Source organism: Vipera ursinii, assembly GCF_947247035.1.
Source record: "Vipera ursinii genome assembly, chromosome: 14".
In the NCBI taxonomy this organism is placed as follows: domain Eukaryota; kingdom Metazoa; phylum Chordata; class Lepidosauria; order Squamata; family Viperidae; genus Vipera; species Vipera ursinii.
Window position 1 is genome coordinate 4,342,088 of NC_139527.1, and position 288,358 is coordinate 4,630,445.

The following is a 288,358-nucleotide window of genomic DNA, read 5'->3' on the forward strand; positions in this document are numbered from 1 at the left end:
TGTATCGGTACTTTTTGGCACTCTTCTGGGTGGGATGAGAAACACACACACACACACACACACACACACACACACAAACACAAAGACGTTCAGGCATTAGGTTGTGTGTTGCCAGGCTAGTATTCAGCACGTCTGCTGTCCAAAGCATTAGATGCGCTGGATCAGTGTTAAGTGAGTGCTGCGATTCTTCCACATGACTGAAACCGCCACACACACACACACACACACTTTTTTTAAATGTTGTTTTATAGCCCATCAAGTAATTTTCATTTGGCTAATTTACCCAACTGGACCATCTCCATTTTGCTCCAAATGCAACTGCCCCTTTCTGCAAGAGCAATACGTTTTGATTTTGAGAAACTCTCAAAGCTAGCTATTTCATTTAAAAGAATTGTTTTTAATCTTTGGCTCCCGATTACGTTCTCGCCCTACTGTCCAAGCGGGTTCAAAATAATCACACACACAGACACAGACATACAAATGCACCTTTAAATGTTCAGCCCTACCTAAAAATGATGTGGAATTGCATCCCCCAATTCGTCCACAAAAGAGTTTTGACAGCCTTTTCCTAAGCCCATTGGTAACGCCGGGAATCGTATTCATTTCCTTTCCGAAAGAAAACGCAAAATGTGCAGGCTGTGATTCCTAAAGTCCTTTTTGCACTGACGTCCAGACTCCAGGTTGACCCTGTTCCTTAAAAACCAGAATCTCCACCTGGCCGCTGAATACCCTCCTTAATTCAAGACGCACAATCAGGGCCTCACACCTCATCCACCCATCATCTCCCACGTCCAGCGTCAGACCTCCTGCCCCAAACTGATCCCTTAGGGAAGACATGATGGTAGCACTCTTCCAACATCTCAGGGGCTGCCCCAAAGAAGAGGGAGTCAAGATATTCTCCAAAGCCCCTGAAGGCAGGACAAGAAGCAACGGATGGAAACTCATCAAGGAGAGAAGCAACCTGGAACTAAGGAGAAACTTCCTGACTGTCAGAACCACTAACCAGTGGAACAGCTTGCTTTCCAGAAGTTCTGGGTGCTTCATCATTGGAAGTTTTTAAGAAGAGACTGGACAGCCATTTGTCTGAAAGGGTACACGGCTTCCTGCCTGAGCAGGGGGTTGGACTAGAAGACCTCCAATGTCCCTTCCGGCTATCCTATCCACCCGCTCTATCAAGGTGGTTCCAAAATTCCCAAATAAATAAGGCGTCCCACCCTCATCCATCCTCTTCCTGCTCTTTTTCATCTGGAGCAAAAAAATAAATAAATGAATTTGGCTACCTCTGTTTCGCATCCAATAGACGTTTGCCTCTTCCCCCACCTCCTCTGGCTTGGCTGGGTTCCCCGCTTGGCAGGACAGACCCTCCGAGGATCCCGGGCACAAACATCAGAGACTGCAGGTGCTCTGGCACCGCTCTGCACCCCTGGCCTGGCCCTGCTTGGCAAAAACACCTCTTGAGTCGATGGCTTTGACTCTCTTCTAGCCCCATCCTAAAAGCCTCAGCACAAAGCTAGGTACGAGGGGGAAGAGTTGGGGAGCATGGGTTTTGGGATGGGGTTGGGTGTCCCGAGGCAGCCTGTTGACTCCAAAGACGTCCCGCAAGATCTCCTGAGTGCGTCTTTTTGATTGAACCCCTTTTGTGTGTAGCGTCACGTAGAAGTAACCCACTCCTTGAGGGCAAGGCCGTGTGTGTGTGTGCGTGTGTGTGTGTGTATCCACACCTGCCAGTGGGAAAAATCACCTTTCGAAGAGCATAAAATGCAGTTTTCTTCCCAGGCTAGGTTTTGTGGGTTTTTTTCGTGGCAGGGAGTTGCAAGACAGACTGGCTGGCTGGTTGTCAAAAAATTACATCATATGGGAGTAAATTGCTTTTAAATCAAGCATCCATTATTCATGCATATTAACTGTTTTCTTCTCTTTCCCTCCCAAGTTTTTTTTAAATCCACACTTTTTTTCTCTCTCTCTCTCTCGTTCCTCATTTTTCACCTAATCGTGTTTTTTTTATCTTTTATTCTCTCCTCTACTTGTCTCTTTCTTCCTCTAGTCGGTTTTTCCAAATTTTAGCTCATCTGTAGATCTATGATCAAACGGGATTGCTTTGCTAGAGAGAGTCCTTGACTTATAATCATTCGTCTGGAGACAGTTCGAAATTACACCGGCACTTTAAAAAAGTGACTTTCAGTCACTCCTCTGACTTAACAACCAGTGGTGGGATTCAAATAGGTCAGGGGTGTCAAACTCAATTTCATTGAGGGCCACATCAGCATTGTGGTTGCCCTTGGGGGGCCAGGTCGGTATGGCCAGGGTGGGTGTGGCCTACTAGTTGGGCGTGGCTAGAGTGCATATGGCCTACTGGGTGGGCGTGGCCAGCTCTACATCGTTGGCATCAAGGGTGCCTAGGGGGGCCTGGGCAGGAGTGGGACAGATCTGGGGGTCTCTGGCAGAAGAAAGGTCTCTGGGCCAGGGACAAGGCAGTGGGAGCCGTTCCCTCACTGTTTCCAGGATGGCTTCGTGGGCCACATGAAACTACTTCACGGGCCGGATCTGGCCCCCGGGCCTTGTGTTTGACATGTCTGAAATAGGTGAACAACCGGTTCTCTGTGTGAATGCCACTTCTGGAAGTCCATTCTGGGCCTGGGCAACAAAAAAGTAGCTACCGGTTCTGCCGAAGTGGTGCAAACTGGCTGAATCCCACATTTTATTCTATTCCTATTCTATTCCTATTCAATTCTATTCTTCATCCTTATTCTATTCTATTCTACTCTATTCTTCATCCTTATTCTATTCTATTATTCTATTCTATTCTTATTCTATTCTACATCCTTATTCTATTCTACTCTATTCTTCATCCTTATTCTATTCTATTCTATTCTATTTTATTCTTCGTTTCTCTTCTCTTCCCTTCCCTTCCCTTCATTCTTCTCTTCTCTTCTCTTCTCTTCTCTTCTCTTCTCTTCCCTTCCCTTCCATTCCGTGGTGGGATTCAAATATCTGAACAGCCGTTTTCAAATCTTTGTGTCGGAAGTGGTGTGGCTGCAAGAAAAACTTCATTTGCAGAGTAATAACCCAGCTCTTTATTCTTGTGCCCATTTTGTCTGTCCTATCCTGCCTTTCTGCCCAAGGCTAAAAGTTCCCAGTGACCAACTTTTATCCTGGCGAAGAGGTGGCATTAGGCTAATGCATCGCCTGAATGCTAGAGAAAGCCAAGCCATGAATAATTGATCCTACTCTCCTGTCTCCCGATGAAGTCCCATTTGCCTCGGCCTTATTAAAAGAGCGATCGAGGGGGTGAGACGGTAAAGGTCGTTAAGGGATTTCTAACATGGGAAGAATCGCCCACGAAATGGATGCTGTTGTGTTGTGTGTGCGTGTGTGTGTGTTTTCCCCCCTCATCTCCGAGGTCTTTAACTCAACCTCATGGTGAAGGCCGACTTAAGGCGTTCGGGGATATGTTGAATTACACAGTGTAAAACAGAATGGGAGTCAACTAGAGTCTGGAAATTTTTGATTTTGAGTGTTTGGAAGTTGTTGAGCTTAGGAAGGTGGGCATATCTGTTGGACAGAGATGGTCCTTGGCGAAAGGGCGTAGTCTAGACCAGAGGTCCCCAACCCCCGGTCTGTCAACTGGTTACCGTCAGAGCATCTGAAGAAGTTTTCCAACTCATAATATGACTTCACCCAAGCCCAGCCAATGTCATCAGAGAACAGGGATGATGATGATGGTAGCTTAACTCGGGCGACATTAGAACAGTATTTCTCAACCTTCAGACCTGTGGACTTCCAACTCCCAGAATTGCTCAGCCTCAGCTCGCTGAGGAATTCTGGGAGTTGAAGTCCAGGGTTCTTAAAAGATGCCAGAGTTGAGAAACATGGCATTAGTAAAGCCAAGGCTTTTATCAACATACCACTGTATACATATACTGTTCCCAGAGTTTTTAACTAACCTGGCCTGTGTTCCATCAGGCATCAACCCAGCTGGAGATGACCATCTTAACCAAATAATAATAATAATAATATAGTTCCAGATGGACACCCCTCAAAACAGCCAAGCTGTGTTGTCTAGGATTAAAGCCAAGTTTTGACCACCATTGTTCCTTCCTTCTTCTATCCTTCTCATTCTCTGCTGTCTCTTTTCACAATTCGCCCGGGCGTTTCATTTCCTAATCAAATAAATGCGCTGCCCAGTTCCAGCTCACATGGACAAAAAGATAAATTTGCAGAAACCAAAGGCTGAGCCAAAGAAGTGATGTATGAAATTCAAGCTGCAGACTATCGCAGGTCCATCAGCCCCTGATATCTTTTCTGGGCTCGTTTCTTTCAGATCCTGCTCTACAACCTGGAAACGCGGCAGTGTGTAACGCAACTTGGCGGTCCTTTGGGTGACTTCACGTGCCTCAACCTTCAGGAAAGTCCCCCCCACATGTTGGTAGCTGGAAATAAAGCCAGGAGGTAAATTTAAGATGGGGCGGGTTGCCTTGGGCGGGATGACATTTTTTTAAAATTTCGGTGCCCAAAAGCAAGATGATGACACGGGAGGCAGTCAATCCAAGCATTTGCTTCCTGGTTTAGAAGTTGCACCTCCGTTTCCGAGTGTTTTCCATCTCCAAATGGTCGGAAATCACTCTTAATTTAGAGTGGTTGGAATTGGGAATGTCTAGTTTAATGAGGAGAAGAAGGAGGGGGGACATGATAGCAGTCTTCCAGTATCTCAGGGGCTGCCCCAAGGAAGAGGAAGTCAAGCTATTCTCCGAAGCACCTGAAGGCAGGACAAGAAGCAACGGATGGAAACTAATCAAGGAGAGAAGCAACCTAGAACTAAGGAGAAACTTCCTGACAGTTAGAACAATTAACCAGTGGAACAACCTGCCTCCAGAAGCTTTGAATGTTCCAACACTGGAAGTTTTTAAGAAGAGACTGGACAGCCGTTTGTCTGAAATGGTATAGGGTTTCCTGCCTGAGCAAAGGGTTGGACTAGATGACCTCCAAGGTCCCCTCCAACTCTCTTAGTCTGTTCTATTCTTAATTTGTTTAAGTGACCATTCCAACTTACAATGGCCCTGAAAAAGAGTGATTTACAGCCAACGGTTGCACTTAGCGGCCGTTGCAGCATCCCCATAGTCAAAATTCAGGCATTCGGCAACCAGAATGTATTTACGACAGTTGCCAGCTCCCGAGGTCATGCAATGACCATTTGTGATCTTCCGACAAGCAAAGTCAATGGGCAGACTGGATTCACTTAATGACACACACAAACACACACACCGATTCACTTAACGGCAGTGCTTAACAGCTGTGGCGGGAAAAAAATATTTTATTTATTTTTATTTTTATTCCATTTATATCCCGCTCTTCTCCGAAGACTCAGGGCGGCTTACAAGCTTAGCATTGACTTTGGAATCAATGCTTGATTTAGAATAGAATGGAGCCGGAAGGGACCATGGAGGTCTTCTAGTCCAGCCCCCTGCTCAAGCAGGAGAACCTAGACCATCTCAGACAGGTGACTGTCTAGTCTCTTCTTAAAAACCTGCTGTGATGGAGCGCCCACCCTTTCTGGAGGCAAGTTGTTCCACTGGTTGATTGTCCTCGCTGTCGGGAAGTTTCTCCTTAATTCCAAGTTGCTTCTCTCCTTGATCAGTTTCCAACCATTGTTTCTCATCTGTCCCTCTGGTGCTTTGGTGAACAACTTTGTGGCAGCCCCTCAGATACTGGAATAACTGCTATCCTGTCTCCCCAATTTCTTCTTTTCTTTAGACTGGCCAAACCCAAGTCCCGCAGCCCTCCTTCGTATGTTTTAGCCTCCAGGCCTTTGATCGTCTTAGTTGCTCTTCTCTGAATTTTTTTTTCCAAACTCTCAACATCTTTTTTGCGGATACGGTGACCAAAATTGGCTGCAGCAATCCAGGTGCGGTCTTACTAGGGCTTTATAAAACGGTAAGATTACTTCGCGTGACCTTGACTCTACGCCTCTTGTTTTATACAGCCCAGGATCGCATTAGCTCTTTTGGTTGCTGCCGCACACGGCTGGCTCGCAAGTCAAGCGATCGTCCACGAGGACTCCAAGGTCCCTCTCACAGTTAACTCTTTTTGCGCCATGTCTCGCCCAGTCTGTCTGTGTGCCTTTGGCTTTTCCTGCCTAAGCTGGATGAAGTAGTGCTACCTTTGCCTCTGATGAGGAGAGAAGAGTCCCGGCGTTTGCTTTGCAGCAGAACGGGGGGATTGGGACCCTCACCCTTCTTATTCCCAGCCATCGAAATAAACTTCCTCCCAGAACTCCACGCAGGAATCTGGACGTTGGTGCAAAGCAGGGCCTCCCCTGCCCGGCCAGCCAGTCGTGGAGGCCTGGGAGACAAGACAGGCTGGGAAGACTTTGGAAAACAACTCGGCAGCGTCTTTGTTTTCCCTGGGCATCAGTGCCTGGAAGCTCGCTCCTTGCTAATGAAGCCACAAAGCCTCAGCCAGGGCTCGGGAAATCTGAAGGCAGGCTTATTAGCATACGCGGCGCCAGCGGGCAGGGAGCCAGGCCCGGCGCAGGCTGTCAGGAACGGGGCTGGAAGCCGCCTGCCGGTGCCCAGGACCAAGTTTTGCAGCGCTTTCTCCTCCCTCGGAGTCGGAGGAAGAGGGAGGCGAGCTTTTTGTCGACTCCATCTGTGGATGTTCTGACAAGCGGTGCACGGCGGAGGTGTCAGGAGAGCCCCATCCCGTCCCTTCTTCCTCTTTCCAACCTGTCAGATGGTTCCCGCACGGCTGGAGACCCTGTCGTCTTTTTTGCTCTAATTGTCTGAATAGAGTTGTTCGCAGGCGCCTGCCGAGTGGCTTCGTTTAAAGGAGGCTAAAGGGAGGGCTGATTTTCTGGATCAGAGCAGGAATGCGGAACAATAGAAGCTCTGGCACCGCACCTGCTCTCCTTGGTGGGCTCCAGTACACAAGTTCTCTTCCTCCTCCTCCTCCTCCTCCTCCCAGACAAAACTGGGTTATGGCTTAAGCCTTAACGCATTGCTTAAACCAAGATACAGATAAGCAAGCTGATGTATTTCAGGTGTTATGGATTGAAATTTCCACCATTCCTTGTCGTTGGCCCTCCTGTCTGAAACTGGTGGATGTTGAAGACCAAAACATCTGCAACACAACAGGTTGCCTGTTTGTTGGGCAGTTTGTTTGGTGAAAGTTTAGAAACCACATGTTCAGTGTCTCCTTCCTTCCTTCCTTCCTTCCTTCCTTCCTTCCTTCCTTCCTTCCTTCCTCCCTCCCTCCCTTCCTGCAAACCCCACTCCCTTCTAGCACTGATGATGTTACCTAGTTGGGTCCTGAAACGTCTGCGAGAAAACAAGCAAGCTCAGAGAACACCAAGGACCCCACAGTCGTCTTCCTTCCTTCCTTCCTTCCTCCCTCCCTCCCTTCCTTCCTTCCTTCCTTCCTTCCTTCCTTCCTTCCTTCCTTCCTTCCTTCCTTCCTTCCTTTCCCTCCCTCCATCCCTCCCTGTATCTGTAGTGGCAGTCCTTCTTCCTGACCTCTACCCCCAGGCTAGAGAAGGTTGACCTCCAACGTGCCTCTGGAGCGTAATTTACAAAGACGCTTCCCATTAATCCTCCCGCCCAGGGTTCTGCTCCCGATGGATTGCATGAAATCATACATTGATTTCTCATTTTGATAAAGCCCGAGACGATGATCCCAGCAGACGCCGTTGATTGGCTCTTCATAAGCCCCAGGATCCTCGGTTGGCAAGCCCAAGAGATTCAACCGTCGTGTCAGATTGGGTTAGCTTCTAGATCATTTGGTTTTCCCGTTTTAATGTAGGCAGTTAAGAGGCGGTGACGGCTGCTGGCTTTAGAAGAGAATTAAGACATATTCCCAGATGGATGTGGACCGTTGCCGATTCCTCCTTGCAGGTGCTAAGTGGAACTGCCATATTCAGATCTAGTTTACCTTGATTGCTGTGGAATGACTCCAAGGGAGGATCAATCGCCAGAAACCTCGTGCTGGCTCGGAAGGAGGAGAATACTAGTTCACACAAAGCTTTTCTTTGAGCAGGGCGTCTTGATTTAACCCTGCAGTCTTTCCGCTTGATTTGGCCTCTCTTTTCAAGCCAACATTCCTTGCCCCAAAGATTCAAAAACTCTTCAGTGGTTCACAGGGCGGAAAGAATAAAGTACAGGTAAGTCCCCGACTTAACGGCCACAATCGGGAGCAGAAGGTCCGTTGATAAGCAAGGCGGTTCTTAAGTGAGTTGAGCCCGATTTTATGAGCTTTCCCGCCTGGGTTGTTAAGCCAGTCGCTGCACTCGTTAAGGGAATCAGGCAGTCGTTCAGCAGGGCAAGAAGCAACGGATGGAAACTCATCAAGGAGAGAAGCAAGCTAGGACTAAGGAGTAACTCCTCACCGTGAGAACAATTAACCAGTGGAACAGCTTGCCTCCAGAAGTTGTGGGCGCTCCATCCCTGGAGGCTTTGAAGAAACCGGACAGCCATTTGTCTGGAAGGGTAGAGGGTCTCCCGCTTGAGCAGGGGGTTCGGCTAGATGACCTCCAAGGTCCCTCCCAACTCTGCTGTTCTGAGCTCTATTCTGAATCTGACTTTCCTCCTTGACTCTGCTTGTCAGAAGCCCGTGGGAAGGTCCACGTGTGATCTTTCCCTTAACTGTTTTACAACTCCCGGGTTTTGCTTTGCAGGGTGATGGTGTACGACCGCCGCAGAAGCGACCCCGTCTCCTCGCTTTACGGACACCAATTGGGGGTCTCGGCGGTGCAGATGGACGACTGGAAGGTGGTCAGCGGGGGAGAGGAAGGGCTGGTCTGCGTGTGGGACCAGCGGATGGGCACCAAGCTCTGGGAAGTGCACGCCCGGTGAGACACACACACACACACACACACACACACACCCCACTTCCTGGTTTCCAGTTTCTTGAACTTTTAACCCTCTGTGCATCGAATACTTATTGCAGGCGAAGTCAGGAGGAGATAGGTTATACTACAGGTGGTCCTCAATTTACGACAATCTCTGTCACTAAGTGAGACGTTTATTGAGTTTTGCCCCATTTTACAGCCTGCCTTGCCACCATCGCTAGGGGAATCACTGCAGCTGATAAGTCACTAACCCGGTTAAGCGAACCCGGCTTCCCCCGTCGACTTTGCTCGTCAGAAGGTCGCAAGCGGTCACACGACCCTGGGACACTGCAGCCGTCATAAACACGAGTCAGTGGTGTCAAGCGGCCGAATTTTGATCCCGAGACCCTGGGGAGGAGGCTGCAGCCGTCCCAAAGGTTGAAAGGCTGTCTTAAATCACGTTTTTCCAGTGCCGTTGTAACTCCAAACGGTCGCTAAAGGAACTGCCGTAAGTTGAGGACCACTTGGATAGAGAGAAAGGGAAAACCGAATCGCTTCAATCGATCCTAGGGTTGACGGCTGCCCAGGCGACAGTCTGGGATCGCAGCTGCCCTGTTTGCTGTACAGATGATCCTCCACTTACGACGTTCGTTTAGCCACCTGTGACTTACGGCCAGCAGCATCCCCATGTCCACATGATGGCAACCCCTGGCAACTTACCACGGTCGTAGCATCCCGGAGTCACCTGGCCGCCCATCCCTGACCTACCCAGAGAGCTTCCGGCATGGAGGAAGCTGGATTGGCTGATCCACCGTGGCAAAAAGTCATGACAATTGGGTGTGACTCAGTGGACGGCCACATCCCTTAGTGACGAAAGCGCCATTCCCAACTGTGGCCGTACGTCGAGGACTTACCTGCATATTTGTAAGGTCCTTGAGTTACAGCCAACTGTTTTTCTGCCCTTATTCCATTTCCTGCTCCTCCAGCTGCATGTCAGAAAAGCTCCACTAGAGGGCGCCCAACACTCTTTTTTCTGCTTTTAGGTGCTGTCCTCTCTCTCTCTTTCTCTCTCTTACTCCACTTCTAAAAGCAGAAAAATATCTTTTCCTATGACTGGCACTCAAGTCTGGTGTTCCCTTCGAGATGCGGTGATTGGCATCACGAGGCAGGCAGCCTTGTGTTCACCGCGAGACGCGTTATCCGCAAACTCGTATTTTCCCACAGCTCAGCCTTCCAGAGTAGTCATGTAATTAATGCATAAGGACCAATGGAATGAGTCCTCCAGTGCAGTGGTCTTCAACCTTGGCCCTTTGATGACTGGTAGACTTCAACTCCCAGAATTCCTCAGCCAGCCTGCCGGGCTGAGGAATTCTGGGAGTTGAAGTCCGCAAGTCACCAAAGGGCCAAGGTTGAAGACCCCTGGCTTAAGCGTCTCCAGCCAGGCATGCTGAGGGAGATGGGGGTAGAGTTTAACAGACCTGTCGGCTTGCAGCAGTAACTTGAGACGGAAGGGACCTTGAGGTCATCTAGTCTAACCCACTACTCTCACAAGAGAGTACAGTAGTGTCCTTGTATTTCTGATAAATGCCTATCCAGTTTCTTCTTAAAAGCCTCCAGGGAGGGAACACCCACAACTTCTGGAAGCAATTTAAGTTTAAAACCTTTAAAAAAAAAAACCACTTCCCCTGATCAGCACAAGCCTCTCCAGGCAAAATTCAAAATGGTGTGTGTGTGTGTGGGGGGGGGGGGGATTTCCTTCCAGTAAGGCAGGGCTCTTGCAACTTGGCCCTTTTATGACTTGTGGATTTCAACTCCCAGAATTCCTCAGCCAGGCACTTCAACTCCCAGAATTCCTCAGCCAGGCACGCTGGCTGAGGCATTCTGGGAGTTGAAGTCCACAGTCCACATACAAGGGCCAGGCTGGAAGACCCCTGCAAAGGGGTCAGCAGAACCTGGGCTGGGTCTGGGCCAGGGAGAGGAGGAGGAGGAGGAGGAGGAGGAGGAGGCAGCAGCAGGAACAGGCTATCAATGTCAGGCAAAGGCAAACAAACCATCTTGCAAAGTGCTGCACTTACCACCACAAGCAGAAGCAGAGCAGTTCCCAAAAGGGATTACAAGCGGCAGAAGTAGAGTTCCACAGAGTAAGGAAAAAGAATATTTCAAAGTACCCACAGAAGAAATTCCAACTCTCTAGTCCTCAAGCCCAGCAAGCAGCAGGTCTCCCACGCAGCTCCAGCAAAGCAAAAGCAAAAGCAAAAGAGATCTTGCAAAAATCAGCCAATCTGCTTCGGTCATGTGACCAGGCACCAAAAAAAAAGTGACCCACTTCCGGTTTCTCCTCTCCAAGCCACGTGGCTGCAAAGGCCTGTTTTTGCTCGCGATTTTGCATGTCTAACTGTAAGTATCCTTTCTGAATTAATTCTTCTTTGTGAACACTCGCTAAATAAACGTTCAGACCTGGGGGAATTACCTGTATATAGCCATTTTTGTTAAAATTAAGAATAGGTCCCTTTCATTTTGGAAATGGGGAGTGGAAAGGGTTATTTTTAAAATAAAATAAATTCCTTGGGGTTTTTTTTGCATTTGTTCCAATTTACTGTGCATTTGAATAACTGCCCCTTGGTTTTAATTAAACAGCCAGTTGCATGTCCGCTGCATTTAAACATGGAGACGTTGTGGAAGAGCCACTGATAGTAGACTCTGTGGCTCCCTTTTTTCCCCAGGCACCCAGTGGAAAGGTTTTTTTTAAAAAAATAAAATAAACTCCTGGGGTTTTATTTTGCATTTGTTCCTATTTACCATACACTTGAATAACTGCCCCCTGCTTTTAATTAAACAGCCAGTTGCATTTAAACATGGAGGCCTTGTGGAAGAGCCATTGATAGACTCTGTGGCTCCCTTTTTTCCCAGGCACCCAGTGGAAAGGGTTTTTTAAAAAATAAAATAAAATAAAATAAACTCCTAGGCTTTTCTTTGCATTTGTTCCAATTTACTGTGCATTTGAATAACTTCCCCCTGCTTTTAATTAAACAGCCAGTTGCTTGTCCGCTGCATTAAAATATGGAGGCCTTGTTGAAGAGCCACTGATGGACTCTGTGGCTCCCTTTTTTTCCAGGCACCCAGTGGAAAGTTTTTTTTAAAAAAAAATAAAATTAAAAAATAAACTCCTAAGGTTGTCTTTGCATTTGTTCCAAATTACTGTGCACCCTGCTTTTAATTAAACAGCCAGTCACTTGTCCGCTGCATTTAAACATGGAGACCTTGTTGAAGAGCCACTGATGGATTCTGAGGCTCCCTTTTTTTCCAGGCACCCAGTTCGCCACCTCCGCTTCAGCTCCCACAGCCTCATCACGGCCAACATCCCCAATGAAAAGACTCCCCGAGGGGCCAGCATCACGGACGACGACTTGACCGCTCACCGAAGGTGAGAGCTGATCCTCATGGTCGTAGTTTTTATCTCAACCAGCAGGAGGCGCCCAGTGACACCAATCTCAGGGTTGCTAGACTACAATTCCCAGCAGGCTTAGCTAGACAATATTGCGGGACGCTGGGAGGCATTCCCCCAAATTGGCATTCCTCAGTTTAAAACAAGGGTCTTCAAACTTGGCCCTTTTATGACTTGTGGACTTCAACTCCCAGAATTCCTCAGCCAGGTATGCTGACTGAGGAATTTTGGGAGTTGAAGTCCACAAGTCATAAAAGGGCCAAGTTTGAAGACCCCTGGCCTGCAGCAACGTCCTCCCATCTGGGCAACTTTAAGACGTGTGGACCAATTCCCAGAATTCCCCAGCCAGCTTGAATTTGAAGTGCAGACATCTTAACGTTGCCAAAGTTGGAAAGCTGCTCCAGAGGGTTTTGAACTGCTGGGAACCAGGCTGGTTGAAAAGCACCCTGCTTATTTTCTTTTCCCTTTTCTCCCCTTGCTTCTCTCTGAACAGGCACAGAGGCATTATCTACGCCTACGAATTCTCCACAGACAGGCTGGTGGCAGAGAGCGTCCTTCCTATCTGCCGCTCCTCTTACAACGACGTGGCCGGCTACAGCTACAACATTGGCCTTGTGGTCCCCTATGACAACATCTAGGCAGGGTGGGAAGAAGGGAAGTCCAGCTGAGCTGGACCCTGGAGAAGGAGAACCCCGAGGATGGCGTTCCTGCAGACCTCTTTGGAGGGCTCGGAAGCCATAGGTTGGCCAAGCAGGTAGCAGCAGGGGGTGGGCACATGGGGGTCTCCCCAAAGCCTGATTCTTGCCATGATAGATAGGCAAGAATCAGGAGATGATAATAAAGGCTTTAGCCCAAGAATCAGGAGGTCGTAAGACAGGTTGTAGCCCACATGTGCAGAGACCATCCTAGTGGAAGGGAGGGCTTCCATTCCTTGCACCTAGCTGAAATAGTTCAGTGCTGCCTTTCTGGAACAGGCGCCGATGCTACCTGCAACATCTGGAGATCTTAAGAAGAAAATGAGACTTTGGAAGCTTTTTTTCTTGTAAATAAAATATCTTTATTAAGTGTTGGTCTCGGGATGAGGGGGTTGGTGTGCTTGAAAATGGCTGTTTTATTGTCAGGGGTGCTTACATTAGGAGAAATCCCACATTAGGAGAAAATCCTGCCACAGGTAAGTCAAACACGTGTGTGTAAGTATCCTTTCTTCTCCAGCTCCGCTGGCACTTTGCCTGATCACACCAGGACTGCCAAACCAGCACCCATCCTTAACTCTGCTGCCTGGGGCTGCTAGGAGTTGTAGTACATCTGTAACTTGGTGCAGCATGGGGATCTTTGCCTGATCCATTCTCTAGACCAGTTTTTGCTGGCCTGGTCACAAGTCATCTTGTGGGGCCTCCCTGCTGGGTGGGCTAGGGCAGCTGCCAAACCACCAGGGAGAGCGCCATAGGTATTCCTCTCCTCAGCCATTGCAACATGGGCCGAGGATGATGGGACTTGGTGGCCAGAGAGAACTCGGACGGGCAAGGCCTCAGCACCTGAGATTTTGCAGTCCTTGTGCAATCAGGAGAAAAGTGACTGGTATATATGGGCAAAAGGGTCTTTTCTGGGCAACTTTAAATGTCCTTGTTTTCCTCACACCAATTGGGCTAATCCAGCAGTTTCCCCAAAGGAATCTTTCCAGAACAGGAAGATGGTTTTGGTATTTTGGAGGTATCCTGATGCCCCCCATCAAGACACTTCCTTTTCTAGGAACTTTCCTCTTGAAAACTTGCCATAGAGGAAAATTGTGACATGCTGGGGGTCCCTGCATTGCCTATATATATAGAGGCTATAAATAAAGGCAATATATATCTCAGTGGAGCTGCAGAAGAAAGATGCACACATACAGGTGGATGTATATTGTGCATAGAGCCAAGGCAGTGTTTTGCAAACTTGTCAGATGTGGGGGACTTCAACTCCCAAGTAATTCTGGGAGTTGAAAGCCATCCACCTTAAAGTGGCTAAGTTTGAAAAAGACTGCTCTAAGGTTACCCCATCTGGGCTGCAAAAACATGCTAGGCCACTAGAGGGTGCCAAATGCAGTTTGCTGCCCTCTAGTGGCTTTTTCTTCTTTTGCAGCCCAGAGCTGGTAACCTTAGTATGGTATACACCCTAATATATGGTAATATGTAGATATATAAACATATACCATATATTAGGGAATATGCCTATTACTGTATGTGGCTGTGTACATTAACACAGTTGCTTACAGTCATCTAGGCTAAGATCTATTGGGGCTTTCCTAATAGATCTTAGCCTATATTGCTCTTATGTGTCTGTGTATCTTAACACAGAGCAATATAGGCTAAGATCTATTAGGAAAAAAGGTCCCAATAGACCTTAGCCTAGATGACTGTGTGCAACTCTGTTAATGTACACAGCCACATACAATAATAGGGGTATGTCCCAATAAGTAGGAATGAACCGGACACTCTGTGACTTAACTATTTACATGGACCTGTGTGTAGGGGGAGGTGCTTATGTTTTGTGGGTTGTTTTTTTTTGCCACCTCGCTTCTCATCCAAGAAGCTTCTTCAGTTCTGGCTGATTGGTGAGGAATGGAAGGATTTATATTCTTTGCAGTCATCTGGTCCTTAGTACTCCAAAGGTCAGTCGCTAGCTCTCCAAGCCGTTGAAGCCACCTAGGGGTTTACCTGTACCCTCGGAGTCACCTGGACCAGTGTGGAGATGGGAGTGGGACCTTCTTGGGACTGCTGAAAGGACCGTGTTGGAGATGGGAGAAAGGTGGTGTCATATCCCTCCCCCTCTGTCGAGAGAGACCTCTGGTTTTAACACAGATGACCTCTTTGGCCCCTCTTTCAAGCCAGGGGTCCTCTCCATCCAGAACGAGGACTTTGCTGCCTTTGTCTCTCAAATGCAGATGGACCACTGTTCCAAATGTGCTTTTCCAAGAGGCAATTGGACTTCCTTTGTTTTTCCTTGAAGTCTTGCTTCTCATCCAAGAAGCTTCTTGGATGAGAAGTGAAAGTCTTCAAGAAAAAAACTAAGTCTAGTTGCCTCTTGGAAAAGGACCTTTGGAGCAAACTGTGACCTGGCTAAGAGTCCACAGACAGATGAACTGCTGAATTTTGTCCTGATGGGTTTATTCTCCTATGTTGTGCCATGCATTTGTGAACAAAACAACCACTTCACAAGCACATGGCTCAACAGGAGAACAAACCCGTTAGGACAAGATTCATACTTCCAACATTGAAGTATACAGAAAACGCACACAGTGTTTACATTCACTGGAGCAAAGACACAGAAGTCATCAGAATCCTAAACCACTGGACTGAAGGTTTACCTACCTGCAAAGAGGGACAAGAAGGACTAAAACATATCGAAGAAGCCCTCAGAACATGTGGCTATCCCAATTGAGCCTTCATCAAATCCAGATAAAGATCCAGTAGGATCCTTTGTCCCCCCCCCGGCCCCCAATAAGGACAAAAGAACAAATGAAGCAACATCAATCCATAAAGTGCAGGAATATCTGAATAACTCGGGAGGATTTCCAACTAATTCAACGTACATACACACTTCCAACCCAAAAATACACTAAGGCAGTGTGTGTGGACTCCAGGTCCCAGAATTCCTCAGCCACCATGCTCACTCAGGAATTCTGGGAGCTAAAGTTCACATATCTTTAAAAAAGTTGCCAAGATTGAGAAACTGCACTAAGGCAGAAGCTTGTCCACCCCAAGGATAAAATGCCTACATACAAATTGAGCAATGCAATATGTGCAGTAGAATGGAGTAAGACATTTACAGGTCTGTACGTTGGAGAAACAAAACAAGCCACAAGTGCATGGCACAACCTAGGAGAACAAGCCCACTAGGACGAGATTTAGCGGTCCGTCTGCATTTGAAAGACGAAGGCCACTCTTTCGAAGACAGCAAAGTCCACGTTCTGGATAGAGAGGACTGCTGGCTTGAAAGAGGGGTCAGAGGGGCCATCTGTGTTAAAACCCAACAGGCCTCTCTTGACAGAGGGGGAGGGATACGACACCACTTACCTCCTGTCTCCATCACGGTCCTTTCAGCAGTCCCAAGGAGGTCCCACGCCCATCGCCACACTGGTCCAGGTGACCCCGAGGATACAGATAAACCCCCAAGTGGCCTCAACGACTCTTGAGAGCTAACGACTTACCTTTGGAGTACTAAGGACCAGATGACTGCAAAGAATATAAATCGTTCCATTCCCCACCAGTCAGTCAGAACTGAAGAAGCTTCTTGGATGAGAAGCGAAACGTTGGGGCATGTCTATATAAATATATACACATGCAGAGACTTGTTGGCATAATTAGTTTATTCCAGGAATAGACAAATTATGTCTCTCTGTGTGCATATATATACATACACATATATGTGCATATTAGCATATTTTAGTAAATAGAACTATCTGTACGAAATGCTAACATGTACATAGAGGAATGCCTATATATATTACTCCATAAAAGCTGGTATAGGTAGCCCTTGAGTTAAAACAGTTCATTTATTGACTATTTGAAGATATAACAGCACTGAAGGAAGTAGCTTACAACATCCTTGTGGCATGTGATTAAAGTTCAGAAGCTTGATAACTGACATATTTATGACGGTTGCAGTGTCCTGGGGTCAGGAGATCGCATTTTGTGACCTGACAAGCAAAGTCAATGGGGAAGCGAGATTCGCTTAAGAACCGTATTACTAACTCAACAGCTGCAACGATTCACTTAACAAATGTAGCAAGGAAAATCATTAAATTGGGCAAAACCCACTTAAAAAATGCCTCACTTAGCAACAGAAGCTCTGGACTCAAATGTGGCCATTAAGTCAAGGACTACCTGTAATATATATAGCCATTTGCCCCGAAAGCTAGCTTACCATGGGCACCCCCTTATAATGGCACCCCTGCTCATGACGTGGAGCGAGGGGGTCCTTTTGGTGTTTGGGGCTTTGTAACAGCCCAGAAAGCTAGAAGTAAAACACGTAACAACTGCACAAATATATTAAAACACCACAACGTTGCATCAAAGCAGAGGTCCTTTTACTGGAGGCTGGAAGGTTGGTCTTCAACTCAAGATGGGAATCCATGTGGCTGGTCCAGATGAGTCTGAACTTTGTGGATCCGTGGCAGTTGCTTCAAGAGACGTGTGGCCCTCCCATTCACCCAAACAAGCTCACAGCCATCTCTAAAGCCTCCCACCACCCGGTTGCAGCTACTCTGCTGCCGTCAGTAGCAGAGCGCCATGGGTTCCAGCGTCAGGAAGCGGACGTGCATCTTGGTCTCTATGTCGATTCCTTCCCATATCTGGCGTCGGAAGGAAAGAAAAAAAACAAGGGTTAGAGGAGAAGACAATTTCTGATCCTGCAAATCTTCAATAGTACTTCAGAAAGGAGCAAATGTTACACTTCAGAATGACTCACAGTTGACTTGGCCTTAGATTTTTCCCCAAAAATAGCTGCTGGGAGAGAGATTCATTCCAAAGGGGATGCATGGACTTCCCTACCTTTGCTTGGTCCTGCCTGAGGTGGCTTCCTCTTGTGAACCTTTTGCCCACCTCCCTTAAGGACGACTCTTTTCTGCTTTCCTCTGGCCAGTCAACCTAGCCCTACCACCCTCGTAAAGTTCATAACACCTTTCTCCAATTTCAGGTTGAGTTGAAATAGTCCATTAAGCATACAGGCACCAGGGTTGTCTACCCCTACAGAGATGAAGATAGTTGGGATTCCCATCTTCCGTTCTGGCTCCTATGCTTGAGAAGCCACAAGGCCATGGGGCACGGGTGAGAGGCCTGGAGGGCTGAGATTAGGGAAGGCAAGATCTGAAACTCACTAAGCTTGGTTGTTACGGGAGGTCCCTTTTCAATCCCTAAATTAAGCATAATCATCCATTATCCTGCTTCGATGTTTGCTCAACCAGGAAGCTCCATGGATATGCTTGGGACCAATCATTATTTAGCTCCAATTATTTTCCTCGGAGTCAAACTTCATAAGTTTGACCTTTTCCCTAGAACTGACACAAGAGTAGGCCAAGTCCACTAGCATCTTCCACCCATCTTCAAGTTACCATGGTTGAGAAGCACTGTTCTAGCCTAAGACTACAAGTAGATCTCAACCTACGATCGCAAGCGACCCCAAAATTTCCGTGGCTAAGCGAGTTTTGCCCCATTTTAAGACCATTCTTGCCACAGTTGTTAAGGGAAACACTTTAGATGTTAAGTTAGTAATACATTGTTACGTGAATCTGGCTTCCCCATCGACTTTTGCTAGTCAGAAGGTCTTAAAAGGGGATGCCTTGACCTCAGGACACTGCAACCATCATAAAGAGATGCCAGTTGCCAAGTGCCCAAATTTTGATCATGTGATCACTGGGATGCTTGCAAGGGTGGTGTGAAAAATGGTCAGCTTCTTCAGTGCCATTCTGACTTAATCAAAGGACTATCTGTACGCTACGCATATAGCAGTTTTTGCAAGATAGCAAAAGAAAGGATTGAGTGATGTCCAGTGAATTGGGTCCAGATTATCTAAGGGAACACCTGCTGCCGGCATCAACTTCCCATCGTCCTGTGCGCTCCCACAGGGAGGGCCTTCTTAGGGTACCGCCGGTCAAGGAATGCTGGCAGGTTATCCCCAGGGGAAGGGCGTTCTCTGTGGGCGTGCCGGCCCTTTGGAACCATCTTCCCACAGAGCTTAGGACTGCCCCCGACCTTCGCTCATTTTGCAGGGATTGGAAAACTTGGCTTTTTGAGCTGTCTGGCCCAGACTGAGGGGTTTTAATTATTTATTAATGGGGTTTTAGTCTAAATTCAGGGACTTAATTTAATTTTAGTTTTAATCGATTTTAACTTTGTATGTATGTATTTTTAATTTTTCCCTGTAAACCACCCTGAGTCCTACGGGAATAGGGCGGTATACAAGTTTAAATAATAAATAAATAAATAAATAAATTTCCAGCCCTAATCCACCATCTCTCCCCTACGCTGATTATTTGGGAGACTTGACTGGAGATTATTTCTGTGAATTTGGAAATGAACATTAAAAAAAAACAAAACTGCAGGGGGTTTGTTTGGCAGAACTGAGTAGAGATACGGGCAGGACGCCAGCTTCGTCTTTCTAAGCCAATAAAAATGCAAAAAGCTTAACTCACCTTCAGGAAATCATCAAATGTGATCCCTTCGTAGACTTGATCCGGCTCCTAAGATTAGGAAGGAAAAGAGATTCATTTCAGGAAGGGAAAATAAAAAGGAAATAATCAGAAAAAGTAGAAAAGGAAATACGCCCTAACGTGCAGGAAATTCTGACAATGAAATCTGAATTAAAACCAGGGATATCTTTATTAGGTCTGATCCCAGGGGATACAAATGAAAAGCATGGTAATTTATTAAGGTGTTAGCTGACAGTGGCAAGAATCACAGTGGCACAACATTGGGGAAGCAAAACTGTCCCGTCCGTATAGGATTTAAAGGTTAAAATGAAAGAATATAGAGCAATGGAAAAACTGACTGAATATATTCGCAGCAGAAGTCTAACCAAATTCACGCAGGGGTGGTTTCCTTACACCAGAGGTAGGCAACCTTGGCTCTTTTATGACTCGTGGACTTCAACTCCCAGAATTCCTCAGCCAGCATGGAAACCTCTCTTTCCCCTCAGCATGGCTGGCTCAGGAATTCTGGGAAGGGTTCACTTTAGCCACATCTGTCTGGGTCCATTGTATAAATGTATAAGGCAGAGGTAGGCAACCTTGGCTCTTTTATGACTCGTGGACTTCAACTCCCAGAATTCCTGAGCCAGCATGGCTCAGCTTGGAAACCTCTCTTTCTCCTCAGCATGGCTGGCTCAGGAATTCTGGGAGTTGAAGTCCACGAGTCATAAAAGAGCCCAGGTTGTGCCTACCTCTGCCTTACACGAAACACATCAAGCTAAAACACCTAGAATGTGGTTTTTGGTGAAAAAGAAACTGTATAATAATAAAAAATGATGCAGACAGAAATGTTCAAAGTATAAAACTATTTATCTAACAATCAGTTGAATGGATAGAGGAAAAAGGGAGGGGTATAGAAAGAGAAGAAGCTACCAGACTGCCCGTCTTATAATAGTTTTAAATTCTTTTTTTTTCTTTTGAATCTAAAACCTTTAAACATGTGTACTGTAGGTATCTTTTTCTTTGCTTACCTTTTTATTGATTATGTATTAATTCAAATTCTATGGCTCCCGTCTCAAGAAGTGATTGTGTGAACAAAATTAAACATTGCAACAATTACGTTTGCGTGTTTTACTTAACTAATAAAACGTATTGTTTTAAAAAAGCCAAAAATCCAATAGTTGTTTTTTTTAAGGTTACATCTATTTCAGCCAGGAATAATTATTTCAGAAATGTTGTTGAGGTCTTTGTGCTGTTAGAACGGCAGCGAAAATAATGCTTTATTGAAACATATTCTTCTATTTGAGGCAGAAGGAATCAACGTGCATTAACTCGACTTTAAGATTTAATATTTTCAGATGTTTCGATTATTTTGAGATTTATCTCTCGCATGTGGGAGTTGAGATCTGCAGAATGGAAAAGCATTTATAGCCAAGAGACTTACTGTATTGTTCAGTCCTGGAAAGACAAACATATGGCTGCAACTATTCTGTGGTTTGCACAATTGATGAATATAGATTAGCTATGAATGTCTGTAATGAATCATCACTTCACTTCCGTTTATGGATATAGACGTTCTGTAAATATATATCCTGCATGTTTTCATTTCTTTTTTTAGCTTGTCCCTTTAGAATTTGGTGCTTTCTTTTTTTGTGTTTATTTAATTAGAAAAAGGGATAAAAGAGGCTGTATTTTTTTTTCTCTTTACACAAGCCTCCAGGGGTCACTTGGAAGGGGGGGGGGAAAGTCACAAGGGCAGTTATTATTATTATTATTATTATTATTATTATTATTATTATTATTATTATTATTATTGGATTTATATACCGCCCCTCTCCGAAGGGACTCGGGGCGGTGTACAGGGAAATTAAAACACTATAAACAACACATAATGTATAAAAATTAAAATGAAATTAAATCAAAAAGCCCTAAACAATAAGTGATCATCCTATCAAAGCCTGCCTGTTTTTTACATGCGTTGCATGAAGGATTGTGCTGTTAACTTTTATTAATAAAGTTGCTAATATTTCTTGAAAAGTCTTTTTTATACCATTTGGCCTGTACATTTATAGTCAGGATGGCACGACATAAGGAAAAAGAGGCAAAGAAGAAGAAGGAAAACTTAACACACTGGATAACTACTACGTCTCTTAAATTATTCAACCAGTGAGATATCACACAACGGGTATTTTTACTGGAGTTGGTATATGATGGCTCTACTGCATTCATTTCACTATTAGCAGCAGCTATGTTACAAAAAGTGTTTTTTTCTATTTATGATACGTATTAATACCCCCACCTTTCTCCATGGATTACAAGCAAAAAAAGATATTGCAGGGAGGGAAAGAGGGAGGGAGAGATGAAGTAGAGAAGAGATATAGAGAGATGGACAAATGGATAAGCAGATGAAATATAGATGAGATAGAGATATAAAATGTATAAAATGTAGACAAGAGATACACAGATGAAAGAGAGAAAACGTGGATAAAGAAAAGATATAGATGAAATGAGAGATGGATGGATGGATAGATGAGATAGACAGATGATAGACAGATAGATAATGAATACAAAGAACAAAATAGTAACAAAGGCAGAAAACCTGTCCAGATGTTGCTAAACTACAACTCCCAGCAGCCTCAGGCCATAGTAAGGGATGCTGGGGGCTGTGGTCCAACAGCATCTGGAAATCTATGTTCGGCACCATCACTAATTTTCTTGTATCATCCTCTTGATAAAAGATTAGTGAACTGAAGAAGTTGACATGAGGATCAAGATGAATCCCCCTTGAAGGCACCAAAGACCTTAGCCAAGCTCTTCATCGTTGCTCATCCTCCGGTTTTCCAATATCACTTGGGGGAATCTCCATCTTCTGAAATGCTGTGCGTAGTTGCTTCTAAAGTTGGCCTGTGTTGTGTCAGAACCGGGCACAGCTACCCAACCTTTATGATTGTGGCACTGAAAGCCAGACTGGAAAGACACACATTTGAGAAAGTTCTCAGTGCATCCTCAAAGCCAACCCAAGGACCCGGGTGATGGTCCTACGAGCAAGGAATTCACGGCTTCCAAACAGCATCCTTTGCGTAGCCGTGCAAGCCTGCTGTGTGAAGGTGTGGTATCTTAGAACACCTACATCCCCCATGGAGGACAACCCAATCAACTATACAATCCCAGCCATTTGAAGGAGAAATGGCAATAAACCAACATAAAATTGACTTTGGAGAAGATAGAGATTGTTAGCAAAATGGGAGGTCAGCTCAAGAAACAAGACCACACGAGAATGAAATTTAACCTTGGCGAAGATCAGAGATTGTTGTTGATCTCTCAGGAGTCATTAACAATTCTAATTTTCCCCAAGGCATTTGGGAAGGAGAGACAGATATTCCTATCTCAGGTGACATATCTAGGATTTAAGGGCCCTGAACTTCTGTTCTGCTTTACCTTGGCTATTATTTTAATTCTGTGTTGGCTGCCCAGGGTCAATTTGGCAAGTTGGATAAATAAATGGGAGAAATAAATCAATGGATGGATGGATGGATAGATGGATGGATGGACGGACGGATGAACAAACTAAAGGTGGAGCATCTGTTTGGGCAGGGCTCTTCCAACTTGGCACTTTTATGACTTGTGGACTTCAACTCCCAGAATTCCTCAGCCAGCGTGCCTGGCTGAGGAATTCTGGGAGTTGAAGTCCACAAGTCATAAAAGGGCCAGGTTGGAAGACCCCTGTGTTTGGGGAAAGAACTCTCCCATGCTCGGATGGCCAAGCTGCAGCCCCTTTTCCTCCTCTTGAGGACCAACCTCCACGTACCATCTGTCCCACACAGATGCTAGCCGCCTCCATCATGGCTCCATCTGCTATGGATCTCACGGATTCCTTATCCAGGTGTGGGTTTCCTGAGAGCATCTGTTGGACCACCTGGCCAGGAGAAGCAAGTAAAACCGGTTGGAGGAGAAGCAGCAGCAGCAGCAGCAGATCACCGAAAGAGCAACAGGTTGAGTGGAAGGCCAAAGTGATACTTTACATTCCTGTATTCCTGCAAGGTGATCTTCCCATCACTGTCTCCATCGTACATGTGGAAGAGGACTGGAAGACACAAGAGGAAAGAGGAAAAAATACGTCTGAAAACCAAATGCAAGATAAACATCCATCCTAACTGCTCAGTCCATCCTGGATTGATACCCATAAGGCACGTTTTAGTACATCTTGGTAGAATGTTATCATCCCCAAGGTTACGGCCAGGGTCCCTAGTATTGTCTGGGACGCTACACATCCTCTTCATGACCTGTTTTCTTTGTTACCTTCTGGGAGGGGGAGGGGCTTTGTGGTATCCGAAGCAGAACATCTAGATTCTGTAATAGTACCATGTAGTCCCAATCTTCTAAACCCTCAAGACACTTTTCCCCCCAATATGTATTCAAAATATACTGTGATTAATATGTGTGTGTGTGTGTGTGTGTGTCTGTCTGTCTGTCTGTCTGTCTGTCTGTCTGTCTGTGTGTTGTGTGTTGTGTGTGCATGGAAGAGGCCATCATCCTGATGGATGGATGGATGGAGAGAACGAGAGGCAGGCAGACAGAAAGATAGAGAGGCAGGCAGGCAGGCAGGCAGACAGACAGACAGACATAATAAATAGATAGATGATAGATGATAATCATAGATGATAGATGATAATGATAGATAGATAAGTAGAGAGAGAGAGAGAGAGAGAGAAAGAGAGAGAGAGAGAGGCAGGTAGGCAGGCAGACAAGAGTTTTACACTATGAGGTTTAGGGTGTCTCAATCTTGGCCACTTTAAGATGGGTGGACTTCAACTCCCAGAATTCCCCAGCCAGCATGGGGAAATCATCCACCATCTTGCTTTGCAGCAAAAATCCTGGCCCCAGTTGTGGTTGTAAGCCAAGAACTAAACGTAAAAGCACTTTACTAGGACAAGATTTATGAAAACCAATCTGCAGCCTCTACAACTCTGAAGTGGGGTGTGTGTGTGTGAGGTGACGGAGTGCAAGACTTTAGGCGGAAATATTCATGATCAGCTGCCGTTGGGCACCACTGAATTTCCAGATTCAGTAGCAAACATCTGTTAGCGCCTTTTCAGATTAACACGTTTTACGAAAAAGGTGTCTTTCAATCCGCAGCTCACAAAAGCTCATGCTTTTGAATTAAAAAAAAAAATCTGTTAGTCTGCTAATTAACCCCTCCAGACTTTTTGCATACCACGGACTAAGGCAGCTTTCCCGGGATCACGTGATCGCCATTTCTGACTTCCCCACCTGGCTTCCAGCAAGCAAAGTCAAATGGAGGCAGCCGGATCCGCTTAACGGCTGCATGATTCACTTAAGAACCGTGGCCAAAAAACAGCGTTGTAAAATCAGAAGCGAATAACCAGCGGAAATTCTGGTCCCAGATTAACACCCTTTCTGCCTTAAATGCAATGAAACATGGCCCAAATAAGCCCTCTTTCACACACATACTCACACACGCACAAACCCACACACGGGTTAGGTTACAAAAAAAAGAGGATTCACACACACACACACACACACACACACACACACACACCATTTACATTTCAACTTCTGCTTCCTGGAACGGTCCAGCTCCTCCTCGTCCATACTCAACTCGATGGGGCGGAAATTGGACATGACGGTCAGAAAGTCTTCGAAGTTGATTTCGTCCACAAAACCCTCGGAGGATCCTCGCAAGTTCCTGGGATCAAAGGAGGAGTCAGTGTCCAGTTTGCTGACCACGTACCCCCCCAACGCCGAGTGAGCTTGTAAAAAAATCTTACGCTTAGCTAAAGGTCTACGGAGAGTCTCGGCTCACAGTTATCCCAAACGTGCTTTTTTTTTTAAAGGAAGAGGCAACTGGACTTCATTTTTACTTTACTTTACTTTTACTTTTATTAAATTTGTATACCGCCCTTCTCCCGAAGGACTCAGGGCGGTGAACAGGGCACGTATAAATAGAGAATACAAAAATTAAAAGGAATTAAATAATCGCCCAGATAAAAACAATAATAGTATAAAAAACCCCATTAAAAACCCTAACATCCCCCATCAGGCCAGGCCAGCTTGTTCAAATAAATGGGTCTTCAGACCGCGTCGGAAGGAGCGAAGGTCCGGTGCCGTCCGGAGCTCGACCGTCAGCTGGTTCCATAAAGCCGGAGCGCCCACAGAGAAGGCCCTGGAGACGTTTCGCTTCCCATCCTAGAAGCTTCCTCAGCTCTGACTGGATGGCGCTGAGGAAGCTTCTTGGAGGAGAAGCGAAACGCCTTCAAAGAAAAACACGGAAGTCCAGTTGCCTCTTTTAAAAAAAGCACCTTTGGGGTAACTTAGACTTAGCCGCAGAAAGCAGAGAGATGACTGGCTTATTCCAAGCACATCATGCGATGCCTACTTTTGATTAACAATAGTCACAGTCTGGCCCTTGGAAAAACAACTTCTGGGCAGTTGGTAATGCAAGTCAGTCCTTGACTTACAACACTTTGTTTGCTGACCGTGCGAAGTTACGAAGAAGGGACTTCTGACCGGTTTTCACACTTATGACCGTTCCAGCATCCCCGTGGTCATGTGATCAAAATTCAGAGGCTTGGCAACTGACTCGGATTTCTGACGGTTGGAATGTGCCGGGGGGGGGAGTTGTGTGATTTCCCCTTTTGTGACCTTCTGACCAGCAGTGGGGAAGCTGGATCCACTTAACCGCCGTGTTACGAACTCAATTGACTGCACCGATGCAAACGACGACGGTGGCAGGAAAGGTTATCAAATGAGGCAAGATTGACTTAACAAAATGTCTCGTTTAGCCACAGAAATTTGGGGGGGGGGTGTCAATTGTGGTTGTAAGTCAAGGACTAGCTGTAGAGGTATGTGCCACTGGCTTTACACCTCACACTTTATTACGTGTATTCTGTTTTTCTGTTTGGTGGGTTCTTGTCTGGTATCTTTCCAGCCCCTTTGGGGAATAAAACCAATTAAAGAACAAGTGATTTCTTCAGATCATATGTTCAGCTCAGCTAGGGTTGCTTTTTTCTTTCTTTCTTTCGCACATCAGGCAAGAGACACAAACACACGCCCTTTGCCTAGTTTATGACTCACTCCCGTTGCTCAAATGCGGGCATTGGATTAAGTCAGTAATCAGATTAAAGGTGCCACAGATTAAAGGTCAATCACAGGATGGCTTGGAAATGTGAACGCAATGGGGGCGGGGAGGAGAATAACACTTGAGAAATGCCACAGGGGGTTAAGGTGGTCCTCGTTTAGTGGCTGCCTCATTTGGCGACTGTTTGCAGTGACGGTCATGATACATAACTTTGAGGTCAGTCCTCGCATTGACGACTTGTGCAGGTCAGCAAAGCAAAGGAGATTCAGAACTAGGATCATAAACACAGTCTGGCTTAATGCTCCAGTTGCTGGTCACTAATCCACTTGAACTGGGTGTGGGTGCTCCATCACTGGAGGCTTTTAAGAAGAGACTGGACAGCCATTTGACTGGGAGGGTATGAGGATCCCTCTCCTTGAGCAGGGGGCTGGACTAGAAGACCTCTAGGGTCCCTTCCAGCTCTGTGATTCTTTGGTTCTCGAAACTCACCCTGCCGATGTTTAGAGGCCCATTTTTCTGATTTGTAAAAATCCCTATCAATGGATGAAGAGGAAGTTTTCCCCCCCCCACCCGCCGCCCCTCTTACCTCTTGTCAAAAAAGGCTTGAACAATTTTCAACCGAATTGGGTTGAATTCCAAGTCAGGGACACGATCAAAGTTCTCCTTGCTGTAAAACAGAGAGAGAGAGAGAGAGAGAGAGAGAGAGAGAAAAGCTAAGAAGGCAAAAGGAAGATTCTAGCTTCCTCCCAATTAATGCCTCGAATCACCGGACGGGAGGCACGTAAATTTAATAACTTTAAAAAAAAAATAATAAAAAAAAGCTGCCTGCTTTTAAGTCTCCCGGGATTCAGCGCTTAAAATATCTGTCCTGGTTCCGACAGATGAAACTTTTCCAAAGAACTTCGAGGCATTGTTCGCCTTAAGGGATCTTTTTTCTTCGAGTAGCAGAATATCGGCACTTACATAATTGAAGCCAAAAACTGAATTCCCCTCTCCTGGGCACCTAGAATCAAAGCACAATTCCCTCCTCCAGTTGACAGTCATAAATCACATTCCCCCAATTAGCTTGAAGTGTGCGGGCTTCCTCTCCAGCTCTCTAGCCTGCCAATTCTTTATCAGCTCTGGGCTCAGTAACCTTGATTCTCACGCTAAGTTTAGTGTTGTTATGTCTAGCTGGACTCTCATTCACACACCTCCACCCTCCCAGCATCATCTAACTCTAAAAGCGAAAGGGAAAAGGCGAAAGGGCTACATTTCCATCTGTTCTCAATGCAAAAACATCTGATGTTAGCAGCGTTCACACACACACACACACACACACACACACACACACATATATATATATAGAGAGAGAGACTAGCTTATTGATGGCTGAGGTAGTTTGAAGACAGGCGAACTTGAACTCCCAGAATTCCCTTAGCCAGCCATGAATTCTGGGAGTTGAAGTCCCTACAACTTAAACTGGCTGAAATTGAGAAATGCAGCTAGTCCTCAACTTACGGTCACAACTTAGCCCCACATTTCTGTCGTTAAGTGAGATGTTTGTTAAGTGAGTTTTGCCCCATTTTACGACTTTTCTGGCCACAGTTGCTAAGCGAGTCACCGCGGTTGTTAAGCTAGTAACAAGGTTGTTAAGTGAAATCTGGCTTCCCACATTGACTTTGCTTGTCAGGTGGTCGCAAAAGGGGATCACGTGACCCCGGGACACTGCGATCGTCATAAACACGAGTCAGTTGCCAAGCACCCTGAATTTTGATCATGTGACCACAGGGAGGGATGCTGCAATGGTCGTAAAGGTGAAAAACGGTCGTAAGTCGCTTTTTTCAATGCTGTCATAGCTTTGGTCACTACCTGTACTGTGTTAAACTGGGATCAAACCAGGTTAGGTATTTTACAACAGGCTAGTAAACCCACCCATCATTCCGGCGGCTTCCGCTTCTAGCCCACTTGAAGTTTCCCGAGCAAGTGTGTCTTTTAATCTGGATTTAGAATTAAGTGTGTTGGCTCAACCAGCCACGACATTCTAATTCTAGGCAACATTTTTTTTTTGTAATTTTGTGGTGGAGATTGATTTCCCCTGAGGGCAATTTATCCTCAGCCCCACCTTACTATAAATTGTTGGAGGGGGAAGGGAAGGTGAATTTTATACCTTGCCGCAAATTCTTTCTGATTTGTTTTGACATCCGAGGGACAAAGTGGCAGATGATTGGGTGTGCGTTTGTGTGTTTGTGTTGCCGGGTGGCGGTTGAAATCTTATGCTCAGCTTCGCTGCTAACAGAGCACCTTGCCAATATCTACAGAGTGAGATTCTTTTTTTGGCTGAAAACTCCGGAGAAATGAAATTTGGGCATCTCTAACTCCCCTCCCATCCCGGCCAATTCCATCTGCAGCTATTTCCCTGCCTGAAGCTCCCCCCCCCCCAGTGAGTGTGGTGGGAACCTGCACGTCGCACGTCCTGTGCAAAGGTCAACCCTGGGGTTTCGCACAGCGGAGGCTGCCCTAATGAAGCCGGGCGGAGGAGGGAGGGAAGGAAGGAAGACCAGGAAAGATCAGGGAGAAATGGCCAAGTTGGGAGGGGGCCGACTCTTCCCGAGGGCTGCTGTGTTTTTTGGAAGCCGACTGCAAAAGTGAATGTTGGCAAGACATGGCTGCGCACTTTAAACTTATTATGCATGCCCGCACGCATATACACACACACACAGAGTGTGCGTGCATGCATAACAAGTTTAAAATGTGCAGCTATGTCTTCCAGGAGAAAGAGAGAGAGAGATGAATGACACAGGAGAGAGAAAAAAAAAAGAGAGAGAGAGAGCTGAATGACACAGGAGAGAGAAAAAGAGAGGGAGAGAGAGAGAGAGAGAGAGAGAGAGAGAGAGAAAGAGAGATGAATGACACAGGAGAGAGAGAGAGAGCTGAATGACACAGGAGAGAGAAAAAAAAGAGAGAGAGATGAATGACACAGCAGAGAGAGAGAAAGAGATGAATGACACAGGAGAGAGAAAGAGAGATAAATGACACAGGAGAGAGAGAGAGAGAGAGAGATGAATGACACAGGAGAGAGAGAGAAAGAGAGATGATTGACACAGGAGAGAGAGAGAGAAAGAGATGAATGACACAGGAGAGAGAGAAAGAGGGATGATTGACACAGGAGAGAGAGAGAGACTCTCTTGTGTCATCTCTCTCTCTCTCTCTCTCTCTCTCTCTCTCTCTCTCTCTCTCTCCCTTCTTGCCCCTGTGAATCTTCTCTCTCTCTCTCCTCTTTCTACTACGTAAATGGAGCTGAAACTCTGTATATATTGGTATTGGGTGAAAGACGCTTCTCTGACATTTTGTAACCTACTCTTCTTCTCTCTTCAGCCCATCACACACGGCATCCTTCTCCGGGGTGGGGGGGGCAAAGCCCTTTTTCTAACATCACTGCTGTCTTTCTCCCAGGGCAAAGAAGGTGGATGTTCTTGGTGGGGTCTGAGAGACGTCAAGTGACAAGAGATGAGAGAAAGAGACGCCCAGCAGCTCAGTTCACAATCCGAACCAGCGGAACCTTCAGGCGCTTCTTAATTCAATATTCTGCCCGTTTCATTAAATGCTGTAACTGATTAGATGATGCCCTGACCATTTCTCTTAACGGTTATCTCACCCCTGGATTTTTCAAAGCTCAGTTGCCGTGAAATATGACGTTTTTCTGCATCTGCGGCTCATACCGAATTCTTCAGAATAACTCCCTGGAACATAGAACGTGGAAGGGACCTTGGAGGTCTTCTAGTCCAACCCCCTGCTCAAGTGGGAGACCCTGCACCATTCCAGACAAGTGACTATCCACTCTCTTCTTTAAAAGCCTCCAGTGTTGGAGCACCCACAACTTCTGGAGGCAAGCCGTTCCTCTGATTAATTGTTCTCACTGCTAGGAAATTTCTCTGTGGCTCTAGGGTCCCTTCTCTCTTCCACCCATCTAGAACCAACACTCTTCCTTAGGGATTATTTGGCCTGCACAAAAGGCCCAGGGTATCTTCCCCCCCCTTTCTGAGAAGGGTGGACTCTACAACCGGGGTCAGGATGAAGGGCAAACTCTGAGGGCCCTTTCCAAAGCTTCTCGCCCATTTTGGCACCGCTGGAGATCCGTTTCCTGAGTAGGACCTGAGTAGGTTATGTTAGAGCCACTTTCCTGCAAAGAACAGGCTGCCAGTGAGAGCCAAATCTCATTAGACAGAAAACAGGGGCCGGAGATGCCTGTTTATTATCGAGCCATTATCGGGCCTGACAAGCAGCTGCTAGAAACAGAGAAACTTGTGTCTTGATCATGATCAATCCCGAGGTGTCTCTGTTCAGAGGGGGGTTTAAAGGCTGTTTGGAATAGTGCAACAGGCTGTCTCTGGATGCCAGGGCTAAACAGCATTTATATGTATATATATATATTGGTTTGGCTTTAGAGACTGACTAATTTCCAGATGATTCTGGATGGCTCACATCTCAAAAGAAAGACATAATAAAAATGAGGGGTGGGGGGAACCCAAAATATGTACATCTGGCAGGGGGGGGAAAGAGAGGCAATCCAACATACCAGAAATAAATGCACAGATTGAGGCTTGGCAATCTTTGCCGACATCAAACAGGGCTACCAAAATAGTTAAGAGCTAGTTAGCGACAGAAGACAATCTTGGAAATGTGGGGTCCTTGGTGTTTGCCCTCTGAACTGGCTTGTTTTCTTGCAGACCTTTCATTACCTGACTAGGAGTAAACAGAGGAAGGCAATGGGGCACCTCAGAAGGAGGCAGAGAGAAGCCACGCCCTGAACTGTATAAAAGGGGAATGCGTGGGAGGGCTGGTTTGCTGAAGGCAACCGTTTGAATAGCTCCTGTTTCATGGTTCGTGTCTTGTTCTGTTTGCTTTTGTGTCCATAAATTTGGCAGGCTTAGTTCCAGCCTCTTGCCTTCTTGTAAAAGGGGTTGTCCCTGCCTTTTCTGCAGGGCCAGTAGCAGGCTGGTACAGAACAAGCTTGGTGGTTTTCTTGCAGACGTTTCATGACCCAACTAGGTAACATTATCAGTGCTAGAAGGGAGTGGTGGGAGGATTGTGGGATCCTTGGTGTTCTCTGAGTTTATCTTCTTGCAGGCATTTTATCACCAAACAAGGTAACATCATCAGTGTTGATGATAGTCAAACATCTGCAAAAAAACCCCACAAAAACCCACCAAACTCAGAGAGCACCAAGGACCCCGAAGTTTAACCCAGAGCTACAAATACACCCTTCTTTCCAGTCCATAAGGAATCAGAGCCAAAGCAGACCTCGGGAATTTCGTCAGACGGGAGTGGGGTTTGCTGTCTGTTTATATAAAAGTGGATTTTTCCGACAGGGTTGGTGTGAATGTTCTAGGTCAGACATGTCAAACACAAGGCCCGGGGGCCGGATCCGGCCCGCAAAGTGGTTTCATGCAGTCCGCGAAGCCATCCTGGAAACAGTGAGGGAACGGCCCCCACTGCCTTGGCCCTGGCCCAGAGACCCTCCTTCTGCCAGAGACCCTCAGATCTGTCCCACTCCTGCCCAGGCCCCCAGAGACACCCTTGATGCGAATGACGTAGAGCTGGCCACGCCCACCCAGATGACCATATGCACTCTAGCCACGCCCACCCGGTAGGCCACGCCCACCCGGCCCCCTGAGGGCAACCACAATGCTGATGCGGCCCTCAATGAAATTGAGTTTGACACCCCTGTTCTAGGTGCTTCCTTGTTTACTGTGTGATTGTTGGTCTGGCACTAACCCTGGTGTCAATCTCTGCTTCTGTGGGTGTTGATTGCTGGCGAGACGGCGTTTTAGTCTTTTAGTTTCCTTTCTAGTTTGCAGACCTCGTTACAAGTCACCCGTTTCCTAGAAATTAAACGAGCACGGTGGCTCAGGCTTCCAGAATGTTCTCTACTGCAACCTCCGCTTTTCGTTTTCTTTTAATCTAGGGAGGGAGTTCATCTTTCCAAAACCAAACGGCCGTATGTATTCATCCTTTTTTAAAATAAATAAATAAATAAATAAAAATTCAGGAACAACAGAGTCTAACTGCGGTCCAGATGGGCCCTTTGCAACAAATGAGGACCCAGATTGTTGGGGGCAATTAAGCTGACTTTGTAATAATGCCACTTGGGGGGTGTATGAAAGCCCTAATAAACAGGCATATACATAGAATGAAGGCTACTGCTCAGCTTGTAAGCCGCCCTGAGTCTTCGGAGAAGGGCAGGATATAAATGGAATTAAAATAAAATAAAATAAAATAAAATAAAATAAAATAAAATAAAATAATAAAATAAAATAAAATAAAATAAAATAAAATAAAATAAAATAAAATAAAATAAAATAATAAAATAAAATAAAATAAAATAAAATAAAATAAAATAAAATAAAATAAAATAAAATAATAAAATAAAATAAAATAAAATAAAATAAAAGCTATATTTGAAGCTGGTGCTTCGCTTTGCAAAAATATCGGAGGCGCGTCTGAGTGTGTTTGTGTGCCTAGGCCCACACACCGACAGGCCGGGTGCCTAGCAATCATTAAGAAAGATACCTCTGCGTCTTTCAAACGGCATCACACCCACGCACCCCCAAGGCTGGTCTGTATGGACCTAACAGGAAGCTCTTTTAAGAGAGTCTTCACAAGTTGGGTCGCCTCACAGGACCCACACAAGGTCCCACAAGGTGCGAATGTATTGTTGGAGGCTCCAATAATTGTTTTAGCCTGTCTCTCCTCCCCCATCAAAAGAGTCTCAGCGTGATTCTTCGGGACTCACGGTTTGTACTGTGCTGTTATTAATTTTTTAGAATCCTTTGGAACTTGCCCAGAACTGTTGGCAAGCAGGCTGCCTTAGATGTCGAAATGATAAATTAGACAGAAATAATACAGGTAGTCCGTGGCTTACAACTGCAAGCTACCCTAAAAGTTCTGTTGCTAAGCAAGACAATCGGGAAATGAGTTTTGCCCCACTTTGTGACTTTTTGCTTGTCAGAAGGTCGCAAAAGGGGGTCACGAGACGGCCACCGTCACAAATATGAACCAGTTGCCAAGCATCCGAATTGTGATCACATGACCATGGGGATGTGGCAACGGTCCTAAGTGTGAAAAACGGTCAGAAGTGTGAAAAAGGATCATCGGTCACTTCTTTTTTTCCAGTGTGACCGTAACTTCGAAGAGTCACTAAGTGAACAATTGTAAGTAGGGACTACTTCTATTCACAAGAACTGAAACTCTCTTATGGAAGTAATAATAATGATAAAGTTGAAAGGGACCTTGGAGGTCATCTAGTCTATGGAGATTCTCCATCATCCAAATCCTGGTTGTCCCACAGGTGCTTCCCCCCCCCAAGAGGCAACTGGACTTCCTTTGTTTTTATTTATTTTATTTTATTTTCTTTGAAGACGTTTCGCTTCTCATCCAAGAAGCTTCTTCGGATGCTCCACCCAAATTAGAATTACACCAGTTCCAAACCGGAATGCCACAGTTTAAATCCGACATTGGTTTAAGCCAGTTTGTTGCATCGGACAACAACTGTTCTTGGACAAAATGTGGAGTCTGAAAAGGGTTATTAGGCTTCTCCTGATTTTGCCCAAGCTTGTCTGAGGGGGCTAAGGACCCAAATTTGGGACATTTAAATGTTTTAGCCCCCAAGTTGCAGCCCGAGATATTTGAAGACAACCAGAAATTGGGAGCCCGCTGTGTGTGACAGCAGAAAAAGAGAAACCCCTAACACAATCCTGGGTTGTATAAACAGAGGCACAGAATGAAAATCACATGAAGTATTAGTACCGTTTGCTAAAGCCTTAGTGACGCCACACCTGGAATACTGCATCCAGTTTTGGTCCCCACATTGCAAAACAGATGTTGAGTCTTTGGAAAAAGTGCAGAGAAGAGCAACTAAGATGATTAAAAGGGCTGGAGACAAAAACATACGAAGGACAGTTGCAGGAACTGGGTATGGCCAGTCTAGAGAAAAGAAGGACTGGGGGGGACATGACAGCAGTATTCAAGTATCTGAGGGGCTGCCCCAAAGAAGAGGGAGTCAAGCTATTCTCCAAAGCGCCTGAAGGCAGGACAAGGAGCAACGGATGGAAACTAATCCAGGAGAGAAGCAACCTAGAACTAAGGAGAAATTTCCTGACAGTGAGAACAATTTTTTTTATTATTTTTTTATTTTAATCCCATTTATATCCCGCCCTTCTCCGAAGACTCAGGGCGGCTTACAAGCTTAGCGGTAGCCTTCATTCCATGTATATGCCTGCTTATTAGGGCTTTCACACACCCCCAAGCGGCCTTATTACAAAGTCAGCTTATTGCCCCCAACAATCTGGGTCCTCATTTTACCTACCTCGGAAGGATGGAAGGCTGAGTCAACCTTGAGCCTGGTGGGACTTGAACCTGCACTCATTGCAGGCAGCTGGTGTTACTTAAGGAGGCATTAGCCCACTGCTCCACCAAGGCTCTTATTAATTAACCAGCGGAACTGCTTGCCACCAGAAATCGTGGGCGCTCCATCACTGGAGGCTTTCAAGAAGAGACCAAACAGCCAGAATACTATAGCGTCTCCTGCTTGAGCAAAAGGGTTCGGCTAGAAGACCGCTGAGGTCCCTTCCGACTCTGTTATTCTGCACGCTGCATAGGATTAGAGAAGGCTGATGCTAACCACTCTTTAAAAGAAGGCAGAGCACTTACCGGATAGTTGGTTGGTCTCCGCTCAGCTGCTTAAATCGCCGATGCAGGTTCTCAATTTGATCCATTGTGACTACCGGGGAAAAAGACAAAGAAGCCTTTGGTTGGGGATTTTAGAAGCAGTTCTGGGAAAAACGCATCAGGAACTTTTTAAAATTTCCACTCAACAAACTGCAGCTGAAGGGAGAACGTCCAGCCAGTGAAATGTGTTTGTTAATACTTAGCCATGTTCTTGGATTTCTTTAAGGTGAGGTCTGTAATTCTGGCCTTTCCAAGAATTTGCTTTTATAAATACTGGCCTTTTAAATGTTCTTGGCCCCTTCCAAAGTAGGCAGAGAGTTCCACCATCCTTTCAGAAGAGTCTTATTTATGGATAAAACTTTTATGCCTTTGATGCAAAATTGGTCTTTCCAAGGTGCGATAAATGAACAGCTCTTGCAGCTTCTTGCTTTCTGCCTTTTTTCTTCTTCAACTGTTACATCGGTTCGACAAATCATCCTCCAGAGAACTTCCTCCACCTCCCCGTCCTCTTAATCGAATAGAAAGGCTGGATGGCACAGCCTCCAAACTCTGAAAGCCTATAAAGTCCGGTTCCAGCCAAAAAGGCACTTTATTAACTCCCCAAATGCAAATATTTGTGTTTGTAAATGCAGCAGGGGAGATCTTGTCTCTTTGGGAAGACAGAGAATTGGAAAAGGGAGGGACCTGGAGCAGTTGGAGAAGTTTGATTGTTCAGCCCCCATCCATCCCAGAAGGGCATCTATAAAGCTAACAGCCTGGAGCACTTAACGCTTCTGATGGGTCACCAGAAGGCAAAATTCCTCTCCTTGCAAAACTAAGTCTTCTGTTGCCGACAGAAGGGAATTGTTTGTAGCTCAGGATAGAAATGAGGGATCCTTGGTGCTCTCTGAGTTGGTTTCCTTGCAGACGTTTCATTAACCAACTAGGTAACATCATCAGTGCTAGGAAGGAGTGGGGTTTGCAGAGAGGAGGAGGAGGACGACGACTGTGGGGTCCTTGGTGTTCTCTGAGCTTGTTGTTTTCTTGCAGACATTTCAGGACCCAACTAGGTAACATCATCAGTGCTAGAAGGGAGTGGGGTTTGCGGAAGGAAGGAAGGAAGGAAGGAAGGAAGGAAGGAAGGAAGGAAGGAAGGAAGGAAGGAAGATGACTGTGTGGTCTTTGGTGTTCTCTGATCTTGTTTTCTCACAGACGTTTCAGGACCCAACTAGGTAACATCATGAGTGCTAGAAGAGAATGGGGTTTGCAGGAAGGGAGGGAGGGAGGGAGGGAGGGAGGGAGGAAGGAAGGAAGGAAGGAAGGAAGCAAGGAAGGAAGGAAGGAAGGAAGACGACTATGGGGTCCTTGGTGCTCTCTGAGCTTGCTTGTTTTCTCGCAGACGTTTCAGGACCCAACTAGGCAACATCATCAGTGCTAGAAGGGAGTGGGGTTTGTTCTCTTGTTTCTATACCAGAGGCAAAAAGTGCTCCATCACTGGAGGCTTTTAAGAAGAAACTGGACAATCATTTGTCCAGAATGTTGTAGGTTCTCCTGCTTGAGCAGGGGGACTGGACTAGTAGACCTCTGAGGTCCCTTACAATCCTATTATCCTACATTCTATAAGTGGCTTTGGCTAATGAAGGATATACTTTGCTATCATTGTCCCTAGCAAATCCCTTTCCTCCAACTGAATGGAAACAAAAATTGCAGGGGGGAAAAATTAAGATTTTTTTTTAAAAAATCAGAGCGCTGAAGATTCTTCCTGCAATCAGGAAGTGAGGATGGTGGAGGGGTGGGGGAGAGGTTGCAATTAGGATACAGGGAGCCCCACCTTTCAAAGAAAATTCTTCCATTAGCAGCCAACGTGGAATTTGAGAATAACCCGCTGGCCTCAATTAGAAATGGGGCACCTTTTCCCACAAAATAGGATAGTTCATTTATAAAAGAAGATTTTTCTATCCAAAGCCGTAGAACAGGAAGTCTAAGCCACAAAAATAATCATTTGTGAATCTTTCACTTTAGTCTGCTGAGTTACCATCTGTACTATTAATAGGCGAATATTCGCTCTGATGATTCTTTTTCAACCTTTCACTGTAACTTGTCCTATTAAAAGTTTTTTTTTCTTTAAGAAAAAAAAATCATCCCATATTCTATCGCTACCTTGTGAAGATGGGTCATGCTCTAGAGGACAGTTAGTACAAAGTAAACTCTAAAAGTTTAGCAGGGAACTTTAAATCTGAATATTTAGTAGAATGTTGAGCCACTACATCAAATGTCTTCTGCCTTTTGTGGTTTTGGGGTTAGGTTTTATTTTTTATTTGCAACGATGGCATCGATTTATAATCAGCTTCTGTGAAAAGGGTCAAGTTTCAAACGATATTTTAAAAATAACGCGTGGCTTTCACTCTGTCTTATCCAGGCTGTTTGTAAAATAAATAGCATAAATAGACAGGTGTCAAGAGAAAAGGCAGATTTATAAATAAGCAGCAAATTATTAGTAACATGCATTAACAATACTTACGCTTAGGAAATGCAAAGAACATTGGACTACATTTGTTACTGGCTGATAACTTTTTGGAAATACAAATTATCTAAAGCCCCAGACTTTTGACTGACGCCTCTTAAACATAAATATTGATATAGTGTCTATTTCACTTACACAAAACCGCCAAGAACCTTTATGAAGTTCCTGTTATTCATCAAATAACAGTTCAGCTCTAGTGTAATTGCAGACTAAGTTATCTGCAGAAACCTGCCTGAACATCCAGTTTGTTTATTGTAGAAGTGAGAGAGGGACCTTAAACATTTCCTCTTTCGACATGTATGAAAGGCCTTTATTCATTGAAGTCCAATTTTAATCCAAGCAGCTTTTATTTATATTTGCACTGGGGACTTATCTGCTCTTCAATTTTAACTGCAGATACTAGAGGTAGCTGTAAAAAAAGTGGTTTTGTCGAGTTAAAAAAAAAGCCTTGGTTTTATGGTTATTCACATCCTTTTGTATTGCTCAGGGGTATCTGTAAGATATGCTCAAGAACAGTCAAGTCAAGTAATGTTTAATTTGATTATTCTAGAGCATATTGTGCAGACATCCCTAAACAAAATAAAAGCACGTGAATAACCATAAAACTAAGCCCACTTTTCATGTTTGGTGTTATGTTTAATTCAGAGTAAGACATTATCTGGGTTAAGTGTATCTATTTGTACTTGGGGAAGTCTGAAGTCTTTATTTTTTTATTATTATTATTTCTATTTTTCATTCCCCCCTACTTTTAAATTTTCTGGTTTTTTTTAATTTCCTAATTTTTGTATTTGCATTTTTATTTGGAAACTTAATAAAGTGTTTTTCCAGACAAACAAAAACCCCTAAAGATAGCAGCACACACATTATCCATAAAAGCAAATGGAACTTTAATGCCACCGCTTTTTTAACAGTATGATATGAAATTTTGCTGATTTCTCTGCTTTATTCTTTTTTTTTGTGGACAGTATTTTTGGGCATAGGAGATTGCTTTATTATTTTACGATATATGTTCTCTCTCACACACACATATACACACACACACACATAACATATATATTATATATATATATATATATATATATATATATATATATATATATATATATATATATATATATATATATATATATATATATATATATATATATGTGCTGATTTGGAACCTGCTTTTTGGGATGTTTGCAAAACACCAAAGAAAAGATGTTTATTTTTGCAGAGTTGTCTTTCTACTAACGGTTCTTTTTTACTGTTGGCTTTCAAAACACACACAAACACACACACACAGACAGAGGGAGGGAACAAAAGGGGGAGATGCATAATAATTCTAGATGGTGTAAACATATTGCAAACCTCTTTGAGTACAGCAATCAGAAAGTGCTCCATAAACACAACATGTTTTTTAAAAGTTATTACTAGATTTATATCCTGTCTTTCTCTACCCGCTGGTTAAAAGTTAGACAAATTGGATCAAAACGACCTGCCTCATTTCCCCACTTCTCATTTCATAATGGAATTTTGTTCAGTTTCCTCTCGCCAATTCCACTTTATTCCATCTTTTAATTAGCCCCCGTTTCAACAATGCAATCTTAGAAGCCATGCCCAATTGCAGGCAATAAAAGTTTTTGGCTGCTCTTAGATGACAAACAGTTTTGTAATGGGGAGCATAAATTATTCCATGCTTATACCTCTCCTCTTCCAATTTAGGGGAGGCCGTGACTCTCCAGCTCCTGTCGGACTCCAGTGCCCATCAGCCTCTTGTGAGCCAAAGGGCAGAGTCCGCTTGGAAAAAGAGGGAAGATTGAGCATTTGGACTGAAGAGGTTATGGCAGGCCGGAGTGTTGCGCGGAATTGCTTTATGCCCAGGAACTAACCTTTATGTTGTTGTTGTTGTTGTTGTTTTAATCTAATCCAAAATCCCATCTCTGCCCAGAAAAACAGAAGCAGGAAGAGAGTTTGGAGAACAGTGAGCATCTTTAGAAGATAGCTTTGTCTCGCTAGAGTTGCGATGTGGGGTGAGCGGCTTTGTCTGTCTGCTGGAACATCTGAATTTCATCTCATCAGCCGTGTTCGGTTTCTCTATTTGGGCATAAAGCGGCTAAAGCACCTGGCTAAAAAGTGGGAGATCATGAGTTCAAGTCCTGCCGCAGCCATGAAAGCCAGCTGGGTGACTTTGGCCCAATCACCAGGAGACGGCGAGTTCTAGTCCGGCCTTAGTTATGAAAGCCAGCTGGGTGACTTTGGGTCCAATCACCAGGAGATGGTGAATTCTAGTTCCACCTTAGGCATGAAAGCCAGCTGGGTGACTATGGGCCAATTATGCCTCCCGGCATAAATAAACCTGCTTCAAAATGTTCCCAAAAGAAACCCAGAAGCATTTCAAAAGTGCCTCGAGACTAAGAGAAACTAAATCACTCTCTTCTTAGTTTTGTTCTGGACGGGGCAAAGTCACTTTGATCGGGAAAGGAGAGGCTACATAAATCTGACAAGTAAAAATAACGTCCGGAAACTAAGGCATTCCACTTGGCAGTTTCGTCTAGGGGCACGGCCACTGCTATTTCATTAAGATATCAGCCACCACGGGTGGAAAATGCACTAGGAACGCGAGCTGCCTTTTCAAAAAAAAGCATCCGAGCCATTAGAATGGACACCCATCCTTCCTTCTAGCCAGTCTGTCTGCGAGAGGACGCTGAACCAATTTTTCTGACGAAGGAGGCAGCCAATTAAATATATTCCTGACCCTCTTCATTCAAAACCTCGGCTGTCAAGAATCTAGGGGGTCTCTTACAACACAGCTGCTCCCTTTTCAGCTTCTTATTTCTTAAATCCAGGACTGCAGGACAGACCTCATTTCCCAGGCTCGCTTCCATGCTGGAAATCATTTGAGTGCCGCTGCAAAATGGGGCAAGGTAGACTATTCCTGCACGCGGTGCCAGCCAGCCAGCCACCCCTGTTGCACCCTTCTCCCTAAGGTTTTCCGTTCTCTCCTCTCCCACTCCACGAGTTTATGGGATGGCCGCTGCCCTGTTTTAAACATTTCCCTGCCTTCTTAACTTGCCCTCTCCTCTTTTTTTTTTTCCCCCCTAAGGACTTTGATTTTCATTCTGGCTGAAGGTCCTTCTGCAAGCTCTTGGGTATCCCACCAGGCTCAAGGTTGACTCAGCCTTCCATCCTTCCGAGGTAGGTAAAATGAGGACCCAGATTGTTGGGGGCAATTAAGCTGACTTTGTAATAATGCTGCTTGGGGTGTGTGTGTGTGTGAAAGCCCTAATAAGCAGGCATATACATAGAATGAAGGCTACTGCTAAGCTTGTAAGCCGCCCTGAGTCTTCGGAGAAGGGCGGGATATAAATGGGATTAAAATAAATAAAATAAAATAAAATATTTCCTGCAAAACCTTCCCCACACCTCTCTTTTTGCCCGGGGTGTGCTTCTCGCAGGCTCCTGGGGATGCACCCCCCCCTTCACCATCCCCAGCTGAGTTTTTTGCCCCCTCCCCAAGTGCAAAGCCCCCATCCCCTGGGAAAACAGCAGCCTGGAAAAGGCCGCAACTGGAGGGGTTTGTGGACAGGAAGAGCTGCCCTGCGCGAAGGGAAGCAAACTTCCCCAAATTGGCAGCGCGAAATGCTTGCCAAAGCCGTCTCGGTTGCGAGACCAAGAGGGCGCAAAGTTGCCGGGACCCCCAACCCCCAGCCCCACCCCGGCTGCTCTTGGAGATGCTGCCGGAGCCCAGCCAAGGTGGTGGTGGTGGTGGTGGGGCAGAGGATGAGAGAGGCACACCCCCCCCCGCCCCGTGGACGTGGAAAAGTCGAACCCACGAAAGGGAAAACTCGGGGTGGGTGGAGTGGAAATCCCTCCTGTACTCACAGCCGGTCTTGTGGGCCAGTTGGCGGGTCTCCTCGGACATCGAGTGGGAAGACCCCATGGCTCGGCTAGGGGTGGGGTGGCGGCTTGGGGGTCCCGGCTGGGTTAGGGCAGGGCAGGAGAGGGCGTCAGGACGAGCGAGGGAGATGGGGAAGGGGCGCATGGACCCCGGAGCGCTGGAGCGGAGCGCCCACCCGGCTGCAGCGGCGGAGTTGGAAGTCTGGAGGGAGAAGCATGAAGGCGAGGGAGTAGATCCAGAAAGAGGAGGAGGAGGAGGAGGAGGAGGAGGAGGAAGGAAGGAGAGAAGAAAGCTCCCCCAGGGTCTCAACGCCTGCCACAGCGCAGGAGCCGGGCCGATTGTCTAAACAGCCTTGCTCTCCGTTGGGAATAATTTTTTTTCCCACCCCACTGGGGGAAGAGGCAGCGTAGCAACCAAAAAAACACACACAACCCGTTTGCATTCTTGCAAATTTGATAAGAGGAACTAGCAGATGCATTTATTTTATTTTGTGTATGTGTGTGTGTGTGTGTGTGTGGGTGGGTGTGTCTTAAGCCCCCTCCAGAAGGGGAAACTCGGATCCATTAGCTCACCAAGGACGGGATGTTCTTCTCCAACATATTGCTGCTAACAAATCATGATTAACTCATAATGGGGGTTGGAGGCGGCCCAGGGTTGGCCCAGCCCCCCCACCCCACCCCAACCAGGAAAAGAAATGCCTTCTGTTGCCATTGCAAGCATGGAAAGGAGAAGATTGATGCTACCTCTGGATGCGATAAGGCAGGGGTCTTCAAACTTGGCCCTTTTATGACTTGTGGACTTCAACTCCCAGAATTCCTCAGCCAGCCAAGCTGGCTGAGGAATTCTGGGAGTTGAAGTCCACAAGTCATAAAAGGGCCAAGTTTGAAGACCCCTGCGATAAGGGTTGGGCCTATTGGTCCTGGAGGAATGGAGATGTGTGACCCGAGTGTGAGATGGACAAATCAAACAAGCTTGGGACTTGCTTTGATGCCCTCTAAGACAGGGCTCTCCAAAGTTGGCCACTTTTAAGACTTGTGGACTTCGACTCCCAGAATTCCCCAGCCAGCACATCATGCTGGGAGTTGGAAGTCCACAAGCGGTGCTGGCTGAGGAATTCTGGGAGTTGAAGTCCACAGGTCTTGAAAGTGGTCAAGTTCGAAGACCCCCTGCCGTGCTGTGCCCTGGAGTTGGAGAATTAAGACCCAGCCAACAATACGGAGGCTTTATAGACAAAGGGATAGGCAGTTGTGGCCAAGGAAAAAAGCTGGAAAACCTCTTCCATTTCTTACTTGCAGAGAGAAGCAGTTCTGTGGACCAGGCGTGCTGCTTTTTGATTCAATTTTGTAAATTACTTTGCCCACAGGGGGCCATTAGAGAAAGAGACGAACGTTTGGAGAAAGGGCATTTGTTTGGTAGAAGGTGAAGCCAATTGGTGCGAGGAAGCTCATCCCAGGACTTAAATGTGTTCTTCAAAAAAGAAAGGAAGACGGGAGGGGGGGAAGGGAAAGGATTTGGTTGAAGAAAACCATGGGGTGGCTCCAGTTTCTTCAAGGATGGATGGAGCCTGAGGAACAGAGGCCTAGGTTTCACGCTCTGTCAATCGTTAGGAAACAAATGTCAACAACAAAAGAGGTTTGACGGTGTGTAGCCAATGCCCCAACTGGGACTTTTCAGAAGTCTTGGAGAGCCCCAAAGAGAGGAAACGGGCTCCTTGATTCAAATGCTTCTATCCACTGGGCGGGGGGGGGGGAAATTCAATAAAGAAAGTGTCAGAAGTCGGTGGGCACTAACCTCTCCATTTGTGGTCCAAAAGCCCTCCTCAATCGCTGCTCCTGCAAAAACACCTCAAGGCAGGACAAGAAGTAACAGGTTGAAGATCATTAAAGAGATATTTTTCTGACTGTGAGAACAAATAATGGAATGGCTTGCCTCCCAGATGTTGTGAGTGCTCCATCATTGGAGGCTTTTAAGAAGATCCTGGGCAGCTGTTTGTCTGGGTCTCCTAATTGAGCAGGGGTTTGGACTAGATGGGGGGGTAGGCAACCTTGGCTCTTTTATGACTGGTGGACTTCAACTCCCAGAATTCCTGAGCCAGCTGTGCTGGCTCAGGAATTCTGAGAGTTGAAGTCCACCAGTCATAAAGGAGCCAAGGTTGCCTAACCCTGGACTAGAAGACCTCCAAGGTCCCTGAGAGTTTTTAATTGGGGGTTTTATATTTTTCAGGGATCAAATTGAATTATTTTTAATTGTTTTTAACTTTTGTATTGTACTGACGTTTTTAAATACCTTGTAAACCGCCCTGAGTCCTACGGGAAAAGGGCGGTATATAAATTCAATAAACTTAAACTTTCAACTCTGTTACTCTTTTATTCTATTAGGGAGAAAATCCAGAGTAATTTTTTCCTCCTTCTCTTTCGTCTTTTCCTCTCTTTTTTTTTGGAGTGGGGAAACAAAATCCTCTTATTGAGATATGTGGGCAGCTTACCCTAGCCAACATTTAAACATCTCCCGGAGAGACAAAAATCAAGGACGTGGGTGATTTATTTAGACTAATCCCTTGACCTCCGATAGACAAAACAATTCTCCTTCTGCGAAGGAGGAAAACGAAAGAGGAGAAGTTTAAAGTGAAGTGGGTGATTGATTGTTTGGGGAGACCAAGAGGTTGATTTTTTGGGGGGGGGCAGGTCTTCCCTGCAACTGATGTTTCTTAGAAAGAACACACACCATTTGAGGATAAACCCAAGAAGGGGAGCAGAAGATCCAGAACAGTTCCCTGAGTCATCCTTTGGCTTGGCACCTGGTGTCTGGTGGGAAGACTGGTACATACTGTAAGTGGTGCAAATTACACAAACGCAGCTTGGCAGAAGAGAAGGGAGAACGGCATCCCTTTTTTCATGAGAAAACAACAAACTCTTTAAGAAGGCCACCAGAGGACAGTCCTCAGTTACAACATCCACCTCTCTGGAGCCACCAGGAGTCCAAACTCAACTCAAAAGAAGACAGAGAGCCCTAGCAATTGAGGAGCGTGGAAAGCTTGGACGTTAGAACATAAAACATAGAATAAGACCTTGGAGGTCTTCTACTCCAGCCCCCTCCTCAAGCAGGAGACCCTTACAGAATTACAGAAGACTTGGAAGGGACCTTGGAGGTCTTCTAGTCCAACCCCCTGCTCCAACAGGAGATTCTATACCATTCCAGACAAATGGCTGTCCAGTCTCTTCTTGAAAACCTCCAGTGATGAAGCACCCACAACCTCTGGATTCTTCTCACTGATAGGACATTTCTCCTTAATTGTAGGTTGATTCTCTCTTTGATAAGTTTCCATCCATTACTTCTTATCTTGCCCTCAGATGTTTGAAGAATAGTTCAAACTCCTCTGTGACAGCCTCTCAAGTACCCAAAAGACAGCTATCATGTCACCCCTAATCCTCCTCTTTGTTAGACATGTCCAATTCCTGCAAACATTCTTCGTATATTTTAGCCTCCAGCTCCCTCATCATCTTTGTGGCTCTTCTCTGCACTCTTTCTAGAGTCTCAATCACGGACTTCTTCGCAGCCTTCCTAAACTGTGGTGAGATGGCACTATGTTGTCGCGTTTGATCTGGATTATACCAGTTCTTTTAAACTTTCGATTAAAGCTGGCAATGAACGACAGAGGCCAAATGCGAAGGATCCAAGCTACATCTCCAGGTAAGGCTGGAAAAATTCTTTCAATAAAGAGATATACGTAGTTGGTGTGTGGTAGAGGGAGAATTGTTGCACAAGGGCTGTGCATGAATATGAGTCAGGGAAAGTTTGCGCTTCACCTTTTCTCTTATTTGACTCGTATCTAATCTACAGCCTTTTCCTACAGAGGTACAACATTAAAGCGGTATATCTGGAACTGGAAAAGCTGGACTAAGCAGCCCCAGTAAAGGTAAAGGTTCCCCTGCACATGCGTGCTAGTCGTTTCCGACTCTAGGGGCCGGTGCTCATCTCCGTTTCAAAGCCGAAGAGCCAGCGCTTGTCCGAGGACGTCTCTGTGGTCATGTGGCTGGCATGACTAGACGCCAAAGGCGCACGGAACGCTGTTACCTTCCCACTGGAGTGGTCCCTATTTTTCTACTTGCATTTTTACGTGCTTTCGAACTGCTAGGTTGGCAGAAGCTGGGACGAGTAACAGGCGCTCACTCTTGTTACACGGCACTCGGGATTCGACCCGCCAAACTGCCGACCTTCTGATCGACAAGCTCAGCGTCCTAACCCACTGAGCCACCGCAGCCCCAATATTTTCTCCAATTACCCGTTTAACAAAATTGAACCTGCTGATGGCTTCAACTCCTCCTCCCACTTCTCTGCTAATTATGTTACCTAAATTTGCAAGGTTAAACCATCGCAAAAGAGCGACTCAGGGCCACGCAGAAGATCAAAAGGAACAACCACCCCACCCGGAATAGAATACATTAAATAAAAGATCCCCAGTGCAGGCACTCAACTTACAGCTGTTCATTTGAGTGATTATTTGAAGTTACAGCAGCGCTTAAAAAAAAGTGACTTTTGACCGTTTTTCAACACTTGCAACTGCGGCAGCATCTCCGGGGTCATGTGATCCAACATTCGCCCGCTTGGCAACTGGCTTCAAATTTTATGACGGCTGCAGTGTCCCGGGATCGCGTGATCCCCTTTGGCGACTTTCTGACAAGCAAAGTCAATGGGGCAAGCCTGATTCACTCAACGGCCGTGTGACTAATTTAACCAACGCAGCGATCCGCTTAACATCGCTGGCAAGGAAGATCATGAAATGGGGCAAAATTCACTTAACAAGCGTCTCGCTTAGCGAGAGAAATGTGGGGCTCCGCCGTGGCTGCACCCCGAGGACAGCAACCTGTAAGGATCCAAAATAATGCAACATACCCACCCCCAAGGTTTAAAATAATACATCCATAAACAAGGTGGGTTTATAACCTCCTCGCCCAGGTCTTCGATGCCTTACGAAAGCGGTTGATCCGCCTGGATCTTTGGGGTGGGGGAGGGCTATTCCATAGAGTGCAAGAGAAGCAAGACGGTCACCTTCCTGAGACGATCCTAGACTGCCCAGCTGCTCCCCATCCTGAATTCCTGAGCCCTTCGCTGCCATTGGCCTGCAGCAGGCAAAATCTTTGCTCCATATTCTCTGTGATAAAATCCTTGCTGATGCAAGTCTGCAGGAGAACGCTTGAAAGGGAGATCTCGTTCCAGAGCACGCTGCCAGCAGGCTTAATGCGCTGCTGGGATGTGGCCGGAGAAGGTGCCAAGCGACTAGACCGCAGCAGTAATGCAGCAACTGCACGCCGAGGACTGCAAGATGCCAAGGATCCCGCAGCAAAAAAGAAAGGAAATGGTTTCCAGTTTTGAGAGCTTCTCCACCAAGGAGGTGCAGATGAGAACAGAGAATGCCAGTGGAATAGGAAAGACTCCAAACGGACTAGAAACTTGACAAGAGCCCTCTTTGAGCAGGGGAGGAATCAGGAAGAACCTGTCGCATCTTTTCCAACGCATTTTGTGAATGAGCACAGACGGATTCGTGAGCTGCAGCTTGGTTCATCCGATGTTTTAAAATTTCTTAGCTGGGAAAAGATGCTACCAGATTCCTCCCGATGTTCGGCTGCAGTGGATTAACCGGGCTCTCCTCCTCCGATTTTTAACAGAAGAGAAACAACCCCCCCCAAAAAAAAAGTAGTTCTCAATTTACGACCGCAATTGAGCTAAACCAGACAGTTGCTAAGGGAGTTTGCGCCATTTTACGACTTCTCTTGCCGCAATTGGCAAGAACTTAAGTTACTAATTTAACTGCGGAGGTTGTTAAGTGGATCCGGCTTCCCCATTGACTTTGCTAGTCAGAAGGTCGCAAAAGGGGATCACGTCACACACACACACACACACACACACACACAGGGCTGCTGCCACCATCATAAGTACGAGTCCGTTGCCAAGCGTCCGAATTTTGATCACCTGACCACGGGGGAATGCCGCAACAGTTGTGAGTGTGCAAAACGGTCAATGCTGTTTCAACTCTGAGCGGTCACTAAATAAATTGTTGTAAGTCAAGGACTATCTGTACTTGGAACCTGGTTGTTTCTAGCTGCATTCCCTTTGCAGAGACACCATCCTGTTCTGCTTCTCTTTATCGGGCGCCGGCTTGCATAATGCACGCTTCCTCCAATGCTCCCTTATCAGTAAACGCTCTCCAAACACCAGGAGAAAATTCTGCACGTAGGAGAAAAAAAAAATTCCCCACGGCCTCCTTTTGCAAGTCTATTCATGGTAACGGTGAGTGCAAAGCCTCAAGCAACCCTTGCAAGGGAAAAAAAACAAAACCACAAGGCTTCCGGGAATAAAGTTTAAAATCAACCTAAAAATATATATCGCAGCCACGGCAGAGAGATAGCGCCGTGCTTGGGATGTTAAGATAAAGAGCGGGAACGTGCTAGCTGGTGGCAAATTTACTATGCCCCTGAACGCCTCAGGTGACCCTTGGGACCGACTGCCAAAGCAACCTAGCAGGATTGTTGTAAGGAAGCATTACGATGCTTCGTTTGGTCTAGTGGGGAAGGCACCAGGCTAGAAAACCAGGAGACGGTGAGTTCTAGTTCCGGCTTAGGCATGAAAGCCAGTTGGGTGACTTTGAGCCAATCACCAGGAGACGGTGAGTTCTAGTTCCGGCTTAGGCAAGAAAGCCAGTTGGGTGACTTTGAGCCAATCACCAGGAGACAGTGAGTTCTAGTTCCGGCTTAGGCATGAAAGCCAGTTGGGTGACTTTGAGCCAATCACCAGGAGACGGTGAGTTCTAGTTCTGCCTTAGAGCCGTCTGGGTGACTTTGGGTCAATCCAAGAGACTGGGAATTCGAGTCCTACCTTCAACGTGAAAAACTGGCTGGGCAACTTTGGGCCAGTCCCTCTCTTGGGAAAATAGGAGGAGGAAGGCACATTAGCTATGTTTGCTACCTAGAGTTAGTTATAAGTTAATTACAAAAATAAGATAAAATAAAATGAAATAAAAAAGAAAAGAAAAGAAAAAATTATAAAAGAAAAATAAAAGAAAATAAATAAAAGAAAATAATAAAAGAAAAGAAAAATAAAATTAAATAATAAAATAAAATAAAAAATAAATAAAAGAAAATAATAAAACAAATAAAAGAATAAAAGAAAATAAAAAATAAGAATAAAATAAAAATAAAAGAAAAGAAAAATAAAATAAAAATAAAATAAATACAATAAATACAATAGAAATTAAAATAAAATAAAATAAAAATAAAATAAAATAAAAATAAAATAAATACAATAAATACAATAGAAATTAAAATAAAATAAAAATAAAATAAATACAATACAATAAAATAGGTAAAATAAAAGAATAATAAAATAAATAATAAATAAAATAAAATAATAAATAAAAGCGGGATATAAATAAAGACTGGCAGAGGCAGTTTGGCATAACAGAGCAGGCTAAAAACTAGGCAGCTGTGAATTCTAGAGCCGCCTTTGTCCTGGGCGTGAAGGGAGGTGACTTTGGGCCTATCGCTCTCTCTCAGCCCAGCCCGCCTCAAAGGGTTGTTGTGGTGAGGAAAACAGGAAAAGGGAGGACTGTTGCGTACGTTTGCCACCTTGAGCTACTCAGAAAGTAACAAAGGAGGCAGGATAAATAATCTAGAACAAAGGAACCAGAATCGGGCGGCCGTTTTGAGTTTCTTGGCTGAGATGAAATCAATTGTTTCAGAAGGGAAAATAAACAAACAAACACCCAGGCTCACATTCCTCTGTCTAACACAGCGTTTCCCAACCTTAGGAACTTGAAGATGCGTGGACTTCAACTCCCAGAATTCCCCAGCCAGCTATGCTGGCTGGGGAATTCTGGGAGTTGAAGTCCACGCATCTTCAAGTTCCTAAGGTTGGGAAACGCTGGTCTAACAGCACCAAAGGACACACAACCCAGGCACCAAACACTCTTTTTCCACCTGGCTGACCTGGACTGACAGGCATTTAAATTATATTTACAATTTTTAATTTATTTTTAATTTTTAATAATTTATTGCACAGATGATTTTAATTTTATTTTTATCTTAATTTCTGTACTTATTATGTTTTGTTGTTAGCCGCCCTGAGTCCTTCGGGAGATAGGGCGGGATATAAATCCCATCAATAAATAAATAATAAAGACTTGCACACACACTGCCCCTCATGCAGCCACCTCACACTGCGATTTTTCCCCCCCCAAGCCAGCCATTAACCTTGAACTTGCTCCCAATAATGCCCCCAAAATGCTGCTTATTCTGTCCCAACCAGCTTCCCTAAAAGACCACTAAGAAATAGTCACACACACACACAAAAAAGAAGTAAAATTGAGAGAACTTACCTCCAAATGTCCTCCAAGCCTGCACAGTAAGGCCCAAGCACACATTTGCTATTACAAAAATAAAATAAAATGGCTGCAAGAAAGACCTCCAAACTCACAGGTGTTCCTGGACCAGACTGGCAATTAACCCCTTAAGCTGCTGAAGCTAAAAATTCCACTTTTTTAAAGGAACGGAGAGGTTTTCCTGTCCTGGTTTTACATGTCTTTTTCTGAAACTCTCTTTTTTTTAAAATCTGTGTTGTTCAGTCTGAGTAAGCTAAATAAACAGCAACTGTTGTTGTTGTTGTTGTTGTTGTTATCCTTTTCCAAATGCTCCTGTTTTATTTGGCTGCTGGAGCAAAGCTTCAACCGGGACTAGTGGGCAAGTAGGCCGGAATAGTAACTCCAAAGTAGCTACTCGATAAAAGAAAGGATAGGCAGTTTGGCCTAGTGATTAAGGCACCAGACTAGAAACCGGGAGACGGTGAGTTCTAGTCCCGCCTGAGGCATTTTTCAGTCTTACGACCATTGCGACATCCTCACGGTCCCGTGACCAAATTTCAGCCGCTGGGCAACTGACTCACATTAATGTCAGTCGCAGTCTCGTGTGTGTGTGTGTGTGTGTGTGTGTGTGTGTGTGTGTGTGAGAGAGAGAGAGAGAGAGAGAGAGAGAGATGCGAATTCCCCTTTTGCCACCTTCTGACAAGCCAAGTCAATGCGAGAAGCCGGATCCACTTAGCGGCCGGGTTCTCACTTAACGACTGCAGCGATTCACTGAACATCTGTGGCAAGGAAGGTAGCAAAACGGGGCAAAACTCAACGCCCGCCTCGCTTAGTAACAGAAATTTTAGGCCCGATGGTGGTCCTACGTTGCCCCCCCCCACACGCCTTTAATTTGGAGCAGACCCAGGATTAACAGAACGAGACAGGGCTGATCTGAAAAGCAGCTTTGAAAGAGATTTATCCATTTATTTGTTGGAACCGAGGCAGGCCTAGCGCGTCCTTGGTCCTTTCCTGGCGTGAGTGCGCCCTGGCCTTTATCAGCTGGCGCTCCGCTCTAATTCAATCAAAAGAAGCTACTTTTCCCGATGTCCCTGCAAGCCGCTCGCTGCCTTTGGCTCGGATTCATGGTCTCCTTAAAAGCCTCTGGAAGATCTGCCCAAACTATCCTGATCGAGATGGTAACCATTAGACCGAACTATTTGCTTTCTGAGGAGACAAGGCGAGCCAGGCAGACGAGCGTTGTTTTGCGTGCAGGAGACAGCCTGGCTCGCCCATCGCTCAGCGCCTGGTGGACAGCAAGGACCTGGTCATGAATGCACGTCGGCCCAATCCTTAAGGGTCAGGTTACGCACTTCACAGGGAAAGACGGAAGAACTGGAGGGGGCTGGTGGTGGAGTAGAAGCTCTTTCCCACAGCCTGTTGCTTAGGGCAAGAGTTCGGATGAAAAGAGTTCCTACGGATGGCTGTCCAACCTCGGCTTGACCCAATCCCGCTAGGTTCTAGAATAGAATTAAGATGGAAGGGACCTTGGAGGTCTTCTAGTCCAGCCCTCTGCTGAAGCAGGAGGACCCGTACCGTCTCAGACAGGTGATTGTCCAGTCTCTTTTAAAAAACGTCCATCGGTGGACAAATTGTTGGGGGCAATAAGCTGTCTTTGTAATAATGCCGCTTGTGGGTGGGCGAAAGCCCTAATAAGCAGGCATACACATAGAATGAAGGCTATTGCTAAGCACATTGATTTGTGCTTTAAATTGTAAGCCGCCCTGAGTCTTCGGAGAAGGGCGGGATATAAATGGGATTAAAAAAAAAATTCCCATTTGTCTCTCCTACAATCCTGGACAATAGAAGACAAAAAAACAACCCCCCCCCAAACAGGTCTTGACTTCCTTCAGATAGCTGAAAAGTGCTAAAATATCTCCCACGCTTCGTTCTGTTCTTCTCATAGAGAAGACACATCCAACTCCTTCAATCAATCAACATTTAACATTTATTATATTTGTATACCGCCCTTCTCCCGAAGGACTCAGGGCGGTGAACAGGGCACATATAAATAGAGAATACAAAAATTAAAAAGAATTAAATAATAGCCCAGTTAAAAACAATAACAATATAAAAAACCCCATTAAAACCCTAACATCCCCCATCAGGCCAGGCCAGCTTGTTCAAATAAATGGGTCTTCAGACCGCGTCGGAAGGAGCGAAGGTCCGGTGCCGTCCGGAGCTCGACCGGCAGCTGGTTCCATAAAGCCGGAGCGCCCACAGAGAAGGCCCTCCCCCTGGGGGCCACCAGCCGACATTCTCTGACTGGAGGCAATCAATCAATCAATCAATTGGAATAGACTGATTTAAGGGACCTTGGAGGTCTTCAAGCAGGAGACCCTCTACCATTTCAGACAATTGGCCGTCCAATCTTTTCTTAAAAGCCTTAAAAGTGTGATGGAGCACCCACAACTTCTGGAGGCAAGTTGTTCCACTGATTAATTGTTCTCACTGTCAGGAAGTTTCTCCTTAGTTCTAGGTTGCTTCTCTCCTTGACTGGTTTTCATCCGTTGCTTCTTGTCTTGCCTTCGGGCGCTTTGGAAAATAATTTCACCCCCCTCCTCTTTGTGGCAGCCCCTCAAATACTGGGATGCTGCTATCATGTCCACCTTGGTCCTTCTTTTCTCTAGACACGTTTTTCTGCATTTATTTATTTAGTGGCTGGCATTTCTTCAACCTTTCTGCATTTCCGATGACTTTCTGAGCACACTTTCCACTTGTTCCCGAGGTTTCTGAAAAAGCTGTGCTCAGAAATTGGTCATCGCACGTGAACCGGGTCTGTTCAATGGGGAACGCACAGGAACGGTTACTACTTCCCATGGTTTGGAAACTTAAGTTGTGGGACAATATTGGAAGAAGGATAGTTTGCCTACTATAGAAGAATGGGTGCTTAAAGTTTCGAATCTTGCAGAAATGTCTAAGATTTCTGCTTACTTGAAAGATCATTCACAGGAAAGATATATTTCAGTTTGGAGGAGATGGATAGATTATATTCAGAACAAATATGGGACTAAAAAGTTCCATTTAGCTTATGAGTAGATTTTAGTGGGATATTGTTATTGGTACTTTGTATGTAGTTATGTTAAAGGGGAGTTAAAGCACATTATGAATTTGATTAATTGTATATTATGCATACTTTTTATTTAGAATATGATTATTATAACTATAATCCTGTATTTGGCTCTGGGAAGTGGGGGGGAAGTGGGCGGGTTTGGGGTGGGGGGATTTGGGGATATATTGTAAAATTTTGTTTTTGTAAAACTCTTTTAATAAAAAAAAAGGAAACTTAAGTTGCTTCCTTTTTTTGGCAGCCGCATTCGGCTGCTGACTCACGTTCAGCTTGTCATCAACCAGAACTTGAAGCTACGGCTGTTGACGGCTCAAGTCGAGGGTGTCAAGGAAATGTCAGAGTTAATTTCCAAGCAATTTTAATGACATTGAAATGAGCCGCTTTGATCCACGGCTCGGCTTGGGAGAAAAAAAAAAGCAACCTGCGATGGTAATTTCCAAAGCTGGTTATGAATTTCCACCACCCACCCACCCCACAAAACCCTCCCCTTTTTCCTAATTGCCTCCCCTTCTGCAGCGCAGGCTCTAATGATGATTTGAACATCTAGGAACAGCTGGGGTGCAAGAGGAAAATGAATATATACGCCAAACATACATATTCCTTGGTTTGCAAACTTTGCCCTACAGTTTCAGTTGAGATCAGGGCATGTTCACCTGCAACTATCTGCTCTGATGGCTAAATACCATTACAAGCTATTTGGAAAGTAAATGGTTAGCTGGGTGCCAGGCCCTTATTTTGTGGTTCCCAGAAGCATCTGACGGGGGACTAGTCAGAAACTGAGATGGAGGAATGAATAAATCCAGCAGCTTGATTTAATCCTGAGATTTTTTTTATATTTTTTATTTTAATTCCATTTATATCCCGCCCTTCTCCGAAGACTCAGGGCGGCTTACAAGCTTAGATGAACCCAGCATGCAAAGTTAAGACACTGTATGTTTGCAGTGGATGGATCGTCGCGATTATAATCCCAAAGGTGCTGAAATCGGAACCGAAGAAGCTTCTTGGATGAGAAGCAAAATGTTTTCAAGGGGGAAAAAGCAAGAAAAGTTCAGTTGCCTTTTTTTTTTTTTTTGAAAAAGCACCTTTGGGACAACCGTGACCTGGATGATTGAGAATCTCCACAGGCATCACGATGGTAAGATGATGTCATTTCAACAGCTAGTTTATCTGAGGAAGACCAAGAGGGAAAATAAGAGAGGCCTTTCCTACCTGAAGCGTGAACATTGAGGCACTAGGCTGGTCGCTGCTGAAAAAGGGAGTCATTCCTACAGCTGGCCACCCGTCTCTTTCTGCGTTCTTCTTGGTAAAGCACCTGCTCATATGCTTGGGAGCAAGTTCCCCTAAACCAAGGGGTCTTCAAACCTGGCCCTTTGATGACTTGTGGACTTCAACTCCCAGAATTCCTCAGCCAAGCACGCTGGCTGAGGAATTCTGGGAGCTGAAGTCCACACCTCTTAAACTGGCCGTGGTTGAGAAACACCAGTTTAAGCTCTTTTTGAGTGAGCATTATTTCGCCCTCACATTATGTCAGGGGTCTTCAAACTTGGCCCTTTGATGACTTGTGGACTTCAACTCCCAGAATTCCTCAGCCAGGCCCGCTGGCTCAGGAATTCTGAAGTCCGCAAATCATCAAAAGGCCAAGTTTGAAGACCCCCTTGCCCTAAACTCAATGCAATTCACTTCCAAAGGTATGGGTCTCTTGCCGGTCACATCCACCCAACCCACTAGAGCAGAGGCAAGGAATTTTGTGGGTCCCGTCCCCTAAGGAGATACATCTGGCAGGACCCACAAGGACCTTCTCCGTGGTGGCTCCCTCCCTCTGGAACATCATCCTTCTGGAAATTAGACCGGCCCCCACTCCTGACACTCTTCCAGGAGTGGTTTTCTGCTAGCAGGCCTGTGGAATGCACAGGGATGGAGCCCATTAAATGGCTGGCATGAGTGCCAGGGTGGGGGGTTATTTTTTTTTATAAAATAAATATTTTTATTTTCTTTTATATTGTGTTTTTATTTCCTGTAAGCCGCCTTGAGTCGCCATCAGCAAGTAGGCGGCCATATAAATTTTCCCAATGAATAAATATAAGCCTTAAAGATCAGGTAACAGTCTTACTTTTAATTCTTTTATTTCTCCCCCACCTTGAATGTGTAATGATTTTATGGATAAAGAAGATTTAGCTACTATGATGGAATCCAGGGGTCGACTCTTTTGAGACTTAAGTCGTTTACTATCAGGAGCAGAGTGCAAATTGGGCATATGAAGTGATCAAGAAAAAAAAAACACCTCTTAAGAATGTGCAAAATGTTTTGTCTTTTTAAGAGAAAAGCTGAGAGCTTTTCCAGAACAGTTGGGATTTGGTTGAAGGCGGGCAGAAAGGAAATTAATTCCAAGCTGGCTTGAAGCCCAAACCCCTTTTTCCTACCCTTTAGAAAAATATCATTATAATATCCTTTCAAAAAAATACTTGAGCCAGCGAGTCAGCTCAAATGTTAACCTAACAATTATCGCGGGTTCAAATTTCGTAAATTGGTAATCCCAGTTATCAAGCGTTTTTAGGAGTTAGGACTTCCCACTGACTTCTGCCTAACTCAAGATACAGAAAACGCCCCAAGAAAAGAAACGGCTTTACATGAGAAAGAATATTGCACTGTTACAAGCTTAAAAGGGCGTCATTTTATTCCAGAAATACCACGGAGTACTGGGAGGGAAACACATCCCTACATTTGTAACTCTCCTAAAAAATAAATAGCGCCTTTTACGTTCAAAACTGCAGATGGTATTGATGGGCTGTACAAATTCTGTTGTTTTTTTTTCCTTTCCCCCCAGTAACTTCAAAATCCTTGAAGGTAAATAGATGGGTGGATAAGAGAGGAACGGGTGGATTCATATAGCACCTTTCAGATGAAGAAGTTGCAAGCGCTTGAGGGGGGGGCAATAGAAGTTCAGGAGAAAAAAAAGAGAAAAGAGTATGGCATGCATGCATCAGACCCCCAACAATCCAGAGAGGGGAAAATGCAAAAAACTCTCGATTATCTGACCCAGGGTAACAGGGACCCACAGCCAGCTGCGGGCTCAAGGTTGCAGTTGGAGGCAGCTTCATCGTTCATTTCTGAATTGCAGCATCTCCCTGCCAACGAGAGAGACCGTGTATTGCTAAAATTTGGACTCTGTATTGCTAAGAAACACCACCCCCCAAAAAAATCAACCAGAGGGTGGTCCTGCGGGAACTGCCTAGGTCAGTTCCTCCAATTTGGCTTCTGCAATTCCCTTTAAAGTAGGTTTTTTTTTTCCTCACCCCATCAGACTTCTCTGCATAGGCGGTTGTCATCTTCGCTGGATCTCCCAGGACCATTCGGACGTCGTGCAGCGTCTGGGCGTCGGCGCGGGCTCCGGTCTCAAGGGAGCTAATCGCTCTTGGCAGCTGCTGTTGCGAGGGATAAATATTTCAGTCTGATGTAACCCCCACCCCCCCCACCCCAGGGATTCAGCTCCACAGCCAGCAGGTAGTCCTCGACTTACAACGGTCGCCTAGCGACTGTTCCAAAATTACGCCGGGCCTCCCAAAAGCTGTTTTACGTCCTGGTTCCGAAGTTCCAACCGAGAGTCCCTCGCCTGCGTCTGCATTTCGGGGTGCTCAGCAATCAGGTACAGGGTCCTGGGGTGGGGGTGTCACACGGCTGCAACGGGACGTTTGCTGAAAACCAAGCATTTACTTCAGTTTTTCATCACAAATGCCCCAGCGTGAACAATGGGCTTGTTTTAACTACCATGATTGGATTCTTGAGCAGAGCGCACAAGAGGCCGTAAAATTGGGTTGGTTGTGTGATGACCCGCTTTATGACCGACGACGGCTTATTGCGGGATCCAATCCGAGTCGGTCACCAGGACCGAAACTTTATTCTTCCAAGCTTTTAGGCTTGTGCTGGCGCAAACCCTCAAGAGAACTTCTCTCTCTCTCTCCGGAACGTGTCTTATCATGGCTTATGACTATAAGGGGCAGCCTCCATTAAGCCGAGGACTAGCCGCATGCCTGTCAGGGGGGCGCAGAGGTGTTCCCAGAGCGACAATCTTCACTCGAACCCCTCTGAGCTGTTTGAAGACGTTTCCTGTAGGCTAAAACCCTAAATTTCACGGGCAAATGCGCTTGCCAAAGAGAATACGAAAACACAGCATGCAAACGAAGGGCGATCCTGAAAATAACAATTTCACTGCGACAAAACAGCAATCTTCAGGACTAAGATCGTCGGAGCCTATCATTTTATCCTTTACAACGAGAGGATTAAAAGCTTGCCTTCTCTGGCCCCAGGCACGCACTCCAAAGAGTGTCAAAACTGCAACTCTGCAGCTCAAGAGGCGCCAATTTAGAAATTACATATCCCGCGGCCTTGCGACGTATTATTTTACGACGCCTGACTGAAAGCCTGATCCGTCTTTTCGGCCGGGCGGCTTGCAAATCAACCGGCTCTTGATCTTTTCCCTGAGAAAAGGGAACTCTTAGACAATAATGCTACGTCCTTTTTTTTTTTTTTTCCTCCCAGCGTTACGTTTGAGAAATACTGCTGCTTATGTTGTTTATCCTTTTTTTGATGGAGTGAACAACAAGCAAACGAGCAGAACAAAAGGAAGAGATCATTCATCTCTAGCATCATCACCAAGGTGGCACTCTGTGTGTGTGTGTGTGTGTGTGTGTGTGTGTGTATGTGTGTGTGTGCTGGAATGTGAGTTCAAGAAACTTGCAGGGGGGATAAACAACCCAGTGCAATTGTTTTTTTTAAAAAAATAAAAATAAAAATGAGTTGCTGTTCTGAAGCAGCGGAGAGAAATCCTGACAGCGTTTCTACGAGCTCTTTGAGTTAAGGGTGCATCAATGTCATTCCTCAGGGTTTGGCACTTCATTGCTGGCCAAAGTTGAACCCAGACAGATGTTGTGTTAGCTCTAGAAAGTCCCAACTAGAAACCATCCACAGCTTCCATCTGGCAGGTCCGCTCAGAATTTCCAGAGTAAGAACTTTTTAAGTCTCAGAGGTTCTTCGCTGGGTCTCTGAACTTTGCATGAGTCACAGGGTTTTTACAAACCCCGACACAACGCAATCGAGGGGTTGCATAACACAACGTCCTGCTGCTAGCTAGCGAAATGCAGTTGCCCTAGGACCAGCAGCTTTCTCGTGATGAAATTCTCACCACAAAGTTTTTTTTCCCCCCCCCTGTCCTTGCAAAGAGGAAGTGGATAAGGAAAAACCCAAAGATCTCATTCTTGGCTCTCTTCAGTTTTCTGGCCAGCTAAACGGGTGAGCGCCATATCCTCGGGGTACCGAATCTCCAACTCTGGGTTGGCCACGTAGTAGGTGTCAGCAAACTCCTCGAAGTAGCGGCCGATGTCCGGGTGAGGGATCTCGTGAGGGTCTGGGTTGAGTTCCAGATTCTCTGCAGAGGGAAGGGTAAGGGAGAGACCGCGTGAAGGGTGGAACCGCCAAGGAGAGAAGCGCAAGAGAGAAGCAACCAAGAGAGAGGAGAGAGGAGAGGAATCTTTTGGCAGCTTAACTCAGTGGGGTTAATAAGCCAGATTCACTTAACAATTGTGGCCAGGAAGGTCATAAAGCTGCATTGGCTTCCGGTTGCCCTCCGGGTGAGATTCAAGGTGCTGGTGATGACCTATAAAGCCCTAAATGGCATGGGTCCGGATTACTTACAGGAGCACCTGCTGCCGGCGTCATCTTCCCTTCGTCCTGTGCGCTCCCACAGAGAGGACCTCCTCAGGGTGCCGTCGGTCAGAGAATGTCGGCTTGCGGCCCCCAGGGGGAGAGCATTCTCTGTGGACGTGCCAGACCTTTGGAATCAATTCCCGGTTGAGCTACAGATGGCTCCCGACCTTTGCTCTTTCCGCCGGGATCTGAAAACCTATTTATTTGAACAGGCCGGCCTGGTTTAACGGTTTGGGGTATTTTTAATTATTTATTGTTAGGGCTTCATTAATTTAATTTACTTTTAATTTTGTAACTTTTGTAGTGCTTTTATTGCCCTGAGTCCTTCGGGAGAAGGGCGGTATAGAAATTCAATTATAAAGTAAATAAATAAATAAAGCGGAGCAGAACTCACTTAACAACTGTCTCACTTAGCGACAGAAATCTGGGGCTCAACTGTGGTTGCAAGTGGGAGGACTACCTGTACACCTTCCTGAAATCTATGCAATTCCTCCTTTTTTTGACCTTGCCCAGATGGGTGGGATTTGACACCCATGTTTCTGCTTGTCGTTATCTGTCAACTTCAGCTGTTATTTGAAATGAAGAGGCTGAACAAAAAGCAAAGCTGTTGAGATCTCCTTTTTCTTGAAAAGCTACTCTCTCTCTCTCTTTCTCTCTTTTTTTGCATTTGCTGTGCCCATCTTACAGAAAAGTTGCTGTTTCTTTTTCCCTAAGAAAGAGCAATTTTAGGACTAGGACAATTCTCAGTGGAGGAGAAAGAATATGGCCGTGTGCGGTGTCCTTAAAGACTGCGTATATGTTTCACGTTCCTTCTCTCTGTTTCTATGGCGTGGCTGTCCTATTTTAATTTTGATTACGAGGTCTTTAAAGCTCTTCTGTGTTTTGGTCAGATTCCTGGATGTAATTTCCCTGGAGACGGAATTTTTTTTTATATCCCTATAACCCAAGCTGAGTTGTAGACCAAGTTTAAAGTATTGGGGCAAGAGGAGGGCGAAGGGAAGCAAGGCAGACGTGAGAAAAACTATTCTTAATCGCAAGCTGCAATTGTACAGAGTGCCCTCTGCTGGGAAAACCATTTATTCTAAGCCTAAAATGGCTAAATAGCTATAAAGATCAACCTGGCTGAAAATAACAGGAAATTTGCAGATTGGTTTTCCTTCCGTCTTATTGTGGAAGACGCAATGGCTATTGTGAGTCCCACCTAGGTGAAAACCCACATAACCACTACTAAAATTTGTCCTTCGGGAAGCTGTCCTATCCTGAATTTCCATTTAGACCAGCACTGTGGAGACCAGTTGACTGGGAGTTAGTGGGAGTTTCCCCGGCACTATCAAGAAACAGCAGAGCCCTAACCCTTTCAAACTTGAGCACAAATAGATTTTAGATTGAGATTTATTTGATTTTTATACCGCCCTTCTCCCGAAGGACTCAGGGCGGTGTACGGGGCAATAAATATCAAAAATACAAGATACGAAAGTTAAAAAAAACATTAAATAATTGTGCCCGATGCAGTACATTAGTTAAAATCAATGTTAAAACTCCAAACCCATCAGACCAGGCCGGCTTGTTCAAATAGCCTCCTTTGTTGAAATCGTATGAACCCGGAGATACCGAGAATGGTCTTTGATGTTGGAATGACAGTGAATCTTGTTCACTTCTGGGTCTGAGGTCAATTCTTGAGATTACACGTCTTAAAAATTAAAAAGTCTGCATGATGTATGATTGGAATTACAGCCTTGAAGCCTCAAGTTTTCCAGCCTGATTTGCTGAGCAGGCAAATGTGGCAACTGCCACGGTCTTGTATCTCACTCTGCAAGGAAGTCACCTCTTCAGCAAAATCTTCCCAGCTCTACCCTATTAATTTTGACCATAGCTTACTGAAAGGGAATCTTTATATTAATTAACTACCCTGCACTGGTCTACGTTTTATTTCAATATTCAATAATCATTTTCTTTCTTCTTTCTTTCTTTCTTTTTCTTTCTCTCTTTCTTTCTCTTTCTTTCCTCCCTCTCTTCATTTTTTTTCTTTCAAGATCCACTTTCTTTCAAATAGTGGATAAGCAACCACGCATAAGCTTGTTGGAAATACTGCCTGCCTACCTTGGGCAGCGTATCGGCACGAGCCATCTTCCACTAAAACATTGTAGAAAGGCTGCTGAGGACCATGGGGCAGGCTGTGGACATTCATGTTTCGGATCCATTCATGTCCCATCATGCATGCTGGGTCCCAACCATAGATGACACAGTTGTAGCCATATCTAAATTGAAGCAGAAAGAAGAACCGCCAGGCCATCAGTGCTTGAGGAAGGCAGGCTGAGAGGTTCTGTATGGAGAACAAGGATGGACACTGCAAAATAGCATTGTAAGCCGTGTCTGCTTGGGTGAAAACTCTTTGGCAATGTAGATGTATAAGGGGTCCTTGGTGCTCGCTGAGCGTGGTTGATTTCTCGCAGACGTTTCATGAGCCAAGTAGGTAACATCATCAGTGCTAGAAGGGAGTGGGGTTTGAGGAGGAGGAGGAGGAGGAGGAGGAGGAGGAGGAGGAGGAAGATTATGGGGTCCTTGGTGCTCTCTGAGCTTGGTTGTTTTCTTGCAGACGTTTCATTACCCAAACTGGGTAACATCATCAGTGCTAGTAAGGAATGGGGCTTGCTGTCAATTTATATTCTAGTGGCATGCCCTGTCAGTGTTGATGCAAGCCAACAGTGAACAGCCCAACCAAAGAATATCTTAGACAACTCCCACTGACACTGTCAGGGCAAACCACTAGAATATAAACTATCAACTCTCTTCTAGCATTGATGATGTTACCTAGTTGGGTCATGAAACGTCTGCAAAAAAAAAAAACAAAAAAAAAACAAAACAACCAAGCTCAGAGAGCAGCAAGGACCCCTCATTTCAATCCCAAGCTACAAATATTCTCCTTTATTCTAGACATATAAACCCACAATCTCATTCATGACTTATGGGGAGACTCACCCATATGCTGCAACTTAGAACAACTTATGTTCTCCTTCTTGTGGCTAGCGGTGAAAAACACCTCACCTAGAACCACATTTATTACATGTTTCTTTACTGAACGTGAACAGAATTTCTCAAGTCATCCAGCTCATAGTGATCCCAAGGATGCTTTTTCACGAGGAAACTGGACTTTCTTGTTTTTCTTTGAAGATATCTGCCTCGTGAAAAAGCATCTTTGGGATATTTCTTTACTGAGTATGTCCTTTCCGGAATTGTTACTTGTCAGCAGCTTCATCTAGAAGTCAAGAGTTTCCCCCCCTTCCCCAGAAATATTCTAAGCAGAGATGGAAAAGGCTGCATGTTGGGAGACTTATGGAAGCCTGCCCGGTTGCTGGGGGTGGGGAGAAGGATAAAAATAAACTGGGGTGGCGGAGGAGGTCCTGGGAGATTAAGGAACAGTGACGAGCAGCTATCTTAAAAGTTGGCCTTCCAAGAAATGTGGGGTGGAAGTCAGGATTGGGCTGCCTTCGTGGCTGCCAAAAAGGCCAGCCTCGGAAATATGCCCCCACACTGCCTACCCACTGTGTATGAATAAAATACGCATACGTAGAAATTTGATAAGACAGATAGGAAGACAGATGATAGATCGGTAATAGACAGATGATTGGTCAAACTAGATGACAGATATGTATGTATGAGAGAGGGAGGGAGGGAGGGACAGAGAGAGGAAGAGAAAGAAAGAGAAACAGAGAGATGAGAGAGAGTCACACAGACGGGGAGAGAGAGAGAGAGAAACAGATGAGAGACACACATGGGCAGAGAAAGAGAAAGAAAGAGAGATAGAGAGAGACATGGGGAGAGAAAGAGAGGAAGAGAAAGAAAGAGAAAAACAGATGACACAGACACACACGGGGAGAGAGAGAGAAACAGAGAGATGAGAGATGGGGAGAGAAAGAGAAAGAGAAACGGAGAGAGATGAGAGAGACACACACATGGGAAGAGAGAGAGAGAGAGAGAGAGAAAGAGATGAGAGACACACATGCGGAGAGAAAGAGAGAGAGAGAGAGAGAGAGAGAGAGAGAGAGAGAGAGAGAGAGAGAGAGAGACGGGGAGAGAAAGAAAGATGAGATGAGATGAGATGAGATAATCCATTTGGGAAGTCATTGAGTCCCACTTGGTCATGTGGTTTCCTGAACTGGTCCACCTTAGAAAGCTGACGAAACACGCCCATCTTGTACCATACTTTGGTTCTACAAGTGTCGATTCCTACTTTTGCAGCCACAGAACCCCGTTGGGAAAGTGTGGGCAGGCGGGGCGGCCTCACCTTTTGTGTTTCATAACCAAGCCAACGGAAAAGAGGATCTCTTTGTGTTTCTCGTCGGAATGAAGCTTCACGTCGGGACCGGCCTCTTCTTTCCGACGCTCGATGTGCTCCAGGGTGTGCTGAACTAAATACCCCACGGCTCCTTGCTGGGAGGGGTCCAAGGCCTGAATGTGCTGCAAGATGTCCAGAACCTTTAACAGAGGGGGACAGCTGCCAATCAACCACCCTGCAACTCGACATTTAGTAAATATCCAATCGAGGATGTTCATTTTACCCTCTCAGAACTTCGCAAAGGGCAACCTAGTCCTCGACTTACGACTTAGGTAGCTGAGCCCACAATTACAACGGTAAGCCACGCCGGTAGTTACAACGGGTGACCGTGCGACTGATTCAATTTTTATAATTCTTTTTGGTGGTGGTCATTAAGCAAATCACCATGGTCATTAAGCAAAGCCGCGCTCAGTAAGCAAGCACGCTGTCCACAAACGGGTGGGGTTTGTTTGCCATAAACCAGACGTAAATGCTGATTTGCAGGGGGAAAAAACCCACCGTAAGTTGCAGTCACACGACCACAGAACACTGCAAACAGCTAGAAATTTGTAAGTACCTTTTTTTTGGGGGGGGGGGGAATCCATTGTAACTTTGAACAATCAACTAAGCAATCAGTTGCAAGTCAAGGACCACCAGTAGTTGTGGGACAATTAAGCGCACTGCTTTTTCACACTCTTTTTGTAAGTTAATCAACAAATATATTAATCATAACAGAATGCACTGAAGCTTAAACAAACATTCCAGGATTTCCCCTCCCTCTTTTTTCATTCCATTTGGTATAATTAGAGGGGGAGAGAGAAATTCTATTTTCTGATTTCAGAGACAGGTCTTGAAAACGATTTTAGTCCAAAGATTACAAAAGCGAGCTAGCTTTCTCTGAATTTATGTAGTTGTGCGTGTGTTTTTTTAAACTGCCTTTCAGGATACACTGTCCTCTGAAGATGGTTTAAAAGACAAAAACACACAAAATACTGTTATTGCACAGCTCCAAAAGATAAGTTAAATAAGCAAGAACTGAAATATCGGGGTTTTTTTTTTTTTTTTGCTTTTTCAGGAAACCTAGACACAATCCAGCAACTTTTAATTTAAAAAAAAAAAATCCTCACCCTGCAAGAATAACAAAGTTGATTTATACAGAAAAGGCAACAGGTTAAAAAAAAAGTTACAGAAAAACAAGTGGCTAAAATAACAGCAGTAAATCAATCAAACAACCAGCGATACAGAGACTAATATCCAGATGGTGACACAACTCATTCAAAAACTGAACAGGATTTTTTTAAAAAAGTCCTTTGGAGCCACAAAGGACTGTAAGATAGAGGGGGGGGGGGGGAAAGATATGTGAGAATTCTATCAGACAGTGCTTGCCAACAATGATTTTAAGGCAGGGGTCTTCAAACATGGCCCTTTTATGACCTGTGGACTTCAACTCCCAGAATTCCTCAGCCAGGCACGCTTGGCTGAGGAATTCTGGGAACTGGAGTCCACAAGTCATCAAAGGGCCAAGTTTGAAGACCCCCTGTTTTAAGGCTTGTAGGAGTTTGGCCAATTAAGAGAAGCAAGTACTGGGGGTCATAACGGGGCTATCCAAAAATGCAAAGTGGTTGAGTTCAACATCCACCAATTGTTCAAAAGAGAAGAGAAAGCAGAAGGAGAGACGACCATGCTCTTTAGGAGAGGCAACATCCATTCCATCCCTTTGCTTACTTCACGTATCGGATACCTCACCTACGTAACACGAATCCAAAGTACCTTCTCTGGCCAGATCCCAAGGTGGAAATAGAGTCTCGCTTGGAGCATTAGATGCTGGACGTTGTCCGGATACATGGCCAAATACAAGTCCAAAGAGTCCCTCAGGAGCTGGTAGGACTGGTCAGTGCTTTCCCTAGCAAACAGGGGCCAACACGTTCAGTGTCATGTTTTCATAGATACATTTTCCCTCACCTAGCTACGATGTCCCACTGCCAGTTAACTACACAGTTAGCGGACCTGTCCTTCACCACAGAAGTCACCAACCCCAGATCTTGCCTCAAATGCATAATTAATGTTGCTTATACACTGCTGCTGGTCAAGAGCTACGATACAACTGTTCCCTTTTCTTTCACTGTCAAACAACTGCTGCTGTTTCGAAGCTTCTTTCAAGGGTTAGCTGAAATCTTGCTGCCTTTTCTCGTCACCCTTCCATGTTCCAGAATGATAATGGAATAATGGAGCTGGAAGGGACCTCTGAGGTCTTCTGATCCAACCCCCTGCTCATTGGAGGCTTTCAAGAAGAGACTGGACAGCTGATTGTCCGGAACAGTATAGGGCCTCCACTCTATACTGTTCCAGACAAATGGCTATCCAGTCTCTTCTTGAAAGCCTCCAGTACTGGAGCACTCACAACTTCTGGAGGCAAGTCCTTCCACTGGATAATTGTTCTCAGTCAGGATATATGGACCTGGACCTCCAAGATCAATGTGGACCTGGACCTCCATGATCAATGAGAACTTGCACCTCCATGGTCAATGGGGACTTGGACCTCCATGGTCAATGGGGACTTGGACCTCCATGATCAATGAGAACCTGGACCTCTATGGTAAAGTGAGGACCTGGACCTTCATGATCAATGTGGACCATGGATCTCCATGGTCAATGGAGACTTGGACCTCCATGGTCAATGGGGACTTGGACCTCCATGATCAGTGGGGACCTGGACTTCCATGGTCAATGGGGACTTGGACCTTCATGATCAATGGGGACCTGGAACTCCATGGTCAATGAGAACTTGGACCTCCATGGTAAAGTGAGGACCTGGACCTTCATGATCAATGTGGACCATGGATCTCCATGGTCAATGGAGACCTGGACCTCCATGGTCAATGGAGACCTGGACCTCCATGATCAGTGGGCACCTGGACTTCCATGGTCAATGGAGACTTGGAACTCCATGGTCAATGGGGACTTGGACCTTCATGATCAATGGGGACCTGGACCTCCATGGTCAATGAGAACTTGGACCTCCATGGTCAATGGAGACTTGGAACTCCATGGTCAATGGGACCTTCATGATCAATGGGGACCTGGACCTCCATGGTAAAGTGAGGACCTGGACCTTCATGTTCAATGTGGACCATGGATCTCCATGGTCAATGAGGACTTGGACCTCCTCTAACGCAACGGAAACACTAATGCAATCTTGGCTGATTCTTACCGCTTTCCAATATTTAGCAAGTTGCCCACCATACGCTGCAGAACCTCTTTGGCTGTTGCCACACCGTAAAATTCCTCCGTCACGTGGTGCCCAATCAAGTATTCACATTCTTTGACCGTCAGCTGCCGCCCCTTCCCAAAAGCATCAATGTATGTGTAGTCAAATATATTTGTGCTCCTGACAAAAGAAAACCAAAACCAAGGGGGAATTTGTTTCTCATCGTGCTTCTGCTCACCTTTGGCGCTGGACAGGACCCTCCCTAGTTTTCTAGAAAGTGGAAGCAAAGGAGGGGAGAAACACAGCTAGTCCTCAACATACAACAGTTCATTTAGTGACGGTTCGAAGTTACACCGGCTCTGGAAAAAGCGACGTACGACTGTTTTTCACACTTATGACCGTCGCAGCATCCCCACGGTCATGTGATCAAAATTCGGAACGCTTGGTAACTGCCATATATTTATGACAGTTGCGGAGGTGTGTGTGACGGTGACCTGGGGGGGTCACGTGAACCCTCTTTTTGGGACCTTCTGACAAGCAAAATCAATGGGGGAATCCAGATTCACTTAACAACGGTGTGGCTGACTTAACAACTGTGGCAAGAAAGGCCGTAAAATGAGGCAAACATACACTTAACAACCGTCTCATTTCGCCCCAGAAATTGGGGACTCGGTTGTGGTCGCTGAGTTCTGGTAACGTAGCCTTACAACAGGCGTCTTCAAACTTGGCAACTTTTTAAGACTTGCGGACTTCAGCTCCCAGAATTCCTCCGCCAGCCTTGCCTTGCTTACGACAAGAGCTAGTACCTCCCAGACTAACTTGCAGGGCTGACGCAAAGCCCATCTCTTCTTTGAGCCCTCCAGGAGCCTGAACCCGGAGCCCCGTTTTGAAGCTTAAATGGAGCTTTTGCAAAACGCCAGAGGGGGGAAGACGAGGCTCCGTCTCCGGCCAAGAGCTGGATGGTGGGAAAGAGGCGCCACCGAAACGTCGAGGAGAATCAATAGGATTCTGAAAGCATCACGGGCGGCCGGCGAGTGAAAAAGCTGCTTCATCGGCGGGGAAAATCTGCTTCTTTTCCTTCCAGACAGCTGCGCCCTCATCAGCCTGTAACATCGAGAGCGCCCTGGCAGGGTGGATCGATCGCTTTCTGTTCCCACGCCAGCCTCTTCTGCCGGAGCTAATGAGACTGTGGGACGATGCTCGTGATGACGGATTTCTCTATTACTAAGTAACAGGGCCTTCGAAATGAGCACCGCCATTTTTCTTTCATGGAAGAAAACACAATATAACCCCTCCTTTTTAAAAAAAACAAACAAAAAACTATGACTTCACTGTCTGGCACGGTTTAACTAGAGAATGAGGACCCAGATTGTTGGGGGCAATTAAGCTGACTTTGTAATAATGCCGCTTGGGGTGTGTGTGTGAAAGCCCTAACAAGCAGGCATATACATAGAATGAAGGCTACTGCTCAGCTTGTAAGCCGCCCTGAGTCTTCGGAGAAGGGCGGGATATAAATGGGATTAAAATAAAATAAAATAAATAAAAGAGCCTCAGTGGAGCAGTGGGCTGATGCCTCCTTAAGTAACACCAGCTGCCTGCAATTAGTGCAGGTTCGCGTCCCACCAGGCTCAAGGTTGACTCAGCCTTCCATCCTTCCGAGGTAGGTAAAATGAGGACCCAGATTGTTGGGGGCAATTAAGCTGACTTTGTAATAATGCCGCTTGGGGTGTGTGGGAAAGCCCTAATAAGCAGGCATATACATAGAATGAAGGCTACTGCTAAGCTTGTAAGCCGCCCTGAGTCTTCGGAGAAGGGCGGGATATAAATGGAATAAAAAAAAAATAATTGCAACCTGGGACGTTTAAAGGTAGCGTTGACGGAGATAAGTCTTGCTAGCTCAGGGAGGCACAGAAGGGGGGAAAAATAAAAATAAAATAAAATCGAAGCTTACCCTTCTTTTCCCTGGCACCATCTGAGCAGAAAGTGACTGGGGAAATTGACCGCCTCAAGCTGGACGCCCAACTGCTTGGCAATTGTCAAATACAGCACCGACAAGCTGATGGGGATTCCGGTCCTGCTAATCAAAACCTGAAGGACAGTGAGAAGGATGAGAAGGCTTGGCTGCTCCTTGGAACTAGATTTAAAAAAAAACAATGCTAAAAACAGGGGGAAGATAAGAGAGTCCCCGGAATTAGTACGCTTGGGGAAGCTGAACTGCATCAATGTTGTGCCGAGACGTTTGAGGATATTATAGTCAGCGAGTTACGGCCGTTAACGTAAATGAAACCTGGTTGCTGAGCACTCACAAACCTGGCCATCTGACCACAGAAGACAGTAGGTGACCTTGAGAACTCTGAACACGGGTTGCGAGGACCCCAGGTAGGTACCGTTGCTACTTGGAACAAAGGTTAAGTGACCGGTTATAAGTCAAGGACTACGTGCCCACCCAGCTGAACGACAGGGCCTTGTCCGGTGAAAGAAAACGCCGTACCTGATGGATGTATGAATTCTGACAGTTGTAATAATCCAGCTCGTTTCCTTGGTATTTCAGCTGCTCATAGAGGACGCAGTTCATGGCATCGAGGACCTGCCCCTGAAGCTCCAGCTGAGGGACTACCAAGACCTCTTCTTCTTCAAAAAGAAGGCAGGCCATGGAAAAAAAAAGAGAAAGGCACATTCTTATTTATTTGTACCTCATCTTTCTTCCGTTAGAACTATCATCCCCCCTCCCCCCAAGTTTTGTCAGCAAGGCTGGTCAGGCTGATAAAGAGAACGATGGGTCCCCACAGGTACCTTTTGGCAGCATGAAAATGTAATAAAAGAAATAAAACAAAGGTATAGGGTTTCCACATCGCCTCGTTTGGTTTATTTGTTTAAACTAACAAATGCAAATACTTTACATCTCCCTTTGGAGTATGTAACCTTCCCTCTTCCTATTTTTCCACCCAACTAGCAAAAGCTAGACATTAGGGCAGGGGTCTTCAAACTTGGCCCTTTGATGACTGGTGGACTTCAGTGGCTGAGGAATTCTGGGAGTTGAAGTCCACCGGTTATCAAAGGGCCAAGTTTGAAGACCCTTGCATTAGAGACTAAAGCAGAGGTGTGCAACCTATGTTCTTCAGGTGTGGCTGAATGACAACTCCCAACGTGCTCTACTGCTGGAAGCTGCAGTGCGGTCACAACTGTATTATTCCAACTTCAGATCTGTGGACTTCAAATCTTGGAATGCTCAGCAACGACCACACTGGTTGGGGAACTGCGGGAGTTAACTATCCAGCCAAGGCAAATTGATCACTAGAGCCCCAGTTACCCATGGATGGGTTAAATTGATTGATGAGCCAAGTCCAAAATTTGTTGCAATAGAGCGCCCGCCCCAGTTGGATGGGTTTCCACAGGTCTACCACAGCAAAACGTTGACCCAAGAGAACTGCATGCCGTACCTGCTTTTCGGTCCACGGTGGGATGTCTGGGGTTTTTGGATTTGAGATATTTACAAACTTTAGCAGCAATGTCGTCAATCTGAGCCTGGATACTCTTGAATGTGATGTCCGACAAAGGGTTACAGTACTGGTCAATCAGCACAGCCCCTGGATAAAGACAGGAGAGATCCAGGACGTGGGTTTGGGAGGGCAGACTACAATCTTGAGTAGAAACATCATTTTCACACAGAATGAAGAGAATCATAGAGTAGACATTTAGGTGAAGGCCCCACTAACTTAGGTGCATGAAATCAAACTAGAGCAGTGTTCTTCGACCTCAACCAGTTCATGACGTGTAGACTTCAACTCCCAGAATTCTCCAGCCAGCAGCCCAATATCTTAAACTGGTTGTGTTTGAGAAACACTGAATCACGAGTCGGCTGCCCAACCTCAGTGGGAAAATTGAGTTCAAATTTATTTATTTATTTATTTTATTAAACTTATATACCACCCTTCTCCTGTAGGACTCAGGGCGGTTTTTTAAAACAATGCAACAAGTTACAAAAATTAAAAACAATTAAAATAATTACAACTAACCTTGAAATATAACCCAATTACAATTAAAAATACAATTAAAACCCCAGTTAATACTCTCAGTCTAGGCCAGAAAGCTCGAAGAGCCAGGTCTTCAGGTCCCGGTGGATGGATATATTTTAACATTTAAAATTTTTAACTTTTAACAGGGTCATTTTTTTTTATTGACGGCAGACTGGGTGGGACTAAAAAGTTCAATCAATCAATTCCAACTTTGCGAGATTTTTTTCCCCAAGAAGTTAAAATTGATTGATTGATTGAACCTCTTTTTTTTGCACAAGGCGGCGGATTCCTAAAGCGAAAAGGGTTTTCTAAAACCCAGCTGGGACTGGGGTGACGGCGCGTGTGCCCACAGAAGGTTCTGCGTGCCACCTGTGGCACGCATGCCATAGGTTCACCACCACGGATCTATGCTAATCTCCCATTCCTTTAAACAACTCTCCTGTCTTATTTTGTTGTGTCTTACTTTGTTACAATTCTTTAAATATTAGGTTGTTTCCTACAAATGTGTCTTATAGTCTCTCAAATACTACACTGTGTCCGTGTCAAACTTTCTGGGACATTACTAACCTTCTAAAAAGGATTGCTGATCTGCTGAATACTCAAGGTAAGTCTTCAGTTTCTTTAAAATGTTCTGTTGCCGCAGGAAGTAAAGAATTTTCTTTGCATAGTACTTCCAGGTCAGCCCTTTCCTGCAGAGTAAAGGAAACCACTGTGGTTAGTCACCTTAGCAAGACGGGCAGCATGGAGATTTGATAATAAAAAATATATATCTAAAACACCCAGAAGAGTTGAAAACAGACTAGGATTGTAAAGCGGAATCCTTAAAAGCGATTTTAGCCATAAAACAAGAAAGACAATCAAGAGCCTAGAGGGAAAAAAACAGGTTATTAAAATACTAGCATTTATTTGTTGTTGTTTATAAAGATAAATTCATCCATGGATCTTGATATCATCTTATGATAGGAAACTTACAGAAACTAGCAACAGCATTTAAGACTTGTATATCGCTTCACACTGCTTTACAGCCCTGTCTAAGTGGTTTACAAAGTCAACATCTTGCCCCAGCAATCTGGGTCGTTTTACCGACCTCGGAAGGATGGAAGGCGGAGTCAACCTTGAGCCGGACAGAATCGATCTGTTGGCAGTCGGCAGAATTAGCCTGCAATACCACCTTCTAACCACTGCATTACCACAGAATTTCAGTTCTGTTTAAAGACGATCCCTTGCTGCAGATTTGGGAGCTATAGATCTGAAATATTTTCACAAATACACGTGAAAAGTTTCACAAATACATGTTAAGATATTTTGTTAGCTCCAACCCAACTCCTCACTCTTTGAGTCTTCCTTTCAGAGATATATTCTTACCAGATTCTCAACACCTTCAACAACGGCAGAGCTTCTAATTCTTAACAATTCTTAACAATTCAAGGAGACATTCAGAGATGTATGTGCCTTGAAAGTAGCCCCCGTTGAACTGGACAGCCCGATCAAAGGGAAATCTTTTATAACGCTCTGGATGGTGTCATAAAATGTTTTATGATGGTGTGTATGCCATAAAATCTTTTACAAAATTTGCCCAATTAGAGTCACGGGTCCTGGATTTTGGAGGCATTCTGTATGTCAACTCATATGAGGTAGCTTGGGTCCAAAATTGTTGCCCTGTGATGCATCATTTCACGCAGTTCAAGGTGACTAGTACGAGAGCTTTTAGTGATATATAGATCATGGGTCTTCAAAAATGGCCCTTTGATGACCTGTGGACTTCAACTCCCAGAATTCCTCAGCCAGGCATGCCTGGCTGAGGAATTCTGGGAGCTGAAGTCCACAAGTCATCAAAGGGCCAAGTTTGAAGACCCCTGATGTAGCTGAATTCTTAATGCTTGTAAGGTGATTTTTTCAGCTGAATCTCCCTCAAAGGTTTGTTAGCGAGATAGGTGGGCTGGTCTCGAGCTCCTTGGGAAAGAGGCAGGAGACCAGTGTAATTTAAAAGTGAAACATAACAAGTTGACGTCTATGCTACGCACCCTGAGGAAACAGCCAAACAGTTCTTTCCTAGGGTTGAAGAGTCAGCCTCACCTGCCTGCTGTATTAAGAATGGACATCAGCTCATCCTCAAAGAAATGGCTGGGGCAATCCAGAGTCTCAATATCAGTGAAGCCATCACAGGGCACCTAAATGGAAAAACAGGGCAATGATCTCACTGCTCAAGAAGCTTTCTGCAACAACCTCAAGAATAATCAGACACCATTTCATCTCTAGCTGTTAGACTGGCTCATTGTTTTGAGAAGAAAAAGGACCACTTGTTGAACGAGATGAAACCGCTATAGCAGATTTGACTTCTCCAAGGCCCAATGAAGCCTGTTGAGAGTTTGAAGCAAAGCTGTTTAAATTAGTGTGTGTGTGGGGGGGGGGGGCAGAGTTTCCATGTTGGGGGCAAACTGAGAAAGAAAACACCTTTACTTTGATTCATGGGGTGTATGCCTCTAAAATAAAAAAAAACAGGTGGTCCTTGACTTACAAACCACAGTTGAACCCAGAATTATGGTCGTAAGTTGTTGTGGTCATTAAGGTGACCACACAGTCCTGCATCTCCCATTGCGGTCATTATGTGGAGCCAGGGATTCCTCGGGGTGGGGTGGGGGAGGCCCTTGGTTGTTGAACAAATGGTCATACGTTGAGGACAACCTGCATTCTCGGCATGTGATTATTCTTAGATTTGATACCCAGGAGCTCCAGGTAACAACCTCCATTTTATCTCCAGATCTGTGGGAACAGCCTTGGAAAGACAGGAGGAAGAACCACTGCTTAGACCAGGTTCCCCCCCCCCCCCATCTTGGCAACTTTAAGATGGGTGGACTCAAGTCCCAGAATTCCCCAGCCAGCCTGATTTAAGATGGGCAGACGTCAAGTCCCAGAATTGCCCAGCCAGCAAATAACAAAGAACAACAACACATTTGACTTTTATTTGCAAGATCAACCAGAAAAATCTTACGTGCTCTGAAAAGAACCTTTTGGAAAACGAGGCGACGATCGTTTGGGCTTTCAATCCCGCTCTGTGCCGTTCTTTGTATTCCTCCAGCCAATTCACACTGTCTGCCTGATTATAGTATTTGATTAAAGAAGGCCACCTGCGTCAGAGGAAGACAAACCGTATGGAAATTCATCGTCAGTCGCCACACGGGAGTTAAAAATCCAAACCAAATGCTAACATTTGGGCAGACCAAACCAAGGCTGTGCTTTGTTAGCAGATTAAGGGGGGGGGGGAAATGTCTTTTACCCATTTATTTTAGATTTGCTGTAGAGACATTTTAAAAAAAAATTAAACAAGTTTAGGTAATTGCCTGTCTACCAAAAGAAATGTAATAGAGCGGCGTTTCTCAACCATGGCAGCTTTAAGACGTGTGGATTTCAACTCCCAGAATTCCCCAGCCAGAATTCTGGGAGTTTGAAGTCCACATATCTTAAAAGTCGCCGAGACTGAGAAACACTGCAGCAGACTGTCCACTGAATTTGGGTGAGCAGGAAAGGGGGGGGGGGGAAGATGGGGAATTTTTCAAACTTGGCTGCTGATCCTGAACAAATGGCTTAGTATGGAAACAATCGTCTTCCACTCAGCTCTGCAGAGCTGTTATTTTTGGGAATCCCAGTCCACAACAGACCCACCATATCCTCTTCGATGACAGAATCTTCTAATTACATAAAAACAAACAGCTTAATGACATCATTCTGGTGCGGCCACCGATGGCTTCTTCCTTTTCCTTCAGCTAGGGAGGCTGTTCCTTCAAAAGTGGACTGGTGCCTAAAAACCACTATAATGGCTAAGTCAAAGGGGAAGAAGGGTCGTAATGCAGATGTGACTGAACAAATAGTATCAAATTTATTTGCCATACTATGTGAATGTTCCAAGAGAAATCATTGAAGTAATCTAATGCAGCAAATTCCGCTTAACTTATCTGTGACTCAGATCCATGATGCACGATTCAATTGGGATGGCCACACAGGCGTTTTTCATAAATAAAAGGAGGCATCTCAAATAAACCAGGTCAGAACTGAAGAAGCTTCTTGGATGAGAAGCGAAATGACTTCCAAGGAAAAAACAAAGGAAGTCCAGTTGCCTCTGGAAAAGCACCTTTGGAACAACCACGGCCTGGAGCATCTCCACAGAGAACTCTAAATAAACCACATCACCGTATCTGGTTTGCAATGATGCCCCGCAACATATAATTTTTTGCTCAGGATTTTTTTTACTGATAATCTCTCTTCCTTTCCCAGCTAGAGAGCGAAGTACAACTTGCAAGCATTTCCATTAACACTTGCAGAGTCAATAATGAGGAGAGAGCTGGAAAGAGATAGATGTGAATTTTCTCTTCCAGGGAGAAGGCGAAGTTTGCCTGGCTCTGTGCATGTCTTGGCAAGGGAAGACAAGCTTTTTTTTTCCTTTCCTTTTTCCCTTTTTCCAACTGCCAGTTGGCTTGTAAAACTCCGACTGAACAGTTCAAAGGAAGCAGATATTCCGTCTGCACCTGCAGAAGAGGCGGAACCAATCCGCAAGCTAAAACTCTGAGTTTGCTTCCAACCTGTGGTCCGCGATTCAGGGATCGGCGTCAGCGTGCCAGCAGCCCAAATTGGACCAAAGATTCAGATCCAACCATGTGGGCTGGCGATAATAGAGGCCTGCCTTCCCAAAGCAGCCATTTCTTTGAACGTGAGACTTTCTGGCAAGCGAAGAGTTATTGACCCTGTTCCTTTGGCCCAGGCTCCATTTTAAGTAATTAACCATCCGAGGGCTTTAAATCCTCTCCCGCAAATTCAGTTGTAGGAATTATTCCCTAGCTGCTGGCCTAAAATAAACAGTTGCAATAATAATGTAGCCGGACCATATTCCAGGCAAAGAGTCATTTGGCACTCGCTGGCCTTCATGCTACTAAATTCATCTATCGCTGAAAAGGAACTGCATAAGGCATAGATGAAAGCAAGCAGATACAACAACAACAACAAAACAATAGAAGCTTTGGGAATGGCAAGGTCAGTTATTGGAAGCATTCCTCACAAACGCTGCCTTTTGTTAACTCCAGATAGTAATATAATAACAATAAAAAAAGTTTTAACGTAAGCGAGGACAACCAGATGCCTATAAAAGCATTCTACATTTTTAACTAGGGGTTTTTTTGAAGTCACAGCTAGGATGATAGCATGTATGATTCATTCATCCAATTTCTATAGCCGCCCAACTCAACAAGTGACTCTGGGCGGTTTACAATTCTAAAATTATAAAACAATTTTAAAAAGACATTAAAACAGTAAAAACATCCACAAACAGCAGCCATGATGATTAATCAACTAACAGTCAAGCCAAATAACACATTGTTAGCTCCAGGCGTGAATCCATAGCCAAGTTTTTAAAGCCTTGAAAAAGGCCAACAGGATTGAGCCATTCTAATCTCTGAATAACTACAAAATGAAGCATGCAAAAGATTTTTTAAACGTGGCTGGGGGCAGGTGGGGGGGGGCATCTATACTGGGGAGGGGTTTTTTTTTCCAAAGTCCAAATGTCCCTACTGAATGCAGCCCGGGATTGTACAATCACAGCCACAGCAGGTAAGAGTGAGGGGAAGGCCATGCCTGACACGTCCTTTTGTTTAGGAACAGAATTTTGATTTGTCCGGACAGGTCCTCAAGTTATGACTATTCGTTCAGATCCCTCTTCCTTGCTCCAGGCTCTTTGCACATGCCCAAAAGCATCCCTTCACACAACCTGACATCCAAATGCATGCAAGTTTGTGCTGCAAACCCAGAAGCTCTTCCTAGCTGGAATTCCATCCCTCCTCCTGGGCCCCAGCCATCTGCCCATGCTCAGAAGCCTCGTTGTTCCTGGCTATGCCCAGAAACCCAGAAGTTCCTCCTGTTTCAAAGTAAGCCCGTCCTCTACCCCCTACGCTCTGCACATTCCCAGACACCCTGGTCGGTGCAAAACCCGGAAGTTCCTCCAGGTTGGGAGTAACCCCTCCTCTTCCCCTGTGCTCTGCACATGCCCAGACACCCTGGCCAGTGCAAAACCCGGAAGTTCCTCCTGGTTGGGAGTAACCCCGTCTTCTACCCCTGCGCTCTGCACATGCCCAGACACCCTGGTGCACAAGTGGTGCAAAACCCGGAAGTTCCTCCTGGTTGGGAGTATCCCCTCCTCTCCCCCTGCGCTCTGCACATGCCCAGACACCCTGGTGCACAAGTGGTGCAAAACCCGGAAGTTCCTCCTGGTTGGGAATAACCTCTCCTCTCCCCATGCGCTCTGCACATGCTCAGACACCCTGGTGCACAAGTGGTGCAAAACCCGGAAGTTCCTCCAGGTTGGGAATAACCCCTCCTCTCCCCCTGCGCTTTGCACATGCCCAGACACCCTGGTGCACAAGTGGTGCAAAACCCGGAAGTTCCTCCAGGTTGGGAATAACCCCTCCTCTTCCCCTGCGCTCTGCACATGCCCAGACACCCTGGTCGGTGCAAAACCCGGAAGTTCCTCCAGGTTGGGAGTAACCCCTCCTCTTCCCCTGTGCTCTGCACATGCCCAGACACCCTGGCCAGTGCAAAACCCGGAAGTTCCTCCTGGTTGGGAGTAACCCCGTCTTCTACCCCTGCGCTCTGCACATGCCCAGACACCCTGGTGCACAAGTGGTGCAAAACCCGGAAGTTCCTCCTGGTTGGGAGTATCCCCTCCTCTCCCCCTGCGCTCTGCACATGCCCAGACACCCTGGTGCACAAGTGGTGCAAAACCCGGAAGTTCCTCCTGGTTGGGAATAACCTCTCCTCTCCCCATGCGCTCTGCACATGCTCAGACACCCTGGTGCACAAGTGGTGCAAAACCCGGAAGTTCCTCCAGGTTGGGAATAACCCCTCCTCTCCCCCTGCGCTTTGCACATGCCCAGACACCCTGGTGCACAAGTGGTGCAAAACCCGGAAGTTCCTCCAGGTTGGGAATAACCCCTCCTCTTCCCCTGCGCTCTGCACATGCCCAGACACCCTGGCCAGTGCAAAACCCGGAAGTTCCTCCTGGTTGGGAGTAACCCCGTCTTCTACCCCTGCGCTCTGCACATGCCCAGACACCCTGGTGCACAAGTGGTGCAAAACCCGGAAGTTCCTCCTGGTTGGGAGTATCCCCTCCTCTCCCCCTGCGCTCTGCACATGCCCAGACACCCTGGTCGGTGCAAAACCCGGAAATTCCTCCTGGTTGGGAGTAACCCCGTCTTCTCCCCCTGCGCTCTGCACATGCCCAGACACCCTGCAGCGAAACCCGGCAGCAGCTCCCCCCCACCCACCCCGCCGGCCCGCTCTTCCCCCGCGCTCTCCCCCCGCCCACCTGCGCCGCAGCTGCTCCCGCCAGACCTTCCCGCGGGGCTGGCAGGCCTCCCTCAGGTGGCGGCAGGTGCAGGCCAGGCGGGCCAGGTCGGCGGCGCCCAGCGAGCCGCAGCACAAGATGAGCTCCAGCAGCTCGCCGGGCAGCTCCGTCAAGCCGAGCGGGGCCGGGGCCAGGCCGGGGCCCTCGCGCTGCTCCTCGGCCTCTTTGGCCGCCGCCGCCTCGCTGGCCTCCCGCTCGGCCGCCGCCATCTTGCGTCTCTCGAGAGGCTGGCGCGGCGCATGCGCAGCGGGAGGGAGGGGGAACAAAATCCCCGGGGGACGACCGCAAGGCGCCTGCGCGGCGGGAGAGGCGCACGTGGCTTTCCTCCGCCGCCGCCGGGTGGTCTGGCTCCTGCTCGACGGGACGGAGCCGAGGATGGATTGTTGTTGTTGTTTTTAATCGATTCGTTCGGTTTGATTGGTTCTTATTCGATTTGCACCGGCGTTTCTCAAGCTCGGATCCCTTTCAGAAGGGTGGACTCCAACTCCCAGAATGCCCCGCGCGTTCTGGCAGTTGAAGCCCCACCCCCCCTGGTGCAGAGAAGAGCCGCCAAGACGATCAGGGGGACTATTGGAGGCTAAAGCAGGGGTCTTCAAACTTGGCCCTTTTATGACTTGTGGACTTCAACTCCCAGAATTCCTCAGCCAGGCACGCTGGCTGAGGAATTCTGGGAGTTGAAGTCCACAAGTCATAAAAAGGGCCAAGTTTGAAGACTCCTGGGCTAAAGCATAGAAAGAAGGAAGGGTGGCTGGGATTGGGAATGCCTAGGCTAGTCTTAACGAAAAAAAAAGGACTAGGATAGCAGTCTTCCAATATTTGAAGGGCTGCCCCGAAGAAGAGGGGGTCAATCTGTTCTCCAAAGCACCTGAAGGCAGGACAAGGAACAATCTTAACTCGGGAGGTCTTCAAACTTGGCCCTTTTTATGACTTCTGGACTTCAACTCCCAGAATTCCTCAGCCAGGCGTGTCAACTTCAACTCCCAGAATTCCTCAGCCAGGCGTGTCAACTTCAACTCCCAGAATTCCTCAGCCAGGCGTGTCAACTTCAACTCCCAGAATTCCTCAGCCAGGCGTGTCTGACTGAGGAATTCTGGGAGTTGGAAGTCCACAAGTCAAAATGGCCAAGTTTGAAGAGCCCTGATCTAACTCTTTGCTGACTGTACTGCTCAAATATATCCAAATGTAGGCAGGACAAGAAGCAACAGATGGAAACTAATCAAGGAGAGAAGCAACCTGGAACTAAGGAGAAATTTCCTAACAGTAAGGACAATTTACCAGTGGAACAACCTGCCTCCAGAAGCTGTGGGTGCTCCATCCCTGGAAGTTTTTAAGAAGAAAGTGGACGGGTTGGACTAGAAGATCTCCAAGTTCCCTTCCCGTCTAGTCTAGTCTATTCTTTCCTATTCCTATTCATCTTAAATGCACTGAGTGTCAGGTGCAAGAAGTCAGGAGCCAGGATAGAGTTCAAAAGTATTGTAACTTTATTTCATACTATCTATAGGCAAGAATCTGAACTACTAACGGTCCAGGAGAATTGGCACCAGATAAGAGTCTATAGACTCTCAAGTGGGGCTGGATTTAGCCCTTTTAGAAGGGGGCAGATAGAGATTCCAAAAATGATGATGCATTTGACCCCCACCCTTGGGTTCAACCCACTCATCTCCTACACTGAGATTGAGAACCATTGATTTATACTGATAATTTATATGTTGCCCAATTCTCAGTGATGACCTATCAGTTTGCACTAATTCCAAAGAGGGTTGACATCTTTGTAGTTAGATGTTTGCTGGGCATGATGGAATCCTGGTTGATTCATGCTTAAGTAAGCCCTGGTGCGTTGGTCTTGGCATGGACATAAGCCATAAGCCTGGCTGGGGAGATCTGGGAGTCGAAGTCCAGCCCTCTTGAAACGGTCAAGTTTGAGAAATGCTAGCTTAGAACGTAAACGTGAAGTAAGGTTTTTCAACGGCCCCTCGGGATTTCCTGCAATATAACGTGGGAAAGTTTTCTTCGCATTTGCGGGGACGTCTCTTGACCCACTGGTTTTCTGGCCAAAACAACAGGGCCAAGGCTCAATTATTATTATTATTTTTGCCATTCCATCTGCATACCTTGGAGCTTCTTGTTAAAATAAATAAACAAACAATGGGGGAAAGAGTTGTGTTTGCAGTTATTTGGGCCGGGTGGGTGGGTGGGTGGGTAGGAGGGATGTTAATGGTGGGAAGAATGTGGGGGTCCAGCATTTGCTTGTGATTCAGCCGCCAACAATTAGTGTGACACTGCTGCTTTTCATAATATAATGATGAGAAGCTGTCCTTAAAACTCCTTAAAAACGACTCCTAGAAATAACTTGCAAGTCTCTTGAACAGAGTTTTAACAATCTGCAGGCAACCAGAATAGGATTTTACTCCTGTACTCTTGGTGCTCTCTCGGCTGTGTTCTTGGCAGATGTTTAATTACCCAACTAGGTAACATCATCAGTGCTAGTGAGTGTGGGGTTTGCTGATAGATAACTAATGAAGTTAGCTAGTGGTTAATGAAACGTCGGCAAGAAATGAACAAAGCTCAGAGCATCAAGAACGCCAGAGTCCTCCTCCCTCCTTCTCCCCCATCTCCTCTGCCAGAAAACCACCACGTTCAGACAGTATCAAGGACCCCGCAGTCTTCTTCTTCCTCCTCCAATCCCAATCCTTTCCAGCACCGATGATGCTAGCTAGTTGGGTAATGAGACTTCTGCAAGAAAACAGCCAAGCTCAGAGAGCACCGAGGATCCCACAGAACTCCTCCTCCTCCTCCTCCTCCTCCTCCTCCTCCTCTTCCTGCTCCTCCTCCTCCTCCTCCTCCCTGCAAACCTCATTCTCTTCTAGCACTGATGATGTTACCTAGTTTGGGTAATGAAATGTCTGCAAGAAAGCCACCAACTTCAGAGAGCACCAAGGATCCCACAGGACTCCTCCTCCTCCTCCTCCTCCTCCTCCTCCTCCTCCTCCTCCTCCTCCTCCTCCTCCTCCCTGCAAACCCCATTCTCTTCTAGCACTGATGATGTTACCTAGTTGGTTCATGAAACGTCTGCAAGGAAACCACCAAGCTCAGAGAGCACCAAGGACCCCACATTTCAACCCTGAGCTATACGCATTGGTACACCTGTACTTGTAAACTCTCCATTTTGGGATACCCCCTAACAGAAGGTGTTCCTACACTACCATGTACACTAAGCCATCGTAGGTTTAAACCATAGTTTTGTTAGCTGTCCCACCATTGGCAGTGTCTATATAGGATGCTAAGTCCTGATCAGGGTGCACAAACCACAGGGGCTAGATTCCCCGCCCTCCCCTCTTCCGGGTGAAGCCCAATGCATGCCAACCACATGAAGGGGACCTGTAGACCTATGGAGGGAGGGGGGCGGGGCGGGTTGCCCTCCAAGCCCCAGCAGTGCTAAAACACCATTCCAACAAATGAATTCTAAAGCAGTTTCAAAAGACAAGGCCGGACAAGCACAAGGCATGGAATTTATTATTATTATTATTATTATTTTAATTGATTGCAATGCGAACAGGCATAAGTAATTTTTTTCCTTCTTTTTGTTTTAGTTCCATAAAATCAGATCGAAACTATACATAAAGGTGCATGCTTGTAGAACAGTGTGGATATCTTGCAAACATGAGCAGGAAAGTCAGTCCGTGAGAGAGGTGCTGAGCACGTTATACAAATGAGAGATTTTGCAGCATCCAGAGCTCGGCGGTCGAGGAAGGAAAAAAAAATGGGGGGGGGGGCGGCCGCTTGAAGCATTGTTATGATCGAACACAGCTCCTTCCTTCCCGAGAAAAGGGATTCCTGGTGCAGGGGTGGGCTGGGCTGGGATGCTTGTTTCCCCAGAGGCTATGAAATCATGCAAGGTCTCCTGCTGCAGCAGGGGGTTGGACTAGAAGACCTCCAAGGTCCCTTCCAACTCTCTGATCAATTGCTCTGCCCACCTGCGTTGGGAAATGCAACCGGGATTTGATCATCAATGGGGGGGAGGGGGCAGCCACCAATAAAGTGAAGGCACAGGGGGAGACAAGGTAAAAGAGGACAGGAGAGAGGCGGGGGGGGGGATATGAATTTGCCGGGAAAACATTTCAGCACGGCCTGTGTTATAAAGCCGCCGTTTCCAGCCCAAACCGAGGTCTTCCTTCAGCCCGCAACACCCCACCCCCCCTCATGGCACTCTAACCTGTTGCAACTAACAGGGCAGAATCCAGTTTGCCCAGTCCACGCAGCCGTTTTGCATTGGATAAAACCTGGATTAGACTGCTTGTTTCTCCTCCGTTGGGCACCACCTGCGCAAACTGAGAATCCTGCCCTTGCGTCGGAACGGACACGCTGTTTTGCTCCATGGAGGTAGTAGACACGGCCCTCCACAGTGCCAAAATGAAGCACGGTTGTTCACGACACAGTGGGGCTTTAACATGCTGGAACAGGAAGGCGGTGTGTGTGTGGGGGGAGAGAGTGAAAATCTCTGCTGTGAAATGGTTCTTCGCTTTTGTCCATCGTCGTGGTGGCAGTACACGAGGAGTGGGGGGAAAAAACAATAATCAGAGCCGCACGAGGAAGATTAAAAAGACTGTAAACATCGTTTGGTTCCTTAATTTCAGGGAGGAGAAAAAGGACGCAACAGGCGAAATGGACGAGGTCCCTTACGTAGCCTTTTTCCAACTTTTTGATCCTCTCTTTTCAGGAGCATTCAAGGAACATAAGATTTGTACAACGGACTAAGCGGAGTCCAGCCAGAGCCATGGATAAAATATATACGTAGATGATACAGCAAGCCGAGGCCAGCTCCGTTTCCTCTTAGCAGCAAAGAGCAGCCAGCAGCTTAGTCACTTTTTCAGGACAATTCACCTCGGCCAGCTCGTCACAGGAGAACTTGCCACAGGACAATTCAATGCTGCATCAATTCATCATTTCATTCAGTTACTTTTATTACTGGTCACCCTGTTTTCGTCAAAACTATTGCAACTCTGCTTATTTCTGGATTGACTTGACTTTATTGTTATTGTCGGCCACGGTCCCATCCAAATGAATTTAACTTTTTATATTTGCTGAACTGTCCTGCAAGAGGTCCCACAAAAAGCCCCAGGTCTTTTTGGCTGTGATTCTAGAAAATTTTACTTGGTGAGTTGGCCATAGCGATTTGGCCACGGTGAGGTGTCCCGTTCCATTTTCAACAGCTGTCCTTTTGTTTTGTTTTGTTTTTTTAAAAGATCTAACTGCAAAACTAAAACTAAACACAACGGTGGCCCAGCTCGGATCAGAACCACCAATAGATGGGATAGGAGAAGCTACTTCCCTCCCCACTCTCCTCGGATATAGGGGAAGGGGGGCAAAATAGAAATAAGAGAACAAGAGTTGCAGCTGGAATGGATCCATTTTTTTAGCCACTCTAGCCTTCCAACTGCTTTGTTGGAAGGCTAGAAGGGATCCATAACTTCAAAGGACTCTTTCTATCCAGGTCCAAATGATTCAGGGAACCACGTTTAAAATCAGTGAACTATGACTGACCTTGGTTAGAAACATAGCTTAACATTTCAGGCTTGGCAAGTTGTCGGCTTAGTGAGTTGTGCAAATGCTAAATTCCTTGGCGGATTAGCTGATGCTCATCGATGGTCTTAGCAATCTTCTTTTCTTCTCAGGCGCTTCCCTCATTTGATTTCTGCTCAATTTTTTTTTATTTTATTTTTTTCAACCACAGAACAGACTGATAATTCATAGAGGAATACAAGTAAGGTAAACATACATACAGGAACAGCTTTATGTAAACTCACAATTAACCGGCTTGCGGTCCAGACATCCAGTGATGTGGCTGCTTTAAAAGGCAACATCTATGCAGTTGAGTGTCTATCTGGGGAAACGCTGACATGCTAACACAGTGCAAGACAAGATATGATCCTATCACAGTGTGGTGGTTTGAATTTTTTCTCTTCTTTTTCACTTTCTTTTTTCTTTTTTAAATATATATATTTTGAAGGCAACAAGCTATATTTCTTCTTTGATCACAAAGGCATGGTACAATCAAGAGTTTAGGAAGGCATAAATGAGGACTGAACTAGAATGGCAATGTACTAGGGATTAAAATGCCTTCTTAAAATGTAGATGACAGTGCAGAGAAATTTAAAAAAAAAAAGGTCTTAAGTTCACAGAGGCAAAAGTGGCCAGGTCATTTTCCAAACAAACCATGGTCTCAGAATGTAGCGCCATCTATCAGGATGTGCAAATTTAACAAATGGCTGACTAGGATGTGTTTTAAAGCCCGCATCCAAAGTGGCCAGTTAATTTCCCAACCCAACTACCTACAAGTTCAATGTCGGTTCAAATACTGGATTACTCCAAGTATTAGTTTCTCCTCCATCTCCAACATCCACCCCGTTTAGTAGTTTCTCCCCAATGAGAGTTACAATTGCTGTAAACTGCTATGGAAAAATAATGCACCAAAAACGTGATGGGCTTTGCCATGAGCCCTTTCGCATATCCTAGCCCTCCCCCTTCCCCATCTCTACCACCTCCCTGAATGCTAACTGCCAAATATGCACAAATTGTTTTGGATATTTGACAAATCCGAAAGTTAGAGGGAGGGGGAGGGGAAATAAGGGGAGGGAACCATCCACAAGGATGAAAGCATCCTCAATTATCTTCCCCATTTCCAACCTCCCTGGAACTGATTAATCCAGCCATCGATTTAGGGGTCATTTGGCAAAGAGGCTGAAAAGGACCCCCTACACACATACACACACACACGCACACACACACACACTTTGAAGCTTTTTGCAAAGATTGTGGGAGCCTCTCTCTCTGGCTTGTATCTATGGTTCCACAGAGTTGGTCTTTGGGCAGCGTCCTTGTTCTCTCTGCTTCTCTAGCCCAGGGGGCTCCGGTTTTGTCTATCCAGCATGAAGGCAAAACAATTTCAGAGTCATTGGGAGGATTTGCTGTCCATTCCTCATTTCGGGCGTCTTTCCACCCCTCGTTAAATCCCAAGAAGGCAGAGCTGGGGTACCATTGCTTCTCGGCCAAATCCTTTCCGGCTTGGTGGCCCCTGGGTTTTGTAAACTTGCAAGGGATGGGAGAGAAGGAGGAGAGCCCTATAGAACACAGCTACATTAAGACAGTTCGAAGGGAACGCAGCATGCTCAGAAGGGGGACTGGGTGGCTGCCTTCACAGGGGGGAGGAACCCCGTGTGAAACAGCAGCCGGAGAGGCTGCACACGAGCAGAGATACAGAAAAAGCAGGCGTCGGCCCTTTCTCCCTTTCTCTCTCCCCCCCGTCACCCCATTTGCAAAAGACAACGGAACAAAAAAAGAAAGCGAGCAAATGATTTTTGAAGCAACTCGTGCTGAGTGGACGGGCAGAGATTTGGGCAGAGCCCCAACCTTCTACATCGGGCACGCCGCCACCGCCAGCCGGAGAAAAACCTGGTCCTCCAACCCCGAAGCCCCAAACTTGCAGAGAATGGATCGCTAAAGGAGGGGGGGGGTTCATGCAGCCCTCGGAAACGGCCTTGCCCGCAGCAAGAGGGAGGATGAAAGAGTGTGGCTGTGCTTTTTGTTTGTTTGTTTGTTTTGGCGGGAAAAAAGCCACGGCAAGGTTGTTAAAAGCCATCGACGCTTCAGCAGGGTTGCTCCAGAGAGGAGGCCACAGGGCGAGAAAAGAAAACGACCACAGGATGGGATGGGGGAGGGGAAGGTGTGTGTGGAGGAGAAAGAGAAAGAACTCCATCGTCCATTCCTTTATCACCCATCAGTGCATCAGTAGCAACGCTTCCTTCAGGACACAATGACCGGACGAGACACAGAAGAGCAAAGGTCGTGGACGGTCGAATCCCTGGAGGAAAGGAGTGGATGCCCAGCGGTCAGTTACAGGGTCCAGCCCCCCTCAGCCTGGAACCGTCCAGCAGGAGCTGCTGTGACCGGCCTGGCCTGGCATCCCACCTCAGGCCCACTGTCCAGATTAGGAACCAAACACCCTGCAAGAAAGCTGGCAGTTAGGACTGGCGCAAGAGTTCCTCTTAGCATTGGCTGGTCTCCAAATGCTGAGTGGGGGGTTGGGGGGTGTCAGGCTTGTTTAACACTTGGAAATCCCAGAGCTGTCAGTTAGTTAGAGGAGCCCCCCCTGCAAAAAAAACCCCCAACCAATAGGATTCTTCCTTTTTAACTCCCACTTCAGTGAGGAGCTACGTTTACTGCTCAAAGCTTACCCTTTGCACCGAGAGCTTGCAACGTGGAGCTGCTTCTTAATCGTTCATTTGGACAAACTGCATATAAAGAGGATCTAAATCCGGCCAGATTTTTTTGGTTGCTTTGTTTCTTGTTTTTTTTTTTACAAATAACTCAAAATAGCGAACAGATCCGACACACAATGTTATCCCCACAACAACCCTGTGAGGCTAGTTGGGCTGAGAAGGGTGGACTGGCTCAAAGTCACCCAGCTGGGTTTCATGCCTAAGGTGGGACTACAACTCCCAGCTGCCTGGTGATTAGTCCAAAGTTACTCAGCTGGGTTTCATGCCTAACGTGGAACTGGAACTCACCGTCTTCTGGTGATCGCTCCAAGGTCATCAGCTGACTTTGGTACCTAAGCTGGAACTAGAACTCACTGTCTCCTGGTCATGGCCCAAGGTCACCCAGCTGGATTTCATGGCTATGGCGGGACTAGAACTCACCAGCTCCAGCTTTCTAGCCTGGTGCCTTACCGGCTCGATCAAATTGGCCCATATATTCTGCCGTGCTAGGAATGTTCAAAATACAGGTGGGACCCAAGTGAATTTCTCCACCAAATCTGTGGGCAGAAGGCTCCTCAACCAGAAGGACTCTGGGAGAAAGAGAATTCTCCAGGTGTTTTAGCTCCTTCCCCAAGGACGTAATTCCTTCCAGATTTCATCCCTTGAGATGCAAAGGAGTGTGGGAAGGCTGGGAGAAGATCGGGCAATGTAAAAACAGGACATTCACATGCGTTCGTGGGTCATCTCCTCACAAAGTAAGCGCAAGAAGGCCACACTCAAGAGAATGTCTGCAACCTTCTCTTCTGCTCTGGAATAATTTCTAAAGCAAAACTCTTGTTTGTCAAAGTATGTGAGATCTGGTAGAAGAAACACAGAACATTTTCCAAGCCATCTGCCCACCTACACTGGCTATGAAAGTTGAGCAGGGTGCCACTTCACCACTCAGCCCTCTAAACTATTAAAAGTGTCTATTTTTTTTTCTTCACCTCACATTTTGAGAACCCAGAAGCCCAGGTTCTTAGAAGGAACATTTCACAAAAGCTGAAAAAGGCACTCACTCGTCTGTGTCTTTTTTGCTTTCCTCGATGTGCGCAATGGACTCAGACCGGAGGCGGTTGGTCACTTCGTATGTGCGCAGAGTGACTCCAAAGATATCTTCGTGGTATCGGTTGTCGTCCTGCAAAATGATGTGTTTGTGGGGTCGAGAGAAAGAGAATCAGAAAAGAGAGAGAGAGAGAGAGAGAGAACAGAAAGAGAGACAGAGACAGAGAAAGAGAGAGAGAAAAAGAAAGAAAGAAAGAAAGAAAGAAAGAAAGAAAGAAAGAAAAAGAAAGAAAGAAAGAAAGAAAGAAAGAAAGAAAGAAAGAAAGAAGAAAGAAAGAAAGAAATGGAGGGAGGGGAGAGAAAGAGAGAGAGAAAGAGAGAGGGAGAGGGAAAGAGAGAGAGAAGAGAAACAGAGAGAAAGAGAGAAGGAAAGAGAAAGAAAAAGAGAGAGAGGAGAGAGAAAGAAAAAGAAAGAGAGAGAAAAGAGAAATGAGAGAGAGAGAAAGAGATAGAAGGAAAGAGAGAAAAAGAGAAGAGAAACAGGAGAGAGAAAGAAAAAGAAAGAGAAATAAAAAGAAAAAGAAGGAGAGAAACAGAGGAGAGAGAGAGAGAGAGAGAGAGAGAGAGAGAGAGAGAAAGAAAAAGAAAGAGAAATAAAAAGAAAAAGAAGGAGAGAAACAGAGGAGAGAGAGAGAGAGAGAGAGAGAGAGAGAGAGAGAGAGAGAGAGAGAGAGAGAGAGAGAAGGAACACAGAAATCAGGATCAAACTCCAGTTGTGGGCAGAGTTTGCTTGGAATACTGTTTTTTAACCACTCTGCCACCATGGCTCTATATAGGAAAAGTTGAAACACATCATGGGAATGTTGGCTTACCCTCAGCTTGCTAATGAATGCAACGCCCTCCTCGGCTGACAGCTTCCCCTGCTCCCGAACAATACTTTGGATGGTCTTCAGCACATCTCCAGCCATGGTGACATCACCGCACACGTAGACATGACCACCCTTCTCCTTCAGGGCTTTGTAGACTGAACTCGCCAATTGCTCCTGGAGGATGTCCTGCACGTATTTCTATAAAATGGAAAAAGACGAAGAGCTTTGTAGCACATCGGCAGAGAGTCCTTGACCGATGACCACAATGGGGGCCAGAATTCCCATTGCTAAGCAGGGCAGTTGTTAAATGAATCACACCAGATTTGACAACCTTTTGTCCTTAAGCGAATCGTGCAGTCATTCAGCAAATCCAGCTTCTCCTGTTGACTCTGCTTTTTGACGGTCTCTATGGAATGGGGTGTAGACGTTGTTCATCTCGGTGTGCTTGTTGATGGCCAACTTGTCTTAGCGACAGACGTTTAGGCAATGATCAGGGGAACCTGCTCAGGGTGGGCTGTGGATAAGGTGAGGTGACTTACCTTTGGTTTATCTGGTTCACGAGAATAGGCTGTGAACAGCTCTTTGAAGACCCCACTGCTCTTGGCCAGCAAAGTCTCTTCTTTGTAAATGTGATCAATCTTGGATTGTCGGCAACCGAAGACTAGTGTCATGGGGCATGGTTTCAGCCCTAGTGAGAAGATTGGGAGAAGAAAAAGGGTGTTTTTCCCCCTTACCAGCCATCCTAGTAGCATACATAAGACCTGTGTTCATATTTAGAAGACAGAACATTGAACAATAGGGTTGGAAGGGACCTAGTCCACCCCCCACACACACACACACTTGAGCAGGAGACCCTATACACCATTCTGGACAAATGGCTGTCCAGTCTCTTCTTAAAAACCTTCAGTGTTGGAGGACCCACAACTTCTGGAGGCAAGCTGTTTCACTGATTAATTGTTCTCACTATTTCGAAGGTAACAAAGTCCACATTTTGGACAGAGAGGACCACTGGTTGGAAAGAGGGGTCAAAGAGGCCATCTAGGTCAAAACTGGACAGCGCTCTCTCAACAAAGAGGGAGGGATGTGACCTCATCTATCTCCAGTCTACCACACGGTCTTTTCAGCAGTGCCAAGAAGGCTCCACACCCATCTGCACTACTCAAGTGACCCTGAGGACACAGATAAACCTCCAGGTGGCCTCAATGACTCACTAAAAGGATGCAAATGACCAGCTGTCTGCAAGGAGTATAAATCCTTCCACTCCCCACCATCCAGTCAGAGCTGAAGAAGCTTCTTGGATGAGAAGCGAAACGTCTTCAAAGATAAAACAAGAAAGTCCAGTTGCTCTTGTGAAAAAGCATCTTTGGGACATCTTTTAGCCCATTACCCATGTGTGCCAAAAGATATCCTCTTCCTAAAATCAGCTCGTTTGCTACTATTGCATGCCTATCCATCCACTTTCCCCAAATTAACCAACCTTTATGTTTGAGATCAAAGAGCCGCTGTTGCCAGAAGCTCCGAAAAGGTGCAATCCCAGTCCCGGGGCCAACCAGAATGCAGGGAATCTGGGGATCTTGTGGCATGTGAAATCCAGGTGCTCTGGAGAAACAAAACGGGAGTTTCGCTGTCATCACACAAGTTGGCTTCCATCTTCTTGTATCATAAAATCATGAAAAGTAGACTAGTAGAATGCTTCTACTAGCCACTGCTGAGAAGGTCAGAGGAAGACCATATTCCACTCTGTGGGATCTTTTTATACTTTTGGTGCCTTCAAGTCAGGGTTGACTTGTAGCAAGTCCCTGAAGCTTTCTTGGCAAGGTTTTTGGAAGTGGCTTGCCATTGCCTCCTTCCTAGGGCTGAGAGAGAGGGACTGGCCCAAGGTCACCCAACTGGCTTCTAAGGAGTAGAATTCTTGACCTCTTGGTCTACACCAAACTGGCTCTCTTGCGGAATCTAGTTGCAAAAAAGAAAATCACAAAATCATGATCCACAGAGTGACTGAAAGTCTAGGCCAGGGGTGCCTGTGGGCCGGACACGTCACGACGAAACCGCGCCCACCCCATTGCCGGCAATGGGGAAAAAGCTCGGATATGTCACGCAACGTCACATGACGTCATGAGTTTGACATGCCTGGTCTAGGCGTTGCCTTATCAGTGTGCAGTTGAATTTCACGTACCTCAATGCATAAGATCGCAACCTTAAATCAATTAAGCCTTACAGGCTTTAGAGCAGGGCTCTTCAAACTTGGCCCTTTTATGACTTGTGGACTTCAACTCCCAGAATTCCTCAGCCAGGCACGCGTGCCTGGCTGAGGAATTCTGGGAGTTGAAGTCCACAAGTCACAAAAGGGCCAAGTTTGAAGAGCCCTGCTTTAGAGCAATGCTTCTCAACCTTGGACACTTTAAGATGCAACTTCAGCTCCCAGAATTCCCAGAATTCTTAGGCTTAGAGAGCTCTGAAGGTGAAAGAGGCTATTCTATTTTAATCTGAAGTAAAAGACCTAATAGCCATACGACTATTGCATGAATATACCCAGAGAGAGAACGCTTCCAGTATCCCTAGGGAATTGATTCTACTGTTGAAGTTTTTGAACAACCAGAATCTCCCGTTATAACTTAAGAACATAAAGTCACTTTTTCTGAGGCTGTTGTAACTTTGAAGCATCATTAGCTGAACCGTTTAAGTCAAGGACCATCTGTAATGCAGTTTCTGCTTTGAGCAAGGCACATTTGGGAGCCTTCGGCCAAAGTTAAATCATGGGCAAATTGACTCCCAACATTGAGATCAACGTAGAGTAGAACCTGGAACTTGTGCCTGGAAACTTCAACAAGATTAACAACAGTTTGGCACCCAAATGCTCTAGTTTCATTTTCAAATCTTCACTTTAATCCCTTCTTACCCTCTAACGAAGCATGGCACCACCTCATCCTCCTGTATCTGGTTGAACCAGGAAGAACATACTCCGTGGTGTATTGGACCTTCCCCATCTAGGAAAAGACGCAGAAGGTGTTGGATAATATTTAGTGAGATTCCAATGCATATACAGTAATATATATTTAAAAAGAAAGTACTTGTCCACGTCCAACTTTCTAATGTTCAAAGTGGCCATAGGGAAGTAATCTACAAATACTCTAGAGCAGGGGTAGGCAACCTCGGCTCTTTTATGACTCATGGACTTCAACTCCCAGAATTCCTGAGTCAGCTATGCTGGCTCAGGAATTCTGGGAGTTGAAGTCCACAAGTCATAGAAGAGCCAAGGTTGCCTACCCCTGCTCTAGACAATGATACAATGGGCATCTCAAACAGGCTTGTGAAGTGTATAGATACTACATTTATAGTATTTTTTATGAATACAATATTTATGGTATCTACCTCACCCTTTTGGACTCTAATATGAAGCAATGCACAACCCAAATACACTGAAACAAACCATCTTCATCGTAACGGCAGTACGAGTTATTTGGACCTGAAAAGTAGATCTGTCTGGACCACGCGTCTTCCTTTGTCTCCTGGTTGATGTTCACCACAGGCTTCAAAACCAGCACCTTCGCCAAAGCAGGCCACCACATATGGCCCAGATGTAGCACATTTGTCCAAAATGGTATAGGGTTTCCTGCCTGAGCAGGGGGTTGGACTAGATGACCTCCAAGGTCCCTTCCAACTTTATTATTATTATTATTATTACATTCTGTAGTCCATCAAATGTGGGACTAGAGATGGCTCTCCTCAGGACTTTGCTTGTAATATGCTTTTATCTTTACACTTGGAACGAAAGACTAATCTCCACGGAGGACATTGTGCTTGGCAAAATTATGCCATTATCCTGGACTACAGTGGTGGCTTTGGGCTTGGAGACAAAGGCTAAGGAACAAAGAGCATTGATGAGAAAAACACCAAGGCTGGGTGAACATCAGAGATCTTTTCCCCAAAGGTCTCTCATCAGAGCAACAGAACCTCCTAGTGATCAGGAGAAACTCATCTGTCCAAGTGGAGCTCTCCATGGTGCTGATTTGTTTGAATTGACAGCTCTATTTGTGGGAGTGGTGCGAGTGTGCCCTCCCCTCGTACAAATGGAGCTTCGTGTGTGAGCGGAGGGTGCTTGCACTTGCGCACGAAGCTCCGCTTGTGTGAGCGGCAAACATTTATGCTCGCACGCAAAGCTCCCCTCGTGCGAGCAGAGGACGCTTGCCCTGGTCTGCGAAGCTCCGTTCATGCAAGTGGAGTTTCACGTGTGAGTGCAAGCACCCTCCACTCACACAGGTTGAGCTTCATGTGTGTGCGCTTGCCCATTTCTCCCGTGGCCGAGTTACGAACAGGCCGCAGCCCAGGGGTTGGAGACACGTGTCTTAGTTTCTTTACCATATGTTTCTGAACAGACATAACCAGCTGTTTTGCAAATCAGTCCAGCTTAGTGCATGGCTAAATCCAGCTCTCCCAAGTAGCCTTATAATATTAGGCCGAGACAGTTTTGTTCATTTGGGACTTGGCCTGCTTTGTGTGGGTTTGATTCTGCTTTCCAGGCCACAGGGAGTGTGGTTTACCTCTGGTGCGATAGGACACCACAGCCACTGTGAGGTGCACTTCGTCCGGATACATGTCTGGGGAGGAACTAATGGAATAGTAACGAGGTTGAAGCAGAGGGAGCTGGGTTAGGAGGAGGGTGGAAGGCATCTGCACGGATGGGAATTCTTGCAGCACTTCTACCATGGTGGGGTTTTTTGACCACTTCCATTCCTCATAATCCTGAAGACCCTTGTGTGGAAAAAGAAGGCAGGGAGTTAGCTCTAGGCAAAAACTGGAAATTGACATGCTGAGTAGAATCATTGCAGCCAAGCAGACTGACAGATGATCTAGTAGTCCAACAAGGCCTTCCCGAAGGGATCAGCAAGAGACACATTCGGACGGAGAAAATATGCAAGTGCAGCTCCAGTGTGCTACATCTGAAAGAAGAACGTGGTCTGCAATATCCAGCTTTATCCTCCAAGAATCTGTCTAATCCTCTTTTGAAGCCACCCATCCTGGCTCCATTCCCACAGACATGGACTGGCATTCAAGACTGGAAATGGGAGCTTCAAAAGAAACAGTGACCACCAAACATTTCGGCACTGAAATGTCAAAATGATGAAAGAATAATTCTGTTGGCTGATGCCTTCATCTGGGGAGGTGGCTTTGCATAATTACAAAAATCAGCAACTCAACTTGGGCAGGTCCACCAGGAATATTATGCGTGTCCCACACACTTGGGGCAGTGAGAAAAAGATCTTGCAGGTCTGTCCTCCACCCACCCACCCCCGAACATGTATCAGTTTGAACCACATTCTAAACACTTTCCAGCAGCCCTGTACAATATATAATCTGGTTCTGAGTTTGCACAAAATGCTTAATGACAAAGTAAATGCACTGGGTGTTTGTTTAGTTTTGAGTTTGATGGAAGTGAAACCACAATTTGTAGTACTTGAATACAATAAAACATTTTATTGGACATTTATCTGGACTAAGAACTCCAAGGCCCCTTCTAGCTTCTATTCTATTCTATTCTATTCTATTCTATTCTATTCTATTCTGTTCTGTTCTGTTCTGTTCTGTTCTGTTCTGTTCTGTTCTGTTCTGTTCTGTTCTGTTCTGTTCTATTCTATTCTATTCTATTCTATTCTATTCTATTCTATTCTATTCCATTCCATTCCATATTTTCTATTCTATTCTATTCTATTCTATTCTATTCTATTCTATTCTATTCTATTCTATTCTATTCTATTCTATTCTATTCTATTCTATTCTATTCTATTCTATTCTATTCCATTCCATTCCATTCCATATTTTCTATTCTTCTATTCTATTCTATTCTATTCTATTCTATTCTATTCTATTCTATTCTATTCTACTCTACTCTACTCTACTCTACTCTACTCTACTCTACTCTACTCTACTCTACTCTACTCTATTCTATTCTATTCTATTCTATTCTATTCTATTCTATTCTATTCTATTCCTGCTGAGATTTGCAGAATCGTTTTGATGCAAAGGACGCAGATTACACAATTGTGTCAAAATGCATGTCACTCACGTCAATGGAACTATTTACAGTAATCCATCCATGTGCATAATGGTTCCGGTTTGTAGTTTTATGGGAAAACAAAATTTGCAACCGTACAATCATATTACCATTAAAAAGAAATCTAAGATGTTACGTAGACTATAAGTGATCAGAAAGAACTATTCCCATGCAAAATTATTTATAACAAAATAAACCCAAAGGATCTCCCCCAGTGAACAAGGCAAACCAATAAAACAAAGAAAGACCAAACAAAATTAAGAAAAAAAACCACACACAAGAAGACACCTACATTATACCTTAAAAGAAAATGATCTCATTTAATGAAAGAAGCAACCCGCCCAGGCCATTAAATTTATATAACTTTCTTCAACGTCATCCTCGCAGTTTCGGCTTTTAAACAATGTATTAAATCTAGAACAGAGTTCTAGAACAGAGTTTTTCTCCACCTTGGCCACCACCTACAGGTGTGTGGACATCAGCTCCCAGAATTCCCCAGCCAGCCTTGAAGTCCACATGTCTGAATGTAGCCTGAGGTGGGTCTAGACATGCTAAATCAGGAATGTCCAAAGTTGACCACTTGTAAGAGTTGGGAATGTCAACTGTCAGAACGCCGGCTGGGGAAATCTGGGAGCTGAAGTCCACAAGTCTTAATGGCCAAGGTTGGATTACCCTTATGCTAAATTATCACATGGATGCTCTGGAAGAGAGGGGGCTAATTAAGGTCCCCATCATCCCTCTTCATCACCTTCTTACCATGCTAAGAACTTGTAAGCGTTTCTTCTCCTTCTCGTCAGTGGCCAGTAAGGCAAACTGCTGCAGCAGAATCGGTGTGGGAGGGGTCGTGATGTCCAGGTAATATTTGAACGCTTGGAATATGGTACAAGGAGGAATGCGAGCCTCATCGGTCCAGTTGCTGATGGTACCTGAAGATTGAAACCCCATGTCACAAGTTCAAGTTAGGACTTGCTTTGAAGATCTCACATGTCCTAGAGCAGGGGTAGGTAACCTTGGCTCTTTTATGACTTGTGGACTTCAACTCCCAGAATTCCTGAGCCAGCATGGGGGAACTATGGCGCCTTCGTGACTCATGGACTTCAGCTCCCAGAATTCCTGAGCTGGCATGGCTCAGCGTGGAAACCTCTCCCTTTCTCCTCAGCATGGTTGGCTCGGGAATTCTGGGAGTTGAAGTCCACGGGTCATAAAAGAGCCAAGGTTGCCTACCCCTGTCCTAGAGCACTAGGTGCACTGATGATGTTACCTAAAGGTAAAGGTAAAGGTTCCCCCGCACATGCGTGCTAGTCGTTTCCGACTCTAGGGGCCGGTGCTCATCTCCGTTTCAAAGCCGAAGAGCCAGCGCTTGTCCGAGGACGTCTCCGTGGTCATGTGGCTGGCATGACTAGACGCCAAAGGCGCACGGAACGCTGTTACCTTCCCACCGTAGTGGTCCCTATTTTTCTACTTGCATTTTTACGTGCTTTCGAACTGCTAGGTTGGCAGAAGCTGGGACGAGTAACAGGCGCTCACTCTGTTACGTGGCACTCGGGATTCGACCCGCCAAACCGCCAACCTTCTGATCGACAAGCTCAGCGTCCTAACCCACTGAGCCACCGCGTCCCTTGATTTTTATTGTTACCTAGCATGATAAAATAACATCCGTGGGAATGCAACCAAGATCCCAAATCTTCAATCCTGAGCTACAGGTATTGGTTGCTACTGGACCAATTCTGGCCCGTTCAGTTGGACATCATGGATGCTGTAGAGAGAGAGAGTGAAAGGAACAGGGTCTCCTATTGAAAAATGAGGGGAGTTGTCTGCCTTTTAAAATTGCCTCTGGAATATGTGCGTGTCCCTTGTGCATTGAACAAAGGAACAAATGAAGACGTTATTACAGTCCAAGACCACCAAATCGTAAAAGTTAAAACAACCAGAAACGAATTGAGAATGCAAGAATATCTCAATCATTAAATAAGAGGCCTATTTTGGCCTCAGCTTTACGACTTGGGTGTTGATTTTAGCTGTAGGTGATTTCAGGGTACTGAACTTTTAGGAAAAAATTCTTGAATGGCCAGGTGACTCTACTATACTAAGGGTCGAATTAGTTGGGGGCCCAGTTCCTTGTCAGATCTATGATTCAGGACCACAGCTTCTAAATGTTTCCGTTTCAAGGTACAAGGACGTATCGCCCACAAAAATGTTGGCTGATGGTATTGCTATGCATCTCCACTTTAGCTGATTTATCTGAAGAAAGTTTGGAAATATCATGAAAGTAAATGGAAAATATTTGAGATATAAGTAATAAAGAGCCCGGCCATGTTTCCACTTAAAGTGGTGGTGGTGGTGGGGAAAAATAAGGAAAAACATGGATTCGTAACAAATAAATTCACATCAAAGAAGATTTAATAAAGAGAAAATTAATGGGGAAACAAATGATTTCCCTTGGTGCAGAATTTATATCCTTTTTTTAAAAGTATTTTTTTTAAAAAATTAAAATAATAAGGCCTAAGTGATCTTTTCTACATGTGAAAATTACATGACAAACTGCCATTCTGGTAATAACTGGGCAATATCATTATTTAAATTTTTAATCATCCTTAAATTTCTCCTTTTGGAACGGTAGACGTTACAAAATGGTGAGATGAATTAACTTTAATGTTAGCAAAACCCTGGGGCAAATCTTCCAGATTGATTGCTTTTATTTTTATTTTTGTTTTTTTTTAAAAAAAGTATTCTTTACTTGTGTTTGCTTTTGTATTTGCTAAACAAAAGGCAAAAGAATGAAAGGGGGGCTTCCCCACCTAAAGCTGTAGTTCTCTCTTCCAAAAGCTCCACTTTTACTAGCTGGTTGGTGGGGGGCGCATCCTCCAGCCTTTCAATCAAGGTGTTGACCAGATCTTCATGGTTTCCTGGAAACACTCCCAGGTGATCTCCGGGCAGGTAACGCAACCCCTGCTGCCCGTTCGTGTGAAGCCGCAAGAAAATGGTGGAGCGGCTAAAAAAAAAAAAAAGAGAGAGAAGTTTCAAGAACACACTGTCAGCCTTCCAAAAAGCAGGGAAGAGAGACTGAATCGCTTCAAGACAATTCTCTTTATAATTCCTGACCGACGGAGAGAAATCTTGACGAACTAAAGCGACTATTTGTACTGTTGAAGATATATTCTGAACCTTCCTAACGCTCTTCCTCTCAGCCAAACGATCTAAATTTGCTGTCTCTTGGTCTTCTGGAATGTGGGCCCTCTCATCTGGGAATCCAGACCGCATTCCACCACAGAAACGTTTCCGTGTTCACACACAGCCTGCGCCAGAGTTTGAGGAGTTACCGTACTCTCCTTTGTGAACATATTTCCAAACCAAACAGTTGGCCTGCTCTACCTCTGGTCTGTAACAGCCAATCTTTTGCTTGAGCTAGTCTTACGTCTAAGGGTGGCTAAACATTATCTTCCTGTTCAGGTGTAAGTGCCTTACTGATGATTCATTCTGTGGAACAACAACAACACGGGCTATGGTTTTGGGTCCCATGGGTGAGGCTCCAATTTGCTACTCTTGAAAAAAAAAAAAGCAACCCACAGTGTAGGAGTCCTCCTTGCAAAGCTCTTTATAAGCCCTTTTGAGAGTAAATCCCTTCCTACCATTCCTACCTGGATTTGAGGCTTTGGAGATTCTGACGGGCCAGCAGCCGAGCGGCGTAGACTCGTTTCTTGTGGATGCTGTATAAACCTGGGAAGGAAAGAGCAACCATAAGCAAGGAGAGCAGAGTATACCACTACAAGGGAATGGCCAAAGGCTTCCAGGGGTGAAGATACCCCAGTTTGATACAAGGAGGAGGTCAGCAAATGGCCAGGTGTTGCTTGCCTCCAATGCTCTCCTACCTAGCACTCATTGACACCTGCCTCACTCAGGCTTCCAACAAAGGTGCTTCAGAGCATAAGAAGACATGCATGGTCCCTTCCAGCTCCTATTCTATTCTATTCTATTCTATTCTATTCTATTCTATTCTATTCTATTCTATTCTATTCTATTCTATTCTATTCTATTCTACTCTACTCTACTCTATTCCATTCCCATTATTCTACTCTACTCTACTCTACTCTACTCTACTCTACTCTACTCTACTCTACTCTATTCCATTCCCATTATTCTATTCTACTCTACTCTACTCTACTCTACTCTACTCTACTCTACTCTACTCTACTCTACTCCACTCCACTCCACTCCACTCCACTCCCATTATTCTATTCTATCCTATCCTATCCTATTCTATTCTATTCTACTCCCATTATTCTATTCTATTCTATTCTATTCTATTCTATTCTATTCTATTCTATTCTATTCTATTCTATTCTATTCTATTCTATTCTATTCTATTCTACTCTACTCTACTCTATTCCATTCCCATTATTCTACTCTACTCTACTCTACTCTACTCTACTCTACTCTACTCTACTCTACTCTATTCCATTCCCATTATTCTATTCTACTCTACTCTACTCTACTCTACTCTACTCTACTCTACTCTACTCTACTCCACTCCACTCCACTCCACTCCACTCCCATTATTCTATTCTATCCTATCCTATCCTATTCTATTCTATTCTACTCCCATTATTCTATTCTATTCTATTCTATTCTATTCTATTCTATTCTATTCTATTCTATTCTATTCTATTCTATTCTATTCTATTCTATTCTACTCTACTCTACTCTACTCTATTCCATTCCCATTATTCTACTCTACTCTACTCTACTCTACTCTACTCTACTCTACTCTACTCTATTCCATTCCCATTATTCTATTCTACTCTACTCTACTCTACTCTACTCTACTCTACTCTACTCTACTCTACTCTACTCCACTCCACTCCACTCCACTCCACTCCCATTATTCTATTCTATCCTATCCTATCCTATTCTATTCTATTCTACTCCCATTATTCTATTCTATTCTATTCTATTCTATTCTATTCTATTCTATTCTATTCTATTCTATTCTATTCTATTCTATTCTATTCTACTCTACTCTACTCTATTCCATTCCCATTATTCTACTCTACTCTACTCTACTCTACTCTACTCTACTCTACTCTACTCTACTCTATTCCATTCCCATTATTCTATTCTACTCTACTCTACTCTACTCTACTCTACTCTACTCTACTCTACTCTACTCTACTCCACTCCACTCCACTCCACTCCACTCCCATTATTCTATTCTATCCTATCCTATCCTATTCTATTCTATTCTACTCCCATTATTCTATTCTATTCTATTCTATTCTATTCTATTCTATTCTATTCTATTCTATTCTATTCTATTCTATTCTATTCTATTCTATTCCATTCCATAATTCTATTCTATTCTATTCTATTCTATTCTATTCTATTCTATTCTATTCTATTCTATTCTATTCTATTCTATTCTATTCTATTCTATTCTATTCTATTCTATTCTATTCTACTCTACTCTACTCTATTCCATTCCCATTATTCTACTCTACTCTACTCTACTCTACTCTACTCTACTCTACTCTACTCTACTCTACTCTATTCCATTCCCATTATTCTATTCTACTCTACTCTACTCTACTCTACTCTACTCTACTCTACTCTACTCTACTCTACTCTACTCCACTCCACTCCACTCCACTCCACTCCCATTATTCTATTCTATCCTATCCTATCCTATTCTATTCTATTCTACTCCCATTATTCTATTCTATTCTATTCTATTCTATTCTATTCTATTCTATTCTATTCTATTCTATTCTATTCTATTCTATTCTATTCTATTCTATTCTATTCTATTCTATTCTATTCTATTCTATTTTTTCTCAGGGATAGCTGCGTTTTTTCTTTCCTTGTGGGCTCCAGAGCACCTTTTGGAAAGGACAGACTGCAAGAGTCGATACAACTGTTGAATAAGCATCCTCAACTGAAGTTTGTCCTCCAATCTTTCCCCAGTCTCCTTCCCTGGGGAAAGGACACTTCTGTTTTCAGACCTTTTCTGCAGAAATGTCTTGCAAAGATCTCTTCGCTTGGGTGGGTGGGTGGGTGGGGGAGAGGAGGCGATGCTTGGAGGAAGGGGCTGTTGCTACTGGCGTTGTTTTCTGTTTCCTACCTTTCTATCACCCCACCTTCCTTGCTCGTACACAGTCCCTAACCTGGGAACGAGACAAAGAGGTTTCCTGTTGGAATCCTCCGACGGGAGCGCGAGAAGCTTGCAGGCCACTGGAGAAACGGTAATGCCTTGGTGGCGCAGTGGGCTAATGCCTCCTTAAGTAACACCAGCTGCCTGCAAATTAGTGCAGGTTCGCGTCCCACCAGGCTCAAGGTTGACTCAGCCTCCCATCCTTCCGAGGTAGGTAAAATGAGGACCCAGATTGTTGGGGGCAATTAAGCTGACTTTGTAATAATGCCACTTGGGGGAGGGGACCGAAAGCCCTAATAAGCAGGCATATACATAGAATCAAGGCTACTGCTAAGCTTGTAAAGCTGCCCTGAGTCTTCGGAGAAGGGCGGGATATAAATGGAATTAAAATAAATAAATAAATAAATAAATAAATAAATAAATAAATAAATAAATAAATGCAAGTGGAGAAGGGAAAGAACGCCCCCCCCCACGTGTCCTTCCTGCCTAATGAAGGGAATGCCACAACTGACTCAGAGGGATGGCACCTGGAAGGAAAACATCTTTAGGAAGCCCAAAATAGTACCTTGGGTCAGCTCTGGGGCTTCGGCCACGTAGGTCAGCCGGAACTTGCTTCTCTTCCAGCTGCGGTCATTGCTGATCAGAGAGTTGTTGGCTTTTTCGATGTTGACGTCATCCCCCACACAGAAGACGTCACACGCTGCCTGCAGGACACAACAAGCACTCAAGGAAAGGCCAGGAAAGTGGGGGAGGGGGAGAGGGGGAAAGGGTCTTACCAAGATTCTCCTCCTCCTCCTCCTCTCAAACAGAGTGGAGAGCTGAGATTTAAGGAGCTACCCACACAGTACAAGCAGAGTGGAAGACTAAGGTAGTCCTTAACCAGCGACCGTAACGGAGCCTCCCCATTAGTCGGGATGGTTGGAAAGAGGATCATCACAAGGCCAGATCCAAATTTATGACCGTTTTGTGTGTGTGTGTGTGTGGGGGGTCATTGCGGTCGTAAAGCGAACATTGCAATTGTTCATTGAGCCCATTGTTTGCTGTGGGGTGTTCTTGCTGAAAACTAGAAGTATCCACCAGTCTGGGCAAAAACATCATAAATTACGATCATGGGACCATGGACTGTAAATAACTTACAAGTGGGTTGTAAGTAACCTTGAGGAGATCCATCCTTGGAACCTCACTAAGCAACCAGTCATGTAGGCTCTCCTTTGGTGGTCCCTTTCGGAGGGCTTTCCCCATCAATCTGTTTTGTTGGGTTGGGTTTTTTTTTCATTAACAAGAGATGGACTTAAAATGCAGGAAAGTAGGTTTCCAATGAAGGTTATCATTCTGGGTCTAATGACGAGAACTATCAGGAGTGAAAAACCAGGTCCAAACGTGAAGGCCCAGTTAAACTTATCAATTAAACCAATTAATTTATTGCTAATCATGTCCATGTCAAAAAAAAATATCTTCTCTACTATTGGTGAACACCTGCTTGGGGTTAGATAAGCATCCGTGGAATTCAAGAGGACTTAGTTCGCTTGTGGCGATGTAGGGATTCGAGACTGGTTCTCCTTTGACGCCACCCCCAGGTTCTGATAAACCTACAAGTGCAGTTCAACAGTGAAACACACGGGACTCCCCCTTGCCTAGAGGAGTGTGGGGAAATTAGTAGTCTCAGATTTATTTGTTCATCAGATTAATACACTGCCCATCTCCACTATCTAAGTGGCTGGGCAGACACATGAATTGAACTGCATTAACCAGGCTGGGATTTGGTGAGTTGTTCTAACTCTAGGGTTCTTGCTTGCTCGTTATGCTACTAGCAGGAATCAGGAACAGTTAAACTTGAAGGTAGCTTCAGATAACGGAAAGGCGGTTATACAGAAGATCCTTTGCTGTCTTTCCAGGGTGTAGGACATGAAATAACCAATGAGTCAAAGGCTGATTCTGACTCAATAAAATGTCCTCACAGCTTGATAAAGAGAACCAATTATGCAGAGATGTTGGCTTCAACTAATGCAACCTTCAAGCAAAGGGAACTGTAGGGAATGTTTTCATTGGGGTTCCTGCAGAGAGTAAGAGGCCAGGTTTTTATGGGCAGGGGGTGAAAATCTGCCCTGATCATTGTTGTGTAGAGACAGATAGTTGTTAGCTGCGAAGTCGTCTCCGACCCATCGCGACCCTATGGACAACGTTCCTCCAGGCCTTCCTGTCCTCCACCATCTTCTGGAGTCCGTTTAGGCTCAGGCCTCCTGCTTCAGTGACTCCATCCAGCCACCTCATTCTCTGTCGTCCCCTTCTTCTCTTGCCCTCCACCTTTCCCAGCATTAGGCTCTTCTCCAGTGAGTCTTTCCTTCTCATTAGGTGGCCAAAGTATTTGAGTTTCCACTTCAGAATCTGGCCTTCTAAAGAGCAGTCAGGGTTGATCTCCTCTAGGACTGACCGGTTTGATCGCCTTGCAGTCCAAGGGACTCGCAGGAGTCTTCTCCAGCACCAGAGTTCAAAGGCTTCAATTCTTTGGTGCTCAGCCTTTCTTATGGTCCAACTTTCACTGCCATACATTGCAACTGGGAAGACCATAGCCTTGACTATACGAGAGACTGATAGACCCTCCTCAAAAATCACCTCCTCTCCTAGATAGCGAAAGAAGAAACATCCGTTAAATGTAGGTTACCTTGAAGACTTTCTTGGCCCATGTCCTGAAGGATTCCTCCTGACCGCACAGTTCATCGCCCTCACCCATCCTTAGGATGCGTTCCCCTCCCAGCTCTTCCAGGAGGGTATCCACGGCACGGGCAAAGGCGCAGAAATGAGGATACGCTCGTGAGCCCAGCCCAAAGACAGAGAACCTGCAAAGGAAGTAAGGCAAGGCACAAATGACCAAAAACTTCTGGCTCCCAAGCAGAGCCAGCATGGAGACGAAAAGGATGTAGTTTGCTTCTACAGGGAAAGTCATGTTATCTAATTCTTCTCCTTCTCCTTCTCCATCTCTATCTTCTCCTCCTCCTCCTTCCCTTCCTCCTCCTCTTCCTCCCACTTTGGGTGTCAAGGGAGGTACAAAGTATTGTTTCTTTGCACTTCTGGCAAAGAGTCTCAGAGTCCAACCCCACATCCATGTCATGAGAAGTGGTAACAGGACAAAGTAAGATGTAAAAAAAGATGTTGAGACGCTAGAAAGGGTGCAGAGAAGAGCAACAAAGATCAGGGGACTGGAGGCTACAACATATAAGGAAGGGTTGCTGGAGTTGGGTATGTCTAGTTTAATGAAGAGAAGGACGAGGGGTGACGTGATAGCAGCCTTCCAATATCTCAGGGGCTGCCCCAAAGAAGAGGGAGTCAAGCTATTCTCCAAAGCACCTGAAAGCAGGACAAGAAGCAACAGATGGAAACTAGTCAAGGAGAGAAGCAACCTGGAACTAAGGAGAAACTTCCTGACAGTTAGAACAACTAACCAGTGGAACTACCTGCCTCCAGAAACTGTGAATGCTCCAACACTGGAAGTTTTTAAGAAGAGACTGGACAACCATTTGTCTGAAATGTTATAGGGCTTTCTGCCTGAGCAGGGGGCGGGCTGGACTAGAAGACCTCCAAGGTCCCTTCCAATTCTGTTATTCTGTTAAGGGATTGCTAAGATTGGGTGAAGTATGACGTGACCTTGTGCCACAGGACGGCTACGGCAGCCGTGAAGGCCATCTTGGGCCACCCTCAAGCAGCCTGTCTATAGGGGCCCTGGTGAAGTGGCGACAGGCCCGGCAAGCCGGCAATGGATAATAGATTGCTACGGAAATTATAAGGAGGTAGAAAAGGGCTGACTCGAGATAAATCACATGGGGGAAATGATGCATCTGAATGGGGCCCATTCTCCTTCACCCCAGAGGGAGGCTGGATTTCTCCAGCCCCTTTCGGCTTCTCTGCTTACCTGACGTTGGCTAGAGGACCAGCGCTCTCAAAGTTATCCCTGGCTTCAAGTCCATCGATAGAGGATTTCCGGGCATCCGAATATGAGGAGACGCTATTGAAGCGCACTTTGTAGCTTCTGCAAGCAGGAGAACCAGGAAGGGAGAGAAAGTCAACTCTATGCTACTCTTTGTGAGCGCATTCCAGATAGTTATTTCTCTGTTCAGGCCCAAAAATCTATAAAGGCCTATGATCAAATCTCCTCACTTCAAATTAAAAAAGAATTATTATTATTATTATTTTTGGAAAAGCATTTGCAACAGGCTCTGAAGCAAGACGAGAGTGAAATCAATCTGATTTCACTGTCCTATACTGTATCTGTGGGGTGCAAAACTCACCTCTGAACAAGACCCCAGGCACCTTGCGTTGCCATAAAAGTAGAAAGTTAACTGGGACAGAACTAAATTTGATCCACTTGCTGAGATTTCAACTCAACCAAAGGCACATTCGGCTCAGGTTATTACTCTCCAGTCGTGGTTTGAATAATCCCGTCCCCCCCCCACAACCCGGTCTGCCACAGTAAATATTACAAATTGGAAGTCCCTGGGGCTTGCAACGTCTGCTCTATTTGGAGGCAAGCATTCATTCTTGAACTCAGCGGCCTTTGCTTCTGAGTAGGGACGTGTAAGAATGTTTTTTATTTATTTATTTATTTATTTATTTATTTATTTATTTATTTATTTAAATTCCATTTATACCCCACCCTTCTCCGAAGACTCAGGGCGGCTTACAAGCTTAGCAGTTTTAATGTTTCTTTAAAATAGTTCTATTCTCTTTCAAATTCTAAGGGCACCAGGCCCACGAAAAGAACCAAAGACAAAATAATCACAAAATATGTCTTATGATATATTAGGATTTTTTTAAAAAAAAATAAAGAAAGAAAATGCAGCCAAATAGAAAAAAAAACATTGAAAAGGGGGGGCGGGGGAAAATCTTGCTTCTAAAAAGAATTGGCTCAAGAAACTAGTCAAAGAAATGTGATAAAACTCTGACATCTAGTGGCAGGTCGATGTAATTACTATACTTTTTTAAAAAAAATCCATAAGTCTTATTTTACCACTCTCCAACATACTGGTTTGTGTTGGTACAGCATGATAAACCAGGGACGTTTTTCTGCATTTTGCAGGTTGCAAAAGCCCTGTGAACTGATGGTTCAATGTCATTTGCAAATCTCAAAAAAAAAACACCCAACTGATTAATTTGTTAATCAGGGAAAAGATTGGTTGGATGCAGTGATAGAGAGAAATGTGGTTTTCCAGAGGAGAAATGTAATGCTTATTTTCTGCTGAAATTGGACTGCTGCTGAGTCAATTAGCTCTTTCCCCCCCTACCACTGTCCACACAATTACATCATTAACAGCAACAATTTCCACTCATGAGATCGATCTTGGATCTGGATTAGGAAGAGATGTGTCTGTTTTCCTGGAATCAGGAAAGTAGGGTGTTGTTGTTGTTTTTTCCCAAGGAGGGGAAAACAGGAATTTCTAGTTGCCAGATCCCAGTGTGGTTAGTGCTCACCTATCATGATGAGGAAAGAAATTCTGCAGTAATTTCTGTTGCTTCTGTAACGGAGACTTTATTATTTTGCAAATTGCTGCTATAATGCATGTAATCCAAAGGAGTGTGATTTGCTTAAACTCCTATGCTATTAGCAAAGTACAGAGCCGGCAAGCTGCAATTACAAACTTAGCAAAAGTTATTTTAAGATTTTTATCTGCCAACAAAAGAGATGCATGCAACACTTCCCCCACCCCCACCCAGGAACTCTGCAAATTTATGGGAGTGGACTGAAATTCTTATAACCCCACCGTAGACCAGCAGATAAGCAGGAAGTATGAGAAATCAAGGAAACAGTTCCAAGTTGCAAAGGAATTCTATTAAGCAATCTCGTTAAATTAAATTTACCTGCTCTCTTGTAAGCTGGAGTTAGGATTTCTCATTTCCATCAAGGCACACCCAAATTTCTGAGGAACAAAAAAAACAACAACCCCAAACAGATATATCCCATGATTAGGGCTATGGACACCCCCAAAATAATTTAGAAAATATGCAACAGGAATCATGCAGTTGTGATCCTCCCGCCGTTAATTAAAACTTCCTGTCATCTCTCCAGCATTCACAGCAGCCTAAAAAGGGGGCAGTTTTAAGAAACAATTTAATCAGAACAAATGCAACTCTTAGAGCAGCTACAAGATACATTTTTTTCAGGTCTGAGAGATAACAGGTTCTTTTATAAAAACTGAAGAGGCCAGCTTTGTAATTGTCCAATGTTTCTCAGTTTGTATCAATGTTTCTCAGCCTTGGCAGCTTTAAGATGCGTGGACTCCAACTTCCAGAATTCCCCTGGCTGGGGAATTTTGGGAGTTGAGGTCCACACGTCTTAAAGCTGCTGAGGTTGAAAACACAGACCAAAATCTAAGAGCGTTAGCGCATTGTAAACCAGTTTAGCGTGCGTGCTTGTGCAGGTGAATGCATTTTGCCAGTTCAGCTTATTGAGTGAGTTGCTGGCTCAACATACTATATAAATCTAGAAATTGGGTCAATTCACTAACCAAATGAAATGTGCTGTGCAAAAAACAGCTGGGGAAGGGATGGTCTAACTCAGTGGTGGGATTCAAACAGGTGAACAACCGGTTCTCTATGTGAATGCCGCTTCCGGAAGTCCATTCTGGGCCTGGGCAACAAAAAATTAGCTACCGGTTCTGCCGAACTGGTGTGAATCGGCTGAATCCCACCACTGGTCTAACTCAAAGGTCTTTAAACTTGGCAACTTTAAGACCTGTGGACTCCAACTCCCAGAATTCCTCAGCCAGGCAGGGCTGGCTGAGGAATTCTGGGAGTTGAAGTCCACAAGTCTTAAAGTTGCCAAGTTTGAAGACCGCTGGTCTAACTGTTTAGGATGGCCTTAAAACATTTCAGTATGGATTACGCAGATCTATTGGTAGAAGTGGTATAGGCTTTCCTGCCTGAGCAGTGGGTTTGACTAGAAGACCTCTAAGGTCCCTTTCCAACTCTGTTATTCTGTTCAATAGAATCGACCCAGTTGAGTTGCTACATGTATTACAAGCGGTTGCCAAAGGTCAGCCAACCTCCCTTCCTACCTCTCCATTCTCAGGGGGGTCTCCGTTGCCGAAGGTGCTGGTGACCACCAGAACTAGGGTTTCATGTTCCAGGTGAACAATATCATAGTCGTCCATCGCCATCACCTGAAAGGATAAAACTGGTAGCTTCAGAAGAACGAGCTTGAAAGCCACCAACGGTAACTGAACAGGTTGCCTCCAGAAGTGGTGGTTGCTCCATCATTGGAGGTTTCCTAGAAGATACTGGACAGCCATTTGTTCAGAATGGCATAAGGTCTCCTGCTTGAGTAGGGGGTTGGATGAGAAGACCTCCACGGTCCCTTCCAATTCTGGTATTCTATAACTGCAAATATGCACCAATATGGAGATTTGTGTGCAACAGTTGGACAATTGCCTTTTTCTTCCCAGATTCTAAAAACTCCAGAGACAAAGGGCAAAATCAGAGAGAAAGGGCTGCCAGATTGCATGCTATTTATACAGTAGCTGTCTGCCCTCCGTCCCTTCCCTTTTTCTTATTTTTCTTCTTCCCTTTTTCTTTCTTATATTGTTATTGTTTTTTATCTGGGCACCTGTTTAATTCTCTTTTAATTTTTGTATTTGCTATGTATATATGCCCTGTTCACCGCCCTGAGTCCTTCAGGAGAAGGGCGGTATACAAATTTAATAAAATGATAAATGATAAATGATGATTCAAATGGCCTTTTTTTTAAAAAGCTCCACTTGCATCTGCAACTTTTTCTTTTGTCTGTCAAGCACCGTGTGTGTGGGGGGGAATCAAGAGATTCAAGCAGTTCCAAAGAGTATAAAGACTTATTGCAAGCTTAAGCTCTCGACAAGAATCTGAACCGCTAACAGTCAAGGGAAATGAGCGGGAGATAAGAAAGCATTCAAGATGAGCTGGATTTCACGCGAGGGGACTCATGACTGATGAAGCGTTTGACCGCTCCCTCAGTCTCGGCCTGCTCATCTCCTACATCGCCAGGTAGAAACAAAAAGTAGGAAATGTCACTTTGGAGGAGTTGCAAACCTGCTCTGGGAATCGAGAGGCATTGAGATGGAGTTGTTTAATGTTGCAGATGCTCTGCTGCAAAGCTTGCGCGCCACCCTCCAAACGATCCCGAAAGGATGGGGATTCTCAAGGCTAATCTAGGAGAATTTTGTATTTCAGCCTTAATGGAATTGGGACAGCTCTCAACTTCTTGGGAATGGCATAGTTTGTTGGGCCGTTCAGTCCTGTGGTCTCCTGTGGGTGCCCAAGCAAGCCTAGGTGCTTACCTTGGCGTCAAAGGCATGCTTGAAGATTTCACAGAGAGTTTTTGCATAGACCTGGGATTTCCCTGTTTCTGTGGCATAGAGGATGGTTGCTTTGACCCTCTTCGCCATTGCTTGTCCCATCAGCTTCGCAGAGAACTTGACAGCTCTGTGTAGGAGATGAAAAGAAAATAGATTCGTTATTATGGAAAGATCTCCAGAGCATCATACCACTTTATACTGCACTAGGGAGGCCACACTTGGAATACTGATAACAGACTGCCCACCACTTGAATGTCTAGATAGAAACGATCCTTGGCTCCATTTGATGAGAAAGGTCCAGTTTTATTAGAGATCAAGTGTATTGGAGCATTGCATAGCCAGAACTGAGAATCGTGCGCCAAAATTCCCAAGTTCTACTCCCCCCACCACACTTTATTGTCTCTCATTGCCCACCCCAGTGTAACCAATCAAGTCCCATGCAAGATGTTTTCATAAACGTTCAGTATTCAGCTCCCTCCTTCTTCCAACTGGGTGACCTTGAGGCAGAGTCTCAAGAAAGTACAATTTCTACTTTCTATTTCCCAAGCATTTGCCCCTTCATTTCCCATCCCCACAGTTCATGGCAGTCTATAACCGCAGCGAAGGACAGCAAGCCTAAAGTGGCAGCTGACAACTGCCTCCAGTTCTGGTTACTATGATACAAAAAAGACGTTGAGGAATTGTGCAAAGAAGAGCAAGAGAGAGGAACTATTTTTGTTAGTCATGTCACAATAGTGATGCCAAAAGCAGATGGAATCAGGACTGAAAAGTAGATAGGGCTAGAACAAAACTTCAATTTGAACGACAGTTCAATTCAATTTAAGCCTAATTAATTAAAAGCCATTCGGTTCATTGTTATCTATAAGTCTGATTGCAATTTGTGAATCCCACCAAATCCACATCAAACCGCTGAGCTTATTCAAACCATTAATTCAATGAACTAAATCAAGCTGAACCGTTGAGGCGATTCAGAAAAAAAATATCTTGCATGGATGAATCGAATTATCCCACTGGCTTGGGAGCACCCAATTCAATGCATAGAATCATTTGAAGGGATAAATTCAGTCTTTGAGCTTCAAGTCCAATCTTTGCATGGCCTTTTTAGTTAATATTTTTTTCTGAATAAACTCAAAATACTCAACCATGCTTTTCATGGTTTGGGTGTCATGGATGAGATGGGCGTTGCTGGTACGCTGCTTAAAGTTTTAATGGCACGTCTAAAACCGTGTTATACACAGGGAAATGGAACGGTGCAGTTGCATACTTACTTAGCTAATTTTTTAAAGCCAATTGTTCTCTTCTTAGTTGGGGTGCCATTGCCGCCTTTCCAGATGTGGTTGTGCCAGGGGTCAGGCTGGAAAGAGAGAGAAAGAATCCCAGTTAAAAGAGAAGAACCGAGTCTTAAGGATAAAGTCAAGAATTTACCCTGTCCAAATGTAGCTTCAATAGCATTCTTGGGTATTGCTCAGCAGTTGAATCCTAAATCATATCTGTGTTACTACGCCAGACTTAATCTGGCCCTATTGAATTAACTAGGGCCAGTAGGATGGGTCTAGGATCACACAGGGAAGCTGAATCATGAACTAATTAAATTCCTAGTGTATGGTAAGGGAAATGGTTTTGCATCCACATGTAAGTCACAAGGAGTCCTAACCGGAAAACTATTTCATTCTGTTAATTGTATACGCTATTTTTTTATTTACTTATTTGTAACTAGCCTGTACTATTTTCACAAGTAACTCAAGGTGGCCAACATATCCAACATACTTTCCTCTTCCTATTTTCCCCACAACAACTCTGTGAGGTAAGTTGAGCTGAGAGAGAGGGACTGGCTCAAAGTTGCCCAGCTGGCTTTCACGGCTAAGGCGGGACTAGAACTCCCAGTCTCCTGGTGATTGGCCCAGAGTTGCCCAGTTGATTTTCATGGCTAAGGCAGGACTAGAACTCTCAATCTCCTGGTCATTGGCCCAAAGTCACCTAGATGGCTTTCATGTCTAAGGCAGGACTAGAACTCCCAATCTCCTGGTCATTGGCCCAAAGTCACCTAGATGGCTTTCATATCTAAGGTGGGACTAGAACTTACAGTCTCCTGGTTATTGGCCCAGAGTTGCCCAGCTGATTTTCATAGCTAAGGCAGGACTAGAACTCTCAATCTCCCGGTCATTGGCCCAAAGTCACCTAGATGGCTTTCATGTCTAAGGCAAGACTAGAACTCACAGTTTCCTGGTTATTGGCCGAAAGTCACCCAGCTGATTTTTATGACTAAGGCAGGACTAGAACTCACAGTCTCCCACTTTTTAGCTTGGTGCCTTAACCTCTAGATCAAACTGGCTCTCTTATGGTGCTTTGTTCTCTCTTGTCCCCAAATGTACTGTTAACTGGCTCAAAATTTGTGTAACCTCAGTGTTCTGGTCAACGGCATGGAACTCAAAATGCTTCTTGCAGAAAATCCTATAGTTCTCCTATAGACAGAGCTGGCCTCTCATGTCCTGGAAGAAGACTGATGGCAAGTTTTGGGGGAGGGGGCTTGAAAAGGCACCCTGGCTTGGCCGGGAAGCTGAAGGCTTGTGGAGCTTTCCGAAGTCTCCATTGGTTCTGCAAAATTTCTGGCAAAAGTATGGAAGAGCATCAAGCTGGCTTTTCCTGGCGAAAATGTGATTTCAAAATTCGGCAGACGTACAGTCCCCTCCAGCGTTTCCACAGCTGAACAACGGCAAGGGCTCTCTTCATAATTAAGTGCAAATCCCATCAGTCTAACATCAATTTCCCGCATACGTTCAGTCTCCGCCAGCAGGAAAAGCCTTCCGTAACCATTTCAGTTATTCATTGAGGCTTTTCCCTAGTAATTTTAGCTTCCTTATTAGGAAACCTCTGGGTGCCTTTGCAAGCGCTGTCCTACTTCTGTGCGCTTTCTCCCAGCTACTGTGGCCCTCCTGCTCCCTTTCCTGGGAATGCAAATTTTATTCAATCCATGTATGTGGCCACCCGACTCAGGCAGGTGACTCTGGGTAGCTAACAACAATAATGCCAGGCTTGGGTTATACACAACGCTCATTTTTATCTTCTCCGTAAAATGAGATCAGCAGAGACACCGGAATATGGAATGTCGGTGTGTCCAATCGGTCATTACCGGCATGGACCAGCCACAATTGCAGGTTGCATCAACTGCTTTGATTTAGTTACAGAGCCTTAGTAAGACCACTCTTAGAATACTATATCCAGTTCTGGTCATCCCAATATAAAAAAGACGTTGAGACTCTTGAAAGAGTGCAGAGAAGAGCAGCAAGGATGGTTAAGGGGCTGGAGACTAAGACCTATGAAGAACTAACTGGGTATGTCTAGTTTAGGGAAAAGAAGGACTAGGGGAGATATGATAGCACTGTTTCAGTGTTTGAGGGGCTGTCACAAAGATGAGGGTGGCAAAGCACCAGAAGGCAAGACAAAAAAACAACAAGAAACCAATGGATGGAAATGAATCAAGGAGAGAAACAACCTAGAACTAAGGAGGAATTGCCAAAGAGCGAGGACAATCAACCAGTGGAACAGCTTGTCTCCAGAAGTTGTGGGTGCCCCCATCACTGGAGGCTTTTAAGAAGAGGCTGGACAGCCACTTGTCTGGAATGGTATAGGGTTTCCTGTTTGAGCAGGGGGTTGGACTAGAAGACCTCCAAGGTCCCTCCCAACTCTGTAATTCTACGTTCTATGTTCTAGTTCACCATCCCCAAACCTCAACTGGAGTCTGAACTGAAGGGCAGGTGAGGAAATGGTACCTGATACTCAAAGGAGGGTGTAAGTCTGTAGTTGAGCATTTCCTGGTGGAAAACAGGAGTGATGCTTCCAGACATGGGTGGGACAATCCACACCCAGTCAGCTGGACAGCCTCCCCGGCAATGGTATTCATTCTCCATGTGTTTGATGAAGGACTCGGTGGCCGAGTGATGATCCACAATCGTCACCTTGTCACTCTGTAGAGAGAAGGTACAAACTACGCCTAAACAAATGCAACGTTTTAGGGCTTAGATCTCGCAATATGAACGTCTGGGTCCAGTTCAAGGTGTTTATGGAGATTCTCAGTCATCCATCCAGGTCATATTTGTCCCAAAAGCTAACTGGGCTTTGGTTTTCCTTGAAGACATTTCGCTTCTCATCCAGGAAGCTTCTTCAGTTCTGACTGAATGGTGGAGGATATAAATCCTTCGGTCAGACCTGAAGAAGCTTCTTGGATGAGAAAAACGAAGTCCAGTTGCTGCTTGAATGAGAACCCTTGGGAGAATTCAAGCTCTTGGTTGTTATAATCATAAGGTGCAGTTTCAACTTAGTGACCACGTTGCCAGTCCCAATTACGGTCGGTAAATGAGGACTACCTTTACAGCTTTCCGAAGATTGTGTATTTTTAACAAATGGCTATTGTTTTGGGAAATAATCTGCTGGTACCTGGAAACTGTACAGGACTGCAATGTTGATTTCCACTAGTGCCTGATCTTTCCAGAGAGAAGAAGTTTTCCGCATGTCTAAATTCATGTTTTTGGCAACTTCCTGCAATGTACAAACAACACAGGTTCATCACAATCAGACGTGAAGTGACGCTTGATCAAATGGCAGGGCTGGGTGAGAAATTTTTAGGAAGGGGGCTAGGAAACAGAACAGCCTTGTCAATGCAGTAAAGTTTCGAAAGAGACCCCGAAGGTTTATCCATTGTGAATCTGGTTCTGGTTATTTATTCTGAGCAATATGACACTCCTCGATCTGATTTGAGCTAGGCTGTTAGAAAATCATTTTAACAGCTGCAACAACACACACACACACACACACTTTTTGTATCTGTATTTGCTTATGTCTTTCTTCAAAGACTTTGGACATCCAAAATTGAGATACCCAACCTCAGAATTCCTAAATTTACACCTAAGGTGGAACTAGGGGTAGCTCTGTTTATCTGCTGCAGGAAATGTTGTTGCTATTGTTTTTAAATATCTAAAACGGTCAGAGTCATTTACTGAAATGGGCACCTGTAGAAATAAAAGAAAGAGAAAGAGAGAGAGAGAGGAAGGAAGGAAGAAAAAGAAAGAAAGAAAGAAAGAAAGAAAGATAAAGAAGGAAAGAAAGAAAGGAAAGAAAGAAAGGAGAGCGAGAGGAAGGAAGAAAAAGAAAGAGAGATAAAGAAAGAAAGAAAGAAAGGAAAAAAAGAGAAAGAAAGAAAGAAAAGAAAGAAAGAAAGGAGGGAGAGAGAGAGAGAGAGAGAGAGAGAGAGAGAGAGAGAGAGAGAGAGAGAGAGAGAGAGAGAGAGAGAGAGAGAGAGAGAGAGATCAGACCTGCAAGATCCTGCAAATGTAGTCTTACAATAAGGTGGAATTAGCTCACTTGATTGTGTTTTCTGTCTGGCCTACCTAGGAAGACTAAAATCAACCTTGCAAGTTTTTGCTGCTGTCTCTTTTCCAACGTGTGAAATTAGGGAAGTTCTCTTTCTCTGCCTATTATGCAGCTCCAGGCTACTCCCTCTCTTATCCGATCCGTCCCAAGGCGGCGGCAGCAGCAGCCGCCACCCTTCCTTGTCCCAAGGCCTTTCTCACATTCCATCAGAGGCAGTCACTTTCTACTCCTGCAACCTCCTGGAAGGGTTTCAAAGATTCAGAAGTACGATTTGAGAGAAGAAGGGCTACCTCTAGGATGTTGTAGCGAGAGCTGTCGCAGTAATCCCGCACTCCGATTTCGGTCCCCATGTACCAGCCGCTGAAGGGGCAGGCAGAGAACTCCAGGCCTCCAATCTCAAGCAGCATGTTGGAAACAGCTGGTAAGGCATACCATCGAAGTCCAAGTTCTTTAAACCACTCAAGTCTGTTAAAGGGGGAAAAAACATAAAAAGAAGGAATAAAAAGGGCAGGGGTCTTCAAACGTGGCCCTTGGACGACTTGTGGACTTCAACTCCCAGACTTCCTCAGCCAGGCTGAGGAATTCTGGGAGTTGAAGCCCACAAGTCGTCAAAGGGCCAAGTTTGAAGACCCCTGAACTAGGACAACTGCCTCCAGAGAAGCTGCAAAAGCTTGAAGAGCATCTGGTCCAATTCTGAAGAAGAAGATGGCCCAGTTTTGAAGGACATTTCTGACTCAATCGATCATCAGTCAATCATGTTTTGAGGCTCACAGCAAATTCCATGCCTAAGGATTGATCCATAAAGCACATCATCCCAGCACATGACTACTAAAATGCAAAGCAACATTAAAAATAATTAAAAAGAAAAAAGAAAAAAGAAAGGAAGGGAACCACCATTACGTTGGGTAGAACTTACTCGGGGAAATGAGAAGTGTCTTCTACACATGCCGAAAGGCGGGTCAATGGAGCACTATCCTGACTGTCCCACAATATCATTAAGTTTGGAAACTCACAACGGCTTGGGCTCAACGGGAGCCGAGAACCCATTTGGACTTACTTGGGATGTCTCATGGGGACTTCCAACACCAGCTCAGGTGGGATCTCAAAAAGCTCAGGGTCATTCCCGTTGGCCTGGAGAAGGAGTGGCAGGACATCAAATCGGCCATGGGGGGCTTTCCACCCTTGCTGTATGCAAATCTGTACCCAAAGAAAAAAAAATGTAGGTTGTGGATATCCATGCAACAAAGCACAGGTGCCAAACGTGATGTCTACCAACATCTGTTTGTTGATCCAGAGAGTTCCCTTAAAGTGAGGCTTTTTTGACATCTGGGATGTTGGGGACAGTGGGACTTGAACTCATGATCTCTGGGTTGATAGCCTGGTGTCCTAACCACTAGACCAAACTGGCCTTTTTCAAAGCTACTACCAGGACTCTATGATCAATTTACAGTAGACAGTCCAGTATTGTTCTCGTAAGGCTTGGCGGAATCTTAAATCAGTAGAAAAGCAAACCAACCAATCTATATATTTAATGTTCAACAGGGAGCAGTGATGTTGCCACAGGGCACCTCTGTTCAAATTTTGCACGGTTTCCCCTGAGTAAGCTTCAAATACTCACCATTTATAAAGTGTTCGGTTTCTAAAAGATGCTTTGGAAGAAGCATGAAGGATCATGTTAATTGGTGTCAAACTGCTATTTAAAAAGCAACTAACGCTGGCTGTAAAACTGAGATTGTAAGATGCTGGCGACCATCAAAACTAAAAGATAACAATTAAGGACAAGCAGGCTTGGATTCAGAGGCGTTTTTTAAAAAAAGTTTTTTAGCCCTTTGAGGTATTCCAGACAAGAAGCACAACATGGAGTTCTAATTATTAGTTCACAACTATGAGCGTCCAGTCATGCCGGCCACATGACCACGGAGACGTCCTCGGACAAGCGCCGGCTCTTCGGCTTTGAAACAGAGATGAGCACCGGCCCCTAGAGTCGGAAACAACTAGCACGCATGTGCGGGGGAACCTTTACCTTTACCTTTTATGAGTACTTATTGTAAAGTTACATTACATTAACTTTACATTACATTAACTTTACAATAACTGTCTCCTCTCCTCTCCCTCTCCTCTCCTCTCTCCTCTCCCCTCCCTCTCCTCTCTCCCCTCTCCCTCCCTCTCCTCTCTCTCTCTCCTCCTCTCTCCCCTCCCCCTCTCCTCTCCCTCTCCCTCTCCTCTCCCCTCCCTCTCCTCTCCCTCTCCCCTCCTCTCTCCCTTCCCCTTCCAGCCCTCTCCTCTCCCTCTCCTCTCCCCTCCCTCTCCTCTCTCCCCTCTCCCTCCCTCTCCTCTCCCTCTCCCCTCCTCTCTCTCCCCTCCCCTTCCCTCCCTCTCCTGTCTCCTTCCCCTCCCTCTCCTCTCTCCCCTCTCCCTCCCCTCCTCTCCCTCTCCCCTCCTCTCTCCTCTTCCTCTCCTTCCCTCCCCTCTCCCTCTCTTCTCTCCCTCTCCTATCTCTTCTCCTCTCCCCTTCCCTCCCTCTCCTCTCCCTCTCCTCTCTCTTCTCCTCTCCTCTCTCTTCTCCCCTCCCCTCCCCTCCCTCCCCTCTCCTCTCCTCTCTCCCCTCCCCTCCCCTCCCCTCTCCCTCTCTTCTCTCCTCTTCCTCTCCCTGTCCAGAAAAGTGGGACAGCCCCTTCTGGAACACTTCCCACATCCCTTTTCCTTATCTGTGACCTGAAACATCTTTTATATACGAGTCTGCAGCTCCTCCGTCCTGTCTCCCAAGATCTTTCTCACAGACCGTTGCAATAATTTAATGGGTTTTCCCCCACCACGGGCACGCGACCCTTACAGGATTCCGTACGTCCTTCCGTGTCATGCACCAACCTCGGTCAGCTCCACGTTAGCTGGGTCACCCGTGATGGTACCGTCCGGCTGTTTATAACCGGCATAACGGATGAGCTGGGAGTTCCAGACCCGGAAGTCGTGTTTGCCATCTGTCCTCTGGGGGAAGATGGTGATGGCAGATCTAGGAGGAGGAGGAGGAAAAAAAGGGGGCAGGGTTTTAACACTCTAGGAATTAAAGCCCACCGGTCTGAAAGTTGCCAAGCTGTTTTAGACGGTCTTGTTTGATTCTGCACAATAGTTGGAGCTGCATCCCTGGAATGGCGGGGCCTGCCTGAAAGCGGAGCTTTCTCGCCTCGCTTCCTTTCGCGAATAGCGTTAAGCTCCTTTTAGCTTTTACCGTACTATTTTTCCATCTGGAAATAAAAGGAAGGCCGGCCTCCAATTTACAGCAATTATAGCAATTCAGGAACACGGCTGCAGATGCTTTGGGAGAGGGCGGTGTAGAAGGGGTGGGGCAAGCCACGGGGAGCCACAGGTCTCTAAGTTGCCACCCCACGTTCTATAGGCAGCAAGCATCTCCTCCCGAATCCTTTGCATACAATCAATTCGAGTGGGAAATCCATCCCGTTTTAGACTAGAACGGTTGGCTTTTCATTTTATGTTATTTTTTATTTTATTTTATCCGTTTGCACCCCGCCTTTATTATTTTTACAAGTAACCTGCTTCCTCCTATTTTCCTCACAAGGCTGAGAGAGGGGGGACTGGCCCAAACTCACCCAGCTGGCTTTCATGGCTAAGGCAGGACTAGAACTCAGAGTCTCCAATTGACTGGCCCAAAGTCACCCAACCGGCTTTCACAGTTAAGGCGGGACTTGAACTCATGCTCTCCTGCTTTCGAGCCTGGTGCCTTAACCACTAGACCAGGGGTCTTCAAATTTGGCCCTTTTATGACTTGTGGACTTCAACTCCCAGAATTCCTCAGCCAGCGTGCCTGGCTGAGGAATTCTGGGAGTTGAAGTCCACAAGTCATAAAAGGGCCACATTTGAAGGCCCCTGCACTAGACCAAACTGGCTATGGGAGATTCTAATTTTGGGTTGCTCCGTTGTTTGCTAAGCTTCTCAAGCAAAGATAACAAAACGGGTCTTGGTCCAATGCCATCATGCCATTTGGGCATCAACGCGTGCCCGTGCACACTCTCTCTCTCTCTCACACACACGCACAAGTACCTGAGGTTCCCTTTGTTCGTGGCATATTTGATGTGGTTGCAAATGTAGTTGAACATCCCATGGGCTGTGGTACAGTCCCGGGCATCAAAAACCTGGAAGAATAGAATAGAATAGAATAGAATAGAATAGAATAGAATAGAATAGAATAGAATAGAATAGAATAGAATAGAATAGAATAGAATAGAATAGAATAGAATAGAATAGAATAGAATAGAATAGAATGAAGAGAGATTGGAATAGAATAGAATAGAATAGGATAGGATAGGATAGGATAGGATAGGATAGGATAGGATAGGATAGGAAAGGATAGGATAGGATAGGATAGGATAGGATAGGATAGGATAGGATAGGATAGGATAGGATAGGATAGAGTGGAGTGGAGTGGAGTGGAGTGGAGTGGAATGGAATAGAATATAGAATCTTTATTGTCACTTTAAATGTACACTAATCAGCATAACATTAAAATGAAATTTTGTTCATTCAGCTCTGAAAAAATACCATTATGCATATGAGGACCCAGATTGTTGGGGGCAATAAGCTGACTTTGTAATAATGCCGCTTCGGGGGGGGGGGCGAAAGCCCTAATAAGCAGGCATATACATAGAATGAAGGCTATTGCTAAGCACATTGGTTTGTGCTTAAATTGTAAGCTGCCCTGAGTCTTCGGAGAAGGGCGGGATATAAATGGGATTAAAATAAAAAAAATAAAATAAAAATATACCCACATACACACACATATATGACATCACAGTCTAGTTCGAATGTATACATATACATGGCGGAGAAAAAAAAGAATCCTGCAAATTTACAAGATGGATGGCATAAGGAAGAAAGCTGTTACAAATCTAGTAGTTCAGCTATAAATACTTCGAAACCTCCTCCCAGAGGGGAGCAACAGGGACTACAAGGACTACAAAGAGAATGAAAGCCCAGTTTTGGTCTTGCAGAAGAGAAGGCAGTACTGATGTGTAAGTTTATCCATATAATCGTACATTTTAAATGCTGAACGGCTGTCATGTGCAGTAGCAGAAAGATTTAATTTCTGCAGACACGGAAGGCAGGCTGAGACCTGAAGGTTTTAAGATCCTGAAGAGCCAACTAAAAAAACCGTGTAAAAGAAGGAAAGAATTTGACAGCCCTTCCACCTTACATCTGGAGCTGGCTCAGCAAATAAACCCGCATAAACTCTTAAGCAGGCTTTAAAATGAGTTCCGTTGTTCATGTAAGGGGAGAGACTCTATTTTCACATGCAAATCTCTGAAATTGAGGATTAACATTTGCCCCAGAAAGGTTTTTTGCCACTCCGACATGCCTCCAGTTGATGGAGATTTTTCACCCTTTTGGTTTCATGAAAAGAAACCCCGCATGGGCCAGGCGTAAGTGCTTGCAAAAGCCTGAACTTAAAATATTTGGAGGGCTTGTTTTACATTGGATTCCCCAAAGCTTCTGGGAGTGCTTCAATGGCACTTTCAGCCTTCTTGTAGGCCTCTTAACTGCCGTGCCGGCTTGCCAAGAATATTCATACCTGCTAAGAACAATCTGCCCTTGCCAAAGTAAAAGCACGTAGGCAGGTGGCCTGCTGGCCATGTCCCTGAGTTCCCTCTCACCTGCAGCTTGGACCACTGGATCCTCCCCACGCAACGAGACGCATTACGCCAGGCGTGCTTGGCCCCATAGATCAGCTCTGTGTCGTGCAACTGGTAACTGTCCGTGGCTTCTATCTCCTTGGTGACTTCCACCAGCCTTTCCGTGTGAGCCTTCGAGCCAGACCTGCCAGGCCAGAGAAGGAAAGAGGTTGGCCCTCATTCATGCCACTGTGGTGGGCAAAGTCGAGTTGCGCAAGGCAATCCTGCCCCAAAGCGAAACCTTTGTTTTCCCAAAAGGGAGCAGGCATTGTGCCAAAGTTGGCAATCCTCACAATCACAATGAGCACAAGGAGATTCAGAATGTGGAATAATAGAATTGGAAGGGGCTTTGGAGGTCTTCTAGTCCAACCTCCTATACCATTCCAGACAAAGGGCTGTCCAGTCGCTCCTTAAAAACCTCCAGTGATGGAGCACCTACAACTTCTGGACGCAAGTCGTTCCACTGGTTAATTGTTCTCAACGTCAGGCGGTTTCTCCTTAATCCTAGCCTGGATCTCTCTTTGATCAGCTTCCATCTAGTAATTCTCTCAGGGGCTTTGGAGAATAGATTGACCCTATCTTCTCTGTGACAGCCTCTCAAGTACTGGAGCATGGCTATCATGTCATCTCTCGTCCTTCTCTTCGTTAGACTAGACCAGGGGTCTTCAAACCTGGCCCTTTGATGACTTGTGAACTTCAACCCCAGAATTCCTCAGCCAGGCATGCTGGCTGAGGAATTCTGGGAGTTGAAGTCCACAAGTCATCAAAGGGCCAAGTGTGAAGACCCCTGGACTAGACATTCCCAATTCCCATAACCGTTCATCTTATGTTTTAGCCTCCATTCTCCCAAATCCTCTTTGTTGCTCTTCTCTGCACTCTTTCTAGGGCAGGGGCAGGCAACCTCAGCTCTTTTATGACTCATGGACATCAACTCAATTTGCAAGCATAGCTGACTCAGGAATTCTGGGAGTTGACGTCCATGAGTCATAAAAGAGCCGAGGTTGCCTACCCCTGTTCTAGGGTCTCAACATCTTTTTTTGTATCATAGTGACCAGAACTGGATGCAGTATTCCAAGTGTGGTCTCTCCAATGCAGTACAAAACCGTAACACGGCATCACATGATATTGGATAATTATCTTGGAGATTTAGCCTCTTCATCTCTTCTAACTCTGGCCACTTTCAAAACACTCATTAACGCGGGGAGAAGAGAATCTGAATGTCCAAAGACGCTTCGTTTCTATGCGGTGTTTTAGGTCAGACAAATTGTCTTTACTAATGGCCCACCAGGATGGGCTCAGAACCCTGAAGGAACATGCCATAATATTTCAGCTCATTTCAAGGCTTTTATCGACAATTCTTTAGCCTCTTTTAATGTAAGAGCAATTTGTTGGTGGAAAATAAATGCAAGCAAAACTAAAAGCCATATCTGCCAAATTAATCATCCTAAGCACAGTTAGAACCATCCAGGACAAAGAAGCACTGTATTTCCAGTTTTTCCCACAGCATTCGACTCCTTATTTATGGAGCTAAATCCTCTTTCCTTCCCCTTCCTTATTATGGAAAGTTATCCTAATCCAGAGGTCTCCAAATGTGGCAACTTTAAGTCTTGTGGCCTTTAACTCCCAGAATTCACCAGCCACTGGGGAATTCTGGGAGTTGAAGTCCACAGGTTGCTGAATTTGGAGACCTCTTTCCTACCCAAATGTCATCTTTGTTCTGCAGAGGGGAGAGCATGTTTGAACAAATTAAGGGCAGATTCATGCCAGACTTATATAATTAACCAGGAAGACTCTAAAAGGTAAAGGTAAAGGTTCCCCCGCACATGCATGCTAGTTGTTTCCGACTCTAGGGCCCGGTGCTCATCTCCGTTTCAAAGCCGAAGAGCCAGCGCTTGTCCGAGGACGTCTCCGTGGTCCTGTGGCCGGCATGACTAGACGCCAAAGGCGCACGGAACGCTGTTACCTTCCCACCGTAGTGGTCCCTATTTTTCTACTTGCATTTTTACGTGCTTTCGAACTGCTAGGTTGGCAGAAGCTGGGACAAGTAACAGGCGCTCACTCTGCTACGTGGCATTCGGGATTTGACCCGCCAAACTGCTGACCTTCTGATCAACAAGCTCAGTGTCCTAACCCACTGAGCCACCGCATCCCTTATAGGAAGACTCTACTGTCCCCTTATTTTAAAGGCCCATCCTTAATTTGCAAGTAGGCTACCCTGATCGTGGCCAGTGGGAAAGGTTGGTGCAGGGTTGCCCATGGTCAAATCCCTTGCAGAAATCACGACAGTTTCTGGGGCCAGGAATCGCGGAGGCCTCCAACTTACCTCTTGATGGAGGAGTAGTACTGATCAATGAATTCTTTGGCGAGGAGGAGGAGCTGATCCTTCATCCGGACTTCTTCCGGTTTGCGGACATGCTGAGAGGGTATCATGATGGACCCCATGCAGACCTGCTCACTGCAAGGGGTCACCTGAAAGATAAGAGATAGGAAGTAGAAAGTAGAAAACCACCTGGTCAAGATTCTGTTCACCTGTTGAAGGAGTTCGAAGAACACAGTGGATGTGCAGAGGATGCTCCGGGGGGGGGGATGGAACAGATTCATAAATATTTTTTATTTGCTTATTAAATTTATACACCGCTCATCTGACCGTCGTGGGACCTGCTCTGAATCTCTAACGCTCTTAAGAGTTTAACACATCACTTTGGCTGCTTACAAAATACAAAACGACCTGCGTTTGCAAGAACCCCACACCTGAAAAGAAGCAGCTTGGCAAATGTCTCTCTTGCACGAATATTATGAAAGAAGGAGGAAATATATATATATATATATTATATATGTAAATTTTTAAATTGCTAACAAAGAATTAAGGGAGACTGATATGCATTTCAAACTTATTAGTTTTCATCAGTCAGCCATACCCTTCTGAGATTCGAACCTGGGCTGATTGCACATTAGGCAGTTGTTTTCACCTCTAGGCCACAGGCTCTCTCTCGCTTTGTTAGCTGAGAAGCAAGGGGAGATATGTGTCAAATGCTTGTTAACTATTTTTAGAAGGTGAAAACAACTGCCTAATGGGCAATCAGCCCAGGTTCGAATCTCAGAAGGGTATGGCTGACTGATGAAAACCAATAAGTTTGAAATGCATATCAGTCTCCCTTAATTCTTCGTTAGCAATTTAAAATTTACAGAAATAGGAGCTGTCACCAGTGTGACTACTACCTGTCGATGGCCTTCAGGTTAGGCTGACACAGGAAATAAAGATTTGTCCCATGTTTGGGGCCTAGCAAGGTAATCTAAAAATAGTTAACAAGCATTTGATATATATATATGTATGTATGTATGTATGTATGTATGTATGTATGTATGTATGAATGTATGTATGTATGTGGATATGGATATGGATATATATATTGTATATGTATATGTATATCAAAATTTCTATTCTGCTCCTTCTATTTGATTTAAAAAAGAAAAAAAATCAGATGGGGAAATCAAAGCTCCTTTTGTAACTTTTCTTTCGGTTGTTCCGGTGACGGCTTTCGTTCCTGTGCTCCAGTCACTTTTTCTTGAAAAGGCACAAACAACACGCTGTCTACATTTCTATGAAAGCGGTAGAGACGGAGGTCTTTGAATCTTTTTTTTTTCCTCTTTTTCTTTTTCTTAATGATCCGCCCTGTGTGGAATTTGCCCGCTTCGCAGCTGCTGCACCCTAGATGGATGTTTTTAAATGGTGCTATCCTCTGGGACCTTCTTATTTGCATCTTAAAAAACCTTAACTACAAAAACAACAACAACAAACCCACCCATCCCCAAAAAACCCCCCAAAACGATCGCATCTACCCTAGGTCTACGTTCTCTCATTTATTCATATTTCCTTTTCGCTCCCGATTTTGTTTTAGTGGTGTTTTGCTAATCTATCACGCACGTGCGCTCAGGCGCATTGACTGAACGGCAAAGGAGCATTTTTTTTCCCAGCTAACCACCGCATATCGCGGCATCAAGATCCTTTGTGGCTGGCATTCTTTCATGTGGCACCATCAGAAAGAACCCTGATATGAATGGTGCACTAAATGGCACTCTGCAGTGGTTTATCTACGCACAGGAGGCGAAGGGAAGAAGAAATACCACAACGGGAGATATGGAGCGGGGAGACGGGGACTTAGCTGAAGAACTGAATCGGGGTACAAATTAGTCACTCGGCAACTCCAGAATTAAAGATTCAGTCATTTGATGAAGAAGGCTTGAATGCAGAAGGGAGGAAGGGAAACACACGGGTGGAACGATCAAAGAAGTCCAAGGAGGAATGGCATTTACTCCCGTTTGCAGCTCCACTGCAGGACTGCACTATCCAGAGAGGAGCAAAATAAGGGACCTTGGAGGTCTTCCAGTCCAACCCCCTGCTCAGGCAGGAGACCCTATATTATTTCAGACAAATGGCTGCCCAGTCTTGAAATCTTCCAGTGTCGGAGCATCCGCAACTTCTGGAAAGCAAGCTGTCCCACTGATGAATTGTTCTCAATGTCAGGAAATTTCTCCTTAGTTCTAGGTTGCTCCTCTCCTTGATTAGTTTCCATTCATTGTTTCTTGCAACCGACAGACAAGGTAGACACTTGCTTTGAAAAACCTTCGCTCTCGATGCCCTCCCGCAAGGTTTGATCTCAATTCTGATGCTCCTTGGCTAATTTTCCACCATGTTTTTTTTTCTTCTTGAACCTATGTCGTTATGAGAATTTTAATGGATGATGGGTTCCACCATCCACCCATACCTAAACAACTTCTGCTGCTGCCCACTTGGCCAATTTTGAAGCTTGTGTCATGCGTCATGGCGCACCCAGGCAACATGACAATAACTTTGTTTTACCGACCTCAGAAGGATGGAAGGCTGAGTCAGCCTTCATCCCCGTCAGGATCGAACTCCAGACTACTGGGCAGAGTTTGCCTGCAATACTGCAGTCTAACCACTGCAGTCTCCATTGTGCCACCTGGCTGAAACTTGAGGACTACTTGAAGTACCTCCCCCATTTTCTCCAGTCAAGCTTCCTCCTCTCTAAGGTTACTCGCAATCTTTGAGAATGAAGCCTAGTTGCCTGGATTGGCTGCTTTGCTCCGCTAATGCTAGAGCCGGCCCTTGAGAAAAGCATGTTCCAAGGAGGTTTCCTTGGAGATGGACCCCAAACGTTTGGAAGAATGCTCAAGCAGGCAGTCATCTCACTTACCATGGAGTACTTCAAATGCAAAGTATCGTTCAGCACACAGCCAGTTTCCCAGTTCCTCACTTTGGCAAAACGGGGGCATTTGGAAGGGCTTTCGTTCACCACTTTTTTGGTCGGCGACCACTGGCCAGAAGGGACCTGAGTAAATAGAGTAGAAAGAGAACAATGGTCTGTGAGATTGTTCGGTCCAGCCCAGCTACTCAGACAGAGGCCGATGATCACAGGGTTGGGGAAGTAGAGCAGAGAGGCAAGTTCCTCGGGCTGATGGTATGCTTGCACATTTGGAAGTGGGTGGTGGGCCCACTCACAAAATGGAGGTCCCCCAACCAGTTACCAAACCCTCATTTTGTAAAAGACCAACTAGTTCCTCACCATCCTAATAGGATCTTCACGGAACTCCAAAATGTTTCTGCAAATTGATGTGTGTGTGTGTGTGTGTGCACGTACCGTGGTAGGACCAGAAGAGAGTGGTGGTGATAGCAACATCAGGAAGAAGGAGCATGAGAAGCTGGAGATCTATCTATCTATCTATCTATCTATCTATCTATCTATCTATCTATCTATCTATCTATCTATCAATCTGTCTATCTATCTATCTATATCTATCTATCTATCTCTGTCTGTCTGTCTGTCTGTCTATCTATCTATCTATCTATCAATCTGTCTATCTATCTATCTATATCTATCTATCTATGTCTGTCTGTCTGTCTGTCTGTCTGTCTGTCTGTCTGTCTGTCTATCTATCTATCTATCTATCTATCTATCTGTCAGTCTGTCTGTCTGTCTATCTATCTATCTATCTATCTATCTATCTATCTATCTATCTATCTATCTCTATCTCTATCTCTCTATCTCTATCTCTATCTATCTCTTTATCTATCTATCTATCTATCTCTATCTATCTATCTATCTATCTATCTATCTATCTATCTATCTATCTATCTATCTATCTATCTATCTATCTATCTACCTATCTATCTATCTATCTATCTATCTATCTATCTATGTCTCTCTCTCTCTCTATTTCTTTCTCTCTCTCTCTCTCTCTCTCTATTTCTCTCTCTCTCTCTCTCTCTCTCTCAGCTAGCGATCTAGCTATTTATCTAGCTATCATAGTTAGAAACCACCCATCTCTCTCATGAAGGGACCCAGCTATACTACGATGCTGGAAAGAAATTCAGGGTTTCTTCTCACGCTCCAAATCACCCTCTTTGCTCCTCCAATCGAGCTGTTCTAGAGGGCTGCGGTGTCAGTCATCCTGAGGGTTACAGAGATTAAGACTTTGCAAGTGTGGGTGGAATTACCTGCTGAAAAAAGGCAGAGAGGAGAGAATTGCCAAGGGGGTGGATTGTCAATCAGAAGCAGAGTGCATGCTTCAGAATTGCACATGATCCCCAATTGTTTCCTCATAAAGGTAAAATTTCCTTCAAGTCAAGCTGGGGATTTCAAGGACTAATCCATGTAATTTTCTTTGCCACTGTTCAGAGGTGGTTGACTCTTGCTTTACTTCTGGGGTATAAGAAATCTACTCTTTTTCTGGCTAATACCAGAAACCTACTCTAGTTGTAACTAGGATAAAGCCTATTTCACTTCCTAGCCCAGACAAAATTGTACAGGTTCTGCTCAGTCCTTCTCAGCCTTGCAAAGTAGTCCAGGCAAGAAGAACACCAGCTCTATTCGCATTGTAAGCTTGTATGAACAGAATCTTGCACATCTGCAAGTACATTTTGCCCCCACTCTGCTTTTACTGTCCAAGAAACCAGAGATCTCAGATGCTTGGCATTCCTTTTGTGAGTTCAGCCTCATCAGGTCTGATTGTTGCCTACTCTGCAGCTCTTCAGATAAGCTCTTATCTGAAGCTCTTATCAGCTTCAGATAAGGCTACAGATTTTATCTCCTTTTGCAAATGTTGATCAACTGAGAACATTTACCCAGGTGAACACTACGAAAACCCCAGGAATTTTTTTCAAGGGTTCAAAAATTGGGGAAGAGATTTCTTCCCCCCCCACCACCACCTGCCCTCCTGTTTGTTTCACTGTACAAACAGGGGAAGAAGACGTGGCAGCCTCTAGACAAGGGGAAAAAAATAGATTGGGGTCAAAAGGTAGACAATTTATTTAAGGAGCAGTGGGGAAGAAGTGACCTCTTACAGGAAATTCCTCTCTCTGTGGAAAAATTTATTTTTGAACACACTGTTCCTCCTTCCATGCGCTCCCTATAGTCTTTAATTGAAAACGTGGCACAGGTAGCAGCATATCAAGAAGCAGAATTGAGAAAGCATTAAAGAAATCTTACAGAAGTGACAAAACATATAGCGATGGGTTTCTACTGGGGCATTCCCCCCAAGTGGTGTGCGGATTGGAAAACAGGAGCCAAGGAAAAGGAGCCCATTTCCTAGGAACTAATGAATGGGGACTGTGACTATGAACTAATGTGACTGGGGACCTTGGAGGTCTTCTAGTCCAGCCCCCTGCTCAAGCAGGTGAACCTATAGCCTCTTCTTAAAAACCTCCAGATGGTCATCTGCCGGCACAGGAATTGAATATCAAAAGCAAAGAACAGTTGATGGCACTTTAAAAAGTAGTCCATGTATGAAAATAATAATAATAATAATAATAATAATAATAATAATAATAATAATAATAATAATAATAATAATAATAATAATAATAATTTTATTTATATACCGCCCTTCTCAGGGCGGTGAACAGGGCAAATATAAAAAATACAAAAATACAAAAGTTAAAAGAAAATTAAACATAGGTAAAGGTAAAGGTAAAGGTTCCCCCGCACATGCGTGCTAGTCGTTTCCGACTCTTCCGTGCCAAAGGCGCACGGAACGCTGTTACCTTCCCACCATAGTGGTCCCTGTTTTTCTACTTGCATTTTTACGTGCTTTCGAACTGCTAGGTTGGCAGAAGCTGGGACGAGTAACAGGCGCTCACTCTGTTACGCGGCACTCGGGATTCGACCCGCCAAACTGCCGACCTTCTGATCAACAAGCTCAGCGTCCTAACCCACTGAGCCACCACGTCCCTATAAAATTAAACATATGCCCGACTAAAAACAGTAAATACAAATATTAAAAATGACCATAAAACCCAACCCATCCCCCATCAGGCCATGCACATGGGAACATGTGCATGTACATGGGAACATGTGCATGTATTGAATGCAGACCCCGCTCTCTCTATTCTGCCTTGGTCATACTGCAAGGTTTACTTCTGGGCCCCACAGTTTAAGGAGAAGGTTTACTTCTGGGCCCCACAGTTTAAGGAGGACATTGATAAAATAAAGTATGTCCAAAGAAGATGAAGTAAAGATGAAGGGGGAAATAAAGCACATAGGTTGGAAGATGAGGTATTTTAGCCTGGAGGAGAGAAGGCTGCAAAGACAAGAGCATTGTCTTCAAGTATCTGAAGGGCTGTAATGGGAGGAAGGGGGCAGAATTATTTAGCAAACAAGACAAGAAAAGCAAGGTTAAATAAATAAAGAGCAGATTTTAGTTGGATGTAGGAAAATATCCCTAGCGGTCAGAGCTGTTAAACAAGGGAACAGTCTCTTTTGGGACATAGTAGAGTCTCTTCCATGGAACTCTGCAAGACTTTTGATTAGGAAAGTTTTATCCATAGACTCTTGCACTGGGCAAGTGAGGCTAGTTTAGATGATCTCTGAGTTCCCTTACGTTCTATGAATTTTGTAGTGCAGAACATTTTTTCCTGCCTTTATAAAAAAAAAATCAGTTGACGTTTCCATTTCGCCCCATAGGAAACCTTCATCCTTCTGTAATACTTGCTTTTTTTAAATAATAATAATAATAATGTTGGAAGGGACCTTGGAGGTCATCTAGTCCAACCCCCTGCTAAGGCAGGAAACCCTATACCATTTCAGACAAATGGCTGTCCAGTCGTGAAAGAAAGAATACGCTGGATGGGGTTGGGTTTTTATAAATAGTTTTAATTTTAATATGTATTAATTTTATGGGCACAATGGTTGAATGGCTTTTTAATTTTTTGTATTCTGTTTTTTATTATGTATTGCCCTGTTCACCGCCCTGAGTCCTTCGGGAGAAGGGCGGTATACAAATTAAATTATTAAATTAAATTAAAAGCCAAAGCCAAACGGGAGAAAGTGGAGGAATAAGCAAACTTTGGCTCCGAGTTACGAGTAGCTGAAGGTCTTTCCCCACTTTCTAAAACACACTAACAAAACAACGCCGCGATTAGGAGGCCTCGGGAGACGGTACAGAAGGAACAAAATTTAGCCTGTTTTTTTAATTTAATTTTATTTTTATTTCCCGATATCAGGTCTAGAGTAGGTGTAAGTTTCAAACTGCACTCCAGTTCTAAAACTCATTATGAAAATCGTAAGCGGTTTGTTTGTTTGTCTCCCTTTCTTTTCGGGAACAGCAATAAATAACCTTTAAGGTCATTCATACAATCTTAAAAGGAAGCGGCTTCAAGGTGAAGCAATTAAAAGCTTTTCCGATTGTTTCTGGTTCTTATAATTCCACCCCCCCTCCCAGGAAATGCTCCATTCTGTGTGGGAAGTTTATTCTTCAGCTAATAAATTTGGGCGTGTAGAAATGGGTAACCTCGAAGCTGGAAATGGGAGAAAGTAGAACTGGAAACCAGTACAGATACTCGCTGACTTACAAGAGTTCATTTATTTTTTTATTTTAATTCCCTTTATATCCCGCCCTTCTCCGAAGACTCAGGGCGGCTTACAAGCTTAGCAGTAGCCTTCATTCTATGTACATGCCTGCTTATTAGGGCTTTCACCCCCCCCCCCAAAGTGGCATTATTACAAAGTCAGCTTATTGCCCCCAACAATCTGGGTCCTCATTTTACCTACCTCGGAAGGATGGAAGGCTGAGTCAACCTTGAGCCTGGTGGGACTCGAACCTGCACTAATTGCAGGCAGCTAGTGTTACTTAAGGAGGCATTAGTGACCGTTCAAAGTTGAAAGTCGCTGGGAAAAGTGACTTATGACCCTTTTTCACACTTGACGACCATCGCAGCATCCCCGTGGTTTATATTCGGCTGCTTGACAACTGTTGCTTCCACGTTGTCTTTTAAAATATTTTAAAATATATACCTTATCCAGAATGCTGAGGGGAATGGGTAGCTCTGAAGATTAACAAAACAAACCAATTCTTTAAGAAATAAGCCAGACCTAGTCTGGCAGATTTCAAATTCAGAAAGCCCCCTACAATTTAGACAAACTCCCCCGAACTTTGCTGAAAGTGAGATTCAGACAAAAGTCCTTTTTTGGGGAGTTCCACGAGTGATAATAATGTGTGCAGTAGAACCAGCAGGCATTTCCTCAACTGGGGAAGTTGAGAATTAACTAGCAATTTTTTTAAAAAAAAGGAAGAAAAGGAAGGAAGGAAGGAAGGAAGGAAGGAAGGAAGGAAGGAAGGGAGGGAGGAAGGAAGGAAGGAAGGAAGGAAGGAAGGGAGGGAGGAAGGAAGGAAGGAAGGAAGGAAAGAAGTAAGTAAGTTGATTTTAAGAGGGAAGAAAGAAAGGAAGGAAGGAAGGAAGGAAGTTGATTTTAAAAGGAAAGAAAAAGAAAGAAAGAAAGAAAGAAAGAGAAAGAAAGAGGAAGGAAGGAAGGGTTTATTTTAAGAGGGAGAGAAGGAAGGAAGGAAGGAAGGAAGGTTGATTTTAAGAGGGAGAGAAGGAAGGAAGGAAGGAAGGAAGGAAAGAAGTAAGTAAGTAAGTTGATTTTAAGAGGGAAGAAAGAAAGGAAGGAAGGAAGGAAGAAAGTTGATTTTAAAAGGAAAGAAAAAGAAAGAAAGAAAGAAAGAAAGAAAGAAAGAGGAAGGAAGGAAGGGTTTATTTTAAGAGGGAGAGAAGGAAGGAAGGAAGGAAGGAAGGAAGGAAAGAAGGAAGGAAGGAAGGAAGGAAGGAAGGAAGGAAGGAAGGAAGGAAGGGAGGAAGTGCAGTTAGGATTTGGTCTTTTTTGTTGATCTGTTTAGCTTCTGGGTTATTCGGCCATATTATCCACCAATTGCTGATGGCGCCATGGACAATTCCATGGCGAGAGACACACTGAGTTTTTATTTTTGTGGATGCAGAAGGCACAGTTAATCCACTACCCAGATTCCTCAGAAAACTGTAAAATCATGCCATCTCCCAACTGCCCATCATTGCCAGAGACTCCCCTTATGGCCTGCCACCTACCTGGTCCTTGTCTGAAGACATGTCGCTTGGCTTGGGGCTGGTTTCAGATGCCCCCCACTGATCATTCACGACTCGGTCGCTCTCCAGCTGCGTTGGAAATGTCCTTGGCGACTTCCGGCCCGCTTCCCAGAAACTGGTGAAAGGTAAAAGCAGACAGCAACCCATGAGTCGTGAGATTAAGTAATAATTGGGCTCAAACCAGGTTCCGACATTAACCGTGCATTCCTGAGTTCTAGAGCAGGGACAGCCCTAGTCAGCTTGCATTTGCTTGTTGCAAGTACAGGCAAGCTTTCCCGTCTGTTTTTTGAATACAAGTTCTCACACAATCAAGAGTTAGTCCGTGGCTGTACAAAGGAACAACGGAAACTCTACTTTCTGCCCAAAATAGAATTACTTCTGGCCCTTTGTGGAGAGCGAAAAGGAGAAACAAAACCAAACCACAATCAAATCAAATGGATAGTTATAAACTGAACTTGCGTTGGATATTCGAGGATCGCCGGAATTCTTCCGTAACGGAGCCTCAAACGTTTCTACAAGACATTTCTGATAGAAAGCTGTTTGATTCCTGGCCATTCCCGGATTCTTGTGGGGTTATTTTATGACTTTCAGTCCAGCTTGCCAAGGAGAAACCTGACACTCTGGTGTCATACAGGTGCGGATGGAATGGAATGGAAGCTTGTCTACTCAGTAAAAGCTAACAAAGTCCCATCAAAATACCTCGCGCTACTCTAAATGGGTGTTGTGGCATTCCTGCAAATAAATACAATGGGACTTAGCTTAGCTTGGTGGCGGTCAGATTCCTGGTTCATTAAAAAAAATATGGGGAAAAAAAAGTATTTTTAAAGAAACCAGGATGGATGGGTCCATGCTGAATCCACAGCCACACACTGCCTACCTGTTCTACTAGAAGAATTCCATGCAAAAAACACCGACGTTCCTGCCACAACAAAGGAGAATTCTTCTAACTTTCAGCCTGCTCACCACCTTCCATATTGGTGAGAGAGCTGCAAACCAAACGTGCAAACCTCATGCCAGCATCCCTCAGCTTAACCACAGCTCCTTTAACGACAGCTCAAAGTTACTGAACAGCAGTGAAAAGAAGTGACTTAGGACCGTTACGGCGTCTCGGTCGTCGCGGGATCAAAACTCAGAGGCATGGCAACTGGCTCATGTTTAGGACGGTGTCGCAGCGTCTGCTGGGGTGTGTGTGTCACATGATCCCCTTTGGCAACCTTCTGACAAACAAAGTCAACGGGGGAAGCCAGATTCGCTGAACAACCGTGTCACCAACTTAACAACGGCGATGATGGACTTAACAACCGTGGCAAGACAGGTTGTAAAATGGAGTGAAATTCATTGAGCAACTATCTTGCTTGGCAATCTTAGAAATGTTGGGCCCAGCTGTGATCCTAACATGGGGACTACCAATATTAACGAGAGAGTGGCCATACTTCTGAACCAAATATTATTCATGTTATTCCCCCAACCATATTTTGTTGACAGTTTTGGGGTTCACTCCTGTTAGTTGATCATCAGGGCTCTGCCCCAAAGAAAAGCAGATACAGAAGCCAGAGATTTGAAGATTTTCTCTGTCCCTCCATCTCTCTTCTTTAGAATCTCCTTTTGATCTTCCCTCTCCCATGCCAAGTTTAGTGTCAACGCTGCTAACCTCGGATGTTTTTGCATTGACAACAGATGGAAATGTAGCCATCTTTTCCCCTTTCGCTTTTAGAGTTAGATGATGCTGGGAGGGAGGTGGGATGTGAATGAGAGTCCAGCTAGACATAACAACACGAAACCTAGCGTGAGAATCAAGGTTACTGAGCCCAGAGCTGATAAAAAAATTGGCAGGCCTGAGAGCTGGAGAAGAAGCCCGCGCTTTAAGCTAATTGGGGAATGTGATTTAGGACCATTAATTGGAGGAGGGAATTGTGCTTTAATACTAGGTGCCCAGCGGAGGGGAATTCAGTTTTGGGCTTCGATTATGTAAGTGCCGATATTCTGCTACTCAAATAAAAGATTCTTTAAGGTAAACAATGCCTTGAAGTTCTTTTGAAGAGTTTCATCTGTCAGAACCATGACATTTAGCTGCTTGGCTCTAAGGAGACTAAAGTAGTCTCCTCTAGATTGGATCCTCAGGCTTTTGACTATATTTTGGGCAAATAGAGAAAGTTGCTGAGGTCTCAACCATTTACCCTTCTGATCGCCCCATTTTTCCTTAATGCAGAGATTATTTTCTAAAGGTTACATGTGGGACATCAATACAATGCAGGGAAAGGACTCAGCCCAGCGGCAGACAATCGAAATGTCGTAATAGCACACAAATCATTTAAAAAAAAAAACACACATAAAGGAAAAGGAAATGAAACTCCTTAAAATAATAATTATTCATCACTGGATTGGAGGAATTATTCCCCTCTTTAGAGAGCAACACATACAAAAATAGGGTACAGAATCTACCAAGGCATCACCAGTCCAGGGGAAAAAAAAGAATTGTTATCTCTCTGGGCAGACACCCCCTCCCCCACCAAAAAAGTACAAAATCCCCATCTTGGTTGTTCTCCAGGGCTTGGGTTAAAGGCGTTAAGGTTAGGGTTAGGTTAGGTTTCGTATTACATGATTGTTTTTACTGAAGATGGATGTATATATACCCAAAGTCATGGTGGAGTTGGACAGCCTTCAATATTTTTTTAAAAAAAATAGAAATTAGAATAGAAATATGGAATGGAATGAAATATAGCAGAAAATATAGAGTAGAGTAGAGTAGAGTAGAATAGAATAGAATAGAATAGAATAGAATAGAATAGAATAGAATAGAATAGAATAGAATAGAATAGAATAGAATAGAATAAAGAGAGATTGGAATGGAATAGAATAGAATAGAATAGAATAGAATAGAATAGAATAGAATAGAATAGAATAGAAATTAGAATGGAATGGAGTAGAAATTAGAATGGAATGGAATGGAATGGAATGGAATGGAATGGAATAGAATAGAATAGAATAGAATAGAATAGAATAGAATAGAATAGAATAGAATAGAAATTAGAATGGAATGGAATGGAATAGAACAAAACAGAACAGAACAGAACAGAATAGGAATAGAATAGAATAGAATAGAATAGAATAGAATAGAATAGAATAGAATAGAAATTAGAATGGAATAGAATAGAATAGAATAGAATAGAATAGAATAGAATAGAATAGAATAGAATAGAATAGAATAGAAATTAGAATGTAATAGAATAGAATAGAATAGAATAGAATAGAATAGAATAGAATAGAATAGAATAGAATAGAATAATTTAATTTAATTTAATTTAATAACATTTATATACCGCCCTTCTCCCTGAGGACTCAGGGCGGTTCACAGGGCAGAATAAAATAGAATAGAATAGAATAGAATAGAATAGAATACAGAAAATATGAAATGGAATAGAATGGACTGTACTGGACTACACTAGCCTAGACTACACTAGGCTGCATTAGACTAGTCTAGAAAATATGGAACAGAATAGAACGGAATGGAAAAGAACAGAATAGAATAGATGCAGGAACTGATCCAGTTTCTTAGCAGTTGGTAATCACCTTGCTCTCAATTCATCCATCATTCTATTATTTTACATACCGGTATAAACAACGAGACTTAGCTATACTAGTTAATCCTTTGGGCATCCCTTCCAGAATGCTTGACCCTCAAAGGTACTTAAGGATCCACCTAGCTTTGTGGCTAGTTTATAGTCTTGCAATGTTGCACCTCAAGTCACAATCGACAGGAGAAAGAGAGAGAGAAAGAGAGCACGTTTTACTCTGCCGTTTTGTTTCACAGCTCGCAAACATGGAGCGCTACCTGAACTGCAAAAAAATCCGGCGAATATACAATGACTTCAAAAGCAGAGGTACCCTCACTTCAACCTTCAGTGATATTTATTTCTTCTGGCATTAAAGTGACTTTCTCCATTATGGGATTTATTCCTGTGTATTTACAAGAACATATCAAATCATTCACACCACAGGGTGCTGTTTCTCTTTCATTATATCAGTATTGTGCATGCATACTGAGACACACAAACACACACACGCACACACATGCACACGCCGAGCAAAACTGAATTCTACGCGCAAACACAAAGGCTTGCATTCTCCCAGGGTGCTCATTGTCTACTTTTAAGAATAAGTACATCACAGGTCCAAGCAGGTTTTTTTTTTTAAAGAAAATTTCCTCTCGCACTTTGTATCAAAGCCACTTTAAACAAACCAACAAAAAAAAGGTTTATTTATTGGATTTTTAATTTGGAATGGCCTAGGAACAGAACAATAAATCAGGAAGTGACTGCTTCAGACCTTATTTCTGTGGGACCATTGTTTCTTCGATACAGGTACCACACGGGGACAATGATATTAATTAACTTTGCGGGATTTGTTGCAAAGTCAAATCTAAGTGTAGTAAAGCAGTTTGGAAGACGATTAAAACACACACAAATGCTAAATTAGCATCCTCATGGCACTAGTCAGAATCAATAAAATTACTCAAGCTGTGCAATGCTTTGGATTGCAGAGTGTGTGGGAGTATGAACGGAGCAATTGTTACAACTCATTAAAGCAGTTGCATCTGCCTCTAGGTATGGTGAAGTTCTGAAAACAGATGCAGCTGCTTTAATGAGTCACAGGCAGGTGCGCTATTCTTCCTCCTGTATATTCTGAAACAGTAATTTGGACCGAAATCCAAAGCAATGCAAGTCTCTATTAATTATCTTTTATGTCTTTTTTATTCTCTCTAATGACTGCATTCACATAACCAACCAAACTTAGTGAATCTATGTTGTTTGGTGTGTCAGCGCCCTAAGTAAACCAAACCAGGAAATGAACTCCATAGGAAGGTAAAAAAAAACACAACCAAACTTCTTTATCGGTATTGGGTATAATAGCAAAACCTTTCAAATCTAATTTGTGCCGTGCCTCCTCCTCCTTCTTATACTCCAGCGACCCACTGAACTGAGCTGCTTCTGAATTATATTTCATTGCTCGGGACTGAAAACATTTCAACCATCTTTGCTTAGGGAAGAGTTCTTGCTTTTTTTCCCCCCCCTGTCAAGGCCTTCTTCCCCACTCTCTACGAAGTGTAAATGGGATTTAAGAAGTTTCTCATGTTACACAAGGAAGCAGGCGCAAAGTCAGTAAGGTGTCTTTGTCACTGTGAGTTGTGGGGTGGGGGGGCACGGAGGGAGGGTCAGCTGATCTCACTGTACACATGTCGTACTTTGACAATAAAGGTTCATTCATTCATTCATTCATTCATTCATTCATTCATTCAGACAGACAGACAGATAGATAACATTTATTGTCCATTTTTACTGGCACATATTAAAAATGGAATTTATTTGTTTTTGCGCGCATACACAACGCACATTTAAACATACTATATACCACATATGGATAGACCTACACCCTTACATGTAAGTAACATCTAAATATTAATCACTGCCCTATCTCGCTAAGTTTCCCTTTTGAAGCTAGCTTTGGGGCACGCTCGCACTTCCTTCAGAGGTTTCCCCAGCTCCTTGCACCCCACTTCCTTGGCTGGAGAACAGGAGCGACCACAAAGGTGTGCTTCAGAGCCAGGCCTTCCAACCTAGGTTTTCTAACTGCACAGATTATCTCCCGCATTTTTTTTAAAAAAAATGTGGAGGAAGTAATCTTTTTTTCCCCTAGCTTGGGTTTTTATTGTTATTATAGAATGGCCTCAATCAGATAAAGAGCAGGACCCAACTTAGCATGAAATGGCCAGCCAAGGACAAGGTGGCCCGGGCTGAAGATAAAAGAACATTCCATAGCATTAAAAAAAAGGACTATTTTATTGGCCTAGCGCCCACCTGAGCTTTTTAGCTGGCAGAGAAAACTCAGCAGGGTTGCTTATACGGTTAATCCTCGCCTTATGACCGTTTCTCACACTTATGGACCATCGCAGCATCTTCATGATCGCATGACCTGAATTTGGATGCTTGACAACCGCCTCATATTTAGGACGGTCGCAGTGTCCCCGGGTGGGGGAGGGGGGGAGGGAGGGAGTCACCTGATCCCGTTTTGCCCCCTTCTGACAATGCAAAGTCAAGGGGGAAGCCAGATTCATTTAACAGCTGGGTTGCTAATGTAACAACTGGAGGGATTCCCTTAACAATCGTGGCAAGAAAGGTTGGAAAATGGGGTGAAAATTCACTTAACTGGGCTCAGTTATGGACCCTAAGACTACCTGCACTGTTTTCAAAGTGTTCCTTAGCATGTGCAGACTGCAAGGTTGCCCTAATACAGACATGTCAAACATAAGGCCCGGGGGCCGGATCCGGCCCGCGAAGTGGTTTCATGTGGCCCCTGAAGCCATCCTGGAAACAGTGAGGGAACGGCCCCCACTGTCTTGGCCCTGGCCCAGAGACCCTCCTTCTGCCAGAGACCCCCAGATCTGTCCCACTCCTGCCCAGGCCCCCATAGGCACCCTTGATGCGAATGATGTAGAGCTGGCCACGCCCACCCACTAGGCCATATGCATTCTAGCCACGCCCACCCAGTAGGCCACGCCCGCCCAGGCCATACCCACCCGGCCCCTTGAGGGCAACCGCAATGCTGATGCGGCCCTCAAGGAAATTGAGTTTGACACCCCACATGGTCAGGCATGAGTAGCGAGCAAAGAAGGGATCTTCTTACAATACAATACACTACACTACAATAACAGAGTTGGAAGGGACCTTGGAGGTCTTCTAGTCCAGCCCCTTGCTCAGGCAGGAAACTCTATGCCATTTCAGACAAGTGGTTGTTGTTCTTCTACCTGGGTCCTGGAGATGTGTGGACTTCAGATTCTAGACTTTTCAAGGAGTTAGGATTTTAGGGATTTTAGTTCCGATGAATGGGAGAGCATTGCTCTGTCTACTAGATCACTGTTTCTGAATCACAGCAACTTTAAAATGGATGGACTACGACTCCAGAATTCCTACCGGCTGGTGAAGTCCATCCTAAAGGTGCTGAGGTTGAGAAACACCATTCTAGATCAAAGGGCCAAGCTCGAAATCATTGCATTTTTGTAAACTTAATGGCCCGTATGATGCCCCTACAAATTAGTTTTCTTGTCTCACTTAGTTCGGGATCAAGTAGCCTAATGCACCCCAACTTTTAAGATTTGCAGGAATGCAGAATGCAAATGTGTCTTTGTTGCTGGTCTGGGGTTTATAGCCTACGAGCTTTGCCTAGGGTGAAATGCGAGCCCTACCTCAAAAGGGCTGATGGTACAAGACAAAAGTGAAAAAGGGTTGATTTGCAAATTGCAAATTTAATGGGATCAGTTACTTACTAAGCAGGCCAAATCTAAACCCAGCAGCATCTAGTCAGGCTAACCTGGTCGAGCAGAGAATAAGGAAGAGAACCTTGACAAAAATATGCAATAGCCATTATTGTATGTAAACAAAAAGGGCTGAAACATATCTTTAGGTCTTAGGAATCAAGATGTTATCCAGAAGTGACTCAAGTATTATAAGTCAGGGTATACAAAAGAAGAGGACGTTTTCACTTTGGACAGTTGCTACGCCAAGGGTTGTACGTCACGGAGTATCTGTATGTAAAATGGGTCAATATTAGATATTTTCACATCAATCTACCTAGAGATGAAATAATCCAGGACATTTATTTATTTATTTTATTTATTTTTTTCGACTTACTATATACCGCCCTATTCCCGTAGGACTCAGGGCGGTTTACAGGGCAATTAAAATCATACCATACAAAAGTTTAAAAAAAATGAAAACAATTAATTAAATTTAAAGCCCAAAGTTTAAAAATGAAACATTAAAACCCAATTAAAACCCCTCAGTCTAGGCCCGACAGCTCAAAGAGCCAAGTTTTCAGGTCCTGGCGGAATGAGCGGAGGTCGGAGGCAGTCCTAAGTTCCATTGGAAGTTGGTTCCAAAGGGCAGGCGCACCCACAGAGAAGGCCCTCTCTCTGGGAGTCACCCGCCGGCAATCCTTCACCGGCGGTACCCTAAGAAGGCCCTCCCTGTGGGAGCGCACAGGATGATGGGAAGTGGATGCCGGCAGCAGATGACAGTGTCTGCTGTGGATTAATGCAACCTCCAATTGTTAATTGGCTGGATCAGCTCCCTTGGTTTTTTTTTTTTTTTTTGCTGCTGTCTCAATATCCTAACCCATCACTGACCTAAATGTGGAAACAGACCTTCTGTTTTTAAAGCACCCACCACTTTTATCCCTTCAGACCTAGTTATAATCTGAAGCCCCTGACACCTATCACCAACAAATTGGATTTAATGTACAGGATTCCTTCCGGTTTAATCCAATTTAATTTTGGCACTTCCTAGCTAGCTTGCACGGGCTGCATTTCACCAGGCAGCTGCATTCATACATGCTCAGCCCGATCAGTTCAGTCTGCTTGTTTCTTGTTGTCAATTTTTGTGGTTTTGTATTGCTTCCTTATGGCAGAGGCTAGATTTTATTTTTTAATGAATCCACACCAGTCGAATTTTAACTGGTTTGCAGCTACTTAACTGGAGACATTGAGGACGAAAAATTGATTTTTTTTAACCTGCAAAGCACCATTCTCCACCGGGGTTTCGCCCCTCCCTTAAACTGTGGAGGCAGCAATATTTCCATTCTATTCTTCTTCAATGAAAAAACAAGGAAATCCCAGGGTGTTATAAGATAAAAAAACACCCTGAACTTCACAGCTCAGAGGGAGGTTTAACTGTTGACTAATTTCCCTTTTTCAAACAGCCTACCTAAGAAACAGCTCCACAATGCACACCTCTATTTATTGAAAAGTTCTTGACAAGCTGCCTTTGTATGCAATAATCTTTTAACAGCTTATCTTGTTCCTGTGCAGGCCATTTTAACTCCCTTCTATGGCATGGAAAAGCCTTAATTTGCCTCAAGCGACATTAAAATGTTCCACTTCTATGTTGGAACTTAAGATTGCCTTCTCACGAGGCCACTTCCTCACTAGCATCATTCCTAGGTGTGTATTTGCATCTTTTGTCTAAGACACACCATTATACAAAGGCGGGTATGTGGATTTTTCAATTTTCAAAACTTCGTTTATTAGGTTTTTAAAATCCTGCCTTCGTTATTGGAATGGAATGGGATAGAATATTCATGAAAATCAAGACAAAAGCAAGTAATCCCTATAGGCAGTGTCCATTCCTTGACTGTCCCTCCATCCTTGCAAAGCAGAGAGATTGAAGAGGAAGAGATTTCAAGAGAATAAGCTATTTGCTCTTCTGCACGTTGAAAGTAATTCAACTTCACCAGCAGCAGGGTAAGGTGAGATGGCCTACAGAGACTGTTTTTCCCCCCTCCCCCTTCCCTCCCCCCCCATTGCAGAGTGAAGAGATTGGAGAGAATGGGATTGCAAGAGAGTAAGCTGTTTGCATAGCACACCAGCAGCTCCCCACTCTGGACTACGGCCTGACTGCATTTTCTTCTGATGAGCAGAATACTATAAGCAGGAGCTTGAGTTTCCAAAGAGCAAAGGAATGGTTCCAAGACAAACAAAAGCTGAAGGTGTGGAAATGGTGTGTGTGTGGGGGGTGGGTGGGTGGGTGGGTGGGTGGGTGGGTGGGGAGGAAGAGATGCAGTTCCACTCTCCTTTTTGCACTCATAATGAATAGATGCCATAAAAGCTGAAACGGGACCTTGAAGAAATGGCTGCATGTTGAAGTCACACATAATCCCAGAATAATAAAAAAGTAAAGATTTCCTTTTCCAACCCTGTCCAACTCTAAGGAGTGCTGCTCATCTCCTTTTCTGGGCTGAGGGAACCAGCATTGTCCGAAGACCTTTTCTATGGTCATGTGGCCAACATGACTATATGCTAAACTGGCTCACAGAATGCTGTTACCTCCCCACCGAAGTGGTACCTATTTATGTGCTCGCATCTGCATGCTTTCAAATTGCTAGGTGAACAGGAGCTGGAGCAAATAATGGGACCTCACCCTGTCACTCGGCGCTCAGCTCTCGAACCCAGGCTGTGAGCTTTCCAGCTGAAAAGTTCAGTGTATTTAACCGCTGAGCCACTGCACCCCACAGTGCAGGAATAAAAAAAGGTAAAGGTAAATGTTCCTCTGCACATGCGTGCTAGTTGTTTCCGACTCTAGGGGCCGGTGCTCATCTCCGTTTCAAAGCCGAAGAGCCAGCGCTTGTCCGAGGACATCTCCATGGTCATGTGGCCGGCATGACTAGATGCCAAAGGCGCACGGAACGTCGTTACCTTCCCACCGTAGTGGTCCCTATTTTTCTACTTGCATTTTTACGTGCTTTCGAACTGCTAGGTTGGCAGAAGCTGGGACGAGTAACAGGCGCTCACTCTGTTACACGGCACTCAGGATTCGACCCACCAAACTGCCGACCTTCTGATCAACAAGCTCAGCGTCCTAACCCACTGAGCCACCGTGTCCCTAGTGCAGGAACAGGACCCCGAAAAAGAGGAGAAAGCAAGGCCTCTCCTCTTTTTTTCTTTCCCAGGCACATGTCTATAATTAATAATCTGAAATGTACCGAGCACAATCAGAACACTTCCTCCTCGGGAATGCAAGATCGTCATGTGGAAACATAATATGCTCATGTAATCAGCAGCAGGGGGCAAGATAACTTTTCCACAGGATTCCAACTGCTTTGCCGCTTTTCAGAACTCACCAACAGGGATGTACTTGAGAGGTCGTTACTCAGAAGTTTAGACTTGAGTTCAAAAAGAAAAGAAAAAAAGATCTAGAGATAACAGGATACAAAAGCTCTGGAAGGAACAGTACAAAATTTCACAAAAGCCCTTGGGGTGGTTCGGTCTCTCCTTTCATCAATCCCACTCCAGAACACTGATTTACAAATTGAAAATATTTTCACAAATACCTCGTGGCTCACATCGTCGTATTTATTTATTTTTATTTTAATTCCATTTATATCCCGCCCTTCTCCGAAGACTCAGGGCGGCTTACAAGCTTAGCAGTAGCCTTCATTCAATGTATATGCCTGCTTATTAGGGCTTTCACACACACCCCCAAGCGGCGTTATTACAAAGTCAGCTTAATTGCCCCCAACAATCTGGGTCCTCATTTTACCTACCTCGGAAGGATGGGAGGCTGAGTCAACCTTGAGCCTGGTGGGACTCGAACCTGCACTGATTGCAGGCAGCTGGTGTTACTTAAGGAGGCATTAGCCCACTGCTTCACCAAGGCTCCTGTATTCATTCCTGTTTAAACTTTATGCTTAAACCTGGGGAGGAGAGAAACCAGACTGAATCTGTAAAGAGATCTCTCAGTTTGTAGCCAACAGCACGGATGCCTGAAGCCTTTCGAGGTTGCAAGAGCAAAATTGTTTGACGACAACATTATTCTGAATACATCCTAAAATGAAGGGAGTTTGGTCAAGTAGCTTTCAAGCTCCATCAAGCAAAATCACTTCTGGAGCGATTTCTTTTCTGCGGTACGCGTACGATTTCTTTGCTTTCTTTTTTGAAAGGGTTTCAGCCTTCCTAAATGAAACAAGAATTTGTTTATTGAAGGACGAACGATAATAATTTTAAGGAAGCCTTCCACTTAGTGTTACGTTGGGGAAAACATCTAGCTTTTTTTTTTTTACAACTTCTCATTCAAACTGACGAAGCATAGACTGTCTTCAAATAAAGGAAATAGGGAGCTTGCTTCGCTGAAAAAGTTCAAGCGGAGGCAAGACAAACTTCGTTTGGATTCTTGCACTGAACAAGAGGCTGGACTCAATCTTTTCAACGTTTCTTTCCAGCGCTGAGTTTTTTATACATATGACACACGAACATCTGCAGTCACCACAGCCCGCAAGCAACTCTCTTCAAGAGCAAAATGCTATCTGAATTTTATTTATTTTTATCTTCCCCTTCGACTAAGAGGTGGTGCCCTCACGGGCAGGGCACGTTTTTCTACCCCAATTGTGGAAAATAAGATCCTTTAAAAATACATCCACTGCCTTACGAAGTTCGGGAAAGGAATAATAAGCCTCTAGGAGTCATAAGGAAAATATAGGAGCCGAGATAGACTTGAGGCATTAAAAGCTGGTAAAGGAGATAAGATATGACAACCATCTTTGGGCAGGCTAAAAATAGAAGCAGAAGAATGTTTATCAAAGGAACCGTGGTCAACCGTGGTTAGCGGGTGGGGGGGGAAATCTCTTTTAATATCTTTGGCGTAAGGCAACTTGACATCAATCCCTCAAACTATGTTAGGTCACAACCACATCTACCCAAAGTTTCTCCAAATCCCCCTGTTTGATCCGTAGCGTAGTTGGTGTGTTTTCCGCTCCGTGTGTTTTGTAAGCGTAACTGTTGTGGTTTGCAAGTCCCAGCTTAGGGCTTAATGTGACTTACTTAATAAATCATGAGCAAACAAATCCTAGCTTAATGAGATGTAAACATGTCATTTTATGCGTATCTAAGCAGCTGATGTCTCAGCTGGTCACCGCCAGAGTATACAAGGAAATGAACGTGATGTAAACAGGAGCAGTCCGCCTTGTGTTTCCTCCCTCCCCCCCCCCGTTTAAGGTAGTAATTACATAGGTTGCTATGGTAATTATGAATCAGGTTTTGACAGATTGCATAGATTGTTAGGCCTAGAATGAAATACTCTGCTTTGGAAAATTATTTCCATTCAGAACGCTGGTCTGCTTGGCTGAATATTCCCTTCTTGCCCGCTTCTCCAATCTGAAGCCATCCAAGTCAGCTAAGCTTTCTCCCATAAGTGTCCAGGCAGGGGATTATGGGAACTAATAACCAATGCAGCAGGAGAGCGATAGGCTGACCTACAGGCAGTGCTACGGTCACAATTGGTCATAGGTCCGCCAGAATTTCCAGTACGAATCAAGGGAGGTGGTTAAATGAGTCACATGCAATTTTTTTTGGGCCATGGTTATTAAGCGAATCACGTGGCCATTAAGCAAATCCAGTTTCCCCAATGACTTTGCTTGTCAGAAGCTGGCTCCAATGGGGATCTGGTGACCCTGGGATGCTGCAACCGTCGCAAAAACGCACCAGTTGCCAAGCCTTTTAATTTTGATCCGCGGGGATGCTGTGATGGCCGTAAGTGCCAAAAACGGTCCGTTGTTATTTTGAACAGTTGCTAGATGAGTGGGTATGAGTCAAGGACCACCCATATAGTGACCCTCGCCTACTCCTCGTCATGAATATGGGACCTTCTGCCAGAAAAGCAGGACATCGGTTCTACACCAATATCTGCTCTTTTCCATTGTTTGGAAGCAACATATTTTTCCCCCCTGGCAATCGAAAATGAAAAAAAACGAACAAACAAAATCCCCCAAAGAAATGTACGGCTCCTTTTGAATCCATATGTCTGAAATAAAATAATATATAATTAGTCCTCGGTTTACTACAGACCATTGAGTCACCGTTCGAAGTTGCCGAACGGCGCTGGGAAAAAAGTGACTTAATGGCTGTTTTTCACACAACCGCATGCAGCGTTCTCCCCCCCCACCTCCCCACCCCGTGATCACATGATCCAATTTTGGACGCTTGGCAACTGACTCGTATTTATGACGGTTGCAGTGTCCCCCCCCCCGGGGTCAAGCCATCACGGGTTGTTGTTTTTTTTTGCCACCTTCTGGCGATTAAAGTCTTGGTGGAGCAGTGGGCTAATGCCTCCTTAAGTAACACCAGCTGCCTGCAATTAGTGCAGGTTCGAGTCCCACCAGGCTCAAGGTTGACTCAGCCTTCCATCCTTCCGAGGTAGGTAAAATGAGGAGCCAGATTGTCGGGGGCAATTAAGCTGACTTTGTAATAATGCCGCTTTGGGGTGTGTGTGAAAGCCCTAATAAGCAGGCATATACATAGAATGAAGGCTACTGCTAAGCTTGTAAGCCGCCCTGAGTCTTCGGAGAAGGGCGGGATATAAATGGAATTTAAAAAATAAATAAAAATAAAATAAAAGTCAATGGAGGAAGCCGGATTCGCTCAAGAACTGCGTTACTAACTGAACAATTGCGGTCGTAAGTCAAGGACCTGTACGTGCTGCAAAAATCAGCACCCCTGGATGATCTGTTCTGCACAGGTTTTCCCTCTTCCTGTATTTCCCTTCCCTGCCTTGGCTTGCGAAATAGAATTGCTCAGTGGAAGGAGGCCACTAAGAGGCTTCCTGTTTTATTCTTAACTTTCCTGCTTAAACAGGGAGGAAGGAGAATTGCCCCCCCCCCTCCAGCTCTATTTTTATCCAGACAAAAGAGGCTTGGAGTTGCTTTGCCAAGTTGTTTAAATCAAGAGTTTTTCCCAAACCAGAGGAAACGACCCAGCGTTGGGTAAAAGTGATTTCGGTCACAACCCACGAATCCACCGCCCGCTCAGAACAAGGGCTTAAAATGTTTTTACCGAGGACGTTGAAATCAAAAGACTTTCTGATAGGCGATGAAGGAAAAAGTTTGGGATGCACCGGTTTAAATCCCGTAGGATTATTCTAGCAGCCTAGTTTTAAAATTTAACGGCTTTCTAATGATCTGTTTACGATTTGTAAGGTGCCCAGAGTTGCCTTGTTGGGGAGATGGGTGGCGTATGCATTGAACAAATACATAAGATCTCCCTCCCACCGCGGAACAGAATATATCTTTGAACGGTTCTCCTTTCTCTCTCTGTATGTGTCCTCCCACTTTGCCATGTTTGTGCTCCAAACCTCAACAGGAGGATTGTCACTAAAACCCTTTTTTTTCTCTCCCTAAAAGCTAGTAGTTTCCCTCTGGATTCCTGGATTGCTGCTTCGTTTCTGGGGATGCTAACCAGATTCTCACTGGTGCCACATTCCTTCAGCTCCTGAGGATTAAAGCTCACAAGCCCAGCTAAAACCTTTATTTTATTTTTATTTTTTATTTTAATCCCATTTATATCCCACCCTTCTCCGAAGACTCAGGGCGGCTTACAATCTAAGCACAAATCAAATGTGCTTAGCAATAGCCTTCATTCTATGTATATGCCTGCTAATTAGGGCTTTCGCCCCCCCCCCAAGTGGCATTATTACAAAGTCAGCTTAATTGCCCCCAACAATCTGGGTCCTCATTTTACCTACCTCGGAAGGATGGGAGGCTGAGTCAACCTTGAGCCTGGTGGGATGCGAACCTGCAATAATTGTGTTTTCTGTTTTCCTCCCCTGCTATTTATTTATTTATTTATTTATTTATTTATTTATTTATTTATTTATTTATTTTAATTTAATTTAATTAGTTTTCTATACCGCCCTATTCCCGAAGGACTCAGGGCGGTTTACAGGGCAATATTTAAAAGACAATATAAAATTAAGATAAAAAATAGAATTAAAAAGAATTAAATTAATTAGTAGCCCAACAATAAAACAATGTTAAAAACTTGAAACTAAAAACCCCCTCAGTCCAGGCCAGATAGATCGAAAAGCCAGGTTTTCAGGTCACGGCGAAACGAGCGCAGGTCGGGGGCAGTCCGGAGTTCCACAGGTAAATCATTCCAAAGGGCAGGCGCGCCCACAGAGAATGCCCTCCCTCTGGGGATCACCCGCCGGCATTCCCTGACCGGCAGCACCCTAAGGAGGCCCTCCCTATGGGAGCGCACAGGACGATGGGAAGTTGATGCCGGCAGCAGGTGCTCCCTAACGCCGTGTTACGGAATGCTGTTGCTGGGGGAAAATTTATTCTAATGCCTCCCCCAATTAGCCAAGCTCTTTCGAGTTGATGAGAACTTCATCTAAGTCTAAGGCAACCCTGAGCATTTTATCCCCCCCTCCCCCCTGTCTGGCCCAACTGGAAGTTAGAAATCAACTGTAAATAAGGCATAACCTGCATTCTTACCAAGAGCAGCCAGGCTCTTGGAAGAATTTCCAGCCTATTGCTTCGGCCTTTCACAATTGTTCCAGTTTTTCATGCGGTCCTGTAGGATAATTAATGGTTCACCCCTGCTCTAAGGCGAGACAGGTTGAGAAAAGTGAAGTTAGAAAATGGACTTATTCTGAAAGCGGCTTGCTTTTCTCTGCCTAAGCTTCATACATTAGATCAACAGTTAGGCCAGGTTCAAAAAGCTGCTGCGATGGGAGCCATTTAATTCATTTATTCACTCATTTAGCAGCCTGTTTTTCCAGTTCAGGAACTGTCCATTTCAAGAAAGCCAACGTTAAAAAGTCTGAAATGAGCGCCCACTAAAAATATGAACCACCTTTGTGTTACGCTTGTCACTCTCTCCTCTGCTCCATTATTTAAGATCATCATTTTTATCCAATTAAGACTCCTACTGGTTAGTCAGGACAAGGCTGTGTTCATAGGCATCGGGGCAATTTTCCATGAATTTAGAGCACTCAGATCAAAGGCTGAGGTATTGTCTTAGCCCTGTGTATAAGAGAGCAGATGAGAGAATGGGAGGGAAGGATACTATCGTTGTTAAGAGGGTACGCAATTTGAAATGGAGACCAATTTTCACGGGGGAAAAAAATCCTCTTCATTCAGGCAAAAAGCAGGGCAGAGCAGAATAGAACAAAATGGAGGAGAATAGAATAGAATAGAATAGAATAGAAGAGAAGAGAAGAGAAGAGAAGAGAAGAGAAGAGAAGAGAAGAGAAGAGAAGAGAAGAGAAGAGAAGATTCTTCATTGGCCAAGTGCGATTGGACGCACAAGGAATTTGTCTCTGATGCATAAGCTCTCAGTGTACATACAAACAACAGAGTAATATAATCATAATGATGATACCAATAAGGGAAGATAATAGGAAAGATGAGAAGGATAATAGTAATACAGCAATAGCAAAGTCAATGGGGGGGGGGAAGCCAGATTTGCATAATGACCAAACTCAACTCAACTCAACTCAAGTCAACTAAACAACTGCAGCAATTCACTTAACTGTGGCACGAAAAGTAAAAATGGGACAAAACTCACTTAAGAACTGCTTTGCTTAGCGATGGAAATGTTGGGCTCAACTCCGGTCTTAAGTTGAGTTTTACACCTGTAGTGCAAAATGATTTTCGCATCCTACCTGTCCACCTGGACTTCGACGTCTCTCATGGCCATCTGGGCTTCAGCGTTGCCATTGATTTCCTGGCTGTTGCCCTTCAGAAGATCCAGAACGGGTTCAATCTCCTTGAGCAGTTCACTGTTTTCAACACTGCCATTCAGACAATGGTCAGGGATATCCTGGTTTCCTTTCAGAGTGTCCTTGGCCACGTTGCTGGCTACCATGCCGTTGATGTGCACCAGGTCTTCTTCCCCTTGCCCATTCTCCCGGGTACATCGGGAGCTGACGGAGCCTCCCATGCTGTGTTCTTCCCCCTCTTGCTTGTCTTTGGTGTGGATGCTCGGAGCAGATGCCTGATCGCCTATGGTTGGTGTCCCACACAGAGGTCTGGTGACTCGGATGGTTTTTGGCGTCCCGTCTCCAGCAAAAGTTGTCTCTAGGTGAGTGGTGAAGCCCTCGGGGCCTCTTAAGATGAGAACAACGTGCGTCTCCGAAGCGATGCTTCTAAGGACTCCTAAGGCTGCGTCATAGTTCATATCAACCAAGGGCTTCCCATTGACTGCTAGGATAATATCTCCCGTCTGAATAAGGCCACTTTGCTCTGCTGCCCCTCCTCGGATCAAGTCAGAGATGATCACAGGTGGCTTGTTGACTCGTTCCTTCACCAGGAATCCAAGGCCACCAACCTTGCGTTTGAAGAGCTTCACCGAGATCACATTCGGCTGAATCTGTTGGACGCTGAATACATTCTCTTCCATCGTAGTCCTGAAATCGTTCAGCCCTCCGGAACAGAGATGGAGGAATCTCAGCTAGTCCAGGACTGAGCCACCAACCTCTAGTGAGCAAAAGTGACAAGGTAGAAGGCTTTATATCTCTTTGCCAGCTGGGAAAAGCCCGTCTCCTTTGGGGACTTTCACCTCTTGATTAAAGATGAATTGGTAGGTCACGCAGCCATCTCTGCAGATCTGGTCTGGCTGGTTTTCATTTCCTAGAAGGCAACAAAGCCACTCGGCCTCCATGAAACGAATGGATAACCAGACTGAACATCTTCAACAGATGGCTGGAAAGGTTGGTGCTTGCCAAGCATTCTTCGGTGTCTTGGGACCTGGGATCTGCTTCACATCATCTTTACCTATGGAGAGAGGTGGGAGGAAGAGACAGAAAAATAAAGATATCAGACAGGCTTAGACAGAGAACTGGAGGCTAAAACATATAGGGAACGGTTGCTGGAATTGGGTATGTCCAGTTTAATGAAGAGAAGGACGAGGGGGGACAGGATAGCAGTCTTCCAATATCTCAGGGGCTGCCACAAAGAAGAGGGAGTCAAGCTATTCTCCAAAGCCCCTGAAAGCAGGGCAAGAAGCAACGGATGGAAACTCGTCAAGGAGAGAAGCAACCTGGAACTAAGGAGAAACTTCCTGACGGTCAGAACAATTAACCAGTGGAACAACCTGCTTCCAGAAGCGGTGAATGCTCCAACTTTGGAAGTTTTTAAGAAGAGACTGGACAGCCATTTGCCTGAAATGGTATAGGGGTTCCTGCCTGAGCAGGGGGTTGGACTAGATGACCTCTAAGGTCCCTTCCAACTTTTTATTATTATTATTATTATTATTATTATTATTATTATTATTGTTGTTGTTGTTGTTGTTGTTGTTGTTATTATTATTATTATTGAGTCCTGATTCTGTTTGAGATAGGCAAATAGAGTAAACCAAGAACATCTAACATAGTATGGGTCCGGGATACCTCGAGGACCACCTGCTGCCGGCGTCAACTCCCCTCCGCCCTGTGCGTGCCCACAGAGAGGGCCTCCTCAGGGTGCCTCCAGTCAGGGAATGTCGACTGGTGGCCCCCAGGGGGAGGGCCTTCTCTGTGGGTGCCCCGGCACTATGGAACCAACTGCCGGTTGAGCTCCGGATGGCATCGGACCTCCGATCCTTCCGTCGCGGGTTGAAAACCCACTTGTTTGAGTTAGCTGGTCTGGCCTGAAGGGGAATATGGGTTTTTTAATTGGTTTTATTATTTTACTATTGCTGTATTTTAATTGGGCATGGTTTAATTTTCTTTTAATTTTTGTATACCTATTTATATATGCCCTGTGAACTGCCCTGAGTCCCTAGGGAGAAGGGCGGTATAGAAATCCAATAAATGAAATGAAATGAAATGAAATAGTAGAAGAGAATCTGCTGTGAAATGGTTGTACGTAACAAGTTTGTTGCAAAGTAAGAAGACCTCATCCCCATGCGGTCTGCCTCTTAGTCCTATCCAGGTAGTCTTCAACTTACGACCACAATGGAGCCCAAAATTTATGTTGCTAAGTGAGACATTTGTTAAGTGGATTTTGCCCCTTCACTGCAGTTGTTAAATTAGTAACGCTGTTGTTCAGCGAATCTGGCTTCCCCCCCCATTGACTTTGCTTGTCAGAAGGTCGCAAAATGTGACCCTGGGACTCTGCGACGGTCATAAATACAAGTCAGTTGCCAAGTGTCCGAATTTTGATCACATGACCGTGGGGATGCCGCAACGGTCGTCAATGTGAAAACCGTCATAGGTGCCATTCAGTGCCATTGTGACTTTGAACACTCGCTAAGTGGACTGTTGTAAGTTGAGAACTACCTCTAGTGTTCCATGTTTCATTTGCATGACTTTAATATTTAAATGATTTTTCTCTTTCTGTGAGGCTCCCAGAGTTGCCTTGTAGGAAAGATGGGTGGCTTAAAATCTTACTAAAAAAACAAATAAAAATAAAAATAAAAACGGAGGACTCTGGGCTACAGCATTTTGGGCGGGAGAGAAATGTTCTTCCTTGACTGCGTCTCAGCCTGGTTTTATCAACCACCACATGGGGAAAAAAAATTGGTAATTTGTTATTTTTCATTTGAATAATATAATGCGTATCATGTTTTCATTATTTTTGAGGTCACGTCTAAGCTTCTGAGGTCAGTTTTGTATGCTCCGTGGTGGGTATCAATAATTGTAATAAATAATAATTAGAACAAACCTTGGAAAATAACAGTGGGATTTCAATGCAAAAAACCTTGTGAGCTAATTAGCAGGTACAGTATAACTAACGACAGAAAATCTGGGCCAACCAAATGTTTGACTGAGGCTATTAATTTTCACATTTAAAGGAAATGCACCAAGTTAGAGGAAGAATTTGCTTTAGGGAAATAATAACAGGTTGCTACACGGTAGAGGATTAGATCAAAAGAAAGTTTTCCATTGGTAAAAGCTACCAGGATTAAGTCAGACTGCAGAGAGGCAGAAAGGTAGAAATACAGAACAACAGAGTTGGAAGGGACCTTGGAGGTCTTCTAGTCCAACCCCCTCCTCAAGCAGGAGATCCTATACAATTCCAGACAAATGGTTGTCTAATCTCTTCTTAAAAAATAAAGAGCCTTGGTGGAGCAGTGGGCTAATGCCTCCTTAAGTAACACCAGCTGCCTGCAATTAGTGCAGGTTCGAGTCCCACCAGGCTCAAGGTTGACTCAGCCTCCCATCCTTCCGAGGTAGGTAAAATGAGGACCCAGATTGTTGGGGGCAATAAGCTGACTTTGTAATAATGCCGCTTGGGGGGTGTATGAAAGCCCTAATAAGCAGGCATATACATAGAACAGGGGTGTCAAACTCAATTTCATTGAGGGCCGCATCAGCATTGCAGTTGCCCTCAGCGGGCCGGGTGGGTGTGGCCTGGGTGGGCGTGGCCTACTGGGTGGGCGTGGCTAGAGTGCGTATGGCCTACTGGGTGGGCGTGGCCAGCTCTACATCGTTTGCATCAAGGGTGCCTATGGGGACCTGGGCAAGAGTGGGACAGATCTGAGGGTCTCTGGCAGAAGGAGGGTCTCTGAGCCAGGGCCAAGGCAGTGGGGGCCGTTCCCTCACTGTTTTCAGGATGGCTTCGCGGGCCACATGAAACCACTTCGTGGGCCAGATCCGGCCCCCGGGCCTTGTGTTTGACATGTCTGACATAGAATGAAGGCTACTGCTAAGCTTGTAAGTCGCCCTGAATCTTCGGAGAAGGGCGGGATATAAATGGAATTTTTTTTAAAAAAGCCTCCAGTGATGGAGCACCCACGATTTCTGGTGGCAAGCTGTTCCACTGGTTAATTGTCCTCACTGTTAGGAAGTTTCTCCTTAATTCCAGGTTGGTCTTCTCCTTGATTAGTTTTCATCCATTATCTTTTGTTCTGGATGATACATTCCAGTCTATTTATTTGTATGGCTCCTTGCTGGACACAAAAAACAGCTAATTAGCTTAATGAAAGTAGATAGATAGATAGATAGATAGATAGATAGATAGATAGATAGATGATAGATAGACAGACAGATAGATAGATAGACAGACAGACGGATAGATAGATGAGAGAGAGAGAGAGAGAGAGAGAGAGAGAGAGAGAGAGAGAGAGAGAGAGAGAGAGAGAGATCTTTCTAAGATCATATGAGGCAAAGATGTCAAATTAAATGGAGCTGTCCAATCAGCAAGAAAACAACCATGTTCAGAGAGCACCAAAGATCCCCCAGTCCTCTTCTTTGTCCTCCTCATTCTCCCTTCTAGCATTGAGAGAGAGAGAGAGAGAGAGAGAGAGAGAGAGAGAGAGAGAGAGAGAGAGAGATCTTTCTAAGATCATATGAGGCAAAGATGTCAAATTAAATGGAGCTGTCCAATCAGCAAGAAAACAACCATGTTCAGAGAGCACCAAAGATCCCCCAGTCCTCTTCTTTGTCCTCCTCATTCTCCCTTCTAGCATAGAGAGAGAGAGAGAGAGAGAGAGAGAGAGAGAGAGAGAGAGAGAGAGAGAGAGAGATCTTTCTAAGATCATATGAGGCAAAGATGTCAAATTAAATGGAGCTGTCCAATCAGCAAGAAAACAACCATGTTCAGAGAGCACCAAAGATCCCCCAGTCCTCTTCTTTGTCCTCCTCATTCTCCCTTCTAGCATTGATGATGTTACCTAAATGGGTAATGAAATGTCTGCAAGAAAACCAGAGAGCACCAAGGACGACCTCCTCCTCCTCCTCTTCTTCTTCTTCCTCCTCCTCCTCCTCCTCCACCACCACCACCACACAACCCCACTGCCTTCTACCCTTGGTGATAGATAGATAGATGATTGATAGATAGATAGATAGATAGATAGATAGATAGATAGATAGATAGATAGATAGATAGATTGATATAGATAGATAGATAGATAGATAGATAGATAGATAGATAGATAGATAGATAGATAGATAGACAGACAGACAGACAGATAGATAGACAGACAGACAGACAGATAGATAGATGAGATAATGAAACATCTGCAAGAAAACAACCAAGTTCAGGGAGAGCATCGAGGACCCCTCATTTCAATCCTGAGCTACAGACATTCTCCTTTACTAGGCAAACAGCATGGAAACTCTTAGTGAAATATAAGCAGGAAAAGGACCAAGCTCAGAGGACACCAAGAATCCATTAAAAACAACAACAACAACAACAACAACAGCTCTTTCTGTCTACAACAGGGGTCTTCAAACTTGGCCCTTTTATGACATGTGGACTTCAGCTCTCAGAATTTCCCCGCCAGCTTTGCACAGTCCACAAGTCATAAAAGGGCCAAGTTTGAAGACCCCTGTTGTAGACAACACGGATTCAGTTAGGAACCTCTCAAAAACCAAGAGCCTTTTTTTGAAGAGAGAAAGATGTCTTGGCTGGGATGCATTCTCTCTACCGTGAAGAAACTCTTGGAGCTCACCTGCAAAGTTTCTTTCTTTTCCATCTCAACTTACAAAAAAAATAAAAATAAAATAACACCTCTTCTCCTTCAAGGAAGTGTGTTGTTTAACTACTCCCTAACAATAGCTTCAGGCATATGGTCTCTTCTGAACAGAGAAACTTCCCTTGCCCATCTTTTTTCTGACATCTGCTTGGTTTTAAAAAAAAAAAGAAGAGAGAGAGAGAGAGAGAGATGGAGAGAAAGAAAGAAAGAGGGTTTTCTAGCAATCTGACATGTGATGGTCTCTAATAGGGCTGCATCCTGAGCAAAAAGTGTTGACGAGCAAGTGTTTTTGATTTGTGCCTGGCTGACCCGTTCATTCCCTCACTAGGCTGGTTGACCAAAAAAAATTAACTGCTTGATTTGTCCATTAATTGGAATTGCTAACAAGGCAGTAGGCAGCAATGTCTACTTTAATGAAAAGAAAGACCAGGGGGGACATGATAGCAGTCTTCCAGTATCTCAGGGGCTGCCCCAAAGAAGAGGGAGTCAAGCTATTCTCCAAAGCGCCCGAAGGCAGGACAAGAAGCAACAGATGGAAACTCATCAAGGAGAGAAGCAACCTGGAACTAAGGAATAATTTCCTGACAGTGAAAACAATTAACCGGCGGAACAACCTGCCTCCAGAAGCGGTGAATGCTCCAACACTGGAGCTTTTTAAGAAGAGACTGGACAGCCATTTGCCCGAAATGGTATAGGGTTTCCTGCCTGAGCAAGGGGTTGGACTAGATGACCTCCAAGGTCCCTTCCAACTATTATTAATATTAATATTAATAGTATTATAAAACTTTTATTCATAAAACATAAAAATCAGTCAACTGAACACTCAAATTGACTGGCACTAATGGTTGACATGGGTTGCTGCCAGCATCCTAGGTATCAACCAGTTGTTGTTGTTGTTGTTGTTGTTATTATTATTATTATTATTATTATTATTATTATTATTATTATTACTATTATTATTATTATTAAACTTTTATTCATAAAACACCAAACTCAGTCAACTGAACAGTCAAATTGACTGGCACTAATGTTTGATGTGGGTTGCTGCCAGCATCCTAGGTATCAACCAGGTATTATTATTATTATTATTATTATTATTATTATTATTATTATTATTATTATTAAACTTGTATTCATTAAACATGAAACTCAGTCAACTGAACACTCAAATTGGCACTAATGGTTGACACGGGTTGCTGCCAGCATCCTAGGTATCAAACAGGTCTCTCCTTAAAATGTAAGATGTTCCGAGTAGCGCAGTTTTTTTGTAGCTTCGCTGGAGTTATTGTAGGAAGCTGCAATTTCTTGAAGTGTTTTGCAAAGTTTTTGGACATAGTTCCCAGTGCCCTGATGACAATGGGTATCACTGTTACATGTTTCATCTATTATTAGTATTGTTATTGTTATTGTTATTATTATTATTATTATTATTATTATTATTATTATTATTATTATTATTCCAATTGTTTTGCTGCACTGAAGATCAGGCGCAAGTTCAACACTAAATTGGCGCCAGATAACTTGGTCCATGTGTGGCAACGTAATTACCCTAAACTCATGACTTGCTTAAATCCACCCCCAGCTCTGCCTGTTCTCCTACAGTGACTCCTCAAAACGTGAATTTGAAAAATGTTGCTTCACGTCTCACTGTTGTTGACTGGTCTTGAGTAAAAGCTGGACAACCTTCCACCATCTGGATTCCAGATAACTTCCAGATTCTGCTTCTCAGTAAGTCCAATTTGGACACCCGGAAGCACCTGGTCTGATGATAAGAGCGTCATTTGTAGAATTGGTTGAAAGTGAGAATCAGGTAAGTCCCAAGTGTGAAATAGACATTGGCGGATTTGATGCTCAATCAGTCTTCTATTTCCATATGAAAGAAGAAGCTGTCAACATTTAAAAAAATCTGCTGACAGTTTCCATAAAGAACTGAAGCTCCGAACTGTAAGACGGGATGATATTACAGCCGGCATACAATTTTCTATCGTTCCTCCGTCAAACGTGCATTTAGACTCTAATAAGCAATCCTCGTTCTTTAAAAAAAAAAAGACTTCATACTCCCACCTCACCTTTGCCAGTGATAGCATTCATCATACAATAATGCCCCGAAGGCATAAAAAAATGGTTTAAGCAATTAAAAATGTTCCTATCGGGTTCAACGATTGCCTGGTTGTATTGCCAGATGTTGCATCTATTTTTTTTTTATTTTGGGGGGGAGATTTTCTGATCCACTCCCTCTGGTTTCTTTCGCGAGAAAGAACAGTGGAAAAACGAAGCTATTCGCAACAGCAGAAATAAGAATAACCACCTCAAATAGGTACTAGGCTTGGATTTCACTTGTTGCGCCATGGATTTGTGTCAGCGGTGGGATTCAAATATGTGAACAACTGGTTCTTTGTGTGGATGCCGCTTCCGGAAGTCCATTCTGGACCCGGGCAACAAAAAATTAGCTACCAGTTCTGCCGAAGTGGTGTGAACTGGCTGAATCCCACCAATGTTTTGGGTTTTGCTTATATGCATAGAAACCCTCTCTTGGTGGTTTGTAAATCAGAGTTTATGACTGAATGTCTGGTCCATCACAAGCTGATTGTATCTTATTAAAGAAAACAAAATGAAATGACTTAGCACCAAATGGAAACTAAACCTATATACTGGGCACAATTCATACAAGACAAACTGCCATAGCAGCTGCAAGTCATATATATATTCTCCTGGACAAATGTGACAACTATTAGCTAGGTGGCAATTTATTAAAGTTTGCCGTTCATCATTCATCATTTCCATTTATTTCATACAACTCTCCAGTACAGGAGCAAATAAGTGTCAAAAGACAGAAAGAAAGAAAAAAAATCGCTGCTACTCTATAGTATTTCAGGTGGAGAGAAAAAAAATAAAAGTTTTTGAGCTCTAGGATTAAAAAAAATGGAACCAGTAAAAAAAAAACACCACCCACTTTTTTTTAAAAAATGGCACTTAAACATTTTTTTAAGTGCTTCCAACTCTTCATGCAATCATTTTAGTTCCTTGAGCTTCCTTTGAAACAACTGCATGCAAGCCACTGGACTGCTCCAGATATTTTTACTCCTGAAAACAAATTCAATTATTAGTCTTACTGATGGAGAAGAAAGAAAATGAGCTTGTTCTGAAGTGGTGATAGTGGAGCAGAGTTGAGTTCAAGCACTTGTTCAGTTGACTGTCCTCTTGACTCGTACTTGAGTAAAACAACAAACAAACCTGGGTTCACACATTGCCTTAAGCCAGGGGTCTCCAAACTTGGCAACTTTAAGACTTGTGGACTTCAATTCCCAGAATTTGGACTTGTGGACTTCAGTTCTGGGAGTTGAAGTCCACGAGTCTTAGAGTTTCCACGTTTGGAGACCCCTGGCTTAAGCTGGGTTTGCTTTTAAACCATAGTTTATTGACTAAGCTGCAGTGGCTGGCTTTTTTCATGTCCTAAATGGCCAAAATGCCATCTGTTGTACGCAAGGACCAATCCAGGCAAAAGTTCTTTAACTAATTGAAAATTCTTGAAAGTTCTTGAAAGTTCTACAAACACTTCAGATAATTATCCAAAGAATGGCTGGTGAAGATGAAGCCACTTACAGAGCTGGCTAAATTAACTGATTTGATTAGGGGGAAAAAAACAATATCTACTTTGATGGCTGAAGGGAAACCCGTTGTGGACATATTGCATGAAAGAAGAAAAAAAATGCAGTTATAATTTATGGTTGTGATGATTAGGGGGAAAAATGGATAATGGAAAAAGTGAACTTCTTTTTCTGTAATTGTAGACTAAGAGATGTTTTATAAAGTATGCTTTCTCCCCTGCCCCCCCCCCACCAAGCGTTTGATTTAATTTATTCTGGAGAAAAATAAGCAGAAGCTGGTTTTAATTTCTTTTTGCTTTACCAAATGCTTTCATATATATATATATATATATATATATATATATATATATATATATATATATATATATATATATATATATATATATATATATATATATATATATATATATATATATATATATATATATATATATATATGATAAACAAACATCCTCAGCGCCGCTGTGTTTATTTTGCAAATGAAAGTTGTAAATTGCTAGAGAGAAAGGGGATGAAAGTACGAATTGCCTTACGGTGCCCTTTACTCCAGCACGGTGGGATTTAAAATGTTTTAACATGGGACTGAGACCCCCGCAAGGAATTAAGGTCATCCAGGCCATCAGCAGCCCAACTGAAGTTCAAGCATTAGAATGTAAGCAATTATAACTTAGAGTGGATGGCTGTTCAGGGTGCAAATTGCTTGCAGCTCTAATGTAATTCTACTATTCAACTGGACCTTGAAAAACCTGAAAACTGCTACCCTGAAATTGAAAAGTTCAATGGGAGAACTGCAAAGGCGCTTGAGGGAGGGAGGGAGGGAGGGAGGGAGGGAGAGAGAGAGAGAGAGAGAGAGAGAAAGAGAGAGAGAGAGAGAGAGAGAGAGAGAGAGAGAGAGAGAGAGAAGGTGTTGCAGCACGGAGCATTTTTTGAAACAAGACCGTTCTCTTGGTATCATTGCACGACTGTATTCTAGTCCTCTCTCAGCGACTGACTCGTTCAGTGACCGCTTGCTTTTATGAGGGTGACAAAAAAGTAACGGGATGTAACCACAGGAAGAGATGATCTTTCGGATAACCTGGATACTCCTTCGCAAATCTGACACTTGGAAACATATAGAAGACAACGGCAGATGATCTGTTAACCTACCTCTCTCCCCACCCTGGCCTTGGGAACAGCCTCATCCCAAAGTCAACCCTTTCTCCTTTTCCATCCATCTTATCACTTTAATGACATCCATTTTCATGAGCCAGATTTAAAATGCTCCCTATTGTCTCACTTAATCAGTTTCCAACGGGATTTATGCTGGGAGACAAAGAGCCCCTGAGGCTGATGGATTTATGCCACTTTAATTTTTTCCTCTGCTTTTTTTTAAAGAAGAAGCAGGAGGAGGAGGAGGAGGAGAAGAAGAAGAAGGAGGAGGAGGAGGAGGAGGAGGAGGAGAGGAGGACGAGGAGGAGAAGGAGGAGGAGGAGGAGGAGGAGGAGAGGAGAAGAGGAGGAGTAGGAGTAGGAGGAGTAGGAGTAGGAGGAGAAGAAGAAGAAGAAGAAGAAGAAGAAGAAGAAGAAGAAGAAGAAGAAGAAGAAGAAGAAGAAGAAGAAAAAGAAAAAGAAAAAGAAAAAGAAAAAGAAAAAGAAAAAGAAGAAGCTGAGCAGATCCAACAAAGGGCAACTAAATCTGACAATGAGAATGCAAAGATGATCCACAGATCACATCGGTCCTTCTGCCTTGGTTTAGCTTTAAAGGAGATTTAAATCTGCCTTGGAGATTTATCAATAGTAAAAATGCTTTAACTTTGGGTTTGTTTTAAAGTTTATCTCCTGGTTTCGGCAGAAAGCGCACTTGGGCTGCATTCAGCTTCAGAGATCTGTTTTTCATGGAGGTTTTTCTTATCAATCACTGTAATGAAGTAGCATGATTCATGTCCAGGCCAGTTAATTTTCTGGTCAGTTCTGTAAGGCTGTCTCTTCCACCATCTATAACTCACTGCCAGCCCAATTTTTTCTTCTCTTCCCCTCCAACGTCTACCTAATTCCCCCTAGCAAAGGACTGCATTCAATTTCAGAGCATCACAATCCATTCTTTGTTAGTCACTGGCACATGTGAACTCTCTATTTTTTCCCCCCAGCGTGCATCACACCCACTGCTTTAGGGTACATCTAAACAAACTGGGAACGCTGCAAACCAGATGAGTTCAGGGGTCACACTAAGCTATGATGCATTTTCATTTATGACTTTGTGTTACGTATCAGTCAGCTCACTGGATTACATGAGCATCCAACTTAGCCAGCCAGAATTGTTGTGAGTCAAGCAGCATACGGGATACTACTGGTAGTAATTATTATTATCCAATCCTCTCTTTCACTGATATCGCAATATCAGGTGATGTATGAATTGAGCTAGGAAAAAATAACACAATATCGTGATTTGCAAATTGAAGTTGAGCGACTGTGGAGGAAGAAATTACCAATAGTAGTAGGAGCCCTTGAACAACACCCAAAGGGCTGCTTAGATAAATGGGAGTTTATCTGGACCTGAATATCCTGGCTTGGCAAAAAAAAACAAACCCCAGCCTACTTGGAACTGCCTATATACTCAGAGGTTACCTTAACAGCTCTTAGGTCCTTGGTTAGGGCTTGAATTGTTAAGTTTTTACCAATCCCAGACTGTGACTTGAAGATTAACAACAACAACAACAGTAATGACAGACACCTGCCACACAATATCCCAGACTTAACAATTGTCGATAAGAAAGACAAAAAAGTCTGGATAGTGGATGTGGCAGCACCTGGAGATAACAGAAGAGAACTGGAGAAGTTAACAAAATGCAAAGACCTACAAATAGAAATAGAACGACTGTGGCAAAGGCAAGCAAGGGTGTGGTACCAATAGCAACAGGCGCCTTGGGTGCAATCCCAAAACAACTGGTCACCACTTGGACACCATCATCGTCATTGACAAATTCGCAATTGGTCAATTGCAAAAAGCGACTTTGCTGGGAATAGCTTCCAGCCTGCGACGATATCTGTACCACCATCAAACATCCAGACCTGCCTATCCCAGGTCCTTGGAAAGGACTTGATAGGTAGACAAAAATGCCAAACGCAGTCTGAACATCTGGCAGACTGTTGCGATGAATGCAAAATCCCCACCAGTCAATTGCAAAAGATTGACTTGGAACAGTTGATAATCTATGACAATACTATCAAACAGCAACAGTTGCCTATCCCAGGTTCTTGGGAAGGACTTGATAGTGGGATAAAAAGCCAGCTCCAGTCTAAACATCTGGCTGACTATGTGATGAACCATTCAAGAAACCAGGGTTTAAATATGCATGAATTTGAATAAATAATTGACTCCATCCATAGCTTGAGATTCAGCTGGGAATTTCTTTTCTTTTCTTTTTTTAAAAAAGGTACACTTATTTCTAGCTGTGTTCATATGTATCTATACGGAGATTTTAAATTTTCAGCTGCACGTTAAGCTAGGGGAGGTTTGAAATCTGCCTCCCTGTGGAAAGAAATGCTATGGAAATCATTTCAGCCAGGCAGGACTTTTTTTGTAGAAAATGCGACTTGTTCTTAATAAGAAGAATGTAGAAGAAATTAGTTTTATTGGCATTTTAATAGGAATCGATTCGGTTCTCGCATCCCTAGTCAACGCACAACTGGAATACAGTGGCATTTGGAGAGCTTGTCGTTTTTCAATTGATACAAGTGCTTCTCGCTTCAAAAAGGAATGACATTCGGGGAAATATGCATTCAGGGAAAGGCACACAAAAATTGTGGAACACAAAGCCACACAAATATTAGGAGAAAATGCCCACAAAATAGTTGAATATTAGGAGAAACGTATGCAAAAATGCATGCTGCTTCTTGTACTCACCAACCGGTGCAGAAATCAGATGAAATGGTGTTAAAAATCAGAAATGGATTAAATGGAATGCATTTAAAATTCAACAATTCGTACAGAGCCGCTATCAAAAGTGTGTGTGTGTGTGTGTGTGTGTGTGGTGGCGGTGGTGGGGAAATCTGTAGGACTTTGAGAAAGCAGAATTTGTTATTAGGGGAAATAGGAAAGAAATGAAAGCTCTTGCAAGTATATTTCCCCATTATTATTATTATTTTTTGGGGGGAGGGGTTGGTCTCTAAAATATGAACTGCAGAAGGAATTTTGAATTCATGTTGATGTGTTTTGACAGAGTTCCACTGTAAGAGAAGGATCATGAAATCCCTGGGGTAACTTTGAGTTAATCTTGCTCTAAGAAAGAAGAAGAAGGAAGAGAAGAGAAAGAAGAGATGGAGAAACCAACCAGGGGTGTTGGTAGCCTTAAACATTCCGGGGGGAAAAGTGGGCACAGATTTATTTTAAGCATACCTGGGCTCTGTTTAATTCTGGCTATAGCACCTTTAATTAAAGAATATACTGTAGCAGAACTAGAAAGAGGGAATCAGAAGGATTAGAGACTGGAGCAGTTCTCTTTCAAAGAAAATCTATAGCAATGTGGCAATGTGTTTGTGTGTAAGAGAGAGAGGGGGGGAAGAGAGGGGAAGAGAGAGAGGAAGAGAGAAAGAAGGAAAAAGGGAAAGAGACAGAGGAAGATAGAGAGAAATAGAAAGAGAGAGAGAGAAAGGGAAAGAGAGAAAGGGAAAGAGACAGAAAAAGAGAGGGGGAAAGAGAGAGAGGAAGAGAGAGAAGGAAAAAGGGAAAGAAAGAGAGGAAGAGAGAGAGAAATAGAAAGAGAGAGAGAAAGGGAAAGAGAGAAAGGGAAAGAGAGAGAGGGAAAGAGAGAGAAAGAAGGAAAAAGGGAAAGAGAAAGAGAGGAAGAGAGAGAGAAATAAAAAGAGAGAGAGAAAGGGAAAGAGACAGAAAGAGAGAGGGGGAAAGAGAGAGAGGAAGAGAGAGAAGGAAAAAGGGAAAGAGAAAGAGACAGAGAAAGAGAGAGAGAAATAGAAAGAGAGAGAGAGAAAGGGAAAGAGAGAAAGGGAAAGAGAGGGGGAAAGAGAGACACACACACACACACAAAGAGATCCGTTTATGGAACTGAACGTTAGTTGATAGGAAGGATTCCCATTTCATAAATAGGAAGAATCAACACAACACTTATATCTTCTACACACACACACACACACACACACACTGCAAAAAGGCTTCACCATAAAAGCTTAGCAGAGGCAGATGGGGAAACCTACAAATGAGGAAAAAAAGTCACTCGAGAGATAACTTTGAAATCCAATTAGGGCAGAAGACAAGGAACATGCCCTTGTTTAATAAGACACTTAACATTACAGCAAAGTTGAGTCAGGTTAGCAGCAGTTGTGCTGATGACAGAATCCCCCCGTGTACCAGCTGTGTGCATTAATTTCTGTGAAAACCACATTTTCCTACCATCAATTGCCAGGAAATTCCCTTCTTAAGTGTTCCTAATATAATGACCTGAAGGCAAAACCGGGCCGATTAAAGGCATAAGTTGGCAATAAACCTGATTGTTCTTAAAAGAATGACTCACAACTATTCAAAATCTCGTGAAAGGACATCAGATTTGAAAATACCGATTCTCGTGAATGTGAACAGGCTCAATTTCCGGAAGACAGAAAGACTTCAGAACTGCTCCATAAGCTGCCTTGAAGGCGTCACTTTTCAAGGTATTTCATCACGTTTAAAATCCGGGGTGTCGCCTGTGAGGAAGAACTAGGCATGAACTTCTAAATGATATGAGGAGACTGGACAGCCGTTTGTCTGAAACGGTACAGGGTCTCCTGCTGGAGCAAGGGGTTGGACTAGAAGACCTCCAAGGTTCCTTCCAATTCAGTTATTCTACCTTTTTTTGCAGTTTGGCAGGTCGAATCCCGAGTGCCGCATAACAGAGTGAGCGCCTGTTATGCGTCCCAGCTTCTGCCAACCTAGCAGTTCGAAAGCACGTAAAGATACAAGTAGAAAAATAGGGACCACTACGGTGGGAAGGTAACAGCGTTCAGTGCACCTTTGGCGTCTAGTCATGCCGGCCACGTGACCACGGAGACGTCCTCGGACAAGCACTGGCTCTTCGGCTTTGAAACGGGGATGAGCACCGGCCCCTAGAGGCGGAAACGACTAGCACGCATGTGCGGGGGAAACTTTACCTTTACCTTTTGTTCAGCGTCTCAAAGTCATTCTAGATTCGGTTGTGCGCGAAGGTTCCCCATCGTCATTCTCAATCACGGCTGCCCCAAAGGGTGCTTTTTCAAAAAGCAATTAGACTTAGTTTTTTTTCTCCCCTCGAAAAGGTTTCGCTTCTCATCTAAGAAGCTTCTTCAGTTTCTGAATGAATGGCGGGGAACGGAAGGGTTTATCTTCTTCGCAGTCATCTCTGAGAGCCGCTGAGGCCGCTTGGGGAATTTAGGTATCTGTATCCTCAGAGTCACCCAAAGCAGAGTGCAAATGGATGTGGGACCTTCTTGGGATGCCTGAAAGGACTGTGCTCAATGTTTTCAAAGGAAAGAAAAAAACAAAACTAAGAAAGTCTGGTTAGCTTCTGGAGAAGAAAAAGAAAAAAAAGCACCTTTGGGACACCCATCATCTGTAGAATCTCCGTGGACGTGTTTGCGTCAGAACAAAAATGACAGCAGCTCCCCTCTCTCCTCACTCCAGTAATAGAAGAAGAGGACCTACACCAGGGGTGTCAAACTCAACTTCATTGAGGGCCGCATCAGCATTGCGGTTGCCCTCAAGGGGCCGGGTGGGTGTGGCCTGGGTGGGCGTGGCCTACTGGGTGGGCATGGCTAGAGTGCATATGGCCTACTGGGTGGGCGTGGCCAGCTCTACATCGTTGGCATCAAGGCTGCCTATGGGGGCCTGGGCAGGAGTGGGACAGATCTGAGGGTCTCTGGCAGAAGGAGGGTCTCTGGGCCAGGGCCAAGGCAGTGGGGGCCGTTCCCTCACTGTTTCCAGGATGGCTTCATGGGCCACATGAAACCACTTCGCGGGCCGGATCCGGCCCCCGGGCCTTGTCTTTGACATGTCTGACCTACGCGAAAGAAACCCAGAAGAAATATTCAGATATCTCAAGAGTGGGATAGGAAAGCCGGTCTCCTTTCTCAAGAAGGAAAAGGAATGAAGAAACGGGAAGACCGATTTCAAAATGGCATTCGATCATTCTGAGTCATCTATTAACAAGGAGGAGATGAATTTCACTTAGTCCCGTCAGCTTCTGGCCAAACCCAACGTGCTTCTCAGGCTCAGACAGCATAACTCTCATTCCTGCTCATCAGCCAGGCAGAGCAGAGAACAATTCCCCCGATGAGATTTCAAAGCAGTCTTTTCGTGAAATCAATTCATTGGGGAATTCAACTGCAGAAAACTCGGGCAGTTTTGAAAGATACTCAAACAACAACAACAACAACAACAACCAGCAGATGGAAAGGTTGTTAAGAGTGGAAGAACAAAAGTACGTACTACCTGGAGTTAGCAAGCATTTCTCCCTCCTGGGACTCAGAGTTTTGGTGCTCCCTAGCAAGGAGGGGCGCGGTGGCTCAGTGGGTTAGGACGCTGAGCTTGTCGATCAGAAGGTCAGCAGTTTGGCGGGCCGAATCCCGAGTGCCGCGTAGCAGAGTGAGCGCCTGTTACTCGTCCCAGCTTCTGCCAACCTAGCAGTTCAAAAGCACGTAAAAGTGCAAGTAGAAAAACAGGGACCACTCCGGTGGGAAGGTAACAGCGTTCCGTGCGCCTTTGGCGTCCAGTCATGCCGGCCACATGACCACGGAGACGTCCTCGGACAAGCGCTGGCTCTTCGGCTTTGAAACGGAGATGAGCACCGGCCCCTAGAGTCGGAAACGACTAGCACGCATGTGCGGGGGAACCTTTACCTTTACCTTTACCTTAGCAAGGAGGAGGGCTAAAACAGCCCCCCACTCTTTCTTTAATTGGAGTTGGTTTTATAAAAAGGCCACCAAAGGATGTGTGTGGGTGCCTCGAGAAAAAGAGTCCAGCCTAGAAGATGGCAGAGACGTGGAAAGAGGAACTCTGATCCAAATGCCAGCAGCAAAGCAGAAGTCTTCAGACAGCAAGCAAAAAGTATCACTTCTTAGAGCTGGAAGATATTTAAGAAGAGAGGATGCAATTGGCGAGGAGAACTGAAGAACTGGGAGGAAGGGGAAGAGTTTAAAAAAAATGAAGAGCTAAGAAATAGTTCAGATATTTTAAAGCCCATAAGACTGATCGATATAAGAATAAGAAATAAGAATAGAGGAATAGAAAATGTATGGCTTAAATAAGGATTAAGGGAGAGAGAGAGAGAGAAGGAGAGAGAGGGTAGATGGACAGATGGTTAGATAGATAGATGGATGGATAGAGGGAGAGACAGGTGGACGGACGGACGGACGGACAGACAGACAGATAGATGAGATGAGACGGATAGATAGAGTAGAGATAAACAGTCAGACAGACAGATGGATAGATAGATGAGATGGATAGATGAGATGAAATGAGATGAAATGGATTTGAGATGGATGGATGGACAGAGATAAATAGATGGATGGATGGATGGATGGATGGATAGATAGATAGATAGATAGAGAGATAGAGAGAGAGAGAGAGAGAGAGAGATGGGTGAGATGAAATGAGATAAATTGATAGAGGGAGAGAGAGAGAGAGAGATGATGGATGGACAGATAGATAAATGAGATGGATGGGTAGATAGATAATTATCAAAAAGATAACAATATTTTTTGATCAAAAAATAGTGTTCCGTGTGTCTGCGTTATTACCTTATTAATAAAAATCCCTAACCATAAGCCTATTTCACCCCCTTGTTTCAAAAAAGGAAAGAAAGAATGAAAGATAACAATTTATAACAATCAGTCACTTAGCATCAATTGAATTCGGATGCTTATCTCTCCTACACTTTAGCATACTTTATCAATAGTCTTAGCACCCTTTTCTATAACAACGACTTCGTCCTACGGACATCCAACAGGTACACAATATCTCCCATATTAGGTGAAAAGAAAATCACAGATCTTCTGCTAACTTTACTGGAATAGTTGGTTTCTCCCTCCCCTTTGTAATAGGTCTGCAGTTGTTTTTCTTTCAATGCTCTAGTTTTATTTTTCACCTTTTTTTTTAAAAAAAAAAAAGAAAGCTGCTTTGTATGGCATGTTCAAAAAGATAGGATAAACATATGTTGGAAACAAGGATCTCTAAACTGAATGCAATTATAATTTATTCAGTCCTAATTACTATCAGGAGCCATCCAAAGGGAGAAAAAAAATCTCTTATAATTTTCCAAAAAAAAAAAATATTACGGTGTAGTTGATAGAGAGGCCGGGTTTATGCTGCCGTGGGATTTTCTGGATTTTAATTTCATGCACTATATAAACTCATCAAAAATTGAGGGTCTTATTTTTTCCCCAATAAGGCATTATTAAACAAAATATGACTTACGATGATAGGGTCACGCTGCAGAGTTCTGAGCTAAGTTTTCCCCCCTAATCATGGCTATGCTGAATGAACCATAATTGGCTAGGTTCGCATTTCACACTAAGTCATAAAAACATTCTCTACCAACCACAGAAGCAACGGTATGTACATTGTGCTCAGCCAAAGCAAGATAAACAATAGTTCAATTTAAAGCATTAAGTCACTCAATAAATGTCTTAGAAAGGGAAACAGATGGGGTGCATAAGTGGTAATTCATCACAGCCTCACAGGATTGTCGGCGGGTGCCAAGGCAAAAAACTAAGAATTTTCTCAGTTAGCGTGTGCAAAGTTCCATCACATTAAACCTAAAACAGGGTTTTACGCAGGCTTGGGTTTCGCTTTTTGCCACTGGGCTCCTGTTTTATTTATTGATTGATGGATTAAATTCCTGCGCCACCCACCTCACCTATAAGGGAAGGCATAGAAGACACAGATAAATTCCTTCCCCAGCTGCGATGAGGCAGCTGTTATTTTTCTTTCTCAAAGTCAATTCATTGATCTGCGGCCACCGGAAGATTTAGCAGCTACGGAGATGCAAGTCTTTAATTCTCCCAGATGGTTAGAACAATCTTCTCCAACTGAATGCCCACAGTATTCTATGTATTTATGACGGTTGCAATGTCCCGGCATCATGGAATCCCCTTTTTTGCGTCCTTCTCTTAAGCAAAGTCAATGGGGAAGAGAGATTCTCTTAACAATCGGGTTACTAACTGATCAGCTGCAGTGACTCGCTTAGTAACGACGGCCAGAAAAATCGTAAAACGGGGCAAAACCCAGCCTAACAACTGTCTCACTTAGAAGCAGAAGTTTTAGGCTCCCTGGTGACGGTACTGTCACATCCCATAAAAACAGTAGGGCTGTTCCCCATTGTTGGAACAGTCTCCTCTTCTGACGCTTTTATTGCTTCTTCAGAATCAGTCACATTCATGCGTCAAATATCACGGGCGGCCAGAACGGGTCGGAGCAAACAAACGAAGCGTCCTTTTCAATCCAGATGGTGGGAGAAATCATTTTGATTTCAGGAACGGACCAGCTTGTGGCTTTATCTATTTCTAGGCCCCGAAGACTCTCTTTACAGTTCTGTTCGCATCTAAGAAGAGGATCTCTCTTCTTCGGTGCAGGGAGGCAGAAAGTGTGGGGCAGCTAATGTGTGGCTAAGGGTCCCCACCCAAAAGAGGAAATTCCCCCCCCCTCTCTCTCACACACACACACACCGGCTGATTTTTTTTCCTGTTCAACATACGACATGTATTGAACGTTAAAGCACCCAACTGAGAAGGATGGGAGCTGCCAACATGTAAGCAAAGCTAAATATAGTTGTTGTTTTTTGCACAGTTCCTGCTAAGTTGGCGCAACACTCTTATGGATGCTGTGCGTTCAATCTGAATGCTAGGATGTTATAAAAGGATGTTTACCAAAGAAGATGTGCTGGACTTGCATATTAGGCTTTGGCTATAGAGTGCCTTGTTCAGTCTGGGGATGTGCAAGTCTCATCATTGTTGAACTAGATCGTAGAACATAGAACAAGAGTTGGAAGGGACTTTGGAGGTCTTCTAGTCCAACCCCCGGCTCAGGCAGCGGACCTTACGCCATTGCATGAAGGGAGGCTCAGCTAATCTCAATGTATACATGGTTGTGCTTTGACAATCAAGGTTCATTCATTGGCTTGTCCAATCTTTTCTTGAAAACCTCCAGTGATGGAGCACCCACAACTTCTGAAGGCAAGCCGTTCCACTGGCAAATTGTTCTTCCTGCCAGGAAATTTATCCTTAGTTCTAGGCCTCTCTTTGATAAGCTTCCACATGTCACTTCTTGTCCTCCCCTCAGGCACTGCCTCTTCTCTATGACAGCCCCTCAAGTACTGGAGGACTGCTAACATGTCACCCCTAATTCTTCTCTTCATTAGACTAGACATATCTAGTTCTCTCAATTGTTCATTGTACAGTTTAGCCTTCAGATCCCTTATCATCTTTGTTGTTCTAGGAACTGGACTAGACTAGAACTAGACTAAACTAGAACTCTTGGTCTCCTAGTTTCCTGCGTAGTGCCTTTAACTACTATATCTGCTAGTTTTCTGTCACTTTGAGTCAATCTTGATTCTTGGCCTCTGCCTGAACAAATCCCTACAGTTTTCTTGGCAGGATTGTTGGACTTGGTTTGCCATTACTTTCTTTCTAGAGCTGAGAGTTTATTTAACTACTAATTCAGGTCTGCATTTTTCTACATTCCGTCCCCCCCACCGGCCTGTTCTCTTACAAGCTGATGAAAAAAAAAATTCTCTCCAAACTTCTTCCCAATGCTGGGAAAATGCATAACCTTCTGGCATTTAATAGCTGTGTTCGCTCATCAGGGCTAAGCAGTTCATTAAAGCGACTGCATTTACTGTATATACATGAAGCTAAACTAGATTACTGGGCGAGGGGGAGGTGTGTTAACCTGGTGTGTGAAGCAAATGGTATTTATTTATTGCATTTGTATCCTTTGCTAAATGCTCTAATTGCACGACTCTGGATGGTGATCAATGAAGTACAAACCAAGAACAAAAATCAATAAAGAAAGCTGCTACAAACAGAAGAAGCAAAACTGCGCAAACAAGTGTGCAGATGGAGGCCTGCAACAAACCAAGAGAGGCTGATAGAATGGGAGGGGTTGCGACATTCGACATTCCTGGAGGAAATCTGATTTCTGCAGTTGCTTTTTTTTTTTAGTTTTTTAGCTGAGTATACGAAGGTTGAAAAAGGGGTCAACTCAGTAACCAGCTTTTGCTGCACAAACGATGCATTTAGTGATGACGTGAGCAAGATCTATTTCGGCATCTCCCAACCGGCACTGCATGCTCCTGGCTATTCTGCAGCCTCCCTGGCTTGTCGTATTTCGATTGAGACATCGAAGGGTGTATGTTTGTTGTTTTTTTCAAACCAGGAAGCAGATTTCCAACTGAAAAGAAGACAGGAAGCCTCAGCAGTGGCGTCCTTTTTGCCACATCTAACCATAACATCCTCTCAAAAGCACACTGCGAAAGCCTCATAGGAAAATGCTCAGGCAGATTGAGGAGGAGATGGAAAAATATGGAGTCCTCTTTCAAAAAAAAAAGGAGTACAAGTATCTGAGCAGCTGCAGAAGAGATGCCCGTGTAGGTTGGGTTTTAGGCATCGTTGTGTGTGTATGTGTGCGTCTACACCATCAGGTTTGCAGAGGAACGATGATAGTTAGGGAAGGAACTGTGGAAGAAGATCTTAAGTATGAGGGGTCCCTGGTGCTCTCTGAGCTTGCTTGTTTTCTTGCAGACATTTCATTACCCAAACTAGGTGACATCCTCAGTGCTAGAGTCTAGAATCCAGGTAATGAAACATCTGCAAGAAAACAGAGCACCAAGGACTCCATACTCCTTCTCCTCCTCCCTCTCCCCACCCCACAAACCCCATTTCCTCCTAGCACTGATGACGTTGCCTAGCTTGGGTAATGAAACGTCTGCAAGAAAACGTTCAAGCTCAGAGAGAACCAAGGACCTCACATTCCTCCTCCTCCTCCTCCACAAACCCCCTCCTTTCTAGCACTGATGATGTTACCTAGTTTGGATAATGAAACGTCTGCAAGAAAACAAGCAAACTCAGAGAGCACCAAGGACCCCACAGTCCTCCTCTTCCTCCACTCCACAAACCCCCTCCTTTCTAGCATTGATGATGTTACTAGTTTGAGTAATGAAATGTCTTCAAGAAAACATCCAAGCTCAGAGAGAACCCAGGACCCCACAGTCCTTCTCCTCCTCCTCCTCCTCCTCCTCCTCCTAACCCCTCTCCCTTCTAGCATTGATGATGTTACCTAGTTTGGGTAATGAAACGTCTGCAAGAAAACATGCAAGCTCAGAGAGAACCAAGGACCCCACAGTCCTCCTCCTCCTCCTCCTCCTCCTCCTCCTCCTCCTCCTCCTCTTCCACTCCACAAACCCCCTCCTTTCTAGCACTGATGATGTTACCTAGTTTGGATAATGAAACGTCTGCAAGAAAACAAGCAAACTCAGAGAGCACCAAGGACCCCACAGTCCTCCTCTTCCTCCACTCCACAAACCCCCTCCTTTCTAGCATTGATGATGTTACCTAGTTTGGGTAATGAAACGTCTGCAAGAAAACATCCAAGCTCAGAGAGAACCAAGAACCCCACAGTCCTCCTCCTCCTCCTCCTCCTCCTCCTCCTCCTCCTCCTCCTCCCCCCATTCCCTTCTAGCATTGATGATGTTACCTAGTTTGGGTAATGAAATGTCTGCAAGAAAACAACAAGCTCAGACAGCACCGAAGACCCTTCTTTTCAACCCTGAGCTACACATATTCTCCTTTATTGTCTTTAAGTATCCCTCGCCCAAAGAAGTCATGATGCAGAATCACCCTGATTTCACAGGAACGTGTTACCTATACGAGACGCTGTAGGTTTTAAAAGCTCCCTTGCTTCTTGTGTCATTAGCAAAGGCCAACGTGGATGTTTTCGACCTCCAACATGGTCTCCCGTTTCTGGAGGATAAATCTGGCAATGACTCCAACAAACAGTTTTTAGACACAGCAGGTCTTGGGAAGCCTGCTGGCGTCCATCTGCGACAACATGTCCGTACAAGAAGAAGACCTTCAAAAAAAAAAAAGATGCACACTGCAGTGTTAGGTTTCCTGAAAATGTTTTCCGTTTTTTCAAAAAAGTGAGACCGTAATTCTGTTGACTGCATTTCAACCTGTGCCTAAGCGGGAGGTTTATGAATTATGCACCTTTTTTCTCTCCTTCCTTAAACCCAAAATCTTAGTCGGTGTTGAAAAAAAGACGACACAGCACCTCGACTCTGAAACCCTGATCTTAATTGCGCAATTCCACGTTTCTCTTATTTTTGTAGTAGACCGTTCTTTTATTTTTGTCGCAGACTATTAAAAGGAGCCTCCTGAGGACTCTGAGGCTTTTTAAAATAAAATTATGTAACCCTGCTAAAATCAAGAATACAGAAATGGAGCCAAAGTCACTCCCGAATAAATTCCAGAATAAAATGAAGGCTAACAGACAATGTTCCTGGTAGGTCTTGGTAGATCTCTCGTCACTGATAGTTTCTTAAGACAATAAACTTCAAGACCTGTAACGAGAATCCACCACACTAATCTCTGTTAATAGAATAACAGAGTTTAAGGGACCTTGGAGGTCCTCTAGTCCAACCCCCTGCTCGAGTAGGGGACCCTCCACCATTCAAGACAAGTGACAGTCCAGTCTCTTCTTAAAAACCCACAACTTCTGAAGGCAAAGCTGTTCCACTAGCTAATTGTTCTCACTGTCAGGAAGTTTCTCCTTAGTTCCAGGTTGCTTCTCTCCTTGATTAGTTTCCATCCGCTGATTCTTGTCCTGCCTTCAGGCGCTTTGGAGAATAGCTTGACTCCCTCTTCTTTTGGGGCAGCCCCTGAGGTATTGAAAGACTGCTATCATGTCACCATTAATCCTTCTCTTTGTTAGTCTATGGCAGGGGTGGGGAACCTTGGCTCATTTATGACTTGTGGACTTCAATAGCCAGAATTCCTGAACCAGCCATGCTGACTCAGGAATTCTGGCCGTTGAAGTCCACAAGTCATAAAAGAGCCAAGGTTCCCTACCCCTGGTCTATGCATACTCAGTTCCTGCAACCGTTCAACATATGTCTTAGCCTCCAGCCGTCTAATCATCTCTGTTACTCTTCTCTGCGCTTTTTCCAGCCCTCCTTGAATTCCATTGACTTTTATCTACCACCAATTTTGCTTGGACCGTTAGTAGTTCAGATTTTTGTAGAGCACAATTAGCATGCAGTGAGCCTACGTTCACTGATGATGATGTTACCTAATTTGGGTCATGAAACGTCTGCAAGAAAACAACCAAGCTCAGAGAGCCCCCAAGGACCCCTCATTTCAACTTTGAGCTACAAATATTCTCCTTTATTGATACCTTGAGCTTCCTGCCCTCCCCCCCACCCACGGTTCCTGCTCTGCTCTGAAACTCTGCGGATAACAGATATTAAAATATTGAGCATTACCACTCATGTTAAGTGAAAGTGGTTGGAAGAAATGCATTTCAGACCACAAGCATCTTCCTCAGAAGATTACGAATAATGGAGACGACGGTGTGTTTCTTGGTGCAACTGCATATAGGAACAGCAAGCTGGAAGGCTTAAATAGGAAGGCAATGAACGCAACGAGTGGGAAAGAGGTTCTGTGCTCAAAGGAAGGGCTCTGTTCAAAAACATTTGAACTAATCCTCCCCGGAGCTAGACTGCAATGTTCTAAGGTAAAATGAAGCAATGTGTATCGCTAAGCCTTACATTCGCTTAATCACAAAGACAAGGTGTGCGTTACATCCAGTTCTCAGCACAGTTGCGCAAGATCACACCTTCGCAGAAGGACCTCACAGCTCACGCACTCACAATAAAACTGCAAACATTACAAGCCTCTCAAGCAGAGACTGGAGGGCTATACATGATGCACTCTTTTGCGAACTCGAGAGTAGCTTCAATGGCTTGGCTCAGGCACACTAAGAGTAAACTTACCTGCAGTATCAGATCTAAAACTGACACCCTGAAATCAACGAAAGCAGGAAAGTTGCTATAGAGATGTGGAAAGCTGACAATCCTTAAGAAAGGAGAGCAAGCAGCATAAACAAGGCAAGTATTTGGGTTCACATGTGCAAAGCAAGGTAATTCCAACGCAAGACATCTCTGGTCCGCGGAAGATTTAAGAATGGACCTGCACTCTGCTGCGTGTATCAGCCTGCATTTTAAAACATGCACAAATGTGCACAACTTAAAGAGTGCACAGTTTAGCAACATAGTGTGAAGGTTCATAAATCACCTCCTTGGTTGAAGCTAAAACTGGGTTGCAGTTGAGGATAGAACCATTCAATTCCAAAACAATAATTTAAAAAAACAAACAAACTAGAATGTGGTTGATAAAAATGAATAGATGGTTAAGACATCAGAGACTCAAGAATAAGAATTTAATGTCAACCACTTTCAACAGCTTGAAGAATGTGGAGCCTGGAGGAAAATCAGGCACTGGCTACACAAAAGGTGTGGTTTGTTTAAGTGTTCCCAGTCTGTGTGTTTGGTAGACTTTGGTTTAAATGAGTTTTGTGAATCCAACCAACGTAAATGTATTCAACAACAATGGCTAAGTAAATTGGCTCAGCACAACGATAAACACTCTCTACTTAATATCTGAGCACCTGCAAGCAAGTTGAGGAAGTTCCAGATGTAGTATTCGAAACAAAAGCATATGCACGCTTATTCAGAAAAAAAATATATTTACAATTGCTGGAACAGTTATCCCAGCTAAAAAGGCATTCTAAGATGTTGATTCATTATGTATCATACATGCAACTGAATGGCTAATGGTCCTATTTTCTTGTGACAGAAAGAACTAGCTCAGAATTCTCAGCAGGCTTAGCATTGGCTCCATTCACACATGAAACTAAAACACATTCTGGCTTGTTTGACTGTGATCTCATTCTTCGATCTATAAATTTAGATTTATAAAACCACCCAGTTCAAGGGCACCACTGCACAGCTCATGAATTAAGAACATAAAAGACAATCGTAACAAGAGAACAACTATAGCCGTAAACTAATCCACATAATTCAATCCAGATACATGTGCAGCACAAATCCTGCAGTCTTTGAGGCAGGTTTATAGGATGGCAGGGTCCAAGCTGTTTGGAAGATGCTATTCAAGAGGGCAGATACTATGATATCAGCGCTTGCTTCCTAAAGGTAAAGGTAAAGGTTCCCCCGCACACGCGTGCTAGTCGTTTCCGACTCTAGGGGCCGGTGCTCATCTCTGTTTCAAAGCCGAAGAGCCAGCGCTTGGCCGAGGACATCTCCGTGGTCATGTGGCTGGCATGACTAGACGCCAAAGGCGCACGGAACGCTGTTACCTTCCCACCAGAGTGGTCCCTATTTTTCTACTTGCATTTTTACGTGCTTTCAAACTGCTAGGTTGGCAGAAGCTGGGACGAGTAACAGGCAGAAGGTCGGCAGTTTGGCGGGTCGAATCCCGAGTGCCGCATAACAGAGTGAGTGCTTGCTTCCTAGACCACATCAAATGACAGTGCTGGAGATATGGGACCCAAAACACTTTCTCAATTTTTATGAGATGGAGAGAAACAACGAGAGACAATTGGTTCCTGGGATATCCAGGTCCTATGTCAGAAAAGCTTTATACATGACAATTGTATCTACTTGCCAACCAGAAGCTCTCTGGTAAAGAGTTATACTTCCAAAACAAAGGCATTATACGGGCAACAAAAAGCATGTCTATAACTCTGGATGCCACTGCACCATTGACCCACTATGTCTTCAGAAGAGCCTTCAAGGTCTGCCCCATGTGGAGGAATGCAACAATCCATTCATGACTAAGGCATAAGTGACTGTAAGAAAGGACTCCTTTGTGATGGATGGATGGATGGATGGATGCAAAGATCTTCCCAGCCACAATTGCCACCTGTTTTTCAAGCAGGACCCAATGAGTCTAGGAAGGCCCCCAAACTGCACGGTTGCATTTGAGGAAATTAAATTCCCTTCAGAATTAAATATGGAAAATCCCAGCCCCCAGAAGAATCACAAGCCCATTGGGTTTTGTCAGGGTTAAACCCCTTTAAACCTCTCCCTCCCCATCCAGACCTTTCAGATACTGAGACAAGATCTCGATAGCATCCTTTGATCAGTCAGCAGCCCAGATGATTGTCATCTGCATATTCATGATACTTGACTCTGGCTCAACAGATGGCCACATCCAATGGCTCACATCTACAGGAAGATGAAAGGGTCAAACCCTGAGACATCTCACAGACCAGTGACTTTGTGCGTGGTTTCTCTCCATCTATCAAAAATGATCGGAACCAGCCAAGGGAGGTTAATCATCTCAGTCAACATGTCTACGAATTAGGTAAACATTCCATTCCCCCCCCACCCCATACTATTCTATGCAAGGAGGAAATAAGTTATGATTGACTGCACAATAATTGGGGTCTGCACAACAGCCTCCCCAGTTGTGATATTCACTTACCTAGGAGCAAACCCCACAATGGTCTTAGGATTTAATTTTTGCCTAAAACTGCCTTCAGTCCAAACTCTATTGGAGATACCATCCCAGAACAGACAGCTGCCATTCAGCATCAATCATTACTTGCATTATTTTTTTTTTTTGCTGTAGTGGCAATCCAGCCTTTATGTTAGTTTGGTGGAAACAAGACTGCTGTGGCTTATTTAGCAAACCATGGTTTTGTGCAGAGTGTGAACCTGTTCAGCAACAATGCCTTTTGAGGAAACCCCCATAGGCACGTAGAGACACCGGCTGCTTTAGAAAAATGAAGTTTTCAGGAGAGAAGGATGAGGTTGGCTTGATGGCCCTTGGTTTGTTTGCCGATGGAGACCCTTAGTCATCCAGTTCATGGCTGTCCCAAAGGTGCTTTTTTCAAAAAGGCAACTGGGCTTCGTTTTTCCTTGAAGACGTTTCACTTCTCATCCAAGAAGCGTTATCAGAACTGAAGAAGCTTCTTGGATGAGAAGTGAAAAGTCTTCAAGGAAAAACGAAGCCCAGTTGCCTTTTGAAAAAAAGCACCTTTGGAACTTTTTTTTTCATAGAAAGGAATACAAGCAAAACTCAAGTCTCAGCAGAAGCTTTCTAAGGCTTCAAATGGATTCTTCCCCCTCCCTCTGGGCACTAAATCTAGGATTGTATACAAAGCATGCCTAAGGTTCCTTGGGACAGTCTACCTTTTACTTTAAAATAAAAATCTGCATCCTGCCTTTCTTATTTTTACAAATAGCTCAAGGCGGCGAATATATCCATCTACCTCCTCCTCTTTTTCCCCCACAACAACCCTGTGAGGTGAATTTGCCACCGAGAGACGAACTGGTTGAAGATCACCCCGCTGGGTTTCATGACCTAAGGATGGACCAGAAGTCACAGTCTCCTGGGGACTGACCCACGGTCATCCAGCTGCCTTTCGTGGCTACGGTGGGACTTGACCTCCGGCTCTCCTGCTTTACATACAGCCTGGGTGCCTTTAACACTAGATCAAATTGGCCATCTTCTATCTTGCTACCTGTCTTACTGTGCTGCTGGTCAGAAACACATCAGACCACCCGCTTTCACGCATTTTGAAAGAATCCAGATTTTTTTCCCAAGGAAAGCCGAGAGAGACCCATTTGGTGAGCGTGACATCGCGACCGCCGCGGCCGAACCGGCAGCGCCGAGGAAGGCGCCGCTGCCGCTCCTTCCAAGCGCCTCGCGAGCTGTCCGAGGTGCTGAAAGCGCGTCGGCACCCAGTTTTAAGCGCGAAAGCGACAGACGCGCGGAGAACGCCCGGCCGTCCCCAAACCCAAGCGGGGTTTCAGATGTGTCGGCCACCCACTCCTCGCCCTCCCCGCTTGAGGACGACGAGAGTTTGGAACCGCCACCTATCCGGACGGCGCCGGTTAGGAAAAGCTGATTCCGGGTGGCCGCCAGCACCGCCTCTCTCTCCTAGAGACGGATCTTGCGAGAGCGCGCGCCCTCTCCTTTTTCGTTTCCCACGGACAGGCCAAACCTAGGTTCGCGCCGCCAAGGTGTCCGCCCGTTTGTTTAGTCGCCGCCAACTCCCGATAGCTGGAGAGAGTTGCGGCGACTCAGAAGGAGAAAGGCAGGCAAAAGGCAGCCGGAACCGGGGGAAAGGCAGGGTTTGCGGGCCGCCTGGGGCGGGTGAGGCAGACCCGAGAATTCGCTAAACCTGCCCGTCTAAAAAATCAGATTTCTCGATCCGATTCAGATTCGGGAGTCTTTTGATAGAAACGACTCCCCACGTCCTTACAAGGCACTTTCAAGGCTCCAAACACACAAAGATAGGACGGAAAAGGTCCCTTCTGGGTGCCCCAGGGCAGAAGCAGACAATCCAGTGATCCCAGGATCGCCAAGCTCCACACTCCCTGAGCACTGGCCAAGCTGGCTGTGGCTGATGGTGGGTGGGAAAGACTAAACCATCTGGAAGGCAACGGATTGCCGATCCCTGGTCTAAAAAGGGCGCCCAGCGCCCCTAACCTCGAGCGCCGAGATTTGAACTGGCATCTTCATCAGAGACTTACTTCCACTGACCGCAGCTGAGCAGCTCCCGCTGGACCTTGGCTAATCCCATCCCAACCTCACGTGACGGAAACGCACAGCCCCTTTTTGGAGAACAGGCGTCAATCCGGATTAGGATACTGTATAATTCGCCGCCCATCTACCCTCTTCTAGCCAGAATCCCCATCCGCAGAAGGCGCGCGCGGGGAAGAAGCGCACGGACCGCGTGCCCTGAAACACATCCAAAAAAGGCTTTCTGGAAACCCTAAGAAAGGGTGTCGAAGCAAACAAACTCTTAGTAATTTCTTCGTGCTGCTTTCTTTTTATTTTGATCCAGTTCCCTCCTCCTGAAACACACACACAAATGCACTCGCGCGCCTTCCTTTCCTGTCCAAACAGATGGAAAGGTTAATTTACAGAGACTTAATTCGGGATGGTTATTGGGATGCTGCGCAGGTGAAAAGAAGCAACACCAGCGCTGTAGGTTCTAGAAGCCCCCAGCCTTGATTCAGGGCCCAAGAACGCCAGCGGGAGATTGGACGGAGCGGGCACCTCGCCCGTTCGCTTCAAGGGGCGAGCTTCTCGATTCTCGCCCTCGGCTTAGAAAACAGAGCAGAAAGCAGGTAAATTTACAAGCCAGGGATAAACCTGAGCAGTGGCGCTTAATTTCAGGTCGAGGATCCCACCACCCCAGAACGCGGGTGCTTCTGAACACACGCAGAGTGGCTGACCCTTCCCTCGGAAGAAACTGCCGATGGGATCAGCGCGGGGGTAAAGACGGTGTGTGTGTGTGTGAAGCTTCTTGGTGCCGGATTCTGAAGCGGCCAGCTCAGTCCGCGGCACCTGCTGAATCCCCGAAGGCAAAGCGCCGAGGTGGCGGGCTCGGCAGGAAGGAAAAGCTTCAAGGCGACGCCCTTCCACGCGGGCACAGCTCGACCTCTGCGGGGGCAGGAAGCTCGGCAGAGGCGTAAATCTAGAGAAGGCAAAGCAGGTCCCGGGACCCCCGAGTCTGACCCAGTTCTGGGCGCGCAGGATGGAGAGAAGGGTCAAGGGGAAACTCGCAGAGATGCGCGCGGCATGGGCTCCGCGCCTCCGGCGCGCCCCGAAGGACAGCCGCTTCTGCGCTAAGTTTGCCCAACGCGCAAGACCCCACCGGGTCTCCCGAAGGCGGCGCGCAAACCCCGAAGGCGCTGTCGGGGTTAAGCGTCTGGGCCGACGGGGGTCCGCTCTTCCCCTCCCCACCCTCTTTCCCACCCATGCTTTTCGGTGCGAGCCTGGACAGGTACATCCATAGAACTCACGCCGCTGAGCTGAAGGCGCGGCTTAGGTGAGTATGGGGGGGGGGAGAAGGCAGTTTTCCAGCAGCCCTTGCCAAATAAACGATGGGAACTGTAGTCTTAGCAACTTGAGAGCCACCGGGAGAAGAACTTCCTTGTTCAGAGAAAGCCGAAACTAAGCGCCAGAACCCCCCCGTGCCAAAGTCAGTTGTGGAGTTGTGTCTCTGAGCCTATGCTGAGTGTCCGCGCAAGAGTCTTCACAGAAGCCTAAGGCAGCGGGGTGCCGGGACGTGACCCTAAACGCTGACCACAGTCCCTGCGGGGAAGGTTACCGAAACCCCACTGGGAAAGGCGGCCGTGAGCTTCTCCCGAGGGGCGCTGCCACTCACCTGGCTCCACGGACGGGCGGGCGAGTCCTCCCGGAGCGGCTCACTTCGGAACAATTCTGCCCCGCTTGGTCCGCTTCTGCCTCCTCCGCTTCCCTCCCACAAAAGAGGCGGCCGCCGCTGCCTTTCCCCCCCCTCCCCCCTCGAGGAAGGAAACGGAGGAGGGGGGACGCGCCAGAAGCCCGCCCGCCTGACCGACCGACCGACCGGTCGGCCGGGGATCCGCTGCGTCGCGCTGTGCCTCGGCTCCACCGGTCGGGCTTCCTTTATGCGCTCTGGACCGAACCGAGGGCCAACCGCGGGGGCGCAGCCAGGCTCCGAGGCTGCCTGGTCGGGAAACCTTTTATATAGACGCGGCGCCAGTTCCACGCCCCAGGACGAGAGCCCGAATCACCAACTCCTTCGCCAGGCAAAGCGCTGGGAGGGATTTGTACCCACTCCAGCCTCCTCCCCCAGATCACCAATGCCTGGGGACCCGGCGGCGGTGGCGGCGGCGGCTGGTGCTGCAGCCCACGCCCCACCCTGGGTTGCAAACGCCCTTGGCGTGCTTCCCCGGGAACGAGGCCCCACGAAGACTTCGGAGCGAGCGGGGCGGATTGCACGGAGAGCGCAGCGGCCGGCCGGCTAGGAATCAACCCTCGGGGGAAAAAAAACACAACCAAACGCGCTTTCTCCACTCGGCCTTTTTTTTTGCTGGGGGGGGGGGAGGGAAAGGTTGGGAAATGGCTTAGTTGCTTCCATTTCAGGTGCCGAGCGCAGGCTCCGCAAGTCACGCGCACCTTTGGGGAAGGCGCTGCCCCCCCCCACGGCATGCGGAGGGAGTTACTCCCACGTAAAGTATGCACAGAACCCACCCACCCCCCCGCGCGGACAGTGCAGAAGGAGCTCGCGGGGACTTACTTCTGAGTAAACCGGAGTGTGGGGGGGGGGGGGGAAATCAGGCACCGCGGCGCTTGCCTCGCCCTTTATAATCGCGGCTTGAGGCTTATAAACCCACGTTCCTAAACTGAAGCGGGGCGGGTGGGAAGAGGGAGATCAAAGAGTCAGGGAGTCTGCAACGCTGATGCTCCGACATTACACACACACACACACAGAGAGAGAGAGAGAGAGAGAGAGACAGACAGACAGACAGACAGACAGACAGACAGACAGACAGACTGAGAAAGAGAGAGAGAGAGAGAGAGAGAGAGAGAGAGAGAGAGAGAGAAAGAGAGAGAAAGACATAGAAAGAGAGAAAAAGAGAGACAGAGAGAAAGAGAGAGAGAGAGAGACTGAGAAAGAGAGAGAGAGAGGGAGGGAGGGAGGGAGGGAGGGAGAGGGAGGGAGGGAGGGAGGGAGGGAGAGAGAGAGAGGCAGAGACAGAAACCCGAGTTAATTCTGGCTTTTAAACCCCCGTAACCCGTGTCTCTTTCTCTTTCGCAAGCCCCGTTCGGAGGCCTTTCCTCAGCCAGATTTATTTATTTATTTATTTATTTTAAAAAGCCGTCCTTTGCTCCAAACTCGGATAAACTCAGGGTCCCCCTTTTCTCTCCCCCAACTTTCAGAAGCGAAGCTAAAACACACCCGTTGCTAGTGAGGTGGAACAGCCTGAGAAAGAGATGGGGAGGGGAGGGGGGGGAAAGGGGGCGCGCGGAGGTGGGGGGAAGGAAAGACGAGACCCATTTCTTTAATGGAATTGCACAACCTTCTACATCCTCTGGTGGGGAGGTGTATTGGGGTTTAAATTTAAATCTTAGTACAATACATGCCACCACCACCCCTCTCTAGCAGAGTTCCAGAAATTACAGAGGGGGTGGGGAGACATAATTCTCCTGCCTGCTGATGGCATTTACACATACATAACACACACACACACACACACACACACACACACACACACACACAGAGAGAGAGAGAGAGAGAGAGAGAGAGAGAGAGAGAGAGAGAGAGAGAGAAATTTGCACTTTGCTCTCAAGCCCTTTAAAATATTTGTTATCATTGTCCAGTTAATTCAAGGTGTAAAAACAGGAAAATACATGTATGAAAACGGAGCAAATTGGCATACTTTTACATTTAAGCACAATGGTGTGAATAGATTTCAGTCACTTCTGCTTAATACCCCCCATTGTCTTTATGGGGGGTTGGAGGACAGAAGAGGTACTGCTGATTGAAAGCAAGGTGGGCCCTAACTCAGCATTTAGTTCTCACAGGAACTAATCATAGGAGGACAAAGAAAGAACAAGAAAAGGGCCAGTTTGGTCCAGTAGGCTAGAAGCCAGGAGATTGAAAGCTCCAGTTCTGCCTTAGGCATGGAAATCAGCTGGGTGGCTTTGGGCCAATCACCAGGAGACGGTGAGTTCTAGTCCCGACTTAGGCATGGAAATCAGCTGGGTGGCTTTGGGCCAATCACCAGGAGACGGTGAGTTCTAGTCCTGACTTAGGCATGGAAATCAGCTGGGTGGCTTTGGGCCAATCACCAGGAGACGGTGAGTTCCAGTTCTGCCTTAGGCATGGAAATCAGCTGGGTGGCTTTGGGCCAATCACCAGGAGACTGTGAGTTCTAGTCCTGCCTTAGGCTTGGAAATCAGCTGGGTGGCTTTGGGCCAATCACCAGGAGACGGTGAGTTCTAGTCCCGCCTTAAGCATGGAAATCAGCTGGGTGGATTTGGGCCAATCACCAGGAGACGGTGAGTTGTAGTCCTGCCGTAGGCATGAAAAGCGACTAGGTGACTTTGGCCACCCATGCTGTCTCAGCCCAGCCCACCTCACAGAGTTGTTGTTATGGGAAAAATAGGAAGAGGAAGGAGTATTGGGTATGTTTACTGCCTTGGGCTATTTATAAATATAATAACATTAGGCTGTAAATAAAATAAAAAAGTATATTCCTGCACAGAAAGTCATATGGAGAGAAAGATCACTGCTGATTCTTCAAACGTTACAGTCTCCACTGATAAGACTGTGAATGATTCCCCATGTAAAATATTATCTCCAATATTGATTAAATCTTTATTTATTTTATTTATTTATTTTATTTTAATTCCATTTATATCTCGCCCTTCTCTGAAGACTCAGGGCGGCTTACTAAGTAAACAAAGAGTTCAAGGGGAGAGAGATAGTGTTTCTTCCTCCTATTTCCCTCCGCACAACCCTGTCAGGTAGGCTAGACTGAGAGTGAATATTTGGTCCCAAATCAGCCAGGGACCCTCCGCGTTGCAAGCAGAGTTCAACATCTTAACCCCTCCACGATACATAAAACTGGGGCCGCCTCAGCTTGTTATTAAAGGTGTTTATTTATAACCGATTAACTTGTGACATTTCTAGGTTGCACTAATTTGTTACGTCCCTGAGCAGCCTACAAAATAAATACACCATAAAAAAACACAATAAAAGCGTTGGGGGAAAAAAAAACACATCAGAAGTTCAGAACAAAACAACCATTAAAACCGAAGATCCGTCACCCCTTTGAACCAGTCTGAGGACGGAGCCAGGTTCTAAGAAGAAGCAGAAATAAACTCTAAACAAACTTGTCTGGCAACGTATGTCCTATATATGCAGCATGTACAGAAGGAGAAACTTCCTGACAGTTAGAACAACTAACCAGTGGAACAACCTGCCACCAGAAGTGGTGAATGCTCCAACACTGGAAGTTTTTAAGAAGAGACTGGACAGCCATTTGTCTGAAATGGTATAGGGTTTCCTGCCTGAGCAGGGGGTTGGACTAGATGACCTCCAAGATCCCTTCCAACTTATTATTATTATTAAGTATAAAAACGGGGGGTGCTCTCCTAAAGTATAATTGCAAATGGTACAAACCTTTCTTCCTCCTCATTATTATTATTACTATTATTATTATTACTATTATTATTATTACTATTATTATTATTATTATTATTATTATTATTATTATTATTAAAACCTAAAATAAGCTAGAAGAATTGGGTTATGGCCACTGAAATTTGGAGCGCCAAAGCTTTTTTGTGCCATTTCCCCAAAGTCAGTTCTTCTGCTGTGTGGGAAAAAAATTAAAGGAAGCTGGATTAAAAAATGGGAGCAGCAAGTTGACGAGAGTCTAGTGGTTAAGGCACCTGGTTGGAAACCAGGAGATTGGGAGTTTTAGTTCCACCTTAGCCATGAAAACCAGCTGGATGCCTTTTCAGCCAATCCGCTCCTCTCAGCCCAATCCACCTCACAGGGCTGTTGTGCTGGGGAAAACAGGAAGGTGTGTCAGATATATTCACTGCTTTGAGATACAATTAAAAAAATATTTAAAAATTATTGACATATATTAATTATGTTATATTTCACATGGGGCGGAGACAATTCCTCTTGCATTAAGCCAAGCCAAAAGGTTGGACACCATGTTCCAGGTGAATATGAGGAGACAGATCCCACTTTGCCCCGTTGAGGAGAAAAGGGGGGGCACTAACTTTCAGCCCCACCTGCAATTTTAACCTTCAGCTCTTCTGCCCTTCCCCATTCCCCCCACCCCCTACCTTCTTAAAAGTACAGTGAGAACTCAGGTTCAACATAGCTGCTCCATCTTTGCAATTGCTCCTCATATCCATGGCAACAATTGCATGAGTGTGCGTTCGTGCAAGCACACTCACACTCACACACAGGGAGAGAGAGAGATAAACACACCTTCTGTTTGTGATCAAGAGTTCTCCTTCACCTGATCAAAAAATGGAGGTGGAGAAAGAGAGGGGAGGGGAGATGTAAGAAGCATCGTTGTTAGCTTTTGCAATCTCCAAGGCTCTCCGTCCACCAAGGGTCCTTTCAAAAGCCAGCCGGCAGCTTTGGGTTCAAGGTCAGCCAGCACGGTTTTGTCAGAAGCAAGCAAAGGACAGATTAAATCAGGGCTCTTCAAACTTGGCCCTTTCGTGACTGGTGGATTTCAACTCCCAGAATTCCTCAGCCAGGCACGCCCCAGTGGCTGAGGAATTCCGGGAGTTGAAGTCCACAAGTCATAAAAGGGCCATGTTTGAAGAGCCCTGGATTAAATGAATCAATTAAGAACTGCAATATGTTGAAATCCATTGAGAATGTGTGAAACCTTTTATGTTAAGTTTAATAACAACAACGACGACGATGATGATGTCCATGTTTTGGTCCATGTTTTGTGTCCTGATATTATTTAGTTCAGGGATGCAGTGGCTCAGTGGGTTAGGACACTGAGCTTGTCGATCAGAAGGTCGGCAGTTTGGCGGGTCGAATCCCGAGTGCCGCGTAGCAGAGTGAGCGCCTGTTACTCGTCCCAGCTTCTGCCAACCTAGCAGTTCGAAAGCACGTAAAAATGCAAGTAGAAAAATAGGGACCACTACGGTGGGAAGGTAACAGCGTTCTGTGTGCCTTTGGCGTCTAGTCATGCCGGCCACAGGACCACGGAGACGTCCTCGGACAAGCGCTGGCTCTTCGGCTTTGAAACGGAGATGAGCACCGGCCCCTAGAGTCAGAAACAACTAGCACACACGTGCGGGGGAACCTTTACCTTTACCTTTATTATTTAGTTCAGGTTTTGAATAAAATTTCGTGCAATTTGTCCAGTTTCTTCTCTACGTAGAGATGAGAAGGGCGTTGCTATCAGATGGTGGCAGGCCCCCCATTAGAGGCAGAGGGTGTGAAAGTGCTTCTAATCTCTTGTGGAAAGTTGTGGGTGTCCGGGGTGGTACTGCTGGTGAAAATGTGGGGGCATCTGGTTCCCATTTTAGCAGTGTTTCTTTGGTGAGAGTTTGCTTCAGGTTGGTCAGTGGTCTGGATGCAAGGATGGGCTGTCACTCAGGGCTTAAGAAAGTCCAGTGACGTTGTCCAGTGTGGGCCCAAATTTATAAATAATGGGCGTGAGTGTTTCAAGATGAGAGCTCTGGGTGACAAGCAGTGGTGTGTTTCGTTTCGTTTCTGTGGTCTGTCTTTCAGTTAGGCCCTTCCTGGGAATTAGGGCAGCTGCAAGGATTGCTAGATCTGGGTATTGATCTGGCTCTCAAACAAAGGACGTGAGGGGGGAAAGTTACACCAAAGAGTAAATAACGTTCCTGGACTGGAAAGAGCCTCAGGGCTGAAAAATTGAAAAGAAGCGAGAATCAATTAAGCAAAAGTAGAACGCCAGCGGGTTTGGTGTTCCGTGCGAGACTGGCAGTTTGGCATGTTTTGCATCGCTCTTCTTATCTAAAGAAAATCTCATTAGTCACCCCACCCCTCTCATTTGGATAAAGAAAAGAAGTAATTCAATAGAGAGGCATCTGAAAGACCAGCCACAGACCCTTATGCCTGACTGGAAATATTTTCCTGCCAAGCGCAGGAATGCAGATGGTCTGGGGGGGGGGGGAAAATCAACCCCCTCCTCCAAACCTAGTAAGAAAAGATGGACCAGCGGATGATATGCCTCGGGGTACCAAAAATGGCTTCCACGGAGAAATCTGCAGTTATAGACACTTACAGCACATAGAACCAGTTTGGTCTACTGGCTAAGCCACCAGGCTACAACAAATCAGGAGACGGTGAATTCTAGTCCCGCCTTAGATTTGAAAGCCCAGCTAGGTGACTTTGGGCCAATCACCAGGAGACCAGGGATTTGTCAATGAGGTGGAGTCAGAACATTCGTGGGAAACAGTTGTGAATCCAGGGTCCCCTCCACTATTTTAGTTTACTGAGGTTACTGATGAGCATGGAAAATCCACACAGCTAGCCATTGTCAAATATCTCCTTCCTTTTTTCAAACCAATCCAGATAATGGCTATTAACCCACCTCGTGGCAGCCAATTCCATAAAAATGAAAGAAGTACTAGCATCTTCAGACTTTTTTTAAAAAAAGAAAGAAAGAAAGAAAGAAAGGTGCAGTTTTTATTCAAGACGCTCCCAAGCGGCCTGGACTTTAAGTGTGCACAAGAGGTTCAAAGCAAATGGTTTCTGTGTGATTGTACCTACGTCCACCCTTGCAAAGAATTTATCTAGCAAGCTCAGAATGTGGAGATAGCCACGGAGTTAGACAAAGGCACATAATATTTCAAAGAGTCACGGAGGATAAGCTACTGATGGCCACCAGCCACAATGGCACTATGTCAAGAGGAAAGCTGACGTTCTTTTGAATTAGGGACGGGTTAATCAAATCCTGACCTTTCCACCAAGGTCAGTTTCCGCTCAATTGTGCTAACAAGCGGGTGCAAGGGGAAGCTGTCCAAGACAGTTTAAAAACAGACATATATCCAAAAAGATGTTCCACTTTCAAATCCAGCATCTGAACTTCACAGAGATATCTAGCTGATCGTGGAAGAAAATAAATGTTGGATAACTCTAGAAAGCTGGAGACAATGAAATACACGTAGTAAGTAAGTAAGTAAGTAAGTAAGTAAGTAAGTAAGTAAGCAAGCAAGCAAGCAAGCAAACCTAACTCTATGGGTCCTTCACACCTCCCTGAAACTCTGTCTGCACCCTCTGAAGAAAAACCCCTGCCCTAAAAGATGCTTTTGGGGTGTGAGAAGTGCTTGACGTATGACCAGAATTGAACCAAACCTTCGGTTGCTAAATGAGATGGTTGTTAAGTGAGTTTTGCTCTGTTTTACCACCTTCCTTGCCACAGTTGCTAAGGGCATCTCTGGGGTTGTTAAGTTGGCCATGAGGTTGTGAAATGAATCCAGCTTCCCTGTTGACTTGGCTTGTCAGGTGGTCGTAAAAGGGGATCCCATGAGCCTGGGACACCGTAACTCTCATAAAGGTCAGTCGGTTGCCAAAAGCCTAAATTTTGTTCGGGTGACCCATACGTGCATTTATGGGGAGGATTCTGTTTGTGCTCCTGTTCGTTCCAAGTCTCCTTTCGAAGATCAAAATGGCCCTAATTTTTGGTTACTTCGCTCGCTTTTCCCGTTCGGAAACAGCGGTAGGTCCAGGCAATATTTCCTGCAAACAATATCTCCGTGCCAAAATAGGAACACGGTGACATAACGACAAAACTGCCGCAATTATGCGCTTGCCCCCTGACCTTCCGATACAAGTGCATAATTGTGACATTTGCATGACTCCATTGTCAAGGGCACTTCATCATTTGCGTCCTTTGTTTTGCTGATGCCCATAGATAGGCCAGCGTGGAAGAAGAGGTAGAGATTGCAACCAATACATAAAATAGACCCGTGGATTTCCCACTGGTTATGAATGCGTTTGAATAGGGGAAGGTTCTCATGGGGAGCAGTTTTTATTATCGTTATTTATTTTATTGTTTGGTGTATGATGAGGACATGACAGAAGAGAAGTAAACATATATGTACACAGTCCACGTAATTCTAAGTAAAATCTCTGTGGGGATATGGCAGTGGCCCCCTAACCGGATGCTCAGTCCAGCTATTTAGATATCAATCAATCAATCAGAATACAGCTGGAAGGGACCTTGGAGGTCTTGTAGCCCAACCCTCTGCTCAAGCAGGAGACTCTATGCCATTTCAGACAAATGGCTGTCCAGTCTTTTCTTAAAAACCTCCAGTGATGAAGCACCTACAAACTTCTGGAGGCAAAGCTGTTCCCCTGGTTAATTGTTTTCACTGTCAGGAAAATTTCTCCTTAGTTCCAGGTTGCTTCTCTCCTTGATGAGTTTCCATCCGTTGCTTCTTGTCCTGCCTACATTGGGACGTATTTGAGCAGTGCACCGTGCAAAGAGTTAAGATTCTGTACAGTAATCCTCGGCTTACAACAGTTTCATTTAGCGACCATTTGAAGTGACAACAGCATTGAAAAAAGTGACCCTCGCACTTATAACCTTGCAGCGTCCGCATGGTTACATGATGAACATTTGAGCGCTTGGCAACTGGCATGTACCTTATGACAGTTGCAGCATTCTGGGATGGCAGGATTTGCCTTTTCTGACCTTCCCAACTGACTTCTGACAAGTAAAGTCAAGGGGGGAAGCCAAATTCACAACTGTGCCAAAAGGTCCTAAAATCAAGCACAGCCAAATGATCACTCATTTAACAACCGCCTCAGTTAGTGATAAGCGTTCCAGTCCCAATTGTGGTTGCAACGTTGAGGATCACCTGCAATCTAAAACAGGGGTCTCCAATTCCCGGTCTGTGGACCAGTACCGGGCCATGGCATGCCAGCAACAGGCCCACACAAACAAGCAAAGCCCCATCCATGGGATGCAGGCAGCACACAAATCCACGCACTCTCCGGTCCGCGGAAAAACCTCTGTCCGTGGAACCGGTCCCTGGTGCCCAAAAGGTTGGGGACCTCTGGTCTAAATGGCTTGATTCATTTTTACAAGTCTAAGATAAACTTTAACCAGCACTCGCCCGTCTAGGAGAAGGCCTCAGCTTTGAAACTGCAAAGACAATTATGAACTTGGACCATTTAAAACCAACCCGGCGATGCGTAAATAAATGTAAGAGCAAAGACGGTGTATTTCATCACAGCTAAAGAAAGCAAAACTTAACACAATATTAATAAACAAAAAAAACAGACGAAGCCAATTTTCAGCCCCCATCCTACCCAAGATGTTTAAAGTCCAAGCCAATCTCAAATTGAAATCGGTGACGTGCTAATCCTCGCTTTCCCCCCCCCCCCATGATTTCTCCCCCAGGAGCGGACTCATTTCCCCTTCTCTCTAGGAAGAGGGACCATAAAGAGGCTTTTAAAGAAGCTAATTACTGAAACGGTTAATCAAAAAGGGCCCCAGGAGATCTAGGAAAGGCCTGAGATGCTGCGAAATTAGGGCAGCTTATGCCAGGCGTGATACTGTCCACGTTGAAGAAATGTGGCGACAGGGGAGATCAAAAAGGATATTTGGTTTTTTTTTTATCTGATTGCTGACTCTTAACAAGATGAATCCGTCTGGTGTCCTATTGGGGAATATAGCTGGGGATTGTAAGAATTAGACTGAAGATGCAGGTGCTGCCGTTCTTCAGAAAACATACCTTGGAGGAATTCTGCACGTCTGTGTCCAGAAATCTTCAAGGTAAGGCTTGGATTTGCATACTATTCAAAATAGAGGATCTTCTTTCTAAAGAAGATTCTCACGCTGCCTGACAGCACGGCTGGGCCCATCTAATCCCAAGGACGCCAACGACAATTCATTAGCACTGATGATATTACCTGGTTGGGTAATGAAAGGTCTGAAAGAAAAGCACCAAGCTCAGAGAGAACCCAGGACCCCACAGTCCTCCTCCTCCTCCACCTCTCCACAAACCCACTCCCTTCTAGCACTGATGATGTTACCTAGTTGGGTCATGAAACATCTGCAAGACAACCACCAAGCTCAGACAGCACCAAGGACCTCACAGTCCTCCTTCTCCTTCTCCTCCTCCTCCTCCTCCTCCTCCTCCTCCTCCTCCTCCTCCTCCTCCTCCTCCTTTCCACAAACCCGTTCCCTTCTAGCATTGATGATGAGACCTAACTGGGTTATGAAACATCTGCAAGAAAACCACCCAGCTCAGAGATCCCAAAGGACCCCACAGTCCTCCTCCTCCTCCTCCTCTCCACTCCCTTGATGATGTTACTTAGTTGGGTCATGAAACGTCTGCCAGAAAACCACCCAGCTCAGAGAGCACCAAGGACCCTACAGTGCAGCCCTGAGCTACAAGCATTTCCTTCGATCCGTGACATAGAAGACTGACAATAAGGCATTTATACCAGTTGCAACTGGTGTTTGCCACGGCGCTGTGTTTGAGTCCCCTAATGGAGGCTTTTCCCAAACAAAGGTCAGTTCTACTAGAAGGGCGGCGCAGAAAGTCCATTGAAACGTGGCACATTGTTTCTGAGGTATCCATGCCAAGTGGCGGTTTCACCCTCCTGATGCTTATCTGAAAATGATTGTTGCTGATTGAGTTTCAAACAAGGAGAGGCTATGCTATATATAGACTACGGTAAAACCCTCCCGTCACAGGTCTATGATCTTTCAGGAAGATCACTATATCCTTTGTCTAAGAAGAAAGAAAGGAGTTTGTTCTTATTTTCCTGTCAGCCTCCATTCATAAATTCACAGCATGGGGTTCCCAGTCTTTCAGCTCCCATCCTGAACAAAGATTTTTTACCAAGGCTTTCCGAAAAACCAGAGCCGTTTTTTCATAAGTGCTCTGATCCTGTCTGGATCAAGCCAAACCTTCTGTTCTTCTCAAGCGCAATAAATCAGGAAGCCAGGTGGTCCAAACAACTTTATTGCATGCTAATGCTCTCTGCAAGAACCTGAACTTTGGGCAAGTCCTCGAATTACAGCAGTTCATTGAGTGACCGCTCAAAGTTACAATGGCACTGTCAAAAGTGACTTAGGACCGTTTTTCACGCAACTTGTGGCAGCCTCCCCACGCTCAAGCGATCAAAATTCAGACGATTGGCAACTGACTGACTCCTATTTATGACGGTCGCAGTGTCCCCGGGGTCAAGTCATCCCCTTTTGTGACCGTCGGTCCAGCAAAGTCAATGGAGAAGCCAGATTCGCTTAACAACCGTGTTACTAGCTTAAAAACTGCAGCGATTCCCTTAACAACAGTGGCGAGAGAGGTCGTAAAACGGGGCAAAACTTATTTAACGACTGCCAGAAAGTTTGGGCTCCATTGCGGTCCTAAGTCAAGGACTTGCTTTTAGCTACCTGTACTGAAGAAGCACAGTAGAAGGAAACCCATCTCACATAATTGCACTAAAATCCCCAAAATGAGAAATCTGAAATGCTTCTCAAAGGGGAAGCTAATGAAAAAAGCCACAAGGGCCACAATTTTATGTGAAGCGGCAAAGAAATCCCCACCTTAGGCTTCTTCCAACCATTGGCATCACTGATTTTGGGGGCCCCGCCAGAAAAACTGCTTTTTCCAAAAAAATAACAAATAAAAAAAAATATTGTGACTCCGTTGGATAGTTCAGCTGTTGGCAGGGGACACATCTCGACTGCGAGTTTGCAACAAGACATAGAGTGCTATATAAATGCAGGTGTGGAATTATAAATAAAAGACTGGAATAGAAATAGAAATACAAAATCCATCAGATTGTAATGGAAAGTTCTGTGCGGCCTGTTGCCTGGCAATGTTAAACGCTACTGGTCTCTTTCGTTACGTGTTCGTACCTTTAGAAAGGAAGCAACTTTTACAACAAGAACTTCCTCTGGGAGACACAATCAGCTGTTCCAGATGACCTTAAGGCATCAGCTGATAGCTCCGTAACGAACTTTTTGATCTGAGTTCAGAAACGCAGCGGAAACCCAGCAGCCTTTACAGAAAGAAGTGACGCGAAGTGGATCCCAATCAACAGAACTCAACTTGATCAAGAATCATGGGCCAGATCAAGGGCCGGAGTTCAGCTTTTGAACAGGAGATCTTATGAGGATGTGATAGCACCAGAGCAGGAGACAAGACTGGAAATATTGATTTATTGGCGTTTCTCCTCCACCGTTATTTTGGAGACTTTTCAGGATAGCAATAGAGCTTCGATTTATATACCGCTGTACAGTACTTTACAGCTCTCTCTAAGCGGTTTACAGAGTCAGTGTATTGCCCCCAGCAATCTGGGTCCTCATTTTACTGACCTATTTCACAGATGGAAGGCTGAGTCAACCATGAGCCGGTCAGGATTGAACTCCTAGCAGTAGACAGAGTCAGCCTGCAATACTGCATTTTAACCACTGCGCCGCATGGCGCAACTTGCAACTTGCAACAACTAGGAGGCAACACCTCACCAACCAAATCCGATCTCAAAAAAACTATGCTAGGCTAGGAACGGTTAGCAGTTAGAAGAGAGACCAATGCAGAATCCCAGAGGCACAGATTCATCTGGAAAGTAAAACAAACAAAACACTCTTGAAAAAGACACAACTCTTCGTTGACAATGCCAATAAATATACACACACATCCATGATGTCACAAGGAGTCAATCTGAAGGAGACTTAGAGGCCTAGAACTCCCTTTCCTGTCCTAATTTTCACAATTTTCAACTGAAAACAGTGTCATTCAAACTTGGCCTTTTTGCCATAAATTTCAACAGGACAATTTCAACACAAATTAGGTGTTGTAAATTGCCTTCCCTCCTTATCTGAAAATCAGCATTTTCAACCCTTGCAACTTTAAGACGTGTGGACTTCAACTCCCAGAATTCCCCAGCTTTAATCCTGAGAATTATTTCAGCCTTCACAATGATCTGCGCAATCCCGCTATTTGGCCATTATCATCACTGCAGAAAAGCTTTGGAACTGTACAATTTTTACAAAATGTGATGAATTTTAACTTACAGGAAAGAAAGATGCCGGAGGGTTGGAAAGAGACGAATATAGCAATAAAAATGGGCAAGATTTTAATAAGAAACTATAGATTGATATCACTATTGAACGACAAGTTGTTCACAAAGACTCTGATAATTTTGCAAGAATTTATTGATGGGATTCAATATGGGTTTTAACCTAAAAGGTTGTTAAAGAACTCTGGTGAAAAATGTTGGAATATTTGGAGCAACATAATGAAAAACATGAAGCAGTAGGCGTGAGCTTAAATGGACTCCAGAAGATGGTGGAGGGCAGGAAGGCCTGGAGGAACGTTGTCCATGGGGTCACGATGGATCGGACACAACTTTGCAGCTAACAACAACAAAATGAAAAACAAGCCATGTTGATTTTTTTTTTTAGATGATGAGAAATCCTTTGGCAATTTGAACTGAGCTTTCTTGTTCTACGTTTTGGAAGATACAACCTTTTGGAGAGAACTTTTTTAAATGGGAAAGATCCCTTTTACAGTTCACAGAAAGCACCAATAATTGTTAATGGAGAACGAAAGCTAACACATTCCAATAAGTTTCCCCGCAATGAAATTTAAACAAATCTGGACTTTCTCAGTCACTTGGAGCAAAAAATGATTAGCTTGCAGTTAGCAGTAAAACAGTGCATGGAAGGTCCCTCTCTGACATATCATGAGCCACAGGTAGCTAACTGATCACACACACACACACACACACACACACACACACACACACACACACACGTGTGCCTTCATCATCTCTGGGGGAAAAAATATTAGGTAATATAAATCCAGAAGTGGTGGTGGCCAATTAAACTTTCCTTCCTAAATGGCTCCATTCACCTACAGATTATCAGCTGGTAGATTTATCACCAAAATTATTTTAATGGGATATTAAACAAGTGCTTGAACCTGACGTATTTGTAATAACAGCACTTCCGGGAGAGGAGATGAAAATTGCCCTTCCACCAGGCAAGCACAATTGTTAAATTTAATTTAAAGCTTATTAGAGGTTCATTAATTTGCCTGTCATCAAACCATTCCTTCCCAAAGGGACTTTGCTGAGATTTCTGGATTATTATTATTTTTGTTTTAAAATCATATTCTACTTTCAACTCAGCTTAGGATCGTGGACCAGAGATCCCGACGGATTTAAAAGAAGGTGAAAAGCCGTGATGCTTCTACAAACCGTGGAAAAGCGTATTATTGGATGCTGTTTTGAGTAACTGTATAGGAAATAGTTTTATTCTGACTTAGACTATCTATTCTGGTAAACAAGGATTTGATGATGGTAATATTTATACCCTGCCTTTATTTTATACAGTTTAACATAATGTTGCTCACTGCTAGTGCTCTGGAGAAATTTCCTGACAGCGACAACAATCCATGGAACAGCTTGCCCTGTCCCTGGAAGTTGTCAAAACTAGACTGGGGTGGGTGCTCAGCAGTTTAAGACTGCTACTAGTAGGATGCCCACTTTCTTATTCCTTGATGCCAGCGGCAGAAAGCTGGAGGACTTGAAGGCCTGCCCACCGTGCGATGGCATTTGGCTAGTCCTAAAGAAAGGAATTGCGTCTGTGTCTCCGGCAATCTGTCTCTGGCCATGGAAAAAGAACCATCCACAGCCCACAAAATAACCACCAGTGAGTTCTGTGGCAATTTTAAGATCTGGTCGTGCATTATAGATTAAAATACATCAATTCCCCTTGAGGTCTAGAAGGCTTAGCGTCTAGCAGAGCCTTCTCTACTTGGCACCCGCCAGATACGTTGAATCCCAGATCCGCGGGTTTATTAAATAAGCCACAGTCTGCACTTTCAGCAACTCGTGGCTATGCCCTAAATCTGTGGTTTGTGCAACCCGAATGTCTAGATCCGTGGTGGCCAACCTATGGCACGCGTGCCACAGGTGGCACGCAGAGCCCTCTCCGTGGGCACGTGCGCCGTCGCCCCAGCCCTAGGCCTTCAGCTGGGTTTTATAAAACCTTTTCGCTTCAGGCCTCCACTGCCATGTGGAGAGAAAAAAAAGGTTCAATCAATCTACTTCAACTTCTCGCGGGGAAAAAAAAAAGATCTCGCAAAGTTGCAATTGATTGAACTTTTTAGTCCCACCCAGTCTGCCTTTACCACCGCAGCCATGCCCACCCAATGGGCCATGCCCACCCAATGGGCCACGCCCACCCGGCACACAACGATACATAAGTGGGTTTTGGGTGGCAGTTTGGGCACTTGGTCTCTAAAAGGTTCGCCATCACTGACCTAGACCTACATACTGCCCCGCAGTGTTTTACAGCCCTCTCTAAACGGTTTACCGTGTCGGCATGTGGCCCCAACCCCAACAATCCGGCTCCTCATTTCACCAAGGAGGCTGAGTCAGCCTTGAGTCCTGTCCGGATGGAAGTCCAGGATGTGGGCAGAGGCTGCCCTTTAGCCACTGCGCCTGCAATACTGCATTTTAGGCCCCCGTGCCATCGAATTGTTGCTCAAATCACATTAACCTTCCTTAGACGGAGAAGCCACAGAGGGCTTGGCGTGGTGGTGGGTCAGGGGACCCAAGGCAACTTCCCTCCCAGGACTTTATAAATAATCAACCAATTGCCCTCCGTCACTTCCAGAGTGGAAGGGGAGTAATTTTCTCTACAGGAGAAAATGTCTGTGTTTGGAGCAATCCTTCAACCGATTCTGTGGCTGGGGACAAGTTCGGAGGCTTTTGAGCCTCCAGGTGAGAAATGGTGTCCTTGGCACAAAACGGCTCTGCCAGACAGGTTTTAAATCACTTCGGCATCCAGAGCTGGAGCCTCTGTGTCAGGAGAGCCAAATTTTAGATTTTACTTCCCTGTTCAAGGTGTCGGCGGTGCTATAAATATGAAGCCAGGAGCGCGGAGGGAAGAATTTTGACATTTGTGATGCAAATGAATCTTTTGTCCCGTGTGGGTTTTTTTTAATAAAAAAAAGTTTTATAAATTATTCAAATCAACTTCTCAACCCTCCAGAGTAGCTCTCTGTTGCAGGGATGGAGAAAACTGAGATCTTTCAGAGGTTGCCAGGGAAAAAGGATGTCGCCAGGTGTAGTTCCGCAGCTACACCTGTTCCGGTCCAAAAGATCAAGCAGGTTCTTAGATTCCAAGCCTGTTCTTGTGACTGCGAGGACTAGAATCTTAATTTCACAGGATCAAAGTCTGTTCAGCTTCAAGGGGCCAAGGCTGAGAAGCACCGCAATTTTGGCTTCTAGAATGGTTGGGTTTTGCTGCTGTAAGACCAGGATTTTTATTGCTAAGGTTAAGCTAATCATGCCAGATACCTGTCCTGCCAGAGTTGTTCTGCCAATCACTGCAGTCGTTAAGCGAATCATGTAGTTTGTTTGTCAGAAGCTGGCTGGGAAGTTTGCAGATGGCAACCATACTGCACAAATGCCTGAAGATGTTATCTTCCTTGTTATGTATATAGCATGTGTATATGTGTGTTATGTATATGTATGGGTAGATATATACTTTCTTTTGAGAGCAGGCAACAGAATTTCATTTTTAATGTTGGCCAGTGTGACAATAAAACTTATCTTATCCTATCCTGTCCTGTCCTGTCCCGTCTCATCTCATCTCATCTTGAAAAAATACATGCCATTTGTCAAGCACCCAAATTTTGTGACCATGGGGATGCTGCAACGGTCATAAATGTGAGGACCAATCAGTTACTTTTTTCAACTAACATTGCAATCTTGAACGGGGTGACCAAATGATTGTAAATCAAGGGCTATCTATACTATTATGATTCTTAATCTGTTGTTTATATTGTACCCTTACCAGAATCCTTTGGGATTGAGCCTTAAAAGTAAAATTAGTGCTGCAGGGGTTTTTTCCCCCCACTCCACTCCACTAATTTGAACCTGACCCATGGAAAGGAATCCCAAACTTTGCCTGTTCAGGGTCCTTTAGTTTACCTGCAACAGGACTCTGAACCATGGAAACCACTGCCCGGTGCAGTAAACGTATTTGGCCAGAGAGATAATGCGTGTGGCTTAATAAAGCAGCTTCTTACACTCCAGGGGTATTTTCATAACTATGAGATCATGGTTTAATAATCATAATCCAATCAACCAGGTCTTGATGCTTAAGAAAAAAGCCTTGCCACTCAGAGGGACTATTTTTATTCCCGGCTGAATCTTGACCTTCCCCAATATTGCTCCTCACCAGCAACTGGAGGGCTGGTGACTTGTCTTACAGTTGGCAAAATCCCAGCAGGAAATAACCAAGCACCCTATCAAGCCCACCCACCCACCCACCCCACCCCGTTTATCTCTTGACCTAACTGCGCATAGAGCAACTAATACCAGGAATCCACGCTGAGTTGCATCCCTTGCAGTTCTGCCACGAATGCACCTCACGAGTAGCCTTGGAAGGAGGGCTACGCCAGCCCGCTGCAGAAGCCCCCTCAGTTTTGTGACGCTATCCGTTTTGACAGCCCTTCTGAGACTGTCTTTCCTCTCTATCTATTCCCAGTGGCCAAGCGCATTTAGTTTGGCCGGGAAGGGGAAATTACATTAGAGAATTAGAGTTCATTTGCTCGCTCCCACTGGAAGCCGTGCAACGATCATCAGCTTCCTAACACTATTAAGCCAGCATCTGAGTTTTAGATTTCAGCACAGTGGCCTCCCGCTTGGCTGCGGGCCCCGTTGGAGAGTCTGAAATGCGGAGGTCAGTTAAGGTGAGGCAACAGGAGACGATCGAGTAACCCCCTTTAGCTTCTCCCACCCCACCCCAACCTTTACACAATGGGCTGCTTTTCTCTCCAACTTTCTGGCAAGGGTAACCCTTCCTTATCCATAGGTTCCTTCTAAGAACAGCAGAAGCGAAAGATCATGTAACCATTTAATTTACAGATGCCTACGCCCCGCCGCCGACACCGGTACTAATAGCGGAGAGGAAAGGTCATCTATAAATATTTCTCATTTCTTGTTACATTGACATACCAGATAGAAAATTGCTTTCGGGAGAAAGAAAAACAAAACAACCAAAATGAGCATGCCCTTCAAAAGTCAGGCCTACTGATTACAATTTGCTCTGCTGATGAGTTGAAAAAGGAGCTTTACAAAAGTTTCTAAGCTGTTCTGAATCACGTGGTTTGATAAGGACCCGGAATGCACACAGATGCTTTGCGAACTCTTCCTTCATAGCCACAGAGGCGCTCTCTCTTTTTTTTTTCCCAGGGGTGGAGAAAGGCACCATAACAACGTTGATAAAATCATGGGCTCGGAAAGACCAATGCCATCCAATTGGCGCAGAATCGTGGGATCTCCAGGTAAGTTTCATAAAAAATGGAAATCACATTTCTTCTGCACTGGGATTTTTTTTTAAAAAAAATTCCATTTATATCCCGCCCTTCTCCGAAGACTCAGGGCGGCTTACAAGCTTAGCAGTAGCCTTCATTCTATGTATATGCCTGCTTATTAGGGCTTTCACACACACCCTGAGTATGTCTTGTGTAATGAAAAGAAGGACCAGGGGACACAGGGTAGAAGTGTTCCAATATTGGAGGGGCTTCTATAAAGAAGAGGGGGGGGTGTCAACTTATTTTCCAAAGCAACCTGAAGGCAATACAAGAAACAATGGATGGAAACTAATCAAGGAGAGGAGCAACCTGCAATGAAGGAGAAAGTTCCTAACAGTAAGAACAATTAATCAGTGGAACGACTTGCCTCTAGAAGCTGTGAGCACTGATAGCAGTCTTCCAATATCTCAGGGGCTGCCCCAAAGAAGAGGGAGTCAAGCTATTCTCCAAAGCACCTGAAGGCAGGACAAGAAGCAACGGATGGAAACTCGTCAAAGAGAGAAGCAACCTAGAACTAAGGAGAAACTTCCTGACAGAACAATTAACCAGTGGAACAACCTGCCTCCAGAAGTGGTGAATGCTCCAACACTGGAAGTTTTTAAGAAGAGACTGGACAGCCATTTGTCTGACATGGCATAGGGTTTTCTGCCTGAGCAGGGGGTTGGACTAGATGACCTCCAAGGTCCCTTCCAACTCTGTTATTCTTCATTCTCAATACAAAGTCAGCTTATATCTCAAATTTACAAGAGGTGATTTTTTTAAAAAAAAGTTAATAGGAAAATTTGCTGTGAGATTTCTTTGTTCGTTAATTCTGCAGCATGATGTCAACAAAAGGTACTTGGCTAGATAATACCGTCTTAAAATATCAGGGAACCTTTGTTTCAATTCTCCTTCCATTGAATTGCAGAAAAAGCTCTATTATGGTAGCTAAAAAGATCTAACAACCTTTTTCTTCCAGAGGACAAAATATATATATATATTCACCGGCCTTATGTGAACGTTCAGGTTTCCAATTCAGTATCCAAGTGCTGAAATAACTTAACAAAGCAAGCTGATTAATTGATACGTCGAACTGAACGCTTCCAAATGGATTGGGACCGATCCAGGTGCTTTTTTTCATGTGAAAAGACACAAAATAATCCAAATCAAATCAAGTCTCTTTTAAAATTTGGTCCACATTGATCTGGAGGTCTGAAGCAAATTGCCCTGAATGTCCATTTTGCTTTGAGTGTCCGAATCAAATCAATTCTCCAAACTGACTCAAAGATTTTACACTAACTTCAAGCTCCTTCTATTAACTTTTGTTCAAGCAACTTAACCACCTTGCTGTTGTAAATGGTCACCCATATAATTATAAGAGAGTTCAGAGAAGAGCAAAAAGAGGCTAAGGGGTCTGCAGATTAAACTGCACAATAAACAGCTGTGGGAATTAGGTAGGTCTAGTTTAATGAAGAGAAGGGCCCGGGGGGACATGATAGCAGCGTTCCAATATCTCAGGGGCTGCCCCAGAGAAGAGGGAGTCAAGCTATTCTCCAAAGCACCATAAGTAGGACAAGAAGCAACGGATGGAAACCAATCAAGGAGAGACCCAAACCAGAACTAAGGAGGAAATACCTGACAGTGAGAACAATTAACCAGTGGAAGGACTTGCCTCCAGAAGTTGTGGAGGTTTTCAAGAAGAAACTGCACAGCCCCTTGTCAAGAATGGTAAAGGTCATCTCCTGCTTGAGTAGGGGGTTGGACTAGAAGACCTCCGAGGTCCCTATGATTCTATGTTCTCTATGTTAGATGCCAGCAGGAGAAATATCCACGATAGGATATTCTGCAGACTTTTCAATGGATGCGTGGGAAAGAGTCACAGACTGGATGGGGTCTCTAACTAATTTTTTATTTATTTTTATTTTTTATTTTTATTGCATTTATATCCCGCCCTTCTCCGAAGACTCAGGGCGGCTTACAAGCTTAGCAGTAGCCTTCATTCCATGTATATGCCTGCTTATTAGGGCTTTCACACACACCCCAAGCGGCATTATTACAAAGTCAGCTTAATTGCCCCCAACAATCTGGGTCCTCATTTTACCGACCTCGGAAGGATGGAAGGCTGAGTCAACCTGGAGCCTGGTGGGACGCGAACCTGCACTCATTGCAGGCAGCTGGTGTTACTTAAGGAGGCATTAGCCCACTGCTCCACCAAGACTCTTTTCTCTTATGACACTTTTCTCTTACGACACTTTTCACACATACGACTACTGTATCGTTCCTATGGTCACAGGATAAAAATTCAAATGCTTGGCAACTGGCATGTATTTATGACGGTTGCAGAGTCCCCGGGGTCACGTGATCCACTTTTGTGGCCTTCTGCCAAGCAAAGTCAACGGGGAAGCCAGATTCACTTAACAACCGTGTTACTACACTGTAGTGACATGAAAGCTTGCGACTCTCTCTCTCATCTCTCTCTCTCTCTTCCTTTCCACTTTAAGCAGGTCTGTCTCATCTCAAAGCTTAAAACTGCTGTTTTGATTTCCTTATCTGGCAAATTGGATTTATCATTTCAGGGCCCGTAATCCCATTGTGTCCAATCCTGCTCCCTTTAATTTATGGCCACCGGGTGGTATCAATTGATGGAATGCAGAGGCTTTCAAGGGAGGGAGGCTAAATTGCTTGAAAGAGACCAAAAGTTAGGACCGAGGAACAGCAAACATTGAGGGACAGCAAATCACCTGAATTCAAGCTTCTTCTCTATGGGAATTCCAACTGACAGGGCTGGCTCTGCCTTTTGGCTGCTACAGGCGACAGATTTGGGGAACGACAAAGGGGAAGTCAGTTGTTAAATCATGTGTGTATATTGTCATGGTTTCATTTTTATCCAAGGGTAGACAGAGAGACTTGATCCGTTTCTCTGCCTGGTGAGCAGAAATCATTGGACTGGGTTTGGCTAACGTGCCCATTAGCTCAGTTGGAGTGAGCTGTGGTGGTGCAGTGGTTAGAATGCAGTATTGCAGGCTAATTCTGCCAACTGCTGGGAGTTCGATCCTGACCGGCTCAAGGTTGACTCTGCCTTCCATCCTTCCGAGGTCGGTAAAATGAGGACCCAGATAGGCTGACTATCTTGGAGAGGGTTGCAAAGCACTGTGAAGCAGTATATAAGTCTAAGTGCTATTGCTATTGCTATCCATTGGGTTCACCCCAAGCAATAAAACATCTTGAGCCAACTTTACAGGAAGTAAGGATTTGCCGGTGTTGCAAGGTGTTGAGAATACATCCTACTTTATTTGGTCAGTTTGCAGTAGAAGTTCTCAGTCTACATGAAAAGCAACAGAAGCGTCACCACCACCACCATCATCATACCAATAAGAGGGGGGGAGTAAAGAAGACAATGATAGATAACAATAGTACTACAGCCATGCTACATGGATATATAGAGACAGGACTGTGAGAATTAGGTTTTTAGCAATTAGTTCTCTAAATTAGATTAATCTAGATCTACTATTTAGATCTAAATTAAATTAATTAAATTAATTCGACCTCATGAATGAGAATTAATTTGGAGCCATCGATCACGGATAGGGTCAATCCAGGATGGAAAAAACAGCAGCTGGGTTTATGCCCCTTCCCCTGTCTTCTGAGTCTCCCTCTTCCCCAAATCACAGGGCGTTGTCATAGCAATGTTGACAGTGTCAATGCAAACAGATGCAACCTTCAACACGGGCTCTGCTAAAAACTTTCCGAGATCTTGAACATCATTTGGAAAAAAAAATATAACCTAAAAGCCTGCCCCCCTCTCTCTCTCTCTCTCTCTCTCTCTCTCTCTCTCCCTCCCTCCCTCCCTCCCCCCCCTCTCTCTCTCTCTCCCCCCTTTGGTACCAAAGGAAGTGAGCAAAATGAAGAACGGGGCAAGCAGCTAGGAACCTGGTATTTTGACTTGCAGGTTGCCTGCTTCCCACTTACAGTTTCTCAATGGCAGGAAACTGTTTTAGCCCTGTTTCCAGATGTTCGTAATCTGGCTTCTCTCCATTGTTTGGGGTTCCTGAACAGGTAAGGTGGCTGGTAGCTCTGTGCCAAGATAGCTAGCTAGTTCCAACAGAAGAGGGTGGGGAAATTCCTCCAGACAAATTACATGCTGTGTGACTAAGTGCCAAATTTGTTTGCTTTATTCTTTTTTAAAAAAAAATCAAAGGAAATGTAACTTTTTGCAATGTGATTTACAAGGGCAGGAAATCTGCTTGGGACAACAGCCAGGGAAAGCTGGGTGAGGAGGGTGCACACCCTGGCAACTTGGAAATAAAAAAAAGCAAACAGAGAAGATCAGAATCATGCTGAAAAGATACACCGTGATTGAGCTTTCAGGTTTATTGGGAATAAAATGCCAGATTTCAGCTCACTGCATCATAAAAACCTATGTGCATCTGGATATAGGAGTTTAAGAGAACAATATTTTATACTGGAGCTTGTCGGTGCTGTTTCTTATTTTGTAAAAAAAATTGTTCCGGGGGGAAGAAGAGCTAATTCCAAGATCCAGGAATCTAGATTGCCCACCAGGAAAGATATTATCCAGTCTGCACTGCGGTTTTCCTGCTGCCCATCACACCTTAATCCCACTACCCCAAAACCCTAGTCTCAAAAACCTCAAGGATTTTAAAGTCAGTGCAAGTTCATTTTTTTTTAGAAGGATTTCATTTCCCTCGGGATCAGCAAGGATGTTTAAGGTTAATTCATCCAGAGATGGCTTAAAACTGCTCACTCAATTTCCGAGAATAAATCATAGACAGCGCAATAAAATCCGGCAATGACAAGAAAAAGTGGTTTGGCTAGGCAAGGTGGATGCAATTCTTGCGCACGGCGACTTATTGTCAAATGGCAGCGGACTATTTCATAAACAGATGCCACTCTGTCGACAAGCGTTAAAAGAAAAAAACTCACCGGCAAAAACACACAACCATCCATGAAACACCAGTGAACCCTTACAGCCCAGTTCAAGGAGGCAGTACGATTTGTAAACCCTTATTCAACAGACCGCGGGAACTCAACGATACCCTGAGATTTTTCCACTCAGTTTAAGGAAGGAGGGGAAATTGACATAGCAGAAGTGTGGGTCTCAAACGAGCTTCCTGCAATTCCCTTTACAGCCGTTTGTATTTTAATGACCAGCTAAATTTCCTTGATCAGCAGAGGGCGATAAGCACAGTTGTGTGTGTGTTTGTGTGTGTGTGTGTGGGGGGGGTGTTTAAGCTTGCTCTGTCTACTGGGATATTTCAATAATAATAACAACAGCATTAATTTCATGCATAGTTATGCATGCCATAAAAAATGTTTTACGCTGCTCATCCCTTGGCGAAGTCGTTCTTTCTCCGTGTGTCTGTGTGTGTTTTAATATTGAGCATTATGATGGGCATGTGCGGCGCAGGGGAGAATGAAAGAGAGAGAGAGAGAGAGAGAGAGAGAGAGAGAGAGAGAGAGAGAGAGAGAGAGAGAGAGAGAACTAAGCTGTTGACATTCCAGATAATTCTTAGTTCATAAATACAGGGACAGGCTGCAGGCTTTCATCAGAAAAAGGAGAATAAAGCATTCTTGTAAGGTCTTAAATCCTGACCAAATTTTCTCGCTCCAAACCACTCAGGTGTTCCAATGAACTTCCTTCTAGGAGAAACGTGCTCAGAATTAGAGCCTGCAAAAAAAAAGCTCGCCAGGATTGGGATGGCCAGGGATCCAGGCCCAAGAGGTCAGTTCATATTTCTGCCGAGATCTCATTTCCCAAAGGTGATGATGTGACGGTGATGGAGGCAACTTTGGGGCGAAGGCAGAACCGGTCCAGGATAAATTCCTTCTCTTTCTTTTTCGGGAGCAATCCGTTAGGTACAAAGAGCTCCTGAATCCGGTTTAAGGGCCGTAGAGATTCACCACTTTGAAAGGCTTAATGTTAAAAAGAGGGACCAGACCATTTTGGGGAGAGGCTGCGTGAGGGTATGTGTTTTTATCATTCTGATATACAGGATATCTGACTCCAATGTACCTTGTTTCATTTCTATTTTATCTTCCCCCCACCCCCACCCCCCTGCTTCCTTTAGAACTCCCACTGTTATTTTATCTCACATCAAATAGGCAGTCTTTCATGCTGGAGATGCATTATCGGGGAGTAAAGCTGAAACCTGCTTTACAATTGTTCACATTTTCTTCTTTCTCCTCCTCCTCCTCCTCCTCCTCCTCCTCCATTTTTTTCAAGTTTCTCAGAATCTGTGAGCAGAGATGTTCATGCTGCACATTTTCTATCCACCAAAACCTCCTTAATCCGCCAACGTCTTGGTGCAGCACCTTATAACAGCTTTCCCCCCCACTGTGGGTTGGATGGGGGAAAAAAAATCTCTAAAGCAAAGGAGAGCATCCACACTAACTCCATTTCCTGCGTTCCCTCTTCAGACCTTGAATGTCACAACGCTACTTTCCTCTTGCAAGATGCCTGCCTCTTCTCTTTGAAGACGAATTCTGAAAGCAACGTGTGTCCTTCCTTCAACCGAACTAGAATTTTATTTTATCTTTTTTGGCCTGGAGTCCCCAAAGGGGTTGCTTGTCTTGGACAATAGGGCTAGGTAGGAAATGCCCTCATTCAAAGGAACATCACACGGAGGGTGTGGATTCTTGGAACATCTCCTGGCTCAGAGCAGTAAGAGATGAGATGGCTCTTTCCCAAATCTGCTTGGGAGAGCAGGACCTTTTGCAGAGTTTTCTCCTCCAAGAAGACAAAGTCAGTGACTGGAAGAAGAGGGGGCTTCGCAGTGGTGGTAACTCACCAACATCTACCATGGGATCTTTATTTCTTGTTAGGTGTTTAAACACATACATATTTCAGTCTTTATAGGATATTGAGGTTTATTGCTGCTTCCTTACTGCAATTTTATGTTGCTGCTGAAGAATATTGGCTTGCTAAGGAACAATTTCTTCTTCTTCTTCTTCTTCTTCTTCTTCTTCTTCTTCTTCTTCTTCTTCTTCTTCTTCTTCTTCTGTCTTCTTCCGTCTTCTTCTTCTTCTTCTTCTTCTTCTTCTTCTTCTTCTTCTTCTTCTTCTTCTTCTTCTTCTTCTTCTTCTTCCATCTTCTTCTTCTTCTTCTTCTTCTTCTTCTTCTTCTTCTTCTTCCGTCTTCTTCCGTCTTCTTCTTCTTCTTCTTCTTCTTCTTCTTCTTCTTCTTCTTCTTCTTCTTCCGTCTTCTTCTTCTTCTTCTTCTTCTTCTTCTTCTTCTTCTTCTTCTTCTTCTTGTTCCGTCTTCCTCTTCTTCTTCTTCTTCTTCTTCTTCTTCTTCTTCTTCTTCTTCTTCTTCTTCTTCTTCTTCTTCTCCTTCTTTCCTCCTCCTCCTCCTCCTCTTCCTCTTTCCCTGCCGCTCCTCCTCTCCCTCTCCCTCCTCCTCCTTCTCAATCTCTCTCTCTCTCTCTCTCTCTCTCACTCACTCTCTTTCTCTCTCAGTCCCCCTATTACGGGACAAGAAGCAACAGATGGAAACTAATCAAGGAGAGAAGCAACCTCGAAATAAGAAGAAATTTCCTGAGAGTTAGAACAATCAATCAGTGGAACGACCTGCCTCCAGAAGTTGTGGGTGCTCCAACACTGGAGGTTTTCAAGAAGAGGTTGGACAACCATTTGTCTGTAATAGTATAGGGCAGTGATAGCAAACCATTTAGAGACCGAGTGCCCAAACAGCAACCCAAAACCCACTTATGTATCGTCAGGTGCCGGGGGGGGGCATGGCCCATTGGGTGGGTGTGGCCAATTGGGTGGGCGTAGCCCATCGGGTGGGCGTGGCTGCAGTGGTAACGGCAGAGTGGGTGGGACTAAAAAGTTCAATCAATCAATTCGAACTTTGCGAGATCTCTTTTTTCCCACAAGAAGTTGAAATTGATTGATTGATGGAAATTGTGTTGTTTTTTTTGCCCACGGCGGCAGAGGCCTAAAGCGAAAAGGTTTTATAAAACCCAGCTGAAGGCCTAGGACTGGGGCGACGGGACGCGTGCCCACAGAGAGGGCTCTGCGGGCCACCTGTGGCAGGCGTGCCATAGGTTCTCCACCACGGGTATAGGGTTTCCTGCTTGAGCAGCGGGTTGGACTAGAAGACCTCCAAGGCCCCTTCCGACTCTGTGATTCTGTTATTCTTGGATCCACACCCTTAGCTCTGAAAAATCCACAAGCTTGCAGGATGCGTATGGGTGGGTAGGTGGGAGCTTAGGGGGGGAAAAAAAGGATAATGATGGTAATAACTGGCAATTAAATATGCCCACGGAGAGCATATTTCATACCTCGCAATTTATTTCCAAACAGCATCAAGCCTCCTCTCACTCCACGGAGGAAGCGAGCTACTCCAGACAGAACTGTACAATGTTTGTCGACAGCATGTCAGTCACAAACAAACGTGCCTTGAAAGCCGAAAGCCGTATCCAATGGGCAGATTAAGGAAAAAACATTTACACGTGAAATGAAAGCAGACATGGGGGAGGGACGCTCGCCGCCCTTGGGGAGAAGGCCTGGGAGGGGCAGAAGATTGCTTAGAATAAACCTCCCGATCAAGTCTCAGAAATCAGTGAGATTCAAAATGGCGCCTGGCCGAGGGAACCTGGCAGAGCAGACCTCTGCAACCCAAGGATCAAGACAGAGTTGGATGGCTCTGCAAAAGAGACGGGGAAACAGCCAGATGTGCCTTGGACGTGTCAGGATTCTGCTTGGCTAGGGGGGAAAAATGAACCCAAGTAGGCATGTATGTATTTCTCAAATTCATTGGCCACCCATAGGGTAATTTTTATCCCAAGAACGGAGAAGCACCGCAGCAAAGGAGCATTATAAGGGAGCATTATGCACACCCTCAGTGCTAGAAGGGAGTGGGGTTTGTGGAGGAGGAAGAAAAGGACTGGGGGGTCCTTGGTGCTCTCTGAGCTGGCTTGTTTTCTTGCAGATGTTTCATTACCGAACTAGGTAACGCCATCAGTGCTAGTGCGGTGAAGTGCTAGCATTGATGATGTTACCTAGTTTGGGTAATGACGCGTCTACAAGAAAACAAGCCAGCTCAGAGAGCACCAAGGACCCCACAGTCCTCCTCCTCCTCCTCCTCGCAAACCACATCCCCTAGTTTGCAAACCACGTTACCTAGTTTGGTAATGAAACGTCTGCAAGAAGACAACCAGGCTGAGAGAGCACCAAGGACCCCTCATGTCAACCCTGAGCTACAAATATTCTCCTTTATTGGTATCACATCTATATTTTATAGGTAGCTGGTTCTACAGAGAAAATGGCACAATCTGGCAGTCAAGGGAGGCAGAAGTCATTATTACATCATTAAGAACTGTCCCTCTTGCTGTATGGACATCCTATTTGGGTCAGGCACAAACAACCAGAGCCACTTGCAAACACCTAAGGTAAGTAACTTTGTTGCCTACCACTTATGTTACAAGAATCTCCCCAGACTGCTTGCCTTCCCTGGCTACAACCAGACAAGGCTTTATGGATCTTGGCAGAAGTCAAGCTTATGCCACTTGGCGCTGTGGAAGGACTCCAAGCTAGGCGTTCGCTTGACTCCTCCTTCTAGCTGAGCTGGCAGTGTCCAACAATTTGTTTCTTACTTTCTTCAGCTTTCAAAGGTCATAATGTGTAATGCAAGGATTTCTTGTTTTTAATTTATTTTTATTAGAATGAATGTACATCCTACATTAACTGGGCATTAGTTTAAGGTTAATAAACAGGAGCACAGGTGAGAAAAGATCTAAGATAGTAACACGGTTATAATCCTTATAAGAAGCTTCTCCTAAAAGCCAGCGTTAGTGGTTGAAGTGGGACGGGGTTTTTTTTGCATGGGCTGACACTGTGAATTAAGAGAGAACTTGCACAAAGGTTCCTTACCCAAACATACCCAAACATATTAAGAACACTTACAATAACTAAGCTAGTTCTGAAGTGAGCCAAGGATTGTTCATTCCTCGCTAGATACAGTATGCTATATCCTTAATTAAGCCTAACAAAAGAGAATGGGTAGGTGGAAAAGCACATATATTATCATTATCATTTAAGACATTTTATACTACTTCTTGTGTTTGGAGTCATGTACGTGGTAGTTTAAAAAAAAACAATTACGCTACAAAGATAATAATCTAGAATTATAATAATTTAGGCAAAAAGCATTTCAATGTGATTGGAGAGAAGGGGGGGGGAACCCCTACTCACACAAAATGGTTAGAAGGTCGGAGTAAACATGTAGTCTCTTAAACATGCAGTGCCTAAACAATTGCTATTGTTTTTAGGTTTATTGTTTGATTGATTTATATCCCACTTCTTCTCCGGGAGTTCGAGCCGACATCAGGGCACTTGTTTTTTCGTTTTTCGCCATGTGGTGGGCTATTTTAAGACAGCATGAGAAACTCAAATCTCCAAGTATATAATGGTCTGTGGGAATGGCTTTGGAAGACAGGAGGAAGAATCGCAGGCTGGACAACCATCGTGCAAAAGGTATTTCAGCCCACAAAAGAAAAAGGGGCGTGGGAAGTGTTGTGTAGTGGGTTCTGGAGAGCAGGAAGGACGCCGAGACGATGAGTACAGCATAGCAGCTCTTTATTAGGTGGAAGGGACTGTACTGGGGAATAGGAGCTACCTACACTCTTATATATACCTGCTTTTTGGGGGGCAACTGCGGCATTGTTAACCACTATGCTACATTGCCCTGGAGTGTAGTGACCACTGCCCATAGTTCAAATAGGGCATTGGGCAGTCTTCATGGGAAGGCCCCCTGGCCCGCTGATGCCAGGTAGCCGTAGTCATGAGAAGTTGGTCGTTCTTTGGCCCAAGTAGTTCTGTGTTAGGGAAGGCCATCTATCAACTGCCACAAACCCAACGGATGTAGAGATTCATACGCCTAACACAAAACTCTGCAGATGGCTCTAAAACTGTGCAACCTCAGGCATTGTGTGCCCACCAGGCTACGGGCACCTTTTCCTTAAATGCTTTGCACCTGTGACCGAGACTCATAAAAATGCCAGCCAGCAGCAGAAAACGGTTTTCAGGCAAAATCCGGAGTTTTTCTATTACCCCTGGCTTCCATTCGCTCTGCTCTGGTCAAAAGAATTAAGATGGATGGTGCTCTGAACAGGCTGAACAACCTTTACTTGCTGGCTGAACCTGTTCTTGTCAAGGTGAAAACCATTGTAAATTCTACCTCTTGCAGAGAAAAATGCCCGTTGATCATCTCGGTGGCGTTTTAAAGGAGTGCGGGACTGTGGGAATGTGCCGCTGATCTGGAGGGAGACCAAGGGGACTGCAGCTAATAATAAGAGTCCCAGAACTGTTCCTTCCTTCTCTTGGGCTTCTAGACTTCCAAATCTTAGAATAATAAAAAGACAGAATAGCAACCCGATCTGGAAAGGACCTCAGGGGTCTTCTGATCCAAGCCCCTGCTCAAGCAAGAGATCCTATGCCATTCTGGAGAAATGGCCATCCAATATCTTCTTAAAAACCTCCTATGATGATGCAGCATGCACATTTTCCCCTGCTGGCTGGGAACTCTGGGAGCTGAAGTCCACAAGTCTTAAAGTAGTGCAGGTTTGAGTCCCACCAGGCTCAAGGTTGACTCAGCCTTCCATCCTCCCAAGGTAGGTAAAATGAGGACCCAGATTGTTGGGGGCAATTAAGCTGACTTTGTAATAATGCCGCTTGGGGTGTATGTGAAAGCCCTAATAAGCAGGCATATAGATAGAATGAAGGCTACTGCTAAGCTTGTAAGCCGCCCTGAGTCTTCGGAGAAGGGCGGGATATAAATGGAATTAAAATAAAATAAAAATAAAAATAAAGTTGCTGCAGTGGGGCACTCCTGATTAAGAAGAAGAGAGTTCCACATCTGGGGTCCGAATGAGAATGCCAGCTGAGTTGACTATCTGCTGAGAAGAGAGACTCAGTAGCGGTTTTTTTCAATAAAAGGTCCAACTCAAGGAGAGCCTGGTTATCACCACAGATGGAAAGGGTGTAGGCTGTTTTTCTTTCCTTTTCTTAGAATGGGCCGTTCTCACTTTTTCCTCACTGGGTGGAGGGACTCCATTTTGGTTTTTGTTTTTTTTTTTTAAATTTCCAAATAACCAGCAAGATTTTTTTTTAAAATTCCATTTATATCCCGCCCTTCTCCGAAGACTCAGGGCGGCTTACAAGCTTAGCAGTAGCCTTCATTCTATGTATATGCCTCCTCATTAGGGCTTTCACAACACACCCCAAGCGGCATTATTTACAAAGTCAGCTTAATTGCCCCCAACAATCTGGGTCCTCATTTTACCTACCTCGGAAGGACGGAAGGCTGAGTCAACCTTGAGCCTGGTGGGATGCGAACCTGCACTAATTGCAGGTAGCTGGAGTTACTTAAGGAGGCATTAGCCCACTGCTCCACCAAGAAATAAGATTTCTCTGGGTCCACCTCAGATTTGGAAGAGGTTACCTAAACTCACTGTGGCCCAAATGATTTGTACGCCCCCCCAAGCCAAACGCTGCATCGATTCGTCAAAACTCCCCAAAGCAAACCTTAAAGCATTGTCTTAATGCGATGTCCTTATAGTGCTGAATAGTTTCTTTCTTTCTTTCTTTCTCTTTCTTTCTTTCTTTCTTTCTTTCTTTCTTTCTTTCTTTCTTTCTTGCAGATCAGCTTTAGACGTCAATCTCTGGAGTTAGGTGGAAAAATTCAAGGAATGAATCCAGAAGCAACCGCTCTCTACCAGTTGCACCAAGCCCACTTACGTGGTCCTGCACGGAAAGACCTTACTGGAATGCATGAGAACTTGGCTGCTCATAAAACGAGGAACTTTGATTAATTTCACGGAGGCTGTCTGAAAAGTTTGCACGCTTTTCTTTTCTTTTGCTGGAGTACATTTATCTAAGAAAGATTTTTTTAAAATGACTTGATAAGATGATTTTTTTAAAAAAATACAATTGAAGCATGAGCTGATTAGAAAAGATGTTATATGTTGATGTTTTTGTTATATGTATAAATGCTAGAAAAATGTTTATACCCAACTCTGTGTGTGTTGGAAGTATTAAGAATTATATTTCTTTAATGTAGACCAAAGGAGAATATTATTGGAAGAAGAGAGGATCAAGGAAATACATTATCAACTAAGATATTGATCAACTATAGAAATTAATTATTATTGTTTTTAAATATATGAACCCAGACAACACATTGCTCACTAACGAAGGAAGAACAAACTAAGGAAGGAAGGAAGGAAGGAAAGAAGGTTAAGATGGATGGATGGATGGATGGGTGGATGGAATTTTAAAACGGAAGAAAGGAAGGAAGGAAGGAAGGAAGGAAGGAAGGAAGGAAGGAAGGAAGGGTATGTCTAGTCTAGTGAAGAGAAGGACCAGGGGTGACATGATAGCAGTCTTCCAATATTTGAGGCGCTGTCAGAGAGAAGAGGAGGGGGTCAACCTATTTTTCAAAGCATCTGAAACCCAGACAAGATCAGCAAATTTGGAACTCTTATATATGTTGATGGCAGGGTGGTTTCCTGGCTTTTTGAAACTATACAGGTAGTCCTCAACTTATACCCGTTCACTCAGCAGCCGTCTGAAGTCACAATGGCATTGGGGGGGAAAAACGACTTACACCAGTCCTCAAAGTTATAACACTTGCAGTGTTCACAATCAAGTGATCAGAATTTAGGCGCCTGGCTGCTGGCATGCGTTGAGGATGGTTGCAGCATCCTCTGCTTATTGTGACCTTTTGCAACCTTCCCCACCAGCTTCAGACAAGCAAATGGGGGAAGCCAGAATTGCTTAACAACAGCATGATTCGCCAAACTGCAGTGATTTGCTTAAGAAATTGTAAAATTGGGTGCGACTCACCCAAATCAATGGTTCGTTTTATCCATTTCCATTGAAAAGTTTAATGCGTGATCTTTCTGATTTTCTGTGACTACAGATCGCATTCCTCCTATTCCCATCGGGAGGTTTGCGGATCTATGAACTTATAACCCACAGGTTAAACAACAACCTCAACTTTCTAGTTTTTAAGGGTTTCAGAGCTCACTAATCTTGAATATCTACCCCTCACCCAGCCAATGCACTGTTGCCTTTTAATTGCTGCTTTTGCACTTCCAGTGTATTCAAATGTTGCCTTTATTCTGAGTTCTGCAAATGTTCAGCAAGATCAATTCAGCCAGTAAATAAATCCCTCAGAGAGCTGCCGGGCAAGGAATGGATTGAAAAAAAAGAAAAAAAAAAGAGCAAGTCGAACAGAATCCTGCGTTGTTTCAAATCCACCCACCCTGAAACAGGTGCAGGATTGTGTGTGTCTGTGTGCATGATTCATCTAAATGTGCCTCCTATCCCGTACTCACAATTGCTGTGGTGGAGATTTTGCAACGCTTTAAAAAAACCAACAACAACAACAAAAAAAAAACAACCTAGAGTGTTATGACCGACTGTGCTTCAAATCCTTCTGCTTCCCTAATGGAATAATCGTAGGAAAGCTGGAGAATTTTTTTTCCCCCTCTCTCTCTCTCTCTCTCTGCCGTGCTCTCAAAAGCAGAAGTGAAGGGGGCAGCCTGGAGCAATTTATTCGCTTAAGACTCAACTCATCCATAATCTGAGATACACTTAAATTATAGGCTACCCCACTGGGTTTTGGTACACCTTCTTCCTGGTGTATATTTAGCAAAGGAGCTTGTGACTCTGGAGCCAGTCCCTGTCCCTGGAAGAAGGAGCACACTAACCTTCATTTTGTGAAGCTAGCTCAGCAAAAAGAGACATTGCCAGGCTGTTGGGAGGCAAACCTTATTATTAGGCGAAACGACAGAGCTGCCTCGAAATATTGATTTGGGGTGGATGAAAGGGCAGTGAGTCCTTGCGTTCTTTCTCCTCCAAAAGCTGCTTTTACAATATTCTCCTTGAGAGACCAACAGACCTGCCTTATCATATCAAGGGAGGGGGATTCCGACATGCTTTGAGACACCTTTAAGTTCTCCTTGCCAGGAACAGTCTCCTCCAATCTCTGGTTCACACTTTAAGGCGTGAATTTACCATAATTCCCTCCACTATGGGCTGGTTTTGCACAACAAACTGAGATGCAAGCCGCATTTTATAAACCTGCAACCATTAAGCCAGCATTGACCTGGCTTAATGGTTGCAGATCAGCACATCCTGGGAACCGCCCCTGACAGTTTACGTATCATTGGATAATTTCTTTTTGTTTTTTTGTTTATGCTGGTTTTGTGCTTTAATGTATTTACTGAGCAAATGGAAACATGGGCGAAATAAACTTTTTTTGCGAAGTGTTACCTAAATTCTGCCAGAAAGTTGATGAACCCCGGCTAGGCGGAGTTGGGGAACCCTTCACACAAACAGCCCAAATGAATGTACTGGCTTGTTTCAACGAGTCAAGGCACGAGAAACTGAGAGTTAATAATTTCAAGTCCCATCTTGGCATGAAAGCTGGCTGGGTGATTTTAGATCAATCACCAGGAGACAGTGAATTCTAGTTCCACCTTAGGCATGAAAGCTGGCTGAGTCTTTGGGTCAATCACCAGGAGACGGTGAGTTCTAGTTCCACTTTAGGCATGAAAGCCAGCTGGGTGACTTTGGGCCAATTGCTAGGAGACTGGGAGTTCTAGTCCCATCTTAGGTAAGAAAGCCAGCTGGGTGATTTTGGGCCAGTCCTTCTCTCTCAATCTAACCCACCTCACAGGGTTGTTGTGGTGGCAAAAATAAGAGGAGGAAGGTGTATTAGATAAGTCCACTGCCTTGGCTGGTTTATAAAAATAATAAAGGCGAGATATAAGTAAGCGCTCCCAAATTGCACAAAACATTCTCTCTTCTGCAAGTTCTAAGTGATCCATGATGTCTCCTGCAGCTCCATGTGTTTCACAACCCACAATTCAGTTCTGGAAGAACCTGTTGTCCCTCTCTCCCCCCCCTTCCCCCCCCCCCGAATCCAAGCCTCATCCTGACACATCTCTGAACAAAGTTAAAACAGGTATCAACCCTCATCCCTAAAAAACTTCGCCGTGCCCAGGGCTAATGCTGGTCCTAACTTTCACTCATCAGCTGCCATTTTTAATTTCGCACTTAGTAATGCAACATGAGCCAGACTGCAGATGTTTACAAGGCAGCGTTCACAATAGACAGCTGAAGCACTGGCCAGAGGCTTATATATGCATTTTACTCTCTTCTGACTGCCCGTCTTTCAACACAGCAGCTTAGCTGGAAGGATCCCTGGCAAAAGCTCAAAGGATCCCTGGTTGCCACCTCAGCCACCCAAACTAGAACCAAAGGCTGATGGGTAGGAAATAACTTGGAGGTCATCCAGACTGACCCCCTTGTGTAGTGTAGGAATGTACTTCTATAGCAATCTCCAGCAGAGGGCCGTAAAGTTTTGCTGTAGACACCTCCAGCAGAGACTTCATGATGGCATCAATTGCTTAACAAGCAGTCTTATACTAAGGCCAAAGGGAATGACTAGAATATAAATGATAAGCGGGGGTGGGGGGTAGGGGGAGTGTGGATATGCACAAAAAAAATATCCAGTGGCTAAAAATCTTCCCATTTTCTGGATGGAAACTGAGTCTAAGGGAGCAATATTGCCGGAAACACACTTCCACCACGAGAGGTTGGAAAGGAGATCATTTAGATCCATTAAGTTCCCTAAAGGCCGGGCTCCAGCATGAGTTCCAAACTCAGAGGACTATATTCCTGATCCCCGGTGACCGACCCAGATTGGATCCTGCACTTATTACTACTGTTCAGCATGCCCTAATCTGATCGTATTCCAAATTGGGGAGGTTTCCAGTAATGAGCAGAACACTCTACCGTTGAAGAATGACATTTCTAAGTTATCATGCAGACCAGCTCTGCCTCCCTGGAAGCGATGGACTACAAGTCCCATCACCATGCCAATCAAGGCAAGGGCTGGCTGGGAATGGGAGGGGGGAAAAAAATCATACGAGCCCAAGGCTGGTCTTGAGGAACTTGTTGCCCGCCCTGCTGGGGCTCAACCGCTGAAACGTTCTCCTTCGGGGGCTGCGGGATCCTCACCCGGGCGCAAATCTAACCAGCAGCTTTTGGGGCCCCTGTGGTGAGTTCCCGGCGAAGGCTCCGCATCTTTGAACCCGGCTTCGTGAATTCGCCGGAATGCGGGATCGAGGCATCCAATCGATGCACCCAAAACGCCAAACGCCAAAGCATAACGCTAGTCACGGAGAAGCAAAGCGGCCAACTACGCACCGCGTGCGGATACAAGCCGCTTCAAGCCTCCATCGACCTGTCTGCAAACTCCAAAAAAGAAAAGAAAAGAAAAGAAAAGAAAAGAAAAGAAAAGAAAAGAAAAGAAAAGAAAAGAAAAGAAAAGAAAAGAAAAGAAAAGAAAGAAAGAAAGAAAGAAAGAAAGAAAGAAAGAAAGAAAGAAAGAAAGAAAGAAAGAAAGAAAGAAAGAAAGACAAAAAAACCCAGGCTGGGTCCGGTTAGCTGGCAGGGAGCAGGTCGTGGGAACGCAGCCACAATGGAGAACGCGCGGCAAATACTCAGCTATCAAAGTTCCTTCCAACTCGGCGAGGGCACGGGGAGAGAGGGGGGGGGGGGAAGAAGCGGGGGGGGGGGGGAGGACGCAGCGGCGGAGAGTGAAACGTACGCTCCCCTCCCCCGTTTCAGTTCAGGTGTTTCCCCACCCCCCTTTCCTGCCTGCCCCCACCCCCCCTAAACGGAGGTGGATCCCAGGCTGGGTTGCTAAGCGAAGCCCACGCGCCCTGGCACAGCGCGCCGGCCCCCCCCCCCCGCGCCTCTCCAGATGTGATTTCCCCACCGATGGACAGAGAGAGAGAGGGAGGGAGGGAGGGAGGGAGGGAGGAGCGGGGAGGGGGCGTGCTACGCTGCCCGCCCCCTTTGGCAAGAGGCGCGCCACGTGCTATATTTGGCCAGCAGGCTCCGCCCGCCCCCGGACCCCCCTCCCCGAGGTCCCCGAGGCGCCGGGAAGGGTGGGTGCGCCACGATCGGCAGCCTGGCGCCCGGGGACCCCATGGCGACCCCCTCTCCCCAGCCCGTCACTCGCCTGGGTCGCCCTCCGGCTCGCGGTTCCCGTCCTGGGCTGTCCCGTCCGCGCCTGTTTGGGTCGCCGACGGTGCCTCGGGGGTCGGTGGGCGCGCTCTCGGGCACTCCCGCCCCTCCGCCTGCCACCACCACCGCCCGACGGCCAGAGCGGAGTGGCGGGGGCGCGCCTCGGGGGCAGAGGGGGGGCTCTCCCGGCTTGCAGCCGCCTCCGCCTCCCCTTTCGCCCTCTGGCAGCGCCGGCGGCGAAGCCCGCGAAGGTGCCCGCCGGACGGGGGGGACAGACCGGAGCGCAGCCGGCGAGCTGGGCTGGTGGGCGGGGAGGGGGGGCGTTTCTCGGCGGGCTGCTTTCCAGCCAGCTCCCTCCTTTCCTCTCCTTAGCAAGCCGGCGGAATTTTTTTAAATTTAATTTTAATTCCATTTATATCCCGCCCTTCTCCGAAGACTCAGGGCGGCTTACAAGCTGAGCAGTAGCCTTCATTCTATGTATATGCCTGCTTATTAGGGCTTTCACACACACACACCCCAAGCGGCATTATTACAAAGTCAGCTTAATTGCCCCCAACAATCTGGGTCCTCATTTTACCTACCTCGGAAGGATGGAATAAGAGAGGGAGCCTCTGGCCACGTGCAGAGCGCAGCAGTTTCTGCACCCGCCATCATCCTCCTCCTCCCCACCCCCGGGGGTGGTGGGGGTGGGGGTACTTTTTCCTCGAGGTGTGACAACGGATCGTCTGAAGAGGGGCAAGCGGGCTGTGCAAATCGAGAGGAACCCAAGGGCAACGTAAAGTGTGTGGGGGGAACGTAAAGGAGGAAGGGGTGGGGGTAGGGGGTAGGACGAGCGATGCTGCGAAGCTCCTGGCAAAAATTCAGGCTGTCGGTTTAATGACGGAAATCCCTCGAGGGCTTTAAAGGTCAGCGGAGAAAGGAGAGGTTCAGCGCTGAACAAGCTGGCAGGAGGGAAAAGGGGAGCCCTGTGCCAGCAGGCGAAGTGAGGCTGAGCCTTTGAGGTATTCATTAATGCCCTAGATTAGAGTGCTCACACTTGTGGGCTCCCCAAAAGAAGACATTTGGAAAACCGCAACTCGGAAGAAAAAAAAGTAACAATCCACCGTAAATTAAAATAAATACAAATGCTTGCAAGCGGACATTTCTGCTATCCTGGAGTCCTGGAAACAGGAAAAAAAAAAGTTTCCAATAGCTTGTTTGAATAATCAGGGTGAGAAACGATACGGGTCTCTTATGTGGGGGCTGCAAGTTGACCTGAAACCAGCCGGCAATTGTGCTTTTAAACCTGGGTTTTGGGCGTTCGGCGTGTCAAGAGGTGAGGGAGCTAAGCCACGGATGAAATGCCTCTCTCAATGGCCCAGTTGCACTTCTGACGTCCAAGCTATTGATCCTGCGCCACAGCTGGGTTGACCCTAGAAAATACCAACCCAATGGGGGTGGCAAAGCTTTTGTTCTGACAATTATGGCCAAAAAGCAACAGTTGGTAACAGAGAAAGGATGCCCGCTGCTCGAGCAGTCACTGCAGAAGTCTAATGGCTCCTTCAATGCCAGAGGAGAACGTGTCTGGAGCCGGCATCTCCAATTGACTGCAAACGGACGGCTATTTATGTGCTTTCGATGCTGAGATTTCCAGAAGGCTGGACAGTAGCTGGCGAGCATGGATGTGCCCATGATGGGCAGCACCCTCCCTTGATGTTGATTCTGGGGGCCAATCTACCTGACATCTCTCTCTCTCCCCCTACTTGTCTGTTTCTGTCCCATCCATCCATCCATCCATCCATCCATCCATCTATCTTTCCATCTATCTATCCATCTTTCCATCCATCCATCCATCTTTCCATCTATCCATCCATCTTTCCATCTATCCATCTATCTACCCATCTTCCATCTATCTATCTATCTATCTATCTATCTATCTATCTATCTATCTATCTATCTATCTCACAAAAGAGAAACAGGCATCTGAACACTTTCAGAAGTGGCTGCGTTAGAAGGAATGCATACAGGCAAAATAAGCTCTGCTGATCTGTATTTGATTTTTTTAATCAGAACCCCTAGATTTGCTTTGGTTTCTTGTTCTTAATGAATCAGTGTTTTCAACTGGATGGGTCATCATATTCCAGAAACCTAATTAATCACCATCAGCCCAGACCCCTTCATTATATATGCAAAATTATTACGTTTCTATTGGATTAATAATGGCATTAATATTGCATGATATTATATATTACTTTAAACTTTCATTCAGTTTCATGAGTTTGAGGAGATTCATTTTGGTCAAAAGGGCATAGAAATTCATTCACATATTGTACACCGCCTAAAGCTAGTTACAGAGAAGATCTTGCCTTTTAAAATCTGTGTTTTGAAGAAATTATTGAAAAGCATGCACGGACATTCATTGGGTTTTGTTGCACAAAACTTTTCTATTGGAAAAATTATCCACAAAAATATGTGGAATTTCCTCCGTTTCTTGAACCATTTTGTACCTGATCAATGAATGTTAAAATTTGATTCAAGAGGGCAGGAGGAAGGAAAATAAAAAGAGGAGGAAGGGAGGAGAGAAGGGAGGAAAGAAGGAAGGAAGGAAGGAAAGTAAAAAGGGAGGGAGGGAGGAGAAAAGGAAGGAAGGAAGGAAGGAAGGAAGGAAGGAAGGAAGGAAGGAAGGAAGGAAGGAAGGAAGGAAGGAAAAGGGAGACTTCTCCATTTTGTAAATTGTTTCCATCAAACAAGAACTTTAGTGCAAGGCTGTTAAAAATCAAACCAACATATATATCTAACAAATATCGATTTTACACTTACCATGTTTCTATCTCCTGGATATCAAATTTTAGATTCTGCATTTCTTGGGGCGGAAGTGTGTTTTGTTTCCTCTGTAAAACTCCACGCAGTATCTAAAGAGAGCAGCGTTATTATCATCAGTCACAAATCCGGCCACTACTCACTTTTTAGCATGCCAGATAACTTACGATGTCTCAGCCCGAGCACCAATGATACATTTCTATAGGAAGCCTCTCTCGTCACAAACACTAGCTTTTCTGTTTCCTATTTTTCACATGGGATATATAAATAAGAAGACCCAGCAACACTCATTCAGCAAGGATTTCCCCACCACAAAAAAACAACCAAAACACTAGTTCACAATCTTCACATTTTTAAGGGCAAGAAAGTTGGTTGTTGCTATTTTAGTTTTTTGTTTTTCTCTCCCCCCCCCCCACACACGCAAGTAGGGAGACTAAGATAGACATAAATTGTCCTTTTCCCCCCCCCCAATTGTTGTTATCTCCCGTTTAACAGCTGCTCTGTTGGCCTCCCTCCAATGCCAAAGCAAGATCTTACCAAAACAACAGCTAGGAAAAAGACTGGAGCCTTAAGTAAATATTCTGAATACCTGCTCTCTTGTTATGAATTACACCAAAGGATAACAACAGGAGCAAAAGCAGAGGAGGAAATAGGAATTCACTTACTGTACTAAACTGTAGAGACACAGAGGTAGTTAAGGCGGAACGCCAGAATCATATTCGCACAGTATAGGAAAAATGAAGACATACCAGGAGATGAAGAAATAATTTTTTTAAAAAAAATACTAGAATCTGCGGAAATGGAGAGGCTTACTCTGAGGTTGAAAGAAAAAGAAGAATACAGAATACTTTCAAACTTGGGACTCGTTTTATCAATGGCTGGAGAAAAGAATAAAGCATTAGGAATTAAATTTGTATTAGTGAACGATAAACTCAGACAGCACGTTCGTTGAATAAGTACTATTGAATTGTATGGGGGGGGGAAATCAGTAAAAACTTTGCCAAAAAAAGAAAAAAGGGACTTATAACCAACTTTTGCAGTTTTAACCGCCAAGCGCGCCCAGGATCATGTGATCAAAGTTCGGACACTTAGCAACTGCAGTGTCTCAAGGTCATGTGACCACCACTTGCAGTCTTCCCAACCGGCATCCAAGAAGCAAAAACAATGGGGAAAGATGGATTTGCTTAGCAACCACGTGGTTCGCTTAAAAAGTGCAGTGATTCTCTTAGGAACCGTGATAAAACAGGTCATAAAGCTGGGAGTAAATCACTTAGCAACTGCTTAATGAAGGAAATTCTGGTCTGAATTAGTGGCTGCCAGTCAAGAACGACTTGAGCTCTGTGAAATATGTCGGCAAGCTAAGTGTAAAGGTAATGAAAAATAAGGAAGAAGTATAAGACCCTCCATAAGGCCAGATGTTTTAGTAGTTCTTACATGGTGTTGCACGTTTCCTCTTGGGAACTCTTTTCTTTATATTTCTTTATATTCCAGCCATAGTTCTTTGAGTTAGTCTCAAAGGATTTTTTTTTCTTTTCCCAAAGGCAACTGGACTGTTTTTTCCTTTGAGGAAGAGGTTTCGCTTCTCAACCAAGAAGCTTCATCAGTTCTGGCAGGATGGCCTCTTCCTCAGAGAAGAGGTTTCGCTTCTCATCCAAGAAGCTTCATCAGTTCTGGCAGGATGGCCTCTTCCTCAGAGAAGAGGTTTCGCTTCTCATCCAAGAAGCTTCATCAGTTCAGCAAACCAGCCCTCCCACACATTCCCCTTTTATACAGTTCAGGGCGTGGCTTCTCTCTGCCTCCTTCCGAGGTGCCCCATTGCCTTCCTCTGTTTACTCCTGATTGACTGCCTCCTGCGTCGGGCGTCCTTGAACAGGGCCAGCTGTGGGTCATCTTCATCCACGCTGTCAGGCTCACACAGCTGGGTCTGCGTCGTGACCAGGTGGGAGGGGCCTGGCTGAGGGCTCTCATCAGCAAACTCTCCAACCCCCTCAGCAAGCTCTTCAACACCCCCCCTCCTCTGAGTCGTCCGACCCAACTGCCGAACCCACAGGCTGACCCTGAATCACAACACTTTGTTTGGGAAAGGAAATGCGTCTGCCATTTTTTTAAAAAAACAAAACAACAACAACAACACGCAAACTTCTCCTCCGTAAGACAACCTCCCCAGATATCAACGGAAGAGATGCGATGAATCTAATGCTATCTGACCTCAGCTCAAACAAATCCTTTGCTTTGTTCCAGAGTTCTCGACATGCCTGCTTACGTGGCAACCTGAAGCAGGCAAATTCTTAACAAGTTATTTATTTCTCCAAGCGCATCTGAGTCACGGCAAATGGAAATCTTGCCACATTCTTAACACATGCCACTGATTTCTCAAATCATGCTTGAGTAACACCTGTCAGGATAGAAAGAGGCCTCCGTAAAGTGACTTAACGGTTCAGGAACTAAAAAGGGAAGAGACAACCTCAAAAACATAAATGCACGTCGTTGTTGTTTTTGCCCTGTTCAACAACATGAGGCTTAGCCCAATTGAAGGACAAAGAGAGAGAGAGAGAGAGAGAGAGAGAGAGAGAGAGAGAGAGAGAGAGAGAGAGAGAGAGAGAATTCAGACAGTATCAGCTGATTAGGGATATCCTGGAAGGGAAAGAACTTTTATTTATGTCATTTATTGCTTTTGTAGTATTGCTAAGGAGATGGACAAAACCTGGTAGGATTTATGGCAGAGAGGCTGAAATAATTTGGCTGGCTTAACCAGGGAAATGAGAGAGAAATAAATATTTATTGCATTGTTCCCAGCCTTGAGAGCAGGTTATAAAAGCATCTGTTATGCTCGGCGCATATGGCAGTCACTTACGCATGGCCGAAAGAGAGGTAAGACGTTGGCCCTCCCCAAGAGGAGACCTATTTGCATGAAATGTGCCACTTGATGTGCATTACTGCCAAGAGTGGAAAAATGGTCACATTGGTAAAACCGGGCAAGTTGGATCGACCGCGTGCGTTCCCACTCTGTGCGCTAACTCCTGATTCAATTCACAGCACATGGACAGACGCAACGAAAGTTTCAGCTGGGAACCTGTGAGCGTCCTAGATCAGGTTGAGTCTAAAAATGCTGGAGAATTCCTCGAAGCCTGGCGCTCAAACAAATCAGCTCTCCACAGGCACATAGAGATAAACGACGTTTACATACTTCTCTCGAAAGAGACAATCAAAAAGCCCAAACTGAAACTAAAAGGCCAGAACACGTCCTCACCAGCAATCAACCTCCAGATGAGAAGAGATTTAACACCAAGATTAACACTAGACCAAAAAAAAATAATAATAAATACCCCTATCGTGGGACTACCAAGTCAGACAAACAATCAAACCCAATCAAAGACCCATCAGAACAAACAACACTGAGAGTCCAAGCCATTGATATACAGAACAAAAGCAAATCCCACTCCCTTCTAGCACTGATGATGCTACCTAGTTGGGTAATGAAACGTCTTCAAGAAAACAACCAAGTTCAGAGGGCACCAAGGACCCCACAGTCCTCCTCCCCCTCCTCCCCCTCCTCCTCCTCCCTTCTAGCACTGATGATGCTACCTAGTTGGGTAATGAAACGTCTTCAAGAAAACAACCAAGTTCAGAGGGCACCAAAGAACCCACAGTCCTCCTCCCCCTCCTCCCTTCTAGCACTGATGATGGTACCTAGTTGGGTAATGAAACGTCTTCAAGAAAACAACCAAGTTCAGAGGGCACCAAAGAACCCACAGTCCTCCTCCCCCTCCTCCCTTCTAGCACTGATGATGGTACCTAGTTGGGTAATGAAACGTCTGCGAGAAAACCAAGCTCAGAGAGCACCAAGAACTCCACAGTTCAACCATAAATTTTTTTTATTCACTTCTGTTAGATTTCTCCTACGTTTTGTCTTGGAAGCTGGACACAACCTTGATGCACAGAATAGTATAAGATGACATTGGTTTTAATGGCTCCTTGGCATGATACTGTATTTTACAATGCTGTCTTATTTGTCTGGCTAGTTTTACTCTTTTAATCCTATTTCCCTCTGGTAGGTTTATAAGATGCTCAGAATCATTTATGATTGGAACAAAATATAAGCCAAATGAAATAAATTAAGATAAATCTTTGTGCTCTTCCAAGCTCTGGAAATTGCATCGTGGAAAAAAAAATTCATCTGGAAACTGATAAACCTTAGACATGCAATTGCAAAATTGTGTTAGCTTCCAAATAGATTATCCGACTGAAAGGGTTTTTTTTGAAAGTCCACGAAGTCTCTAGAAACAGAATTCCCAGTTCTACCTGCTCAGCATGATTTTATCACAACACGGCCGTATTCACAAATTTTGTGCTTTCTTCAAACAATAAGGCCAGAACGCCAAAGTCACATGATAAAAACCAGAATGTTTTTGCTTATTTTAAAAAGTCCACAGGCACAAAACTGGCCCTGAGTTTCTCTCAGTGATTAACCTTTTTTTTTTGAGCAGAAGACTGTGTGAAGTAGTGGCCTAAAATATAGAGTGTTCCGAAAAACAGCAAAAGACAGTGTGTTTACCCAAAAGCTTAAGTGCTAGAAGATTTTTCATCTGCAAGTTGCAGATGTTGATCTTATTATTGCTAAATCCTTAAAGGGGAAAGAGTTGGGTGGTTTAGCCTAAGGAAGAGAAGAGTGTGAGGATAAAATGGAAGAGCAGTCACCATGAAGCTCTTGAGATATCTGCAGGGGTGGCACGTAGAAGAGAGAATACGTATGTTGTTATAAAGAAGAAAGATGGAAGTTGGTTGGACTCTAGGAGGAACTTTTCATGGTCATGGGGACAAAGTCTCAGGATTTGTAAAGAAATGTTGTTAAGGGAAGCACTTAAGAAACAGGTAGAACATACAACAACAGAGTTAGAAGAGATTTTGGAGGTCTCCTAGTCTAATCTCTTGCTCATGCAGGAGAACCTATACCATCCCAGTCAATAGATTGTCCAATCTATTTTTTTGAAAGCCTTCAGTGATGGAGCACCCACAACTTCTGGAGGCAAGCTGTTCCACTGGTTAATTGTTCTCACTCTCAGGAAATTTCTCCTTAGTTCCAGGTTGCTCTTCTCTTCGATGATCCACCCATTACCTCTTATCCTGCCCTTAGACCCTCTGAGAATACAAGTGACTCCCCCAGGATCTTCTTGGATAACTTTCCACCCTTCCTCACCTAATTGATGATGATAACTTTATTGTCACTTTGAATGTACACCAATTGGCATACATCAAAATGAAATTTCGTTGCATACAGCTCTCAAAGGGTCACCACCTCCGATATATACTCCTTGTTCGTGGCCCACTCAAATTTCACATTGTCCATTTTAGTCTCTAGGGAGTGAACGATGGCAAACAGGACAGATGGAAATGGGGCTCCATGTGGATTAGCCCTCAAGTTAGCTTGTATTCTGACAACCTCGCCTTCTTTCCTTTTTCTGATCCTGACTCTTCCACCTTTTCCTTTAAGAGGCCTTGCTTCTTTTCTTTTCTATACCTTATTCCCCTCCCCCCAAAAAACATTTCCCACAAGGAAGGCATTTCTCTTTGACTTGGAAGCACCTCAATCTCAACACTGTAGTATGATTGGTTGAGGGAGCTAGGTATGTCTAGTTATCAAAGAGAAGGATGAAGGGGGACACGGTAGCTGTCTTCTGGTACTTGAGGGGCTCTCACAGAGATGAGTGGGTTGACTTATTCTCCAAAGCACCCGAGGACAGGACAGGAAGGAATGGGTGGGAGCTTGTTAACGAGTGGCCCAACCTAGAAGTGAGGAGAAATTTCCTGACAGTGAGAACAATTAACCAGTGGAACAGCTTGCCACTAGAAGTTGTGGGTGCTCCATCACTGGAGGTTTTCAAGAAGAGGTTGGACCTCCATTTTTCCAGAAGGGTATAAAGGTCTCCTGCCTTGAGCGGGGGGGGGGGGGTGTTGGACAGAAGCTCCCTTCTGACCCTATGATTTTATGTTTCATTATATTTGTGGAACATACGACCTTGATGTCATTGCTTGCAATGCAATCCTTGGCTGTGTTTGAAGACCGAAGGCCAGGCTAGAAATACCGACTTTTTTTTTCCGTTCCTTTGCAGATGGCCTTTTCTTCGTAAGCAAGAAGTGTCTTAATCCATGTCACTCGCTGGAGTGTCTAATCTTGGCCGTGTCATCTTTCTTGCAAGCGGCCGATCCTGTCACCTCCGTATCCTCCCGGGGTCCCTTCAGAGGCAGTTGGTCTTGGGGCGTTTTAACTTTTTTTTCACGTTTTAATCTTGTGATTAGTTACGCGATGCCAACTGCTTGATCCCTGTCAGGAGACACAAACTGATATCAGATGAATTATCTGCTCAGGTTCAACTGACTCGTCTGGAATCCAGAACGGCGACAGTTCCTGACAGGAAGCCAAACCCAAGTGCAAGCCGAAAGGGAAAAGCAAAGAAAGGAAGAAGGCATTTCGGTTCGATTTCCAGAATCTTTACATTAAACAACAAAAACAAAAAACCCTTCTCAGCCAGAGTGATCCCTGTCTTCCTTGATCGTGGATCCTTTACTAGAAACCTAGCAGTCTGAGGGTTACGTGCAGGATCTTGGCTGTTCCTAGCACTCCAGAGTGCTCTGGCAGAGATTTCTTGGGATCTCACAAAGCCAATATGTATGTATACTTCACAGGGAAACTTGCGCTCTCCCATTTGTGCACCAAACAAAACCACAAAGCAAAGCCCTATAAAAAATGCCTGCACGCATCAGGGACAATCGCAAACTAGCTAGACGCTTTTTAGCCAAGCGTACTGTGGCTGTTGGACTCCACAATGGGTCGAGGCTGAGGGAGGTTACAATGTGTGGTGAAACCCACAAAACTAAGGGCCGCCTGGTTCAAGGGAGACGTTGAGTGAACGGAACTGCAAACCCAATCCGTGGGGGGGGGTTTTTCCCGACGTGGCGCTCCCAGTCGCTTTTGGAGATGACTCCTTTGAACGTAGAAAATTCAGAGAAGTGTGGAAAGGGGTAAATAGTTAGCTCCCTTTTAATTAAGATAAGGAACCTAACGTAATCTCATTGCCTCATTTATAAAAAAGGAGCTTTCCGTCAGTGCAGGAGCACCTGCTTTATGATGTTGAAAGTCCCAGATTGGGGGTCCTTGGCATCAACAGGTGTCTGGAGATGCTTGAGTCACCTTGAGTGGATATTTTGATGGTTGTCTTGAGAGGGCAAGAGAGGCCCACAAGTTGTTGTTGTTGTTAGTTGCGAAGTCGTGTCCGAACCATCGCGACCCCGTGGACAACGTTCCTCCAGGCCTTCCTGTTCTCTACCCTCTTCTGGAGTCCCTTTAAGCTCACGTCTACTGCTTCAGTGACTCCGTCCAGCCACCTCCTTCTCTGTCGTCCCCTTCTTCTCTTGCCCTGAACCTTTCCCAGCATGAGGCTCTTCTCCAGTGAGTCCTTCCTTCTCATTAGGTGGCCAAAGTCTTTGAGTTTCCACTTCAGGATTTGGCCTTCTAAAGAGCAGTCCAGGTTGATCTCCTCTAGGACTGACCGGTTTGTGCACCTGACTAAATAAAAACCATGCAAGGATTCAGCTTTTCAGCCTTGTTCTTTAGAAGGTCTCTTCAAACAAGTTCCTCTTGGTGGAATCTAAGTGTGCACCTAATCCAGCATCTTCTTTTCTGCATGGACTACAGGCAGTGCCTGACTGTTGTCACCCTCACACATAAGAAACAATATTACAAAATTACGGAGGGTGTCATCTCAGGGTGCTTTCAGGTCCACCAGGACCACATCCTCTAACAGTGTATTATTTCATTGTAGGTAGCAAGACTTTCTTCGGCTTGATGCCAGGTCTGTCTTCTTGAATCCCAGCCAAAGTAAATAACACAGACATAACCTTGTTCCAGAAAGCAAAAATGAGGCCAGAAAAGCTCAGATCACTTTCCCAGTTGAAGTTAATGCCTGCAGAAACAACTCCCCCCACCCCAACCCCAATTGCTTTTATCTGCATGTCTTTTTCTATTCCCCCAAACTGGTAAATTGGAGAAGCAGTGTATAATCAGAACAGAAATAAAATATGCATTCTAACTTGAAACATACAATGATGCTCTGAGCATGTTTACCACTGACACCATTCCATTGTTTCAGTATTCTAGGGAGAGGTCACTTTACCGGTAAAAATAAAATACTTAAATAAAATAATACTAATACTAAAATAATACTAACACTAATATCACTAAATAGGTAAAATACCAAATGAATCAGGTAAATTATATGGAGTGGATGAACATGAATAAATTTCAAAGTTTTGGGGGGTATCTGTTTGAGCAATTTTTTTTAAGAAAAACACAAGTTTGCGCTTAAAATGGTATGCATTTTGATGCCCATTTACTCAAAGGTGTATATATTTTTGGTGGGAGTGTATGTGTGCATAGTGGTGTGTGTGTGTGTGTGTGTGTGTGTGTTCGTGTGTGGTTTTCTTTTTTTATATACACATAGACCATGTTCTAATAACATTTCAGAAACCGAATAGATCTTCATCGTCACGCAATGCAGAAATGTTTTCCCTGTTCGTGTAAAATGTGAGGTCGGATTTCGTTCTCCGTCCCCAAGCAAGAAACCATCTCACAGATAAGACGCCACTGGCAGTGCCTACCAGCGCGTTATTAAAAATAGCCGTGGTGGAAAGAGAATCTGCTGAGTGCGGGGAGGAGGAGGGGGTCTGCAGAAGGCCACTAAATAGAGGACCAGCCAACAACAACAACCCCCCCCTACTACTCCGATCGCCGGATCCAATTAGCAGGGCCGTGATCAGCTGGCACACCACGAGGATAGCCTTCTGCTGGGAGTGTGAAACTGACTTGAGCGTCACAAGAGAAAACTGAGCAATTAAAACCAGCATTTCTGTGCTCCCTGCTGCTGCGTTGCTGAGAAATGTGTTGGAGCCGGGGAGCTTAGCCTGTCAATCAGTCCTTCCCCTGCTCTGAAGGGAGAGAGAGAGAGAGAGAGACAGAGAGAGAGAGAGAGAGAGAGAGAGAGAGAGGGAAAACAAGAAGTAGTAAACCAGGGAGGGAGGGAGGGAAGGGGGAGAGAGAGAGAGAGAGAGAGAGCGAGAGAGAGAGAGAGAGCAAGAAGTAGTAAACCAGGGAGGGAGGGAGGGAGGGAGGGAGGGAGGGAAGGGAGAGAGAGAGAGAGAGAGAGAGAGAGAGAGAGAGAGAGAGAGAGAGAGAGAGAGAGAGAGAGAGAGAGAGAGAAAACAAGAAGTAGTAAACCAGGGAGGGAGGGAGGGAAGGAAGGAAGGAAGAGAGAGAGAGAGAGGGGGGGGGGAAACAAGAAGTAGTAAACCAGGGAGGGAGGGAGGGAGGGAGGGAGGGAGGGAGGGAAAGAAGGAAGGGAGAGAGAGAGAGAGAGAGAGGGGGGGGGGAGAGAGAGAGAGAGAGAGAGAGAGAGAGAGAGAGAGAGAGAAGAGAGAGAGAGAATATCTTTCTTTTAAAAGAGAAAACCTTACAAGTGAACGGGAATTCCAGATCAGAAAAAAGAACAGCACGAGAGTTTTAAGACTTTTAGCAGAGGCTGCGGGTTGTTTGCGCAAAAAAAAAAAAACCTACCTGCAATTATTACTATGTACTGAACATATCTACTGTTTCATTCTTTTTTAAATTTTGTATTTTCATGTTCTTTTTAGTTTTTATTGTTGTGAGCCGCCCTGAGGCCTTAGGGGAGAAGGGCAGCATATACGGTAAATAGAATAAATCAAATCAAATCAAATCAAATTTCCAATTTTATTTAAGGATCAGGAAAAAAAACACACCTCAGTGGTGACCACCCCAAGCTTGTCTTACTTGGGATGAGAAGGTAGCCAGATCAGATGGGATTAGTCCTACTCGGTGGTGGGATTCAGCTGGTTCGCACCACTTCGGCAGAACCGGTAGCTAATTTTTGTTGTTGCCCGGGCCCACAACGGACTTCCGGAAGCGGCATCCACACAAGAGAACCAGCTGTTCACCTATTTGAATCCCACCACTGGTCCTACTGGGGAAATTGCCCAGGAATTTCAGGGCTGTAGACTGGATTCAGAAGCTGGAAAAGATCTGAAGAAAAGGCAAAGCCAGCTGTTCTGTATGATCCATAAAACTCCGTGGACATATCCGTGAGGCTGAGATAGGCTTGAAAGTGAGCTGTATTATTATAATATTCTTGTTACACACACACAAAACCATTCTGAAGTTACAGCTGCCAGTTCTTTAGCTATTTTAACCTTCACTGGCATGAAGATCTTTCCTAGAATCTAGGAGGCATAACACATATGCGGATCCAACTACGCGGCCTTTTGCAATCAGCAGATGGAAAGTTTGTCAATGTATACATTTTCTAAGTGCTGTCCAAGATTTTCGGTAAGGCACCAGTGTGCCGATAGCCACTGGGACCATCACGGATAGTTTATGCCATAATCTTTCAACTTTGATTTTCAGATCTTGATGCTTTGTGATCTCCGTTTTTTTTTTTTTGGCCTTCTTTTGTACTGGTAATGCCACATCAATTTATTCTCATTTTCTTCTTTTCAACCACAGCTAAATCTGGTGTCTTACGCGCCAAGGCTTTCTTAGGCTGCATTCGGAAATCCCGCACTATTTCAACTTGCTCATTTTTTTAAATTACTTTTTCAAGTCTATATGTTCCCACCGATTTTTCATTAATAGCACGTGATAATTTTTACAGGTGAATCATTTCGTGACTGTCGTTTGCCATCACTTTCTACAATCTTCTTGCATGAGCTGAGCCTGTTGATCGACTGCTTCTTCTGTTTTGTTTCGCAATCTGCCTTATTATGATGGTTTGTTGTGCAGTCAGCCAGATGTTTAGGCTGGATCTGGCATTTTGTCCACCCATCAAATCTTTCACAAGGACAGGCAGACGTTGCTGTTTTAATAGTATCGAAACGATTGTTGCAGGATGTAACTTGTTTCACGTAAAGCTGCCTTTTGCAATTGACTGATGATGATTTTGTTAATGTTAATGGTGCCCAAGTGTTCCAAATGTTTGCTTGACTTTGCAGGTTTCCCGGTCTGCGGTGTGGGTCTGTTGAATATTTCATGCAATATTCATTACTGCATTCATTCTGGGCCTTGAGTGAAAAAGCAATCGCTCGGATCAATAACAAGGATTCAAAGCAACCTGAGAGGGCTAAAGGAAAAGTCTCCTGGGGTTTCAGATTATCTGATCAATCCTCAAATAGATACAAGCAAATGTAGATGAGCAATCCAAGACATGTAAGTAAGAATCCGGTTGCTTTTTGTAGGGCTTACAAAAACATGCTTAGGATGAGTCCGATTTCAAATCTCCTGGGCAGATTTACATATCCAAATATGTCATCCTTTTTTTTTAAATGACACTTGGCTTCCATTAAGAAGCTTATCCTTAATCTTCCAGCCGGAGGCGAAAGGCGAATGAAGGAGCTGATTTTGGAATCCTTGTCACCAAAGAAACTGGAGGCTCTCAAAAGATCTGGTGACCGTCCTGTGAAAGGTTCAGGATGGATGGCAAACATGTGGATTCGTGTGTGTTAGAGAGAGAGAGACAGAGACAGACACAGACACACACACAGAGAGAGAGAGAGAGAGAGAGAGAGAGAGAGGGAGGGAGGGAGGGAGGGAGGGAGGGAGGGAGAAGAGGATTATGTACAATGTAAAAAAGATGTTGAGACTCTCTAGAAAGAGTGCAGAGAAGAGCAACAAAGATGATCAGGGGAAGTGGAGGCTAAAACATACGAAGAACTGCTGCTGGAATTGGGTTTGTCTAGTTTAATGAAAATGACTAGGGGGAACACGATAGCAGTATTCCAATATCTCAGGGGCTGCCCCAAAGAAGAGGGAGTCAAGCTATCCTCCAAAGCGCCCGAAGGCAGGACAAGAAGCAACGGATGGAAACTCATCAAGGAGAGAAGCAACCTAGAACTAAGGAGAAACTTCTTAACAGTTAGAACAATTAACCAGTGGAACAACCTGCCTCCAGAAGTGGTGAATGCTCCAATTCTGGAAGTTTTTAAGAAGAGACTGGACAGCCATTTAGTCTGAAATGGTCTAGGGTTTCCTGCCTGAGCAGGGGGTTGGACTAGATGACCTCCAAGGTTACTATTACGATTATGATTATGTGTCAGTTGAATGTGGAGGTTGTATAGAATCAACTCAATTATGTACAATTCATCTCCTTTTAGTAACACAAACATGGGACAGAGCAATTTTTCTGTTTCTCAGACTGGACTTTCTCTCACTGGGTGGATGTTGTGTGGAGAAAATCACACACACACACACACACACACACACACACACACACACCAGATAAGTTGCCTTAAGATCCCAGAGAAAAGACAAGGTATCTCTAGTGGTATGTGAGAAAGACCTTGGGAGAATGGACAAAGAGATGTTGTGTAGGTCAGATAAGAGAGAGCTAAGCCTGCAGTTAGATAATGGGCATGTCGGAGGCTCAGAAGAGACACCCCCCCTTTTCCTCCCCCCCCACCACAATTTTCAAAGCTGCAAAGCAGATAGTGGAGTGGCACTTTCAGACTTGCAACATTCTGCTGTTGTAGCCTTACAACTAGCCCATCTAGTTGGGATTCCTGTCTGATTTTACGCCACAAGGCTGACTTCAATATTGCAAGTATGAAAGTACAATCCTCACCCACCCCCACCCCACCCCCCAAATCTCTTTTAGAACCCAAGAAACTTGCCTCGTTCTTCCCAGTCTTCTTCTGAGTCTCTTTGTCTTTCATTCTCCAGCTGTGGGCTGTGCAGGCTCTTCATTACATCATTTCCCTAGGCAGCAATTCTTACCCATCTTCCTAAGGGTCTTTCCCACAGCATCAAAGCCACAATAAATAAACCTATTCTTCAAGAATAAAACTGAAGTGCACAGTATCTTGACACAATCGCACCACAATCAGGAAGGACACGGAGCAAAGTTGCCCTCCTAACTTCAGGGGGAAAAAAATGGACGGACCATTCAACGTTTTCCACTTTCTCTCCTTGATAGATTAACGCTTAATGCCTCCCTCCAAAAGGGGGATAATCTACCCCCATGGCTTTAAAGGGGTGTTTTTTAGCACGATTCCCTTTAATCGAGGGGGACAATAGCAACCAGATTAGTCCCTGAGAAAGCAGCTGGCTTTCTCCATACAGAAGTCTCTGTTTTCCCCATCTCTTCTGCTTTTGCCGATGAGCAGTGGGTAAGGATCCAGGGGACATCTCAGAGAGAAAGCATTTTATTTTCCCTCCTAAAAACAAACAAACAAACAACAAACAAATACCGACGTAGATAAACAAGATTCTAGACAGCAAGAATGAAAACAACTTACCCCACAATTCAGGAAATTGTATCAGTTCTGACAAGCGGGGGGTGCAATTCAAGAGAAGGATCAAAGGAGAACGTTCAGCCCAATTTCTTGAAAAGTTATTTTTTTGTGCATGGGAGACCCCTCTAGGGTTGTCAGAATCTCCTACATTTGAAAGAAAAAAGAAAAAAAAAAGACTTGAGATACAGCAGAAGAACATATGGTTTCTATAAAGACAACAACAACAACAACAACCAGGCATCAGGGCCAAACCAGGAGGCATTTGGAAGTTCAGCTTCCCCATCCTGGGTAAATTACTCCAAACTGGGTAAAAGTGACACATGAATCTATTACCATCACAAAAGGGACGTCAGAATTGGCTGAAAGTTGGCCACATGTATTAAAATATATTTGAAAAATCTTCCAAGGTTTTCCTATTAAGGACAAAAATAGACGAAGTTAGTGGTAATTTATTGAAATGATATAAAAATCAGTCAAAGATATAGTCTTATAATATAGGTGGTCCTTGGATTATGACCATTTCATCAGCAACTCTTTGAAGTTACGGCAATGCTGAAGTTATGACCAGAATTCCAAGTCAGATAAGACTTTCTGATAAGCAGTTTGGGGTAATGGAGGAAAAAGTTTGGGAAGTGCTTCTCTAGTCTAAAGGCAGACCAGGGGTGGAAAATTGGTGTACCTCATTCACAATAAATTCCCCTACTCCTCATCCAGACTTTCTTTCTTTTTTTTTTTTTTAAATTTTTTTTTATTAAATTTATTATTTAAAAACATTGGACACAGTACCAGCGAGCTGACAAACCTTTTTGTCTACAATGTTTAAATATATATATATATACATGTATATATGTACATCAAAAATACACTTAAATACACTTAGATTACAAATCGGTGAAATACCACAATATTTAAAACAGTGAGCTAGTCTGTAAAACCTAATAGAGACCTTTCTTTTTATCCATCCAAAGATACAATTTGTTCCAAATTCTATAATAGTCTGATTGATCTTTATTCTTTAATTCCAAAGTTAATCTGTCCATTTCAGCGCAATCCCAAATTTTCCTAATAACCTCTTTTTGTCCTGGGATCTCATTCTTTTTCCATTTTTGCGCAAATGATATTCTAGCTGCTGTGATAATATGGATCGTTAAGTATAGCACATCTTTAGGATATTTCTCTTTCGTGATTCCCAACAAGAAAAGTTCTGGACTAAACTCCAGATCTTGTTTCAATATTTCTTTCAGCCAAATCCAAATCATTCTCCAAAATTTTTGTGTTTTACTGCAAGACCACCACGTGTGGAAGTATGTGCCTATCTCTTCAGAACACTTCCAACATTTGGGAGATACTGTTGTGTACATTTTTGCTAAGCGGGCTGGGGGGAGATGCCATCGGTAAAACATTTTAAATAAATTTTCTTTATACGATGAGGCCAGTGTTATCCTTTTATTCCTATCCCAAATTGTTTGCCAAGTATCTAGGTCGATGTTATGTCCTAAATTGTTAGCCCAGATCAACATGGGGTCTTTCACTTGCTCTTCAAACAGCTTATATCCCAAAAGTAATTTATAAAAATTCCTTATTTGTTTAGAGTCCGGTCCCAATAATATTTTGTCCAATGCTGTTTCAGAGGTATATATCCCCCATTCATTTTTATCCTTCCTAAATCTCGATTGGATTTGTAAGTAGGCCCACCAATCGAGTTTTATACCTTGTAATTCTAGTTCATTCCTAAGTTTCAATTCCCCCTCCTCATTCAGAATATCCTTGTATGAGATTATGTTACCCAAATCAAACAGATTTGGATAAACTATCGCTTCAAGGGTGGATAGCCAGACCGGTATTTTGATGTAATTGTGAGATCTAATTTTTTTCCAAGTATTGAGTAGCGCTTGCCTGATCCGGTGTCTTTGAAAATGCGAGAAAAGACCTTGTTTCTCCGTCCATAGGAAAGCATGCCAGCCATATTGCAAATCGTGACCCTCTAAAGTTAATAGTCTTCTATTTCTCAAGATTACCCATTCTCTAATCCAGCTCAGGGCCGCGGCGTGGTAATATAATTCCCAGTCTGGCAATCCAAAACCCCCATTTTCCTTCGTGTCTTGTAAATATTTCAATTTAATTCTTGGTTTTTTCCCCTGCCAAATAAAATTTAGTGATAATTTATCCAAATTTCGCAAAAATTTAGAGTCGAGTTGAATTGGGATATTCTGAAACAGAAACAGGATTTTAGGCAGAATATTCATCTTAATGACAGCGATTCTTCCCAATAATGAGAGTTTTAGGTTTCCCCATCTTTCCAGGTCACCTTTTATTTGATTCACTACACTATCATAATTATCCTTTTTGAGTGAAGTGCATCTAGCCGTAATGTTAATCCCTAAATATTTTATTTTCTTGACTATTTCTATATCCGTGATTTCGGCCAGATTACCTTTTTGTTTATTGGTCATATTTTTAACAATCATCTTGGTCTTATTTCTATTTATTCGCAGTCCGGCAACCTCACCATATTTAGATAATTCTTCCAATAGCTTTGGTCCCGTCTGGCATGGATCCTCCATAATAAAAACTAGATCGTCCGCGAAAGCTTGCAATTTAAAGGTTTCCTTTTTAATGGTTAATCCTTTTATCTTTGGGTCGTTTCTTATAGTTCTCGTTAATACTTCAAGAGTCAATATAAACAGCAACGGTGATAAGGGGCAGCCTTGCCGTGTTCCCTTTTGAATTTGAAACTTGCTAGATGCTTCCCCATTAATAATTATTTTTGCTTCCTGATTGTCATAAATTGCCCTAATTATATTTATAAATTTTTCACCCATATTCATAAAGCTAAGCTGTTGGCACAAAAAAGACCATTTAACATTGTCAAATGCCTTTTGGGCGTCTAAGAAAAGTAATGCCATCTGTTGTTCGCTATGTAATTCATAGTACTCCAATGTATCTAATATTATTCTAATGTTGTGCTTAGTGTGTCTCTTAGCGAGAAAACCATTTTGATCTGCGTGTATGAAATCATTCAGAAATCGTTTCAATCGTTCCGCTATAATTGATGTAAATATCTTGTAGTCCGAGTTAAGAAGTGATATGGGTCTGTAATTTTGGATTAATGTATGGTCTGTGTTATCTTTCGGAATAAGGGTTATGTTTGCCTCTAGCCAAGATTTAGGCGTCCTTGCGCCTTCTAATACTGCGTTAAATACCTCCACTAGGGGTTGAGCTAGGATATTTTGTAATTCTTTATAAATCTCTGATGGAAGACCGTCGGGTCCCGATGCTTTATTATTCTTTTGTGCATTAATAGCTTTTATCACCTCAGATAGTCGAATTTCCTCGTTTAACATATTTCTGGTATCTTCTGTGACCTTAGGTAGTTTGGCTCTTTGAAAATATTCCTCCATTTTCTCCACACTTGCCTGGCTATCTTCTTTATATAAACGTTCATAAAATTCCTGGGCTATAATTTTTTTTTTTTTCCTCCTGGTGGAATATTCTCCCTTCCTCATCTCGTAGTTCGTGAATCCAGTTTTTCCCCTTTTGTTTTCCCAATTTGTATGCGAGCCACCGGCCCGGTTTATTTGCATTTTCAAAAAAATTTTGTTTCGTGTTTCTCAATTGTTGTGCCAATTTCTCTTTGTCTAGAATGTTAAGTTTGTGTTTAATCAGATCCATAGATTGCTTGATATTCTCTTTTTGTGGATCTTGTTGGAGTGTAACTTCTAAGCTCTTATATTCCTCTTCTAATCTTTCCCGTTGTTGTCTTTTCCCCTTATTTTTATATACCATATATGCCCTCGCTACCCCTCTCATCACTGCCTTAGCTGTATCCCAATTGTTTTGTACTGAGGTGTCTATAGCTTTATTTTCCTTAAAGAAAAAACTTAGTTCTCTCTCCATCTTAGATTTGAATTCGTCTTCTTTTAAAATTGCTCTTTGAAGCGTCCATCTGGATATTTTTTTGGAACCTTTCCAGATAAGTTTAATAGGATTGTGATCTGCCCAAGTACCTGTCGCTATATGTACCTCATCTATTTCTGAACTAATTTCTTTCGTCATCCACACCATGTCTATTCTAGACCATGAGTTATGTCGGTTGGAGTAATATGTATATTGTCTAGCCTTACGATTTCTTTCCCTCCAGACATCTTGGATATTTAGTTCCTCAGCCAAGTTAAGAAAAGATCTCGGTAGAGTTCTTCTCTTCTTTTTCCTAAGCGTCTTTCCCATATAATCCAAATTTATATCTAGGATAGCATTAAAATCTCCTATTAAACAAATCTCCTCATAATCAATGCTACATATCTTATTGTGAAGTGTTTTGAAAAATTGTTCTTGGTTATGGTTTGGGGCATATATCTCTACCATCATGACCTTCCTGTGATTTATTATAACCTCGACTATCAGTATTCTACCCTCTTTATCGTTATAAATTAGTTTTGCAGTCAATTTTGGGTTTACATATAGTGCCACTCCTCTCTTTTTCTTGTGTCGGTCTAAGGAAACGAATAGGTTCCCTATTCTTGGTTGTACTAACAAATATTTTTGTTGTTCCTTTATATGGACTTCTTGTATTGCCACGATATCCAATTGTTGGTGAATAAGCCTATTAAAAAATTTCCGCCTTTTCACTGGCGAATTCAATCCATTAATATTCACAGACATAATACTACACTCACCTCCCTTCATCTTACTTATTTCTGGTTTTTGTGGATCTCGTGATTCGGGGCTCTCTCTCTTCCTTGTCTCTAGTTCCATGTTTCTCTGTTAACTCACCGGATTTGTTCCTTCTATCCTCTGTAGCTAAGATCTTCCCATCCATTGCCACACGTATTGTATCTCTTTCTCTTACCTCCCTTCCATCTTGATCTTCTAAATCTACTTCCTCTTGGCTATGGAAGTGGCGTTTGTAAAAATCTTCTGCCTTCTCTATCGTGTCCAGTCTATGCCTTCTATCCTGCCACGTAACAAGAATACCCTCTGGAGTTAGCCATCTAAAGTTTACATTTTCTCTTATTAGTTTGGATGTTAAGAATTGATAGCCGCGTCTCAGATCCCTCATCCTTTTAGGTATCTGTTTAAGGATGGTGATTGGTTGGCCCCGAAATTCTAATGGTTCCTCTCTAGATCTATGCAGAAGCTCATCCCGAATTGATTTTTTAACTAACCTTACATGTACTTCTTTTGGGAGGTTGTGCCTTCTCGCATAATTAGTTTGGACCCTGTATGTTTCATCAATTTCCGCCAGCATTTCCTCCTTCCCTACACCGAGTGCCTTTGCCATCAGTTCTGCCATCATGACCAACAGATCTTCCCCTCTTTTTTCTTGAACGTTCTGGAAGCGTAGATAATGAGCAGCCTTTTCTGCTTCCAGAAAAATGACTGTTGTTTCTAATTCCTTATTAGCCTGAAGGAGTGTTTCATTTAAATCATCTACTCTCTTTTCCTCTTTTTCCATTCTAGCTTCCATATCTTGAAGTCTTTGTTCATTTTTGACTAATTGCTGTTGAATCCCTTCAAATTTATCATCTATCGCTTGGATTTTCCCCTTTAATTCACCAGTGTCGTTTCTTATTTGGCCTATTTCTCTCTTCATCTCCTCGTGGTTTTTGGCCATTGCCTCGTGTAGGTTTTGCAAAAGGGCATGTAAATCTTTAAAGGAATTCGAGTTAGATCTTTCCCTTTGCAGCATATCCTCTATAGATTTCTGATTGGAGGGACTTGAGGCCATCCCCTGTCCCTGTGCTGCTGCCTTTTTGCCAGCGCTAGGCTTAGTTGCTCCCGAGATACTTGTCATGTTTCCCCAATTTTAACAGCGTTTTATCAATGTATAATACCCTGAGTCTTATATAAACCTTTTAACTCTATGACAAAAGATATATAAAACAGTTACCAGACTTTCATTGGGGAGTTGCAAAAATCTGAATGACCACAGGGTGAGAGCAAAGAAGCGTGATTCTACAGCTCTTTGCTGCCACCTAGTGCTTGTGTGAAACTTTGCAGTCCAAAAGTTCCGATATCTTTCCTTAAATTTAGACCAAAGATATATGCATGAAAAAAATTCTCCCATGCAAATGTATTCATCTTTATTTTATTTATTTATTTATTTATTTATTTATTTATTTATTTATTTATTTATTTATTTATTTAGAAAATTTATATATTCACCTACTCACTCACAGTGACTCTAGGCGGCTTACAAACAATAAAAACACAGTTTAAAATAATAATTAAAAAAACAGTTGGATGAATGGATGCAAACATTTGCAGTATTTGCAGCATCTGGCCAAACTCAATGGCCAGAGTTGGACTGACTTAATGTGGGATGGGAAGCAATCTGAAGGATATAGGCTGGACAGGAAGGAAGGAAGGAAGGAAGGAAGGAAGGAAGGAAGGAAGGAAGGAAGGAAGGAAGGAAGGAAGGAAGGAAGGAAGGAGAGAAAGAAAGAAAGAAAGAAAGAAAGAAAGAAAAAGAAAGAAAGAAAGAAAGAAAGAAAGAAAGAAAGAAAGAAAGAAAGAAAGAAGAAAGAAAATAAATCCTGTAACACTGGCAAAAAACCCCCAACACAATGCTTCTATTAAATTACAGGAGTTGAGTGACATGTGTGAATAAATGAATGCTTTATTATTATTGAACAATCGTCCATAAATGGTCTGTGCTTCAGTTTAATAAGCATCCTGGTGAAGATTTGTTTGCATTTTCTGCTTTGGGTTCCTGAAAACTCAGAGCGAGCAGTTCTCTGCTATTTCTTTTCCCACCTGTTTTCCCCAAGGTCTGAGTTTTCTCTGTCCAGGAAAATGGCTATAGTGCTCAGCTCCTTCATTTGCTAACGTCTTCTGGAAAGCTTTGAAGATGAAAAGAGTCTCTGTGAGGTGTTAGCCACCTTTCATGGTTTATTCATGGACTTTTAAAATATGTAGGATAGTGGGATGAAGAGCAAGGGAGAGAAAAAAAACAGTGGCACCATTTCCCCAGATAATTCTGCAAGGTCCTGGTGAACAGTTGTTTGTCACTCATATTTACTTGTGTGAGATGGGAGGTCATACAAATTTGATACCGATAGATGACAGATAACGAGTAGGTAGATGATGGATGGAGAGAGAGAGAGAGAGAGAGAGAGAGAGAGAGAGAGAGAGAGAGAGAGAGAGAGAGATGATAGTTTTCATTTGTATGGGTGCATTTACCAAATTATCTGTCTGTCTGTCTGTCTGTCTGTTGATCTATCTATCTATCTATCTATCTATCTATCTATCTATCTATCTATCTATCTATCTATCTATCATCAATTTACCTAAGAGCCATGGGGCCACAGTCGTTACAATGCAGTATTGCAGTATTGTGAAGGCCATCCATTAGAGGATTGATCGTAAAGTTATTTTTTCATTACCATCATAACTGCAAATGGTTGCTAAAGAGACAGTTATTAACGAGGATTAGCTGCAAGTTCACATTGGGCAGTGTTAGTTTGAACTGGGCCTGTTTGACATGGTGAGGTTTATCTGTGGGTCACCTGAGTAGTGCAAATGTGTGTGGAGTCTTCTTGGAACTTCAAAGATAAACCTCCAAGTGGCCTCAATGACTCTCCGAAAGGATTCAAATGACCAGCTGTCTGCAAGGAGTATAAATCCTTCCCTTCCCCACCATCCCGTCAGAGCTGAAGAAGCTTCTTGGATGAGAAGCGAAATGTCTTCAAAGAAAAACAAGGAAGCCCAGTTGCCTCCTGAAAAAGCTCCTTCGGGACAACCATGACCTGGAGGACTGAGGATCTCCATAGACATGGTGAGATGTTCCCATTTATCTCTTCCACCTTTCCTTCCCTCTCCTTTACAAACCACTTACTGACAATAAACACACGGAGGGTGCACAGCTGCCTAGCTGGCTGGAGGTATGTACTACGTGGCGCGTGGTTTGGAAGCAAGTTCTATAAAGAAAGGAATTAACTGTAGAACTGAGCTACAATTTTCATTAGTGTGACATCTAAGTTAGTTCTTTCCCTTCTGTTCCTGTCTAAACAGTCAAGACAAATTACGATCCGGGACGTCATCTGTCACTAAACAACCGAATCTTAATGGGAGTTTTCGGGAGGCAACTGAATCTGCTGTTTCTGCCTTTGTACAACAAGAGGAGACTAATATATGTGAAAGTATTATGGAAATACATCTGCGCTGTGCTGAAAACAAAAAGGCCCCGAATCTGCCTTCCCTTATGACGCTTCCCGTTCGGTTGGATGTGATAACGTTGCATGCTCACTACGTGACTGCTTTGGGGAAGGGTTCGGAAATCTTACGCGGTGTGAAATGTGGGAGTTAAAATCTGATATTTTGCTAAGCTGTCTTCAGGAGTTCCCACTTTGCTGCCAATCCGTATAATTATCCTGCTTCTAGCCACTGTCTTACTTCAGAAAGAATAACAAGAGTTGGAAGGGACCTTGGAGGTCTTCTAGTCCAACCCCTGGCTCAAGCAGGCAACCAAAAAAAAAGAGCCTTGGTGGAGCAGTGGGCTAATGCCTCCTTAAGTAACACCAGCTGCCTGCAATTAGTGCAGGTTCGAGTCCCACCAGGCTCAAGGTTGACTCAGCCTTCCATCCTTCACAGGTAGGTAAAATGAGGACCCAGATTGTTGGGGGCAATTAAGCTGACTTTGTAATAATGCCGCTTGGGTGTGTGTGTGAAAGCCCTAATAAGCAGGCATATACATAGAATGAAGGCTACTGCTAAGCTTGTAAGCCGCCCTGAGTCTTCGGAGAAGGGCGGGATATAAATGGAATTAAAAAAAAATGCTGGCTCAGGAATTCTGGGAGTTGAAGTCCACGAATCATAAAAGAGCCAAGGTTGCCTACCCTTGCCCTATACCAGGGGTAGGCAACCTCGGCTCTTTTATGACTCGTGCCCTATACCATCTCAGACAAATGGCTGTCCAATCTCTTCTTAAAAGCCTCCAGGGATGGAGCACCTACAACTTCTGGAGGCAAGCTGTTCTTGTGATTAGTTTTTCTCGCTGTTAGGAAATTTCTGCTCTAGTTCTAGGTTGCTTCTCTCCTTGATCAGTTTCCATCCATTGTTTCTTCTCCTGCCTTCAGGTGCTTTGGAAGTGTTTGGCAGACAGGTTGACTCCCTCTTCTTTGTGGCAGCCATCTTAGCTTTTAATAACGGACCGTTTTGCTCTTCTCTGACTATAATGCTGCTTTCTGCTCATGTTTTCCATTTTCTCTTCTTTCCTGTTTTATTTCAAGTTTGAACTGATGTCTTTACCTATGAATCGGTGGGCATGGAAGTCAAACGTTGTGACTTGGTCAATTTGAAGGCCCTCAAGAGAATTGATGATGCAGTGTTAACCAAACGAATAAATTAAAATCTGGCAGCATATGCTACAGCACAATAATACTCCACTTGGTTCACCCTTCATTTAATCCATAACATAGTTTATGGCTTAGGAATCTAAATATTGCCGTTTATAAATCACAGTTTATGGCTTAGGGGTGTCCTACGAAGCCAGCCAACTGAGGATTCTCCAATAAATTATGGCTTAGCACGTGCACCAGTGTCGCTTCAACATTTTCTGATTCCCTTGAAAACTTTGTTTGCTTTACTTTGTATTTCTAACTTCTGCTCAAGTTTTTATTTCTTCTCAATTGAAGGAATGCAAGATGCTGAGTAAGAAGCTGAGGCCAAGCACCATACAGTAGCTTGAATTCTTTTGGGAATGGCAAGCTGCAAATTCTCTTGACTGCTATCCAAAGTGTTTATGCAGTTCTCCCTACGTGCAGGTTAATGACACTATTTATTGGAAGAAGCATAAAGCATGGAAAAAGGAACAATTGTACAAAACAGGAAAGTGCTCATGTCAGCAGACCAGTTTTTGAGTTAGACGCTAGTTGGGGTGGTCTGTGCAAAAACCTGCACAACGTTTTAATGCTACCTGTAATCAGAGGATGGGGAGAACAGTCTCCAAGGATGTAATGTGGGAATGGCCCAGATTTTTTAACATCACTTGCAAAGCTTTTTGCTTCAGCGTGGAAAGCTGGCTTCACAGACCACCATAAGCCACAGTTTGTTTCGTTGTGGTTTACTGAATAAACCACAACCGCCTGGGTTGACAACATGCTAAGGCCTATGTATCAAACAAACTCTGTTATGGCTTAGAGTGCGAGACGCAGCCTAGGATTGTGGTGGACTGTTTGTAAGGGACTTAAAAATAGCATTTTGTGCCACTTTGCTTGCCGTTAGCTTCCTCCAGGTTCAGTTTAGCAGCTGTTTGATTTATAGCCAAGCTTTAAGAATGTTTTGGAATTATGGATCGTAAAGCATGGTTTAGAAATCACAACGAGTGAGTTTGCTTAATATTCCACCACAAAATTAAACAAACCGTCTGGTGTCTCGGCTCTATTATCCTTGGTCTGTTTTTTTGAGTTGAATGACGTAGCCTGAGGTGTGCCAGTTCTCCCCAGATACCAGCTTCATAGCCCAGAAAAAGTGCCCAGAATTAAGTTAAAAGAGTTATCTGGTGAGATCTTGAGGGAAGCTGGCAAAGGTCCTCGGACGGCAAATGCCAAACCACCCTTATATTCCTAATTTATACCATGTCTCAATTTCCCTCACAATAATTCTCCTGAGGCCAGCTGAGCTGAGACTGTGGTCGTAAGTCAAGGACTACCATGTTTGAAATATATAGCTCAGGGGTAGGCAACCTTGGCTCTTTTATGTCTCATGGACTTCAACTCCCAGAATTCCTGAGCCAGCTTGGCTGGCTCAGGAATTCTGGGAGTTGAAGTCCATGAGTCATAAAAGAGCCGAGGTTGCCTACCCCTGAGCTAGCTGCTCACTTCAAGATGGCGAACGTAGCAAACACTCCTGCCATCTCCTATTTACCTCACAATAACAACAACCCTGTGAGGTGGTTTTTTTGGTTTTGGTTTTGGTTTTGCTGAGGGAGAGGCTCTTGACTTTTATTCCATTGATAGGGCTGACCCCCCCTTAAGTTAATGACACTGGCCAGCAAAACAAAACAAAACAAACCCCCCACACACGCACAAAACACATTCACACACACAAACCTATATCTTGCTCTATTTTTTAATTTGTATATCAAATTTGGAAACTGTCCCTCTCCCTCACAGAGTGACTCTGGGGGGCTGTACAAGTAAGTTTTCTCTGAAATGGTATAGGGTTTCCTGCCTGAGCAGGGGGGTTGGACTAGATGACCTCCAAGGTCCCCTCCAACTATTATTATTATTATTATTATTATTATTATTATTGTTGTTGTTGTTGTTGTTGTTGTTGTTGTTGTTGTTGTTGTTATTATTATTTACATCTCTCTATACCTTTATCAATGTATCTACATCTATATATCTATACTTATCTATCTGTATCCACATCATCTCTCTTTGCTATTTGTATCCTGCCTTCATTATTTTTACAAATAACTCGAGGCGGCAAAGGTAGCCAACATACCTTCCTCCTCCTATTTTCCGCACAACAACAACCCTGCAAGGTGGGCTGGGCTAAGATGGAAGGCCTGGCTCGAAGTCACCCAGTTTTTTTTTTTTATAGCGAAGGCGGGACCTGAACTCAGATTCTCCTGCTTTCTAGCCTGGTGATTTAAACCCTAGACCAGGGGTAGGCAAGCTCGGCTCTTTTATGACTCATGGATTTCAACTCCCAGAATTCCTGAGTCAGCGTAGCTGACTCAGGAATTCTGGGAGTTGAAGTCCATGAGTCATAAAAGAGCCGAGCTTGCCTACCCCTGCCCTAGACCAAACTACATCTCAGGAAAAAAACACACAACACAATACAACATGCAGGGACTGGGGAGAAGCTTCCCCCCCACCCCGAGACTGACAGGCTGCTTCCACTTCTGAGGGAAAATGCCAGTCCTCATGAGAGTTGCCGGGGGGGGGGGGGGAAGAGAGAAGGATGGCTTGGAGCCATTTTGGGGTCTTGCAGACTGGAGGCTGAGCTCCACGGCGTCTTTTCAGTGACCCCCCCCATGTGGCAGGGTCCCTTTTGTGTCCTCCCCCCTCCCAGCTTCCATAGAGGTGTTCTGCCCCCCCCCACACACACACCTGGTTGCCATAGGCCACTGACTCTGAGCGGGCTGCACAGGTGTTGGTCTCAGAGAGGAATCCAGAACATTGGAGAGGAAAGCCTAGAGCAGGAGTCTTCAAACTTGGCCCTTTTATGACTTGTGGACTTCAATTCCCAGAGTCCTTCAGCCAGGCACACTGGGTGAGGAATTCTGGGAGTTGAAGTCCACAAGTCATAAAAGGGCCATGTTTGAAGACCTCTGGCCTAGAGTGTCTGCACTGGAGCCCAGGTGTGGCAATTAAGGGTCTCTCTCCCTCTCTCTCTCTTCCTGGTCCCACCTGCAGGAGCTCCGACTTGAAGCAGACTTTTGCAGAGGCCAAAAATAAAACAAAATAAAATAATCCCTCCTTCCCTCCCTCTCTCTTTCCCTTCATCCCTCCCTCCTTCCCTCCCTCCATCCCGCAGCAAGAAGAGCGAGCCAGCAAGAGAATGGGGTCGTTTTCAAATCTTTATTGGCATAAATAATTCATACATCATTTACCTCAACAGACACCTCACCGAAAGCACGAGGAACAAAAATCCAAAATAAATTAAAAAAAGAAAAAGAAAAGGAAAGAAGAGAGAGAGAGAGAGAGAGAGAGAGAAAACTCTTAAAACGCTCCATTCGTGTTTTGTTTATTTCATTTCGTTTTATTTTTGCGGTCCCCTGCCACTTGCGCTCCCAACCAACAGCGGAAATTATAAATACTTTCCCTCATGTGTAGAAAAAAATCTTTTTTTTTTTATAAATGGTACTGTACAAATTTACAATCCGCAAGAAGAAGAACAATATTTTCAATATTTTGCTTTGCTTCGTGTGGTGTTTCCCCCCCCTCCCATTTTTTGTGGGTTTTGTTTTGTTTTGTATGTTTTGTTTGCCTGAGAATCAATGGTTTTGTTTGCTCACTTGTTTCTAATGATTTGGCAACAACCAACTAAAACAGATATATTTCATACAGGCTAGTCCTCGATTTACGATTTGTTTTAACAGCAAAAAAAATGCCCACTCGGGACCATGAGATTTGCTTAACAACCGGTTGAAAAATTAGGTCCATTTATGTGGTGCCTCGATTTACGACTGCAACAACTGATGACTGGAATTCCACTCCCACTTGTAGTCTACATTAAGGATGACCTGTATACTACTAGTAGCCACTGAGTTGAATTATTATTATTATTTTTTAAACGGCAAATTCCTGCGAGGATGTTCTCCTATGGACTCTTGTTAAACTCTTCACTAATAGTGGATTCTTTGGGCTGTGTTTTTGTTTTTCTTTAATTGGAAAAAAAACAAACAATTGTGGCTTCTCTTGCTCTGAGGTGGTTCCAATAGAGTGTGGTGTTCTATTTTAAATTATTTTATAGGTGTTACTTCGTGGAATTTGCTGTTCGGCTCGTTTGATAACGCGAAGCTGCTGCTGCTTCTCACGACATTTTGACTTTAGTAACTAGACAAGATTTCTGCTCATTTCCCAGATAATGTAAGGCCTTTCTCCACTTTAAACAGTTGGAATTGAAGGAGATAAAACTCGGAGGCCATTTTGAGAAAGAGGAACGGCTTTCGTTTCCCAAACTCATCTTAATGGAGTGAAAGGGCACTTTTTTTTTTCAGGAGAAAAATAAAAGTTCACGGAATTACGGAACAAAAAACAGATGTTATATCCACTGGCATCATAAGATGGGCGTGGCAGTTTATATAAAATGCGCGATGCAGTGAAGGAATAACGGCAATTAAAAATGGCGTTTTGTAGGACTACCTCTCTCGTTCAGAGCACTCCTATTGCTTTTGACGTGGGTGAAAAGTTCTTCCCCTGGGAATAAATATGTCATGACTCATTCTTTACTTCAAGACCGACACAGAGAACACAACATTAGAGCCAATCGGTCCCCCTCCCTCAATTTGGACTGTGTGTATACATGACGCTGTACACACAGAGCTATGGGTTTTTACAAAGGTGCTCCTTATGTACAAAGGACTTGATAATTTCTTCCAGCTGTGATGCAGTTGCCGGCAATTCTCATTAAATGACCACACATACAGTGGCTGTTTGAAGGTGCGACAGTGCCGAACAAGTGAGGCTAATGGCTAGTCCGTGGGGTTGTGGCTGTTGCAGCATCCCTGTGGTCACGTGATTATAATTTGGGCAGCTGGCTTGCAAGGATGACCGTCCTGGGATCCAATCATCGTCACTGTGACTTTGGACAAGCAAGGTCAATGGGGAAGCCTGCAGGAAGTCGCAAATGGCAATCATGTGACCAACGGATGCTGCAACTCTGTGGATTTGCCTAATGACAGCGACTGGAATGGCTATTACCCTCATGAGTCAGCCCAACCACATTACATAGCTCTTTACGACCGCATCACTTAGTGGCAGAGTTCTGTGTTACAATTACTGTCACTAAGGGAGGACTACCTGCAGTATAATGTGTGTGTGTCCCTATAAGCATGATCTTAGTCTGGAGAACTAATCACAGCTCCCGGCCTCCTTCTGGCTGCAGGTTTGCCAAGAATTGCAATTGAAGATCACCTGGAGGCCTCCCATCCCTATTCTAAATTTAGAAACAGGCAAACATCCCTCCACTTGAATTCGCTCTGCCATCGGATTTCAGTGGGGCGACCTTGGAGTGCCGGATTGCTGCAGAGGTGAGGCCACAGGTTGCCCCAACCCTGTGCGAAACCTACACCTGGGTGCAACAGTTGAACGGCCTGATTTCTGAAACCCTTTGATCTGTAGCATGCCTGCGATGCCAAGCACAATATTTTCTTTAGATATGCCCAAACGTTCCTGCCAGTTGCCTAGCCAAGGAGAAGTCGACGGCGCGACCCATTTATCCTCGCCCTCTTCGCGGGTTCTCAGGGAAAGAGAAATATTGGCATGCGGGCCCCGGAAAGAATTTTCAATACAGACGTATCGACTAGCAGGTGTACAAACGGGGCCTGTCATCAATCTGTGCTTATTGCTACTGGCTCGGAACCCAGTGGGGATTTCAAATGTCACTACGTGGGCAGGAAAGGGGAGAAGAGAAGCAGCCACAAATGTGAAAAGCCAGAAACAGAAACACATTAGACTGTGTGTGTGTGTGTATTTCTGTGTGTAGAGAATTAAAGGATCTAAAGAGGTTTTTCCCGGGACGGTGAATAAGGCAACCCGAGAATTAAGAAAGGAATGTGTGGTGGGGGGCAGCATTAAGAGCTTATGGGATGTATGGATTAGAATACATCTGCCTTGTGTTACTGTCCGAATTAGTGTGGCGGTCTTCCACGCCCGTATCTGTGTGGGTGCGTATTTGCTCTACTCAAAGGTAATCAGGGAAGGATCATCTCAGATTGTTCTGCCCTTGATAGCTTGAACTGGGAGCCCGAAATTAGGGCTGTCAATAAGTCTGTAGATCCGTCTATCTGTAGGTGTTTGTCTGGGTGTATACATGCACACATAAATGGGTACGGTCCTCTCAGTGACTTCCCAAGAAAACAGCCCAGGAGTCAAGACTGACTTGAAGGCATAAAAATAAATAAATGAATATAGGCAGTCCTTGACCCACAACAACTTGTTTAGTGCTCCTTCAAAGGCACTGAAAAATGGCAGTGGAAAAAGTGATTTACAACCAATTTTCACATTGACGACCGTTGCAGCCTCCCCGTTGGTCATGTGACCAAAATCCAGATGCTTGGCAGCTGACTCATACTTTATGACGGTTGAGATGCAGTTTTTGGTCCGAAATGTTTAACCATGCCCTAAAAATCAAATTGGGCTTCCTGTTCTGTGAGCAGGAAAACGAAAGAAAGATGAAAAGCCGTGCATGTGACGGGAGAGGGATGAATGATGGATTCTAAGTTAGAGAGGAGAGACAGCTAGAGGTCAGAGAGAGAGACTGGCTGAGCCACGGAGGGAGGAGTCAAGCCGGGAATTAGTCTGGAATCGTGATGTGGGCACAAGAGGGCCAGGTCCTTGAATGCCATTGAACTTTATCTAGTTTTGCCCAGGCGCGAAAGCCAGTCTGGGCAGATTCCTGTGAAGTGGGCATTGAGCAATAGAGTGAATGAATGAATCTTTATTGCCAAAGTACAACTATGTATACATTGAGATTAGCTGAGCCTCCCTTTGTGCTCCCACCCCCCAACACACAGTGGCTAGCTTATACTCCACACATCTGGGCTTGATGGTTCGCAAGACAAAATTCCTTATCCCCTGCACTAAGCAGAACGGCCTCTCTTGTGAACAGAAAAAGTCCTGAAGCAACGCCCTGGAGGGGATCAGGAAAAAGGAAGGGGAACGAGAGACTTCACGCTCACTCAACAGATCTGTAAATAAACTCCTGTCTCTATGGAGCTGGCTAATAAATCCGAGCTCCCGGATAACCCTTGGAACTCCGATTAGATGGCATTGTGGTGGCTTTCCTCATATTCTCTGTTCTAAAGAGCTGGTTATTTTTAAACCGGATAAAAATCCATCGATAAAAGAACAGGGTTGAAGAGGGCAGTGGAGCTGAAACAACAGAGATCAAAAGGAGGGAGGGGAATGGAGATTTTTTTTATTGATAATTAAGACTTGTGGCGGGGGTGGGGGGAATAAGAAAGCATGATGAGAACATAGCCATTATGCTCGGCTTCTTTGGGGTTGGAGAGGGGGAAGGCAAATAAATCAGACTGGGCAGGGTTCCCCCCCCCCGCCCCGTTCAATGTTAACATGCAACAGTTCCTCCTTTAAACTTCCCTCTATCCAACGAATCAGCAGCATTTGTTTTGCTTCCCCATGTATCACAGGCAGTCCTCGTCGTACGGCCACAACGGGGCCCAAAATTTCTGCTGCAAATTGAGACAGTTATTAAATGAGTTTTGCCCCATTTTACGACAGTTCCGGCCACCGTGGTTAAGGGAATCCCCGCCTTTGTTAAGTTAGTTGCACGGCTGTTAAGTAGATCCGGCCTCCCCCTTCGCAAAAGGGGGGGGAATATCATGTGACACCCCCCCAGACACTGTAACCGTCATAAATGTGAATGAGTTGCCAAGCGTCTGGATTTTGATCATGTGATCCTGAGGGAATGCCGCAACGGTCGTAAGGGTAAGTCACTTTTCCCAGTGCCGTTGTGACTTTAAACGCTCCCTAAAGCCAAAATGGTTGTAAATCAAAATACGACTGTATTTTGCAAAGGTTTGGGATCCCAGGGAGAAAGCGGAATGAGAAGGAGACTTTCAATTACCTTCCCAAACTTGGCACTGCGGAAGAATCGTCACATTCTTTTTTACCCACCCGTTAACCGAAGGCACCGATTTTCGCATCTGTCTGCCAGTCGCAGAACCAACAGGTCCGTCTGGATCAGATCAAGAATCCACTTTTAATTATTATTATTATTATTTTTTGGCTTCCGAGAAAGAAGCCCTTGGGCGCCGTGCAGAAGGCAAGCAGGTCTTCCAGCCCCGCAGTGCAAAGTTGGGAGATTGAAAAGGAGGGCGGGACGTGGATCTCTTCAGAGCTTGCAAGAAAATATTTGAGCAGATTTTGCTTGTCGCGTCGCACCGAGCTGTCATAGTCCCCAACCTTCGCTGCCCTCTAGCACGGAGAAATCCATCAATGCAGGAAAAGCAACTTGTAGATGGCTGAATCTTGCTCTGACACTTCCCTACTCAGGTGTGTGTTGGGTGGTGGGGTGGGGTGGGTCCTTAGATTTCCACATCCAAGTCAGTCTCCTGGTACAATGGCATGTGGGGATGACTTTGGGGGACAGGAAGGAGAGCCCCAGAATAGATAATAGTTGAGCAGGCAGAAGGAACGGGGGGGGGGGGAACGCGTAAAGGATTTAGAAGGGACCCTGCCTGGATTTCTTGGATTTTGAAGGCGAAGGGGGAGGGGAAAATGTATTTTCAGACTTGCAAGATTCTGTTAATATCACCTTGCAAAGTTTTCAAAAGATCTTTTGAACCTCCCTGAAGCAACCGGCCCCTTTCAGCCAGAGACACTTTCTCATCCTTGTCAGCTCTCCGAGCTGCCGAGATCCTTCGCCTGCTTTAAGCCAAATATCCGTGGAGATTCTCCAATAATCCTGCTCACGGTCGTTGAACCTGAGCAAGAACTGAAGAAGCTTCTTGGATGAGAAGTGAAACGTCTTCAAGGAAAAACCAATAAAGTCCAGTTGTCTTTTGGGGAGGGGGAAGCACCTTTGGGTTTAAGCCAAATGGTTTTTCCCTGATAGGGGAACAAATCTGACCAGAAGGGACTGTCCTGCCTGCTTGGATTGGCAGGCGTGGTGTCACAGAGGGGGTGGGTGGGTGGGTTTATCGCCCCTGCTTGCTCAAAATCCATGCAGGACATAAAACAGCTCCTGAAATTCCCATGCAACCACTTCGAGGGCCTGGCGCGCGACCGTATTCCTCAGCTTCTTTGAAATGTTGAATCTCACAGCGGGATTTAAATCTCACACCTTCCTTTTCTCCCTCTCCAAGAAGGCGCGCAGCAAGAAGCCCGCCAGACAATCAGACAAAGCCGAGAGGATGTGCTCACGACGGCACCGAGTTCTCAATTTTTGGGCAGACAAGGCCCATCAAACCACATCCTGCTGGTCAATCGTAGAAGGACGCCACCCTTCCGGAACTAAAGAGGCCGCGGGGAGCCGTGCAAACGCCAAGCTTCAGTTTATCAATTCACCTTTTAGAGGTCAGGCTAGGGTAGGGAGCTGAGTCAGTGGCTTCTGCGCTTCGTTTCTACAATCTTTTGAAGGGCCCAAAAAGGAAGGTTCTAGAAGCCGCGGGAAGAATGGCTTCCTTTAGCCTGCAAGCACGTTCCTCTCAGCAACTGGCAACGAGGGCCAGCTCGGTCCCGAAGACTCTTTCCAACGTGATTCTTAAAAAGGGATGGGCGCACAAGTGCCTAAAGAGCCGTGCTTTTTCACACACGCGCACATGCACAAACGCGCGCAAAATGGAATTAAACCACATTCTGCTGCTGGACGTTGGGTGCTCTATCCCTGGAGGTTTTTCCGAACAGAATGGACAACAATGGTATAGGGCAGGGGTAGGCAACCTTGGCTCTTTTATGACTCGTGGACTTCAACGCCCAGAATTCCTGAGCCAGCATGGGGGAAAACGTTGGCCCTTTCATGACTTGTGGACTTCAACTCCCAGAATTCCTGAGCCAGCCACGCTGAGGGGAAAGGGAGAGGTTTCCAAGCTGAGCCAGGCTGGCTCAGGAATTCTGGGAGTTGAAGTCCACCAGTCATAAAAGAGCCAAGGTTGCCTACCCATGATATAGGGTCTTCTGCTTGAGCAGGGTGGAGGGGTTGGAGTAGAAGACCTCCCAGGTCCCTTCCAACTCTTGCTATTCTGTTAAGTTTCACAGCCTGTAAAAGCCCTTATTTTTACTTTCTGGGGTATCACGATCCCTTTGAGTTGTAAAACGGGCGTTGCCTTTATAGCTTCTGGTGCAATGGAAAACGGGGCTAATCCTTCTTCTACACCCTAACCCTATCGCTCTTCCTTGCTTATAAACACCCCTCTCTGGAGTTCGGTTTCCCAGAGTAGCTAGCTAAAGAGACGCTCTGAGCTTCCTCCTCTCCCACGACTACGAACGCAAGCGATGCGGTTTGCCAAACTGGGAGCCCACCGCCCTTTCCCCTCCCATTGCAGGACATTCAACAAATTACATTTACACCTGCGGTTAAAAATCTACTTGGCATCGCGACTGCTGGAGAATTGGCTGGAGATACTAAGCTGTATCAGATATACGGCACCAGCATCAGAGACTCTTAAAGAGTTGACGTGGCTCTAAAAAAAAAAAACTGGAACAGCCAAATCTGTAAAGCTCAATATTTTTAATTCCCTAGCAAGACAAGTGTAGCCTTACTGGGGGAAAAAAAGGTTTTCTAGTGATGCCTTGTTGCTGACAGCGAGGAAGGCCCATTCCTGAGGACCCACCCAAGTAGAAGTCCACAGATATTAAAAGTTGCCAAGGTTGGACATCCCTGACCTGAAGATAAGAGCTTTTGCCTTAGAGGTGGGGAGGTGAAACCCATCGTCAGATCTTGACCCTGCAATTTCCTTGTGAAAATCTTAGGGAAGGTGCAGCTCGCCCCCAAGATGACAAAAATGTGGCCGAGGGGGGAGAGAAGAGGAAAGGCAAGGTGGTTCTCCTGACATTTACAACAAAGACACATAAACTTTGGAGCTGGGGGAAAAAAACACAAACCCAAATGTTAAGGCTGCTTTTCAGGCGAGGTTTGTAAAGTGTCAAGAATGTCTCGACTCGAGAGAAAGAAAAAAAAGGCAGGAAACTGAACAGGTCCAACTAGACCCATCCAATCTCTTTCTGACACGACTCCTTCAAAGCTCAAAACAAGTCCTACGCGAAGAAAGTTGGGTTTACGAGAGCCGGGTGTTGTGATTCAGGGTTAGCCTGTGGGTTCGGCAGTTGGGTCGGACGACTCAGAGGAGGAGGAGGGGGGTGTTGAAGAGCTTGCTGAGGGGGTTGGAGAGCTTGCTGATGAGAGCCCCCAGCCAGGCCCCTCCCACCTGGTCACGACGCAGACCCAGCTGTGTGAGCCTGACAGCGTGGATGAAGATGACCCACAGTTGGTCCTGTTCAAGGACGCCCGACGCAGGAGGCAGTCAATCAGGAGTAAACAGAGGAAGGCAATGGGGCTCCTCGGAAGGAGGCAGAGAGAAGCCACGCCCTGAACTGTATAAAAGGGGAATGCGTGGGAGGGCTGGTTTGCTGAAGGCAACCGCTTGATTAGTTCCTGTTTCATAGCTCCTGTTTCATGGTTGGTGTCTTGTTTTGCTCTGTTTTATGTTAATAAATTTGGCAGGCTTAATTCCAGCCTCTTGCCATTTAGAGCGCCTGGAGCGAGAATGTGGAAGTGGTTTTGCTAGTTACCCTTTGAAATGAGGAACTTAGGTGAAAAAAAAAATAACAATAACCTTCTCCCGTAAATTAATGCCATGTTTACGGAGCCTCACCCCCAAGAGACGTGCAGAGAATCAGGAACAGAGGAACGCGGCAAGGGCCATAAAGAAAGGAAAGCTGACAAAAGGATGGTGGCAACAATGAGATTGAGGAGAAGGAGGAAAACGCAAAGCGGCTGCATTTCTCCAACAGGTCACGGGGATGAACCCGATTTTTCTTGTTTTATTTCCGCATTATTTTTCCTCCGGCTTTTTTTTTGATTGGTGGCTCTCGGTTTCTTGAGCCCAAGATAATGGAGACTGCTGACAGGGAACTGTAGCTGGTCTCCATGTCTATTGAGAGAAAAAAAATTAAGACATCCCACTTGGGGGAAAAAAACAACCCAAACTATGATTGAATATTGAGACCACACAACTAACTGCAATGTTCTCAAGAAGCTCTGTCTGGAAGGAAGGGCCATTCAGCCCTTAGGCTTCAGTTGTTGTTGTGTAAAGAAGAACTAAAGGCCTAGCAGGAAAAAGGCACAGCTCTTTGGCCCCAAAATGGATAAGAAACCTCCAGTGGCTTCAAAGCAACATTTCATAAGCTTTGCAGCTAGCTGGAGGCAATTGTGCCATCAGAGTAAGACCCCAAAGCAGAGGTCTAGGGCTCAGCTTAGAATAAGGAACCTCCAATGTAGCAGGGATGACTTGTTGAAATAATTAGATTAATATCCTTCCCGATCTGAATAACTGCTAATAAGCTCATCATAACTGTCTGAAAACTAACTATCTGGGGGGAAAAAAATCCTATAGCCACACCGCCAGCCAGATATGAATTTGTAATGCCCCTTGTGAATAAAACAAAGTTGGTAGATGCGGAGGACTAGGAACACAACATTTGTGTGAAGTCTATGTGTAGCATGCTTGTAGGTCTGGTCTTCTTCAACAATCGGACAGGTGGCAGAGCACTGATGGAGAAAATGACTACCATGATCGATCGGGGCCTGTTCCAACTCGGTTGCGCAAGGCAGGGAGGGCAGCGAAAGAGGAGGTCACCGAAATGTTTACCAATGCCAGCAACCAATTAAAAAAATAAAAATAAAAACAAAGCAAAAAAACAAAATAAAAGCACCAGGCACCAAAAAGAACAAGATCACTTGAAAGCCAAGAACTGGCAGCTGTTCACAGCAGGTTAACCTTTGATGTCCAATCTCAAATCCGTATCTAGAAATTCAGCCCCACCCCGGTGAGAGTTGCCAGATACGGGTGGGGGGGGGGAAAGGGTGAAGTTTCTACCTCTCGTAGTTGAACTCGGAAGGAAAGTTGGAGGAAACTCTCGACTGCGGGAAGGTTACTCAAGATGAAGCTCTACCTGGATAGTCTTCAGATTTCCTTCTCTGCCCTGCCTGGTTGACTGCTTTATGAATAGCCGTGCCGTGAGGAGGGATCTAACCCATGGTCTACGGCAGGGGTCTTCAAACTTGGCCCTTTTATGACTTGTGGACTTCAACTCCCAGGATTCCTCAGCCAGACACGTTGGCTGAGGAATTCTGGGAGTTGAAGTCCACAAGTCATAAAAGGGCCAAGTTTGAAGACCCCTGGTCTACGGAGATTCCCAGGCACCAGGTCATGGTTGTCCCAAAGACGCTTTTTTCAAAAGGATTTCCTTGGTTCTTTTTTTTCCCTTGAAGACATCTTACTTCTCATCCAAGAAGCTTCTTGATCAAAGCAAGAAAAAAAAAAACACCAAGAAAGTCCAGTTGCCTCTTGAAAAAAAAAGCACCCTTGGGATGATCTTAACTCATTTTAGGAGCACCTCCAGGGTGTCCTCTTAAAGTTCACCCTCCTTGCTCAGGCTGGGGCTGCCAAAACACCCTTCTCCTTTCTCCACGGTGCAGGCAACGAAATGGCGAGTCCAGGAAAAAACAACCAAAGAAAATCATACCCAAAAACCAAAGAGAAATATCATCATCAACTAATGCAAAATGGCTTCTAAAGGTAGCTCACAGTTGCCCTCAGATATTCCAGTAGGGGACATATCTCAGGACTGGTTGCCGTCAGGTGTTTCCAGACTGGTAGCAGATGGCTACCATTCAGCTTTTGGTCTGCTTCATGGTCTCCATCCTACATTCCATCCACACCGAGGAACATTCCATTCTTCTCGCCCCCCCCCCCAAGACCGAGCTCGAGTTTGCGCTTGCTGTCCAGACCTCAGGTCTGTTGTTCTAAAGGGCAGGTAGAGAAAGCACCTCTTTGATCCCGGAACATTTTCCAAGTTGGCCATACCCTTCCAGTCTATGCACAAGGAGAGAGGATTTGGAGAAGGGGAAGGAAGGAGGGTGTAAGAAAGGCAGCAGTCCTCTGATTCACAGCCTGGAAAAAAAAGAGAGAGTGAGAACAATAGTCAAACAGGGAAAGACATTCACACGGCAGCACGTGACCCGCCACAATGTCCTCCTGATGTCGCCTTCAACTGGCATCCAGACCGTGAATGAGACAGGCTTAAGTTGTCTTTAAGGTAGAGGGGTATTAAAAGAGTATTCCTTCCCTCCCTTCTCTTTGGCACCATCCAAAGGCAGACTCAAGGGGTATGAAATCTTTTTAGGTTGAGTCATTCATTATCAGGACTTTGAAACAAGAGGGGTAGGCAGGGAGGGGCCACCACAGCAACTTTACAACCTGTGGACTTCAACTCCCAGGATTCCTGAGCTGGTCGTGCTGTCTCAGTTTGAAGTCCACAGGTGGTAAGGTTGCCCTAGTTACCCACCACCTCTTGGGCAGAGCCACGGAATGGAAGAGTAGATTTCACGTAGATGTAGCACTCATCTGAAGAGTGGGTGGATAACGTCATCGTTCGGTGGTAAGTCTCGCTGAGAAGGTGTGCCTGGAAGAAAGTCCAGGTCCAAGATAAATTTGGACAAGGGAGCCCAAATGGTATCAACTTCAGCTGGAAGATCGTCTGCGTTGAGTCAGTGTCAGCTCTTAACAATCATGTAGACCAGGGGTCCTCAAAACGTGGCCACTTTAAGACTTGTGGACTTCAACTTCCCCAGGCTGGCTGGGGGGAGTTGAAGTCCACAAGCCTTAAAGTGGCCACGTTTGAGGAACCCTGATGTAGACGGACCTTCTCCAGAAGAATCGGTCTCCAGTCTGGGCTTTGAGGTCTCCAATCAATGAATATACCCCATCCCTCAAAACCAATGAAGACTCCAAGAGGACTCTGCTTGAAATGAGAAACAGAGGCAGGATAATGTGGGATAGCACGTTGCATGCTGGTTACATTTTCTGCTGAACTCCAGCAGGAGGGGGGAGGCGGAGGGAGCATTGGATCTGGAGTGGACAAAGGCCCCCGGCCACATCCTCTGGTTTACAGACCACCACAGCTCAATTTGTGCAACACGCTGAGCCAGATCCAAGCAGATCCCTCCATGGCTTTGAGTGATGAATGAATCCATCTCATGCTGTTGAAAACAAGGGTTGATGTTTGTGTGTGTGGAGAGAGTATTGCTAAGCGAGCAATAGCAAGGCTTCCAGCACTTACCTGGTTATTCTCATCCATCTGTCAAGAAGATGTAGGGAAGGGCACCTACCAGAGAGATCAACATTTCTGGGAAATACCATCTGGTTCTCCTAATCTACCATTTAGCTACTGGTTGATTTCAACCCTGCCTTTTCTTCGGCAATTCCGAACCGTTTAATCAGCCGCCTTTCCTCCAGTTTGAGCTATCGCAACCATAACCTATGAAGCAGGTTGTGGGGAAGAGGTAGAGAAAGCCCAGAGAGGCTTCGGTAGCGGCTTGTAGACCTGAACATGGGACTCTCAGGGGTTAAAGATGCTGCGCTTGCTAGCTGGAAAGCTGACAGCCTGGGTTTGAGACCCCGAGCACCACGTGATGCGTGAGCTCCCGTCACATGCTCCAGCTCCTGTCCGTCTAGCAGTTTGGAAGCATGCAAATGTGAGTAGATCAATAGGTACCACTTCAGTGGGCAGGGAACCGTGTTCTGTGCGCCTGGGCATGCAGTCATGCCAGCCACACGGCCACAGAAGTCTCTTCGCACAACGCTGGTTCCCTTGGCTAGCCAACGGGGCTGAACAGCACACCCTAGAGTCAGATAATAACTGGATAGGGAAAAACCTTTACCTTTATCTTAATCAGTCTACTCTCAAAGCCTGCGATGCCACATTAACTTTCAGGCTTGATCAAGGATGGACAATTTGGGAGGAAATTGGATCTTTTTTTTTCTTTTTTAAAAATAGGGATAATTCCTCCTCTTTCCTCGCCAAGAACATGTAATGCAAGGCTCACTCCAGCTGTGAGCAGACAGTTGGCCTAGCAACAGGCTATGAGTGTGCATACACATGTGTGTGTGTATGTGTGTGTGTGTGTGTGTGTGTGTGTGTGTGTGTGTGTGTGTGTGTTGGGGACAGCCTCAACTTTATACCCTAGGGAGATTTGTAAACAGCCTGAGCAGGAAAGAACACTGCAGGGTCCCTCTCCCAAAAAAAGAAAAAAGCCAGATATTTCACTGTTGCCTGGCTGCTAGTAATCCTTGACCTAAATTACACATATGTGTCAATACTCAAATGTTTAATTTGTGCCAAATTCTCCGCCTTGGCATGGTGTGCAAAATCCCCAACTCCTTTTGGGGAATGCGTGATAGTAAAGAAAATAACCCAGCAAAGGCGGGATAGACCCACAAAGGCACACGGAGCGCAGGGGGCCCTCGGCTTACGACCACGACGGAGCACCGGATTTCTGTTGCTAAGCGAGCCGTTGGTTAAGTGAGTTTGGCCCCATTTTACGGCCTTTTTTCTTGCCCCAGCTGCTGAGGGAAAGGTCGCAAAAGGAGACTGCACGACCCTTCTGCGCCGGTTGCCATGCGTCCAAATTTTCATGATGTGACCACGGGGCCGTTGGGTAGAAGTGTAACCCACCCACCCACCCACCCCTCAAAAAAACAGTCACAGCTGACTTTTTTCAGGGCCGTCGTAACTTTGAACAGCCACGGAATGAACTCATGAGGACTGCTATCTGCAGATGACAATTTCTTCCTATTTGACTTGGTTCAGAATCAACTTAGAAACTGTCCTGCCCTTCCTAGGGTTAGCTGGGTTGCGATGGCTAAACGGTGTGTGTGTGTGTGTGTGTGTGTGTGTGTGTGTGTGTGTGCAAAAGGGAGGAAGGAAGTGGACGGAGAGGAGGGCAGCTGCCTTACTCTGCTGACTTCCAGAAGTGGCCGGGGTGGGACAGGCGGCGATTCCGCTTTGGCAGTTTCTCCAGCATCTCCATGAGTTTGGTGAAAGTGGGCCTCTCCTCCTGCTCGTAGGCCCAGCAGAAGAGGAGGATATCCTGCAAAGAGAAGAGAAGAGAAGGAAAGGGGTATGCAAGGAGAAAGAGGGAGAGAGAGAGAGAGAGAGAGAGAGAGAGAAAGAGAAAGAAAAAAGAGAAAGAAAGAAAAAAGAAGAGGAAGGGGAAGGGGAAGGAAGGAAGGAAGGAAAGAAGGAAGGAAAAAAGTGAGAGAGAAAGAAAAAGAAAGAAAGAAGAAAGAAAGAAAGAAAGAAAGAGAAAGAAAGAAAGAAAGAAAGAAAGAAAGAAAGAAAGAAAGAGAAAGACAAAAACAGAAAAAGAGAGAAAGACAGAGAGACAGAGAGACAGAGAAACGGAGAAATAGAAAAAACAGGAATACAGAAAGGAGAGAGAAAGAAAAAGACAAAGAAAGAAAGAAAGAAAGAAAGAAAGAAAGAAAGAAAGAAAGAAAGAAAGAAAGAAAGAAAAAAGCTTGAAACTAACTATATGTGGCTAGCCAACCAGTCTGACTTGGACTCCCACCGGGATGGCAACTTGGGCCATCTGCAAACGCTCAAACTCAGCGTATATACGGCTGTTGCTGCTGCTGCTGCAGAAAAACAAAACCCTCCTTCCCTTCCAACTTCTCATCAGCGCTACTAGTCCTCAGGCTTGTTGCCTGCAGCCTCAAGAATAACAAACCAAGATCGGTTTACTGCCTCTGCTGAAAGGCCAAAAAACAAGCCAAGTTCGGAGAGCACCACAGCCCTCCCTCCTCCCGGTAAACCTCACTCTCTTCCAGAACTGATGGTGTTACCTAATTGTGTAATGAAAGGTCTGCAAAACGAAACAACAACAACAACAAACCCCAAGCAAGCTCTGAGAGCGCCAAGGACCCCTTTCCTGACCTGGCTTTCTTCTCCACTCCCTACCGCCGCTTTCCCCAAAAGTCACCTACTGAAATCTCCTTCGCCATGCCGATCTGGCTGAGGTTCGGCTTCATCCCTCGGCCCACTTGCCAAATTATTGCCTCGGCTGGTTGGCTTTTGAACGGCCATTCCCGGGCGTACAGCTCGTACCAGATGGTTCTGCGGAGGCAAAGGAGGAGAACGAGTTAACTTCGCGAGCACCCCGGCCCGAAGTTCTCGGGGTTCTGGACGGGCACCGGCTTGCCGTAAAAGCAAGATGGTTAGAAGAGAGCAAAGGACATCCTGGCAGGCATAAAGAGGGATAAGGACGGGCCGCGATTCTCTGTTTTGTCTTTCTGAGAAATGGGAAAATGTTACGAATGGCTGGTCCCCAACGGTGGCCACCATTTTGCGAGAGCGCATGCGGCGGTGTCTTAAAAACGCCAAATGAACCTGCACTTGCTAATGACAAGTGGTGGCCCTCCAGCCAGCGTTGACTCAAGAACCACATCCATAGATATTCTCCAGGGTGATCTGATCTCAAAGCCCATCCTTTTTAGGCCTTCTTGTGAGAAATCTCCGGAAATGTGCGGTCATTTAGTCAATAACAATGGAAGTTCCAATCAAAGAAACACAATAAGGCATCAATTAAATCGAATTTCTTAAGTGTTTTTTCTTCTTCTCCCTTTAATTCTTTTTGGCAAAATCCAAATTTGGTGTATGTGTATGTGTGTGTCTGTGTACACACACACACACACACACACACACACACACACACACACACACACACGTAAAATGACATAATGCATTAAACAGGCTATAAAAGTTGCTTAAGTTTTTGACTATGGAGAGTTAAAGTGCGATAGAATTTAATGTTTTATTTTTGTTAGCATATTTTAGATTATGCTTGTTTGTATTATTATAACCTGTATTCAGCTCTGGGAAGTCGGGGAGGGGGGGAGGGGAGGGGAGGGGGGGTTGGGGAGAGGGGAGGGGGAGGAGGGGCGGTTTGTATTCAAAATGTATTGTAAAACTTTTCAATAAAAAAAAAGTTGCTTAAGTTAGAGCAAACACAAAATTTCACATTGGCTATTTTTATGTAGTGTGCCAACCATATTGTGTGGATTTAGCGTTTGTGAATCCATAAACTGTGATATATTCCCAAATGATTAACTCAAACAAACCATGGCTAAGCACAATAGGTGAACAGAAAATGCCTTTTGTATATATTTGTGTTTTTTTTATTTTTACGCTGCTGGGTAAAGCCAGCTCTGGTGGCTTGCCAGCTATTGTGTATTACTCACTTTTTTTAAAAAGTAACCATTATCAAAATATTTTTATATTAAAAAGTTGCTTTATTTTGCTTTATTCGAGATAAAGATTCACCAAGTCCCCTACCGATTTCCCATCAAGTGAAAAGTTGGTGAGATGCATCTTATTCTAAAAGCCATCTAGAGCCAGATAATCTTTGGACATGCTACCCACCCATGAGGGGACTTTAATATAATATTTAACTGCCACAACTTTTCCTAAAAAGATGGTGAAAGCTGCCAACAACCTTCTGAATGAGATCCCTGAGGCACAAACCTTTCATTCATCAGGTTTCCCCAGGAAAAAAAAAAAGAGAAGGGCAATTCACATCTTACCCAACTTTGAATTCAGTAGGATCTGCTTAGAATTGCACCCTGTATTAATTTATTAATTATAGCCGCCAAATTCCAACCGGCTCCAGGACTGCAAGGGAGATCATGCAATCAACCTAAGCAGCAGCTGATGGTCACTGCACAGATTGAAAAATTCCTACCCAAGAGGTAAATCTGTGGAGAAATTATGTGGATCCCCTGCAGTATTTTTCTTTTAATTTGGGGAGATGGGGGGGGGGGGCGTAATGAGTGCACACAATAAAAATGCCTCGATTAAACAGCTGCTTCTGGCAGTGAAATTAATTTTTTTTCTCCCCTCTGTGATGACACCTCCAATATGTTTTTTTTTTGCATGCATGGTTAAACATCCAGCTTCTGTATTGAGTTTTGGAGAAGTTGCCTCGTATTCAATACTCTGTTATTTATTTGCTTTTTCTTTTCCATTTGGCCTTAATAGATTGTTCTTATACCCCTTCCCAACCTGGCACTCTTAAACCTAGTGGGAATATAAATCCCAGAACTGACAGTCACTAGGCCATGGCTAGCCAAGGTTTATGGAAGTCGGAGTCCAACATATTTGGACTCTGCTGATATGTATGTATGTGTGTATGTATGTGTGTATGCATACATGTAGGCAGGTATGTATGTATGCATTTAATTTAAAAGCCAACACACAACGTGCAGTGGGCAATAGCGTTTATAACTGTGAATACCTCTATTGGGAATTTGTTCACAGTTTGAACATCTGAATATAGTATTTGCAGACTGTACCCCAAGCTGAAATTCCTTAATAGCTATATGTAACAGGCAATTATTTTCTTCTGTTATCTTAGATTGCAGGATTAATATTTAACTAGTGCTGGACACTACAAAACGTGTAAGAGAGAGAGAGAGAGAGAGAAGAAGAAGAAGAAGAAGAAGAAGAAGAAGAAGAAGAAGAAGAAGAAGAAGAAGAAGAAGAAGAAGAAGAAGAAGAAGAGAAGGGAATGGAAGGAAGGAAGGAAGGAAGGAAGGAAGGAAGGAAGGAAGGAAGAAAGAAAGAAAGAAAGAAAGAAAGAAAGAAAGAAAGAAAGAAAGAAAGAAAGAAGAGGAAAGAAAGATTTTTTTTCTCAAAATACAAACTTCAAATTAAAAAAATTACCCAGGGGCTTTGTCTGATAAGAACGCTTTTTGCCAATAATTACTTTTTAAAGTCATACAAATGCTTGCATTGGATTTAATTGCTGTTTTCCCCCACCGACCCCATGAAAACACATTACCAGATAAGAATTCAGTATAAATTAATCACTTTATTACTCTGTTCTTGAAGGCTCCCATCTCAGTGGCATCCAAGAAAATTAATCCGTCAGATAAAAAAAAAAAACAGCACCCCTATTGGGCCAGGGGAAAGGTTTTATCACAGGATAGGGAAAGCTGTAAAAAGAATGATACAAATGGATTCCTCCGCTCTCTTTGCTGTGAAGCTGGATAATTAGTTGGGCAAGCCAAACGACCACGACCACAAGACGAACCGCTAAATAAAACGAAAGCAGAACACGGTAGGAAATAAAACTTTCCCGGACTGAGGTATGGTTTCCCATCGTTGCTCCTGACCATTTTTCTGTTAAAGAGGTTTTGCGGGGCAGAATTCTCCTGCTGCAGAGAATTCCAAATATCCCTTTTGTTACCGACATTTTCCATCACGAAACCTTCTGCCTTCTAGTGTGTTCATCTCGTTAGGTATCTGACCTCTCAACCATGCACAGCCGTGCCTGGTTTATAACTAGGTTGGTAACTGCACAGTCGGGCATAGATTAGGCGGCTGGAGGCTGACGCACCTACAAAGAACGGTTGCAAGAATTGGGTATGTCGAGTCGAATGAAAAGAAGGAGTAGGGGAGACACGATAGCAGCCTTCCAATATCTGTGGGGCTCCTACAGAGACAAGGAGCTCAAAGCACCAAAAGGCAAGAGGAGAAGCCATGGATGAAAACCAATCAAGGAGAGAAGCAACCTAGAACTAAGGAGACATTTCCTAATGGTGAGAGCAAGCAACCAGTGGAATGGCTTGCCTCCAGACGTTGTGGGTGCTTTGGGCAACCATTTACCTGAAATAGTCTAGGATCTCCTGCTTGAGCAGGGGGTTGGACTAAACGACCTCCAAGGTCCCTTCCAACTATTACTCTATGATGTCTTATGTGTCTTTTCTCTAAGGAACGGGTCTTATCACCCTGCACCGTACTTGGACCAAGGAGCTGTCTGCCCCAAACAGATCTCCAGGACTAGCAAAGTTTTCCCCAAGATGGGATTTTAAGGGCCGTGGAGGTCCTAACCCCCTGTTTCAAGCTCGGCGCCAAACGTGCATTATCTCCACTCCAACTAATGATTAATCTTATCAAGAGCCGTTATTGCTTATTTTGGAATTTGACTTTGCCCAGCTTGGCACCTTCTCTTCAATTACGAGTTGAATAGCGCTTGATTGAGAAGTGAGGCTAGGCGTATCCTTGGGCTGACCGCAATTGTTTGGAGGGCACACATCTGAAAATACGTTGATTAAGGAAGAAGCTTGCATCAAAGGGCAGAAGCGTAAGGCTTCGCAGCCCGTCCGTCGCCCAAGTTCCCCAGTGAGCTGAAAACTCGTTGGACAAGGCCAGCTCCTTCCAAGGTGGCTTTCGAGCTCGTTCTTCATTATCGTGACACTTACCCAAAAGCGAAGACGTCTGAATGCTTGGAGAAAGGTAGTTTGTCTTCTTCCGTTTCAGGTGACAGCTGGTGGATGATCTCTGGGGCCAAGTGGCACAGCCAGCCATTTTGGATCCGCAGTTTGTTCTCTCTCCTGGAGGAAAAGACAAGAGCCAATTAGTGAACGCCTGCTAGCCTTGGCTCTGTCATGTCCGCCTCAAACAAAAAGAGATTGTTGTATTGATTTTTTCTCACTGTCCCCCAGAACCCATTCTGAGCTGGCTGCTTTCTTGTTCCTTCTCTCTCTCTCTCTCTCTCTCTCTCTCTCTCTCTCTCTCTCTCTCTCTCTCTCTCTCTCTCTCTCTCTCTCTCTCTCTCTCTCTCTCTCTCTCTCTCTCTCTCTCTCTCTCCCTCTCTCCCTCCCCCCCCCCCCTCTCTCTCGCCTCTTCAGGGACACCTGGACTTACAAGATGGAAACTTCTTAGCAAATCAGCTCAGGAATCTGATGCTATTTTGGACCTGATTTGAACGAAAAAGAAACTCATGATAGCAATTTGAGTTTCTTTGGCCTTAGGGATCTGAACTGGCAAAATGAAGATAAGGCCAGGGTTCTCACCATCTTACTGTCCTGTTGCTGAAAATGACCAGATTCTTCTCTGGGTTAAGCACCTACTCCTAATGGTTGAAAATAAGGTGTTGACCAGCGTCTATAAAACCCTAAAGGGCTTAAGATCCAAGTACTTCAAGACCCTGCTCACAAATACCAGATGGTGCATTACGATCAACCAACAACATACCATGCCAAACAACAACAAAACTCTTCATTGTAGTTTTATTCAGCAGCAGACCCAAGAACATGACAAAAGTAAGTGTCAGGGGCTGGAAAAATGTCACTCCCAAAATAACAGGAAGGGAGGTATAGGGAGAGAGGGAGGGAGAGAGGAGGGAGAAAGGAAGATAGAGAGGGAGGATGGAAGGAAGGGAAGGAAGGAAGGAAGGAAGGACAACAACAAAAAACACAACCCACGGTTAATCAAAGAGGAGAGAAAGCAAGTAAAACGAATCTACCACAAAACTTGTGTTAAAGGTTTGTGGCCAGATGCATTTCAGACCACCTGCTGTGCTTCAATAGCCCAATTCAAAATCTGGATTGGAGGGGGGTGTGTGAAGACTTTCATCAGCGCATCTCGTCCGGTTTATGGGTCCCCAAACTAACCTACTTTGCAGGATTGCAAAGAGAGAGAGAAAGAGAGAGAGAGAGAGAGAGAGGGAGAGGGAGAGAAAGAGAAAAAGAGAGAGAGAGAGAGAGAGAGAGAAAGAGAGAGAGAGAGAGAGAGAAAGAGAAAGACATAGAGAGAAAAAGAGAGAGACTGAGAGAGAGAGAGAGAGAGAGAGAAAGAGAAAGACATAGAAAGAGAGAAAAAGAGAGAGACTGAGAGAGAGAGAGAAAGAGAGAGAGAGAAAGAAAGAGAGAAAGACATAGAAAGAGAGAAAGACATAGAAAGAGAGAAAGACATAGAAAGAGAGAGAGAGAGAGAGAGAGAGAGAGATGCTCTGAATCCTTGGAAGGAAAGGAGGATAAATGAAAAGTAAATAATTATGGCTTGGGATTGAATGAATCTTTGGGGGGTAGAAAGGCTCAAATTTCATCGCAGGTTTGAGATAGTCCTGGGCAAAAAAAAAGTCCTTTTGGCCCCTTCCTCCTTGCAGCAGGAAGCAGAGCCAGTGTGTGCTGGTTTACAGAGGCAGCCTTTTCCCCCCAACAATCTGGGCCCTCGTTTAACCAACCTCGGAAGGAGGGAAGGCTGAGTCAACCTTGAGCCTGTTAGGTGCCCTCCCTCCCTTCCTTATTATTTTGGGAGTTGTTAGTGATTCCTCCCCCACCCCTAATTCGTCCTATGTAACCCAGATTCACTGGAAGCTGGGGCTCAGATAACATCCAGGGAGTTGGCTGACCGGGCCCGTCGCTCCCACCCCAGGCTGCCGGCATCTCCTGTCCATCCGGAAAGGAAAGGGAAACAAATCTTGGAGCATCTCGGCGTGGCCTCCTCCGAGGCTCGCTTTGAAGGCTCGCTGCGACTTGCGGCAGAGAAGAGCACGTCGTCGGAGCGCAAGTCAAAAAAGAAAGAACGAAGCCTCGTCCATCTCCTGGATGACAGGAGCGCAGAGGGCAGAGCTGATATACCTGCCTGACAGGTGCAAGGGACCAGAACAATTCCAGGAGCAGAGCCCGTGTGGGTTCTTTATCGCTCTTCTTCTATTACAAGAATCTTCCCCGGATTAACGGGCAGATCAAGGCTTCAAGAGTCTGGCCTCTGTCACTTCCTTCCATGCTGCGACTCCAAGCTAGACCCCCCTCTTTGCCCCCTCTCTACTTTAGCTGCAGATTCCACCTCCCTGTCTCCTTTTTGAGATGAACTACCTATTAACTACAGACTTTATTTTCCTGGGCTCCAAGATCACCGCAGACAGGGACTGCAGCCAAGAAATGAAAAGACGCTTGCTCCTGGGGAGAAAAGCTATGGGAAATCTCAACAGCATACTAAAAAGCAGAGACATCACCCTGCCAACAAACGTGTGTATAGTCAAGGCTATGGTCTTCCCAGTTGCAATGTATGGCAGTGAAAGCTGGACCATAAGAAAGGCCGAGCGCCAAAGGATGGAGGCCTTTGAATGATGGTGCTGGAGAAGACTCCTGCGAGTCCCTTGGACTGCAAGGCGATCAAACCGGTCAGTCCTAGAGGAGATCCACCCTGACTGCTCTTTAGAAGGCCAGATCCTGAAGCTGAAACTCAAATCCTTTGGCCACCTAATGAGAAGGAAGGACTCACTGGAGAAGAGCCTCATGCTGGGAAAGGTTGAGGGCAAGAGAAGAAGGGGACGACAGAGAATGAGGTGGCTGGATGGAGTCACAGAAGCAGTAGGCGTGAGCATAAATGGACTCCAGAAGATGGTAGAGGGACAGGAAGGCCTGGAGGAATGTTGTCCACAGGGTCGCGATGGGTGGCGCACGACTTCGCAACTAACAACAAACCTATTAACTGAGCTTTGACAGGTGGCTTCTTTAGTCACCTCTGGCATCACATCCAAAAGCTGATTTACGGCGCACGCTCACAAGCCGTGATCCCAGCGCAGCCAGGGAAAACTTTTTTTTAGAACTTTAACTTTAGAACTGCTAAGCTTGTAAGCCGCCCTGAGTCTTCGGAGAAGGGCGGGATATAAATGTAATAAAAAAATAAATAAATAAATAAAAACTTTGGGCAAAATGGTTTTTCTTCTTCCTCCCTCTCTGTCCCTCCCTTTCCACAGGACTTACATCTTTCTGACCACCCGTTTAAAGTTAGCAACTGCCCAGTGCTAATATCCGGAAGCCTTTCTTGGTACCAAACAGCAGGATGAAAATGGCTTTAAATAAATAACTAATTGTACGATAAACCTGGAGAGGGTATAAATAGGCAGTTATTTATTTATTTTTTTGAAGGGAGGGGGGAAGGCGGAATAAGAAATATTAAACCTACACACAGCACAGTTAACCACTTCAACCTGACAATTGATACACCTCAAAGAAGGAGGGGGACAGAAAGAAAGAGGCACATAAGCAGGCCATTATCTCTTTTTTAATCCATTGCCTTTGACACGCCATAATTACAGAAAGATTAAAATGTGTGATTTATCTCGCAGGCAGCTTTGCAATAAAGCAATAATTAGCTGCAGGGAAAATCTGCACAATAGCTGGGGTTTAATTCCATTCCTTTTTTTCTCTTTTTTTCTTTTCTTTTTCTTTTTAATTTGGGAAAGAACCTGTAAGTACAATGTTACATCTAAATCGGAGACCGCAAGCGAGGAAAAGCGCCTTTTAAAAAAAATGTTCTTGAAACAAATGAATTAAATTTCTAGGGAGAAAGATTGAATGCGGGAAAGAGAGACCAGAGTGGGCCCTGGGTGGAAAAGGGGTCTGGATGACATTGCGCGTGATGTCAGAAACGATTTTACGATGACGCTTGTGTCGTAAAATGTTTTATAAAAATGTCCCGAATTTTCAATTCCGCGGGAGTCGTGTCCTAGCCTAGTGCACCCTACTTGCCTCCAGAGGTTGTGGGTGCTCCATCACTGGAGGCTTGCAAGAAGAATCTGGACAGCCATTTGAGCAGGCTGTTGGACTAGAACAGGGCTTTTCAACCAGTGGTACGGGTACCACCTGTGGTACACTGGCACCTGGCAGGTGGTACGCGACCATCCTAGAAAAGTGGCAGCGGGGGAAGGGAATGAGCTGAACCGGTGGCAGCACCGCACAAGCCTGAGCGAGAGACGGCTGGAGCTGCAGGGCTGTCAGGGCTCAGCGGCAGCACCAGGATCAGCGCCAGGCTCCAGCTGGAGCTCGGCGCTGATCCTGGCTCTTCTGCTGAGCCCAGAAGAAGCGCCAATCAGCTGGAATGTTGCAGCATCTCCAGGGTCTTCTGATTTACATTCAGATGCTTGGCAACTGATTCATATTTATGACGGTCACAGTGTCCCAGGGTCATGTGAAGTGACCAAAACCTGCTGCAACCAGGTGTGTGTGGGGGAATAAAAACCAAACACCCCCCCCACCCCAGCCCCGCTGTCAATCCTCAACAGAAATGCTCACAACAATGAAAACCTCGGACAGGAGGAAGAGTGCTGCCAGGCCGGCAGGCAGGTGTCTTGCTCAGCTGTGGCTGGGGGGGGCACTTTTTTCAGGGCCATTGTAACTTCGAACAGTCACTAAGCAAACTGTTGTAACTCGAGGACTACCTGTACTTCATCACTTTTTTTCCTTTTTTTTTTTGGTCATCAAGTTTTTGACACCTTGCTAGGCGACTGGTGGTACTCGGATGTTGCCATATCCTAAAAGTGGTAACAACGGGTGAAAAGGTTGAAAAGCCCTGGACTAGATGACCTCCAGGGTCCCTTTCAATCCTGTCATTCTATGTTCTATGTCAGTGATGGCGAACCTTTCAGAGACCGAGTGCCCAAACTGCAACCCAAAACCCATTTATTTATCGTCGGGTGCCAGGTGGGCGTGGCCCATTGGGTGGGCATGGCTGCGGTGGTAACGGCAGACTGGGTGGGAATTAAAAAGTTCAATCAATCAATTCCAACCTTGCGAGATCTTTTTTTTCCCCCGCGAGAAGTTGAAATTGATTGATTGAACCACACGGTGGAGGAGGCCTAAAGCGAAAAGGTTTTATAAAGCCCAGCTGAAAGGCCTAGGACTGGGGCAGTGGTGCGCGTGCCCACAGAGAGGGCTGTGCGTGCCACCTGTGGCACGCGTGCCATAGGTTCTATGTTCTGTGATGTATGTTATGTATGTGGAGAGATTCCAAAGATCTCTGTCTCTCCGAGGGCACAATTTGCTGAAAATGAAATGCTTCTTTGCTTTGAAATCCACAGAGTCGCTCAACAGCTATGATGAATGCCTGCAGAAAATTCACTGTACACCTTCTCGGGACCATCCTGTTGTGTGACTCAAAGAACAAAACTGTATATAACAACCCCCCTCCCAGGAAATCAAAATCCCCCCCGGGAAGGCTTCATATTGTCCAGCGTTGCGCTTGGAAACCTAACAGCAACCGCCGAGGTGGAAAAGGAGGAATGGTGAATCTGAGGAAGGCGAGGAACTACAAACCTACCTGCCTGCTTGCAGAACTCCGGATATACTGAAGAGGCCGAAATCTGTGATCACCACTTTCCCGTTGTCGTAGAATATATTTTTAGATTTGAGATCTTTATGGAGGATTCCCTTCGCGTGCAGGTAGCCCATTCCCTGTAAAAGAAGGAAACGGAGTGAAGAGTTGCAGAGAGACTTCTGGGCCATTTCAAAACAATGTTTATAATTATATACACATGTTTCCCTCCCCCCGCCTCCCAAAACTAAGACTTTGGGGGATCCATTTTAGATGTTGGTCGATCTAAAATGCATCTTGCAATAAAGTCCGGAGGTCCCTTAAAAGCCCATCAGCTCCAAACCCAGATCAAGACAGGTTACGCAGAATGTCTAAAGATCTCTGACAAAAGTAGCATAGAAATGTAGGGCCATAAAGACCTTGGATGTTTGGCCATCCATCTGATCCACTGTCAAATCACTCAGAGCTCTTTCTAGCATTTCATCCATATCCTTATTATAATTCAAAGCCACTGGTTTAGGTTTGACCCCCGTAGCAAGAAGACAGCCTGCCCATCGGAGGGGACAAGATAACACTGTTCCAATATTTGAGGGGCTGCCACAAAGAAGAGGGGGTAAAACCTATTTTCCGGAGCCCCAGAAGGCAAGACGAGAAGCATTAGATGTAAAAAAGATGTTGAAACTCTGGAAAGAGTGCAGAGAAGAGCAACAAAGAGGACCAGGGGAATAGGGGCTAAAACATATAAGGAACGGTGGCTGGAATTGGCTATGTCCAGTTTAATGAAGAGAAGGACCAGGGGGGACATGATAGCAGCCTTCCAATATCTCAGGGGCTGCCCCAAAGAAGAGGGGGTCAAGCTATTCTCCAAAGCACCTGAAGGCAGGACAAGAAGCAACGGATGGAAACTCATCAAGGAGAGAAGCAACCTGGAACTAAGGAGAAACTTCCTGACAGTTAGAACAATTAACCAGTGGAACAACTTGCCTCCAGAAGTTGTGAATGCTCCGACACTGGAGTTTTTTTCCTACCTGAGAATCACAATGTCCTGGATGCTCTGCTATTACTGAAAACACTTCTTCGCTCTTTACTTAGCAGCATATTCATATCTTGGTTGGACGATTCAATGAGAATTCGGTTTTTGGGTGTCTTCTGGTTTCTGACATTGCATCAGATGTGGGCTTCCCAGACCCACACATCAAGCAGTAGATCCCTTCTCCTGGATTTGACCGTGTTCCTAGTCCAGCAATGTCTGTGTCAAGAATACTCCATCTGCATACAACCTGGAGAAGACCTAGAGGAAGTCCCTGAATGGCTGCCCAAGTGGCTGCTACGTTGGGATTGTTAACAAAAGGGAGAAAGCGGCCGAATCGGTGTGGAAACGTCCTGTGATTGGTTGTGTTTCTACACAAGTCACATTTCACAGAAAGTTGCTGAAAGTGTCCCAACTGCTTTTTTTTGGATTGCTGCCGCCAGTCCTGAAAAAGCAAATCTTAAAATAGGAGCCAGTAGCACTGAAGATGTTTCCTAGTTGGTTAATGAAACATCTGTAAGAAAGCAACCAAGCCTCAAGAGGATGGGCGACCTAGATCTACCCTAAGAAAGTCCTCTCCGAGTTCCAGCCTGAAGCCGAGATATCTTCAGTTGCTTCCTTCAAACAGCTACATCATCTCTGTTCGGTAGAAGGGCAGAAGAGAGCGGACCACCTCGTAGGGTCTTGTTTCTCCCATATGGTTATAAAAAGGATGGCAATAAAACATCAAGAAGCTAGCAGCAAGCTCTCATCTTGAAAAGTGGAGGAGGAGGAGGAGGAGGAGGAGGAGGAAGAGCTGGTGGCAGCAGCAATGGGTGAAGATTATAAAGATTTCTTGGAGTTTGTAAGTGAGTTGAGATCTCATCACTCAGGGAAAGTCTCCAGTGCTCAGAAGGTGAAGATGGATTGCTCTCCGCTCACCGGCCCCCATCGTAATCTCAAATCCACCTATGGCTTGCATGCAGCGGTGGTGTTAATGGTTTAGAAACATAATGGATGAGGAGGCAGGGCGATCTGTCATCACCTTTTTCTGCTCTATAAAAAGCTCCGGTCAGGACTGACAAAAAACTGCCATCTCAGGCCCTACTGGCGATCATCTCTTAGAAGAAAGATATGTCTAGAGAGAATGTGAGTCACTGGCTTCTTGGCTAAATTGCACAGTTTTGTCTCTCCTCCAGGCATTCATCAAGGGATTTATAGGAGTGCCCAAAGCGATGCTACCCAATGGCTAGATGTCACAATGTGCACAGTCTTATTGAGCGAGATAACCCAGGAGTAAACACTGTAAGCAGTAGTCTATGGTAAACGGTGGTTTATCTTACACTATCTACAATATCATACCCCAGCAACAATAGACATACATGTGCTAATACAGCAGGATCCAACACACCAGGGTTACAACAGGAAAACAGAAGAGAAAGAACATAGCAGCAGAGCCCTCTCTTTATACAAAGGCTCTTAAAGGAACACAGACCCTGCTGAGTCATTCCCATCATTACATCTTACATTACATAAGCTGGTTAGCTGTCAAATCATTACCTTGACACTAGAGATGAGTGTTTGGTGACAACCACATTTGGGGCAGGAGGTCAGAGAACCTGGCTCACCATAAATAGAAACACGAGTCGCAGGACTCGTCCTAAGGAGTATCATTCCAGGCCTAGAAACGCTCAACATGGGGCTTCCCATCTGTGGTGGCCCCTATAAAAAGCCTTCTAAATACCCATCTGTCTCTAGGTTTGCATACGGATTGTTTTAAGTGAGTTTCATTGTTTCAGTAGCTTTAAATGTGTGGGGGGGGATTTTTTTATTTTTAATTTTTTACCAGCTTAGAGATTTGTGGATTGTAGTGGTGACTTCTACACCCAGCATCAAATGACCCACTCGAGACTGCCCAGGACATACTGGGAGCAAGCCCCTCCTCCTCCTCCTCCCCTCCCCTCGCCTACCTTGACAATCTCCTGAGCAATGTGTCGTGTTTTGTTGACATCCAGGACCATTTTGACATCTCTCACCACCGAGTAGAGGGTTCGTCCTTTGCACAAGCTGAAAAGAAGAGTGGAATTTTAAGTGGCTGATTGTGGCAAAGGGAAGGAGAGCGAAACCGGTCCCCACTCAAAAGCCTGCCGTGAAACCTGGAAAGAGAATTTGAGAAAGAGAGAGAGAGAGAGAGAGAAAGGGAGAGGAAGGAAGAAAGGAAGGAAGGAAGGAAGGATGGAAGGAAGGAAGGAAGGAAGGAAGGCAAAAACAAAGGTAGAGAAGAAGAGAAAGACACAAATAAAAAGAGAGAAAGAAGGAAAGGTAGAGACAAACAGAAATAGAAGAATAGAGAAAGAAAAGGAAAAAGAGAGGGAGAGAAAGCGAAAGGAAAAAGGGAAGGAAGGAAGGAAGGAAGAGAGAGGCAGAGAGAGAAACAAAGAAAGAAGAGCAAAAGAGAATAGAAAAAAGAAATGGCGAAAAAAAAGCAACGAAAAGAAAAGAGATGGATTTCCAGTCCGAAAAACACGTAACCGCTCGGGCCTCGTAGAGACGGTTACACGCAGGGAGGAACCTTCAGCTCAATTTGGGATGTTCAGAGATTTGCGCGTCCCCCGCGCCTAGTTTTACGCATGCCTTCGGCCCATCTTACGATGGCTTAGAGTCTTGCCTCTGCAAAAAAAACCCCAGAGCCTTGTGACACGAAGACAAGGTTCCCAAAAGAGACCCGGGGGGCCGGGGAGAAAAATAATAATAAAATAAAACCATCAGCTGGGCAAGATTTGCCCATCTCCCTTTTTTTCCCCCCTCTGCTGCCGAGAAGATCTATTTGTGGAGTCTTAATTACCCAATGCAGCTGCCGGTGCTGGGGAGAAAGGAGGGGGGGACACTAAAACCAATTAAAATCTGTATTGACATTTGAATCATGTAATGGAGCCTGTGGGTGGATGCTGCCTCGACTTCTTCCCCCCCCCCCACACACACACACAGCCCCCCACCCTGAAAAGACCCCCTTCTCCAGCGTGCACACACCGGCTCTCTTGCCCACCTACGCTCGTTACGGGCCAAGGAAGAAAAGCAGAAGCTAAATACCTGAGATGAACAAACCCTCTAAAATGACAACCAGCTTGGAGGATCGCAGGTGTGGATTTAATCTGTTGCGAGAGGAAAGAGAGGCAGGGATGCATTCCCCCCCCCCACAGCCGCCTTCTGCTGCCCACCTCGGCTGCAACACAACTCCAGCTTCTACTTCCCTCGCATTCCACCCGTGAAGCCCCGTTCACAGGAATCAAGGGGCAAACGTGGGCGAGCAAAATGACCCTTTGGATTTTTATTTTATTTTATTTATTATTTTATTTTATTTTATTTTATTATTTTATTTTATTTTATTTTATTTTATTTTATTTTATTTTATTTTATTTTATTTTATTATTTTATTTTATTTTATTTTATTTTATTTTATTTTATTTTATTATTTTATTATTTTATTTTATTTTATTTTTTAAAAAAGGCTTGTAGCCCTTCAGATTTAGACTCTTATTTCAGACTCAACTAGATTGTGAGGACTCTGAGTAGCCTTCAGCTCAGGCCCAAACATGGATAAATTGCTCAGCGGCAAAGCGCTGGCTTCAGAATTGACAAAGCAATGGGGGAAAAAAAGAAAAAGAAAAAAGTGACATGCAGTCGCTTCCTGCAAAAGACCTGAACGGTTAACGCACTCAACAGTTATATATTTTTTTAAAAAAGAAAAAAAAACAGGAGAAAAGTTGGTTCGGAAATCTATATGCTAATAAAACCCGTTGTCGCGATCTTTAACCTGCTGCGTTATAGGGCAACAATTTTTGAACCAAGGCCATTCGTATCGATTAACTTAAGAGAATGTGTCCTAAACTGGGGACCCCCGACTCCTGAGGGAATAAAATTTGGGGAATATGTGGCTGCTCGAAGGCTATTGGCTGCTGCTGCTGCTGCTGCTGCTGTCGTGTCATCTTCATTTTTGACATTCTGTGACAGTTTCCCAGGCAGTCTCGCAATCCCTCTCTCCCTCCTCTACCCAGCAACAGCCATTTGTCTGCCTGTTGGGAAGGAAAGAGAAGCAAAAGGAAGCCAAGCAAAGTGAAGGGGAGATTTCCGATGCTCCCTATCAGATTCCCACAAAGATGGGGAAGCCAGAAGGAAGTCGGAAATCACTCCTGCCCCCATTGTTTTTTTGTTTGTTTTTTTGCCCGCCCTTGATTATTTTGTTTCTCTGCCTAGGTAAGGAAATATCAATGAAACTATGACCCAATCAGGCACGGATTGTCTGTTATTAAATAAATATGGTTCTGTTAACGCACACACACCCCTTTCTTTGTGTTCCATCATATCTGATCTCAGAGGCTGCCTGGACAAGTCCCTGCAGTTTTCTTGTTTTTTCCACCACCACCCCCTCCGCCTGCTTCCTAGAGCCGAGACAGAGTGATTGGCCCAAGGTCACCCAACTGACTTCATGAACAAGCTCAACCTCTAACAACACATCCCCTTTCTATGTTTTAACAGTAACCTGGATCAGTTCTTTGTGCTTTTGAGCCAGGCTCGACTCTCTGCGGGACAAGCCCATGCAGTTTTCTTGGCAATATCTTCAGAAGTTCCAATCTGCAGCTCAGGGCGGAACTGTGGAGACCTCGGTCCTTTATGAGCTTGGTTGTTTTTATTCACAGACATTTCATTACCCAACAAGGTAACATGGTCAGTGTGAGGGCGTGTGAGGTCCTGCTGCCCATTTATATACAGTCGCTGGCAAGCGGACTGTATATAAATATCCTCGAGTTTGCCCAGCCCTCTATAGAAACCACGATGGACTTTTTACGTTGTTGAATGCTGGACATCAGCTCCCATTTTTGACCTGATAGACAACACAGACCACGATGCTTCCCAGAATAAGGTCGATTTCATTTCCCATGTGGGGGAAGAAAGAGAAATGAGATGGCGCGGGATCATTGTTTTCCTTATGACATTTCTGACGTTTCTGTCTTTCCAACAAGCGTGAAGCGGTGCCTGTCAGGAGCCTGGGTTCAATGGGCCAAGCAGACTTGCTAGCCCACCCACTGTCTCTGTTGTGCTTCTCGTCACACCTCATCTCCAGAACCAGACCCTGCAGACGGGTTATCTGTGTGGCCGTCGCATCCCACTCTGAACAATTCCGCAAGTCAAGCAGCCTTGGAAGCCTCGGTGGGGCCTGCTGTGGTGGAAATTCAAAACCTCTTCGGAAGCTGGGGCAGGCATTAATGAGAAAGAACCGGAGATGGTAGGAACTGCTCCGCTTCTCCCGAGGGAGTTCGTACAGACTCGGAGCAGGTGGTCTAATATATGAGGAACAGGGAGGCAAACCAGCCAAACTGAAAGAGCGGACTCCTGTACGGGAGGAGTGTTAATTGCGTTGGGGAAAGGTGTGCAAAGAGAGAAGGTGACCGGGTCAAGTGGAACAGTCGAGCCACAGCTGAGCCTCCTTCGGCGTAACCTGTCTGTGGCCCCCGTCACTACCAAGGAGGTAAGCTACCACATGGTGAGAAGGGAGTCTATGTTTCAGAAGAGCCTAGCTGAGCCTTAGATGTGATGGAATGTAGCAGGCTGGATAACCAGAGGAGTAAAAGGTGGCTCGGTCCAGAGGTTACCTGTGAGAGAAAGAGGATGAAGGCAGCTCCTCCCTAATAGTTCTCAAAGTACATGGTTAGATGCAGATAGTAGAGTGCTTCACTTCGGCATGATTCTGTCTATAGCGGTGAAATAATAAAGACAGCACTTTGGAAGAATAACTCCGTTTCCTCCTTGGTTTTCGGACCCTGGTATCATTTCCCTCTGTACAAACATTCAGGGGCTGACCCAAAGAAGAGGGAGTCAAACTATTCTCCAAAGCACCTGAAAGCAGGACAAGAAGCAACGGATGGAAACTAATCAAGGAGAGAAGCAACCTGGAACTAAGGAGAAACTTCCTAACAAGGAGAAACTTCCTGACAGTTAGAACAATTACCCAGTGGAACTCCTTGCCTCCAGAAGCTGTGAATGCTCCAACACTGGAGGTTTTTAAGAAGACACTGGACAGCCATTTGTCCGAAATGGTATAGGGTTTCCTGCCTGAGCAGGGGGTTGGACTAGATGACCTCCAAGGTCCCTTCCAACTACTACTACTACTACTACTACTACTACTACTACTTATTATTATTATTATTATTATTATTATTATTATTATTATTATTATTATTATTATTATTATTATTATTATTATTATTATTATTATTACACCAGAGAGTGGCAGCTGTCACAGGTGGCAGAAGCTGGGCAGGGCCAAGAATGGGATGGAGAAGAAACCATTCTCACAGTCTCTGCAGGGCTATCCTTTCCCCCCTCCCTGTATCGGAAAACTGAGAACGGCAAGCACCTTGATAACCTCGCTCCAACGAATGGACCTTCTGTCAGGCCCCAAGAACCCACATGGAGCGATTTAAGAATAGCTTCCTATTGCTCTTCATCTATAGACAAGAATCTGGCCAGATTAAAGCACCTATTTGTACTCTGGGAATTGCTAGGGAAGAGCTGTTTTAATCCTCTTCCTGCTGCTTCTTTGCCCTCTGGAATGTAACCCCGCCCCCTTGGGAATCCAGACTACATTCCACCACAGTCTCTGAGTGAAGCCAAAAGTACACAAAACTGACTGTTTGCTGAGACTAATATTCTCATTCTGAAAGCAAGTAAAACACACACACACACACACACACACACACACACACACACACACAAATACAGTCACTAAGGACTGGACAGAGATAAGGATTGCTTAAAGGATGCCGATCTTTTCCTGGGCCTTGAGTTAACAGAGTGAGCTGATCCTGTTCCTGATCTGTCATTTTCCCCGTATAAATTTCTAAGATATATTTTTCTACAAAATGAAAATTCTCTGGGATCCTCAAGTGCTTTTCTCTCTTGAGGTGGAAAAATTATGTACCAAACACGTAGCAGAAAAAGTGGTGGTGGTGGCGGGCAAGTAACAAAGTGCAGTATCAGCGAGAAGGGTGGCATAAAAATTAATAAATAAAATCGAAATCAGCTTGGTGCCTAAAACTTTTTATCCTTTGATTTCCAGAGGAACTCTTTTAAAATAACACTTTCCCCATGTTAGGGCGCACGTACACTTACAAAGCCAAACGAAAACTCTCCAGCTCCTGAAATAAGAGCCAAGAAAGACGTCTGAATGGCTCTCAACTTCCTTTTAGATGTTCTTCAAGGCTGAACGAAGGCCAGCAAAGCTCCTTTGCCCCCGTGCAAAAATGAAGGTCCTGTTGAGCTGGCATTGGACGGATGTCGGTTCTGATCTCCCAATTTCTTTTCTTTTCAGCTTGGTTTTGTCTTTAAGGATTTACTACTCTGTCATCTAGGGTGACACCTGCCAATCGGCTTTGAAGGGTTGCTCAAAAGGCAAATTGAACAAGCCTCTCAGTGGCCTCTCCTGATTAAATGGGAGAGGGAGAGTTCTTCCAAGCGTGGAGAAGGCTGTTTGTAAAGATGAGGAAGGAACCTGTTGAGGAGTAGCAGATGTCAACCCTAATTCAGCAAGAGAATTTGGGGGAAGCTACGCAGGTATTGAACACTCAAGATTTTTTTTTAATAACTCGGCACTCCCAACGTCTTCTCCCAGAGGGGACCAGGCTGCTTTTTCATGCACCTGACAATTCATCTCTCTCTTTTCTTCTGTCCTCTTGGCAAAGAATACTGGCCTTGTCTTATATGCTGATTTTTGCTTGTGTTTCCCACCCCACCCCTTTCTACACTACTATGCCCTCTCTGGGATGGTGTTATGGCCTTTGAAAAGCAAACGTTTATAGGAAGCCACTGTATACAAGTTTAGATCTTCGGTGACTACTGATGGAAATAGCAATAGCATTTAGGCTTGTCTACAACTCCGTGGTGCTTTCCAGCACTCTCTGGAGTGGAGTGTGGGGGGGTGGGGTTTACGATGCAGAGAGTTATTTGCATCTTTGCCCCCAACAATCTGGGCCCTCGTTTTACTGACCTCGGAAGGATGGAAGTGATATGCAGGTTCTGAGGTTGTGCTGGCAAAAGATACAGGAAACCAGAAGTTGCCTTCAAGCTTTACGTTTTTTATTCAGCTGAACAAAGACGGGCTCCTCTAAAAGAGAGCAGTCATGAAAGACAAGAAATCCTTGTATTTATTCTTTCTGGTTACATAAGCAGGCCATCCAGCAAAGCTGATGTGCATATGATAAAGATTTCACCCCGTAAGTCTGGCATACTGTAGATGAGAGAGCAGAAGTAACTAAGCGTGTTCCCTTTGGGGTGTTTCCCTAAAGATATCCTATGTTCTTGGGTGGTTTAGGACATTGGGTATTTTCCTTGCTGGCCTTTCATGACCCTGCATCCAGGACTTTGCAAGAGCCCAAAGACAGTAAGGGCCATCTGCACATTCACAATTGATATTTCCTATACTGTCCCCTAATTCCGGGTCAACAGAAGGCTGAGTCAACCTTGAGCCGGTCAGGATCGAACTCCTGGCTGTGGGCAGAGATTACCTGCAATGATGCACTTTAACCCCTATGCCACCAGATGTTCTTCAGACAGCATCTTTTCAAGTGTCCATGGAGATTCTCAATCATCCACGTTCAGTTGCCCACTGAGTGGTGGGGAATGGAAAGATTTCTATTCCTTGCAGTCATCTGATTGTTAGTCCTTTGAAGGTCTGTCGTTAGCTCTACGAGAGTCGTTGAGGCCACTTGGGGGTTTACCTGTGTCTTCAGGGACAACTGAATCAGAGTGCAAATGGGTGTGGAATCTCTGAGAAAGGGTTTCAGCAGACCCAAGGAGATTCAGAGAAGAGCAACTAAGGCGACCCAAGGCCTGGAGGCTAAAACATACAAAGAATGGCTGCGGGATTTGGGTTTGGCCAGTCTAAAGAAAAGAAGAAATAGGGAAGACATGATAGCAGTTATTCCAGTATCCGAGGGGCTGCCACAAGGTTGTTCACCAGAGCACCAGAGGGAAGGACGAGGAACAATGGTTGGAAACTGATCAAGGAGAGAAGCAACCTGGAATTAAGGAGAAACTTCCCGACAGCGAGGACAATCAACCAGTGGAACAGCTTTATCTCCAGAAATTGTGGGCGCTCCATCACTGGAGATTTTTAAGAAAAGACTAGACAGTCACCTGTCTGAGATGGTGTAGGTTCTCCTGCTTGAGCAGGGGGCTGGATTAGAAGACCCCCAGGGTCCCTTCCAGCTGTATTCTATTCTTGTAAGATTCCACACCCACTTACACTCTTGATTCAGGTGACCCTGAGGGCACAGATAAACCCCCAAGTGGCCTCAACAACTCTCAGAGATGACTGCACTACCCTTCAGGCAGAACCGAAGATGCTTCTTGGATGAGAAGCGAAACATCTTCAATCGAAAACACAGAGAGAGAGTGAGTGAGAGAGAGAGAGAGAGAGAGAGAGTGAGAGTGAGAGTGAGAAAGAAAGAGAGAGAGAGAGAGAGAGAGAGAGAGAGAGGGAGAGAGAGAGAGAGAAAGTCCACTTGGCTTTTGGAAAAGCACCGTTGGGTATCTTTTTCAAGGGCTTGATCCTGGGGCAATACACTTTATCACCGAGCAACAGTTGCATCCCCATGTAAGTTCAGTATGTGTTCAGTGTAGAATAAGGGGAAGGGGGAAAAAAAGTTTGCGCAAGAGAAAAAAGAAAGAGAGAGAGAGATGCAGAGAGCTCTCTGAAGCATTTCCCCCCCCCCCCAAGTAGACTTCATCAGTCAGATGAGGAAGAAAAGGAGGAGAGCAAATATTAGAGGCACAGAGATGCTCTGAATTAGGAAGAAGTGGGAGCCTTTCATATGCAAGCACACAGGAGTTTGTGGCTGCTACCTTGCAACACCTGGGCCTATTAAGAAGCCACCTGCCCGATCTTTTCAAGGCGGCTTCTTTGTTCGGTGGGTTGTTTTCTTTCGACTTCCTTCAGCTAGGCTTCGGTATGAAAGAAAATACCTTGATGAGTCAAAAGATCATGGTAATGTTTCTGCTCTCCCTAGCTGAAAATTTCTTTCATTCCCCTGTCGTTCCAAAGGTGCTATTGACCCGAAACTCTTTCAACAGGCATGGTTAAGAGCTGTGTTTTTTGCAAATGAAAGGAGCCCAAGCTCTCTTTGATATTGCAACACCTCCCGGTTTCCTCTCGGAGGAGGAGGAGGACGACGACGAGGTCCTTCAGAACCCAAGCCCTTTTATACCAGCACAGCTCCGCTCGGGGGAAAACAAATTTGCAAATGTGAAGCGAGGACCTGGCAACCCAGACTGAACTTGCCGGTGTTGAGTCAAGCACCCCAAACGAGGTCGCCGCAGCATTAAATTGGCCAATTAAGGAGCACCTGGCTTTGTAAAAAAAAAAAGGCTCAACCTTTCCCTATGAGGAAGGTGAAGTAAGTTCTGTTTTCCTTGGCTTTTGCCGGTCTCTCCGAAACGCGGCATGCCTAATTTGGTTTCCCCCCTTGGATTCATGGGTGTCCATGCTTGATTCAGAAGGCTATGGAGGACAAAATGTTGACTAACGAACGAACGAACGCTGTAAACAGCCAGGCTGATGATGGGAAATTCACGCTGTGGTAGCCTTACAGATGCTCCTGCAGAGGTAACGGACTCATCATCGCAGTTCAAATCTTGCCCAGCATTTGACTCCCTGTGAAACCGCTCCACCCCCACCCCGGCAAGGTCAGATGGACGGTTGGTTGAAAATTAAACGTTGATTGATCTGCACACGCTGAAGAAGATCAGCTACCCTGATCTCCACACCGGTGTCAAACCATACGGTTACAGACAGTCCTCCAGGAATGGCGGTAAATAGAGCCTAGCAATTAACGGTTGTAAGTTGTGACAATTGTAAAGAAAGTCGTCCGTGTAACTGATCCGATTTTATGACCTTTTTTTTTTTTTTGCAGAAGTCATAAAAGCAAACGGCGGAATCCTGAAGTGAACCCACTGTCCTGAGGGAAGTCAGCTCCCCAGAAAAGGAAATATGAAAAGGGCAGGAAAATACATTTCTAAAAAGATATTGTAGAACCAGGAAAACATGCCCCAGTTTTCTTAATAGTCTCAGGTCTTCCCCCTCACCCCACCCCGAGCAGAAAACCAGTTCTATAGACATGCAATGTGAGCCATGAGAAGGTTGGAGCCAGGACCTTAGGAAGACAAAGGCCTAACATCTACGTACTCCAGCCCCAGGAAAGCAGGGGCTGGGACATACCCACAACCTGCAAGATTCCTAGAAGGGCACACCTGGACACACAGGAAATAGCCTCAAACAGGAACTCCAAACAATAGAGTCCTGGGGGTATAAAAACCCACTCCCCACATGTGCTCAGTCCTTTTTCTGCTGGACCCAACTTTCTGTCTGGCTTTCCGCTGCGATACACTGTAACCTTCTTCCTAAAGCAGTCTCCACGTCGTTTATATCCCTGGCTTGGATTGTACCATGACGAAGACTTTTCTTCCTACAGTTCGTTATAGACTAGGTTTTGTTTTGTTTTGTTGCCGGAAAACTGGAAGTAAATCGACCAAGAGATATTGCAGATGTTTTTCGCGGGGGGGAGGGTCCGTTGTAACTTTGAATGATTGGCTAAGTAGCTGGCCGTAAATAGAGGACTACCTGGCTGAGGAATTCTGAAAGTTGAACCCACAAGTCCTTAAAAAGTTGCCTAGTTTGGTGACCACTCCTCTGGGCAAGAAGGTCTTATCTGGACGATCTCCTTCTTATGGACGAGCTGCCCTCTGGTCTTCATCAACACACTCATGGACGATGGAGAGGAAATGGGATTAATTTGTTTGTGATCCCTGCCCTCTTCGTCCTGACCCCAAATTTAAACCAGAGTTTCCTTCCCGCTACCCAACACATGCAAATCTACAGCTGCTCCTCAAACGTTACGACCACAACGTACGACCACCATCGCTGCAGTGATTTAAGATCGTCACACGGCCGTAAAGCGAAGCTGCCTTCCCCGTTGACTTTGCTGGTCAGAAGGGGATCATGCAAAAAGGGGATCACCTGACTACGGACACGGCGGCCATCGTAAAGACGAGTCGGTTGTCAAGCACCTGATTTTTGCTCATGGGACCCTGGGGATGTTGCCACGGTTGTGAGTGTGTTGAAAAAAAGGGTCGCCGGTCAGTTTGTTCTAGTGGTGCTGTTAACTTCGAGCGGTCACTAAATGGAGGTGCTGTAAATTGAGGACGACCTGTCTACCCCTGTATGCGCACCATGAACTCCACGCGGCCTTTGGAACGTGAAGCTACGAAGCAGGTTACACTGCTTTGTAATAGCCCTGGCACTAGCAAAGGGAAGGCACTTACTATTAACAGGCTATTACTGTTAAGGGTGGGGAAGAAGGGGGAGAGGGAGGGAGGGAGGGAGGGAGGGAGGGAGGGAGAGCAAGAGAGAGCAGTTGCCTTATAGAGCTGCTGACCACTCGGGGGTCATTCTCAACCTCCCTGTCTCCTTAAGGTAGAACCCATTTGGAATGTGCAATCAGTCTGAGGAATGTTCAGCCACACGAGCGCAATCCCCAGTGGCTTGTTTGGCTGGGGGGGGGGTCGGTGAAGGTGGGGAAGAGTTATGCGATCTGTTTACACAAGCTGGAGACAGCGGGGAAAATGAATCAAGCTAACAAGCCAGCGTGACTTTGCATGAGCCATAGCAGAGAGGGGGGGAGGGAGGGAGAGAGAGAGAGAAGAGGGGAGAAGGAGGGAGGGAGAGAAAGAGAGAGGGAGGGAGGGAGAGAGATAAGAGAGGGGGAGTGAGGGAGAGAGAGAAAGAGAGAGGGAGGGAGATAAGAGAGAGGGGGAGGGAAGGGGGAGGGAGGGAGAGGGAGGTAGAGAGAGAGAAGAGGGGGAAGGAGGGAGGGAGGGAGGGAGAGAGAAAAGAGGGGGAAGGAGGAGGGAGGGAGAGAGAGAGGGAGGGAGGGAGAGATAAGAGAGAGGGGGAGGGAGGGGGGAAGGAGAGAGAGAGAAAAGAGAGGGGGAGGGAGGGAGAGAGGGGTAAGAGAGAGGGGGAGGGAGGGCAGAGGGAAGGGGAGGGAGGGAGGAGGGAGGAGGAGGGAGGGAGGGGGAGGGAGAGAGAGAAAAGGGAGGGAGAGAGAGAAAAAGAGAGGGAGGGAGAGAGAGAGAGAAGAGGGGGAAGGAGGGAGGGAGGGAGAGAAAAGAGAGAGAGAGGGAGGGAGGGAGGGAGGGAGGGAGAACTATAAGCTTTTTCATATCATGTATTTTGCTTACACTGATGCAGAGTCTGAGTACCATACAAGCAATGAAATCTTCAAGTTCCCTTCGGCTACACAGGCTCCTGCTCCAAATAGGATCAAGGCAAAACCCCGTAATCCAGGTTTCCCCGACACATAAATCCAAGCTGCAGTTTACTAGATTACTGCTGCCCGGGAAATCTGAGTCTTGCAAATGCCAATAGTTGTAGCGGGGTCAGTAAGTCAGGAAAAACTGCCTCAAAGTCTTAGTGTCAACCATGGCCTTGTGTAACACTGCGTTGCCACTTTCTTTGTTTCCAGACATAGAATATAGCACCAATTTCCTAAAAAAACGATTAGTTGTACCAGGAATAAATAAAATGGGAGGAGGGGGGGCTCTCTAAGATAGTCACTTTTTTTTCCTTCTCTCCCCTCTTCCTGCATTGCCTTGCCAGCTGTCAAAATAAGGTGACACCTCTTTAGAGGTAGACACGGGCTCCTTTAATGTACGTGTTAATAAGTATATTGACTTTTCCCCCGCTCCCTTGTCGGTCTCTATCAAGATTTATTCTCCTTTATGGGCTTCGTATCGATCGAGGTGAAGCAGTATTCCCATCGGTCGATCAATTGCGATTTGGCCCTGGACGGGAGTCAATAGCTATTTATTATATGATCTATGGCTTCATTACTTTAAACGCCGTGAAAGGAAGAAAGTGAGAGAAAGGGTAAGAAAGAAAGAGCCGAGCAGGAGATGGGCAGAGAAATGGGGGCAATTCAGCCTAAAATGCCTGAATAGGGCAAAACAGCCTCAGCAGAATGGGTAGAGAAGGAATTGCAAAAGAAAAGAAGAGAAAAGAAATTAGTGCAGCTTCCATGCAAAGCTAAGGATCACTTCCCCGGCCTTTTTTTTTTTCTTTTTCTTTCAAATATCTGGTGACATTGAGAAACAAAGGAGATAATAGGGCAGGAATTCATTGCATAGCGGTGCGAAAAATTCTAATTTAACTAAATTGCTTCTTTTCGGTAAACCCTTAGAAAGAATATTGCTTTCATACGTTCCATTAGATCTCTAGAAGTGAAACAAACAGCCAGAGTAGGCAGTTGAAATTTGCAGAATAAGCTGGTACTAATGTCCCAAAATAGCCAGTCAAGGATATTAAAGTCCAGTCAAGGTTCAGTGATAACGAAATCAAGACTATGCAGTTAATATCTTGATAAAATGATCAAAGCCAACTCAAAAACGTTATCAGGGAAGGTAACAGCAGCACCTTGGACAGCTCCCAACGAGTTAGTTGTTCTCTTTCCTTCTTGCATTTAGCTATAGTAGGTTCGAACTATCTGAAGCCTTTTGTAAGCTTCTGAAACCTATAATATAGCCGAAGGAGTTGCCTCAATTAAAGCTTTGCTCCATTTTAAAGTTTGCATCCTTTGAGGCCAATCTTTAAAGTTTGCATCCTTGTGACAAACTTTTTTTTCCCCTCCAGAAACATAATCAAACTTTGCTTATAGGGACATCGGCCTCCAGCCATTCTCCTATACCAGAATATGCCACGGCCAGTTCTGAGTTGGTTTCTATTTGACGTCCATTTCAAGAACTTTGCACCCACCTTTTCACAAAAGTATTCGGGACTTTCCCCTCTTGTCCTCTCTGTGCAGAGCTAATGTGCATCATCAATTTAAAAAAAAACAAACATTTCCGTGTCATTAAACATGTTTTCCTGGCCATGAAAGGATCTTTTTTTAAAAAGAAAATGTAGAAAGCACACAGAGGAGAAATCTTCATCTCCAGCAACATTTTTTTCTTCTTTCTTTTTTTTTTAAAAAAACGCTTTCGTAGAAGAAACAGGTTTTTTTTTTTTGCTCCTCGGTATTTCTTTGGCACAGTCATAATTAAGTGTGAGTTAGTAAAGATGTGCTAAGGAATAACAACTTCTTAATGAAGCCCTCTTCTGAGACCAGCTGCTGGAGCCTAATAATTTTCTTTCTCCAAAGCGAAGTCTCATTAATGACATGAATCCAGCGAAAAGCCTGCCAAACAGGATTTAAAGCTGTTTCACCACTGCCAGGGGTGGGGGGGCAGTTTAGCAAGCGATCACGTTTGATCAGCTTTCATCAAGAAGCTCCACACATTAAAACATGTTTCCTTTTATGATTGTTTAATCAGCGCGACTTACCCAAATGGGGAAGGTTATTTACCCATTTTGGGGTTGGGAGCTTGCAAGGATTTGAAAGTATCGAGAAGTTCCCTTTAACGGAATAACAGAGTTGGAAGGCACCCTGGAGGTCTTCTAGTCCGGTCCCCTGCCCAAAGCAGGAAACCATCCCAGGTCCAGTGGTTGTCTAGTCTATTCTTGAAGACCTCCAGTGATGGAGCACCCACAACATCTGGAGGCAGGGTCGTTCCACTGGTTAATTGTTGTCACCGTCAGGAAGTTTCTCCTTAGTTCTAGCTTTCTTCTCTCCTTGATTGGTTTCCATCCGTTGCTTCCTGTCCCTGCCTTCAGGCACTTTGGAGAATAGGTTGACTCCCTCTTCTTTGGGGCAGCCCCTGAGATATTGGAAGATTGCTACCATGTCTGGTTTCTTTGACATGGAAGAAGTTACTTTTTAAAACATGGATCCACTCTTGTCGTGGGGAAAACAAGCAAGTCTCCTTCTGCAGGTGAGACCACTCCCATCTAGCCCAGTATGGCTTAGGTTAGGGCCTTTTAGTTTTTCCAAACCAAAAGCTTGCTCACAGTCTCAGGTTAAACAAGTTGTATTTCGGACACCGTTACTGGCCCCCAGAGCTGATAAACAACAGATGATCCAGAAAGTTTGCTTTTCTTTAGAAGTTATGAGGTCAGCAACATTTCTGGTTGGCTGGGGAATTCTGGGAGTTGAAATCCATGGCTCTTAAAGTTTCCAAACTTAATAGACACGAATAGAAGAGAATATTGGTAGGCCAGGGTTAAAGTTAGGGTCCCTGGTGCTCTCTGAGCTTGGTGGCTTTCTTGCAGACCAACCAGGTAGCACTGATGATGTTACCTAGTTGGGTCATGAAAGGTCTGCAAGAAAACCACCAAGCTCAGAGAGCACTAAGGACCCCACAGTCTTCCTCCTCCTCCTCCTCCTCCTCCTCCTCCTCCTCTCCAGAAACCCACTCCCTTCTAGCACTGATGATGTTACCTAGTTGAGTCATGAAACGTCTGCAAGAAAACCACCAAGCTCAGAGAGCACCAAGGACCCCACAGTTCAGAAACAATGCCTTAGCTAAATCTAGGCCCTGGGCCTTTCGCCCACTTCCTTCTTCTTCTTCTTCTCCATCTTTCCTTCAGCTTTGCAACAATGCTAAGTTCCAGGACCATCTGAAGCCAAAGCAAAAGGGGTAGGCTTTCTCTGCTGATGTGGTTCCAAAAAAAAAAAAAATAGCGCCCCGTGAAAGAGCTGCCATAGAGAGGAACAGGACATGCTGCCTAGAGTTTCCCGCCGACTCTTCTGCAGCCTTTGGAGTGCTGAGCCAGGCTTTGTGATCACATCTGTCCTAGCAGAAAACTAATTAAAGAGGAATGCCGCACATCCATGCTGAGAATTCCCTGGAGAGCAAAAGACTCACAAGCCGTTCTGCTGGGAAAAAAAAATCTTCGCCCCCACCCCCCTGACCCCCACCCCAGAGTTCCTATCACATCACCTTGGGATAAAAGCATCGCATCAAGGCGAGCGGTGTTTACAACCTCGGTGAAATAGAAAGTGGTGTTCTTTCCCCATCTGGAAATCATTGCAAATGCGAAGGATATTAGTCGAGCAAAGCTCCGTGGGGAGCCTTTTGCCAAAGACTGGCGCTTACGTCTTTGCCACAGCCTGAAAAGTCTACCTTTAAAAAAAAAGGGGGGGAAATGATGCAATTCTGCTAACACCATAGCCTTTAAAAAAACAACACACAGACGAAGATTGAGCCCTCGTGTCTTGCTGGAACCACATTCTGCCTCTCCACTCCAGTGCAATTGTGCCCATTACGATTCTTCTTCTTCTTCTTCTTCTTCTTCTTCTTCTTCTTCTTCTTCTTCTTCTTCTTCTTCTTCTTCTTCTTCTTCTTCTTCTTCTTCTTCTTCTTCTTCTTCTTCTTCTTCTTCTTCTTCTTCACTTCCACTGACTTCTTTGCTTCATTGTCGGCCCTGCTTTGGAGATGATCTCTTCAAGCGCAAGACGTCAGGAGCCCAGGCAGCTCGAATGAATTGATAGTTTATTGTGCGCGAAAGCTAGCTGAGAAATTCTTGGTGCCTCTCTCGAAGGTGCCGAGTTTGAGAACTGCTGGATCCCAGCATGTACTGAACGTGACAGCCCAGATTGTCTTCCAGTTCTTTCCGTGGTCTTCCAGGAAGTAAGAAAGACTAAACTGACACACACACACACACACACACACACACACACACCCTCCCTCTTAAATGCTCAGGTGTTTTCCACCAACGCAGCATCTGAGATAAACATTTCTTGGCACATCGCTGCCACAGACCACACGGCCAATCGTTGGGCCCGGTTGTGAATATGCTGCTTTGCATTTTAAAGGAAGCAAAGGCATGTCAGTGCTGGGAAGCCCCAAAGTCGAATCATCGACTCCTGGCTGAAGACATGGAAATGCTCCATAATCAGACGCCGAGTTCTTCTGGGGCCGGTCGGAGAATGACAGGCATTGGCTGACCTTAGGTGAAAAATGGCGAAGAACCAAAGGAAGTCAGGGAACTGCTGCCAACTCCTGCAAGGTGACAAATGTGAACAGGCTGCCCGGCTCGGAAGCAGAGAGCTTAAGAAGCCTTTTGCACATCGGCGCAAAGATGCCGTTTAGCTGGAAACCAGAATACTCTGCCGGCGCCCCCAGCAGATGCCTTAAAATACGGTTTTGCTGTTTTTCTTCTTCGACAGCTGAGCAGCAAGGGCAAGGCAAGGTTTCCAGAGAAGGGTTTTTCCCTGGGAAAGGATAGG

The 288,358-nt window shown here is 45.0% G+C and overlaps 4 protein-coding genes across 15 annotated transcripts in view; 1 reads left to right on the plus strand and 3 right to left on the minus strand.

Moving 5' to 3' along the window:
• Positions 1-13,332, plus strand: part of FBXW8 (F-box and WD repeat domain containing 8) — a 52,648-nt gene extending 39,316 nt beyond the window's left edge. Inside the window, exons 8-11 of the mRNA XM_083373620.1 lie at positions 4,322-4,449; positions 8,666-8,839; positions 12,126-12,242; positions 12,757-13,332. Of these exons, the coding sequence (XP_083229746.1) occupies positions 4,322-4,449; positions 8,666-8,839; positions 12,126-12,242; positions 12,757-12,901 (564 nt within the window). The 3' untranslated portion in view covers positions 12,902-13,332. The remainder of the gene's footprint in view (positions 1-4,321; positions 4,450-8,665; positions 8,840-12,125; positions 12,243-12,756) is intronic.
• Positions 13,333-16,620: 3,288 nt separating this feature from the next.
• TESC (tescalcin) lies at positions 16,621-41,840 on the minus strand. The gene is made up of 8 exons (XM_083373595.1): positions 41,601-41,840; positions 35,216-35,285; positions 27,111-27,191; positions 24,993-25,132; positions 23,448-23,509; positions 23,234-23,341; positions 19,432-19,479; positions 16,621-17,592 (listed from the first exon to the last, which is right to left on the minus strand). The coding sequence occupies exons 1-8, from the start codon at positions 41,758-41,760 to the stop codon at positions 17,515-17,517; spliced, it is 747 nt and encodes a 248-aa protein (XP_083229721.1). The 5' UTR covers positions 41,761-41,840; the 3' UTR covers positions 16,621-17,514.
• Positions 41,841-55,730: 13,890 nt separating this feature from the next.
• FBXO21 (F-box protein 21) lies at positions 55,731-77,919 on the minus strand. Of its 9 annotated transcripts, none has more exons than XM_083373560.1 (15): positions 77,666-77,919; positions 73,310-73,445; positions 72,394-72,488; positions 70,885-71,006; positions 69,742-69,888; positions 68,793-68,929; positions 68,253-68,389; positions 66,305-66,481; positions 64,864-64,996; positions 63,064-63,254; positions 60,879-61,036; positions 58,261-58,500; positions 56,596-56,770; positions 56,372-56,500; positions 55,731-56,203 (listed from the first exon to the last, which is right to left on the minus strand). In XM_083373560.1, the coding sequence occupies exons 1-12, from the start codon at positions 77,911-77,913 to the stop codon at positions 58,325-58,327; spliced, it is 1,857 nt and encodes a 618-aa protein (XP_083229686.1). In that variant the 5' UTR covers positions 77,914-77,919; the 3' UTR covers positions 55,731-56,203; positions 56,372-56,500; positions 56,596-56,770; positions 58,261-58,324. The 9 variants fall into 9 exon arrangements, with proteins under 9 accessions (XP_083229686.1, XP_083229687.1, XP_083229689.1 ...); XM_083373561.1 differs by having other exon boundaries at positions 58,258-58,500; XM_083373563.1 differs by having other exon boundaries at positions 56,372-56,497; positions 58,389-58,500; positions 68,793-68,932.
• A 3,301-nt stretch (positions 77,920-81,220) lies between these two features.
• Positions 81,221-216,083, minus strand: NOS1 (nitric oxide synthase 1; the record flags this gene model as incomplete). Of its 4 annotated transcripts, none has more annotated exons than XM_083373518.1 (29): positions 215,899-216,083; positions 147,834-148,944; positions 130,834-130,966; positions 124,652-124,786; positions 121,759-121,904; positions 119,418-119,580; positions 117,811-117,902; positions 116,623-116,764; positions 114,812-114,951; positions 114,045-114,219; positions 112,822-112,923; positions 112,158-112,352; positions 109,656-109,741; positions 108,370-108,514; positions 107,116-107,220; positions 105,920-105,978; positions 103,977-104,093; positions 102,732-102,906; positions 100,635-100,773; positions 97,563-97,641; positions 96,723-96,916; positions 94,681-94,850; positions 92,414-92,624; positions 90,772-90,859; positions 89,350-89,471; positions 88,412-88,560; positions 87,876-88,070; positions 87,018-87,136; positions 81,221-85,562 (listed from the first exon to the last, which is right to left on the minus strand). In XM_083373518.1, exons 2-29 carry the CDS (start codon positions 148,568-148,570, stop codon positions 85,505-85,507), a joined length of 4,371 nt encoding a protein of 1,456 aa, XP_083229644.1. In that variant the 5' UTR covers positions 148,571-148,944; positions 215,899-216,083. The 4 variants fall into 4 exon arrangements, with proteins under 4 accessions (XP_083229644.1, XP_083229645.1, XP_083229646.1 ...); XM_083373519.1 differs by lacking the exon at positions 215,899-216,083 and adding an exon at positions 162,726-162,873; XM_083373520.1 differs by having other exon boundaries at positions 85,554-85,704.
• Between the last annotated feature and the right edge of the window lie 72,275 nt (positions 216,084-288,358).

Excerpts from the sequence above, each read along its gene's own strand:
- TESC (XM_083373595.1), bottom strand. The coding sequence starts at position 41,760 with ATGCGCCCCTTCCCCATCTCCCTCGCTCGTCCTGACGCCCTCTCCTGC. Across the intron at positions 27,192-35,215 it reads GGAGACCAACCAACTATCCG|CAAGGAGAACTTTGATCGTG; the intron begins GTAAGTGCTCTG and ends TCTGTTTTACAG. Across the intron at positions 25,133-27,110 it reads CAAGCCTTTTTTGACAAGAG|GAACTTGCGAGGATCCTCCG; the intron begins GTAAGAGGGGCG and ends CTTTGATCCCAG.
- FBXO21 (XM_083373559.1), bottom strand. The coding sequence starts at position 77,913 with ATGGCGGCGGCCGAGCGGGAGGCCAGCGAGGCGGCGGCGGCCAAAGAG. Across the intron at positions 66,482-68,252 it reads TGGTGCCAGGGAAAAGAAGG|GAGCACAAATATATTTGACT; the intron begins GTAAGCTTCGAT and ends TTCTTTTGTCAG. Across the intron at positions 61,037-63,063 it reads TTGGTTATGAAACACAAAAG|ATATGGCTACAACTGTGTCA; the intron begins GTGAGGCCGCCC and ends GCTTCAATTTAG.